This window comes from Mytilus edulis, chromosome 1 (genome assembly GCF_963676685.1).
Source record: "Mytilus edulis chromosome 1, xbMytEdul2.2, whole genome shotgun sequence".
Lineage (NCBI taxonomy): Eukaryota > Metazoa > Mollusca > Bivalvia > Mytilida > Mytilidae > Mytilus > Mytilus edulis.
In genome coordinates, this window is record NC_092344.1 from 51,830,726 (window position 1) to 52,061,553 (window position 230,828).

A 230,828-nucleotide genomic window follows, 5' to 3' on the forward strand; every position below is an offset into this window, starting at 1 on the left:
TTTTTTTTTTATTGAATTTTCTACTGTTATTGGGGACTTCGTCCCCATATAATGGCCATGCGGCATGCGGGGTAAACTACGGTGCACTGGTTGACCACGACTACTTATGTTCATCTGCCACATTATTCCCCAAATCAAGGAACAGTGATAATTATACTGTTGACTGGTTGTCACGGTTATTCATGGAGTCAATGGCGAATCCAGCATTTTTCATAAAAGGGGGGGGGGGGGGGCGCTGACCGGGTGCTCCAGTCATGCTTCAGGCTTCAGTGATTACCTATATAATCAACATTTTTTTCCCACGGACCGCCCCCTCTGGATCCTATGGTAGCCCACAGACTAATTCAAAACTTAACAAAAGTTTAGAACACAAACAAATATTCAAATAATTCACAATCTTCTAATTCTGTACTTCTTTGGCAAAATCTCAACAAATCTTTTCTATGATTATGTCACACCTTATACAGCATGTACAGTCCCAGGAGATGGAAACTGTTTTGTTTTCTCCCTCTTAGTTTATTCATAAAAGGAGACTTGAGTCTGAGTAGTACATTTAGAACTGACTACTGTATATATTGTATGCTCCCATATTGTCCAAAATTGGATTTTATTGGAAGATGGATTTATTTTAACCCATGAGAATGAGAACTTTGATAGGTATATACAGGGCATGTTACTTGGAAGTATGTGGGCTACATCCTTTAAAATTCAAGCTGCAACAGTGGCCTGCATATTTTATGCATCAGTTTAAACCGGATCAGAACATTTTCACTCTACCAAGTACTTTATCGCTATATCACTATCAGGTTCACATTTCAACCTATTTAGCAATACACACTTATGGTTATATAACCTCACAGTACCAAAATTATACTCAGTAACCAAATTGCACCTATTCAGCAAAAAAACCCTTCAAAAATTTTACTAAGTTTGCTTTCACCATGTGAAGTTATCTTATTATCATCTTTTTAAAATGAGTAAATTAAATTTGTTACCAGCATCCTTTTCTTAAAAAAAAAGTTTAAAGTATTAAATAATGTCAAATTGTTTGAAATATTTGAAGAAATAAAACAAAATTTATGTTTATATCCCAGTTTTAAGGATTTGAAAGTAACCATACATGTAATGATGATTGATGTATGGAATTTCGGTACTCACCTCATTACAGTATCATGGATTGTTTAGATGTAATTTCAAACCCATTTTTCAAGGACTCTACATGGATTCAAAATTAAAATGGTGTATCTATATTGTAAACAAGGATAGTCTACAAAATTAGCATAGAATAAACTTTTGTCTGGTACATAAAAAAAGTTGGTAAAAAACTGACAATTTAGGTGCAATTTGGGTATTCTCATGTTAGCAACTTCACAACAGAACTACAAATTTGTTTTCATGACCAAAACAAAAAAAAGTACAAATCTAAAGGCAATAAAATGCTTCGCCATGCACAGCCTGATACAACCTCAGATGTATGTTTAGCATATAAAATATATTTATGTCAGTTAGAATCAAACATGTTTTAATTTTGGATCCTTTAAACTTCAATAATGGACTAATTTAAAAACAGGTATCAGGTGAACCCACATATTTCTATTCAGCAGCAGTCTCTAACTACATATCTCCTTAATTTCATATGATAGTAAGTCCTAAAAAAATATTGAAAATGTGTACATTTAATTTTTTTTCTAGCTTCTCTCATGTGAAAGCAGTACCTTTTTGGTCACTATTTATGTGTTGCGTCTAAATAAGAATTGTAACACTTTATAGTGACTGAACAGGTTAAACAAATACTTCTCAAGAAACAGAAAAAGAAGAGAACTTAAAACAGCACCAGCCATGCCAGTATATGTATGAATAAAAACTCAGATCAGAATAGCATGGACAATATGTTAGTTCTAATGTACTTGTGAATATATTGTGAGGAAAGATATCAATAATTCTGCAGATAATGCAATTTTATCAAGTGTTTTGTACATTTTCTGTTAAAAATGTTCATAATCAGTGAAACTTTCAAACAGGCTAAACTAAATTTTTATTACTGAAAGTTTCAAACAATGACAAGTGTTTTATTTACCAAATAACTCATGTGTTTCTGTGAGAACAAACAATCATGTGTAATTTTTGGAATTGAAGGGAAATAAGATCCTTTTGCAGTGCACTTGAGCAGGTCAATTGTGAATATATACTTACTAAATATATTTTCTTCATCATGATACTCACATAGACATTATCAAGAAGTACATATCATTGGAAAAGTGCACAAATTACAGATAAAATATTAAATAAAAAATACCCTATTTTGAGTGCATCTCCTGCCAAATCACTATTTGTTGCATCTATATATAATACTAGACGAGTATAATCAATGTAAATAAGGTAATTTTTGGAAGAAAACCCCAAAATTTGGAAAAGAACCCTCCCCAATAATGTTGTACCAAAATCAATTCTAATCTTCCTTTTGTGTATTAAAGTTTCATAGAGATCCATTCACTTATACTCAAGTTATTGTCTAGAAACCAAATGTGTCTTCTTGAAAACAACTATGACACAAAAATATGACATGATTACTTTTGTATGCTTGTATTATAAAAAAAGACGATGTGGTATGTTTGCCAATGAGACAACTATCCACAAAAGACAAAAATGACACAAACATTAACAACTATAGGTAACCGTACGGCCTTCAACAATGAGCAAAGCCCAAACCACATTGTCAGCTATAAAAGGTCCCGATAAGACAATGTAAAACAATTCAAACAAGAAAACTAACGGCCTTATTTATGTAAAAAAATGAAAGAAAAACAAATATGTAACACATAAACAAACGACAACCACTGAATTACAGGCTCCTGACTTGGGACAGGCACATACAAAAATAATTGTATTTCCCATTTCCATTCTCAATTTTATTTTGCTGCCATTTAAAAACTTGAAAAGTAAGCTACATCCTGTACATGTAACAAAAAAAAATATATATGCAAAAAATAACATAAAACCGACTCTTAATCAGTACAAAAAATTGATGTAGAACTCACAAACTGACGATGATCAGAATTACAAATGTTTGTTTATTAGAGTCTGATTTTTTTTTACGAAAGCTCTTCAGCGCTATCAATTAAACTTATTTAGTCAAAATTTAACACTAGTTTAAAGGTATATCATAACAAATTGGCAAATACAGCCTTATTATCACCTTAAAAACTACTGTGTACGGAGTTACATGTGCGGTTTGGGAAGTTTTATGTTTTTAGATATATAAAAGTTCAATTTATTTTGCATTTCTGAAAGATAAAATCATTTTTGGTCAATATCAAATTATTTTTTTTTGTCGTATGCTTGAATAGATTTTTTATTCATCAATTTGGGAATCAGAAATTTTTTTTCCGGAAAAATACCATTACCCCTCATACCTTTTCAAGTTCAATGTTCGTTCCCTACACATTTTCCATCTGAACTTATAATTTTATTTTAGACATAAACAATATATTAATGTAGCCTAGGACATTCGTTCTGAACATGCATGAAATATTTGCCACTGGACGTTAAACAACCAACAACCTAATCTATATTTAGGACATTGTCTTAGTACAAAGCTGGCATTTAAGGTAGCGCCTTCCTCATATTATTATAGATATGAACGACCAACGGATTTAAACATGAGTAATACGACGAATGTGTATAGCAGAATAGACGTTTCCGGAGCACATTGGCTCACATGAGTTTTTTCCGGACTGTTTTCGTCTTTCCTTCTCTAACCTTTGGTTATGGCGTTGTCTCTTTTTTCACTGTGGCTTCTGATTTTTTATTGTAACTCACTTTGTTATCTTCTTCACTTTTTCGCTACAGTTCTGTCTTTGTCTACAGTTTTTTGTATAGTTCATATTCTATAATAGTAGTTTTATAGTTCATTTGCGCGACTACCTTCAAATTCTATGTTGATAAAGTAAACAAAAAATTCCAAATTCGATTATGCTGTTGTTTTTTTTTTGTTTTTTTTTTGCTACCAACCCATTTGGCATCTTTTCTTTTTCTACTGCAGTTTTCAAGTCTTTACTTGGTTTTTTTTGTCATTCATAGATTATTTTTAATAGTTTAATCTTTCTATGTATATAAGTAAAGGAGAGTCACGATTGATGATAGCGATGTAAGCTCGAGAACTAGGCTAAGTGTAAACAAACTAACAATATGACAGCAAATGTGAAATAATGTTACTTACTAGAATATACACAATTCTGTAAGATTAAGAGGTAAGCTTAACCTACAATATTTGTTTCATGAGGTCTTGAAACGAACTTAATCCACCAAATAAATATTTCTTCATTAAAATCCATAAAACATATGACTTTTTCAGGCTAAGCTTAAAAGTATATCAAATGTTTTGATTTAGTTTGCTATTCTGTTATCACGAAATTTCAATACTTCAAAAGATCAAAGGATCCGCTGACCAAACCTTGTCGAAAAGATTATCGATATTTGGAGATTAATGTTGCAATTTACACCAATATTTTCTCAGACACGATTTTCAGTGTTTTCCCAATCGTCTTGATAAATTGTGTATTCCCCGACACTGTTTAAAGAGACTTTATATGATAATAGTTATTTAAAATGTTAACACTTAACAGTGTTTGATCTATACTTAATTTTAAGACACGAACATAGCAAATTGTGTATATACAGTGAGTAAGCATACAATCAGCTTAAGTGTGAGCTATGAAGTTTTGTCCAACATCTTTTCTTTGGTTCAGCTATTTTAAAGAAAGAGAGAATTAGTGTTCTATAAGTTATAACTTTGAATTACCTATTGGTATAAAAAAAGAAAGATGAGTATGATTGCAAAAGAGAAAACTCTCCACAAGAAACCAAAATGACACAGAAATTAACAACTATAGGCCTTCAACAATGAGCAAAATATTGGTAGTCTAAAATATCCTGCATAGACTTAAATTGCATGCATGAAAGATTCCTACCAAAATTTAGTTGTAAAAATTGATTGGTTGAAAAGTAAATGCTAAACTGCGATAACAGATATCCGATATCAGGACTCTCATCACTTGTACTCACAGGTACATAATGCATGTACGGGGATGCGTACTATGCTTTATTTGGTTTTGCTTAGAACAATAATTTAAAAGATTACTACCCAGGGACATATATTATGCTTCTGAACTTATTTACACTGGAAGACGGGTAGGAATTCCGCGATGAATTTAATTATGTACTTTAAGAAATATGAGAATAGGTGAAGATGAGATTCATTTATTGTTAAACAGCTATTTCTCCTCTTAAATCAAAGTGTGAGTCCTCAAAGTATGAACATATTTACTAATTAGCATTTTTTTTTGTAAATCAAATGTCTGCTACGGTATAGCATACAAATTGTTGTTCTTTTTTTATTTTGTCTTACCCGTCTCGCTATATATTATCTTATGTTATGATTATTTGTTCCTTTGTGTCCAAGGTTAAGAAATTTTGAAAATCTGGACTCACACTATTATTTTTTTGTTAACATAAGTTAATAGTAGGCAATAAAATTGAGAATGGAAATGGGGGTCAAAGAGACAACAACCCGACCAAATAAAAAACAACAGCAGAGGGTCACCAACAGGTCTTCAATGTAGCGAGAAATTCCCGCACCCGGAGGCGTCCTTCAGCTGGCCCCTAAACAAATATATACTAGTCCAGTGATAATGAACGCCATACTAATTTCCAAATTGTACACAAGAAACTAAAATTAAAATAATACAAGACTAACAAAGGCCAGAGGCTCCTGACTTGGGACAGGCGCAAAAATGCGGCGGGGTTAAACATGTTTGTGAGATCTCAACCCTCCCCCTATACCTCTAACCAATGTAATAAAGTAAACGCATAACAATACGCACATTAAAATTCAGTTCAAGAGAAATCCGAGTCTGATGTCAGAAGATGTAACCAAAGAAAATAAACAAAATGACAATAATACATAAATAACAACAGACTACTAGCAGTTAACTGACATGCCAGCTCCAGACTTCATTTATGCTAGTTCTATATTGCGATTTTTTTCTGTGCTACATGATGCTTGTACTTGTTCTTGCCGTATATATTGCATGTCAGTTACTAAACAAAGCAAGTTGAAATCAAAGGGTCAATCAAAGACAAGCTAAAGAAATGCTTGCAGTGAGTTGGTGTCTGCCTCTATGAACAACCATGTAACAGACGGTTTTAACATTGTAGTGATCGTGTCTGTGCACAGCTTGGAACAATCTGTTGTCATATGAGTCCAAGATAGCACTGACCGTCGGGGGCCTACAATGTATCTGATATTATGCCGACTCCAGCAAGTTAAAAGTATATACTGACTATATATAATCTAATAACTGACCAAATAGGTTCTATAAAGGATGCAATTTACTAGAAATCGGCGTCAAGAGAGAGATAATCTCTGAGTTATACACAAGCGCTAATTCTTCTATTTTTCACCTATAGATGTTTTGTTCAGTAACGACTAACGAACAGTTTTGTATTTGAGAAAGAAAGAAGAATAATAATAAGGTCCCACACAACCCCTCCTATATCTGTTAGAAATAGGCATAGTTGAAGACTTTATTTAGTGATCTGAAAGCATGTTGTACAAAATATGAAGCATGAAGCGCTATTACCTTTTTTGTATCAAGTAGAACATTTTACTTTTTCTATTGTGTACTGGAAAGTATATAATTTGACTAAAATTCAAGTTAGCACGTTTATTTATGCTTGCAAAATTAGAATTAAAAGTAAAATAGTTTGAGGCATTACTCAATATGTCAACACTGGTTGATCCTTATGTTATGCTTTGATTTTAAGATCAAATTCTTATTGAATGAAGGCTACAACCTTAATCGATTTCTCAGAGGACTGTATAAAATTAAGTTAGGATATGATTTGCCGCAACGTTTTATTTGATTGCGTTGTTGATATAAAAAGAACATCAGCATACAAATCCAAGAAAGCAATGTAAAAAAAACTTGAATGTTATGCGTCTTAAAAAGTCGTGTTTACTCGTAAAAGTCTCTACTCGAGCGGAACGTCCCAACGACTGATTGATCATACTTCGAGTGGGGTCAGGTACGTTAAAGTTACCGTTAGTTAGTAAACATTAAAGTCAACATTACAACATGTGGTAAACCTTAAATGGTTTAAATGTAAATTATGGATTACAGAAAAACATAAACTATGGGATTTGAGACAGGAAAATTTGTACCAGGGGTTGAGAAGGATAAGAGGTGTTTGCTGTGCAACCTCGTGTTAGACAATCCTATTAAAACTCCGTGTGGACATTTGTTTTGTTCGGGTTGCATTTTACCCTGGGTTGTACAGCATAAAAACTGCCCTTTATGCTATCAGACTATTCAAACTTGTGAATTGGAAAATGAACTTTATTTGAGAGATTTCATTTTAAACTCAACTGTACGTTGTGAATTCAGGACTCAAGGATGTACTAAAATAGTTCGACTTCTGGATTCAGAATTACATGGTAAGCACTGCGAATTCAGACCTGTCAAATGTTCGAACTTGGGTTGTGATACTGTTCTTCGCAGCAGAGAACTTGAAACGCACAAATCTACTAAGTGTCCGTTTCGTGATGCTTTTATATGCTCTAAAGGTTGCGGGCTGCCCTTGCTCCAAGAGCTACAGGAGACCCATGACTGCGTAACAGCTCTGACATCACAGATTGCAATATACGAAAATCAGCTAAACAATATGGAAATAGGACTGAATAACATGACCATCCAGTTTAACAAAAAAGAAAACTGCTTTATAAACCAGATTGCAAGTTTACACGGAGAACTGAAATTACAGGCAATAAACTTTAGGAAGAAAATGATCCTGTGCCAGAGGATGTCAGCCGATAACAATTTCATGGTAGGTTTACTGGTGGGTTGCTGCTAGTTATGTCAAAATACTAAGAATTATTTTTTTCTAGGCATTCGGGAAAAAAAACATGCGTAAACCTATGCATGTGTTTACGGCAATTACTTTATTTGACACTTTGAGGAATTCCCAATGCTCTTCAACTTCGTGCTCTATTTGGCCTTTTTAACTATTTTGGATTTTAACGTCACTGATGGGTTTTTGTAGTTGAAACGCGAGTCTGGCGCAAATACAAAATGACAATCCTGGTATCTACGATGAGTTTAGTTGAAGCGTTGACATGTTGTCGTTCCATTTGTAGCTTCTCCTTTTTAATCTTAATTGCCCTTTTTTGTAGTGGTGGTGTTTGGGTAATTTGGTCTTTTACTAGAGTACCTCTATCTTGATACATACGGCAGGTGTCGCATATCACACACAATTATGTATAGGACTATAGACGGTTGATCCGTCTTGCCACGATAAAAAAAAAATCTGTGACCTACATATAGCTTTAGAAGAAAAAAAAGCAACAAACAAACGAACATGCCAATGCGTTAATTGTTCGTTTGATAAAAAGGCTATTGCATGGCTTACGTGGATGTAAATCGAAACTTGATTTGAATTTATATTCAATCATACAGCTGTGACTACGTCACCTCTGACATTTCTCTTTGAAGTATTTATGTAAAAATTAATTGATTCCAAAGGTCATAATACATATTCTAATTTAAAACAACTTATTCTTGTAACACATGTAGTAAAAAAAATACGTGCTACTACTTATACAATAGCGCGTTTTGTATTTGTTCGAGATATGAGGCCCTAATAGTGAAAACAAACAGACCCATTGGACGTCGTAATCCCAGACTATGGTTATAGGCAATTTGAATATTCAACCAACCTATCAAATTCTTCCTAACGTCTTCTTCAGTTTTCGCTGATGAAATTGTGCTGGACATAAGAATCATAATAAATATGTTTTTTTTGGTCCAAAATAAGTCTAAAATAAGAATCAAAAACGTCTTTGGGATTTAAAATTCATAAGAAACCTCTTTTTATATACCGCATAATTTACCCAAAGTTATGGTTCTTTCAAATAAACAAATTAAACATGTTGTGAAATTGCATTGGTGCGTTTGAAATTGTTTGCTAATTGTTCATCAGCAAATACTTCATGATTTATATTTCAAACAGTCATGAGTTGGTTTTCCCGATTGAATGTTTTTACATTACTATTATTTTGGGCCCCTTTATAGCTTGCTGTTCGGTGTGAGCCAAGGCTCAGTGTTGAAGGCCGTACCTTGACCTATAATGGTTTACTTTTATTACAATGTAACATGAAGTTCTAGTACATGTATATGGCATTCGGAAACATGTATGTAAAAACTTCATGATTTACATTAATAAAATGATTGAAAGAAATGAGCCAGCTTTATCTATGTCATGTGAAAGTTAAATGATATAGGCCTGTCCAGTCTCGGTGATTTGAAAATAATGCAAAATATGTATGTAACATATTTCTAAAACTATATAACAACACGCGATTACAGTGTTGTGGTTAGCTCTGTATCGATGACGGACAAAAGGTCTACTTTTCACAATGTAACTGAAATGTGGGTCTATTTTTTTCTTTAGCTTGTGAATCATATTGACAAAAGGATACATTTCAAACACTTAAACTTGGTTTTGACGTGTCTATTTCAACTAGATTTACCGTTAAATATTCGAAATGTACATTTTTTTTTAATTTGATAAATACTCAATCATTTTTAAATGCTAATAGACGATCTTATCAACCTTTGAAACAAAGATTCCCCGGGACTGCATGGCGCACCCATAGGAAGACTATTATTGTTTCAAAATACATTAAGAAGTAAAGTTAACCCAACAGCGTGCCAAAACTCATCAATTTGAAATTTACCCTGTGTGGGATGCAACGATCTACTCAATAGATTTTTTATCATTGGTATCTTTGTCATCTTGATTGTAACAAATCACGTAATCTATATTTTTACTACTTTGGGTTTGTATACAAAAGAGTTGCAACGCCGACCCTTCAGCGGTCTGACTGGCATGCTGCATGAAAAAAAGAGGAAAAAGCTCTTTGTCTAGCTGTCTTACACCATATTAACACACAAAGATGGATGGAATGCAACTTCTCCCCACTGGGAGATCTTATCGGTTATGTGTCCTTTGGTTTGTAGAGAAGAAAAAATATATATACATGTTCTTCAAATTATTTGATGACTTCGTGGCCAAGCCAGCTGTTACCTGAGATATGTAAAGCAGAGTGTTAATGAGTTTTTTGTTTCTTTGTTTCATTTTTTAAATTTCCCATGAAATATTCTGCAACTCCATTGTTTATCTTCTTATTCTATTGTTAGTTATCATTCATTTTTTTATGATTAGCTTATCATTGCGTTCATATGAAGTTGCGTACTATATCTTCAGTCGAATACAATCCAGAGGCGGATTTAGGGGGGGGCAGGGGTCTCGCCCCCCCTTTTTTGGAAAAAAATTGGTTGCTTATATAGGGAATCATTGAAGCGTGACTGGAGCGGGCCCCCTTTTAGGTCAGTCAGTGGGCCCCCACTTATGCAAATTTCTGGATCCGCCACTGCTGAATCTATAATAAATTGAATGTTCAGGATTAAACTGCTCCCTAATATAAAAAAACCAAGTGTGTTTACGGAGTATTTTTTCTGATGAAAAATATGTTCATGCTCCCACCTTTATGATCGGTCCCTGCAGTCAATCCCTATTAGATCATGCATAATTTGCGCATATATTTGCAACGCTCCTCCAAGAACTTTCAACCCAGGAGGTCTTAACATTTATTTACAAAAGACATCACAATTACTGTAAATGACCTTTTTATCAAAAGTGAATGTTTATTGGCCACGTTTTACGCTATTGAATGGCTTTAAATTTGAATATCTGACAAATATATTATGTTGGTATTGAGTTGTTATTTAGAGATGAATAAGTTTCAAAAGGAAACATTTTCTCGCTAATCACACATTAAAATAAACACTAAAACTAGTGAAAAGATTTTTTTGTGCCAATGTGATTCTAAATATATGCTATTTTTAGTGTTTGAAGTCCAGAAAATAAGATATAGAAATGTTTATGAAGCAGACTGGCATGGGACTTAACATTTGCATGTTATCGATGAATAGGTATAATCGTTTGGGTATACTTAAGAAATAATTGATGCAAGCTATACTTTATTGTAGTTTTGACATGGGTAGGCATTATATTCGTGATTATTTTTTAGGGCTAAAATAACACGAATATAATGCCTACCCATGTTAAAACTACAATACAGTAAAGCTTGCATCAATTACTTCGATTCTGATTAGAACAATTAAGGTAATTTCTATGTCCGATGTGTATAAGGGTAAATTTAAAGTGATTGTGTAGGCTCTTCCATGAATCTTCCTTTTTTGTTTGTAAAGAAACAAACAGCTGGCACTGTGATTTTTCAGAGGGATGAGTTTTTGAACAGCCAGCATGAACGGTTGTCATATCTAGGTCAAATATGTCAATTTCGGAACACATTACAGTCATAATAAATGAATTAGTAACAACATGTGCATTATTTAAGAGTTAGGAAGTGTTTTGAGTTAGTAAAATATATTAAATGCTTGCCAATTTTATAAAATTCATTATTCAACAGTAGTCAACACACGCATGTGCCAAAAAAAATTGGATTTAGAGCATGGGTTTATTCATAAAGCGAAAGAATAACGTCATATTAGAATTTACAATAAACGCAATAATCATGATTGTCCTACATGCAAAACCCTCGTCAGTTGGCATAATTGCATGATTGCTCACTGAACAAAGCGTATATACAAGGCCGAAGTTTAACAGTTACGAATTGTAGAAATAGACAACTTTTATCAATTAAAAGAAGATTTAAACAATTGTCTTGTAGCTTTGATTTTGCTAAAGGAAGAATCTCATGAGGGGGAGATTGGTGCCGTCAGATCACATAAATAATACAAAACCAAAAAAGCCACTAAATCTTTTAGACGGTGGTCTTTAAATACTCCTATTTTTTTATACCATTCTATACCTCCCGTGTATTTTATGTGCAGCTTTATATTGGTGGTCCCTGTTGGCCGATGCACGGTGCCTTTTGAAGGTACTTGTGTGATTTTGCACATGAAAAAGTGGGACTACTATATAATATAATAGTTTTGATATCAAATCAAGGGCGGCCGCTGAAACAATATTAATGTGACTATTTTTAGAAGTTTCAGTTAAACCAGCGTTTAACGTTTCAACTTATTTACACAGCATTTCAAGTTAGGCATTTTAGCATTCCTGATAAATGGTTAGATTTAGAAAAACTTAAGGTTTAGTTTTTCTTACATAATCAAGTTTTGTTTATTTTCTTAAGTTATCCATTTGTCATGGACATATTTTCAAACTAAAACTAGGGCTAATGTGTCAAATTCTATTTGCTTAAATTCGGGAAATAAAATATATTTAAACTAAATCAAACTAATGGAGCATGCCAACTGTACAGAAAAACCCCATATAGAACGAAGTACTTATGATATAGATCTGAGTGTCTTATTTCCGAAATTTCCCGAACGGGTGGCGAACGAAATATGATTTCAAGAAGGTGCCGAAAGTGTCTTTGGCTAAAGTGTCCGGTCGAGTGCACCTCGTGCAAAGCGAAGTCTCGTACGACGAAACGATACAGGGATGATACTGACACAGATAAACCATCCAGATCTTAAAAACATGATGCTTTCTATGTTCTGGATGAAAAGAATAGTTTGCCAATTTCACGACAAAATTTTGTAGCATCACTCATGAGTATAACAACAATAGTCTAAAAGTAAATTTATTCGCAAAACTCACTGAACTCCGAGGAAAAACGGAAAGGTGGTTTTCTCCGGGCACTTCGGCTTCCTCCATCAATCAAAACTGGCCGCCACGCAATAGTCTAAAATGCGATGCTTAAAAGTGGCTTCAAACCACCAAAAATCAAATCAAAATCAAATCAAAACGAAAAGTCCGTAATCAAAAACTGCTCAAACACATCAGAGACATACATATGTCTCTGAACACATCAAACGAATGAATAACAACTGTCAAAACCTGACGTGGTACAGGCATTTTAATTACAAAATGGTGGATTAAACCTGGTATTAAAGTACAGTAAAAGACCAACAACAGAGAAAACTACCAAAAACGAGGGGTGATCTCTGGTGCTCTGGAAGGGTAAGCAGATTCTGCTCCACCTGTAACACCTGTCCCATTGCTTATGTAAGTGCACACTCTGTTATAACATAACTCTGTTACTTATTCGGGGAACAGTTCCCCATTTGGTTGTAACCTGTTGTAAGTCCATATGGGTTAGTCATTAAGCTTGTATTCCAGGGATCTTTATTTAATGGCATTACTTTTTATTTTGTTTTATAGAATGACGAACAGCAGAGAATAAAGTTTCACTTAAAGAGAGATGATAACACACTTGGTGTCAATATAACTGGAGGATGTAAAGTTAGTATTTTACTTAGGTTCACACTTAGGAGAGATGATAACACACTAGCCTGACTAGGTGTCAATATTACTGAGTGATGCAAATAAGTATTTCTTTTTGGTTCACACATAAGGAGTGATAACACACTTGGTGTCAATATTACAAGAGGATGCAAAGTGTGTATTCCTCTTCAGTTCATACTTGCTATTCATGGTGGAGGCAATGTTATTGTGTTATTTTACATCTAAGCTTTTCTATGGCCTGCAAACGGTATAGCAGAGCCATATTAAGTTACAATGAAACATTTGATAGTCTTTTTTTTCTATTTAAAATTTTAAAAAGCATCACTGAAGAGACATGTATTGTCGAAATGCACATCTGGTGCAAAAAAATTGGTACCGTTAATTTTATTACTACCACTGGGTCGATGCCTCTGCTGGTGGACTATTAGTCCCCGAGGGTATCACCTGCCCAGTAGCCAGTACTTCGGTACTGGCATGAAAATACGGATTTTTTGTGTTATTAAAATTTGCTGTTACAAAATGATAAATTATTATAAATTAAGGAATGTATCTCCCTCATGCAAAGCTCTGATTCCTTTCACAGATTTGGTTATACTTTTTGGACCTTTTGGATTATAGCTCTTCATCTTTTATATAAGCTTTGGGTTTCAAATATTTTGGCAACGAGCATCACTGAAGAGACATGTATTGTCGAAATGCGCATCTGGTGCAAGAAAATTGGTACCGTTAATTTTATTACCTTCTTATCTTCTTTGTAAATCTCAGTATCTACTGTAATACTTTCTTATTTATATATTTAATATAAAAGAAAGAATCATATTCAATGTCAGAGTCAGAACAGTATGCATCATGTTGTATAAGTTGAAAAGAATGCTGCAAAAAAAGAGAAAGACTTAGCCCTCATGTGCTAAAAGCTTTGTGTAGCTTCACTTAATTCTCCCCATAGCTTGTTTCTTGCTTCATAAATAAACCCTTATTTCACAGGAAATGTGTCAAGATCTCTCAACAATATTGTAGAAGACATTTTGAAAATCCATGGTATGCATTCAAATTCATGTAATTCAATTAGAAAAGTTAAACGTCATTATAGTTTTTGCGTCTTCTGTTCAATTCTCTTGTGGCCCAATGGTTTCTTGACAATAGAAGTTTGTTTTATTGTCTGTCAAACTCAGTGCAAATGTTTCCAAGCTAGAAGCAATAATTCTTGTAATAAAATTTACATAAATTAGAGAAAAAAGAAATCTTCACTAGTTTCCAGTTTAAAAGTTCCAATAAAAGTTGAGAAGAGATGAAAAGAAAGATTCTTTTCTGCAGCCTCTTTTCGTCATGCACACCAATTTAGAAAAGAGGGAAATGTTGTCAAACAAAGGAACTGTTAAGAATAAAATCTTTTTAAGTTGATTTGTTTAATTACTGCTCTTACACAATGTCTCATTGTGAAAAGAAAATCAGGGAAAAAAATAAATAGATTGATTTAGCATGATTTAGCAATTATTTGAATGGAATTTACAAGTTTTTGCATTTTATGGAAGACAAAAGAATTCTTTATGAAAACATATACATTATACGTTTCTTTTTTATTGATAATTGTGTTAATGTCAAGATTTTACAAGGTATTTTTCAATCTTTTTTTTAATATATGATCTACAACAATTCAGTCTAACAAATATTACATTTATGTATGTTAAGTTGACAACATTTTAGTTGTAAGTACAAAAATAATCATCATTACTTTTATAAAAAACAAATACAATATATTATCCCTTTTTTAGTAAAAATATGTCAAAATCAAGTTATTCTCATTTGCTTAAGTTTGAAAATAACAAACATTTGTGATCTTAGTATTAATGGCCCCACAATGAAGATGTCGGTGCCATATAGTTTTACCCTTGTCTGTCATTCTGAAATTCCGTCATTCTGTAATTCCGTAATTCCGTCAATCCGTCATTCTGCAACAAACCATTATACCCATTTTTTTTCTAAAAGCCTTCAGATATTGGCGCGATTTTTGGTGTGTGAGTTAACCATGATGAGTTACAGATCAATTTTAAGTTTCTTTCCACTCCGCTAATTTTTGCTGAAATTATGGGCTTTGGACTTTGATAAATTGCTGAAAATCTCAGTTATACAGACTTTTTTTCTAAATGCTTTCAGATATTGTGATGATTTTTGGCATGTGAGTTAACCAAGATGAGTTACAGATCAAGTTTAAGTCTTGTTTTGGTCGACTAATTTTGAGGAAATTAAGGGCTATTGACTTGGATAAATTGTTGAAAATCACAGTTATACAGACTTTTTTTTGCAAATGTGCTGATTTTTGGTATCTGAGCTAACCATGATGAGTTACAGATCAAGTTTAAGCTTTGTTCCGCTCCGCTAATTTTTGCCAAAATTAAAAAGTTTACAACTTTGAAAATTGTTGAATATCACAGTTATATGGACATTTTTCTACACGTCTCCAGATTTTGAGCTGATTTTTGATATGTGAGACTTCCAACATGTTTAAGTCCACATGTGTTTTTGAAATTGCAGATTTTAAAACTTTTTGAGATGGGGCCATTCGTGTCACTTTGACACATCTAGTTTTTATTTAAATATAGTTGTCTTTCAAAAAAAATTAGTGGTCTAAATAGATACTACTGTAATCACTAGCTAGTCAACACTGAGGTTGTGAGTTTGAATTCCGTTCCTGCGGGTCCACTTGACTCCAATCTTAATTGACTAGGAATTGCCAGTTTTCCTATTGAAGGTCACTGGTTTTCTCAGGGCACACTGGTTTCCTCCACCAATATAAACTGGCCACCAAGAAAAAAACCCCAAAACCATGCTTAAAAGTGGCATTAAAACCCCATAAATCAAATAAAGGAAAAATTACAACAATAAAGTATGACAATATTAAATGAAATTCAAAATTGGGATTAGGAAACAAGTTAAGAGAAACTTATATAAATCTGTCTCCAAACATTTTGTTTTGGTTTAATATGCTAGAAATTTTGGTGGGGAATTATAAATAAAACATTTGTATGTCAGATGCAGCTGTATAGATTTTTATGTTAAGAATTCCTATTGAAGTGTCACAAACAAAGAACAGTAACAAAAGAAATTTGGTTAAATTAAAAAAACATTTGAGGCTTTCGGAATTACTATATCTGTAAAACTGCCTCTTTACCCATGAATATTATCACATCAGTTTAGACATGTTTTTCATCATTTTTGCATATCGCTACATCAATGCTAGAAATTAACAAGAATCAATTGTAGATTGGAATCTGCTTTTGTTAATTTCTGCAGATAGTTGAGAGGTTTTCTCTTCAAAAGGAAACCAGATTTGACCTTGATTAGCATGTTGTTAATTTCATTTCCATCTGGTGACAAATTTTGGTTGGACTGCATAATGTCTGCATTGACCAATTTCCAGAAATTTAATACATTTTGTATCCCTGTCAAAGATGTGGTCATCAAGTCCACTCAGTGGTCATCAGATGACATTTATTCAGAAGTGGTCAAGAATGGACAGAACAAATACTCATGGGACCATCTTTTGCAGTGGAACTCAATATTGGTGGCCTTTGTCTGACACTAATTGCCAGTTGATGAATTTGTAATTGCTGGGGACAGAAATTGAAATGTATTGCTGGTGAAATGGTATTGTTGTTTTCTTCTCTGTAATTGGCAGTGATTTATATTAATTTCTTCTTAGCATTTGATATGCAAAAAAAATGAAATAATCCACAACACTTGATATTATAATTTACAATGACTCCAATTTGAATGGATAGTTGCAAATATAATATATATATTGAACTTCTACCTTTGCATCTGAATGTGACAAAATTTGGATGGGTTTTTCATGCATATCACAAACATGGTGTAATGAAATGTAAGGAATAGTGTTAAAAGGACAGATTCATTACTTAAATAGCCAGTATTGAATACTATAACAAACACAATTGACTTCTGTTGTCTTGGTTTAACTTTCAGTTTTGTTTTCTTAAACATTGGGCACTGTTACATAAAAAGTAACTAGCTAATGATCCAAGTAAAATTTTTATTTGATATGTGCCCATAAACAAACTATAATGACCAAGTATAGTATCTTTTCTCTAGTTTTAACTAGGGGGGTTAATAGTTAGATTTTTAAAGATTTTTGCCTGAAAACACTGAGGCAGTTTGAAAAGATTTTGAAACTTTTTACCCAGGACGACTGTATGTTATGATAGATGCAAACATAAAAGAAAAGGAAAATTGAATACACATATATGACTTCATTATTTATACATGTTATAGCAGTTTTGCTGGTAAATACTGTCCTCAGGCAGTCTTGATAGAATACAATATCACCAAAACTTTTTGATTCTTAAACTGAAGTCGGTTGACGACTTATCTTTTAAAAACACAATTTTCTCTGAATAGATTTATAAGATTTTTTTCAAGGTCAAATGTCACTTTTCTTGTTATTTGTCCAGAACGGATAATGTGGTATATTTATGCATGCTTAAGAAGTAAGTTGTTAAGTTCAGCTAAGTAAATGACAAGGTACTTTGATCACAGAAGGAAAATAATTCTAACAAGCCCGTATTTAGAGAAGTCAATAAAGCTTTTAATGGTTCATCAAACCAGGGTGTTTATGGTTGGATAACAAAACACCTGCTTATTTAGAAGATAAACGGCTGATAACCTTTTGTACAGAACATTAGAACTATTATTTTAAGACTAAATTATTAGTTTAACCAAAAGGTAATTGAAAGAGACTGGGATATCAGATTTTCACCTGAAGTTACTGTAAAGAAAACCTAAGGAGATTAACTTCAGATAGGTAATGAATCGTAAAAAAAACAAGTTTTTATTATTTTATTTTAGATCCTGATGCAAGATAGCCTTGGCCTTTTTGATTAATTTTTCCTTTGAAGGGCAAGACTTTTAAGCTTTTACTGTATTTTATAGCAGTTTGGAAAATGAATATTTTTGTCTTGTTTTATCCAATTGTAGAGACTGTGTAAACTGATGTAAACTGTATATTTCTGCTATTGGCAATTTCCCATTTACTTTGGACCAAAAAGTTAGTCAAATTTGTTAAAATTTAGTTACTTAAAAGTTAGTTCTAATATTAAATAAGAAATACAACTGTATATGGTAATGGCATTGTATTCACCAGAAACTACTATGTAGACTTTTAATTGTAAACGTTCAGATAGAAAGAATTACAGAGACAACAACCCAGCAACTTTCTAAAACCTGAGAAGACATGTAGAGATCAACTTTCTGTCTAATCAGTAATGCAACCTAAATGTCGACCTCTAATAATAAAAAATAATCTAAATCCTAGACAGATTGTCATTCAATTTAACAGAGAAATTAAAGAACAAAGAACACTTAAAAATAAAAGGCAATCACCCTCAGGCAAAGTTGACCATAGATGGATTGGCTATTAATTTTTTGGTCCTTTTTCGTCATATAGCTCTTTAACTGTTTTGATTCTTATACATTCTTGGGGTTTAAATATTTGGCTTTGAGCTTCCTGATGAAGGTTAATCTAGAAAAGCACTTTGGTTGCATGAAACTTCTTTTTTTTTACAATTTTTGGAAATTGTTAAATATGAGGGATCCTCTAGATAAAGTGCTCTCAGAAAAATCTGCAACCATGTAAGTTTTACAGCAATAATCCTATGGTTGCATCTATGCCTTATATTGTTCACGATATTTTTAAATATTTGATAAGACACTTTGGATTGAACATTTAATTTTATAGCTTACAAGGAGTCTGCATGAAAACATATTAATTTATCTGGACAAAATATGTCTCCTATTTGGACAAAATCAGTCTTTTAGTTGACCAAGCTTTGCTTTTATTTTATTGCTGAGTGTTTTATGCAAAAAAAAAGCTATTTCATTTATGAATTTTTGTAATTTTGTTTTTGATTCTTTGATTAGCTTTAGTAACAATCAAGATGGATCAGACAACTTTCTGATAAAATTGTTATTATGTGATTGGTGTTAGGCTGTTAAAATATCAAAGTGGGAAAAATGGTTATTAAAAAATCATATTTAATGGTAATGTTTCAACTAAATGGAAAGCATATTGTTTTACTTGCTACTAGGAAAAAATCTAATATGGGTAAATGTGGCTCATCACTTTCATCAAGCAACAGATATTGCCAATAATGTTCTATAATTGATGAGGATGATTTGGTAGAGGATAAAAAAATGAATGTGAAAATTAGAAAACGGTAAGAGGAGTCTTCATAACAATGAGTCATGTGATTAAGATTTCATTTATTTTCCCGACAAATGGTTTCGTGTAAAAAAACGCAATACTGCACTTGCCAGTTTGATTAAGCTTGCGGTCACCTGATGCTCATTCAACAGAGCACTTTATTCATGATCGCTTATTTTTTCGGCTGTCATTGCTGTCACTGCTGTCACAGACAGGTTTTGATTGAGACATCTTCTTTTAAAGAACTATGGGAATTAACTTTTAATGATGACACATCATTCACAGAATTATAGCCAATGATGAAAGAAAGACAGAGGTCTCTTTAATAAGAAACCTGTAGAAAAAACATTTAGCTTTGAATTATGACATTATATATTTTTGGGTTTTGATTTGTTTTTTGTTTTTGTCAAAAACAGGGGTGATCTCAGGTGCACCCTAAGAATAAGAATATCCTGTTCCACATGTGACACCCGTTGAAAAGTTGATATAGCATGATTTAAATTGATATGAAATGTGTACAAATTATGTGCACTGAAGTTACAGAAAATAATGAATTGAACTTACTGAGATATATTATAACCTTGTATGTATATATTATGTATCTATTATATAGATTAGGCGGTTGGTTTTCCTGTTTGAATGGTCTTACACTAGTTATTTTTGGGGCACTTTATAGCTTACTGTTTGATTTGAGCCATTTACTGATCTATGTTGAAGACTGTACTTTGACCTAAAATGGTTTTTCTTTTACATATTTTGACTTGGATGGAGAGTTGTCTCATTGGCACTCTTACAACACCATCTTATATGAAGATAAAATTCAAATTATGTCACTATGTGACAAGGGAACTATGATATACATCTTTATTAAGGTTCAGCATGATTTAAGCTGTTGTAGTGGTATTATTTTCAGACCTGAAATTTCAGATCACAGTGTCAATGCCTCATAATTTACACTTTTCTGTCTTCTTGTGATTAAGTATGACTTCTTCTTCAAATTTCAATAAATGGTAACGAATGAATCAACAGTTTAAGAGTTGTTTCCTTAATGAATCACTTCCTAACTGTTGGAATTCAATTCCAGAGAATCCAGACAATCTGTTGCATCAATTATTTACACAATTTCCATCAAATTGATATTCGAATTAAATTTCATCTTAAATTAGACAAAATAATGGTCCTATTTATTACATGTGGAGATCTTAAACATGTTAAACATGCTGTATAGTTGAAAACTGTGTAAAATAAATGACTTGAAGCTGCAGGATTATTGGAATCAAGCTTCCTATTCCAGTACTTGTGCCAAGGGGGAAAGCTATATATTTCCCTTAATTGGAATTCTTGAAATAATAGTATTTTGCCCCTCAGTGGTCAGTGATTCATACCCAGATGAGTAATAGATTTGAATGAAACTTTCCTTTTTTATAATACAAAACTTTCATATTCTGTGCCTGATTGTTATATTTATTCAATGTGCATTTATTATATGTTTTTTTTTTCTCTGTCAAATCTTTGATAGTTGCAAGAATTGTCATAAAGATTACCTAACTTTTTCATTGGCTACATAAATATGTAACAAATATATAGAATTTTCATAAATTTTAAGCAACTTCATCAATCTAAATTTTTTGTACTTGATTTTTTAATGCTGATCTTTATTTGATTTAGCTTAATTGCTGATGTTTTTTTTACCATTACATGTAGTTATTTACTGTCAGTCTTTGTCTGAAGGATTTATTTTTACTTACTAAAAAAGTGTTCAGACTTAAAAACTTTTGAAATTTGTACTAATGATTGTGATAAAGCTAATGTGTCAAATCAGTTAAGTCTCTGAAATCTAGCTGCAACACTAGTAAATGCAACACTTTGCCAATTGAACTTTGCTGAAAAGGTAAATCAGTATATGAAGATGTGCATAAAGCTAGATAATTTTGGTCAGACATCTAAAAGGGGAGATAATGTTACACTTTGAAAAATTTGAGGTACAAGTTTCATATTGTGAGTTTGTTCACAGTACCTTTATTTCAATAACTTATAGTCTGTAATCTGGATTTTTATGTATTTTAATGACACAATAAGAATAAAGAGTTGTTTTGATAAAAAGATAAGGAAAGATAAGGATTTTTTATTTTAAATATTATGGTTAGAGTGCATAGTGGCAAAAATTACTGATTTCGGGCTAACATGAAAATTTTTCAAGGTTATTTTTTTAGAAAAATGTATATATTTGCTAACTTATAAAGATTATGGTAACATCAGGGAGATTCATTAAAGCTATGTATTGATTCTTCACGAGATGAAGAAAAAAGAAATGTAATATAAAAAGCTTTCTCCTGATTTATTAACAAAGTTTAGTTACTATTGTAATTTATTTTGATTGATATTAACCATGGTTGGTTAAAGTGGTAGAAAACCATGTAAAAAGATTTCTTAATCTTTTAGTAGAAGATACTTTAATTACTGTGATTAATGGCTGATGCATCTCGCCACTCTTTCCTTAATTGTGATGAGTTGTTGGGACTGTCCGCTGCCTAATAGAAGTGTCTTCTATAATTTTGTCAACTTCTATTGCCTTTGTGCCGTCTATGTAAACATTAAATCCTTGCAAGAATGCTTTTATGCAAACAATGCTTTAAAAAGCAGCTTCATAATTTATTTTGTGATTTCCTTTTTCCGTCCCACTTCTCCAGATAATAACTGGTAGGGGGTCAGCGTGTCTTTGATGTGTAAGGACAATCAAATTTCCCATCCCATGTAATTTCATCTAACAAATCATTATGACCAGCAATCACTCATTGACTCTTGTTATAATAAGACATGTCCCATCATCCTTTCATATCGTGTTGTCAATTTCATTTTCTTTCCCTCGTGTCTTGTGTGCTTATGTTACTGGCTAAACAAAGAAGACTGTTTAATTTATAGGACAGAGAAAAAAGATAAAATGCTAATCAAATAACTCTCTGATTGTAGAGAAATTCTTCAATGATGCTTGCTTTTAATTATGAATTTGAATATTTTACGATTTTTCTTAAACAGCCAGAAAAGAATAACAATGAAGAAAAAATAGTAACAGATTTGAACTGTGACTCAAATGGTATTATTGTATCAAGGGTAGTGTGTGGAAGCCCTGCAGCAAAAGTTGGAATGAGGGTGAAAGACCTGATAGTTTCGGTAAGTTTTTATCTAATTTTATGTTTCAAAAAATTATGATCGTTAAAGCTTTTCATTCAGATGTATAAATTTAGAGATTCTCCATAACAAAATAATAGACTTATGGTTGAAAGAATCCTCTGGATGTCATTAGCAATGATTGTAATATAATTTAAATTGTCCGACTTCTTTCATGGAAGACTTTTATTAGATTTAAATTACCATTGAAGGAAAAGGGAGTTTGACATATTCATCTGATATTAAAGCATAAAAAATGAAATACAATTGTATAGTTGATTTTAAAGATTTTCTGTATCTTTTTACTAACTATTTCCTTGAAGAAGATTGACAAGAGACAATTGTAGGTATATATTTGCTACACTGAAGTGCAAGTATTGACAATTTTTTGTGAAATGTTGTTAGATTGAAAGCATTATTCAAATTCATCATGGGGAAATTGTAACATTGAAATATTCAAACATAATGCATCTCAAAATCATTTTTAAATGTAAATTTGCGTAAAATATGTATGAATAATCAAGTTCAACATTTTCCTTTCAATGGATGCTAATGTTAATTCAAAATTTGTCTTGTTCAGAACTTTGTCTTTTTAGAACATGCTTGCATATATAAACATTATCGTTAAAAGAGCTTTTGAGGGTTTACAAGTAAAAGTTTATGTTGTTTTGAATTGAGTCTGCAGCACTCCTTCATTATAAGTATAAGGTAAACACTGCAAAATATACCATCATGGCACAAACCAGTTTTATAATAGTTGTAGTTGTATGTATTGAATTTATTTTCTGTTGTATATGTCATTAGATGAATCTTAATGAAACATGGATCCAATTCATCTGAAAATTGACATCACTCTTAGGTAACACAGCATAACTTTAGAATCTACTATGCCTTTTTATATCCCTCTCCCTGGTTTACAAGTGGAGGTCAAATGTACTTACCATGTGCATACATTGTAAGAGACTGTTACCAGGTATTTAAAAATTGGTTTCCTGTAAATTAGTTTCTTACCAAAAGACTTGTGTATTATTAAAGTTGCAAAGTATCAGTGACTATGTTGTCAATGAAATGGAAAACATCTGTTTGTCCCAGGAATACTAATAGAATGTTATTTTCTTCCTTTATTTTATTAACAAGAACATTGGAAGAATATAAGGAGAAAGAAAATAGAAGAAAATTATTCATAAGTATTATAGAGATTTGTCATGTAGTGTTTTTAAGACTCTGGTTTATCTTCCAGTGTGAGCTGAAGAAAGTTTCATCATAATTGATAAAATTATTACCATATTTATCCATTTAAGTGGAAGGAATATCACAAGATGACAGTAATTTGGAATATCAGCAGTGATGTTTAATTTCTAACAACATAGTACTTGAGTCCTACAGGGTCCAATTAACGTAATAATCATGTCTTTTATGAACAGTGAAAAAGACAACCAAATTACGTAATTTGGTCCTTAGTTAGCAATTTAGGGTTTCACAATTATCTGGTACCCATGTTACAATGTAAGATTTCATCAAATATTTTTTTCTTTTCTGTGGTATTAACACAATGCAATTTCGTAAATGACTCACTGTGAGAACAATCAAATTGTGTCTTAAATATGGTAATCATGTTAAAAAAAGCCTTTGATGTTATTAGAACAAGTTTAAAATCTGTTTGAAGTTTTAAGTTCTGTGTTAATTAATGAAATCCTGGCTCAATCTAGCATCACCCATGAGTCTTTGTTTGTGATGTGTTTTTCGGCACACTTAGAATATTCAATCCTGTTTAGCCCTTTTTAAATTTTGAATAGATATAATCATTTTGTTTTAGCTACCATGAAATAAAAATGTGTTTTATTACCAGATTTATCCCCATAAATTTATAATCAATTACCAGAGATTGTTGGATATTAAAATTTTCTTGATTCTAGTCAGCTGTAATGAGTCCCTTGATAATAAAAAAATGATTTAAAATCATGTAGCATGAATTGGATCTTTCTTTTGTTAGAAAAAAAATATTTCTGAAATGTTTGTTGGATTGCATATGATAGTTTGAGAATTAGAATTTTCTTAATAAGACGTCATTTGGAGAATGTCAACATTAGGTTTGTTTCCTTTTTCCCAAATATGTTATACTGATTTCTGGATTAACTTTTATTTACTGTATGTATATTTGCTTTCTTCTGTATACTGTATATTTCAGTTTTGTTTTTGGAAAAAAGGGTGGAAAGTTGACAAATCAGATATAAATGAAAAAAGTGAAGACGTCAGTGTAGTACAGGTATCATTACCTACCTGCAAGGGAATGGTAGATTTTAATTGTTTATTGAATAATATTTTGGCATTGATCATTTTAGAGAAAAGAATGAACTTGATAACTCGTGAAGGTCAAAGGATATCAATCCAAATCATGTCTTACCCCTAAAATTACGCTGATAAATATTTTGTTATAAAAATATAATTATTTTTGTTTTCATGTGCCAGTGGTGTCATTTGGTATTTAGAAGTGTCAAAAATTAATATTCTTTTCTTGTCATTTCACATGTTACATGTAAACAGACATAAGCATTACTATAATTGAACTGAAATTGACGTTAAATCAGTTATAGAGTCAGTTAGGTGGTCGGCGGTGCACTGAAAATGACGAGACGATTTTTAAATATGACAAGATAATAATAGTTTGATTGTTAGTCATGAAATCATAATTTATGCATTATAGATATGTCAACAGTAATTCAATACACAATGTTTACTATATACTTTGGATTGGTTTTCAATGAGATTTCCTTACGACAGTCTATGATACTTTTCTTTGCACTTAACCTTGATACCAGTAATTATGATAAGAACAAATCAGATGATGAGTGTGCAGGAATTAAAAACAGCTACTCAAGTCCCAAGAAAAAAAGACGAAAATATTGGTCAAAAGTAATGTCTTCAACAAATGCAAGTTTCTACGTACATTGTTACAAGCTTTAGATCATTTTGGGTGGAGATAATCAATTCAACATCCAGTTTGGCTTGTTTTTTTAAAGTTTTTATTAGGACTTCCACTGCTCAGATAAGATATTCAGTACATGAAAATCTTACAATTTGCATTGTAGTATGAGAGATGTCAAACAGATTTAGTAGTAGTCTGAACATGCTTCTTATGCTACAGGCATATAGTGGGCAACATTATTTTATCTTGAAGACCAATTATGATTGCTCTATCTAGATTTGTTTGGGATATCAAAGAGGGAAAGCAAAAAGGCTTCTAACTAAGATAGAATTACTCCCTTGCTAGCATCACAAATTGAATATACAAATTGTTCTTTTCATTAACAGCCGTATTTTTCCATTCTTACAATTACTGATTTCATATTGTAAAATATCTTAAGAGAGTAGTTTCAGTTAAGCCTTAAAAGTAAATGTAAACTTTAAATGTACTATTTAATATTTACTCATGGAAATTAAAAATTAATGTATATATAAAGAGGAAATTAAAATTGAAAATGATGAGAAGTGATTTAAATTAACTTATTGAAAAAGGTAGTGTTCATATTTGAGTTTTAACTATGAAATTAGCAATTGAATTTAAATTGACTTTTGATATAAACAAAATGATGTTGTTTGAAATAGTGAGCATTATGGTTTATTTGTGGAAATGAGCCATCAGTTTTCAACAAAAAAGTTAATAACTGTACAACCACATATTTAAATTCTATAAGAATTAAATAGTATGGGGTAGATGTTCAGGAGATATATACAAAGAAAATAATATACAAAACTGTTTATACTTTGGGTGGAGTAAATGATGACTTTGAAGAATTTATTTTGGCAAGGTACTGCCTTAAAAATATATTTTTAAATCTTAAAGCAAATTCATGTAAAACTTTTTGACTAAAATTTGCTATATTTTTACTTATTATAACCAAGACATTGCTTATGCAAATACTTCAAATTAATACCTTGTTTTTGTAACCCCTATATAGCTCATCTCAACCAAAGGGCCAAGTGAGCTATTCTCATCACTTGGTGTTCGTCCTCCGTCTTCATTGTCATCAACTTTTTATATTTTGAACTTCTTCTGGGCACTGAATGGAATGGGACCAAACATGGCACAAATGTTTCTTATGATCATGAGGTGCTGACCAATTGTTGTTACTTTGAAGCTGATCCATCATTCAAGACAGCTGCCAGTGGGGGACTTACGGGAAATACATAGAAATGTCTTCTTTTATAGAACCACTGAATGGAATGTAACCAAACATGGCATACATGTTCCTTACAAGGTGGGGATGAAGTGTTGCTACTTTGTTGCTGATTTACTGCTCAAGATGGCAACCAGGATTTTTTTTATTAAGTTACAGGGCCAAAATATCAAACCAAATTAAGGCTCAGTAATTATGTTTGTATCTGTTATGTTTTTAATCTATTTTTACATGAAATCATTATTTGGGTATATGTTATGAATTTAATCTATTTTTTCATAATTTCCAAAACCAAAGTAGAGTCAGGTGAGCAACACAGGCTCCTGAGAGCCTCTAGTTAACAGGTATTTTGGAAAAGTAAAAGTCTCTTTGATCTTTATTGGTACTAGTACATTTTCAACCTTTCCACAATAAGTATTTCTTAAGGTGGCAAAGGGTTATTTTCATGCAACATGTTTTGCCATATTTATTTCATGTGCAACTGTGAAAAAGTTTTGTTATTAACCATGTTTTGTGAAATGGGTGAAAAGATCAACGAGCAAGAAATTTTTAATTGTGCCTTCATCTTGAAATGGCAATTTTTTATTTGCTTTCTTCCGTGCAGATCCTCCCCTTTACGCCCCTCATTTCTATTTAGGTATTTCTCTTCTTCAAAGATTGAGACATTATTTTAATCAGTCTTTATTTCTATCAAATATCTGGCTGCAATATAGCCTTTTTGTGCTAATGCGGCATAAAGCAACCAACAATCAATCAATCAATCTATCAAATATCTCGTATTGAAACCATGCCTTGGTCATATCTTTTTATATGGCTAATCTGATATTTGGTATGAAAACAGTGTGTCACATACCATCATAAACTTCACTAGACCTTTGACCACAAGGTCATATTATCGTTCTTAATTTGGTACTGGTGGTAGCTTTTTTCATCTTTTGATATATTCGACAGCTATAGAATTTGATGGACTTAATAAGAACCTAATTTACAAAGGCAAGACTGGCAAACTAAATGAAAGGGTCCAAAACCACAATGTACAAATAAAGTACTGCATGTCAAGTAATAGTAATCCTATATAGAATGCATAATATGTGCAATTTAAGTTTCTGATCCTTGGATAAAAGGATAAGTTGAATGGATTATCAGTATTTTTTATAATCCTGTTAAAAACTTAAAAGTAGAAGGTAGTTTACTAGTAAATATGAATCATTAAACTATTCTTTTACAAATGGACTTAACCTGTAACTTCTGTATACTGAATAACCAATAGAATATAAAATTGTTTGAGATTCTGTACTCAAAAAATAAAAAATAGACAAATTTTGTGAAATGATAATTATTCAATTATACTGGTGAATATGTAATATCTTTGGGCAGAAATGATGATTGCCAAATTCTCTCAATAATAACACTTGATGATTGATTTTTTTCCAAATAAATAAACTTTTTAAAGTAGGGGGTAAGAAATTCCAATCAAAGTTTACCTCTGATCAAACAGTTTCATTCAATAAAGGTGCTATTTAAAATATTTACTTCCATTATTTTACAGTTAGTGGCCTTTAAATTGACATAGGTCAAAACTATGTAAGCAAAAAGCCAGCATAATTTACCAATAGGTGACAAAAGTTAAGTTGCAAATAATCACACAAGAAGATAAGAGGTCTTTGATCTTTGAGGACTGTTACATATCTCAAATCACACAGGATAACTAATGAATTTTATCTGAATTATAAATACAAGGAATTCAACTTGATAGCTTCTTGTGAGATTTTTTGTTCTTTAGACTTCTCAGGTGCAATGATAGGGTAGGCTATTATAGCTGACAGTTGTTGTGTAAACGATAGAGAGGCAACAACATATCAACACAAGTTCACCAAAATAGATAATCTAGAGTTCAACTTAAGGTCAAATGTCCATATCATAAGGTATTCCCAATTGAAATAACGAAAAGTAGTATTTATGTACAATATTATTAAATGGCCATAATATAGTTTTGACAGAATTTGTGCATTCAATTTTCCTGCTTATTTTCATTTTTGGCATTCATCACAGAGAGTCAGCGTTGTAAATCCATGTACCCCCATAAAAAAAGAAAAGAAAATGGTACATATGCCTTATATGCATGGCACCCAAAAAAATATTGCTGAATTATTTTAATTGCATTTTGACAGGAAAGATCATATTTCCTGAAATCAGCATCTATTTACTGTTCTGCTTTGGCCATCTTATTGAAATGGTCGTTAAAAATCCATTATTTAGTTTGTAATTGCTGATCCCAATTTAAGGATAGTGCACATGACCATTGGTCACTGCTCTGGACATTGTGAATCATCAATCAGGAACATAATTAGCACTAATGGTCAGCGATGATGGAATTAAAAGAGGACAAGTTTCTCATGTTTGAAGCAAAGGGTTAAAAATCCTGTCTGGTGAATGAAACTTTTATTTTAGTGTGCAACAAAATTGACAAATGAAAATATGCAAAAAAACATCAGATATTTCTATATTATCGTGAATGACAAATCAGTGCATGCATAAAAATAAATATATGGAATTGAAAAGAAAATTTTGCTTGGGAATCCTTTGAGAAGCCCCTGTCAGCTTAGCATATTAACAAGATATTGGTAACTGCATTTGGGTGTAATTTTCCAATATTGAAACAAATTGTGCCATTTAAAATGTGGCTTTGACAGAAAGATAATGATGAAGAAAGACAGGGCTTTGAAAATTGCCATTAACTTTTTATGGAAAAATGAGTTAACCCAGGGTGACTATAGACTTTGATCACATGCCATCAGCAGTAGGATAGAAAAAAAACTCTTGCTCCCCAAAAGCAATATTTGAACATGTCTGTAAGATGCTATTTTTAATAAAATTCTAGTTGCATAATTTGATTTACAACTTGTTAAGTCCAGTTTGCATCTGGTGATTTTGATTTGAAAAAATATGAGAGATATCAACATCTACTCAATCTTCTGAAACTGATAAGAGATAATTACATTTTCGGTCATTAATTACCAGAACTTTTTGACTGGCCAGGTGTTATAAGGAGCTTTGGTGTCATCCAGATATGTTTGCTTCATCAAAACATGCCTGGTTGCATGTCCTGTTATACAACAACTAAGATTAATTGTCCTACGATTACAATCTTTTTCCAATTCACACATTTTTTGGTGATCAAATATTGGAGGGTCCATTAATCTAACCTGTCAACACTTGATTATCTGTATTGGTCGTCCCATAGTATTGCTGCTTAGCAATGTTATCTAGTTTTAAAGTAGTCACTTAAAAAAGTTTTTTCAATGTTGTTGGACAAAAAAGTCCATTCCTATTTTTAAACATCCAATAGCAAACATTTCATGAATATTCATGGCAGTTATAAATTAACAAAGTTTCTATCAATAGGATCTTAAAATTGTATGAAAGGGTGATACATTATATTGTACCAGATACCAATTGCATGTTTGGTTTGTTAGGCACAGAAATACATGCTTTTCATCATATATCTTAAATGCCCATTTCACAATATAAAAAAGAAAATGTGGTATGATTGCCAATGAGACAACTGTCCACAAGAAACCAAAATGACACAGACATTAACAACTATAGGTCACCGTACGGTCTTCAACAATGAGCAAAGCCCTTACCGCATAGTCAGCTATAAAAGGCCCCGATAGGACAATGTAAAACAATTCAAACAAGAAAATTAACGGCCTTATTTATATAAAAGAATGAACGAAAAAACAAATATATCACACAAAAACAAACGACAACCACTGAATTACAGGCTCCTGACTTGGGACAGGCACATACATAAATAATGTGGCGGGGTTAAACATGTTAGCGGGATCCCAACTCTCCCCCTAACCTGGGACAGTGGTATAACAGTACAACATAAGAAATTGCTTAGTTCTTAGATGTTTATTGTCCTAAACATGTACGAAATATTTGCCACTGGATGTTAAGCAACCAACAATCAATCAACACTTGCCTCTTTTTTAAAATTTTTGTTACACCCTTTTTATTTACAGTATATATATATATACTGCATATCCAGACAGACACCACTTAACCTAATATATAACCTGATATTTAAAAAAAAAACTGTTATAAGTATTGAACTTGTTATTATTAGTGACATCTCTGAAGAAGTACCAAACATTGAAGGATATAGTTAAAATATCATTGCTGTTTTTTTTATGCTTCATTCTTTTACATTTAGTTTTGAAAGCTGGTAAGAGTGATAAACCATTTCAGATGGGGTCACATAAGTTCATAAACGATTGTACCTTAAGTTTAAAATGAGGTAAATGATACCTTAATCATTTTATTTTTAAAGCTACTGTTACGTTGAAAATTAGATAAAAAATTATTGTTGCCATTTGACTTATCTTGAACAGTTTCAGTATATTTGTTATTTGAAACCTTGGCACTTGTACAAGAATTTGATATCGAAACGTGAAAATCGAGCTGTTCTCTCATTGAAAAAAATGAACAAGCAACCGCCCAGTTGATACCCAGGTTTGGTCACAAACACCTTTAGGATAATATATAATCCTTCACACCTGTATTGGACACCTGATTAAAATATATTTTAGTGTATTTAACTTCTTGCTAAGCATGAGTCGTGCTATATGTTATCCTTTAAATGAGTTCATGGTGATACTTAACGTTTACTAGAGATTAAAAATTTAAAACACCCAACAGTGGACAACAAAATAGATGCCTTTTATGTCTGTTCTTTTGACAAATTTTAAATGCTGAAGAGAGAGAATCTAAAGTTATTGACTTTTTTTATCACATGCAGTTTAGGCATCAGAGTTGCTGATGTGGTAAAAGGGAGAAAACTCAATTGTTTTGTGATGATACAAGATCAGTCAAAAGGTGTAATTGGTACACCAGTTTCAAACATAAACTATAAAAGTCACTTTAGACTTATCTCAGTACATTTAAAATTCTATTATGATATAATTTATTAGTAAAATGTTTAGGAATAAATTAAGAGATCAAAGGATTAAATGAGGCTATATTTAGGTACTAACTGGTGATTGCTGATCCTTTTAGTGATTTCATTATCAATGATGCTTAACATCATAAACAAATCTTTGCTGCTCTTCTTGAAAAACAAAAAAAATAACTATCAAATATAATTTATTTACTTTAATGTCTTTTAAAAAAACCAATGACTTCTCATCTTTGAATATGATATAGTACAAAGATGTAAAAAAAAGTAATGAACAAAAAAGTGACTTTGCAATTTATTGTAAATTTGTGTTGTAATTTTGAAAGTTTACACACATCAAGTCCTTTGAGTTTTGAATTTAGTTATTGTTTCATTAACACAGTTATATTTCTTTCATCCTCATATAAGTCTGAGTTAATAGAGTACTCTTTTGGAAGTAACTTGCTTTATTTTTTTTTTAACTGAACAAGCTAAACTTTGAAGGTATATTTTGAGAGTTTCATATTACATTGTAATTTAGGCTAAATATTATCTTGAAAATTTGATTTGATCAAATTAAGTTTTTAAACTTGCAATTGTCTCAATTAGACAATGTCAGTAGAATGGAGACTGCTGTCTCATATGTCAGTGTTGGTTGCAGCATTATTATTTGTGAAGTTCGTGATTAGGTGACTTCATTTATGGTAAGACGATGATATTTATTGTATGCATTTGTATTACCATTGCAACATCTCATTTCCATGGAGATTGTTTGATGTATTTTATTGACTTTAAAACTTTTACATAGTTATCACTTATGGTTAGTCAATGATTTTGGTATCTCATTTGGAGATATTTAGTTTAATTAACCCTACACTCTCAGTTATGGTTTACTGACCTCAGAAGGATATTTTAGTACAAGACCTATTTAAGTCACATCTATAATTTTCATTTATTGCTTAATTTGGTTAATTTGTATTCAGAAAGCAATGTATTAATTTTCTGAATATATCGATATTTTTATCAGATGACAGCATAAAATTTCATTTATTTTCAGTTTTGTCTTAGCTGATAAACTTTAATTATCAAGTATGAATATTGATACTTTTATACATGAACCTATAGGGGTAGAAATAAGACTAAAATTTTGATTCAATCTTGTTTATGATTGAGTATGTTATAAACTAGTTTTGACATCAGACTCAGACTTCTCTTAAACTGAGTTTTACTGTGCGTATTGTTGTGTTTGGTTTTTCTACATTGGCTAGAGGTATAGGGGAGGCTTAAGATCTCAAAAAACATGTTCAACCCCGCAGCAATTTTGCACCTGTCCCAAGTCAGGAGCCTCTGGCCTTTGTTAGTCTTGTATGATTTTTAATTTTAGTTTTGATACCCTGTCAAAATTTTGACGGGACGTATTATGGTATACAAATGCGTGGTGTCTGTCCATCTGTCCGTCTGTCTGTCTGTCCGGCGTAAACATGTCGCAACGTAATTTGAGGATGACTCATCCAAATTTCATGAAACTTAATAATAATAGTTGTTTCTTTTGATGGTCAAATGATCTGTATACTTTTTGGTGAAAATAAGATTAAAACTTTTTGAGTTGCGGCACTTTGTAACTAAAACAGGTGGGTGTTTTTTTTTCACATGTCGCACCATATCTCAAAAACGATTCTTGATTATTGCTTAAAACTTTACACACTTTTTAGTTATATTAATCTTAATATCTGTATACTTTTTGGTGATGATTCAAAATTTCATTTTTGAGTAATTGAGTATTTTGTAAAAAAGGGGGAGGGTTATTTTACATGTCGCGCCTTATATCAAAAAAGAATTATAATTATTGCTTTAAACTTTACACACTTCTTTGTTATATAAATCTAAAGATCAGTATACTTTTGGTGATGATTCAAAATTTTATTATCGAGTTAATGAGTATTTTGTAAAAAAAAGGGAGTTTTTTTTTACATGTCCTGCTGTATCTCAAGAACAATATATGGTTATTACTTAAAACTTTCTCAGAAACTTTTTATGATTATTGCATAAAACTTCCACACAAGACGTCGGGCGTATCATGCGCTCATGGCGCAGCTGTTTATTGTGTATAATTCTGAGTTTAGTATGACGTCCATTATCACTGAACTAGTATACATATCTGTTTAGGGGCCAGCTGAAGGACGCCTGCGAGTGTGGGAGTGTCTCGCTGCATTGCAGACCTATTGGTGGCATTAGGCTGTTGTCTGCTCTATGGTTGGGTTTTTGTTTCTTTGACACATTCCCCATTTCTATTCTCAATTTTAATGATTCTTTTTTAACTTGATCATAACTTTGTATTTTTCAAGTTATTCCCCTTTGCATAGATGAAAATTCAGCATCAGTTGTATCAATATGCCATAAATTACATCTTCATGGGTAAATGCCAGAGTAGGTGGAATTTTAAATTGATTTTCAACAAGTTACTTCCCTACAGATTATTTACAGGTTTTGTTGGTGGTCTTTTTAATGTTTTTTCCAACTCAAATTTTTGAAGATCACCTGGGTATTAGTTTAAATGTTAATTTTGAAATATTTGTATCATGGAAAAGCAGAGCACAATGATAACAAAAGTTCAAATCGCTTTCTTATAGATACTCATTTGGGTGCAATATTTATAAATTACCTTTGGACTTTGAACATTTTGTGAAAATAACTTCTGGTTAAGAAGTGTAAAAGGTAATATAGTATGGTTATACAATTGAGCAAGACATTCATGATAGTTCTGATACTTTTAGTATTAAAGTCTAGTGACAGTGATATTTGAATACTATGAAAAATAGTTAATGTGTTTATATTTTATAATTCACCAAATGATTTGTTTTACATTTGTAACAATTTCCACTTGGAAGAATAGCTTTGGATTTGAGAAAGCTAACCTGCAATTTATGCAGCCATAAAAATTTGAAACAAAAATAATTTCAACAGTTTTCTGAAACATTTGTGTTTCTGAAAATTTCATTAGATTTTGACAAGAATGATTCTTAAATGATTTGAACATCTGGTGTCAAATATAACACAGACTGCCGAACATCAATTGACATTGGACCTTGCATTTGCAATTTACCAAATCTTCTCTCAGACTAAGAATAGACGTTAGGGGATCAAAACAGTCTTTTTATGTACAATTGTTTTAAGAAAAATGAGGCATATATTAAACTGATATAAAAGGTTAGCAGTAAACAGCTTGAAATTTGTGCATAAAATAATTGATTGCAAAAAGGAGAAATGGGAGATGTGTTTACCGTGAATTGTTTGAATAATATAATACTTCATGAACTTGCTGTACTTTAATATCATGGTCATAGGAGCTGGACAAAAGGGGTAGTTTTGGTAAAAAAGAACTTGAAAATTGAACACAAAAAAAAAAAAATGAAGAAGAATACTTATTCAGATTAACTTTTAGACTTAAAGACAATAAATGTTTTTTTGTTTCTTGTCACTTTTAAATGTCCATTCCACTTCCCCAATTTTTAAGTTTACTCATATACCACTTAAAAGAGATGTATAATATATTAAAAAAATAAATAGATTAAATCAAAATAAAAGTAAATCCAGGCAACTGTGTGGACATTTCACAAGCTACAGTTGATAATGACTAGGGCAAGATAAACAAGACATGTGGAGAGATATTCCTTTCCCCATGTCATAGTAGTTACTGAACATGATGGAGAGATATGAACCTGTTTATATAAATATCAATGATTCATTTCATGTACACTTGATATAGATAAATAAATTTTCAAAACTGTCAGTGGAATTTCTTTATACTCTTGCTGAGGATGTTGACCAGTCATGCATGAAAAAAGGTAGGTTATTGTTATCTTTCTCTTTTTATAGGAACAATTATCAGAAACAAACTAAGTTATTTATTTTATGCCAAAATACAACAAGAATCATGTAAACTGTTTGCAAGATATCACTCATATTTTTTATTTTATAAAACAAAAAACAAGAGCAGACTTCAGATATCTGTGATTTTAGGTGAAATTTTAATTTCTTTATCTTGTTATAAAGATAAGAATCCTAGCTTATATTGCAAGAGATCTATGAAATATTTCAGAAAAGTCAGTTTTGCTTCCAATTAGGAAAACATTTTCACGTAAAATAATGGTTCTGTATATTTTTTCTTGTTGATATTGAGGCATACTTTGGACTAAAGTACTTTTCTTAAAGAGTTACTTTGAACATTAAATTAGATCAATAAACTGGGTGTAACAATACTACATACCTGCCAACTTTTGAAAATGCCCATGGGGGTTTTGCGTGCAGGATGGCTGCCCTAGTCCTTAAAAACCTTCAAGGGTCCTGGAAATACATTTTAATGTTGTTTTTTTGGCCTCTTCATACTTTAATAAGCCTAAAGTCATTGTAAAATTTTTTTTTTTTAATATTGTGTACAAAATTGCTCTTTTTTTTTTAAATTTCAATTTGGGAAATCCCCCACAAATAGTGACAGTTGGCAGGTATACTAGAACTTGTGTTATATGTAACTTCTACATGCAAACTTGAAATGCATGTGTCATATATATTTTACATTCAAAGCAATGTATTATTTAGAACTTGTTTCTAATTTGGGATAGAGGAAGTCAAGGCTACCTATCACTTGTAACTCAATGGTAAAATTGTCAGAAGCTTTCATTTTTTAAACAAAGTAAATAATATGGAAAAGGAAATCTAGAAACAAAATGCTTGTTTGAAAATAGATGAAATATTTCGTAAGGTTATTGAGGACATTTATAGATATTCTATTACCTTTTAATCGAAAGTGATTGATTTAATTTGCCCTTAGAACATTATTTCTTTGTATTATTGCCAATATTCTGATGTCCAAGTTGATCTGTCAATATCCGAGACACACAAATCTCTTAATTTGCTTTTTTGACTTGACAGAAACAACTCAATTAGGAAGGAAAAATTACCGAAATAAAATAGATGCCAGTTTACTGAATTTAATGTAAGTTGAGGAAGATATATTCCTGATGTAATGTGTTTATTGTGGAATTGATGAAAAAGAACGGATTGGTAATTGCTGTTATTGCCTGCATACTTTCTTATATCTGTGAAGTCGAGCGATAGTTTTAGTTGCAACAAATTGTAAAAGATGTATCTTCATTTATTCTCTCCCATCAAACTATCATGAAGTTTTAATCACATCGGAAAACATATAAAAAGTCCTTTTAAAAGCCGATTGCTTCCATGCTGCTGCATCTATTTACGTACTTTGTGAAAAAATGGGAATGCAATCATCATTAAAATTGTCATTGTCATACATCAGTTCAGCCTGAGTATAGCTCTTCATTAGACACGAAGAAAAGATAACAGAGTTATATGATGCTACGATCTACCTCTGAGCAGACTTAAAATTTTTGTCCCTTTTAATCTGAATGTAATTACAGTATCAAATTGTTTCAGTTGTAGAAACATCACTTCCAATTTTATAGAAGAAAATTATATACTGCAAGACCACAATTATTATGAAATAGATCTGTTGGGTTATAGAAGTAAATGATTCATCTTTCAATATGTACTTGATTTTGTGTTTTGACAAATTTGCTTACAAGGTAAAGCATGTAGGAAATACGAAGTTTGTGGTTCACCTGTACCCACAAGATCCACAAACAAATAGTGTGACAAATAATAATGAATCCACAGAACCAAATCTTGTAGCAACTTTACATGTTTTAAAGGGGCATAAACAATCATTGTTTATGAAAGACCTTTGATTTTTTTTGCTTCAACTTACAACTTTTTTTACACTGAGTATTTGAGAGCTATACATTATATTGTATAAGCATCTGTCCATTGTTAAAAGACTTTATATTGACATCTAGATGTCTTCTGAATATTTTGTTGTTGCTGTTTCCTAGAGAGATATATCCATTAATTCTTTTTATTTTCCTATGAGATCAGATAGCTTAAATTCTATTTCAAATGGTGGGACCTGAGTTGATAGACAAAATCAGTACAATGGATAGTGTTTGCTCCTTCCAAGAACATAGTTTGTAATACATGTACCAAATAAAAGAGCTATGATAACATTAAAAGTCAAAAGTTCTTGTTAAAAGTTGATCAGTAATTCCCTCTGTACACTCTACATTTCTGTGAAGTAGGACCTTTTAATACTGATGTCAGGGACATGTCAGACAAGGTTTCCTATCTGATGACTGATAACATCAAAGACTTAGAAGTGATGATTTGTGATTGATTGATTCAGTAGACATGTGGCTGCTAATTCTCTTGACACTGTTTACAAAAAAACAAAATTTTTAAAGTAATATCCAACAGTATCTATCTTACTTTGTTAAATCACAGACTTGTTCCCAATTTGTTAATTTTAATAACTGATATGGATGTTGTCTGCATAGAAATTACATCAGAAGTTCTTTAGGGAAAGAGGTAGCTATTATCTTTTTTACAAGTTTTGTCTGTTGTCTACCAGTAAATGTTGAAAAGACTGCTGCTGCTTTCACTTTCTGGTCATTTATATCAATTTAGCCTGCAAGTCGGAATACACTCAAATTAGTTTCTTTATTAACGAAACAACTAAAAGTTCCAATAAATAAAATTGAGAAAAAGTGGGTGGGTTACAAAAGTAGGTCTCTAGGAGGGTAGGCTTTAGGTCATAAGTTGATACAATATTCTGGATTTTGGATTTCCTATCATAATTTACTTGATAAAGGCTTGCCATCGCTAACCATTGATAACCATGGCCAAACCATGGTTGGTTGTGCTTTACACTATGGTCAACCATGGTTTTCCACTTTTGTGACCATGGTTGACCATGGTCAAATCTCAAGTGGTTGACCTGTTTACAAGAAATCCATTGAACCTTGGGTTCCATGTGTCTTATAATGGTGATGTTGAAGTCATGCCTTTTGAAAATTTAACAGAAGCCAGTTGATCAGAGTTTTGTTTTCTATATTGTGTAGACTTGTTTGTCCTTTTATTTTTTTTAGCTCACCTGGCCTAAAAGGCCATGTGAGCTTTTCTCATCACTTGGCGTCCGTCGTCGTCGTCGTCGTCGTCGTCGTCTGTCGTCGTCTGTCGTCGTTAACAATTTTTCAAACATCTTCTCCTCTGAAACTACTGAATGGATTTGAATGAAACTTAACATGATTGTTCCTTAGTATATCCTGCACAAAATGTGCGCTTCGATTTTTGATCCGTCAAAAAACATGGCCGCCGTTACTTAAAATAGAACATAGGGGTCAAATGCAGTTTTTGGCTTATATCTCAAAAACGAAAGCATTTAGAGCAAATCTGACAAGGGGTAAACATGTTCATTAGGTCAAGATCTATCAGCCCTGAAATTTTCAGATGAATCAAACAAACCATTGTTGGGTTGCTGCCACTTAATTGGTAATTTTAAGGAAATTTTGCAGTTTTTGGTCATTATCTTGAATATTATTATAGATAAAGATAAACTGTAAACAGCAAAAAAGATCAGCAAAGTAAGATCTACAAATAAGTTAATATGACCAAAATTGTCAATTGACCCCTTAAGGGATTATTGTCCTTTAATGACAATTTTTCACAATTTGTTCATCATATTTGCTAACTTTAAAAAATCTTCTCCTCTGAAACTACTGAATGGATTTGGTTAAAACTTAGCATGATTGTTCCTTAGATTATCCTGCACAATGTGTGTGCTTTGATTTTTGATCCGTCAAAAAACATGGCCGCCGTTACTTAAAATAGAACATAGGGGTCAAATGCAGTTTTTGGCTTATATCTCAAAAACGAAAGCATTAAGAGCAAATCTGACATGGAGTAAAAATGTTCATTAGGTCAATATCTATCAACCCTGAAATTTTCAGATGAATCAAACATCCAATTGTTGGGTTGCTGCCACTTAATTGGTAATTTTTTAGGAAATTTTGCAGTTTTTGGTCATTATCTTGAATATTATTATAGATAAAGATAAACTGTAAACAGCAAAAATGATCAGCAAAGTAAGATCTACAAATAAGTCAATTTGACCAAAATTGTCAATTGACCTCTTTAGGAGTTATTGCCCTTTAAAGACTTTTTTCACAATTTGTTCATCATGTTGACTTACTTTAAAAAATCTTCTCTTTTGAAACTGCTGTATCAATTTCAGCCAAACTTAGGCTAAATGAGTTTCAGAGTTTCAGAGTATCTAGTATAAATTTTATATTTCATTTCCTTGTATGTCAAGAAACATAGCTCCTATGGCTAAAATAGAACATAGGAGAAATTTTTTTTTTTTGCTTTTGAAGAAAATAGGACGATTCAAAGAACATTTAAATAAATTGAAAAGCCAAAATAATCATTGATGAGAGATTAAACCAAAAAAATTCAGGTGAGCGATTCAGGCTCTTGAGAGCCTCTTGTTTTATTTTTATGTCCCCCACACTCTAGCTTAAAAGTTTTCTTCATCCAAACCTTAGATGGTAAGAACCAAAACTTGCAGACAGAGTTTGAAATTAGACAGTGGTCCACTTACTGTTCTTGAGTTATGCCACTTTATAACTTGGAAAATTGCATTTATTTGGTTTCTGCATTCTAACTTACCTTTTACTCATCCAAATATTTTGAAACTTATACACACTGCTATATACTACAACACACAGCAAGAGTTTGAATTGTTTTTGTAAGTCATCTACCATTTTACAGTTACTCCCCTTTCTGACTTGGAAAATTGCAAAGCCTGAGCATGGGCATTCCTATACTGACACATCCTTTTGCTTTATTTGACTTATAAGCTTGAATATCCCTTTTGTATCTTCCACCCCTCTTTTAAAAAAAACTTTCAAATATAAAAAAGAAAATGTGGTATGCTTGCCAATGAGACAACCGTCCACAAGAGACCAAAATGACACAGAGATTAACAACTATAGGTCACCGTATGGCCTTCAACAATGAGCAAAGCCCATACCGCATAGTCAGCTATAAAAGGCCCTGAAATGACAATGTAAAACAATTCAAACGAGAAAACTAACGGCCTTATTTATATAAAAAAAATGAACGAAAAACAAAAATGTAACACATAAACAAACGACAACCACTGAATTACAGGCTCCTGACTTGTGACAGGCACATACATACATAATGTGGCGGGGTTAAACATGTTATGTGGATCCAAACCCTTCCCCTAACCTGGCACAGTGGTATAACAGTACAACATAAGAACGAACTATAAAAATAAGTTGAAAGACTTAACTCATCAGAAGGACAAAATTACAAGTGGACGTGGACGGGTACTTGTATCAAAGCCAGTCAGACCCATGAAATGTCCTCTAGGTTGTATGGGTTTTGGTCATATTGTAATACAAGTAGTTAGTTGTGACTATGTCCAATGGTAAAGTGGTAATCAACATGTTTGCCAACTTTGAAGAAGAAAAAATCCAAACCCCTGGGAGCCTCTATGATAGTTAAAATGTGCATGCTTGGTATCTATTTTTTTTTAAATATCTCATTAATCTATGGTCTTATAGAAGACAATTACAAAATACTGTCTTATTTAATCTTCATCTGAAGGAAATTGATTTCTACAGGGAAATTAACATCTTGCGACAAGAAATGATAAGTATAGCTGTCTTATGTAGACTGTTGTTTTGTTTGATTACGAAAGATTGATCAAAAGTCACAAATCTTATATGTTATGTTCCACAGAGAGATGGATATTATTCAACTGGTGTCTGTTTCATTTGATAAAAGATGAAATAGATTTCATCACTTTCATATTTGAATATCTTTGAAGGAAACACATTGTATAACCCCTTTTTAGCTGAATTATTATTTTTTGATAACTTGGCAGAAGATAACCTGTTTAATCTGTCCTATGTCCTTATGTAAAACTTGAAATGAAAACCTACTACTCTGAAACTGTTCAGCTGATTGAGACCAAACTTGGCAGGAATGTCATTTTGCTATGTTTTGTTTTATTAGAGAATGTTGATTTTCTACTGACTTACTGGCCTTGCCAGAATGCAATGACTGTGAATTGAAAATGGATGTTAAACGGAAAACCGTGTTTACTATAATTGTTTTAACTGTTTATACATTGCAACTTGGATGGAGAGTTGTCTCATTGGCACTCATAAACACATCTTCTTATTTATTTAGACCTTAAAAATGGCACAGTTTTAAAAAAACTGAGTGTCGTATTACTTTTGTTTATTGTTTTGTCATAAACTAGACCATTGGTTCTCAGCTTCAATTGGTTTACATTTTTGGTTTACAGTTTTTCATTGAATGAGTTGCCTTTCTTAGCTGAAATTACAATGATTACAGTATGTTAAAGACGAAATGGGGTCTTGTAGTTGCTTAAATCCATGTCATTTGAACTTTTATATTTGCAATCATTATAAGTACTTCTTCTTTATTTAATATTGGTATGGATTTACTTAAAGCATTCAAAGGTTTCTATCTTTAAATTTTCAGTCTTTTTGATTTTCATATAACCTCCTAGTAAATATGCCTGTTGTCTTCAGACCAGACATTAATATTTGTCCTGTCCAAACATGTCTGTATAGTAAATTGAATAGGTCAGAACCATGATTTCATCATTCTGATTGAAAAACGCATTTGAAAAATTAATGTTTGAAATCTGGGATGTTTATTTTCTTGTACAATATTCTGTAGAAAAAGAGACAAGAGACAAGCTTTTGTTTGTAATAATCAGTAAGTTGAAGTATCATATATAATTTCTGTCATTTAATCTACGACTTATTAATTCCTTTTTTTCGTGATGATTGAAAAAAATAACTTAAGTATTTGCTTTTGAAAAAAAAACACTTTTCAATGATGGATTATCCGTCATTTTCCTACTGTCCCAACAATAAAAAAGGAATGATGCTAAATCTTGAAAGTATTGATTATTAGTAGAAATTCAAATTGGAACCTGATTGGATCATCTGCATGAGATTCTTATCTTTTGTATCATTTTATCCATCAATTAATCATATTGTCGTCAAGTTTCGAAAGTTGTCTAAATATTACAGAGTGGCTGAATAAAAAAATAATAAAGTATAATGTACACTTTCAATTCATATTTCTTAGTGATGGTGAATTGTTAATCTAACACAAGTACTTTGTTTGTTTTTTCAGGTGACTTCATTGTTTTACTAGTTAACTAACTGCAAACACGATTCTGATCTGACTAAAAATGAATAATTATAATAAAAGTGCATGACTAGAAAAATCGTGGGCATAGAATCAGGGGAAAAAAAATGTTTTTATCTTGAATATTGGGAATGCTTAATATGGTAATAATTATACTTATACTGTGACCCAAAAAGTGGGTCAGCTTAACAATACAGTCCATTCTGGATACATATGCCGGTGCAAACACATCATCTGCTGCAATCTGCGTCAACCTTGTTTTGACAAACAAACTTAACAAGCAAATAATCTTCCATTTGTCAAATAGAAATTTGATTGCCAAATTGAGACAATTATCCAACAGGGTCCAAATGAAGCAGATTTAAGCAATTATATGTCACCGTATGGCCTTCATCACTGAACTAATTCTATACTGCATAGTCAGCTATAAAAGTCCTGTGACATGACATGACAAAATATAAAACAATTTGTGACAAAACAATAAACTAAAAACAAATATAAAGGACAGCAACAAATGACAACTACTGAAATACAGGCTTTTGAATTGGGAAAAGCACATGTAGAATGTGGCGAAATTCAACATGTTTGTAAGCGCTCAACTCTTTTAAATAGCCTGGATGAATTTTCAGTTGATTATTTTTGTCACATTTAAATTGGAATAGTCTGTTGGATTGTATGAACTGCAAAAATCATACAAGGTCTCGTAATATTTTTTTTTAATAATTCAAATCAAATTTGAAAATATCCAGTATGTTGAGTTCTGTATAGTCAATAAACTTTCTTATTAATTGATTATATTGAGACTCATATTTAATATATAAATCACTCATTTAAGGTTTTTACCAGCAATAACTTGATGCCAGCAACATTTTGATTAGCAACAAGTGATTACTTCTCTAACATTACTACCTATATGTGCCTATTTGCTTGTTGGTTCAAGGAAAATTAGTTAATTAACCTAAGGTTTAATTTCTTAATCACTAATTTTGTCAGATTTTGATATCAGACCACACACTCTCTCTAGCTATTTAATCTAATCTGTTTAATTTATTGCCAAATGTCCAGAACAGTGACCATAGCAGAACTGTGATGGCAACATAATTGGTCAGTTTAGATAAAAGTTTGATGTAGATAGGATTAATGATTTTGAAGGGTAAGTTTTATAAATTGTACAAGAGGGCTTTGTGTTGCTCAGTCTTTGAGTTTTCTATGATGAGTTTTGTGTACTGGTGTTTGTCTCTTGGTCTTTTTCTTTTTTTTTGCCATAGCGTTGTCAGTTTATTTTTGACATGAATTTCCCTTTGGTATCTTTCGCCTCTCTTTAGTAAAATGTGATGTGGGGTATGTTTCACTTAAAAAATGCTATTTAGAGGTCAATATACAGTTTGCAACAAGTTTTTGTTAGTAATCCTCTATATTGTAATGCCACAAAGTGAGTTTGTTTAGATCGTATTGAGAAAAATGACAATTTCAATTTTCAGTAGGATTACCACATTATAAGGCATGTCTGGTGGAGCTTTTACTATTTGAGTCTATAGTTCTGGTGAAATTTCCTGGTATGTTTTAAATTAATAACTACCTGTTTAACCACTATTTGAAAATCCTTTAGCAGTCAATATAGAATCAAATTGAATGCAGCCGATATTATTTCAGAATGTTACTAGTCTGTGACTGAGAATTTCTTTTAATAATTATCGTCTATTTTATTCCAAAATAGATTTGTTGTTAAATGTGCTACTTTTTGATATATTTTCTTCTCTCTATTTCAGATATTTTTTCAATTGAACAATCTTTTTAAATATCTGTTTTATGGCATTTCCAGTTTAATGAACTTTAATGCTTATTACATTTAATTACAAAATTGAGAAATTTGTTCCTTGCAGTACAAAAATCATTAGTTTTCTGTTTGAAACGTGAGAAATAATTATACTTGTTGGAAAAGACATAAAGAAAAGATCATTTGACTTATGCTTCTTCACAACCAGAAGCCATAGCTCAGCAACAAGTGATTTACCATGGATTCCAGTTTCATGGTGCTTTCTGAAACCTTATAATCATACCAGCAGCTTTAACACATCCCTTGAGAAATACCTTATTAAAACGTAGTTGTCCAATGCTGGATCTTGTTGCGTTTTAATCCTCTAATTGCATTTTTCACGTCTAAATATCCTGTTTTGCTGATCTTACTTAATCTATGGTGTTGAAAAAAAAAATCAATATGCCTTATCGTAAAAATGTTCTTGTGGTAAGCTTCTTTAGGTTATGAATGGCTATATACTTTTGGTATAATTTTTTCAATGTGATTGTATTAGAAGGGAATGCTGTAATAAAAATATTCAGTTTTCTTTCTTAAACTTAATTCCAAAAGAAATTAATATCATTTGAAAATTTTGGCATGAATAACCGTATATTGAATACCGGTAGCTGTAAATCTGTAAGTAGCATAAAAACGATGAAAATACCAAAGATGGAATGATTAAGTTAGACTTTGTCAGTGAATGGACATCTGCAAAGGGAAGCGGTTTATTTAGGACTTTCAAGAATTTGTTTAAGCTCCATATATAAGTAATACACCGACTATCATAAGTTTTGTATGTTGAGTTGGGTTCATCTAGTTAATTTTCATCAGTGGAAGTGGTAGGAAAGACGTCGCTGATTTAAAAAAAATATTTTTTAGTATAGGTTGGTTACTTGTATAAGAATAGTACAACATTGTTGGCTGCTTTGTTGGTGGGCACAAATTCAGAAATATATGCAATAGTATGTGATTTTAAAGTCTCCGGGTGCTGGAATTTCTCGCTGCATTGAAGACCTGTTGGTGACCTTCTGCTGTTGTCTGTTCTATGGTCGGGTTGTTGTCTCTTTGACACATTCCCCATTTCCATTCTCAATTTTATCCTGGAAATCATTTTAGTAAAATTATGATATCCAACTATTTTGACACTTCTTCCAATTAATTCTAGAAGCTAGACAATTCATGTATATTCTTTTCAGGTTCCTTTTAAAACACTGTTTTTAGTGTTTTAATTTTTGATTCTGTTTATTTAAGGTAAATTGCTCTTCAAGCTGTCAAATTTGACCAATTTCAATTGTCTAAATAAAATTTCATTATTTAGATTCCATTTTAGTATTTATCTGTTGACTCATTTCAAGTCTGCCAATAACTGAATATCTAGCTGACATTTATTTATTTAACAAAATTGTCAAACAAGATCAAATTGGCAGAATGGAGAAATAAAACCTGAAATACCATACTTTTATTTTATTGTAGTTTTCCTAACTTGTGTTTCAGTTACATGCAAACAAAAAATAGGAAATGTAAGGGGTATAGAAATATGGTCTTTCCTTTGTCTTCCTTTAACCTGCAGTAAAACCATCGCCTTAGTCAGACAACGTCATTTAATGACTGCTTTGATGCATAATTAAGTTCTCAGCTGTTTTTGTGTAGAGTGAAAGCCACACACTGCATGTAAAGAACCCTTGCAACAATTCTTAAGGATTGAGTAGGTAACTAGGCCTTTGGAAGACTTAATTTCTGTTCCTTTTCAATATCCCCACATTTTCAAATGGCATTCCAAATTCCCATTTATAATCCTCATCAATCCCTATTACAGGACCTGCCCTATTGTATGGATAAGCTCATCAGGCTTGAAAACCCACTGACCTATAATAATTACTTGGTGTCTGCACCAATCCTCCTTTACCTTTTACAAAAATGTTCTCCGCTGAAACTACTGAGGTACTACTGGTAGTCAGAACCAAGCTTGTTTTTTTCTAAGAATGACAAATTTGTCCATCTTTTACCTTAAACAATAATAGATAACAAGTTTGAAAAGCAAAAATGATCAGAAACAAGATTTACTAATAGGTCAACATTGCAGAAATTGTAAGCTGACCCATAATAAGGATTATTGTCCTTACATGAAGATTTTAACCAGATTACTGAATTTTCAAAGGAAAATTGGTTTTTGATTTGCATGTACAGTGGGCAGGTATCTGGGGGGAAGGTTGTGTCTGTGCATTTACTCATGAACCTTTCAACCAAAGGTTCTCACTTTCACCTTTCAGGAGTTATGGTTCTTTAAAGATTGAAAAATGGTCTTTCCAGTCATGTCCATGCTTTAACTCGTGAACCGTTCATACCAAAGATATTCAAAATTTAATATGTTTTACTCAGGTGACAAAATAGAGGTCAAGTTCTATTTGGTTAATTGTCACTTTTACTGTTCAGGAGTTAGTCCTTGTGATATTGAAAAATGCCACTTGAGGTAACATTTGTTTAAATTCAGATCGTGGCAGAGTTGCACTTGACTCCAATCTTAAGTTGTCAGTTTACCTACCAAAGGTTGGTGGTTCTCTTCGTCTTCCTCCACCAATAAAAACTTACACCCTGAAATAGCATAAAAGTGCTGATAGAGGTGTTAAACACATATCAATCAATCATATAAAACTTTGTGCATCATAAATGCTGTTGAAAGTTCAATATCTAGATGTAAACTTAAAAGAAATGGCAAAAAAATATATAAGATGTTCTTGTCATTGTCAAATTTATCACAAAGTTTTATCCTACTCAGTAAAAAATGAATAAAAAATATTACCTGATATGACCAATAAAATTTTTCTCATCGAAACTGACAAAATATGGTGAAATTGATCTAGGTTTATAAGGATAGAGATTGCATGACGTGCACCTGTGAAAATTACCATATAGCATGCATATGTACCATTGGATGAACATTGTAGTCTCCAACTTTCAAACAACTGGAATAAAATATTTAATATGATTGAATGATGTAATGTCTTTTATTTTATGTTTTCTACCTGGGAGTGGATTACACTATCAACGTCTAGAACTTATTCACAAGTTCTTGTCATGCAAAGCAATCTGATAAATTAAAAGTGTGATCAATTAAAAATGTTGCGCGTGCAATGATACATAAAGCTGTGGTCCCACAGATCCAAGTTCTTGTACAATGTTATTAATCTCCTTGTCTATAGATACAGTGGTGAAAAAAAATCAATGTGGAAATTGGAAAATTTTATAGGAAAAAATACTTGCTGTGCGAATTTTAAGTCATAAGGTATCCCTATTGAGCTTACTGGAAATAGCAAATAAAAAATGTTAATTAACCGAGTTTGTTGTAATTATCAGATTAAAACTTTAATGTAGAATTTTCATTTAAATATGTTCAGTTGTCGTGTTCTTTGCATGTCAGATGAGAAATGAAAATGACACCGGCTTAAATCTTTTAAAAAATTAGAGGATTATTTTCACTCTGATGTTACATATATTTGTGAAATTAACAGGATATATAATTTCTATCTTCTGATGAATGACAAGAGCGTATATTTCATTCCAAAAGAAATCTATTGGTGGCAGATTGATTTCACTGATAGACTAGATTTGTCCTGTATTTGATTGATAATACTGGTGAATGAAGTTTAAGTCTTAAAAGGAAACAGTGATGTCTACAAAGGTAAGATCTTTACTCAAATATTTTTCCAATTAGTATTTTATCTTAAAAACTTATAAATTGAAAAAAACAGACAGTTTTTTAGAGACAGCTTAAATCAGTGTTCAGAGTTTGCTTGAAAAGCGTTTCAACTAAATTTTATTTAAAAATTAATTTAAGGACAGTCACATTTTCTCCACTTTTATTTATGCAGACAGTAAGCTACAAAGGCTCTGCATATGAAGAAAATGGTCTAAACACAGCAAAGTTCCACAGAATTAAAAAATATGTTATGACCAATTATGACCAAAAGCTATTTAAGTGAAATATGGCTTTTATTGAACACTTTAACTCATAGTTAAATATAATTTTTACTTTTTGAAAGAATTGTATATTAAAATTTGAGGATTTAGTAAGATTGAAAATACTGATGCAGATGTAAAGCAATTCTTTTCAATCTATTCTTAAAATGAAGGTTAATTTCATCACACTTTTTTGTTTAAACAGTTTACTCTGCTAATTAATTAACCTCTCGTTTCATACATGTATGTAAACAGATCTTGGAACAATTATTATCAATGTTATGTTTGCTAAGTAGACAGAGATGAAGCATTGTTCAATCAATAGGATTTTATTTGCTCAGATGTATAGGGAGAATTATTACCTGTTGGGTTCTGTCTGTTGGATAATAAATAATCTGCCATGATTGTTCTAGGCTGATAAAAAGCTGTGACCTGATGATCGGAAAAGATGACAGGAACTAAAGCAATTGTTCTAAAAGCAATGATTAGTAAAATCTATAAAATTACTTGTCTATTTATAAGTAAGTGTCTTTGTCATTGTTCCAATTCAAGAGGGGTTTTAAGGGGTGATGACCAGCCTGTAGCCAGGAATTTCCAAGGGGGGGTTCGTTGGACTCACAAACTCGACTTTAACAGTCACAATTCGAACAGAACATTGACTTTAACAGTGCTTATTTGTTTTCAAGGGAGGGGGGGGGGGTTTGTCTGAACCCCCCTGGGTACGGGTATGATGTTTTAGTCAATTTAACCATCTGTTGATCACTTGTGCTGTTGATAGTACTTGATAAAGTCATAGATGTAATAGTACATATCCATAAGCAGACTTAGATACAGATTTCAGTTTAGATTTGTTTCCCACGAAGTCTAGTAAGTAAGTAAGTAAGTAAGTAAGTAAGTAATTTTTATTGGTTTAAAATCCAAAATTACAGGATTGATACCAAGACAATACAAATTTGTTATACACAAAAATACAAACATATATATATCATAGCAATTTCATAAACATTATATGAGGAGGTGGTACCACAAAGTTATTTAGTGCTTAATAAAGCATTTCTAGAAATGTACATGTCGCTTATAAATTTAACAATAATTCTAATTATATCAGTCTCAACACACGTATATAAAAATTTAAATCTTGCTTCATTAGTCATATTTGAAAAAGAGGGAACTATTTCACTAATTTTGGAAAACAGTCTAGTGAAGCAATTTGAAAATTAAAAACACATATGCTATACTCTTAATAAAATCAAACTTATTTTTCTGTGATTTTTCAATTTTAAGGAATATATATGCAATATTTTACCCCTGTAATTAGGATTTCCAAATTTTTGGCATAAAAGTATTGATGCTTCCTCTTGAAATTTTCTCGTTGGAAGGACGTTTTGGATGAATCGCAGAAATAAAATATAATTTTAGAAACATCTCAATTGTTTATCAGCCAATCCAAAGTCTAAATTCTTATGGAATGTATAGTAATTGTACAATTTTAATCTACAGAATAAGATGTATGATCAGTAAATTTAGGATTGATCAAGTACTATCATTTTAATTTCTTTAATTGCTTGTTTTCACTATAACAAATAATGACAGATAATTGATTGAATTGATTCATATTGAATAGCTGTAAATATAATGTTTAATGGAATGTCCATGTCCTTATCTTTTGTTACAGACTACAAAAGCAGGTACTCTGCTAATCTACTTTTCTCTGCTTTGAAAATAATGTTAATGAAGAATGATAAGATTTCACATTTCCGTCAATTCTCAACAGGAACATTAAAATGTATGACAAGTTTCTATATTGCCATTTTTTGCATCAGAGATCAAACCAGCAAGACCATTTTGCATGTAATTGCAGCATTGACACGTGACAAACATGTCTCTGCACATGTCAGGCTATATTTTGTTTAACTACTTCCCTCTATGGAAATTGTTGTAACAATGATGCATCATGTGTCAGAGATCTCCTGATCACAAAGGTGCTTGTTGCAGTCACTGGATAGTATTATAATTTGGACCTGTTCTGCTCTGATGGATGAGTCCACAGAGAATTGAATATTGAATAAATTTTGTCACAATTTTATAAATATTTTTTTTCTTGATTGAATATTTATGAAGAATAGATTGAATTTACTGGTGCATGTATGAACAAGTACATTAGCAATGGAACTGTTGATGATAATGTGCAGGCGTGCTCAGGAAATGTAATGGATGGAAAATCGCTATAGTTTCCTGGAAAATGTGTGAATAGAGTAGGGGTTAAATAATAAGTAGGATTTAGGTTCAGGTATAAAAGATGAAGTACCAAACTTAAAGTCTTTGATTTGACCTTACCGAGAATGAAACAAATAGCTTCTGACTAGATTCCAACATTAGACCACTGAGGTGGTATCCCACAGGGTGGATCCAGCCATTTTTTAAAGGAGGGTCCCAATCTAGGATTAAAAGGGGGTGGTGGTTCTAACTATATGTCCCTATTAAAATGCAATGATCGTCCAACAAAAAAGGGGTGTCCAACCCCCAGAACCCACCCTCTGGATCTGCCACTGTTTCCAATTGTATAAGTTCAGTTGTAAAAAACAGAATTAATTTGAATCTATGTAATATTAATAAACTTGTGAAGTATGTGAAATAAAAAAATTGAAGTGGAGGGTCAAGGTATGTTGGTTAGTGTGCCTGCCAACCAACATGGTTGAAAAGAACATAGTCATAGAGCTAAAATGAGAGCTTTGTCTATTATCTTGAAAATTTCAAATAGTATAAATGTTGAGGGTCTGCCTACTGGCCAATTATATCAAAACTGTCATCTGACTTCTTATATGAGTTATTGCCCTCATTATTTTATTCTTGCCTTTTATCTTGAAAACAATAAAAGAAAGAGAGAAACTTAAAGAGACAAAAATAAGCAGCAAGACAAGACCTACTTATAAGTCACATGGTCAAAGTTGTCAGTCGACTCCTTGTTAGTGGTATTTCCTTTTAACGATGACTTTACCATTTTATTTAGATTTTTTCCAATATTTTGAAAATTATAATAGATAGACAGAAACTTTTAACAGCAGACATGATCCACATGAGAAGATGTACAAAAATGTCATCGCAGAGTTATTGCTCTTAATGATGATTTTTGCCACATTACTGAAAAGGCAGTAAGGGGAAATCCTTTTGGCTTAAAATTAAAAAAAAAATGGTAGTTATTATGTCAGATTTAAAGTATGAAAATTACATGTTAAAATGGGGATACAAATGTTTTCCAATTTAATGGATTATAGATGATTTTTGGCTCCAGTGTGTGAGACATAATTCTTACAAAGATTGCAGAAAATGATTAGAGAAACTAATTTAAAATTTAGATTTCTATATCAGTTATATTTTCTTTTGTATGCATTAGTGTCTTAATACCATTGTAGAATAATAGCTGATAAATAGCAATAGTCAGTAGTATATTACAGGTGTCAGAAATTCATCATTTCACAAGTTCAAAAACTCTTAAAGGTGTTACACTTTTCAATAGCTTAAAGTAAAATCAATATAGTTGATTACATCAAATCACATGCTAATGACTATTTTGCATTTAGGATGCTTTCATGTAGCATTTTCAATGATTTTCATGCTTATAGGCATTTTGATTCTTATTTCTCTGAGATCAAAGAGATTTTTAAATTATCGAATCATTAGGTTTATTTGAATAGTTGGGACCAAAATAAGAGACAAAAACAATTGTGTAATAGTACAACTATTATAGTTTTACATGTAATGGGATTGGTGAATGCAATTAGTCCTTAGGTTTTTGATTCATCTCTTTTTGTCTTTTTTTCCTAATGTGCTTACTCAAAAAATTCTTTGTAGCATTTGAATTTTCCCATTTTTATACGACCGCTTTGGTCGTCTATTGGAATGACGTTGGCGGCGTCGTCGTTGTCATCGTCCGAAGACATTTGGTTTTCGCACTATAACTTTAGTATAAGTGAATAGAAATCTATGAAATTTAAACACAAGGTTTATGACCATAAAAGGAAGGTTGGGATTGATTTTGGGAGTTTTGGTCCCAACAGTTTAGGAATTAGGGGCCAAAAAATGCCCTAATAAGCATTTTTCTTGGTTTTCGCACAATAACTTTAGTATAAGTAAACAGAAATCTATGAAATTTTAACATAAGGTTTATGACCATAAAAGGAAGGTTGGGATTGATTTTGGGAGTTTTGGTCCCAACAGTTTAGGAATTAGGGGCCAAAAAATGCCCTAATAAGCATTTTTCTTGGTTTTCGCACAATAACTTTAGTATAAGTAAACAGAAATCTATGAAATTTTAACATAAGGTTTATGACCATAAAAGGAAGGTTGGGATTGATTTTGGGAGTTTTGGTCCCAACAGTTTAGGAATTAGGGGCCAAAAAAAGGTCCCAAATAAGCATTTTTTTGGTTTTTGCATAATAACTTTAGTATAAGTAAATAGAAATCTATGAAATTTTAACACAAGGTTTATGACCACAAAAGGAAGGTTGAGATTGATTTTGGGAGTTTTGGTCACAACAGTTTAGGAATTAGGGGCCAAAAAAGGTCCCAAATAAGCATTTTTCTTGGTTTTTGCATAATAACTTTAGTATAAGTAAATAGAAATCTATGAAATTTTAACACAAGGTTTATGACCACAAAAGGAAGGTTGGGATTGATTTTGGGAGTTTTGGTCCCAACAGTTTAGGAATTAGGGACCAAAAGGGTTCAAAATTAATCTTTGTTTGATTTCATCAAAAAATGAATTATTAGGGTTCTTTGATATGCCAAATCTATACTTGTATTTAGATTCTTAATTTTTGGTCCTGTTTTTAAATTGGTCTACATTAAGGTCCAAAGGGTCCAAAATTAAACTTAGTTTGATTTTAACAGAAATTGAATTCTTGGGGTTCTTTGATATGCTGACTCTAAACATGTACTTAGATTTTTGATTATGGGCCCAGTTTTCAATATGGTCCAAATATGGGTCCAAAATAAAACTGTTTGATTTCAACAAAAATTGAATATATGGGGTTCTCCAATATGATGAATCAAACCATGTATTTAGATTTTTAATATTTGGGCCCGGTTATCAAATTGGTCCACATTGAGGTCTAACTTAGGGTCTAAAATTGAACATTATTTGATTTCATCAAAAAATTGAATTCTTGGGGTTCTATGATATGCTGAATCTAACCATGTATTTAGATTTTGGATATTGGACCATAATAGGTAAAGGTCCAATTTAAAATTTTTAATTTTTTTTAAGTTTAAGTTTTTTAAGTTTAAGTTCTTAGACCACATTTATTCTGTGTCAGAAACCTATGTTGTGTCAACTATTTAATCACAATCCAAATTCAGAGCTGTATCAAGCTTCAATGTTGTGTCCATACTTGCCCCAACTGTTCAGGATTCGACCTCTGCGGTCGTATAAAGCTACGCCCTGTGGAGCATCTGGTTGTATTATTCTTTGAAATATGATTCCTTATTTTGCTTTTTCTGGGTTTTTTTAGCCTTTATTTGAGGCGCAATTTTTTAATAAAAGTGTTTTATGCGTACTTTATTCGGCTTTTTTTTAAAAACTTTTTTGGATTGTAGCGTCACTGATGAGTCTTTTGTAGACGAAACGCGCCTCTGGCGTATATATAAAATTTAGTCCTGGTATCTATGATGAGTTTATTTAATGGTTATTTTAAAGATTACTTATGAGCATTAATGGCATTGTTTGGTGTTTTTCATATGTCTGCTTTATAGGTACTGAAAATCAGTTTAGATAAAAGCTTATTTGGTGCTTCACGATTTGGGTAAAGTTTGCTTAAATATCATTGTCCCTAGCTGGCATTCACTGTACAACTCAATGGGCAAGTTTTACAGTCAGTCATGTGTAAAACCTCATAAATTATGCATCACATACTTGTGTATTGTGTCAGACATGTGGTTTAAAAAATTTAAAATTGGCTGACTGAGCTTGAGCACCCACCACCCCATCCCCCATTTTGTGACAATTTTTAGTCTGTTTACTTCTTTCAAAAAAATAATTATATTTGTCATTGTGACTGATTGATTGATTGATGAATGTTGAACATGTCTTTAAGTGAAAATATTAAAAAAAAGTCGTGAGGTTTTCCTTTTAAATGTTCTATATGTTCAAAACACATTTTTTTTTAGAATAGAGTTGCAGATGTACATTTTTTAAAGATGATACTCATGAATTATATTCACAATAATGTCAGTGCCAGATGATTTATTAGTCTGCTAATTTGCAAATGTACTGTATTATACTGCCAACCTTTAAGTCAAACCTTTCACTTGCTCTAATAAACAGTCCCAAGATGATACGTCTGGTACATGTATTTTTTAGTTGGATCACTTCCATATCTTGTTCTAGTGCTTGCAGTCTGTCAGTTCTCCCTAAGGACCCTGTGTTTACACTTTTGTGTTTACTACAACTCTAGAATGTAGATACAAACCTCTGCAGCGTTTCTCTATTGTATTTTGTGTCCTTTTGTAGTCTGTAAACATGGTCTGTATTAGATCTGCTGCAGGTTTCTCTATAAACACTAACCACATACTTTTTCCCATTAGTGAACATTATACCTAGCAATAAATTTTAAACAGATTCAATTAAAACTATTTTTCTTTTCCTATGTGTATTGTATATTGTAATCTTACGTCTGTTTCACACTTACCAATCATGTTACAAATATATCGCATATTTTAAAAATCCTTTGCAGTAATTCACGTTATCTATAATCGTAGACTTGTTGGAATGTATGATCCTTGGATAGCCCTTTTAGTTAAAACATTGCTTCTAAAGGATTTTTCTACACCTAATAAAAAAACAAAATGCATTAACACAGATATATATGATAATATGTTTTGTTTGATTGTATATTTTGCCTATGTTGTATTAATCAGCCATGACAAAAAGGCCAACAGTATTATATTGGTTTTGACTATATGTGCTTATGAGTATTGGATTGTGTTATTAAACCATCATCAGTTGAAACAGTGATCAGAAAATGTAGATATATTATTGGTCTTTTGGGGAAATCTGGTGGAACTAAATACCATTGTCTATTAGAATTATCCATTACGTAAATGTGTATTTGCTATTTAGTAGCGTGATAGCCTGTTAAGTTTTGTCTCCTCAGATGAAAAGTCGGCATTTGATGGATTGTAAAATGGGCCTCGTTACAACAATTTTAGTAATCTATAAATGGTTTGTTGCAAATGGACATTTATTTATGGAAAATTTGCTTAGAAAATGATATTGAAATTCTCACATTAATCGGCTCAGCAAATTATCTGAAAACATAATTTATCTATAGCTGATAAAGTAACAACGTTTGGTAGTCACTTTCAGAATGATCAACAGCTTCATTCAGTATTAATCAGAAAGATTGGTATAAAACTTTATCTTATTCTCAAAAGTTATTCCAACACTTTTGTTATGATTTTGAAAATTTTAATCATTTATATAAACATTATAGGATCTAAGGATGGTACATGTCATTGCCCATCTGCATATGCTGTAGGTAATTGTTCCATATTATAATTGTTTTTCATTGGATATACACATCTACTTTTCATGGTTCAGCCTCTGCTGGAGAATAATGTAAGGTTTAAGATAAGTTTCCTTAAAAAGTCCATTTCAGTAACTCATCATTAGTATTTAAACAACATTATGGCTCATCAGTCTGTCATCAATTTCTATAAGTAAAATGCAAACAATATTTTTTCATCAGGGTTCTTGTAAACAATTCATACCTCCTAATATAAAACAAGAAGATGTCTTCACAGGAGACCAAATGACACAGAAATTAACAACTAAAGACACCCGTATGGCCTTCAACAATGAGCCGATACTGCATAGTCAGCTGTAAAAGGCCCTGAAATGACGAGAAAAACTAATGGGTTAACCCTACTTTGATCTTGCTTTCATTTCACACAGATTTAAAATATGTTATGGGGGCTTATAATTTATTTATTTAAGCTTAAAAAACACTTTTAATATTATAAATCTTGTTATCTCTTTTTGAGTCTGATTGGGAAAGGACAAGGTTCACTTATGGCACAAAATGGCCTAAAATATCAACTTAATCATAAAACACCAAAAAGGTCTCAATTTGGTTCTTAAATGGGTCTATTTCAAAATTCTTAATGCTAAATATATCAATTCTTTTCATAAGAGTACAAAATATTCTCCAAAATATGCCCATTTTAGACATTTTGTCAAAATACGATGATTTTGTGCATTTTTCAGACCTAAAAGCTTTAGAAACACATTGGCCGCCACCTACGATCCAAAATGTGTTGTATTCAAAAGGTTCCAAAAACATAAAAAAATCAGGGCCAATTTTAACCCTTCGTGAACCTTCTCCTTTGACTTAAATCTTGCACACCCTCAACAACTAAGTTACCATAACTCATGTTCTAGTTTAAAATTGCAAACGACTTGTTGGATTCAAAAGGGAACAGCATCTGAACTTTTATTCCTGTTTTTTTTACTTTTCTTTTTCTTGAAAAGAAGTACTATTGATCATTTAACTTAGATTTTACGATCAAGATTTATTATGCAATTTCTTAAGCCTGAGACAGTTAGATGAGATTTCTGTAAATTTGTCCACAAAACCTAATGCTTGTCAGGAATTGACCAAATTTACATTAAAAGTAATAGAAAAGTACAATTTACGCAGGTTAAGTAATTACTGATGATTTCTTACAAAGTCTAATATTGGCAAATTTTAGATTGGTTACAACCACAGGGACAACTTAAGAAGTTGACATTCGCCACGATTTATTGCATCTTGTTAAGTTTGGTTTGTGACAAGTAATTACGAGTCTAATACCATTTGCTACCTATTTGTGTAAATGTTGTTCTTCGTAATTGACTTGCGACATATTTAGATTGATTTAGTTTGCATGATTCATTAAATTCCAGCAATTTTCCCCATTTTCCCAATGATCTGTCCTCTGTCATGTGGAAAAAGCATTGGTGGTATTCAATTAATTTACTTTTTACTGTCACAAACAGGTTATTAGATAGCCCATTGATGTTTTGCAATTGCTAAGGATGGAATCAACAAGTTTAATGTGTATTTTGTTTATCAAATCTGTTGCATTCAAATGTCAGATGTAAGAGCGTTATATTTTTTTGGACCATAATATAATATTCTTTTTTGAGATTAATATTTTTTGAAACATGAAATTCTTAGTTGAGCTTTATTTTTTTGGACCATGATATTCTAATTTGAAATTTATAATTTTTGGAACCTGACATCTTTATTTTACAAAAGATCCCTTATAGCAGTCAGGTATTTGTATATGTGCTAATAGACGGAATACAAGGTTAAATCTACAAGAAATCATACAAACACTATTAGACTAATGGGAATTATAAATCCTCATTTGGAATCATAATTGATGACCTCTATCTAAACCCTTTATGAAAAATGACCACTTATGTTAATAAAAATCTCTAGTTGATATTAATATTCTTGTTTACTTATATAGGAGAGGGACAAAAGATACCAAAGGGACAGTCAAACTCATAAATCGAAAATAAACTGACAACGCCATGGCTAAAAATGAAAAAGACAAACAAACAATAGTACACATGACAAAACATAGAAAACTAAAGAATAAACAACACGAACCCCTATAATGTATAAGTTAGACTATATATTATTTTCTTGCATTATAAACTATGCTTGTAAATGCAAAATTAAATGTTGCTTGCTTCATTTATCTTTTTTCCTCAATTCAGCCCATCATTATGAATTATTGATTTCAAAATCGATAAGGCAGTTGAAATTCTGCTTTCAGGTAATCTGAAAGTCTTTTTTCTTCCTAACATGGTCTGATGCATCTAGTTATTTTGTTGCACAAGAACGTGTCAGCTTGTGTTTGATATTTGTTATGATGGTAGTAATCAGTGAATAATTTAGTAATTATATTAACTTTGTTTATGTTCAGGGAGTTGATCTTTTTGATGTAGTGGATAATATTTCAATGTTAAACGACCCATTCAATTTAAATACAACATAAAATATTGCCCAATTTCATGTTTTCCAATAGTTTTTCATATTCCTTTTCACAAAAAGACAAGGACACATGACTGTGCTGTGAAGTACTAGAACAATGTTTTTATTGGGTTCTGTACAGTTGTTTTGTTATAAATGTCAGTCATTCTTGGGATCAGAAATACTGATTCCTTATCCAATTGTACCAGAAGAATTAATTATTTAGTCTTTGCACCACTACTGACCAGTGATAAATATAATATTGGGTTCTTCCTACAAAATTGATTTGGTAATAGAATCCTGTGTTTTTCCAGAGACTGTTGCTGTCTGTGTGAAGGTGTAATGTTGACCAACAAAAAAGAAAGCTTACATATCAATTAGATACAGAAGAAAAGTCTTAAAATTCCAGGTTTATATTCAGTGTACCGAGGTAGTCATGACTATGTCCTTGCCCAGAATAGTTATTTGAAAAATTTTCCTCCAGTAATTCAACATCTCTTCATCAAACCATTTTGAACTTCCTAAAACATTCTTAGCGTTTTACATTCAACAAGATAAATATGAAAGTGAATTCGCTGGATGGAAAAGAAATATACAGACTATCTGTTGTCTATAATGATTTTAATGACAAAGTAACCAATACACTGGTAATTAACAAAATAATGAAAACTACATAAATATCCATTTTTATGTTTGGTTAATTTGACCACTGATGATTTTGTTGGAGAATTTACTCTATTTTCACAACATTTTCTCTTTGATGTGAGACATAAATGACAAAATTTATTTTACAGTTAGTTAATTACTTGATTACCCATTGATATTTATTGCAAAAATTACATTTTTTAAAGTTTTTTACTTCACAACTACTTGATCTTGATAGAGATGCTCTGTTTAAAAAACCTGTATCTGTTGAAGAGAATTGTGTTAGTGTTTGATCTATAATTCAAATATGCCTTAGATAATTAGTTTGCAATGCTACAAAAACTTGATTAAACTTTGCTTGGATGCAAAGATGGAAGTACATGGAGTACCTTACCCTATTCTGAATGGGGTTAGGAGGGGATCAGACTGATTATTCTCTGTTTATCTATTTCCTTGCTTGCTTCTGTCTTTCTGAAACACATTTCTGTCATTTTTTTTCAGCATCTACAAAAAAGTCTTCTTGATATATTGCATGAAGTATTTGCTAGTTATATATTATAATACACATTTTCACTTCTAACTATAATATATTTCCTTTTTTCCAAAGCCTAATGTTTCTTCAAAATGTGATCTCATTTTTTATTTGAGCAGTGCTCAATTTTAGAGTGCAGCTGAAGTGACTTAATCTAAACAGGTCTTGAAGGCATAAAACTTTGCTCAGTGCTTGGAGCACAAAAATCATGCTCGAAACATGAAATCCAGCAATTTGATTGGTTGATTTTCGAGTCTGGAGTACAAAAATCATGCTCGAAAGTTTTATGACCATGACACAGGCCAGAACTTACATCTTGTCTTGTCTAAAATGTAGATGTGTGAATTGACGATTTTTTTAATGTTGTTTTTATGGTTGACAAAATAAATAAGACAGCAATTTAAAACTGCCAAATTATGTTGCTCCTAAAGCAAATAACCTTGAAAGGAAATTGGGAAATTTACACTATGACCTGATTGTTCTGTGAGGTTGTTGTTTGGAAAACATACATCACTTTTTGCTATATGTAAGACTACTTATTAACTTGATTGAAATGCCAAAGATTACATTTTGTAAATATTTAATCCTGTCTATATACATTTCTGGTAAATTGAAGGAATTGATTTCTTGTTGCAAATGTCAAACAGTTTTATGAAGTCCTGGGTTGGTGAATAGCCTATGTCTTTTGACTTTGACAGATTCGTCAATTTTCAATTGATTGGGATGTTTTTAGCCTGATCTTCCTCTTTCATGCTTCATTTGGGTAAGATTTGATATCCTGGAGAAATCTTGTTGATGTCTTTCTATTGTAGGTTCTGATTGTCCACTTCAGACAAGGTGACTTGAAAAATGTATATATATACATTACATTTAGAATGGGTTTTTTTATTTTTATTATTCGACAAATTCACGAATTGAATCAATTAACTTTCCTAAAATTAGCAACAACAAAAAAAATCTTAATTCATTCTCTCTGACTTAAAATAGAAAAAAGTCCAAAAGTCATTATTTTGAGAAAAAATTGATTTAGATGTTTTAACTTGATCTTACTCTTTCATGCTTCACTTGAGGTTGCACATTTTGATATTGAAGATTTCCTGAAAGATTAAGTTAAGTCTCTGATATAGGAGAAAATGTAGATACACAGTTCAACAGGTTGTTAAAAGAACAACCAGATATCCCAATTAATACAGCTACCAACCTTTTCGCATAATCAGGGATGAGCATGAGAATTGACAAATTTTTTTTTGAGAATTAATTTTTTATGATACGTTGTAGGGGACATAGATCCTTGAATGATTGTCAGTCTTTCCATTTATCTCTATGTTGCATCCTGTTTTGTAAGGGCTCTCCCATGAACAATTATGACATGCATATCAAATGTTTATATTTCTGAACTTTACGATTCCAACATTCAAAGGTTTCTTATCAGAGGCAAGTTTGATAATTCTGTGCCGCTCGAAAGAAGTTATGCCCCATAGAAATTGGAAACAGCATGGCTGCTTTCTTCAAAGCCTATATTTCGTGTAAGGTTCAAAGTTTGAAAATTTATATCGAAGGTTTATATCAGCAAAGTTGGAACGTTTAAAAAATTAGAGCTGCTCAATTATTTTACATGAGTTATATCCCTTAGAACTGTTATTTCTATTTAAAACTATCAAGAGTATCTTTACTCACTTTATAACAAAGTGTATTCAAAATTCATATTAAATATAGTCTTACTTATTATGAATTATCATATGTTTTACCTGTGTTAACTGTAAAATGAAGGCAAGTAAATTTTATCAAAAGCTGCACACAAACTTTTACAAATTTTAATCCCCAAATGCATGCAAATGTAATGTGCCCTTATTTTTTTTTTTTTTAGGTTAAATGCCCTTAGGGGCAGATAAATTTGGTTTCATTTCAAACATATTGAAATGTTTTGAATGTTTTCTGATGATTAAAACATGAGTCAAGCTGGAAGAGTACATATGGTGCTCATAGCAACAGTCTTGCTGATCCTCTGCCTACAGGTTTTTAACCTTTTACTTATTCTATCAAATGATCACAGAAAATGATTGAAATGTCTGCACAAATTTGAAACTGTTTTTAATTGTGCATTTGAGAATTTCAGAAAAAACAAACTTGATTTACAACTGGACTTTCCACCCCCTACACACTTGACTATATATTCTTGCATTCAAATCAGATTTATTGCATGTCTAATATTTCAAATTGCAGTCTGGCAAATTTGTTTAATGCAAAATAAATTTGAGTGGTTCTTATTTATCTTACATTTAAAACATTCAAAATTGTTAAGCAAATGGAAATTTGAAGTCACACTTGTCCCATAGGACCTTAATGCCAGTACTTGGCAATGTATTGTGAATCCAATTTCGCTAATGTTTTATTTCATTATGAAAGTCATTTATCAAATACTCCAATAGCTTTCAATATACTCAGATAATATTTTTCAAACTGTAGAATAATAAAAGAAAGAGAAAGTAAATATTTATTAATTACAGGTTGATATAATGTTGATGTTAGTTTTGATGGAGAAAAATGTTGGTTGAAATATGTTTGTTCCTTACAAATATTTTTGCATATTGCATGTTCAGTTTAAGTAAGTGATTGAAGCTTTTTGTGCTAATGCAGCATAAAGCAATCACCTATCAATCAATACATTGGGGCTATTGAGGTACACAAGTTTCACAAGATTTGTGATTTACTTTTGGGATTACTAGTTAAAAAATTTATCTGAGTTTTTAAATGTCTGTTGTAGTTCCCTCAGAAATATAAAATCTTTTTTTAGAAATTTGAGAATCTAATTTATTTATTTGATACTATAGCATTAATTCAATAGGAATAATTCTTTACCTTGTAAAACATATATTTTTTTAAATTTTGAACATTAGATATGAAAGGCAAATGATTCTTGTTAATCTCCTGCTCAATCAGGTATCCTTTCATAAGTCAATTTTATTACAGATTACTCTTAAAAATATCTACATCAAAACAGACATCAAAGTCAGTTTTACATTTATCAGTGTGGAAATAAATTCATGTAATAAATCTTTTTTCAGGTAATTGAATTAAATGTCTGTGTTTATTAGGTACTGTAAGGCATCATTGTTTGGGAGAAGATTTAGGGATAAGAGGGAGGAGATAATCAAAGAAGTGCACATGTGATCCGGAACCACACAGGATGTTTGTTGATGACAAGGGTATCTAACTTCAAATACTGCAAATGAAATTATCTACCCTTGGTGTATTGTGATATCTTCAGAGCAAGCCTACCTGAAATGAAATATTGTACAAAATTGCCAATTAATTTTCCTCAGTCCAGTTTAAATTTTTAAATAAGCATAAAACTTGTCAGATTAGATTGAGCCCATTGCATATGTCACCTCTTACCTGTGCGAGGGCTTGGATATTCAAGGCCTCAGTCACAAGCCCTTTTTGTGTCTGATTGTTTGTTTACTTTTAAAAATTATTTGTTAATTATATTTTTAAAATTCAGGCATGATCCTGAAAACAAAAAATGGAATAAAACTCATAGAAAATAGTTTATTTTTCATGAGGACTTAATTAAACACCACAAAATTCCACGATGAAATATTGGGGATAAACTCAGGTTCCACTGTGAATGAAATCTGAAATTAAGCTAGAATTGGTTAAAAAATAATGATACAAGTTGAAGCTACATGTTAACTGCAAACACTTCCACATTATATCAAAGCATTAGAATGAACACCTAAGGTTTCCAATGTTGCAAGACAGCATAGAAATAGTTCAAATATTTGTTTATTTGATTATTAAAACTTCATCATAAAACAATGTTAAAGACCAAAAAAACTGTTCACTACACAGGGTTGGGGTTACCTGAAGCAAAGAGAGTTTATCAGGTATGTAGTGAAACAGTAACATTTGAGAATTACTTTGCCAAGATTTTCTCTCTGTATTTGAATGAATTCCAAAAAGAACAAAGAAAGTGATGTATGATACCACTCACAACAAAAAGATAAGAGATTTCGTAATTAATGATTGTCATTCAGATAAGGAATACCTATTGAATCGCCATTTATGATTTAAGTTCATTCATTGCAGATTTTTCAAATTTCCTGGTTTTGATTTAGCATCAGTTTTCCCACAAGCCCCCATGTCTATATTAACATTGACACAGTATTAACTTCAGCAGGGTTCAACTTGTAATCTGTGTGCAGTCGGTGCATAGGTTGTAATGTCAAGACAACTTCCAGGTGCAAATACTCAATGATAGAATGTCTTATGGGAGTTAAGTTCACCTCTTCGAACTACAGTAAGTGAATTTCTTTAAACTATGAGCTGATTAACATGGGTTCATTTCTATCATATTTTTTTTCTGTTGACAGTTCATTTTGTAGTGAAAATGATGTATCAAAATTTGTGTTTTGAAAGAAAAAAAATCAGTAATTGACAAATTTTGTTTTCATTCATTTCCATTAGCTTGTCTGCTCTACCATAATGAAGATGTAAATCACAGATTTTCTCTTAAATCACTAATTCTAAACAAAGGTATTATGTTTTTCACAAATTCTAAACAAAAGTATTATGTTTTTCTACTAATCTGGATGTTTGTTATAATCCGGTTGATGTTCAGGAATTTTTTTGGTGTTGACTGGGCAAAGGTGAAAAAGTCTATTTTATAATGAGTCACCCTAATCAAATAAGTAATTGATCTGTGAGCAGAATTGATTATTAAAAGATGATTAATGATAATTGAATTACCTTAGACTCCACTGGGTGAAAGATGAAAGGATCACCTGTATAAGGCTAGACTAATGTTTTTGTTTGGTCTTACAAAATCAGGTGGTTTATTTAAACATGGTCAAGTTGGATCATCTGTTTTGCTTGACCCTCCTGAGTGGACAAAATAATCTATATTAAGTATTCAAATAGCAAAAAAAAAACATGAATATCAAACAAATGTTAAAACAGTAGTTCATTCAAAAATATGTTTGTTATTGAACAGCCAATACCGGTTATCCAAAATCAGCGATTTTAAGCATAATAATATGGTCTGCCAAAATCTTTACTAGCTATTAGATGCATTGAGAAAAGCAGAGTGTTGGGGAGGAGAATTAAGGTTGTGTTCATAGTAGATTCTTTGCATCGTTTATTGCATTGTCAGTTTTTTTTCACATCTTTTTTTATTGACCATGGTGTTATTTGTTTTTTTCCTTGAACTTTGTTTTTCATTGCTCTCTTGGAACAAAGTTTTCTTCCTAGTTCTAAAATTTCATTTCAATTATTTATACTTACCAGTTAGAAACATACTTTTGGATTATCTTTCTTTATTATTAAGTTCATAACTCGCAAACACATAGATGATCTTGATTCAAACATTAACTAACCCAGATCATCCGTGTGGTTCATGCTTCAGTTCATCTTTCGGCATGTACAAAACACATTCAGTTCGCATTTGGTCGGTAAATGTTTTATTGCCGCATCAATTTTGTGATTTTTACATTGCAATGACCGACCATGAGGGAATTCCGATGTATTGTTGCCAGATTGATATCTTTTTACGTAACTTTAGTGTTGGACTGGTAACCAATCTATAAATAAGCAGACATCATCGAATGCAAAGTAACATTACTTATCGCTTGTTATAAATTCATATTTAATGAATACTTGTAAAAATATTTTCATATTCCACGTTCATATAGAGAAGGCTTTTAACCCCTTTACCCCTTTATTCCCATCTCGCCTGTTTTACTTTTTAATCGCCAGTTATTTATTACAGTTCTGTTATTTTTTTAAACTAATTATTTTATTACACTTCTGTTCATTTTTAGCTCACCTTGCCCAAAGAGCCAAGTAAGCTTTTCTCATCACTTGGCTTCCGTCGTCCGTCGACGTCGTCGTTAACTTTTTACATTTTGAACTTCTTCTAGAGAACCACTGAATGGAATGAAACCAAACATGGCATGAATGTTCCTTATGAGGGGCTGAACAAGTGTTGTTACTTTGTAGCCGATCTATCATCCAAGATGACCGTTAGAGGGGTACTTAGTTTAACATAGGACCCTATGGGAAATGCATACAAATGACTTCTTTTAGAGAACCACTGAATGGAATGAAACCAAACATAGCCTGAATGTTCCTTATAAGGTGCTGACCAAGTGTTATTACTTTGTAGCCGATCCATCATCCAAGATGGCCGCCAACGGGGGACTTAGTTTAACATACGACCCTATGGAAAATACATACAAATTTCTTCTTTTAGAGAACCACAGAATTGAATGAAACCAAACATGTTTGTTCCTTTCCTTTTGAGGTGCTGGCAAAGTGTTGTTACTTTGTAGCCATATTTTATCTTTTTTTATATAATTTCAAAAACCCAAGAAAAGTCAGGTGGAGCGATACAGGCTCTTGAGAGCCTCTAGTTAACACCTCCATCATTTTTAATACCTGTAATTTTTCATCACTTCCATTATCTTCCCCCTCCCCTCCACCTGTATTTCTACTCTTAAATAATCAATGAAGGATTTTTTTCTTTATAAAAACAACCTATAAAGTACAACTCTAAAATCTGTTTTTATTTTGATTGGCCTAATTCAGTTATGTAAAAGATCAAAGGGTTGGCAAATTACAATTAAAAACACAGGTAAGGTGTTTGTTTATTTTTACAAGAGATTTGTGTATTTTTGATTATAAATAATTATTAGATAAGTAAAAATGATTTACTATTTGTATTGGATAACATTAAAGGCAAGATGTCAAATATTTATTGGAGAAAAATTGACTACCCACCTCGCCAATGTCAGAATTGTAGACATCAGAAATATGTAAGTCTGAATTAAACAATTTGTCAAATTCATTATCAACATCTGTAAATAGTGTAAATTTGTTTTAATTAACTTTACATTAGTTGATGTAAAGACTTTTTAATTATTCTGACGCCTTGGAAGTAAGTAAATCGTGCAATCTTTGTACATTTATTGTTTATCTCATAATATCATACTGAGTAGTTGTGATAGACCTCTGTCAAAAAATATTTAATAACATGATAGATTTTTGTCTTAAAAAAATATTTAATTTCAGTTAATTTTCTTTCCATTTGTTTGTGAACTTCCTGATATCTCCTATATTTGACATTTAAGATTAAGACAGAAGGAGATACAAGACTTTATGGTTTTCCAGCTAGTTAAATATTTAGTTCTGAGGAAGTGTAAACTATAGGAAAGTTTTATGGTTTATTTATTTTGTCACAGCATGTAAAGTCAATTGAGCAGAAAATTATATTGCTGTTTTGACACATGTCACATGCTTAAATTTTAATTATTGATATTAAATGGCATGTTTGATGGGCAGTGTAAAACCAGTAGATCATGTCCAGCTGTTTAAACCATTACTGCCTGTGGCATGGTATTGCACAGGATTTGTTTGATTTCACTCCTGTCAGTCAAAGGTGAAATGTGACAAGCGGCCAAGGAGCTGCTTTACTATATTTTAATTGATTCAGATGATTGTGATTAAAAAGACTTCTGGTTTTAATACACAGAAAGTGATAGACTCTTGGTTGAAAAATGAAAAATATTGTACATACTTAATTTAGTGGCCGTGATGCCAAAAAATACCATACGGTTGTGTGTCCTAGCATAATAGTATTACAGCAAACAATTTAGTAAAATGTAAAACTAAAATCCTTTTATTGAACTTGCATCATATGTTTAAAAAAAAAAATGTTAGAATTTTATAAGCTGTTAGAAAAAAAAGTAAATTTTGAGTTTGTTTATTTTTAAGCATTTGAATTCATTTATTTATTGATTTAAAAAAAAATCAATGAAGATGCTTTATTTCCATAAAATGGGCTCACAAGGAGCATAATATAATATCATTGTAATATAATATTCTTTTACAAATATAATAAACAACACATAGTTACAAACACAAATAAGAAACAACAGTTTTCACATATTAGTATATATAAAACCTTTTTCTCGGGCACACCTCTGGAAAGTAACAAAAAAGAATACTATGAGTAGGCTAAATATATCTAGTTGAACTGCAATGTACTGACTATGCCTATAATCCTCTATTGGAAATAGAATTGAACTTATCTTATCTTATATGGAAACTTCTATTTCTTTCAATCGATGATTTCTTCAATGTACCAACAGACATTTGCATTGTTATGAACTAAACAGTAAAAAATATTTCAGTAGGTCTGTGTATTAAAGTTGACGTGACTTCACTAAATATTTCAGTAAGAAATCTACCAGAGTTTTATATTTAGTTAATTGGGTGTAAACATTTTATTGAGTGATAGTACATTCTAGTTAAATATTTTCTGAATGCACGAACATTTGACTGTAATTTTTTTAGTTTTATTGCCTTTTTTTGGTTTTAATTTTAGATTGTCTGTATTTTCAGTACTGTGATTATAACATGACTACCTCTTTAAATAATGTAGGTAAATCAGAGTTACTTCCCTTTAATCACACAAAAGGTTCATAGTTTCATTTAGTTGAAATTTCTTTAAGAAAAATTGAGAGAAAAGAACAATTAATTTGGTTTGTTAAAATCAATATTGTTTACTTGTTGCTATGTACTAAAATACTGATGCTGTTACAACTGAAGGTGAAAGTGATTTCTTCTGACCTAATGAGCTTTCCATCTTTTTCCGTATTTGTCACTAGAATGGATTATGACAGGTTGCTATAGAAACAGTTTTAATACCCTTTAGAGATGAAATAAGTAGGGATGAAAAACCATCAGGAAATCTCCAGTAATTTGCAGTTTATTATTGGAAGAAATAAGTCATGAAAAGTGAGAGATTTATGAGTAAGCTGATATTCGTCTTGTTGCATCAGGGAAAAATAGAAAATTGAGTCTACTCATAGAACATTATACCTTCAAATGTTGGCAGTTTCAGTAGTTGAATTTATTAATTTCATGTCTAATGTTTTGTTTTAATAAGACTTTTCAAATTTTTTACTATTTGTAATGAACAAAAGCCACAGGAGAGCAAGAAATTACTTAAATGCATGTTATAACATTGCATGAAATGCTATTGTTCTTTTTGGGATTTTCTTTAGTTTTTTTCGTAGTTATTTCTTAAAAAAAAGGGGATATAGGATATACAACCTTGAATCAAGAGGGTCTTAAAATGTACTTGACAATGCCTGAATCATTCTGTTAAATAAACAATATAAAAAGTGATGTATGCGGTAATGATTCCCAAATTGACAACTATCCATATACAACCAAAGGTCAAGTATATTAACAGATTCATGTTTGGCTCTCAACAATGAGTGAAACCCTTACATGATGATATCATATAGCAAGGAGTAAATGCCCTAACATAAAATGAAATGTATAAAGTATTTAAAGGCCCCAATATGAATAATAACATAAACAGTACAATTTTATTGCACCAGATTAGCATTTCAACAATTAATGTCTCTTTAATGTGAAACAAGTAAAAAGAAAAACAAAGACTTATTTTGCAAAAAAAATATATGGCAGAGAGAAGCTATTGGATAACAGACTTCTGACTAATGGCAACCACATAAAAAAGTATGGATGGGCAAAACATGCTCCCCAAATCTGTAAAAATTTGTTAAGAAGTCGCTAATAGTATTTGTATTGTAAAAAAGTAACTTAAGTATAAGTACTAAAGGACAAAGATGACGAAAGAGTACTCACACTTACTGTAAGCTAGCTTAAAGTCTAATTTCAATTAATGTAATAAATCAATTAAGTTTTCCCTGACTTTAACCAAGTGAATAAGGATTTTTTTTCTATTATCAATAATGACAATTGATAGCATCATCTCAGAAATACCTTCAAAAGAACACAATTTGATTATCATGGTTCTTCATTACACTAGAAATACTATAGTCACGTAGTGTATGATTGAATTGTTTTAATTGTCTGCAATATAATATTGTTATTATTTGCCATTGTATCAGGTTTTAGCCATACAATTTATTACTTCAAAATTTTCAGTTTGAAAACATACCCAATTCAAAATTTGAAATAAAACAAATATTGTAATACTAAAATGCACTCTCAAGTTAATATCTCTCCCAGGATAACCCACGAAAGCATGTCGCCTTATTTCCAATGGAAGGTACCTCCATTCCATAACCTTTATTTTGGAAACCAGTCAAGCCACAACAATAATTTTATATAATAAAGAGATCAATAAATGACATATAAAACTGTTTTGAATGGTCCTAAATTTGTTTTATATTATTTGAAAATATTTTTTTATGTTTTCAATGGGGGCAACAAGTTGCCTGTCTAGCCTCGAGTTATTCTGTCTATGGTATATAAACATTTAATTACTTCCTTCTCAATTTGTTCGTTTGTCTTTTGTTTTTAAGGAGTTGTCCATGTTTCATTCACTTTTATGAACCAGAGTACAAAGATAGAACCTGAGAAAAGCTCATTGCTAAAACATAATTTAAGGAATTTTATCTTTGAAAAATAAAATTTGAAACAGAAAAATAGCATTAAATCAGCTTAAAGCTGATCATTTTCCCCAATCTGAATAAAAATAAGATGATGTTGGATTAGAATCGTATGTTATAAATTGTGTAAGGTAAAAAGAAATGAAATGTACCTTTCCTTGTTAAATCGGACAAAGTATTTGAATTCCATGCAGATTTTCAAGGGATTATGAGATCAATTTTGATTATTCTATATCTTATTAGTGCAAAAGTCTTTTTAGCTGTTCACTTTGCCAGATTAGAAAGCTGGTTCAGAATTTTAATTTCTATAGCTTTATTTAGCCTGATAAGATTGATCGCCAATGAACTGCTATACTTTTTTTCAAATACTTGACATATTTCTGAAAACAATAGTCTGCTTTAATCATTATAGCACTAAAAATACTTTGAAAAGATATTTCTGTCACCTTTTCATGATAGTCATCAGGGATTGATAATTAAGACTTAATTATCAGCTGATTGTTTACAAAGATAATAAGGGGCCATATTATGTATTAGGTATAGATCACTGATCAAGTATATTTAGGAAGTATTGGCAATAGATTATCAATAAGTGATATTTACATTAAATCAACATGGGTGTACAGGTAAAACAAGGCAAGGGTCACCCTCCAGATATACAGACAGGGTGGTCAGCTAGTGTTTGTGATCAAGCAAAGTCTAACTTAGCTATTGTGATAAACTTGTTCCTAAAAGAGAAAATCATGTTTTAGCCCGCAGGAATGAAAATTGTCATAAACGGTGGAAAAATATTATTGTAATAGTTGTATATAATAATTGTTGTGGAGAAGATTTTTACCTGTGATAAAGTTGTGGTATAATACAGGAGTAATCGTTACATAAATTATTGCCATAGTGTGTGAAATACTACTGGTCGCTTTAATAAAATCTTACAGGTGAATGGTATGGACAAATCAACTCCCGATTTTAAATCTTTTTCATAGTTAAGTTAAACAGGCTCATAAAAGGAAATGCAGGACTTCAAATAATTTCATACTTATCTAAAGTAAGTAAACTTCAAGTGGATGATATTGAGCTACCAGGTTAATCAGTGAAATAGAGACCTTTGTGTTAGTTAGGGCTCAGGTCACCTGACCAAGAGAGAGAAAAAAAAGCTGATAGATCATTCTTAGTGGATTTTTATACAAAAAAGCATTTGGTTTACTTGACTTACTTGTAATATTGTAAGCAGTTTGATCTGTTCTTATATACTACAACACCTGGATTTGATTAAGAAGAGGGAGATAACACAGGTATTAATTGGATGGGCAGTTCATTGGACTGAGAGAGAGAATACACATAGAGAAAACCAGTGAAACCTTACTGATTTTTTACACATTTTATTTGCCAGATGGAAACTTGAGAAAGTGCTTTCTCTTTTTATAATGATCAGAAAGATATATATTTATATTTTACGCTAGCTGGAGTAATTCCTCAGGTGTTGGGAGAAGTGTGCAAATACCTGGTACGTCAATTACCAAAGTTTTCATACCATAGGATCGCGTGAAGAGTCAGAGACGGTATGCAACTATCACATCAAGGATGTGCAACATTGAATAGTTTTTAAGTTAGAAAACATCTGTTTAGTTTGGGGCTTGGAGATAAGAGAGATTGTAAGAGGAGGCTGGCATTATCCAAATTATAGAAACAGTAACTAACTGTAGCTTAGTCAGAGATCAGTAATGAGGAATTAAACTGCTTCACAAATTTGGGATATTTGTATTTCTATTAAGAATTTTGGATAAATATATTTTGGGAATTTTACTGGTTTGGATAGTTATCTACTGAAATGTACAGTAAAAGGTGAAATTCATTGAATCAGTGTATATTAATTTATAAAGGAATTATTTTGCAATTGATTAACGTTATGTAAAAATTGACATTCATGAGATTGAGAAAGAGTTGTTAATGTTTATGGGATTATGATACTCTTTTTGGAAGACGAAAATGACATCCAGATAGATATTTCTTTGACAGACAAGGATCTAGATATTGTTTTGGATTTATTTCCAGACAATGGACTTCATTATCTTAAAAGTAAGTCACTTTCTAAATATTTGACTTTAGCAAAAATGAAACATGATGTAGATATTTGACCTATATATGCATACTCTTCCACTAAAAGTAATTTAAATGTAATAAAATGATAATCTTTGAAGTGTATCACATACTTAAAATAATTTTAATGTTGTTTGAATACAAATTGCTGTCTTTGCTTCTACTATTGCTCTGTCACCCCTCCCCTCATCTCATCTTTCATTCTTACTTTGAACTCTCTTTTATCATTCCATCTTTCAAACCTTTGTCCTAAATGCTTTCTATTATCTTACCCCCTTGAATTTCCAACCCATATATACTGCTGTGTGTCCTCATGATACCCTAAATTTTGATTTGCTGTTGTTTTTTTTTAATTTTCAGATGAATGTCTTGCTACTGCAACTTCACATCTGTTAGTTGTCTTGCTTACTTTACTCGCTTATTTGTTTCAAGGTTCAGTACCACAACTTTTCTCTTTTTGCTTTCTGATTAAACTAGTACATATCTACTTTCTTATAGTTTACTTGTTTACTACTACAAATTTACTCCCTTATTGCTTTCTGTTTTACTCAGTGGCCAAGTGGTCTAAGTAATTCTTCTAAAATTAACTAGCCTGTCAACATTGCCGTTACGAGTTCAAACCTTGCTCATGGCAGGTAGGTTTGACTCCTAACTTGTTTGACTAGGATTGCCTCATGTTGGTTATGATTCTGTCTTGGTACTCCAGCTTCCCCCACCAAATAAGAACTGTTGTCTCAATATTACCAAGAGTGCTTAAAGTGGCATTAAACACTTGAATAATCCAAGGATAATAATAATACATGTCTACTCATCTATTACTTTCTAGTTTACTAATGCATCTTGTATAACTCTGCTTTAATAGTTCAATGTAACTGAGACCCTTATTTAATTTCCCATGTTTTCACCTTGAAATTACTTTCCCTTGCAGCTTTCTTCTCCTATCTCAATTTAAGCTAACTTTTTTTATTTCTATATCTCTTGGTCCACATTTAATGGTGTGTTTATTCATCTTTATCAGACTAAACACCAACAAAAGAAGGAAAAATTTGTAGATATTAAATAGCAGATAAAGATTGAAGGGAAAAAAAGAAGATTTTATGAAAAGTAAAATAGCTTAAAATAAGTTCATGGCAGTTTGAAAGACGAGTTGTTTTTAGTTTGAACTATTAGTCTGCTTGGTTGAACATCAGGACATAGATATACTTTTGTCATATGAATGAAATCGGGACGTCAAGGAGAAAATAAAAATGGGTTTGATTTTAGGATTATTACAACTTCAAAAGAAAATTTCTTTGATAACCTAGCTATTGGAGAATGATATCTTTATGTATGGAGACTATCTTTGAATATATAAACTGAACATAATAAACCGTGTATTGTTGTCTATGGGTCAGACTTGAGGTATAGTGCGGGACAACAAGTCTTATGTTTGATAATATCCATCATACATTTGAAGTTGGGGGTCAAAGAAATAAAAATTAAAAAAGAATTAGAGAAAAATATTTAATGATACTAATCATGTTAAGGGTGGGGGAGAAACACTCATAAAAATAGGTGAAGGTCATTTGGTTTTATTTTACCTCAGATATGTGAAGGTATTCAATTTTGTAATGCAGTTGAAGAAACGTCAAAATAAACAAACGACAGCACATATAGCTGCCTTCATCAGATGATACTTCTGACAATTTTTGCTTAACTTTTTTTTGCCCATGACTTCTTAATAGATCATGTAAGTTATATTATATACCAATTGCGGACATTGCTCAGTATACTTTTAAAAAGTTTCATACAGTCTTTACAGTACAATGTATGTACCTATATCTGGTCAAGATACTGTTTTATAGTTTAAAGACTTTTCATCGTCTTTGTAAATAAGTATAGAAATATACACATTGCACTGTCCATTTTTCCCTCTCAGCTGGCATGCTGACATAAACAATAACTTATTAATTATTTACTCATTAGTTATCAGACCTCTCTTTATGTTTACAAGTGGATGTTAGCTAATGAAGAGAGACAGAATAAGAATGAGGGTTATTGCTAATACAGGTGAAAGAAATTTTCCAACCAATGATCTTTTTATTGTTCATTATCAAATATAACCGTGGAATTTTTTTCCCAACCAGTAGAATTTTAAGTGTTGATTATCATACAAACTTAGAAAATACTTGGACTCTAGATTACCATGGCTGCAGTTTTGAAATGTGCCATACACTTGCTTTACCCCTCATTTGCTTCATAAGGAAATTGTCTGAATGAAAAATTAATTTTGAAAGCCCACTTAGGCCAATAAGAGTGACATTTGAACACAATAATCACTTGATTGCTTGTTTAGTTATTAAAAAGTCTACATAATTTTGTAATCATAGTTAAATTTGGTTGATTTTGAAATTGTTCAGTATTTCACATACAATATCATACATATATGCAGAAATGGCGGGGGTAACATCATGTTGGTACTTACTATATGAACAGGAACATTATGGTCTTTTTACGCTTTCAATGAATTATAATGTCAGAAATATATATTTTTTAAAGACTTTTCCCCTAATGTGGCCCCTGAGTTCTAAAGATATGTAGAAATGTTGCACAAAAGTTGTTGATTTTACTCAGGTATAAAGGTTTGATGTACAATGCAGCTGTTCTGTAGATACATATCTTTCTGTCTTCTCTTAAGTATAGATCTTCATTAATAAAGTCGGCTAGTTTTTAAAAATCTTCAAAATGTTGAACAGTTACAAGTTTAAAAAAGTGTGGATTTGATGTAGTTGATGTTGTCTAGTCAGTAACCTATCACCCAGAAAGGGAGATACATTGAAGGTTTAAAGATAACCTTCTAAGTTTAAAGAAATCATTATTTATATTAAGCATTATACACAATGAAACAGTAGTACAAGTCAGACAAATTTTATGAACATAATTTCATATCTATTTAAAATTATATATAACTGTCCAATATTGACCTCACTTTTGCAAAGATTGTTTTATATAGTCAACCTGTATTTTCAAAACATTCTAAGTTTTGTTAATGATATTTTAGATATGTTTTTGTCCTTTATTCTTATTTATATTGCTGAGTCTGAACCATATTCAAAGCTACACATATCATAAATGTTGAATAAAAAAATTAGTTGCAGATAAACTTATATGGTTGTGTATATACACCCCTTTTTTACTCAGGTTCACCAGTTCATCAGAAATCATGCTTTCTTAAAAACCTTTATAAAAACCCTGAGATACCCAAGTTTTTAAAGATCATAATGCTCTTTGTAAACAGTTTTGCAGTATTAACCTTTTTTTTCGTCTTAAAGTATTGCCACATTTTCGCTGAGCAGTGAAAATTTGAAGATGTCTGTTCCTCTTCTCATCAATTTCTCATTGAATGAATGTCTGTTTCATCCAAATCTTACACTACACACAGCCAGATGACTGAGATGGTTCTGCATGCAACCAATTAACTTGTATAAGTGGTATGTACTTGTGTGTGTTTCATAGACACAGAACGAAGGCAAACATTTGGGACTAATTGAGAATCTCTCCTCCTTTTATCAATTTACCAAATCAATGTCTGATTAAAAGAATATAAACTAAATCCTATGATTTCAATATTGTTTTGATGTGATGCTGATCTAATGTAATTAACGAGCAATTCTATTTCTATTTATATTACATAAGGCAAGGCCATCCTGCTGATAAGAAATTAATTTTATGTTTGAATATTTTTATTAATAATTATTTAATTATGAATTATTAGGGAAGGTGATATAAAGTAATTGAAAGCAATAACTTGGATTACATGAGGTAGTTTGTGGATGTTTTGTACCATTTGTACCAGTTTGTGGTTTCAAACTTTCCCTGGAATGATGGAAGATAGATAGGTGGAGAGGAAGTTAGGACATAGATCATTAAATCTGACATCAGATAATGTTTTCTGTTCTAAGTTGATGTATAATTAGAAAGGATATACTTTTAGGAATAAGTTTTGATCAGATGATGTTTTTTAACTGGATATATAAAAACTGAATATTGCATTCTATTTAAAAGTTTCGAATACATTTTAATTATTATTTAATTTCATATAACATGAAGGTAACATATGGTATATTAGCATTTATTCTTCTGAGCTACTTCAGTTTTTGGCTTATACTCATTGAAAAACATTTGATTTTGAAGGTTTAAAATAATTCATGGAGTTCCTCTTTTTTGGATTTACCTTGGAGTTCAGTAGTTATGTTCATACTGTCTTGCATGGCTTATTAAACTCTTTGAATGTCAACATTTGTTTATGGACAGTCCAGTAACAAAAACATTTTCAAATTCCTTAAAATGGATTACAGATAGCCAAAGATCAGCAAATATTTAAAAGATAATGTATTATGTTTTTTGGAAAATACCCAAGGCAGTGATGTTGTTTGGCATAGGGTTTGTGTAATGGTATGAAGCAGTATATTTATACAAGAAATAGTTAGCCAGGAAGGAAGTTAGGTTAATGGTTGTATAACACTAGAAAAACACAAAACTATCTGTTTGTCTGTTTTGTTGATTAAGTTTAGGAAACAATTGTTTTGATGTAATCTGCTCCAAAATGCACTTTTTTGCCAGACATAATTATATTCCTGAACTGTGACAAGAAAACGAATGTTCAAAAGTCATTATTAAAACATTTATCATAACCTCAATCTTCACAAACCAAATCCTATGTGCTACAAGACATTTGTCACAATCAGAGAGAGACAAGATAGGATTGCATGTAGGTAGTGTTTCAGTCATGATAGGCATATTGTATGAGAATACAGGACTGATAGATTCTATCATTAAAAGAGGAGACCTATTTAACCTTACAGCCTCCCTCCCCTTGATTTTTATATGGATTTTACAACAGAAGGACGTTTAAGGACTTACTAACTGTAGTACTGTAACAGCTTGCTAGTGGGATCAAGGATTTGAATAGTACTATACATATATATATATCCTTGCTGGGAGCATGGACATGAAATAATAATACTTTCATGATGGTAGGGAAACAATCAAAAAGTTTGATAAATTATCAATACATTTGTGTATCACACAACTGGTGGATTGTTGTATCTCTATACAATTGCTACGAGGCGGCTAGGGTGACCAATTCAGTTGTTTTCACTTTTTTGCCCAAAGATATTTGTTTTATTGTCTGTACTTATTGAACAATTAACATAGTTTCCATTAGTATATCCATTAGATAGGCTGTGGGAATTTACAAATTTATTTGTTATTCATATTTGGTTTTATTAATTAATGTACAAATAAGAACATATCCACACTCTTACTGTCTAAAGTTTAAAGGGTTTTAAAATCTGAATATTGGTCTGGAGTGTGGTCGCTAATTGAGACGACAAAAGAAAATGAGTCAAATTGGACATTCAAATAATATTTGGTTTCTTTTTTGTGGTATGTTTATTTATTTATTCAATTTATCCCAGATTAGAGGATCATAAATAGCCCCTGGTTGTTTGAGGATTTTCTTGGTTTAAGAATTTGTCAAATCATCACAGACTTAGTGTAATGAAGTGAAAAAACATTTGCCTGATCACCAGTACATTGATCTAATGATATAATTCATTGAAAATAATGTTTTTGTGGATTACTCTTTATGTATTGTTAATGGTTTTCTAGTTGATCAGAAATCACAAGTTTTGATTTGATGTATGACATATCTGACAGGTTTATTAAAATGTAATTACCTTTAAATTGTATTCCTGTATGTTATTTCTGTTGGGATCACCTCTATTATGTACATGTGAAAAATGTCCAAGTCCTGTTATAACAGAGGGGTTTAGAGGCTTAGGGCTGGCCACTTTTGCTTTAACAAGTTTCTCCTGACCAAAAAAGCAATTTTGGCATACTTTTTTGTCAAAGTCAACAAAAATGAAGTAGAAGTTAAAAAAAATTTTAACACAAGGATCTTTGAAAAAAAAATAATCTTAGAAATTTCACTCTTGCTTTATAGCTTCTATATTCTGCATCTTTGTTAAGCTCAAGACATAGATTTGATTAAGATTTTGCAGCTATGTATGTGTTTTTCTTTCTTCACTGGTAAATTGATTGAACTCATTTGGATTAGGGTGTTCTTTTTTACCAAGCATGTGCAAGTATCAGGTACAAGTAATGAATCTGGGAATTAAATTTTAATCCCTCAAATAAATCACAAGATAGCAGTTATATTGTACATTATGTCACGAATTGAAAAATTTTGTACATTGTTACCATATCAAATTATAGCAGGATTTTTTATGGTGAGGTTTACATAAGAAAGATTGAATAGTTGTGTCTGGTAAAGAGTGGTGCAAGAAAATTAATTGTTGCTTATTAAAAAACTCATTTGTTGACTGAATATTTAACATTGTTGGCTGGGAAAGATAAATTGTATACATGTTTGGTAATGGGAAAGTTTACATCTGTTTTATTTGATGCAGGTATTATATTCTTACATTTAGATCTAATTGGGTTTTCTTGTGCAAAGATTTCAAGAGATTTGCATGTGTTGACAACAATATTAGGACATATATGAATCTCTGCTGTTTTCTCTGATGTATATTCTGTGATTTTAGACTAGTATTTTTGGACTGAATGGCAACTCTACAAATTGGAAGCATATTTTCCAAACTTTATGCAAATGTTGCCACTTCATGGATTATAAACTCCAATTCTGTTCTCATGTAATGTTATGTCGTGAATTTTACTTCCAAATTAATCATTATGTAGCCCATTTAAATGTGTCGCTTTCTAAATAAAAGATTAAACACTTCTACTGGATGTTCACTTTACCAAGATACAACTTACATTTTATTCAATTTGTCCAGTTCATTCCACTACTTTCATAACACCTCAGATCAAACAAACCAAAGTATTCTCTGAAAGAAAAATCTTCTCAAGTGGCAAATTGTAAGCTTTGTAACAAAAGATCAAAGGAAAGAGTGTATAGTTGTATATATTTTCATTAGTGAATTATTAAGCGATTTAATGGAGCTCTTGAGCACACCTGTTTTATGCTTTACTTAAACAGTCAGGCTTTTCCATTCCAGGATGATTAGCCTCATATAAATATTTACATCGGCCTAATCCCTTCATCATTATTATTACAATGGACAGAGTAACTTTGTACTCAAATTAGGCAAAATTAAATTTAATTTCTCTTGTAGGTTTATTTAACCAGGATTTCTTTGAAGTTTGAAAATCTTTAGAAGTTGAAGACTTTTTAACAAGTTTTTTTTAGTTTGGTTTGTTAACCTTGAAATTATGTCAAGTTTGTTCAAAGTTTACCCCACCTGATTGCAGGGTCAAGCATTCAACACCCAATACCATGTACCACTAGCTCACCATGTTTGTTGGGTGGCACTATTTATACAAACATGCCTAATTTACCATAGCACAAGTATTACATGTGAAAGATGAATGAATTTTTGCAAAGTCAGCAGATTTAACAAACAAATTCATTTGGGTGGTAAAAAACATTTTCTTGAATGATTGTAATTTCATCATTAAATTTTTCCAGGTGAAATTTGGAATTTCTTTTTTTCATTTGTTTATAGATGGTTTATCAGACAGACGAGTTACCTATTAAAAGTTTAAATTTTCAGCTATCCAATTTTTTAGGAAAGAAGAAAAAAAAAATCAACCACAAAAGGTCCAATTAACTGAGTTTCCACCTTAGAGTTACATAATTACTCCCTGTAAGCAACATTAAAAAAAGTCTAGTCGAAAAAAGTTAAGTTTTTAGAAATATTATCATGTTCAAATAAAGTATTTGTAAGGATCACCATAAAAGTACTGTGATGTGGTGTCCATTTCAGTTTGGAGACAGGGGTACTTATTATTGTAAATATAAATTGTTTACATACATGTTATAAATGGGATATAAACTGCTAGCCATAACACCAACATTTATCTGGAGAAGATTAAATTGTTATCTATTCATAATAAATAGTATTTCAATTGGTCAAGATTTGTATCTCCCATCTCTTCTGGAATTTCTTCCCTGCTGATTTTGAACAGATTTTTATTAGAGGAAGATAGGAACAAAAACAAAAGTAGATTAGGTTTTGAAAAAATGAATGAAAAGACACTGGATTTTTTTAATGGCAGGATTGGTTAACCTTTAAGGCTGCTTCTGAATCTGCAAAACTCATAATATGTTTATTTAGTAATAAATCGTTGAACTCTCGACACTTGTATTAACCTATATTTCATATGATATTTTTCTGAATAATTTTTGTATGTCATATTTGTTACTGAAAGTTAAGCAGATATCAATAATATATTGGACATACATGCATATTGTTGAAGGTTGTACAGAGATCCATAGTTGTTTTCATTCTAGTTCTAAATGGTCTCTGGTGTATAGTTGTGTCTTTGGCAATCTCATCGCAGCTCCATACTTTTGTATACAGTGATTTTAAGCTTGCAATAAGTGTATGCCCATTGTTTAGGTCTGTTTGATGACATTGTTGGGATGCTGTCTGAATGATATTTTCTCATCACCAGTCTTTTCATCCATACCATTTTAATGGAAAATAAATCTTGAAACATCAGATTGTATCAGCTAAAGTAAATACAAACTATTTTAGAAATGACAATTTTTAATATACAACTAGTTTATCAAAACAGATGGCCTTAGCTATCTCAGACCATCAAATATTTGATTAATGGAAATTTGATGTAAAATGTATTTTACAAGTTATTATAACAAACAGAAAGATATTCTAAGAAAATAAAATGATGAGATTGTGATCCATACCATAATAATAAACTACTCATCTTTTGATAATATAACACCTGTAGAATAGGCATACATTTTACACTAAGATTTGGTGTAAACATGTAAAGACAGTTCTTTTGGGGCTGATATCAATAAGTTGAACATTCATAATCTGATAATTTCAGACACTTTACAGACATAACTGCGCATTTGAAAACATGTTTAAAGAATGGCAGGGAATGCTTTCAAGTTCATTTAAAAAGAAACCTGAGGAGTTCGTTTGTGTAGATTACATGTATTATATATTCAAGAATCCCCTATTTTGTACATTGGTTTTGAATTATATCTCAAGAAACAGGGCAGTAATGAGTTTGTAGATTCTGAAAACAGAAAATACCAATAATTTCATTGAAAACTTGTTAAAATTTTGTTACTTATATTTTTCTGGGTTCTTCAGTTCCTGTCACTTTTTACACTTACATGAAACTTTCAATATCACAGTTAAAAGTTTTGTAAAATGTTTACATATCCATACCCTTATATGCTTCATATTGAAGGAAATCAGAAATCAATTGAAATCTTGTTCCTGTCTTATATCTGTGGGGCAATAATATATGGAAGTGATTTTTGTTTGTTTGTACAGAATCTTCATAGGGTTTATACTATAAGTCCAAAACTTTCAATAGTTGGTATCATAATTCTGAATAAGGATAATCTTGTAGCTAAATTCTCATTTCCTGGATCCAACAATAATCACAAAGTTAAATTAATCTAAGCTGTGTTTAATCATAACTGTAAAGGGAGATAACTGTTGTTAATAAATATGATTTGTTTACAGAACACTTGAGATAATGATATTGGCACTTCAGTTGTCACCAGACATCACAGGGCAAGCTGTGGATTATGTAACTGACAGTATTTACACATTAGTGACACTTTCAATATCACACTTAGAAAGTACAGTTATATGTATATAATCTGGAAACTTATAATTGTTAACATCTGGAAACTAATGGTTTTAAAAAAGTTGGTACTTGTAGAATCGTTTTCAAGAGCAGAGTATACAAATTTCTAATATACTGAATTGATAATATCAGAGGAGAATTTTAGTACTTTTAGTGGTTTTTGTTGATGGATTTAAAAAAATAAACTATTAATAAATGACTAAAATAATAAAAAAGAAGTTTGTGGAACAATCAAATTATACCAAATAAAAAATATTGATTAACATAGAAATGAGTTACTGCTGAATCCTTCAAGACTATGCCAGAAATATAAATAATATATTAGAAGTTCAAGGTATCTTTGATTACACTCCTATGCTTAACATAGGAGAGAATTTTAGGTTTTGCTGGTATCTGCAATTCTTAACCATGTATTGATTGGTAAAGACAGGGATGTATTGCTCTTATAGTGTAAACATTTCTGTATACTGTCCAGTCCTTTTTAAAAGGAATTCATTATGTCATGATTGTTCAGTGGGGCTATAAAAAAAGAAAGTGTGTAATTTTTGTTTGTCTTTTCTAACTTTTGGTCTGGATCGTGTTGTCACTTGTGGAACAGAATCTGCACTCTGCTCACCCTTATGGAGCACCTTAGATCACATCAGCATTTGGTTGCGGTTCATGTTGTTCTATCTATATTTACTTAGTGGAGTATTGTAGATGGTTGTTTGTCATTTTGTCCTTTTTCATATTTTGCCATAACGTTTTCAGTTGAAATGAATGTCTTCAACTTATGAGTGTTAATACTTCTTTAGAGTATTTTCAACATCTCTTACACAGAAACATGTTTTTGTCAGGGAAGCTGGCTTTAGGGTAGGGATTGCAATAGTAACAATTGAAGCAAACAGTTGCCAAATTGACAAAGCTTTTGCAAAACTCAGGAAAGGATATGTGAAACGTTATTGTATCACTTCCATCTTACAAAGACTTCTAAGACTAATGTTTTCTAAATGAAATAAGATAAATTTCTGAATGTTTTTATTTCTATTTTGAAATATTTAAAGAAAAATTATCACTTCAGATGATATATAAATATATTCAGCTCGTGAATAGAAACTATTTATTGGTATTTAAACAGGAATAAGAGTGTTCTCTGTTAGGGTTGGGGGCATGAAATTGTTAAAGTTAAGCAGTACTCCAAATGGTCAATATTTGAAAGATACAAAGGTGTAATTGAAATGTGAGAGATTATTTTCGTGCTATATATTATTAAGGAGTGATAATTTAAGCGTAAGGTGCAGGTTGATATTCATATCTCTCCAAGAAGTTTAAAATTGAAAAGAATATGAAACGATGGGAGGTGACAACTTACTGTGGTTGTGAATAGGTCATATAAGTTATTACAAACTCTTAAAAATCATTTTTATGGTATAATGCACATATATTTGTTGATGACTGTGGGAAGATCTGGTATTTTAATTGATGAGAAAGGACAGCTTCAATATTATTTTGATTTGTGTTTCCTCCCCTGTTTGCAATTGTTTTTAACAGTATAAAGAAATATAGCATGCACAAACAACAAGTTATAACTTGTATTATATACATTTGTACTGTATATTTTCTAAAAACCTGTCAACGTTTTTCATTTATAGGAGACCTACATTTTTTAAGTGTATGTGCACATATCTGTGAGGTGATTTTTTGATCCGATTGTTTTCAGAAAAAATATATTTTTCATCAGGTAAGATAAAATTGTATTTTGTTTTTGTACATGTATTGATAACATGGCAAACTGGGGAAAAATGACCTAATAGTTGTACTGCAATCTTCATGACTTGCCAGCATTTTTTCATATGCAAGATTTTCTGTGAAAATGAGACGTAAGAATGTATGAAGTAAAAAGTTTGGGTTTTTGTTTAGGAAGAGTAAAAGACTTATTGGTCCTATTTATTGCAGTATTACCAACTGCTTGTTTTGTGCCATCAGATAACCACTACCATACATTTATATTGACACCAAAATACCTGTCTGTTATACCTCCTATTACAGGAACTTGTCTAGGCCATAATAGTTAACCAATATTGACTAATGGACTATTAATTGTGTAATAATAAATTACCAATATTTGATTCAGGGAAAGGCTTTTAGACAAGTTCTTATAAGATAAACATTTACATAAGATTGAAGAAGGTGGAATTATCAAGTACCACTCTGTCCAAGAGTCTTAAGAATTAGTTGCAATAAAGCAAAACACGTCAGAAAATCCTACACCTACAAATTTTTTAAACAGAATTAAAAATAACTTTTGATTTACTAGATAAGCCATGTTCACAGGTGTTATAAATTGTGCACGATGCACAGTCTAAAGCCATAAAAAATAAAACAGATGTTAAACTCACAAAAGAATGCACTGCAAAATTAAAATATTGGATATTAAATCTCACATCTGTGGAGACAGTCCAGAAAATTTATTGTCCATAATTTCTTAAAATACAACCAACATACAATTAAAATTTTACAAAAAAAAAAAGATCAGTATTTTTGTAGGGATACATTTGTATTAGGCTTTAAAAAAACAACCAAGAAAAACAATCAACCTGATCTTCTAAAATGTTGACTCCTCTTATGAGTTCTTTGATTTTTTTTTTTTTTTTGTGTGTCATTTCATCAATGGTTCAATTATTGGGCTTGATACAGTTCAAAACAGACAAACAATGGAAGAAGACCTGCATTTGATTTCAAAGTTGATCTATTGGCAGCCCAATTTCATCAAATATTGGAAGCCATTAAAATAAGCTTTAAGCAATAGAATGGAAATGGCACTAATATTTAATAATTTAACGGAAAGGTATGATCAAAATCTGTTTAAATCAGGAGTGAGATATTTTTTACCTGTTTAGAAGTTGATGACAATAATTCAAAACTTTCATTTACAGTAATAAATCAGATATAAATAGTTTTCTGTTTTGCTTTTTCCAATCATATTGTGTTGTAAAATGATGCCCTTTATGGGTTCTTGATTAGATTAATAAAATTCTAATCTAATAAAACCATGCCATGAATCAATTAAACAGTTGATACTTTTGATTTCAGAGGAAAGAAATTGTATTCCATTTAAGTTGTCAAAAATTATTTTTGCTCGAATTATTCCTTTTTGGATTTGCTTGGATTTCCGGGTTTTAGATTAATTAGCTGTGGTTAACTTGTGGTCACATTGTCGCCATCAAGTTGTCCAAAAGTGGAAAGTTTGATCATGTTTGTGGGAGTATAACTTGGAGATGGGGTAAAGATTAGGTGGATATTGGATCAGAGAGTGATGTAAATGTTTCTTTTTGATGTTATGTTTGATTTCATATTTTTACCTATCAAAGGGATATTTTCCATCTCCTGGTGACTACAATATTTTAATACTAAACTGCATTACATGACATTGCAAAAAGTAAAATGAGAAAGTGATATTTTATACACTTTTTTTTTTTAAATATATATAGACACATTAATGAAATGTACAAAAGTGTTTTTTTTTCTTTCAGAAAACATCGTCTTCAGTAATTTTAGATATATTGGAAGAAACTCAATAAGATAAATATTTATTATTGAAGTTTTTTTTATAATCATCCTATTAACTTAAATACCCTAAGATTTTCCTATCCACACTGATTCCTATCTATATACCAGCATTAACTAAAGTAGATTGTCTGTCATCCTCCCATGATTCATCAGATATCTGTATATGGGATTACTTATTGTACCATTATGGTATGGCAGCGCTATTAACAAACTCATCATAGATATCAGGCTTATAGTTTGTAAAAGTATATACAAATAGTATCCTTAATCAGTAAATGCACAGCAAAAAAGAAAAAAGCAAAGAAACAGTGCTTTTACTGCTGTTCTTCATCTTAAAGTCACAGTGAGGCATTCAATACATAAACAAAAACTCATATCTCATAGCTTGTGGAAAATCGTAATGCTTACATGTTTACCGGTAACAACATATGTATACACTGTAGGGTCTTAATAAACAGATTACATTCTTATACTGAACAGTGAGGAAGTGAGAGATGATTGCGTTTTGTTCATGATTTTATTAAATTGTTTGTTCATGTAATTTGTTGACTGCAACAGAATATGTTGAGATGAAATACAATTGTTAGTACCTGTTTATATAAACTACAATGTTTGTATAAGGTATAGAAATTACAATAACAGCTTAGGAAAATACTGTAATGATTTATTTATGTGATCAAATCCATATTAAAAGATTTCAAGTTGACCCAGGTACAAATTTTGTTTGAAGTTTTAAATCCTACAAATATTTAAAGTGAATAGGTGTGAAAACTTTCTTTGAGAATTATGTAACAGATTTATCTTCTCAAGGAGTAGTTTAAATTAATAAGTCTGGCAGAAAAAATAGGACATAGAGAATATTGAAGAACTTGATCATAATGAACTGTGACTAGCAAATGTTTTGTAGGGGAATTGTGCCAACAAGCACTCGGCTTTTCCAGGGATAGTTCAATAGTAAGCCCATCTATTTTTTTTGGATTTTATCTTATCAATACAGTATTATAATCTTTAGTTTAAGTTTTATTTTAATGCTTAGTTAATTTTTAATTTTTGAATAGTTTGATAATAAAACACAAATCCAAAATGTAAGAAAGCAATTATTTATACTGCATTTGATGCACATATTTATCAAAATGCCTCAGAGCTCAGAGTTTCATAACTTTGTTCTTAAAAACTAGTCAGCAAATATAGTTTTAACATATGACCTAAACTGACCAGTCATGATCATGTTCAAAAGTCAATAATATAACTCTTTGATTGTCATGAATGAATATTGATGAGGCTTTTTGTACCAAAAAATAATATATTTGTAGCAGTTCTTACTACTGAAGCATTACTTGGCAGCACTTATCAAATTTTCAACGCTCCTGGTAAAATTTTGGCACAAGAAATTGCATAGGGAAAAACTGCACCTTAGATTTTATCATGTTGTTTGATAAACAATTTTTATGTTTATTTTAAAAATTTTGTTCTGTAAGTCTATTTTGAAGATCAAATAAAAACAATGTTTTTTAATTTTGTGTTAAATCACATACATTTCTAGCTTTCATAGAAACTCATGGATATAAATTGTTTGTTCGATAAATGAATTTTGAAGTAAAGACAATTAAACATGTTTTCATTTTGCATGGATGTAAGCAGTTGCCATCAGTTGGCAGCATCTGTTTGGAAATCATGAGACCAAGGTTTGGGTTGGGCTTAGTTTTTAAAAGGGGAATCTAGTGTTCAAGTATGTACAAAAGTGCTTATGAAACTGCAAAGTTATTAACCATAATCACTTTGGTGAGGTCATAGATTTAATTGATCTGAAGACTAGGTTAAGGGTGAAGGTCACTGACAGCACAGACAGGAAATATAGTTCAAAGGGCATTTACAGTTTTCATTGGCTATTGATTTTTAATGGAATAATGAATGGTTTGCAAATACAGTTTGCAAAGCTTTTAAAGCGAACAGGCTGTAAAAAGCTCCAGATGACTTGTAGTAAGTACTAAGCTGACATGACTATGAAATATTACAGTGAATAGATTATCTTTTAGAGAAACTTGACCTGACCCTGTGCCCTCATTCTTCTTGAAATAAAGACACTTGATATTGCAGGTAGACCAAAAATAGTTCTAATCAGGAAAGGGTAAATTTTTGTTGGTAGACCATCATCATGATCACGATAGTTTAAATGACATGTAGAGAAATTAAAATTCTGTGAGATCTGGAAGTTAGATATGATTTAATGTAGGTTTCCTCAATAAATTCTCAGATATTGAATAGAGTAGGTGTTTGTTGCATGATTTTTCTAGTAGAAAAGGGAAATGGTGTCCAATAGAAAAGAAATTTATATCCTTCGTGCTGATTAAAAAAATTTGCCTTTGTTTAAATGTATTTTCCTGAAGGTAGATAGACGTTTCAGTTAATTGCTTTTGTTCAAATTATTTGAAGTTGGAAGTCTGGTGCATTGTATACAATTGTTCTTTAAAAGATTTATGGGAATATAATCCTTTTTGATTTTACTTAAGAATTTATGTTGAACACCATCGTTTCCTTCCCAACAAAATTTATATGCAAATCACTCACACTAGCATAGATTTACTAGAACTGTCTGTTTATTGACAAATTCAGCTGTCCATTTCAAGTTTATAAAGTATGTCCTCTAACTACCATAGTGAGAAAAAATACTATAGTTGTCTTAATTTTTTTGTGTTGCTTGATCACTGTCTCAAAAATGAATTTTCAATATCAGAGAATATAAGATCTAGGGCACTTACTACAATAGCCTCTTTATTGATCACTTATTAACTTAATGTAAAAATGCAAAGGACTTTCATAGCCTTCGATGACCCTTATCGACCAAATACAGAAGGAAAGTGACCCCAAGGTAGATATGGAGTAGGTAAAATATACAATCCAGGTATTATGTTATAAAAATTACCTGACAGAAATGCCATGTTGATGACTGGGGCAAATATTTAAGTGAATTTGAGGATTTAGTATTTAAAAGTAATTTTCTTGTCTAAAACGCTATAAATTGTGAAAACACCTGATGAAATTAAGTATGGATGGTCATGCAACTTTTCAGGGCTGAAAACTAGAAAGGATATCAAAGAATATATATGTCTCATGATAAAGGTACGCAAATTAAGTATTTGATTCTTTGTTCTATAAAAAGTAATGTCTCCACTTGAATTTTATTTAAAGCAAATTGGTGTATGATTTTTAAAGTCTGTCACAAATACAACATTTTTGACTTGGCAAATATAAAAAAGAAGATGTGGTATGATTGCCAATGAGACAACTATCCACAAAAGACCAAAATGACACAGACATTAACAACTATAGGTCACTGACGGCCTTCAATAATGAGCAGTCTTTCCAATAGAATGTCACATTTTTTTATCACGTAAGTAATTAAAAAATGTAGTTTCAAGAAAATTTCAAGGTTTAGTTGATTTTAATTTGAGAGTGTGAAATCTTGTAAGTAAGTAAAACCTCAGTCGCTGTTTGAACCAGAATCCACTGGAAAGCAACAATATAGTAATAATTCAGGACACAAAATCATTATACGCACATGACAAAACCAAAAGCAATGGAATGGTGCTCTTAGTTTTATTGCTGGACTTGGTTATACATGTATTATTAACTAGTAAGTCTAGACATTCTTCATTGATGTGGGCTGTATTAGTGACCACTTGTATTAGTGACCACTATATGTCTATTTTAGTTAACTTAAGTTGCTTTGTTGCTGTCAAATTGATGCTTACTACCATCAGAAAGGGTAATACCTTGTAATTATTGTTAATTTTTTTCTTCAACACAAAGTTCATGCTAACACTGTCTTTTTGAACAGCTGAGCACAATTGAAAGTAAAGCTTTTGATTGTGCTTATTTGACTTGAGCGTTGGGTAAAACCAGTCTTATGGTCTTGCTAGAAACTTTATAATAATCTTTCAGAGCTTATCTTCAATGTACAAATGAAGAATTATAACCAGCTGGGAAATTGAAGTTTGCAGGGCAAATAAGTTTAATATTTTGAAAACTTCTTAGTAAATTAACTGTCCTACTTCATAGTAAATTATGTGTTGTATTTTCAAATTGTTAACAATCTAAAATTGATTTATTGTAAAGTCTCCCAGAGTTTTGTTAAGAAGGCAGGACACTGTTAAAGCTTTTGTCGGGAGTATTTAATTAATACGGAAATTAATAACATACAATGAGGGAAAATCTAACAAATATTGATGTTTCGGACTTACAATGATCAATAATAGAGAGGATGACCGTGCCTCTATGCTCGTCCGTCAATGGAAATTGAATACTTTTGATATATCGTCAATACTAGTGGTATGGGTATATATCCCTGATCATATCCCCGATCGACACTGTAGCAGAGGATTTAGTCAAAAGATAATGACATTGTGTGATTGTAGCCAATAATGGGAGTGAATCGCTGTTTATCATGTAAAACAGGATTTTTAAGCTAGTTAAAGTCAGTTTGTAGCAGGTGGTCGAACAGACAGTTTTCTATTTTCTTCATTTAAAGGAAGTGCATTAAGAAACTTTTCTTTATGATTTGGTGGAATTAATTGGGTATAAAAGTATTAAAGGATGGATTTAAGAGGTACAGTGATATATTTCTTACGTTCATATATAAATACAAATAAAAATAATTTTCATTTTGATATTTTTTTAATTTCAAATGTTTGATAGACCGAGTTTCTTAAAATATTCAAGGTTTATTACCTTTTCTATTGATACTGTATGTATGTCAGCTATTAAAAAGTTATTAAGTCAGAATTGTTAATATAAAAGTAGAAAATTTTATTCTGCAATAATGGAAACAAAATTGAATTTGTAATATGCAATTAACTGCATACATAATCTGTTTTATATAAGTATGAGGTAAATTATGTTATAAATTCAAAAAGGTCAATAAAATTGAAATGAACGGAAGCGTAGAAAATAAAAGCATAAGACTTACAATACGACTGCTTACATTCACTGTATATATACAGCAGTTTAAAGGAATCAAATGTCAACTTCAATAAGTGCCTGATGAAAAAGTATTATATCAGGTTTAAATAACCATATTTTCAAACAGCGGCAGTAGGTAAAAGTTGTTAGTGGCTAAAATTTGTCTTCGGCAGACAAGATTTCTCCTAGTTATCAGAAAAAAATTATACTTTGTAATAATAATAATTGGAAAATATCACATTTTTTTGTATTCTACTGAGTCGTGCAAGTTGTAGTAGTATTTTTTTGGGCTTAAATGTTGTCATACCATTTAGACTTTTTATTTTTAGTACCATTATATGTTAAAGGGAGAAACAAATGTCTCTGAGAGATTATAACACAAAAGTACATTGGTTCTTATCTATTTTGATCTTTCTAAAAACAGATTTCCTATGGTAAAAAGTACAAAATTATTTTCTTATCCATTTCTTATAATTCGACTCCTACCTAGAATTTAACATCAATGGAAATATTGGAAAATTGATCAGGATTGACCTCCCAGTTCCACAAGGAAAGAAACTTATAAGGAGTGAAATGTAACGTCTGTAATCAACATCACGTTATTACCTAGCACATTTAGCTTTATGATCCAGAAAGCATCCATGGGATTATTAAGGTGTCATTAGATCCTAGCTCCTTGTAGAAAATGGTACCATAAACTGTCACAGATTCTAATGGAAGATCATGGAATGTAGGGATGAACGACTACACTGAATCTAAGAAGACAATTATGAAGTGATGCTAAGAAGATGATAACATTACGAGGGTTAAAAGAATCAATAACGCCTTATATTTGATTGTTACAGCTACCACAAAAAGCCGAGATTCTTGTTGAATACAGAAGCATGTGATCATTATGTTTTGGTTTTAATAGTTGTTGATTACATAGGGGAAAATTGTCGTCTTTGACAGTTTGACGTAAGGATTCCAAATGATTCAATGTTCTTAAGTGGCGGGTGAATAAGAAAGTAAATGATTCATTTGGCTAGTTGTATAAATTTGAATTTACATGACAAAACAGAAATATAAAAAATAAAAGATAATTCCAGTAATATTCAACACGTGGCACTGGTTTAATAAAGTAAAGGTACCATAAAGCTTTTTGATTCATGTCTTTATTTGTAATAATATCTTTCTACCCCCAAACCAAATATTTCTGATTTACAAATCTGTCATATTCAGGCTGGTTAGGATATTGGCATGATTCTGTAATTTATGATTTTTGGCTTTTATTCTCTTATAAATATAGGAGGAAGTATTATATTATCAATTCTTTTGACGGTAGCTCCATCTGTCGATAATAACAATTCCAAACCAGGACATAATCTTATAAGGCATTGCAGACATGCATTTAAATTTTTTAATCAGCTAAGCTTCTTCTTTGAGTCTACCATTTGATAAAAATTAGTTTTATTTTGGCATTTCCTGTTTATTGAATAATTTGTGTAATGTATGCATTGAATTAAAAATGTCTTAAAGATTTTGCCTTATACCACCTGGTTACTATAGGAACCAGAATCTCTGTGATCACAACCTTGCTGATTGTTTATACAGATATGTAAATATTATACAATTTAATGGCCTGCTTCATGCAGGAATTGAAAAGAACTATAAATTCCTGCTGTGAGAAGGAGCATCTTCAAAAAGATGTACTGCTCAAAGTATTATAATCTGATCTATTTCAAATTCCTTCATCACAAAGGATAAAACTTGACTGTCTGCAGCGAAAAAAATTGGATTAATGTGCTGAGATTTCGTTGGTAATTTCATCCTTCTAATAGTGCTTTTTGCAAAGTTATTCTTTATTTTGCTTTTATTTAATCCTGTATTTTGACTGATATTTATAAATATTAATAATAAAAGGAATCATGTATCTTCAGAATCATAGATTTAATGAAAAATTATTGAAAATATACAGGAACATGTTGTTAAAGCAACTAAATTGGCACCTATTGTAATATTGATAATGATTGATATAATAGGAAGGTTTTTGTTTGCTTTCACCATGTGATTGTCTCAATGTAGCAAGACTCAATTTTGGAAAAATGATCCACATGTATTCTTGACTCAGACATCAAATTGTAGCTCAGATCCTGTTCAATTTTATGATCTAACAAAAAGTATAAGCTTGCAATCTAAAGGGGAGATAGATTTAAGACAAATTTGACAATTCTTATTTAGGCTTTTTGGTTGTATCTGAGTCCTTGGTTATACAGTACTTCTTTGCTTTCCAAACTGTCAGGTCACAGTCTTAACTGTCGCACAGAGATTTGTGTGGAGGTAAACACAACACTGTCATAGAAAATTCAGTTCATTTTACATAGCAATTTTCTGCTAGGATACTAAATTATTCATATCTGACTTTCTGATTTTGCTCTTAATTTTTCTCACTTGCTTTTGTACAATAGCTAAGTATACTGGAGTCATAAAATTTTTAGAAGCAGTTATTTCCTATGGGATGATGCTGGGCTTTCTTCTGCAATATTAATTAAAAGTTCAATTAATATGAAAGTATTACTACCATACTATATGAATAATCTCTTTGGAATCATGATAATTCATTTTCTTTTGATTTTGTCAGTGTGTAAAATTCAAAAGAAAAATGAAATCAATACAAATTTAATGGGAACAAATCTGCAGGAGATCGAAGAATTTTAATCTGTTTTATAGGACCAGTCATTCATATAGTCTGATTGATATTCTGAGGACTTGTCCAAGTGCTGGTAGCACCTGCCTTTAGCTTCATAATAGAGCACTACGCTGTACTATTTGAGTTCCTTTGATGTCTTGATTATGGTTTATTTTTGCATTGTAGTTATGTAATAAAAATAAAAGCAGAGGATAATGAGATATAAACAAGAAAATTAATCATCATTTTCATATTTAATATTTATGTGAAATGTATTAAATGCAAAATTGAAACAGGACAGAGGCAAAAAATCCTATGTTGTCCTTACATCTGAAAAAGAGATGTTTACATGCTATGGATCAGTGTAAACATATAAAGACTGAAGTCAACATGCAGAATACAAGCCATGAGGACAATAAAAAACATGTCATTTTTTTTTAAACAGATGTCTCCTTATCTTAGTACATCATCATAGATGTGTAGCATATGTCCACTTAACAGAGAATAGTCTCTTGTGAATGTTTTGTCATAGATAATTTGTTCAGCACAGTTTATGGAACCAGATGTTTGGTAGAGAATAAGATAAAATAGGGGGGAAATCAATAAAAAATCGGAGTACTTTACTGATGAACTCTGGTACAGGTTTTTTACCAGAAAATGATGGACAATATCGAGTATTGATAATTTATAAAATTTGACAAGATTTTCTCACTTTTATTTAAAGCATGATTCACAATGATGTGTTCAAATGTCTAACGTGACATGGCATTAAAGAAGTAAAACAGTGCTAAGGGAAGATAATGCTTAAGTTTCTCAAGACTTGTAATGTCATATACTTATGAATCTTACATATTGGTATGACAACCAATTTATATGAACTATCTGTAACTCTTCAACAGGCAAGTTGCAGTTATTTAAATCATCAAATTTCATTTATATATTTTGGTTATTTAGTGATAAATGTACATCTTTTAATAAACAATTAAAGCAGATATCTCAAGAAAGGGGAAATAAATCTTGAATGTAGGAAATAATCTTGATAAAGTTATTCTGTATCACCTACCAACAGTTTCTGTATTCCGTTTTTTATGCAGAAAACAAAATGTTATGTCATTCATAGACATTATCAAGACAGTAAGAACATCAGATTGACATGTATAAAACTAGTTGCTTGTTGGTTTAACTTTTCCTATTGTCAAGAAAAATAATATAAAAAAAATTGCTATAAGTTGCATTAATCAAATCATGTATAGAGAGATGCAGTGAACTGTGATTGTGAAATATGGTTATATAAGCATCCTGCTAACAGAGGTCATTGATTTTTTGTTGAATGTCACAGAAATTTGCATAATTTTACATCAAGCTTTGTCAGTATGTTTAAAAAAGCTATCAGGTAATGGAGGCTGGTGTTGCATTGTTACATTGGTATGTTATGCGAACAAAAATGTCGAGGAAGAAAAGCTTAGGTATAAATGAGTTTTTTTAAGACTTTTAAAGACTTAACTCAAGATTTTTTGTAGCTTCAAAGAAATAATTAAAAGGCAGTTGTCATTGTTTTTTTCTCCATTAACCTATTTGACACTTGATAAAGGAGTAATTTGTTTCCAAAATATATATCTTTTGTTTTATTGTTTTTTTTAGGTCAATGGCCAAGATCTTTCACAGTCAAGTCACGACGAAGCAGTCGAAGCATTCAGAACAGCCAAAGAACCTATAGTTGTGGAGGTTTTACGAAGGGAAAATAAAAATAAAATGAAATCACGAACTCCTACTATGGTATCCATAGGAACACAAACAGAAGAAGAAATATATGGATTTATTCGACCTCCAACTCCTCCCATGTATGGAATAAATTCAAATTTGTAAGTTCATTTACATTAACATTATTTAAGACTAAAGCACAAGTTTTCTCATTGGGATTAGTTGGGTTGTGAGTCTGATTTAAGAAAGGCTTAACTTTGTTTGACTAAAATACTAGGAAAATATATTTATTCATGAGGTGTCAATTTTCATGGATTTTGTTGTTTGTTTAGACCACAGAATAAGCACAAAATTAGCTAGTTGTAGCCCATTGATGTAAACTGTGTAAATACAAGCTTCAAATTTAGACTTACTTAAGAAATCAGATATTTGTAATCCAGGAAAATGGGAACCCAATGAGAGGAAATACTTCATCAGTAGTTTCACTTGTAAAAGATAATTGCACATATAAAGAACAGATTTTTTTTTTTAACGCTTTGAAATTTTTTTACCAACAACAAGATTTATCATTCTCTGAAAATGTAGTACAAAATGTATATAGTGAAAACATTTTATTGCTTGGAATTTTTTGGCTATTGTTAGATGAAATGATCAGCAATTTGACTATTTTGGTGAGTAATTGAATATTAGTTGTTCATAATCATTTTCGGACAGAAAATTATAAAAATTCAAATATCTGTCATTCAAATTACTTTAAATTTATTTGGCTGACAGCTTAAACTATGTTAAATTTGATTTTACATATAAAAAGAACTGGAAAATTGATGTAAATTATTTACAAAACAAGTTTGACATTTTGAAGTGCATGTCATGTGGAGTCAAAGTGGTTAATTGGTAAGTGGCCAGTAAGTGAAGTATATTAGTCAGTGCCAGTCACTTAACATTCAAGACCATTGTTACTTCGATCTTTGACTGTCTCCTTCATTTAAGTTGTTCAATAGACATACCTTTTCTACCTTTTTTTTTACCGCTATAAGACATTGTTATGAATTTTAGTGATCCCATGAGGTGAAATGATTCAGGTTCCAGTCTAGTTCAAATCCTTATTGTCAGTTTCCTTGAGTCAATAACTTCTTCTTTTTATTATCAACCTCTTAGTTGTGGTTTTGTGTGATCAGTCATGCCTTGCTGTAGACTTATGATATACTAAAATGTACCTGAAAGGCAGCTGTTGGGTTTCAAAATTATATATATTAATAAATATATATCACATTAGATAATTCATATATCAAAAAACTGTTGACACATATATTTTTCATTTACTTTATTAATGTTGTGATATTTTATATAACATCTGCACATTTATTTTCGTGAGACTGTAGGCAGACATTTTTGTCAGTTGTCTTCTGCTTCAAGTTTTTGTCATTTTTCACTGATCTAGAACAAATATTTTCCACATGATGAATTGATGGTATATAATATAAATAATACTACAATTAATTATCAAATAAATAATAGATATAGAGGAAACACATAGTGCATCTGGTTCCAGAGCTTCAATTATAACATTTTAGATAGAGAAAGGTTCGTTAGGTTGGCTTGCATTATTGAACAATGTTTGTTTAGCACTGTGCAAATTTTCTTTGTTGTGTATTACTTGGTATAGATAGACAAAGGGAGAGGTTTGTGTGAACACCAAAAAGTTTAACTGGACAACATTTTTGCACAAGTACTATCTGGATCATTTGTTATTCATTGTTAGTCTGGCATTGAAGGTTGGGTGTAGTCTGTTGTACTGTCTTATATTTTGGTATTTTCAGTTATCTCTTATATGTATTGTGATGTTCATTTACGATGTCTAAGATATATGTTTGCCAGTTGTGTGCCAGTATGTGCATTTGTCTGTCATATAAAGTTTCTGTTTAAGTCAATTTTTGGTTACATCAATGTGAAACCAGAGGTGCAATCATCTTTTTAAGTCAATTTTTGGTTACATCAATGTAAAACCATGCAGAGGTGCAATCATCTATTTATGGTAATTTTGGTTACATCAATGTAAAACCATGCAGAGGTGCAATCATCTTTCTAAGGTAATTTTTGGTTACATCAATGTGAAACCAGAGGTGCAATCATCTTTTTAAGTCAATTTTTGGTAACATCAATGTGAAACTAGAGGTGCAATCATCTATTTATGGTAATTTTTGGTTACATCAATGTGAAACCAGAGGTGCAATCATCTATTTATGGTAATTTTTTGGTTACATCAATGTAAAACCATGCAGAGGTGCAATCATCTGTTTAAGGTAATTTTTGGTTACATCAATGCGAAACTAGAGGTGCAATTATATGTTAATGATAATTTTTGGTAACATCAATGTGAAACCAGAGGTGAAATTATCTATTTATGGTAATTTTTGGTTACATCAATGTAAAACCATGCAGAGGTGCAATCATCTGTTTAAGGTAATTTTTGGTTACATCAATGTGAAACCAGAGGTGCAATCATAATGTTTCTATCTCTGGTTGTATCTAATGAATCTAGATAACTCTTCTTGTTGCTGTTGCATATTTCTTTGTTTAATTTTAATAGTTTCGGAGAGTTTAAATTGATGTACTATGTTCAAAGTCATAGATGATTAAGGAAAGAAGAGTGCACAAGGTTTACCAAAGACCTAAAAATAAATGGTGAAGTGAATGACATAATCTTAGTATGAGTGCAGCTAGGCTACCAATGTTTCAGGCTGATGTCTTAGCAGTGTTTATATTTTGAATAGTACTGTAGACCTGATGGTTTCTTTCAAATGGTTTTCATTGTTCACTCTTCATACCAGCAGGTTCCCCCTCTTGTACCAAACAGATTGCTGCAGTTTTTTTCCCACTTGTCATATATTCTTTTAACTTTCCAAACTTTTGGCATAATGGGTGTTTGGTGTATGCTGTTATCAGTATATAAGCATTGTGCTACAAAAATATCAACTCTTAAAGTGTAGCAGGGCATTTGCTTCAAGTTTAACTGACATTGCACTTTCACACATTGTTTATAATTAGTTCTAGCATATACACAGACAGATTTAACCTAGCAAGGAAGTTATCCATCTTCTGCAAATGATACATATCAAAAGTTTAATGTATAATCAAGTTTGTGAACTATTAATATAGTTTGCTACCTTCCATTACATTTCTTATTTATCAGACAGCTGTAACATTTCTGTCAGACTTATTTTTGATCCATAAAGTCTAAAAATACCCATTGTTGAAGATGAAGGTCATGTTCTTCTAACTTTTTGACTGGAGTTTCTGTGTATATACCTACAACATAGGCAACAGATATAATATCTATATTTTTGAGATTTTTTTTTATGGTTAAACCATGATTTTCAATATGTTTAAATTTTTTCACGAATATTTCTGATATAGTTTTACTAAATGTCTGTCTATTTGTGGTTCCATCTGCAGCTCTCTTGTAGGTCACATGACCTCTTAGTTGTGCATGTTATCTTTTCTGCAAACTTTTTTCTTGTCTTAGCCTTTGGAAGTGCTTGAATCATATTTAATTACATTGTTAATGGTCAAGATGTTTAATTCTAAACATGGAGTGTTTGAAACTTTTAGGTGTCACAATATGACTCATAAGATTAAAGCATGTTAGGATTCAATGAGGGTCTCATGGGGGGGGGGGGGTTCTGATCCCGGATCCCGCTTACTGATTTGTCAGATTCCCGTATCCCGCTTACACTATGTACGTAAGCAATTCTCATTTTTTTGTCATTTCCCGGGTCCTGCAAGACCTCATTTCCTGTTTTCACGCCAAAATAATTTGACTTTCACGTGTCACGCTTACAAAAAATCGGCCATCCCACGTCACGCTTAGACCCCAATGAGACCCACTTCAATGTGTAAGTCTCATTTCATCAAACATGCCCAATGCTTGACAATTGGGAAAGCCTTTGTCCAATGTAACTTCATGATCACAAATGAAAGGTCAAGGTTACAAAATGACTTAGGAGTCAATTTTTATTCAGATTATTTTTTACAAAGGAAGGAATCATCTGCTTTGTGATGCTGTTCTTCTGACAGTTTAACTTTGTGTATAAAAATATATGATTAATATGTACCAATTTCCATATGCATGACACAATTGCATCTGGAATCGTTGTCATCAAGTTATATGCTCTGGAACAATATAAAAAATATGAAAACATAAACAGATCATAAAAAAATAGTTTTTTGTAGCATTGCATAACATTTTTATCAACCACAGAATGTTGGTACAACATTGATAGTAGCATTGTTCAACTTTTTATAAGAAATTTCTGACAGCAGGTTTATATGATAAGTATCAAACTTCATGTGGGGTTTAAACCACAAGGGGTATAAAGCACACCATACAAGGTTACTCAAATTATTTATCGTTAATTGATCTCTCGGATACAGATAATGACATTTAAAAATGGAACTTTGTCCACAGAAGAAAAATTCCCTTTCAAAGATTCTCTATAGCTTTTATGAAGGAAATGTTAATTGAACCAAAGGGCTCATTAATTAATTATGACAAGTCTCACAGAAAGAAGACAGTTCTATTATTTTAGGAGAAAAGTCAATAGTATTAAAACGCTATGTGACAGTCTTAGAATTATGACTAAGACTGTGGTGTCAGTTTCACAGGGATTATATTTGGTGTATCAACTTTCATTGATTCATTGAAGGCGCTAGAATGTGACATAGGCCTAATGTGAGAAGACGTATATCTTAACTTGTCAACCTTTCAATGTCCTTTGACAGTCTTCACTGAGTCAGTAGTAGTTTAAAGTTATTCACTTCTGTTCATTTCTTTTCTATGGAATTGATTAGATACATAACCACATTCTCTTCTTTGAACAGCAATATCACATCTCTCAGTGAAGCAGTTACTTCCTCATGTAAAGATTTTTGTATTAAAACTAATTACTAATGATTAATTGGGGTATTACTGCCGACAATTATTAATTTCCCCTTTATACCATCCTACACCCAAATCTGTCAAAATTCATTTGGAATGTATTAGAGAGGTATTAACTCCCCATAGAAATAAATTTCTACTATATTGTACATGTGAAGTTTGGAATTACTAGATAATTATTAACCCATCCCTCACAGTTTGAAGTTTGGCATCAAAAGATGTTGTAACTTATTGGTAAGTATCGTAACGTTGCCATAGTTACAGGAATTGTGAAAACATATGCTGCTACAATCACTGTTTTTCTTTCAAAAAGGTAGAAACTTGATTGTTCCAAAAGGGGATTAATGTTTAAGTTAACATTATTAGATACCATAAATCACCCCCTGACCTGCACTTGTGGTCAGGCCATGCTGCAAACAGACTACTGAGGAGATAGAAACACACAGACAAACAGAAAAGAACTACATATGTACAAGATAGACAAATTTTGTTCAAGCACTTAAATTATGTGGTGCAGATAAACTGGTATACCTTATGATGTTAAAAAAGAGCTAAAGATACCAAATGGAGTCCTTCAAATGTATGAGTTAAACGTCATGGCTAAAAAAAGACAAAGACAAACAACAGTACACAAAACACAGCATTAAAAACTAAAGACTGTGGAACACAAACCCAAACGAATACTGGGGGTGATCTCAGATGCTCAGAAAGATTGAATATAATAATAATTTTTTTTTTTAAATCTTTACTTTCCATGGGCAGATCCAGGGGGGCCCAGGCCCCCCTTTCGTGGGAAAAATTTGGTTGATTGTTGGGGAATCACTGATGCGTAACAGGAGCAGGCCCCCCTTACAAAAAGATCTGGATCCGCCACTGGTTTCATTTAACAGTGTCAGGCACATGATTTGAGAAACAGGGTCAGCATGTGTTTGCTTTTACCTAATGAAAGCACCATCACATGCTAAATATTTTCTCATTTCATCATATGCATTTATAACACCTATTCATAGTTCTACTCAGAATTGATGGAATCACTGATATGAACAAACACAGTATTATTTTAAGATACTGTTTACTTTGGTTAACAAATAAACATCTCCACATTGACCATGGGGTCATTCCTCCAAACTTCAATCATTCACATAATGGTTAGTTGTATAAGTGATTAACACATTAGTAATTCGTTTGGACTTGGAGGTCCAATCACTTTTATTATTTGTTATTTTTACATATATATTGCACTGTAATTTAAATTAAATCATATCGATTTAATGCATTTAAATTTGATTTCTGAGTTTATTGGTAAACAAAATTGTGGAATTCCAAAGATTTGGAAGCTTTATAACTTTAAAACCTTTGGGAATACATCTCTGAAATATGGCAGTGTTGACACTTGAAGGTCTGTTTTTCATGCTAGATATAAAACACATACATTGATTTTCATTGTCAAAAAGTTTGTTGAACATCATTCCGTTTTGTTTGGGAAAAAACACATAAGCTGCTGTTTGTTTGTCTTTTTCATTTTTAGCCATGGCGTTGTCAGTTTGTTTTAGATTTATGAGTTTGACTGTCCCTTTGATATCTTTCGTACCTCTTCCTCTATGAAGGATAGAAGGAAACCTAAATAAAAACTTACGTTTATTACATAGATAGCCATTGTTTGAATATAGATCAGGTAGAGTAGACAACAAAGGGAAGATGAAGATTTTTAGCAGACAGACTTCTGTATAGAAGTTTGCATAATTTGCTCAATTGTTTCAATCATTGATTGCTGTGCCATTTTTTTATTGTCGAGCCTGCAACTTTTGTTGCAGAAAGCTCGACATAGGGATAGTGATCCAACGGCTACGGCGGCTACGGTGGCAGCGTTAGCTAACTTCTTAAAAGGTTTATATTTTAGAAGGTGAAAGACCTGGATGCTTCATACTTTGTATATAGATGCCTCATGTTACGAAGTTTCCGTCAGTCACATGTCCAATGTCCTTGACCTCATTTTCATGGTTCAGTGACCACTTGAAAAAAAAGTTCAAGATTTTTGTAATGTTGAATTCTCTCTTATTACACGTAATAGGATACTATATTTGGTATGTGCGTACCTTGCAAGGTCCTCATGCCCGTCAGAGTGTTATGGATCAGTGAACAAGGATAAGTTTTGGTGGTCAAGTCCATATCTCAGATACTATAAGTAATAGGGCTAGTATATTTGGTGTATGGAAGGACTGGAAGGTGTACATGTCCAACTGGCAGATGTCATCTGACCTTGACATCACTTTCATGGTTCCGTGGTTATAGTTAAGTTTTTGTGTTTTGGTCTGTTTTTCTCATACTTTATGCAATAGGTCTACTATATTTGTTGTATGGAATGGTTGTAAGGTGTACATGTCTAGCGGGCAGATGTCATCTGACCTTGACCTCATTTTCATGGTTCAGTGGTTAAAGTTAAGTTTTTAAGTTTTGGTCTTTTTATCTAATATGATATGCCAAAGGTCAACTATATTTGGTGTATGGAAATATATTATGATCTATATATCAGTCCCGCAGGTTTTATTTGACATGACATCAATTGCACGGTTCATTGCACAGTGTTAAGTTTTTGTGTTTTGGTCTATTTTTCTTAAACTATAAGTAATAGGTCAACTATATTTGTTGTATGGAAGCTTTGTTAGCTGTACATGTCTGCCTGGCATGGTTCATCTGACCTTGACCTCATTTTCATGGTTCATTGGTCTTTGTTTAGCTATCTTGGTTAATGTTAAGTTTATGTGACAGTTGTAATCAAGCTTTATACTTAGGACTATCAACATAATATTAATGATTAGTAAAGAAGGCGAGACATTTCAGTGTGTGCACTCTTGTATGTCAAATTCATGGTCACCGATTTGACTCAAATTCTCATATTTGATTTATAACAATGTAAAACATTTATCCAAATTATCAAAAGTAAAAAATAAACAGTTTACAGAGCATAGGGTAGATAATATATAGGTTCGTTTCGTGTGTATTTTAGTCCAGACGCCATCTAATTAACTATTGATTTGACCTCAGATGACCATATAAGCGATGTAAACATAAGTAAAGATATAAATAGATTAAACCAACACGTGCAATTGGATTTTTATAGGTCTGTGTGATTTTATTTTATAGATTAAAAATAGATGTTTCTCATTGCTTTTAACGGTATAAGAATGATTTTATGTGCATCGAATTAGTAATCAAATGATTTGCCGTAGTTTTACTTTCATTGTTGACATTCATTTTCTTTGAATAACCAGTACACATACAATGCATGCGTTGTCAATCTCTAGCTAGGGGTTAAATTAAAGTTCACATATATATATGAATATTAAAGAGGTTGACTCGTTCACTTGCAAGTGAATAACTAATTATCAATGTTTCTTAGCGTAATTTGACAAAATTGAACCTTTTTGGCTGCAAAAAACGAATTGTTATTTCACTTGTTCACTTTCATTATTGATTAAACAAACAAAAATCAAACTTTAGATTTTTTATATATCTCGTAGCTATAGTGCCCCTTTAATATATACATACAATTTCATCCAATTATAAAAAAAAGTTGATGTAGGTAACAGCTATTAAAAAATGCAGAGGTAAACCTACTAGAATATTGATGTGCCATGTAGAAAACATAAATGGGAGGAAAAAGTTTGATTTGGAAAAAAAGAGATGTTTAGACATAATATGTATAATTTTGCATTGCAGTTTTCTTAAAAGATTGTTACAAAGCTCTATTTAATATACATATATAAGGTGTGCACAGAAGTGTTTTCCATCAGTTTTCAATGTATAACATTTGTGTGCCGGATAACAAAAATTGTTTTTCTCATGATCTTTTTGTGTTTACTGTAATGTCTTTACACTTAACTGTCTGCTTATGTACTATGGGGAACCCCTTTCAGCACTGTTTGGACCGCTGAGAGTCCTGTCAGTGACAAGTTAAGTTTAAGCATTTCTGAGAAACCTGTGAATATAATAATAACATATCACAGTTACATTCCATCTGTATGAGTATCTTCTCAGGTCTGCAAGCTTTAGAACACAGTATACATTTTATCTTACTTTTTTTTTTATTAACAGTTATAAATATGAGTAACTTTCACAATATAAAGAATAGTGAGAGGGATTATTAAGTATTAAGAATGACTTTAAATTATTGAATAGATAAGAAGGAAAATGACTTTCAATTATTGAATGAATAAGAAGAAAAATATAACTAGTTCATTGAGACGGGCAATTGCTTTTTTTTCTCCAAGATAATTGAATAAGTTGCACAGTTCATTAAGTTACAGGTCAAAGACTAATTGTAAGGAACCATAACTTACATTATTGATGTAATGCTAACACAAGAGTTATGGAAATACTCCTAACTTGCATCTTTATAGCTTTGAATATTAAAAAAATATATTACCCAATTTATATAACTTTTATGTAATTTTTGTGTCAGTCTAATTATCCTCCATGACTATCTCTGTGTTTATTTCCTTATAATTTAATCTTAATAACTGAGAATTCAAAATTATTTGTTTTATTGTTGCATACATGTGATGGGATTAATATTGCATTTACTTTAGTACTTTCAATTAAATTTTTGGTAACATTAATTACATGTATGTGTACTAAAATTACAATAATAAATCTTTTATTTTTTTGTCGTCTTACAACAATTGCAATATGAATAATAAATGCACAGTATAAAGACAATGTCTCTTTTTGTGTTGTTGGTTTGCTGTCTCACTGATGTATATAGACATGTCTCATTTATTCAAAGATTTATTCTTATTTTATTTTAATGTCCAATGCCACATATTTGATGTTAAATTTTTGAGTTTTTTAAAAGATTTATGTGCTGACCAAATATAGCCTTTTTTTGCTAATGCAGTGTAAAGCAATCACAGATTAATCAATCAATCAAGATGTAGCTTAATGTTGCATGTTTCCTTATTGCTGTGAAATTTAGGGGTTAAAGAAGAACTATGAAAATTATAACAAATGTTTATTTAAAGTATGTAACACAGTATTTGATAATACTTACTTAGAATATTCAGATTAAATTAAAAAGAAACTATTTCTTTAATCATGTTAATTGCTTTGTAGAAAATGTATACAGGTATATCAAATAAGAAATGTTGAAAAGGAACTTATTTGGTAACAATGTTTCACTTTTAAATATTGACAAGGCCCACCACTGAGCTAATTTATATAGTCCTACTCAGATATGTTACAAGTAAATCTTACTTTCTGTACCTATCAAGCCATAGGGCTTCAATGAGTTCGACCCAACTGTGTCAACTGACCTTATCAAGTTATGATTAGTTTGTGTAGATTTTTGTGTCTATTGGCTGTTTTATAAAGTTGGTTCAAAGTGATTTTTTTGTTGCCTTAGCATCATCAGTAGCATTTATTAAAGGAATTTTAATTTTCTTCAATTGTATAGAATTTCATCAAAATTAGGTTTAAGTAAAGAAAGAAGCATCTTATTTTAAGTTTATCTATTTTTTCCTTTAGTTTTTCTGTGGTACTAAAATTAAGCTAAGAAAAACACTGAATGTACTTTAAGTAACCACTTAAATAAATAAATTTCTTTTTTATGATGCACTGCAAACTAGTAAACAAATAGAAATTAGGGTAAAAATAGAACTTAATTAGTTACACAATAGATTATTTTTGATGTTGTGCACTATTTCGGCACTTGTTTTGCATTAGTTGCAATGTTAGTGGTAAGATTATATAGTGTGAAAGCACTATGAGAGATTCTGAGAAAATCCAGATACTATACAAATTTGCCTGGAATGTTACAGTAGATACTTGAAAGACTTAAATTCTAAAAAAAAAAAAACAGGCATTTGTTTAGTACAGTTTCTGATATTCTAATTACCAATTTGATCAACATGCATTGGTTTTATCAAGAACCTGTAAAAAATAAATGGCTTTTGAAACCATATTTCAGGAAGCAACAAATTTGGTGATTCTTAATAATAATATTTTCTAGGCCTTGTGAGTGATTTGTAACTATACAAATCCGTTGTCTTCATTTACATATGAATAAAACCAAGGATTTGTAACTATACAAATCCTTGATAAAAAAAATAAAAAAAAAATCTGTTGTATAATGATGTGCAAGGTATATCATTTATATATTTGTGTGTGTAATTCCAAAGAAAAACAAGTACAAATTGCCATCTCAATATTCAACATTTGTTAGAGTTTTGTGCTTTATTAGAAATAAATATTTATTTTGTCTGTCTTGCAGATTATGTCAACCAGCTTCACGTAGACCTGTTGCATTTTCTCCTAGTGCTGAAATGGGATTAACCGACATTGAAATGGCACATGGATTGGAATACGATGATGCTTATTTTGAAGAACGACCATATGAAATTGAATATGAGGTATATTTAATTAAAACTGATTTAGATTCCATGGAAAGTTATTCAAATCACAGAAGTAATTGAATTCATTCAACATATTTAGCTCTTACAACTCAAAAGTTATAACAATACATTGATATTTTATAGTGTGTCTTTCTATGTTGTGATGTTACACTATTGGTTCAGATATTAGGGTGAAGGTTTGGTACCATTAAAACGTTTAAACTCACTTTTTTGTGCCCTTCATAGCTTGCTGTTCGGTGTGAGCCAAAGCTCTGTGTTGAAGACTGTACCTTGACCTATAATGGTTTACTTTTATAAATTGTGACTTGGATGGAGAGTTGTCTCATTGGCACGCATACCTCATCTTCTTATATCTGTGTTTGCTTAAATTCCAACAGATCTCATTTTAGGAAATTTTTCTCCAAAATTACAACAATTTATTTTTAACCTAACATGTTCTGTTTGGAAAGTAAAGTATTCAACAAATGCACAGTGATATAAGAAAAAATTATCAAGAATAAAAATTATCAAGTCCTAATAAAATAAAACCCTTTGGGTTATTGCAAACTTTTTTTCAAATAGAATTACTCATATACTTTGTCAATTGAAATAATTCTCGTAGTTGTATGCTTTAACAATGATCAAATATTGAGGAAAATATGTTAAAAAAAACTTTATAATTTGCAAATTACTGAACAGAAATCCCCAAAGCACAGGCGATCAATTAATTTGCATCACATATTTAAAATTTTATCTTTTTCACCATTAACAAACAGATGCTGTTTAAGTTGAAACCACTTTGGGACATTAGCACAGAAAATATGTAATTTGATACCAACAGATTTCGTTTGAAAATTGATACCATGAATAAATTTCATATAAAGTTAGATGTTAGACATTAATAAATTACAATATTATTTTTAGTTGGGTGATTGTTTTCAAATCATAATGTGTGATGAGAATAAATAGGTATATTACTTATAAAATGTAATAAGCAAGGTGAAATTATAAACTGGTTCTAAATATTTTATAACTTGTGAAAAATATGAAAGTTTATCTTTTATTGTGATAGTGTAATAAACTTATACTAGTGGAAATAACTTGCAAAAATAATAAACTTTGTCAAGTATTTGGCATTAAGGATTGAATTTTAGTGACAATATTTGCTCTGTCATCCACAGCCAACCATCCAGGATCTTGTCCATTATTGAAGACCATATGTTTCATGAAAGATTAAAAAGGAATAAGTTCAGGGGGAAATGGGGATTGGACAGAAGCTGATTTAGGTTCTAGGTCTTAATCGAAATCAAAGATGGCTGTCATAGCCATAGTTGAAAAAAAAAAAGTTGAAGATTTTTTTTCCCATCTCTTTGAAAAATCCTGTAAACATTGGTTTTCTAAAAATATATTACATTGAATCAATTAATATATGAATTTTTAAATATGATCCAAAATTTGGGTTGGAAATGTCAAATTACTGCTAAACATTATAAAACAGAGATGAGCTTGCTGAAAACATAGTGTTGACACTTTGCTTTGATAGCCATTCATATTTTTAGTGCAGGAAATTTTGTCTGTAGGCATTCATTAGGACATTATCTGCCAGCTGGGCAATTATAGTCTCCTTGGAGCATGTTGTTTAAATTTTATTTTAATTAATAATCTCAAAATAGTTCATTAACTCTACCTTTTACTCATTCTTTCCTTGGCAAGACAGATTCAACATCTTGATAACAAACCATATGGACCAGAGAGGGGCTTCATTTATCAAAATTAAATAGTCAGATTGATAGGAAAATGTAAAAATTATCATACAAAAATGTATTTATCATTGCTTCTTTTAAGTAGGATGCATTTGTTTTTCTTGGAAGTGTTGTGATATTTTTCCCTCACAAATTGTATCTCTTTTATGAGTGTATTATATGTTCCAAAAAATATTATGTGACAGCATACTTGCATTTGATAAGGTGTACATACTTGCCAAATGTTAAGCTCTTCTGACCAGTTACTTTTTGAATTAAGTTGGTTTGGGTCTTCAAAAAAAGCTTGAAGATCCACTTTCTGCTAAGAAAGACATTTTTTGTCTTCTATAATTCACGGGAGCATTTAAAAAATATTTGCTATGATTTAGAAAGACATAATATTTGAATGCCTTTTTTGATGATTGTTTTTTTTTTCTGTCTTACTTATGCCTGCATTGACAGTTCTATGCTTTCAAATTGAGTTGGTCAGCTTGCTTTGACATCCTTATTATTGTTATTATTGCAAAGGTCCAATTAACACGACAATCATGTAATGATGCAGCAGTAATCTCTTAATAAACCTCTTACTCTCTTTTTATTTTTTTTATTTTTTTAAATAAAAAGATCAAGAGTGTATTGCTTTAACAGAGATATTGATGAATGAAAATTTATTCTTGGACAAGAAATGATGCAATTCTGATGTTTCCAAAAATATCCAACAGTAGTCACTTAGATAATAAATGACTTCATATTTTGGTCTACCGCATGTCAATGCCTGTGGTCGGTGATGGTCATATAGCATGAAATGACCATTTGGATATAATTAATATTTCAGACATAATAGAAACAAAATCCCTAGCTTACTTCAGAATGGGAAAAAGATTGACTTCATTACAACAATGGGAGTTCAGAAGAGAAATTAATTCTCTTTTATGTGTGAAAATTCTGGAAATAAGATTCATTAATGGTGAGAGAAAAAAAGAGTTGTACAGTTCAAGGTTCATATTTATAGTATTTTTCATACGAAGTGGAAAATGTTCTGTTCAGAAAAGTTGGTATTGAAGGCTTCAATTTAATCCTAAAAGAAAATATTGGGCAAATGAAAAATTGCTGAAATAAAATTAATTTCAATGGAAAATCAACAAAATGCTGTATTTTCTGTTTGATCTGGCTAGATGTATTCCTGTTGATTGAATTTGGCAGACGTCATAATTAAAAAGAATGGTGTAATTAATTTTAATTATGTAATGTGACAAAGTCTGATATCAATTTCTTCCAATATGAAATTAACATTAGTATTGACCATTTGGTACGGAGTTCCTGTTCACTTTTGAGTAGATAATTATTACATCACAGGGTTATCTACAAAATCTATGATCAATTCAGATTGTTTTATGGTTAGATCATGTTTTAGTGACAAATAATTTGATTTTTAGATGGCAAACAAAATGAGAATAGGCAATAATATATGTTTTGTAAGAACAATACATATCAATTACATGAAAGTTATACTGAATAATTCCTATTTTTTTCTATTCAATCAAGTCAGCAAAATTTATATCATCGGTGGTTTATTTATTTAACTTTCTTGGAATCAAAGCTATCAGATTTCAGTAAACGAAATCAGCCATGCTGCAGAAGTGTATTTTTTGTATTCCTTTCTCTTGTGATGATTAAGTTTTCAAACATTTACTGAGATTGATGGGAAACTTTTGATCTTCCAGACCAATTTTTCAATGAAAAGTATTGCAGACTTTATTAGTAACATTGATTTTGAATTACTTTTATGATATTGACTTCAGTTATCATGCGAAGACCATACTTCTTTTAAACTGTTGAATAATGTTACAATTTTAGCATAAAAAGTTGCATTTATTGAAGGTTTTGAAATGGAAAGGTATTTTTACAGCTTATTACTGTATTGAATCGCTTAAGAAGAAGAAACACCACTATCAGAGGGTGACCTTATCAGACAGTTTTTTAGTTACATTGTCCTCTGCTTGAGACATGGGAGATCTTGTACAATATTTCATTTGTAGATAAGAGTTTGGAGGATCATGTCAAATGCATGATTTAAAAGCATTTGGGTGCTACCATTTTGGGTATAATGTGCACTTGTTCTAGTGGTGAAGTACATTTTGTTTTTGTCATCATGAAAAAACCCACCTGATATGTTTTAGAGAATCTTCTGATGCAACTTCAGTATCATAATACCTGTAATGTTAATGGTTGTCTGGGTTTAAGTATGGCCACATTTGATACAAGTTTTTGCATTATGAAATGGATATCAAAAACTGTATATGTTTTTTTAGCCTTTACACTGCAAACTTCGTGGTCAGTTATTGCCAGTGTTAATGATTTTTGCAGAAGTTGGTAAACTTTATGGTCAATTTGTTTATAATCAGTAATTTTTCATTCCTTTGTACCCTCTCACTAACTATCTATAGTGGATGTTCTCTTATCACCTTATGCCAAGTTGATGTATTTTACATGGAAGATTTACTCATCAAATCACAAAAATTCACAGAAACTTGTGATTAATTTGAAACAGCCAGCATTCAATAATTGATGTGATTATTTTGACCCAAAAAGATACTGATTGTTGGCAATTGAGTACTTTTCAAACCTAGGGGATACATGGTTCTATTTCAGCTTTTTGCTTTTTATGCCCATTGTGCTTTTCTCCCAACATAAAAGTATAAGATCTACAGTTAAATTGTGGAAATATTTCTAAAAAAGTTGGGAGACAATTTATTGGAACCCAAAATCACTGACTTTGTTCATTACAGACTTTTAGACTGGCCATAAGTATATCAGTATAACATTTAATCATGTGTAAGATATATAAAAGGATTCTAAAATTCTTGCACCTGTAATTTTATTTCAAACATTCATAGACAAAATGCTTTTCTGTATATATACTATTAACATAAAAGTATATTGTGCATTGCATGTCAAATTTAACAGGAATTATGCAATCACTTTCTTATAAATATTTTACAATTTTATGCCTGAATTAATTTGGTTTTTATTTTCTTTTCTACATGTATAGATAAATATCTCATATCTTTTTTGTCCTGCACTTGTCTATTATAAATGACTGAAAGGTTTAAGATGCAATGAACAAGATGACACTAGATCTTTTTACCAGTAAAACAAATTGAATTCATGCTACAATTTTACAAAATGGATTAACTTCATTTGATTTTTGTTTGTGATAGTAAGGTTTTGTGTTGTAGAATTAATTTGGGAAAAAAGCTATGGATTTTATCTGCACTGTCTCAAGTAGTGTGATGAATATACACGTACATGCATACATACACACACGTACATGCATACATACACATCATTTGGTCTCTGGTGGATAATTGTCTTATTGGTTATATTTGTATTGTAAAACGATTGTTTACAGAAACTGTGAAATGCAACCCAGAAATGAATTAATTTCAAATATGAATAGCATATTTTCATTTATTTAGAAGAAAATATAAATTGTTTATTTAAATTATTCTTAAATGAAAACTGATTGTAAAGAATCCCCATCTCCACAGCAGGAAAGATTCAGGAACATAATAAAGTTTAGATATCTGTATAGATAATATATGATTTATAATGATGTAACTGCTGAGGACTCAGACATTGTACCTATGTAGTATTCCTTTGATGTTTGCCATTGAAAACAGTACACAATATAAATAGTCTTTTTATGTTGGTCTTTAATGACCTGAATAGCAGTACATCATAGTGGGGCTTGTATGAAACTATTATCCAGTTAAACTAGAACTTCAAAAACTTTAAAAGTTCAATTTTTATTGACAGTTATCATAAATGAAGATGTAAAACCCTGGTAATGAGTTTGATACTGATTATAATTTCTATTTACTCCACATAAACTGAGGATTTACGTTCTCAAATTGCTCAGTGCTTAATGGTAAGAGTATATGCCATAAGAACATTAAAAAAAGAATTTCAGTTTAATGTTTTCGTGAAATCTCAATTTAAGATACATTTTCACTAAGGAGACAAAGAATCTGTTCAATTGAGTTTCTTGCAACTAAGAATAGCCGTTGTCCATTTGATTGTTAACATCTACAATAAAATGATTGAATGAAAATAATCCCTTCTGATTGATATTTTATTTTCATTTAAGAGCATAAAAGCAATCTCCTGAACTCTTTTGAAGATTTTTTTTTTCTGTTTTGAGTTCACCTGACTCAGCGGATGGGGCCTTTCTGAACTTGCATCACCAAAGGCCAAAGCAGGTCTAGAAACAGCTAGTCTGTCTGTCCACCCCCTTGTCTGTCTGTCTATCTGTTGGTCTATCCAAATTTCCTTAGGTAGAAGATCTCTGGCACAATGGCTACCTCCACCAATAAAAACAAACACCCACCATAACCATTATAGTGCTGAAAGTGGCATAAAAACACAAAAAACCAGTTTAGAGCCCATAAATACCTTTTGGTTAAGCTTTAAAGGGATGTAAAATTATTTCTAGAGCTTTCTCTAGAAAAGTCATAACAAGAAAATTTGTCAAAGCTTAGTGTGTGTAAAAATTGCAAAGATCTTGAATACTCTTCCTTATAATACATGTATAATGTATGGACTCAGTGTATGGACAAATTAATACAAGTCTGTTGAGTGATAGTTATTATGCACTATGCACTGACTGTACTGTATGAAATACATTGATCACTCTTATACAAAGATTTTATAGAAGATTATAAATTTTCAAGGTTTCTTTAATATGTTTGGTTTTATCTAGATTTAAACAAACAGTGGCTGTTAAATTGAAAAACAGCTATTTCAAATTGATGAAAGAAATATATTCCTATAACCTACCAGAAGATTAACTGTAGGAGAAATTGAGTGCATATCTTTTTCCTCCTTTTGTATGGTAAATTAAATAGTTTAAGAAAGAGATTTTATAGACATCATATATAATTATTTGTTTGGTAAATAATGTTGTTGATTAAAAGTTTGTTATAGTGCAGCAGGTGGGAGAAATTTCCAAAGCAAAAGTTTACATGGCAAAATTAGTTATAAGGAGGGGGTATCATAAAATTATTAATTCTTATCAAGTGCTGATGACATAATCAGGAAAGGTGATGATTAAATAACTGTAACAATTTAAAGAAAGAATAAGCTTAATAATTTCATTGCAATATTTGCTCTCGTATAATTTCTCATACATTTATTAAAGGGAGATCATCAAGAATGGGTTTTGTGATTTTTGGCTAATCGTAAGTTGCTCTGATAGGCAAACATTAAGATTTTGTATTAGTAAAAACATTAAGACCTATGGGTACAGACTTTCATGTACTGATGTTGTTTCATGGATGAATACCCCATATATTTCTTTTCTCTGGCATCTAATTTTTCAAAAGTTCAGAAATTAAAATAAATTATCTTATTTGATTAAAGCTCCAATTTCTTACTGCTCTTTTTTTTTTATGAAGACAATTCATTGGTCAAAAGAACTTGATTTGAACTTTCTTTCCACTGATCTTTATTCCTTTTGTGTTATAAGAGAATTTAATAAGATAAATTATCAGTCTAATTTATAACATATCCTCTTACTTGTGTTGCTTCAATTATAATTGTTCATTTAAACAGTTAATATAAAAAGTGAAATCAATATCATCACACACATCTACCTCAATAAAGCAAATAAGACAGGTGTTAATTTCAAACTTAGTAAACAAAGAAATTGACAATTGTGCAATTGAAATTGACAACATTTGTTTGAAGACTGTCTACATTCATGGCAAAATGTGAGATAGTTAACAAACATGAAGAGATTTATTGAGTAGGAAAACAAAAGAAAAAATATTAGCTCCTAATTTACTGTACTCAAACAGTTGTGACTACTACAAGTTTGTTTGATTGTTTTTAAGGTAAATGATGGCACAAGCCTTTCTTGAAAATCCATATTTTATGTTTTATGAAAATTTACCAATCACGCTTTCTATGACTGAAGCCACTGCCGGATTTGACCATTTTTATTTTGATTAAGAAACTTTTGCTATGTTTTAAATTTTTTTGGACAAAGGGAAGAATTGATATATTTCATTAATAATAAAGAACATGCAATTTTTATAGCATGTAGTTAAATGCAGCATTCCCTGATTGTTCATTAACGCACCCAATAATTTCAGAAGCCAGGTTATTCTTTTCTTACCCATTTTCTATTTATAGATTATTAAAAATTATTTGAATAACCATCCAAAGAAAGCAATGGTAAAACATGATATTTGATGGGTGAATAACCAATTGTTTTATGTTTTCAGGAAGTTGTTCTTCATCGGTCATCAAACAGTGAGAAACTGGGACTGACACTATGTTATGGTTCTTTAGAAGATGAAGTTACAGATATATTTATAAGTGAGGTAAATATACTTATGAAAGAGATCTTCACGTGTCAATGTTATTGACATAGAGATATATCCAACACAAGTATTGGTTTATATTTGCTTTTATTTGAATAATGTTCATTCAAAGGTAACTGACATATGAAATATGATGATAGGGGTTTGGAAAATTATCTAAGTTAAGGACCATCTTAACATGTTATCCTATGGCCCATGTCATTGGTCAAGTGTTTCAATCTATTGGGAAGAAAAACAGATGTTGGGTCAAGTGGATTTTATAGAAATCCAATTGAGAGATTAATTGAACAGTCTGGTGGCGGAAGTTATGATTAGACTGGTTGGGACCTTACTGATGTCATACAGGATCAATCTCCTGTCAACCAGTCACTTCCATTGTTTTATTGTTTTACAATAGCTTATCAATACTGAATACTAATTCAGGCTACTGCAATCTATGACTGGGAAAGGACCTGGTGGATGGTTGTGAAAAGTTGGTATATTCTCTCGAAGGTCACATAATTAAAAAAAATATATATACATGTATTATTGTTTCTTGATTTTGTGTTAAACAGGAATAGGGTGTATTACTGCACTCACGACTCCTTATCCAGTAGCAATATTAATCATACAATTCCACAAGGTACATATATATTTTTGTTCAGATATCAAAATTCTTTTGAGTCAACTCAGAAATGTCTTTGTTTTACAAATTTTATAAACAGTTCTTACAAAAATTTCTGATTTCTTATTTAATTTCAATGAGCAGCATTTACAGTCTAAGTTTTCTTTTTAATTCTGTCCTGCTGCCTTTTTACTTAGGAACTCCCTGGACTTGTCTTCAAGATGCCAACATTTTTAATGGTTTAGTACTTTTCAGATAATGAATGTCCTAGTTATCATCAAAGGGATAAAGTTATTTTAAAAAATGTGGTTTATGAAAAAAGTGTACATTTTAAATATTTCTTGGCCAAGATGCCTGTGATAGAACCATTTCCACTGTGGGGGTTAAATGTATTTGTTAAGATCACATTGGTTTTATCACAGATAAAGAGGTTTTTAGTTTCCTCATCTCTCTGTTTAATTTCTTATTTTGACATTAAAAAAAATAATAAATACTTCAAAATTTCATAGAACCACATTATAAAGTTGAGAATGTGTAAGTCAGTTTTATAAAATTGATTATTCAGAAAAAAATAATCAAGAAATTTAGTCCTTAAAGAAAATGACTTGTTATGTTTATCTTTGATTTTACTGTCCTTATTCACTGACGAACCACATACACATAATTTTAAGATGTTATGTTCTTAAAGGCAAAACATGTACAAATGTATAGTCGAGGGAAATTTGTAACATTCCCTCTTTAGAGCAAGAACATTATTGAAGGATGATAGATCGATTTTAAATTTTTTTCATTTTCTTGCTTATTTAAAGAAGAAAAAAATACATAAAAATAAGTGAATTTGGACATTAACTTCCTCTACATAGATTATCATTAAGTCTGCAACTGTCATCTGTTTATCATTTGTCATGTCTCTTACTGGAAACATATGTCTAAAAGTCCTGCTAAGCATGTCTGAAACAAATTAAAACATCATTGAAATCCATAGGTATGACTTTATAATCAGAGCTGCCACAAGTCGATCAGACATGTCAAAATAATGTCAAATGGTCCTGACAGAAAATATTTCTGACAAATACAGTGGCATTTGAGCCACTATAAGTGTTGTCAGCACTTAGATTCCTACTTTAACTCTCTTTAACTAGTCACTTTAAGTAGGAGGATCTTAAATGGACACCGCTGACATGTGATGTATAAATCATCTGGATCATAAATTACACAGGCCATAGACCACACAAAGGGACAGCAGCTTGGTCATTTAATTAAATCATGTTTTACTGAAAGATATATCCAACACATAATTTGATAGATTTGCAAGTTATTTAGACTTCATGTAAATGATATCAACAAGTCAAGAAATGTTCATATACAAGTATTTCTGTTCAAAATTACAGCATACAAAAATAAAGCTGGAAATTTGGTCAAAACATTTAAAATTAATATTGTTTATCATATCCTTTTACAGGCTACCATACTGGCTGAAACATTTGAGTCTGCGTTTCTGATCATATTAAAAACTAAAAGCATACATATCATGCACTGCTGATTTTTGTCTGCTGTTCTGATTGCCATTGCAAGTGCAATACAATAGATTTGGCAATCGTGTACAGCAGATCTTGATTGGATCTGCAGTACCGATCGCTGGTTTTAGGGTGTGTTAATGGTGTCAGGAATCTACCTTCCTTCCTCTCTTATTAGTATGCAAATTAATTTGATAATATCTGTGAATGTAATACAAGCAATAAAAAGCAGTCATCAATAAATTTATGCAATAAACAGAAACAAATTGAATTAGATAACTCAATCATACATGCAAAGTCAACCCTTCCAAATTTGATAAAAAAAAATGATATTTATGTAAAGATATCAATATGCCTAACAAATTGCATTTTAAACTTTTAGAGACTTATAAATTCCTAATGTCTTTTAAAAAAAAAATTAAAAAAAATTCCTCTTCCTTAGCCAATTATCAACTGTGCGATTTGTCTCTATACTAAGGTATATACCTCATATCTACATGTACATACCAATGAAACATAATAATCAGTATACTTGAGTGATTTTTAAAAATTGCACACCTTTAGTAATGCAATGTTAAAAATATAGCTTTACATAAATTACATAAAAAGATATAAGGAAATATTAGAAATCCATATCTTTACTCTGCAAGAAATTTCTGTTGATTTATATGTGATAAACACAAATATGTCCATTTAAGAGTCAACACACATAAAACAGATATGAAAAGTACATAAAGAATTGCTCATCCATATAATTTTGTTTCTCATACAATTGTTCATGGCCAGAAGATGGATAAATATATATACTACTGCTGGATTGATTGAAAGATTTATGATACCTCCATGCATATTGGAGAAAAAGTAAGACATTCATGACTTTGGAAAACATCAAACACCACATATAAGTGAAGCCAAAATGATTAAACATCTTTACTGTGGTAGAATGCCATTATTCATATAATGATTAGAGGAAACAGTATTTTGAACATATTTTCATCTGACTGCCTATGATATTTATCCCCTCCATATTAAGTAATTGAGTATTCCATGAATTAGAGACTTGTTGTCCCTGAATCTGTTAATCACATATTGTCATCCAAATCTCAATCCATTACATCACTCAAACTTTGATGTAAACATTGATTTTTGCCTACAATTACATGCTGATTAACCAATTATCAAGATACTCTCAAGCCCTGTTGACCCCTGGGAATGTTAAAGATAGTAAGTTCCTGAATCACAGAAGCGTTCCCCGGAGATCTTTGGGTATTCCTAATTGTGTATTTCTGTTATCTGTTAATTGTTTGATATTAGGTCAATTATTATAATCTGTCTCCAATTTCTATGTTTGTCAATATTTTGAAAATTAAGATAATTGAAGAATTGCACATCAAAGAAGGAGTAAGTGTAATGGAGATTTATTACATACATTGATTTGTTTAGAAGTGATTACAATTGTTTAAGGTTTCATAACCAGATGGCTACTGATAAGTCTCTAAGCTAGGAATATCCTAACCTGAATGATTGAATATCCTCAATGATGGAACATAATCTTAGTGATGGAATAATCCTTTTTAAAAAATAGATAGAATATCTTATAAAATGGATGAATTATGTTTTTATATTTTGTCATTTGGATCCTGTTTTCAGCCTGAATCTTCCATAAAATCACCAAAGTATGCAAAATCTGAAGTTATTTATGTTTCTTATTTCTTTTATTGAAAAGACTGTTTTGCAATCAAAAAGTTAAAACTCTTAAAAAAATGATGGTGTTCATTGACCTCTTCTTGCTCTGGAGGCCACTGTCCATCTCATGATGGAATTAATTGACATACAAAACTTTCCTGATAAGTTATCTTTTAACATGAGAAAAGTATTTCAAGAAAATGTTAATGAACAGAGAACAAGAAGATTTAAAGGTGATTGACATCATCAGATCATGAAATCATGAATTGTTTTTATGATGTAGTGTTTTCTCTTCTCCTTTCTTATCTTATGATCTTCCAAAAATTTATATTGGATGTTATATTCAAAATTAGTTGGACATACATATCCTCAGTTGAATTATCAGGAATATTTCTTCTCCACCCTTTTGTCTGAGTTCAAGTATTGAAGCATTTGTCCATGGTCCTCATATTTTGGGTTTGAGTGTTCATGATGAAGGTAAATGTAGAAAAACACTTTGGGCAAACCAACCTTATGAAATGTTTGTTAGATTTTAAATTTTAACAGTTGTTAGAATTACAAATAGGGGAGGGGGTAAGGTAATAACAGTAAGGCCATAAGACACTGCTAGTCAAAATAACATTCGCGATATTCATATTTTATTTGTTAAATAAAAATATTAGTGTACTGTAAAGCAAAATGTTTAACTGCATTGAAGGGTTTCTCAGATTAAAAAACAGGGAAAATTTTGAATTGCAAATAAGGTACAGGCGTCGTTCATAGACATCCTTAGAAAATAATTCTAATTTCTTTGAAACTTACATATATGACCAATACAATGGATCAAATTCCAACACAGAATATTTTTCTTGCATGAATAAGTGCCAAAAACAATTCCACATAAAAAAGGGACAAACAAGTTAAAACACGCTACATAGGAAAAAAATGAAGGAGCAACTTGAACACAGCAAATAACCTTGGGTTGCTGTCTTGTTGACATTTATCCCATATATCTTCATATATAATGTTGATTTTGACTGATATTCCCATGGTAGAGAGAGAAAAATGAAATCTGATTATTTTTTTATCATGCACTCTGTCAGTCTTATTTTAAATGAATGCAGAAATAATTTGTAGAAATTTATCAAACAGGTGGATCCTGTCGCATTTAAATGAATGAAATTACATTATAAATCTAGATCATAACTTAAAAAAATCTGTTAAACCACCCAAAACACTGATAAATTGAGCAAAAAATTACTTATATTAACAGCTGAAATTGAAATATTTGAAACCTAGATCATTCTCAGACATTGTAATGATCCTGATTGACCTTCTGCTGTAAATTCACATTTAACTTCCATTTTTCAATGGACCTGTCATGGCTTGCTTCCATTTCCTCTTCATTTTTTTTAATTTAAAGATCATTTTTCAACTTTTTTCAAGCAACCCTAAAGCTACACCCTGACCTTATCTTTTCCATGGGGCCTCTGATAATATTCATTATCAGGTCATTATAGAAATGTGTTTTGTAATATCTCGACTCAGATAAAATTGGAACTCAGCATGATTGATAAGTTATTTATTTACTTGTAAGCAGTAGTTAATTATCTCTTAATCAGATAATGACATGTACCTTTCACACTGTGAAACAGATAAGGTCATTATGCTAATGTTTTATCCTCACTCTGGTCATCTCTCATGCTGACCACTTTCAAAGGATGTTATCAGCTGACCTTATAAACAGCTGTTGACCATTGATATTTTTACCATCAGTAAACTAGCCACTGGTCAGTTGTAAACTGAGAGTGGAAGTGTGTATTCTATTAAGGAATGTATCTCTACTATATAGATGTAAGTTTCATTTTCATTTATTTTTATGTGCATTTGCAGTCCCAATTTAACTGCACAGATGCACATTTCAACAATGTCTCTTCATTGATGCTCAAGGTCAAATTAATTGAAAATCCAACAGTTATTCAAGATGTGAAGAGGTGATAAAACTAAAAAGGACAAGAAATCTCAAAACCTTAAAAGTCTATTTGACTTTAAAACTGATATCCTATGTAAAATGGTACTATGAGTCCTGGAATCATGCTGTTACTGTGATTAACATGCTGAGTATTATTTATTGTAATGACAAATATATAGCTTTATTATCATTCTCATCTGTCATATAATAGCTATACTTTTACATGTTATTAATGATACAAATCCTCTTCATGGTGCACTCCAACACTTCACCATCTGCAATTTTTTAAACTCCTTCCATTTGGCATGATTGATATCATATTTGTACTTTTTTAGATAGCAGATTCTTTTTGGAAAATAAATAATCACAAAAAAAAAAGACAAAAGTAATTGTTATCCTACCTTCATTACTCTAATGTTGTTTATGTTAGAACTGAATCATGCAAGAGGTAGGATTGAAGAGAACAATATTGAAGTCTAAAGAATAAATTAAGAAAGAGAAGGGTAGAATATCCAAACTCAAGCCTTTGAATAATAGACCCTTGAATACTTTCACTGATTCAATCCTGTTTTTTTTTTTTTAATTTTTATACCTCATCAGAAGAAATTAAAGATATCATGGAAACTGTTATCTAAATCAACCACTCTAAGGACTACATTTCTCAATTACTCGAATTTCCCTCGACAAATCCATAAGAAAGGTTTTATGCAGTGTTGGACATAATTGGAAATAAGCTACAAAGATGTTAATTGTAAGATAAACAAAGTGATTAAGGGAAAAGATGAAAAATGTAAGATAAACAAAGTGATGTTTGCTTGGTCTAAGGTAGCCCTCTCAACATCAAAGAAAAGAAAAAAAGGAAAGGAAAGGATATCTTTTATTTGATTATCTTTAAGACAAAAGCCATTTTAATCCACTTGATAAAAAATATTCATTGAAGATGAACTCTGCCAGTAACTGATAAACATCTCTACAGCATTATTAACCTCACGATTATTAAGTTTTAAAAGTAAAATAAAAGATACATTGTTGATTATCTCCCATTGTCTGTTGAACAATTGCTTGGTCTTAAGACATTTTCTACGCTTGTTAGGTTGCAAGAGCGCAATTATTTATAATGTGTTTTCCATAAGGTACCAGTGTTGTTCCATATTTTTATTTCTTGAAGAGTATACACAAACTTGAAAAAAAAATAGATAGCAGTTTTTCATCCTTGTATAACAGACAAAATAAATCTATTCAAAGGAATCAATAGCAGATATTTGACAGTCTGTTGAATATATTGATAACTTTTCTCTACTGCTTTACACATTGTTTAGACTATGAGTGAGTTACTTGTCTTTTGTTGAAGACTGTATATTAACCTCTATATGTCATTTAGTTTTTAATGTGGTTGGGATGCTTATCATTGACATTTATACAATATATCTTTTTATTCTTATTTATCTCTTTCTATTTACAGGTTGAGTCATGTAGTGTAGCTGCTCAAGATGGTAGAATTCGAGAAGGGGATCAAATTCTTCAGGTATAGATGAAATCACTTTAAAATTCCTTTATGTTCTTTTTGATATATATTTCTTTATAGGGATAAATATTTTAAGTCATACCTGCTGTTTTACCTCATAACCTAGGAAAAACTATGTTATCTCGTGTCATCCCTCATGTGCATCATTTATCCTGGAACTCTTGGTAGACCTGTCAGTAGAAACTAACAAACTTCTTCTACAGGAAATATAACTATCCACCTCCTTTCTTGTCTAATTTTTGTTTCATTTGTCACCAAAATAAGAAATAGTGAACTTAACTTCTGTTGTCAATAACAGTTGTGTTACCCGTATCATTAAAGTATACCAATATCAGTTTACACAGCACAGTGTCTTAGAACAGGAACACTAAATGCATTACAGGTTTGTTGACGGTATGATTTTTATTTTCATTTTGAAATCCTTGAAAAGTTTTTCTTTAGCAGTTGAATTATAAGATGTAAGATGTCTTTGCCAGATTCAGTATGTGAAATGTTGCAATTTTTTAGCCTTGAAGTTGCTCAATGACAATGTTCAGATGATTGCTGAAATTTGCCAATATTTTTTGTTTGCTTTTTGAGATGAAGAACAGCAATAAACAGAACTGTTCCTTTGTATATGTACATAGGGAATTTTTTTTATCGTAAAACAAATTCGTCATACCTCTTCTTCTCCGTTTTAGTAACAGTGGATTTCATTTTTTACTTATAATTATTCAATGTTTTTAACAAAATTTGTGTCTTGATTGAATTTAATGTCAAAGTTAACACTGTTAGAGATAAAAGCATTAAGATGCGTAATGACATGTAATGACATGATTTACACTGCATCCTATCAATAAAAGGTATGGATTGAAAGCTTTAGTGAATAACTGCAATTGTGTTAGTTCCTGATAATTGTTATACAAGTGCTGCTATTATCAATTAAATCGTCTGGTGTCTAGAAACCTGTTTGACGATCAGTTCTGGATTAATATTTAAAGTCCATTTATTACTTGTTATTATTTCTAAAACAATGCACTTCCTGATAGGAACGAAATCTGGTTATTACCATATTGACATATTAATGTTCTCAACATGTATTTATGCAAAAATAATGAAATCTGCTTGAAATTGGAGTAACTTGAAAAGAGAAGAGACATTAACAGAATATGTTGGTAAATGTTCGCCTATCTTGATGAACTTCCTGTACATTGATGTTCGCTACTCCAACCAGTTTAACAAGTTCAATTACATAATCACATCAATGGACTCATTTCTAAATTCAATTTACCATCGATTCTTCAAATTTTTCTACAGTCTTGAAAACAGTCGTTATAGGTTTTCCGTTTACTTCTAAAGATTTCATTTTTTTTTAAAGAGAATTATTTTTCTCAGCATATTATTTCATGACTATAACATGCTATTTAATAATCTGTTGATGTTTAATTTTAGCACTTATGCCTTTAATTGCAGATAAATGGCATTGATGTACACAGTCGGGACCAAGCTATTAAATTATTTTCTGAGAGAACATCAGACATCACACTATTGTTAGCCAGGCCTGCAGTGCAGGTAAATGTCTTGATACTAAATATTTATGCATACAAGAACTTATCAGTCATTTTCAAAGAATAGAACAGTTTTAACTTACAAGGTTTACTAGACTAGCTCTTTCCCTGCTTATACTCAGGTACCAGTATGACTTTGTTACATACACATCAACAATAGATTTGTACATGTTTATCTCTCTTGCAAATACCCAAGAAAGTTCAGAACAAGAAACTCTCTTTTTCTTTAAACCAAAAATATAAGTAGAAGTATACAGAAATGACTTGAATCATAATGATGATAATGGAAAGAGACCAAACCAAATAGAGAATCAATTTTCAAAATTGTAATAAAACAACCACTGAAAACCATAGCTCTGTGTTGTTACCTTCATGATGCTTCTGAGGCTTGCATACATAATCTAAAATGAAAAATGATACGTTTGCTGCATTTAAAGTTACTTTTGGATTCACTGTTCTGTACAATTTTACTTCAAAAACAATTCATATTTTCACTTAATTCATCATAAAAGAATTTTTGAGGTGCTTATATAAAGATAACACTATATCAATGTACCATTTTCCACAGGATGAGTTCTAGATTTTAAGCCAAAACAAAGGCATGTCAATCAAAAGATAATCAGGATTCCCAAATTAATGGCTGTAATTATCACAAAAGTAGGGAATCAAAGCTGTATCTAATTGTTTACATTTCTCTACCAGTACCTAGTTAATTACTATTGTTTACTAACTGACTTACTGGACAGATCAACGTTATCAGGTTTCACATTGTTTTTGTTGTCTGACAAGTTTTAGTTTCTGTTCAGTTAAAATGATGAATTGTTTATTTTGATCACAAAGATGAAAACACTTCACAAAAGATGAAAGGAGAAAACCTCCTAGTCTAGTCATTCAAGATGAGAAGAGAGTAAAGCACTGATAGATGTTACAGAGGAAAACTTAGTCCACAGCCAAAATGTTTAGTTAAGACCTCATACCTCTCATGAAATCTAAACTTCTGATAGTTCTTCACGACTAACTTTTTGGCTTACAGGCCAGCAAATAACTTTTTGTAATTTCTTTTTATCTACAAAGCTTGTAATTCCTATGAAAACTTCTTACTGGCCTTTTTTCATTTTTAGTGATTGATTGTTGTTTGCTCAATGTCCATCGGATACAAATATTCAGGACTATATTTTTACTGATGAGACTTTATTTACGATAATAGATGCCACAATCCAGACCATTTTTGGTTTTCAAGTAAACATCATTTCATGTGTTTGAATAATGATGAAGGTTTATCCAGAAAAATGCATTTATTACTCTAAAATGTTATTTTCTTCCATAAGTCTGAGTGCCCTGTTTTGAGTGTGTTGTCATGACAAGATCTTAGAATCAGAATTGTTCTGGAATTTGAAAAAAAATATATGCTTTTTTTATCAGGATGTTAAAAATTGGTTTTGATGACTTAATCACAAACATCAAACAACTTTGAGAAAAGTCTGACCTAAGTTATTATGTAAAGAGCACAAAGGGTAGGTTATCATCCATGTTGATAGAGTAATCAATGGGGATGATGTTTGAAATTCAGACCACCATGAAAAGGTCAGCTTACTTCAAAGAGAAAGTAATAGCCAATTAAACAACTGATAGAGAACTTTTGAAAAGTCTGAAGAGTGACAAGACATATGAGTTTTAGGACTATATTTTTTTTACTTAGCAACATGGAAAAAATATTGTGCTTAATTTATTTGCTCCTTCACTGATTACAATGTTTAGATTTTATCTCTGCTTCAACTAAATTTAAAAATTAACAATCATGAAAAATTAAAAAAAAATAAGTACTGTTGTCTTTTTGGTAATTTTCAATTATTTTGAATTAAAAATTCTAGATACTCAGAAAACTTGTCCAAGAGACATAATACGATCTATTTTGCTGTTGATATTAATTTGACTTCTCCTTCCAAACAAAAAAAAAAAAAGAATTCTAAAACAAACTTATCAAACCATTCTTTACTATAGCAAAGATTATCAAGACGTTACCACATGGATATAAGTTCTTTGAGGAAATGATACCAGCACATTTATTTTTTTAACAATAATGGTTCATGATTGGCACTTCCACAGCATTTCAAATAATATTTCACATAATTGGTATCATCAATCATGGCAAGAACATTTTTTTAAAGAAAAATATAACCCCAAAAAATCAATAAAAAATGGTTTATAATTTAATAATTGGCAAACTGCTTCCAAATTTTCAGATATATAATTTATGATCCCCATTTGGAAATTATTGTTAGGAGGGACCCAACCCAGGTCATCATGTGTGGCTGTCATTTTTAATTCAGTTGCCTCACTATTTGCTTGGTCAAACAGTTTTTACAGTTAGAATTATGAATTATGTTGTTTTTTTTCACCAGAAAAGCAGCATAAATGAGAAAAGTAACTTCTAGTTTTCTAGGTGACAAAATAATGTGTTTTGTTTGGGTCGATTATCTTCCTATCCACTGTTACCTTGAGAGAAAGTATATTAGAAATAGGCTCAAATGTGTCTGCCTGAACATAAAGCAGGGCGATTATAAATTTCTTGGATTGATGCATCAATAAGCTGGAAGACCTACTGAGATGAATTTCAAGAATGTGACAGTCTTGTCTATTGCATTATAGATCTTGATTAAGATTATGTAGTGTATTTTATAAGATCATTTAACTTGTTAAACATCAGAAAGATTTGAAAAATATATTTTTTACAAAAAAAAAAAAAAAATCCTTACAACTACCACCATGTCAAGTAATTCAGTATAAATATTTTGAAAAGGAGGCTATTATAAAGATTCATCTTTCATGAAACAAGAATTTATTATACTAGCTAATCTAATAGTCCTTTGTTCCTATAGTTTTATAGTTAGTTTATGCAACAACGATGCATTATTCTAAGTGCATGCAGAATCTGCAGAAATCAGATCATATCCTCATAAAATTCCATAACATTGGCAGCCACTATTGTTATGATGTCTGCAACATGCAGGGGAAAAGAAGAAAACAATAGTATTATAGAACACAAAAACATGTGTTGTGCGCAGAAAAATTATATCATACATTTTTTTTAAAGATTACAATTTGTTTTACCGATTTTATTCCCATGTTTCTCCTTTACCAGCGAACATTGATTTAATTCAAGGGGAAGCAACTCTGTATTCTGACTACTTTAATTAATGAAAGAATTTTCGGATGATGGTTGATGTTAGAAATGAAAGGTAACAGACAGATACCTGTTTTGTTTGCCCTCTGAATAAACTTTTCTTGTATTTCTTATCATACTGATCAATTCTAAAAACATTACTAGAATGAGCACTGGTACATGTTCTTAACCAAATTTACGATAAAGATGTCTGCTTTTAGATAAGTTGGTGCATCTTTATATCATGAAATATGTTAAAGAATCATTTCTTCTTTGAAGTTGTTTGAAGGCATTTTTAATTAAAGGTAAAAGAATTATTTGACATGCTGAGATGATAGAAATTCAGCTAATAGCCAGACATGTCTAGTTGCAAAATCAGTAACAGCTATCATTGCAGGGTTCTCATTAAGATTTTTTTTTGACAACCATGGACTTACCGTTTTCAAGGACTGTCTAAAAAGCACTCTATAAAAATAAAAGCAATGCTTTAATTCTGTACTGAAAAAACAAAATGGAGAAAAAAAAATCAGCTTTAGGTTTTGAATTTTTTTATGAGATGGTGATGTATAAAAAGATACACTTTTGATGATAATGATGAGTCTAGTGAAAACCCTGTCCTGTTTTGGTATCTATAGGAGCATCAGCATAAAAAATACAGTGATTCATATTTGATAAATTTTTTTCTACTCTCAGATGGACGATGGCTTCATAGAAGACCAGAATGTTTTAGAACAGTTGCGAATGGATTTTCTAGAAAAGCATCACCATGACAATATGCAAATCATGGCCTCAATGTTGGCCAGGGTATGTTTTTTGTTGTGTTTTTACTGTACTGTTGTAATTTTTTGTGTTTTAAACCCAATATATCAAACAAATGGAGATATAGTATACTTTTCTTTATTTTAAATAAATTTCATTTTATACTGAGGTTGAAGGTTTCAGTTGCAGATCAAGAAATTTTCTGTGGGGGCCCACTGATCGCCTAAGAGAGGGCCTGCTCCAGTCATGCTTCAGTGACTCCCTATATAATCAACCAAATTTTTCCCACAAAAAAGGGGGGGGGGGGCTCCATCAATCATGCTCTACAAGCTCTACAAGGAATTTTGAGTGAAAAAAATACAAGTCTTGATCCCATCGGCAATTCAGTGTTGATAAGAGTTTTTGTCAGTGGACTCAAGGTTTCCAACCTGGAATATAAAACTCTTTTAATATACAAAATGTGGTAGCTGTGTTGTAAGAAATTTAAAGTCTGGAAATAGTCAAATAACCAGGTGTGATGTAAAATTCTACTTGACGTTCAACTTGCATTTTTATTGAGTGAAGTGTATTTTCTAAAACTTCATGATAATTCTGAAGTAAAAAGTTATTTTGTGAAATTTTGTTTACCAAGATAGCCCCTTTTCTTTGATCTTTTATCCATCTTACTACACACATGTGAAAACCCAATAAAACTACTGATTCTTTATCAGAAAATGTCATTCCACTAGAAAGCTTGATTGAAGTGATTATTTAAATATAGTTTATTAGAGTTATTTTAAATTGTTTGTTTGTACAAAAGAACCATTTATTGCTCAAAAGTGCAGTTTATGTGTTAAAATAAAAGGTGTAGCTTTGCTTTTTTAGACTTTGACAATACCCTCTTTCATAGTTATTTGAAAATTCATTGGAAATATAATGTTCTGTTCATATTTTTTCTACTTTTTTCCAAAAAGAACTAGGTCAAAAGATCCATTAAATTTTAGTATTAGTAAAAAAAAGTAGTATTGAATTGTTATAAAGCAAGATATTTTTTTTAATTTAAACAAGCACTGTATTTATTTATAAAATTATCCTCAAGACATTCTAAACAAAAAAAGTCTAATCAAAATGAACTATAGGTTGACCAAGACTCCTGGCTACGGATACACCTGGTTAGTGAAAGATACATTTATTGTTGTGTTATCAGGTATCATTTTCTTCTGAATAATCAGTACACTAGCTCAGAGATCTTGAAAAAAATAATCATTAGATTTAAAACATAGAAATAACTGGTTTACAGTTTATTTTTCTGTGAAAAGTCACCCAGTGAGTTCAGTAATTTATTTATATAGGAATAAAAATGTATTTTAGAATTTAAAACTACTCAGTTGCAGGTTATGAAAACAAAGAAAAGACTATTATATCAGCTGATATTTTAGTGGATACGATTATATTTACATTTATCATATATCAGTTATTTGCTTAATTTGATGTTAATAAATGAAGATTGTGAAAAAAATGAAAATGAAAGTGAAAAGGAACTGTGTTGAACATCTTGTACACTAATTGGATTGCCATAAACACAACCTATAACCTATTATATGTGGTAATAATATAATGTAGGTGGTCTTCATTTTAATAGCTATTTAATTTTTTGTTCCTAATATTCTTTGATAAAAGAAAACTTTTTCCATACCCTCCCTTCAAATTCTCAAATGGGCACTTAAACATAAAAAACAAGCAATAAATTAATCGAAGAATTAGACAACTATTGTTTGGGCAAATCCCAAGGTAGATATTAAAGTGAAAGGAGAACATATTGCCAAATGTTAGGCTTTTTTTCTCTCTTTTTTGTTAAAATCAATAAAATAGTTGTAACAGCCTTTCACATCTAAGTATGGAAAAAACGATTCTACAAAAACCACCAGTTATCTCTTTTTATAGAATTATGACCTGGCTGCTGTTAATAAGCACCGAACTGACAAAGACTACCACCATCATTACAGCAATCTTTTGCGTTTGGCCTTTGATACAATGCATTTTATAGTTGTGTTTGATGTTTATTGATTTAGATCTGATTGTAAATTCATACAAACAGATTTTTTTCATCTTGCAGGCATTTGAAAAAAGTTAATTAATAAGGTTAACCTTGCATGTTTCAAACACCTCCCAGTCAAGACCTTTACATTTGAAAATTACAAAGTATATTGTCACCTTTGGAGTCCTGGAGGCGAATCGTTGATGGAAAATGATTAAGTCCTTTTAGAAAATGATCATTTGATTGTCGACTGGCCTTTGATACAGAATGATGTGATTGTTGGGTTATTAAATAGGATTTAAATCTTTTAATCCCAGGATTTGATTTCTTGGCATAGATGAGAGGAAATGCTATTTTATTCAAGCTTTTCAAAATATCTAATTACACAGGTAATTGCATGACTTTGATTACCTTTTGCTCTCTGATAACTTCAAAGACAAATAGATTTTTCATATGATTTTATCTGTGATATTTCAATATTTATACATGTATATATATTTTGTAAACTAATATGTATCCTTATATTCATGTGGAATGAATCAAACAGACTTATTTACATCAAATTTGTTTAGTAAAGCATGTATTTAGAATATATTGGAAACTGGTGGGATAATTTTCCCAACTTTATTTTTTACATAAAGGTACATACTGCAAAGATTTTAAACAGTACTTTCTATGCAAGATGTATTTTGAATTAAGATTAAAATAATTTACACTAAAATTATGCATACAAATTGTAATTCAGTAGGTTCAATGTAAAACCACATCTGAAGCATCCTATGGATTTTGATCTTAGATTTGCACCATATTATTTAAACACCCACTTTTAATAAAGTGTCAGTGAAGGTTATTTAGTACATGTACCTTCTACCATATTTTTTTTTTAGAATAGCAGAAGCACTGAAATAGAAAAGCAATGATATGTAATGTAATGAAAATAGTGTAACTCAATATTTTGGCGATAGATATTTGTATGGGAGATCTATATTTTTTTATTTGTATATTCCAGGGACATTTACTTGATGAAGAAGGTGGAACGACAGACACAGCCACAACAGAAAATTCCCTTCATAAGCATGAAAAAGACAGTGGTGTTGGACGAACTGATGAAAGTACCAAAAATGATGAAAGCTCGGAATTGGTAATACATTTTTGAAATTTTATATTAAATTACAGAAAATTGGACAATGTGAAAGTATTGTGCATGTGATTCTCACATAAAAAAAGGAATAACCCACAGCAGCATTTATACGAAGAAATAAAATGTTGATAATTTCATGTGACTTTCATTAGTGATGTTTTTATTGTTAAAATTAAAGCGTGTATTTTTGTATAACCAAACACTTTTGTAGTACAACATATAAACAGTGAAAAATAAGGATAATACCTTCATTGTCTTTTGACATATTAAAATATTCCCATGTCAGAGTTGGAAGTTTTTGACGCCATCAAAATTATTGTAGTGATTATTAATCATAAACTCAAAACCAATAGAAAAAGAAGGGTACAAACATCTGTGGTCAATATTGGACTCAAAAATTATCTCGAGATAACCAAAACATTTGTAAACTAGAAAATAAACAAAAACCTTAAGTGTCTAATAATAATAGCAGTGGATAGTGAAAAAAAACTCTGATCAATAAGACTGAGCACATAGTTGTTAGATCAGAAAAAAACAGAATTCAAATTTAGGAAAGTCATGTATAAAAAATAAAATCTATGGAAACTTTTTTCATGACAATATCAAATTAAAGATATATTTCTATTATATAAAAAAATGATAATATAAAGAAAAACTGTAACATTTTACTTTCAAACTTGAATATCTATTGACAAGGTATATAAATGATCAGGATACTATTCAAATCATCAAAAAAATAGAGAGATTTCTTCTACAAGAACAAAAGACATTATGGTTATGGTTAGGATTTTTAATGTAAAATGTGTTTTTAATCTTCATGACAAAAACATTTGTAACAATTACAAAAAATAAATAGCTGGGGACTACTTTGTTGTGGTGTGTGTAGCTTAATTATAAGATGTTGACAGGATCATTTATTTTACATCACCCAGTAATGTCATAGTTACACTTTCCCCATTGTTATTAGGAGGACCTTAGTTTCAGGCCATCTGTTAGTGTTAGAGAAGTGGCACGATTATGGATAATTATGTAAATCTATATGCTTACAAGGCAAAATATGAATGAATGCATAAGCAGACCAAAGTAATTAATATTAATTTCTTTTGGATAATTATTTTGTTTTAACACTGTGTAACTGAAAACTTTTGCACTTCGGCCTGGTAAAATAAATTCTGCTGATGAGTTTTGGTTTTGTAAAAATAGAAAAAGTGCCCTATAGTAATTGCCAAATGGAATTTTAATTCTCGTCAATCAGCGTAATTGTTTTATAAGTACTCAGTGTCTGTGAAAGAGGTGCAGAATGGTTTTTAATTGATAACCTGTGCAGCTAGGATGCTTGATTAGTGTCTTTTTGACAAATAATAGCCTTTAACTAAACAAACATTTTCATTAAACCGACTCCTAGTGGAAAATCATTGTAATGAACTGTAAAACCAATATTATGTTTTAGTGCAAAAACCATCCAAGACGACTCCAGACAGCATCCATCACTTAGCGGTTATAATGGATCATTGACAAATATAAAGGGTTAAATAAATAGGAGAACCTTTGTAATTTGGAAAAAATGCATCTTTTTGTTAGAGAAAAAGTAATTGGGCATTATATCACATCACATCACCCAACACATTCGAATTATTACAAAAACAGTATCAGTTTCCAACAGGATTAATAGAAACTCTTTTATCAAAGGAGGCAGGAAAGGTCTAACATTTCACTGAATTCATTTTTCATTTCTAGACAGTTGAAAAGGGCTTAGGTGGAAATTGATAAATAGTTATCACTTTTTCTGATCTTGGTTTGATTTTTTTCTCTGTATGGCTGTCAGTTTCTTCAATCATAGGAATGCAAAACATGTCCCACATCAAAGGTATTGTTTGATATTTTATAAGTATTAAATGGACACCTTTCATGACAAAAATAATTGTAATACAGGCTGAGATTGTAGTTTTGCTTTGATTTTATTTTTCCAATTATGGTTCTGTAATTACGACCAATACAATTATTACAAAGGTATAGCTGATAACTTTCAGTGTAGAATTTAGAATTTATGTTTCAGTCAACAAAAATGGTATTAATCTGACACTAAACTATACTTGTGATAATATCATCTGGGATCTTTTGACATCTTAGGTTAACTGGGAGACATTTGTGATATATTAGTATTGCATAAGAGGATTTCCACCTTGAAACAACGGGCTGCCGAAACAACCAACATGATCTGTTTCCATTGAAAGTCTAATGATTTTGTTGAAATTTCAGTCAGTTAATTATAACCTATATCCTAAATTATGTTACGATTATACCAGAGTAAATCAGTCATATTTTGCAGTTTAAATTTAGTATATTATGCTTTTGATAATGCTAATGTATTCCTATCAGTAACAAGAATAACGTTTATCTATAGTTTACAAAGGGCATTCTCTCTGGATAAGTACACCCCCCCCCCCCAAAAAAAAAACCCCAATGAGTCTAGAACTTCAAAAGTTCAATGACTTTTTTCATAAAGTATGTTTCTTGATTAAAAAAAAAGTATATAGCTTGTTTATTTAAGCCATTAATCATTTTGAGCTCAAATATGATAGTTTCTGTAAAATTATTGATATCAAGATTAAAAAATCATTCTTCATTGACAAATTTAATAAGATATCGTTATAACAGTTTATGAATGGTATATTTAATTTCATTAGAAATTTGAATCTGGGTAGGGCATAGATATAGAATATCCAAAGAGAATGTGAAACTCTAATCTGATGTTCATTCATCAAAATAAACAAAACATCTTCTTGTGCAAAGTTTAACCCATTGAATTGGTGAAAACATACCCAGGTATTAAAAAGTGAAATGAGTATGACCACTGTTATTACATTTAGAGTTAAGTTACTAAGAAGTATAGTCTGTAAAACTTGAATCTTTTTTAGGTTGTTTTATTGTTGGCTAATCACTATCTTTATGGTCTTCGGGTATAAACAATAAGCAATAAATGAATATGTTTTAATAAATATATGAAGATAAAGATTCTGTATCTCAAATGATTAAATGAATAAGACTCCCACAGCAATTGAAATGTTAAGAAAAGGGCAAACAATATTATCAATATGTATTTATATACATGGGATATTTGTTAACTAGAAAGGCTAGGGTAGAAATACACAGAAGAACTAGATAATTGGTCTATCATTAGGCAGTCAACAGCAATATCTGGTATCCGTTGCAATTAATATGTAATTTCTGTACATATTTGTATTTATATAAATTTTTCAAATTAGTATTATTATATATTATTCAGGATGCCTTTGACACAGAATGTACCAATTCACCAGCTGCAACCTCAAAGTTTCGTCAAGGCAGAGGAGAATATCATCGCAGTGATGAAAGTTTCTTGTCACATGACATAACAGATCAAGAGATTAATGTAAATGACATTTCTAAAGATGAATGTGATAAATTTCGGGAGGTACTTGTTCAAAGATGTGATAGTAAAAGTGCCAATAATTCTCCTAAAAAGGGTTCATCTCGTAAGAACTCTGTGAGCAGTCTTGAACGAGAAATTGAGTATGTAAATCGTGAAATGGAAAACATTCAGATTGAATGTCAAGATATGTATGACAATCATATAGGAGAGGATTCAAATATAAATCATATATATGAAACATTACCTTCTAGAAGTCCACGGGTTGTCCCACGTATGGGAACACGACTTGAATATGTCAAAAATGTGCAATTAAACAATTCTGGTGATTCTTGGAATCAAAGTCCTGTTAAAAAACAACAAAAGGCTTTCTCGGAAGCTTCGACAACAAGTGCTTATAATACTGGAGAAAGTTGTCGCAGCACACCTCTGACTTTAGAACTGAATCAAGTTTCAGACGACAGTGAGAAGGGATTTAAAAACTCTATGCTATGTTTAGCTTCTACAACTACTACAACACCTATAGCCTCCACTAGTGACACAGAGAAACAAACACAAACTCCATGTCAGACCAAAGAATGTTCTAGTGAAGAATTAAATGCTTTATCAGCCAAAAATAATAATGAAAATAAAAACTTGTCAAAGGATCAAAAACCAATGGGTGAATCTCTTCAGGATCTGTATATGTCATATGCAGATGTTATGTATACAAATGAAGCCAACTTACAGCATACTATTGCAATTCAACAAAAGCTCTTTCAACAACAAATGGAGACGAAGTGTCGGAGAAAGAATTCATCTCGTCCATCTTCTCACAGTAGTGTGGTATCACTACAGCAAAATAAGAATGAAAATGTTCAACTTAAAACAGATAATCTCCAACAACAAAGTCCTAACTGCACACCTCCTGATAGTAGTGGACAAATGGAATGGGTTGTGAAAAGACGTCCTGATGGTTCTCGCTATATTACTAGAAGACCTGTCAGAAATAAAATGTTGAAAGAAAGAGCTAAAAAGATATCTGAAGAGCGTTGTGGAATGACAACAGATGATGACGCAATGAGTGAAATGAAACATGGACGATATTGGTCGAAAGAAGACAGAAAACGTCATTTTGAAAAAGCAAAGGATCATAAAAAGAAAAGAGAACTGATGATGAAAGCCAAAATGGAGACTTTAAAAGAACATGATGAAAAGAAGGAAGTTAACATTTTGGAACTAAGTCATAGAAAAATGATGAAGAATAAAGGTAGAAAAGTATTTGACGATTTTATGACAATTCAAGAAATGCTTGCACATGGAAGTCGGCATACTGAGGGAAAAACCTACAATCCTTTGTTGTCGGTGACAACTGTCTAATTATAGAACAGTGATGTTGAAAACTTTTCTGTATGAATTGGTGTTGTGATTTTGCATCAAGTAATGCTGCCTGTTCAGAAACAAAAACTATCATAAAAGTTATGGTATTACTTTTTCGCATCAAATTGACAAAATGTATGAATATTACATTGTAATACTTCTTTGAGTGTTCAGTCATAATGTGCTCCTTAGATTTTGGAGGGTAAAGTTGGGGGAAGATATTTATATAATTGGTCTTCTAGATGTTTAGTGTAATTATACTAGCCATCTTGTTAGACAGAAGTCCATATTTTGCATTTAATTGTAAAATCAGTGCTAATCCATTGTGATATTGAATGCCTTATTTTTTATTGTGTATTTTATCAAATAACGAGTTTGTTTTGTAAATTTTGAAATTGTAATATACCAGTGAGGACAGATGTAAATGAAAATGTTTTTTGTGGAACTGAGAAAATATGATGTCCTTACTGTTCACATGTTTTACATATTGTGGGAAATAGTATTAAATTATTAAATTAATTTCCTATATTTAATCATGTTAATGATTAAAACTCTGATGGTCATTATGATTTGACTTATTGCATGACACTATAAGTTTATTCTAGTCATTCAAACAGTAATAGATGAATTATTTGCATTGTGCATTTTCCTTTCAACTTTCATCACATGTCATGGTGCTGCAGTATAATGGTCACATGACTTATAAAGGGATAATTTTTTTTATTTCATACTAAAAAATAAGTGTCTGTAATTTTGGTTGTAAAGTCAATATATCTTTTGTAATACATTTAATGATAACACATGTACCAGTAAACACATCTAAGTTTCACGGGCAGTATTTGTCTTACGTTGTAATCTTGAAGTCCATTTTTGTAACAGTCTTTTTTTGGCAAAGGTTATGTCCCTTTGAACTTTATCATATCATATCACTTGGTACCAAACAAAATTGTGAAGTAATTTGACGGTTATCTGATACCCCATTTGTTCAAGACGTTTAGCTGTACAATGTTCTGCACTTCTGATTTGGTGTCTTTTACCATTAATTATGTCCCTTGACCCAAACTCTTTCGTTTATGACCAGTTTGGGGGAAATAATAATATATCGTAAATGTCTTTCATGAATTATGTCCTCTCAACTCTTAATGATAGTGAACATAAACATGTTCAATATTTCTAGGGAAATGTGAGGGTGAATTTGGCTACAAAATCCAAAATTGTGCTTTAAATAATTTGACAAATGCCAATATGTATACTGATGTAAAAAATTAATTATTTATAGAAAGTTTGCAATATTGTGGCCTTGTACAGTGCAGTGACCATTATTTATATATATATATGTTTGAGTGTAAAGAAGAGGTTATTTTAAGAGTCCGCTTGCAACACTTTTTGTGTGATTATGAGAGGTATCACATGGAAAGATAATATTGTACAATTCAATTCTTATTTTTGTACAAATCTAGGGTTGATTACCTACTAATACAACCTTGAAACATAGAAACAAGATGGATCAGAAGTTTTAAGTAATAGCATATAATTATATCATATTTTTTACTTAAATTGGTCTGAAGATGTCATCACTTTGACGTCCATCACATAATCTTAGAAATTTTCACATTTTATTGAAACCACTAAGCTTGGATTTCCTCATAAACATGGACAATGGGAGATAACTCTATAATTTTCTGATGAACATTTAAATTATTTTTATTTGAACAAACAACCTTTAATTATCCTGTTTGCATACTTAAGAGCTAATTATTAAAAAATTCACTCAAATTATTCGTAAAAAAATATATTTCATTTATCCTTTTGAATATTACAGCTGTAACAAAGTGAAGTTTAGAATTTTCATGAATGTTGTTTTAATGAAGCATATCATGAGAAACACTTGTTGAAATCCAGAAATTGATTTTTTCCCCTAATAAATCAAGGTTTATTTGAGATCCTTCAATTTGTGACAGTTTTATTAAGATATAAACACTATTATATGGTTGTGTCCCTTTACAAACTAAAAGAACAAATTATCACAAATGGTAGCATCTGTTGTCTGTTCTAAATTTCAACTTGTGATGCCAATGTTAAAATGTTGTACTGTGTGAAGACAATTTTATATTGAATATTAGTAAAATGTATTGCTGATTGCAAAATGTATAATTAAAAAATTGTACCATACTTCACAACTCATTAACTATTTTAAAAGACATGTTGTTCAAATTTTTCACTTTAGCACAAATGTTAAAATTTTGAAAAGAAAGGTTGTATTAGAGAGGTTGGTAGCATTTCATTGTATAAAATATGTCAGCTAAAATTGTTGCATTGGCACCCTAAAAAGTGATATTGAATAAATAATTTATACTGGTTTTAGTTCTCATTCTTATAAGTCCATTAAACATGATATCAAATATGTTATTTCTCTGAGCAAATTGAAACAGGTATTGTCAAGAACATTGGGCAGAAATAATTCAATACTAACCCTATACTGGTGTAATGTTACACATGCAGTGAAATTGTGGTAGAGATAATGAAAAACCACTAATGAAGAGGTTAACCCCATTTTATGTCAAGGTTACAAGGGGTCGTAAATAAAGAGAGCGACATTGCTCACAAAAACTTGTGTATGCAGTTAACAAACAAGAGTTCACATGCTGAAATGTCACGTCTTCTTTACAAACCATTGATATTATGTTGATAGTCTTAGATAGAAAGCTTTACTACAACTTTTACATAAACTTAACATGATCCAAGAAAATGAGGTCAAGGTCATATAAATCAAACGATAAACACATTTTCTTGACAATACACAAAATACAATGTATGACCTTTTCCCTATAGTTTCTAAGTAATAGACTTGATAAAGAAAAAACTAAAAATTTACCAATGAATCATGAAAATGAGGTGAAGGTCAGATGAACCATGCCAGGCAGACATGTACAGATAACATACCTTCCATACAACAAATATAGTTGACCTATTGCTTATGGTTTAAGAAAAACAGACCTAAACACATAAACTTCAAACTGAGCAATTACCTTGAAATAAGGTCAAGGTCAAATGAAACCTGCTTGACTGACAAGTACATCATAAAATATGTCTATACACCAAATATAATTAACCTATTGCACATAGAATAAGGAAAAAAAGACAAACTCCAAAACTTGATTTAGTTGTGATTTAGTAATTGTTGATTTAACTACTTCAACAGACTATATGGGTCTGTGGGGATGCGAGATGGACCAATTCATGACTGCATTTCTTCTCAATTTATATAAAACTAGAAAATATGGTATGATGTGCCAATGAGACATATCTCCAACAGACACTAATTGACATAGAAGCAAAACACATATTGTATATTAGGCTATTTAAGGCCTGAAACCACAAATGTAAAACAATTCAAATGAGAGAACAAACAACTTGATTTATAAACTAAACATTAAAAAAAACAAATCTTAAATGCAGCAAAAAGATCAACAAACGCAACCACTGAATTACAGGCTTCTAACTTGGGGCAGATGCATACAAAATGAAGCAGAGTTGAACATAAAATTGAGAAAGGAAATGGGGAATGAGTCAAAGCGACAACAGCCAAAGGCCACCAATGAGTCTTCAATGTAGCGAGAAACTCCCGCACCCAGAGGCGTCCTTCAGCTGGCCCCTTAAAAATATGTTTACTAGTTCAGTGATAATGAACGTCATACTAAACTCCGAATTATACACAAGAAACTAAAATTATGCATGTGTGCCAACCCTCCCTAATATGGAGCATTGGTGTAACAGCACAATATAAGAAAAAAATAATGAATATATGAAAAAGAAGATGTGGTGTGATTGCTTATGAGATAACTCTCCACAAAAGACCAAATGACACAGAAATTAACAACTATGGGTCACTGTACAGCCTTCAACAATGAGCATAGCCCATACCACATAGTCAGCAGTGAAAGGCCCTGAAATGACAATGTTTTAAAAAGCCAATAACAACTAATCAAAAGATTATGTATCTAATACTAAAACATTAATCCATACACATCCAAATTTCAATGGATTTAATGCATATAAAGAATTCATACACAGTTAAATCAACTGACTCTTATATCGGGGCAAAACAATTATTTCAACCTCATTACTAATTTTAGCTTACATCTACAGGTTACAAGAGCCCAATTATTTGTTTACATTTTACCAGCAAGTTTTTACCCCAAGATTGTACTCAGAATAGAATCCTATACAACTCCTGATTGGATGATACAAGATTGAAATTACATATAATCGAAAGCTTATCCTATTAGGTTTAAACAAGAATGTGTCCCCAGTACACAGATCCGCACTATTATTTTCTATGTTCAGTGGACTGTGAAAAGGGTATAATCTCTATTTTGGCATTAAAATTAGAAAGATCATATCATAGGGAACATGTTTACTAAGTTTCAAGTTGATTGGACTTCAACTTCTTCAAAAACTACCTCAACCAAAAACTTTAACCTGAAGAGGGACAGACGGACGACTGAACGGACGCACAGACCATAAAACATAAAGCCCATAAAAGGGGCTTTAAAAATGCAGAAAATCATATTCACATTTTACAATTTATAGAAAATATCTTCCATTTCTGTGGGAGCCATTAAAAATATACCTTTTTCGTTTAGTGAAAAAAAATAGACGATCTTTTTCAACTGCATGTGTAATGCAACACTGGCATTTCTAGTAACAGGAACTGCTACCTGTTTTTCCCTAGTTTGTGTAGTCTTTGAGGAATAAATACGGAGCACCAGTGGTACCCTATGGTAAATGCATTACAAACAATTGTGCACTGTAACCTATATCAACTGGTATTTGGTGTATAGTTGCCTCATTGTCAATTATATCACAACTCCTTATCTTAGCTCACCTGACAAAGAAAGCAAGACACAGGATGGAAATAGTTGGTCATGCAGCTATCTAAAAATAATTTTTACCCATTTTTGTGGTTTATCTTTTTAATCTTAACTAAAGTATATAAAGCATATCCATCTTTTTTTTTTAAATTTAAAGTTTGACTTGGAGACCATCAGTATTTTGTTCTTACATTTTAATACTCCTGTGAACATGAGCAGCCAATATCACTTTTTAAAAAGTCCTTACTCTGATCAGTCTAGAGACTTTTAGGTCAGTATGCTTCCACCAGATAACCATTTAAATGCTGGCACAAGAACCTATACATAAACAACGCAATGAATTTGATACTGATATGTTTATTTCTTACTGAAAGGATTAACATATATCACAAGAAATATTGCAAGTTACAACTCACTATTGAGAGTTCTAGGATTTTTAATAAAGGACTATGCTGATTGCTGAGTGCAAATAGATATGATCACAGCAAGCCAACATGGGTCCTAGTATATGAAAAAGGAGAATGCAACCATTTGACACATTATATTGTTGTTTGGTGGTTGAAACCCATTCCATTCCAAAACATTTGTTGGTCCCTTTGGACTTTTCATTGCTGTTTAAGTGAAATCAAGCATAAAAAAATCTAAGGTTAAGATATTTAAATAATTTGTTTTATTACAGAAACAAAAAAAACAATAAAAATTGTGTAAAATCCTTTAATTCCAAGCCAGACAATTATAGTAGGGGGTACCAAATGAAAACTAACAATCATCTACACCTTCAATAATGTCAAAATTGTTTCTTTTGAATATAACATTATCTCAGTGCCTAAGTCTAAAGTGTAAAAAGTAGGTTATACTTGCTTACTTTTGTTCATTTCTCATTCATGCACATGCACAAAATGCACAAAATACAATATCATTGATGTACATGTATAACCAAAACTTGCTCAGAACTTAATCCAAATTGCAAAATCTCTCACAAATTTTACAAGACGTTTAACATTACGTACATCAAAAATTGTAGTAAAGAGTACTTTTGATACATAATAGATTTATGAAAAAATCACCTAATTGTTGCTGAACATCATTGCAATTGTATAATAAATTCTTAAAATATGCTTAATAAATTCTCAAAATATGCCTGTAATGCTATTTTAAATTTTGTAAAATTGTAATAAGGTTCAACAATTGGAAATCCCAAAGTATAAGTGAGCAAATAACGCTTCACAACATGAAAACTTTAAAACAAGGAACATTTCTTTACCTACATCTTTAGATCAACTGAAATGTAATGTTACCGGAACGGATTTCCGATTTGTTTCCTTTATTAGTATTTTTGTGGTGTCAGACACATTTCCTGTCAAATTTGTTCTGCTTTCAACACTTATATTTGCTGGTTATAAGCGCCATAGAGTAAGTTCTTTACATTTATTTATCTTAAAACTATTGTTAGATAAAGTTTACATAAGTATTTTTACTGATTATAATGTATACGCTTTGAATTATTTCACACACAAATCACGTTGTTCAAATCACTGTATGAAAAGTGCGAATCGTCAAATGAGTTGATCACATGGGTCATGTCAGATTTTTTAATTTCACTGTATGGAACGTGTGAATCGTAATAAAGTTTTATTTTTTATTTTTCAAGATTTTACTAGTATAAAGTCGGCGTTATTCATCCAATATTTTTATGTTTGATATTGATTGCTTGTTATAAATGACTTATGGTTGATACATGTATGTTTGCTTGTCATTTACATTGTGATATTTTCTTTTTTGTAGTCTTTTACCCTCAGTAGAAGGAGGAATAAACATATCCAAATTTATAGTGTTCTTTGATTTTGGGTCATGTAACATCACATGAAATGTATCAATATCATAGTAATATCCTGGCAGTACAAAAACAAAAAGACTACTGGACTAAGCAAGAATATGGCAGTAATGATTCTTCCCCTCGTGATTGGTTGTGGGGGGGGACAAAGAAATTCCTAATGCTTCATTTCCAGTTGACAAAGATACACAAATTTCTAAGGTGATTCTAGGTATCAAATGATATTACTTTAAACAATTTTTGTGATAATTTTTATGTTATTTTGGGATTTACAGTACGCTGACAAGAATTTATTTTTGAAATGTACATATGGTGAATCGATTTGTATTAAACTAAATAAGAATGTATGGAAGAATTATTAAACTTACACAAAAATAAGCATAATAATGTCAAGTTACATTTTTAAACAAGAAGAGAAATTACAAAAACAGTGAGAAAAAATTCATACTGATCTAAAGTACTTATAATACATGTATTACAATCTTGATCTTTATAGAACATGCACTCATTATATGAGCTGCATCAGATAGAAATCGACTGTATGCAAATGATTATCAATATATCAATTAATCTTCTGCGTTGAAAAAAATCCTTATGCAATATCTGCAAAAGTTTTTAAATTGATATAAGAATCCTATAAAATAGACCAATAATCATCTATGATTTCATATTTGAATGTTCCAAAATCTATCAATTATGATACATGTACATGTAAAGGTGCACTTGCAAAAGGTGGATTCCTATCCAATGGATCTCATATATTAATCTTGTTCTTTAAAGTACACATACTTATAATATAACATTAACAATCTTGATTTTTATAGTACTTATAATATAACAACTATTGCATATGGCGACAGTAAAATTATTGCTGAAATATATAAAGCTTCTATTGCTACAACTAATATCTGATTATTAACAAGAATGGCTTTTCCATAAGGATGTACCAGTATCATTTAAACAACAACCATTTTGGTCATATAGCTCCCCAAGTATTTCAAACAAAATGTACTTTTGGAGGAGAAAGGAATGTTGACATGGAAATTATCTAAAATTGTACGGTTATTACAACAAAAATTTAATCACATTTTTAAAAAGAGTTCTTTGGAGTTTAAATATTTTGAAGCTACAAGAAAAATCACAATTGGCCAGATTTATGTTTGATTATATGTGTCTGCTCATTAAAACAATATTATAATAATGCCATGTTTACACAATCATTTCATTCGAATTGAATTCGCTAATCGCGTTCACACACTCTTCTTTTTTAATTCAAATTGATTCAAATTGAATTCGCTAATCGCGTTCACACTCTCTTCTTTTTTAATTCAAATTGATTAAAATTACCTAAATCTTATTATCCAATTCGCATTAAAATGCGTTTTTGTTAATACGAATAAAAAGTTAATGTTGTTCAGACAGTAAAGCGAATTTGACGCACATTGCAATTTGAATTAGAATTTACATTTCGATTGCGATTTAAACTGATTCAAATAAGTAAATGAGAATCGAATTCGAATTATGTGTGAATGCAGCATTAGTTTATGTAAGACAAACAAGTTATTTATTGAAGAATATTGCATATTTTCCATTTAACATTTTCATAAAAATATTTTCAGTTATTTCAATTTATTGTGCAATAAATAATTTGGCACTATTTTCTTGACACTATTGTAATATTCACTGACACTAAAACAGAACAAAATTTCCTTTACAGAACTGCATGATAAAATCCCTATAAGGGAATTACATTTACTGATGTAAAACGTGTGAAGTCTGACCATCTATTTGAAAACTTTGAAAACAATACACATTTAAATTACACAACCATTTAAATATACAACCAAAAAGTTAAAATTAATGACACAAAACGAGACAACATGATGTCTAACGAGACAAAATACATAAATATCACATGACTGCCTAATAAAGCACTTGTAAAAATTACCAATGGAATGATCAATTATATTATTAAATATTATAATATATTATTTATAAACATATATTGCGTAAATAAAGCACACCATTAAATAATATTAACCCTATAAAACTAAATATGTTCAAGATACATAATTCGGTTATCTCAATATAACATATATCATCAGTTCAGAAAGAGATAAAAAAAAGTTAGATGTTTGAAGTTTTCCTCTTGAATTTCCAGTCCAGAAAAAAAAAACACAAAAATTGTTCCCAGACCAACAATGAAATGCAGTACAAAACAATAATTTTGAGAATCTAAAAATATAATATGCCGTCAAGTAGGTTTATAATAATATGTGTCTTCTTTCAGTTTTAAACTACAATAATACATGTCAATATGTCAGGATCTATGATCTTTTATATTCTTTGGTACATGTATTAAATTAAAATGAATTAAACATATAAAACATTAGGAATGCATTATTAATTGAGGATCATTTTCTTTAATCAATGAACAAGGAATGAAAATTGTTGTAAATGTAGTTTTATATAAAAAAAATTTTTAGCAAAAATTACATCACTGTACTTAAATATACATTTTCAAAAGATAAGCTTAGTCTACTCCATGTTAAAAACAGACCCTATTGCATTCATAAAAATGTCTGGAATGCCACATATACCTATATTTTGTCTCTAGCAATAGCATAACGTCACAATGCATAATAATAAGCACACAACCAGAAATTCCCATAATTTACATACTGTGGACTTATTAATATTCCAGGGATAACAATTTTAATGTGCATAGGATTGTATGCAGACTGAAGTAAAACCACCAAATGAAAATTTTCACGAAAATTGGTACCCACGAAAAATAAATGAATCCACAGTTATCTTATATAATCACAAATATTACTATATGATAAGAAGCTTAAGCTTCTACATTAAATTAAAAATGACACAAATTTCAGTATAAGTTCATAATAATTTAAAATATAAATGAATAAATATATAAAAAACTGTTAAAGGAAAATGGAATGTACATATTCATTTTTCATAAATAATAGAGATAAAAATAACATATCATATTCTTAAAATAGCTCATCGTAGATCTTAATATATTTTTAATTGATTATAAGATCAAAATCATAAATATTTGATTGAACAATTTTATTCAGGTGTTTCCATGATTTCAGAGGGTAACTGCATAATCTATAATGTTAAATCACCTTTAGGGTGAAAAGAGTTAACATATACATTTTTGTAAATAATTAATTATTAACAGTATAATGTACAGAATGTTTAAACAGCGATAAATCTTTCAATCTACAAGGAAATTTATGCAGGGTTCAATTTTATACCTTTTAGCTGCCGAGAACAAGCAAAAATAAAACAAGTGCAGAAAAAAAATGATACATAGTATGTTGTATCTTATAATAACTGGGGAAATTTTTGACATTTTTCTTTGGCAGTGCAAAGGAAAGGTGAATAATAAAAAACTGGTTAATGACAACAGGGAAAGCAAAATGGCATATTAAAATTTTTGTCAAGTTTTGGCTTGGGAAATAGCTAAATAGGTAAATAAAAATACACTTATCATCCAATAAGACTGGCAGCATTGTTTGAATATATTCATTGACTTACTTATTTACATTTAAATTTACTTATAAATGCATCATTAATAGCTTAAAAATATGGATTAATTATGTAAACGCAAGATCATTATTTTAATTTGCAATATCTATAAATGGCAGTAAAGCAGGATTTATTGTATGTGGAGTATGATATCATAATTCAATGTTTAGGATGCTTTCCATCTTCTGAATGTAGCTACTCCATCTTTCTTCCAATCTTCCGATGATATAAATATTTGTTCACTAATAGCAAGGTTTGATAACAATGTTCCTGCACCAATAAAAGCACTGTAATATCTTTGAGGTGATGCATGTACCTGAAATTAGACAAAAAAATACTGGAATTATACAAACATGGAAAGAAGATCATGTGAATTCATGTTTTCTCTTTTACAAAATCACAGGTTTTTGATTGGAAAAGTCATTTGGTTTTTTTTAATGTGGCACATGGTTAATTCCAAGCATTAGCCATCATTTGACATGCTTTATAGAAAAAAAGTATCTTCTCTATAATCTGTAAACCAAACTGAGTTAGACTTAATTACAATTATCAAGAATATGTGTCAATAGTCCTTCCCTTACACTCATTTCCAGAATCCAGAATCAAAAATTTTATTCTTAGAATAAAATTTGAAGTTGTTTATCTCCCTTTTTTCCAAAGATCTACTTGATTTGTGGCAATTAAGCTCAATGAAGAATCAAGGATTAGCCCTTTTTAAATCCCTGTTGATTCAAAGATAATACTTGGTTTATATAAATACATGTTTAAAAATTGTTCATGGTATTTTGTCTTCATAAAATTATAAATCGAAATTGAAAATAAAGCTGGAAATGTTTGTAAATAAAAGTAACACATTACATTTCATTTAACTTCTCATCATTGCTCTGCAGCAAACAAGTATTTATACTACTATTAAACTACCCATGAAAGTAAAATATTTGTCTATGAATGTAACTTTAAACTATGAAGTAGGCAAGTTCAAGGATTGGGGAGTCGGGGAGGACATGGCACACTAACATGTTAACTTAATCATGCCTCCTTCTTTTTGTATGAGCCTGTCCCAAATGAGGAGTCTGTACTTAAGGGGTTGTAGTTTGTTGCTGTATTACATTTTTGTTTTTAATTCATTAATTTGTACATAAATAAGGCTATTAGTTTTCTTGATTGAATTGTTTTACATTTGTAATTTTGAGGCCTTATATAGCTGACTATGCAGGCTTTGGTCATTGTTGATAACATATAGTTGTTAATTTATGTGTCAATTAGTCCCTTATGAAGCATTCATAACACATTTTTATATCTGGAATGAAGTTTCTTAAAGTCCTATGGTATTCACACTATTCCATTTTCAGTGAAATATGGTTCAATCTCTAATTTAGTGTAAAACTTTCAATGAACTGTGCATTGATGTGATAAATACTAAAATAAAAATTACAAAAACCTTAATATGGTTAACTATATGAAAATAATTGCCAAAATAATCAAAGGACTGATGTAACGACCAGAGAACATTATGTCCCCTTCTATCCAAGGTAAGGTGGCCCATATCAAAATAATAACTTTACCTCAACTAAAACTGATGGCGGAGCTAATTTCTTTAACTCTGCTTGTAATCTCTCAGAAAATCCTGGTAACATGGTGACACCTCCACTTAAATATATGGCCCTATATCAATAAAAACATAAATTATTATAAAAATAAGCAGTTCCTGTATGATGAATTTTCAACCAACATCTTTCATGGGTCATATCTTTTTCAAAGAACTTGGGGTTTGAAATAAAAATACTATATTTTATCCTAATATATATTTCTAATTCAACTTGACAAATTTATCATTGCCATGTAGAGATGCAATAACGACTTACTATGGTTTTCAAACTCACTCAAAATCTTGTACTCAAAATTTCTAAATTGAATGTCCATCCAACAACTCAGTTAGTGGTTAAAGAGAATTGCTATTAACAACAAAAACATGACTTCAGTTTTCCCTTGTGAATGGTCATTTTAGAAAAAGCAATCTTTCCAAAATTTCAATCAAGTTTCTTAAAAATCCATGATGGTTTAAGAAATAATTCATGGGGGTTGAATATATCGTGATTTTACCACGGGTTTGCCCTTTATGACAAATATTTTACCCTGAGCGACAGCGAGGGGTAAAATATCGGTATAAAGGGACAACCCGTGGTAAAATCACAATTTATTCAAGCCCCCATGAATTATTTCGATTCTAATAGGACAAATAAGGTAATTCTTTTGGATCGAAGCGCTCTAGGTGGAGGCAAATATTTGCCGTTCCCATAAATAAATGCACTATTAAATTGGCGTAAAAGAATGGAGCAAACTGAATTAGTGAAATGCTTAAACTATTTACAATAACGTATTTAGATAGTTTTGGATAACAATAATAATTTACTTTTATGTCTTATATGTATAAATGAATAGGACTACTAACACATTTAGAATCATTTGTTTACATTTCTTGTTGATATGATTTTTTTATAAGCGTGTACGGTATTTTCCTATAAAATGCTTATATTTTGACGTCATCGTTCTATGACGTCCAAAAGCTTATACAAAAAAACCTAAGATGTGGGAGTATGATCGGAACAGCCCACGTAATATATTCATATTTTACCACAGGTGTGTACTCAAAGCGTTTGAAGGACATCATGTTAGAATTACAAATATACTATGTCAAACAAATTTGATCACAAACTGTCTGTAAATGTTAACCATCTCATTTTAAACCCATCCCCCCATGACACTACAAAGTTGAAGCAGTATTTCATATGACCATTCATCATACATAACTGCATTAATTTGTACAACATCAGATGTGTTTACCTACAGGACTTTATAGTTTGACAGAAGTATGTTGAAAATGGACAAGCATATACAGAGACCTACCTATACATATGTTTTTTGTTGTCCATAGGACAGGATTGAATGGATTGATAGATTAGTTTATGTACACAAGGATAATCATGTACAGAGAGCTACACACAGATTATCATGTACAAAGACCTACCTATACATTTGTTTTCTGTTGTCCATTGGATAGGATTGAATGGCTTGACAGACCTACCTATACATATGTTTTCTGTTGTCTATAGGACAGGATTGAATGGCTTGATAGATCAGTTTATGTACACAAGGATAATCATGTACAGAGACCTACCTATACATATGTTTTCTGTTGTCCATTGGACAGGATTGAATGGCTTGATAGATCAGTTTATGTACACACAGATTATCATGTACAGAGACCTACCTATACATTTGTTTTCTGTTGTCCATTGGATAGGATTGAATGGTTGACAGACCTACCTATACATATGTTTTCTGTTGTCCATTGGACAGGATTGAATGGATTGATAGATCAGTTTATGTACACAAGGATAATCATGTACAGAGACCTACCTATACATATGTTTTCTGTTGTCTATATGACAGGATTGAATGGCTTGATAGATCAGTTTATGTACACAAGGATAATCATGTACAGAGACCTACCTATACATATGTTTTCTGTTGTCCATTGGACAGGATTGAATGGCTTGACAGACCTACCTATACAAATGTTTTCTGTTGTCCAAAGGACAGGATTGAATGGCTTGATAGATCAGTTTATGTACACAAGGATAATCATGTATAGAGACCTACCTATACATATGTTTTCTGTTGTCTATAGGACAGGATTCAATGGCTTGATAGATCAGTTTATGTACACAAGGATAATCATGTACAGAGACCTACCTATACATATGTTTTCTGTTGTCTATAGGACAGGATTGAATGGCTTGATAGATCAGTTTATGTACACAAGGATAATCATGTACAGAGACCTACCTATACATATGTTTTCTGTTGTCCAAAGGACAGGATTGAATGGCTTGATAGATCAGTTTATGTACACATGGATAATCAGGTACAGAGACCTACCTATTCATATGTTTTCTGTTGTCTATAGGACAGGATTGAATGGCTTGATAGATCAGTTTATGTACACAAGGATAATCATGTACAGAGACCTACCTATACATATGTTTTCTGTTGTCCAAAGGACAGGATTGAATGGCTTGATAGATCAGTTTATGTACACATGGATAATCAGGTACAGAGACCTACCTATACATATGTTTTCTGTTGTCTATAGGACAGGATTGAATGGCTTGATAGATCAGTTTATGTACACAAGGATAATCATGTACAGAGACCTACCTATACATATGTTTTCTGTTGTCCATAGGACAGGATTGAATGGCTTGATAGATCAGTTTATGTACACAAGGATAATTATGTACAGAGACCTACCTATACATATGTTTTCTGTTGTCTATAGGACAGGATTGAATGGCTTGATAGATCAGTTTATGTACACATGGATAATCAGGTACAGAGACCTACCTACGGTATACATATGTTTTCTGTTGTCCATAGGACAGGATTGAATGGCTTGACAGACCTACCTATACATATGTTTTCTGTTGTCCATTGGACAGGATTGAATGGCTTGATAGATCAGTTTATTTACACAAGGATAATCATGTACAGAGACCTACCTATACATATGTTTTCTGTTGTCTATAGGACAGGATTGAATGGCTTGATAGATCAGTTTATGTACACATAAATAATCAGGTACAGAAACCTACCTATACATATGTTTTCTGTTGTCCATAGGACAGGATTGAATGGCTTGATAGATCAGTTTATGTACACATGGATAATTATGTACAGAGACCTACCTATACATATGTTTTCTGTTGTCCATTGGACAGGATTGAATGGCTTGATAGATCAGTTTATGTACACAAGGATAATCATGTACAGAGACCTACCTATACATATGTTTTCTGTTGTCCATAGGATAGGATTGAATGGCTTGATAGATCAGTTTATGTACACATGGATAATCAGGTACAGAGACCTACCTATACATATGTTTTCTGTTGTCTATAGGACAGGATTGAATGGCTTGACAGACCTACCTATACATATGTTTTCTGTTGTCTATAGGACAGGATTGAATGGCTTGACAGACCTACCTATACATATGTTTTCTGTTGTCCATTGGACAGGATTGAATGGCTTGATAGATCAGTTTATGTACACAAGGATACATGTAATCATGTACAGAGACCTACCTATACATATGTTTTCTGTTGTCTATAGGACAGGATTGAATGGCTTGATAGATCAGTTTATGTACACTTCGATAATCATGTACAGATACCTACCTATACATATGTTTTCTGTTGTCCATAGGACAGGATTGAATGGCTTGATAGATCAGTTTATGTACACATGGATAATCATGTACAGAGACCTACCTATACACATGTTTTCTGTTGTCCATAGGACAGGATTGAATGGCTTGATAGATCAGTTTATGTACACATGGATAATCATGTACAGAGACCTACCTATACATATGTTTTCTGTTGTCCATTTGGACAGGATTGAATGGCTTGATAGATCAGTTTATGTACACATGGATAATCATGTACAGAGACCTACCTATACATATGTTTTCTGTTGTCCATTGGACAGGATTGAATGGCTTGATAAATCAGTTTATGTACACACGGATAATCATGTACAGAGACCTACCTATACATATGTTTTCTGTTGTCCATTGGACAGGATTGAATGGCTTGATAAATCAGTTTATGTACACACGGATAATCATGTACAGAGACCTACCTATACATATGTTTTCTGTTGTCCATAGGACAGTATTGAACGGCTTGATAGATCAGTTTATGTACACACGGATAATCAGGTACAGAGACCTACCTATACATATGTTTTCTGTTGTCCATTGGACAGGATTGAATGGCTTGATAAATCAGTTTATGTACACACGGATAATCATGTACAGAGACCTACCTATACATATGTTTTCTGTTGTCCATTGGACAGGATTGAATGGCTTGATAAATCAGTTTATGTACACATGGATAATCCATCCCCCACAGATCTGTATTGAAGAAACCTTCAGCACTTTTAAAACAACTAATATCATGTGTAACACTCCTAAAATGAAAGAAAAATGTATTATTTACTGTCTATAAACATACTAAAAGCAAAATAATCATTTTAAGTTTGGCAGGATGATACAGGTGCAGTGAAAAATAACAAGACAAGTCTTGTTGTGGGAATGTATTGGCACCCTGCATCATCCACTCTGTGTTATTGATAGCTATAGCTCTGCTTTGCGTCTATCTGCTGAGTTGAGGCCTATTCAACTGATTCAACTGAGATTTTATAGTTTGTTCATTTGTAGCACTATTACACCACTCTTCCAGGTTAGGATGTGGTTGGTGTCTTAAAACTAGTTTAACCTTGCTGGACTCCTGTTATAGTTAAAGCAGCATCATTTTTATTGGTACTAAATATAACTTACATATGTGCATCTTCAGGCAGATCAAAATTATTGAGGTATACTGTTGACTTATAACTATCTGAATCTTTGTCACATTTGCTCTTCATGTCCTTGTAATTTTCACAAGCATAACAAGATTGTTCCATTACATATCTGACTAGTAATTTATCAACAGGTGTAACAAAATTGTACTTATGTTCCACTAAAGAAGAGTTTAAGGAATCGGCTATTTTTTGTCCACCATATGATTGACGAGACACTCCTCCTTCAATTAGCACACCTGTAAAAGTCAAAACAACTGACATATGTGAAGAACATATTATAGATAAACACAATTAGAAACAAGAATATGGGTGTCAATTTGATACTGTGAAACACATACAGGATTGAAAAAATGTTAAAAAAAAAAAAAGTCACAGAAAGCAGCTGATAATAGGACATTATACATATACTCTTTCTTAATTCCTATTCATAGATTTCAGGATAACAGTTATTGTGAATGAAGCATAAAAAACTGCTTATAAACAACTTATGGTACGGTTCATACACTTTTAAATAATGTGTTTTGTGCATTTTGATGCATATACTGATTTTGTCTCATAAATGGATACCCCTTATCCTTTCTTTTCTATTAAAATAAATGATTGGAAATCATAAACTTTCATATACAGGTATACATCTCAATACACTGATTATTACTGATATCACAGACAATTTATTGGATGAAGAGCTACAAACCATCAAATATTGGCAGTATTTCCATCCTTTCTCCAATATCTACAATGATTCCTGATGTGGCATTATACGAGTACAAGGCCAGTAAGGACTGCATTACCATACAGACACCTTTAACATTGAATCTGTCTGTCAGAATCTTCATTAAACTACTCATAGCTGCATCACCAAGCTTGTATGGAGTACTTAACATTATCTGTAACAGAATAAAACTAATAATACTTATGATCATCTAACAATATAAAATAAAAAACACAAAAAAGTCAATAATTTCAATATAGAAAGTAAAAAAAAATGTTATAATTTTCCATAGAAGTAAAACGATCAGGTTGGCATGTTTTGGTTGGTTTCAGAAGTTAAAAGGATTTACAATTTCAGTAAGGAATAGATTTTTTAGCCCTTTCCATAAAACTGGAGATTTATTAGCACAAGCAATTTCGTTGCCGGAATTAATTTGACATGTGATGGGAAAAAATTGTCTCAGAACTTCAAACAATAATTACCGCTACTTGGGATAAATTTTGATGAAAATATTTTGAGGTGAGGTTTTGAACCATACTTGGAATGAGTTGTGATGTGGTAAGAGTAATATACAAAGGAAGCAATCTTAAAATAGTTTAGCCCTGTGAAGGACTTTTTTTTTATGACTGAATGTGTACAACTCAATGACTGCAAAGGGGCCATTTACTTCTGACTGTTCCCTTTTCAGGTTATAAACTTACGTTCAATGTTTCTTTTTGTTACAGAGATAGGACAGAATAGCTTTATGATATGATACATGACAAATTTCACTTACTGACCTGTTGATTCATCAATTTTGGAGTTAAAATTTTCCTAGTTGTGTCTGTGAGACTTCTTTCATAGGGATTAATATTTGGGGTTTCCAGTTTGAGTTTGTAATGTTGGTTATAATCTTATTAGTCTTAATGGGTTCAATTTTGTCAATAGTATATATCCATAAAATAAAGCAAATAAAATACCCCAAGAAAATTCATGTTTTTACAGTATGCAGGCTGATGTTATACTTGTATTTTCTATATTATATTTATGTATACCTTGTAATTGGTCAACAGATACCTCATACAAGTAGTAATAATGCAAACATATTTTAAGCTTATCAATGTGAAAATATACCCTTTACTTGTATCCTTAGGCAATAATACATTTCAATATTTCTAACTGGTATATCTTCCATCATTTGGATCATATATATTAGACATACATTATAATAAAGATGTTGTGCCTCAAATGCAATTTTAAGATCGCTTACTTTTTTGACTTGGTATACATACCCAATATTTAGCTGAATCAGCTTTCAGGCCTTTGAATATATAATCAAATACAGCTGACATCATTTCCATATCAATTGCAAACTAACAGAAAATAAACAAAAATTTATTACAATGTAAACAAAACATTTTTAAACATTAAAAATACTCATTCAAACACACAAAATGTTCTCAATCAAATTTTTTTTTTATCATTTTACACAATTTTCACTTATTTTATTCCCAAACTGTTACAACATAAATTTTGCAACAAGGAATTTGATTTATATTTAGCACATCATTGTGAAGTATTTCAATAAAAATAAAACCTGTATTTCTCTCTGAGTTGTTACTGCAACAAGATTATAAGTGTTTCTCTCTAAATATTGCAGTTCATTCCAAATTCTGACCCAATTGTAATTTATATTTATAAAATCAAACTGTTCAACTGGTCAGATAAAACTACAGTCAAGCCAATAAAGTGCAAAGTGGTAAAATAAAGCATAATTACAATCTTTTAGGATTGGAATTCCTCATTAAAGATAATAAGTCTGCTTTATTCTATCATTACAGCAGTTATATGTCTATGACCAGTTGAACAGTATGATTTGATGAATCGATTGCAATTTGGTCAGAATATTAAATAAAATACAATAGGTGAAGAGCAAAACTTACAATCAAGTTACAGTAGAATTCACATATATAAGTTTAATAAAAAGGTGAATTTTGAATCCATGTAAAAATGATCATGTCATCTATTCTTAATCATGAAATCTATGAATTAACAAGATGCTACAATTTCTTTTGGATCATACTGCTAACATCACAATATTCAAAGCTATGATTTACAATTTACTGATACAGTGTGCAGTGTACATAAAGGTTGGATAGATTGGTTGTAGTTTGGCAGGTATATTTCAACTATATTCAGGATGAGAACATGATAATCTGATATGAACCCTATGTTCCAATAGACATTTGAGGCCAGATTGTAATTGTGTTAGGTTACAGAATAACAGTCTACAGATAGACAGTGGAACCAAATCAAAGTATCTTGACTCCAAAATTAAAGATTTAGTCATCAAACATATATTGGAATGGGAATAATTTATAAATTCATTACTTTTTACTGCACATTTTATTTTTAATCGAGTTGATTGTTTTAACAGACACAATCATTACCGTCCTTATTTTATTTGAGGACCATAATGAATCAATTCAGCTCCTGCTGAGGATCGAGTGAGAGAGACAAATTAGGATTTAGTAAATGTACAAAAGAAGAGAATGATAGGCAAATATATGAAATCATAATATAGAGATAAAAACATAAAAGTATCAAGATGCAATATTAAAACTGTTGACAGAATGAAATAAATCATACAAGATTGTCAAATAAGGTTAATGAATACCAGGACAGTACACAGTTTATTAAACAGAGCAGAGCAAGACACGAAATGAAATCATTAAATTCTTCAATTTCATGAAAAAAAGGGTTAAAAATAAAACATAACTTATCAGGTTAATTCAAGTATTCTCAGGCAACTATGAGAAACTATAGAGGCTGTCATGAGCCACTATTTATCAGTTGGTGTTATTCTCAGACAACTATGAGAAACTATAGAGGCTGTCATGAGCCACTATTTATCAGTTGGTGTTATTCTCAGACAACCATGAGAAACTATAGAGGCTGTCATGAGCCACTATTTATCAGTTGGTGTTATTCTCAGGCAACTATGAGAAACTATAGAGGCTGTCATGAGCCACTATTTATCAGTTGGTGTTATTCTCAGACAACTATGAGAAACTATAGAGGCTGTCATGAGCCACTATTTATCAGTTGGTGTTATTCTCAGGCAACTATGAGAAACTATAGAGGCTGTCATGAGCCACTATTTATCAGTTGGTGTTATTCTCAGACAACTATGAGAAACTATAGAGGCTGTCATGAGCCACTATTTATCAGTTGGTGTTATTCTCAGGCAACTATGAGAAACTATAGAGGCTGTCATGAGCCACTATTTATCAGTTGGTGTTATTCTCAGACAACTATGAGAAACTATAGAGGCTGTCATGAGCCACTATTTATCAGTTGGTGTTATTCTCAGGCAACTATGAGAAACTATAGAGGCTGTCATGAGCCACTATTTATCAGTTGGTGTTATTCTCAGGCAACTATGAGAAACTATAGAGGCTGTCATGAGCCACTATTTATCAGTTGGTGTTATTCTCAGACAACTATGAGAAACTATAGAGGCTGTCATGAGCCACTATTTATCAGTTGGTGTTATTCTCAGACAACTATGAGAAACTATAGAGGCTGTCATGAGCCACTATTTATCAGTTGGTGTTATTCTCAGACAACTATGAGAAACTATAGAGGCTGTCATGAGCCACTATTTATCAGTTGGTGTTAAGTTTGATGTATTACTTGATAAAGTTATATGAGATGTAGATATAGCTGTTAGCTGTAATGAATCAAAAATTAAAATATGAAGATGAGGTATGATTTCCATTGACAAACAACTATGAATAATCTTTTTTTACAATGAAAAATAACTATTGGAGTTTAGAATATTTCTTTTCATATCCTGTACACTCAGTTAAATGGCAGACTATGTGGACTGTTTGATTTATATACACATGAATAGGGTATAGAAATATTAATAATAATATTCAGCATAACCATTATCAAAAAAATATGTTCACATAGATTTTCTAATTTGTCTACAGAAGGTTGTCAGTCACCAATAGACTACAGAATTTCCTATTTCACAATAAAAGCTCAGTACACACAAAGGTATCTTGCCTGATTATTGGTTGTATTTGAATAATAAGTCACCCAAGACTGGTGATGCCACTTTATTTCAGTAATATGTCAATGGACTGTGGAGCCACCCACATATGACTTGGGACATTAATGGTTGAAGAACAGTTCTATAGGGTTATTGCATGAACATATATTTTATATTGCACGAGCTTGCGAGTGCAATATATGTTGTACGAGGGACAATATTCCCCAATATTCATCCAATAACCCTTTTATTGTATAGCAATATAATATTTGAAAGTAAAAATTGGTTTAAACTAAGATTTTGCAGTTGATGAATTTTGAAGATTTATTGCACTAGTGCTATATTGTATTTTATTGCACGCTAACTTTTGTTTACTTTCTGTGGGAAATATTACATTGCTATGCAATAATTTTTTATTTTTTTTTGTGTTTTAAAACATGTTATGGTCTTGTTGAGTTCACCTTATATATCAACCCCAGTTTTTGGTGGGGTTCGTGTTGTTTAGTCTTTAGATTTCTATGTTGTGTCTTTTGTATTATAATTTGTTTGTTTTATTTTTATTTTTTAGCATTGACGTTGTCAGTTTATTTTTGATTTATGGGTTTGAATGTCCCTCTGGTATCTGTCGTGGCTAAGGTAGGTTATTGCAACTATTCACTTACATGCCGCCAGAAAAATAACACCTATATCTTGCAGCAGTCAAGGCAAGATGAAATACAAATAGCTGATGGAAAAAATAGCTCTTTGGAAATAGATCTGTGCTTAGGAAAGGAGGTATTTATCAAGATGCATGATTGTAAAGACCTTCACCACATTTTAGCATCATTAAAAGCAATAGAACTTACTGGTCTAAAATGATCCTAAAATAAAACAGCTCAACAGTAAGTTCATACTCAAAACATATTAATATTTAGCATGCTTCACTTAAATGTATCAATTAAGATTTATTCAAAATATACTTTAAAATTTAGACACAATTCAATGTTGGAAACCTAAGTTATGTTTCTTTCTTTCTAAGAACAAAACACCTAATTAGATGTTGGTGTCTATAATCTGGTTTTTTTTTTTAATTTAATGCACCAGACTTAGGGAAATAAAGAGCTTGTAACCTTGGCAGCTGCAGAAAACCATAATTATTTTACCCATTAATGTTTATTCTGTTGTTTATTCCACATACAATTGAGTTTAAAATATGAAATGTCTATGATACAGAATTTTTCTTCAATGTAGGTCACTAACATATATGTAAAGTTATTTTAGTTTTGTACAAACATATTTGAATTTTAGTATACCTTATCCACTTTATTGCTAGGTTCCACCAACTTTATGAGAGTAGAATTTTTCCTAATTTCTGGTTTGTAGGCATCAATACCAATAACAAGTTCTTGTGTTGTCTTATGTTTAGCAACAACACTTGGGAAAAACATCTGTGGCAAGCAAGCTGCAATTAAATAAATGTACATTTGTATTATTTAAATAGATTTTTTTTTATTTAGTCTAACCCTACCCAATTCCTTATAAAGCAGTCTAAAGCCATAATCTGTAATCAAGTTGAGATCATTGGTTGTTGGCAGCCATTATTGTTATCATTTATTGTTGTATAATAAAGCAGATTTCCTATTTTTCTCTTTTCAATAGTTGTTCATTTGTCATCACAGGCCTCTAATAGCTTACTATACAGATAGGCTCAATGTTGAAGGCTGAATGGTGACCTGTATTTGCATATTGCATAAGGTGGATGCAGAGAAGGGAGTCCACTCAATTCATATAGATTGCATATTTTCTTCAATTGTGACCATAAATGAGTGACCTGTTTTTTCATAATTTTTGTGGGTGTAGTTATGATTTAAATAAATGCTGCTCACTGCCATCTTTTATATGAGAGACTTACGCTGAGCACCCATCACACCAGCACGTATCCCTCCACTTCCTATGTCTATAATCATCACTTTCTAAAAAATAGAATTTCAACAATTCATTCCTGTGTACTTCTAATGGTAAATTAACATATTTTTAATGAACTAATATCTGTCCAAAGCATCTCACGTAAAGTCATAATGGGTTTTCACAACACTAATTGTTTTTATACATTACCATGTTAAACTTAACATAGACCATGTGTTATTCCAATTCTAATAGGAAAATTCAGAACTTTTGCACTTAAAAGTGAACCTATAAGACAATTTTCAAAGGCAGCCATTTTGATTGGTGAAGCAATTACAAATCTAGAAAACAAACAATCCTGGTAAACTTATCGATCCTTTAAATAAACTTATTTTAAAAGGTTACCAATTCAACACTATGATAAGATCATTGATAATTGTTTTTATTGGTATAAATATTGATTTTGTTATCAGTAAATGAAAAGCAAACTAAATATTACTAGTAAGTTTTATACATATACACATCCATGTATCTACAATCTGTTGATACCTGATCTTGGCATTGCACAAGGTCATGTTTTTTTCTCTGACTGTTTATGAAGTCTTTACACTAAATCCATTGGATGTTGGATGTGTACAAATTGATAATTTAGTCTTAGATGCATGATTTTTATATTGGTTGTTAGTGGCTTTTAACTATTTGTTAGGGGCTTTGAACTAGTTGTCAGTTAACTGTGACTACTCTCAGATCTGTACCTAGTGTCATTTTTTTGTTTGGATGTACAAGTACCTGGCCACGTTCAATTGTATTTTTGTCCATCTGATGAGTTAAGCCTTTTTCAACTGATTTTTTTAGTTCGTTCTTATGTTGTACTGTTAGTTTAAACATATTTTATTGTTCAAAACAAATGGATTAGACACAAGTTTTTCAACTTAGTCCCGTCTTCTCCATAATATACATGAATATACATTATATTTATATAGCACATTACATAAATTTGTATTTTTCTAATAAGCATGAAGGCATGAAAAATAATTAAATAAATCACAACTATTGTTATTATAATATTTATACACAAAAAATAATAATAGAAACGGCTCAATGGATATCAAACGTTCTTATTTTGAATAATCAAACACACCCAAACGATCGGTCTAAAGGGAAAACACCAACTGTTACTAGTGTTTATCAATGACTTTCTATAATATTTACCTGTATAAGTTGTACTGTTATACAACTGTCCCAGGTTAGGGGAGGGTTGGGATCCCGATCCCAATTCTGTATGTATGTATGTATGTGCCTGTCCCAAGTTAGGAGCCTGTATGTATGGGCTTTGCTTATTGTTGAAGGCCGTACGGTGACCTATAGTTGTTAATTTGTGTCATTTTGGTCTCGAGTGGAGAGTTTTCTCATTGGCAATCCAACCACATCTTCTTTTTATATTTCATAATTTAAAAGCATACAAGTACATTCAAGCTGACTTCATAATGATTTAGTTTGATTTTTAGCAAGTAACACCAACAGAAATATTTATTTTGATCTCCGACTTTCAACTGACATTGCAATTCAAATTGTGCACTCATGTTATTTATTATTAAAACATGGCTTTGTTTACAAGGAGAGAGAAAAGGGTCATATATACAAATTTAAGTGTTTTCTTCAAAAGAAGGTAAACTTTAGGAGACTATCATTTTGAATTAGGAAAAAAGTTTCGTGCTGAATTCAAAATCCTAAAAACAAATGATTTATCAGGAGTTACTTCACCTTTTCTGGATGGGGTGGAGAAGACATAACTGGTCTGACATAAGTAACATTATTAACAGTCTGAGATTCTAGTGCTAACTTCCACTGTCCGTATTCTTTCTCTGTAGGACATCGTACCATCAGGAAACGCCCTCTCTACAAAAAATGTTTATACAAATTATTTTTTTAGAAATAAAGATTTTATGATTAAATTATTATCGTTAGCTTTTAAAAATTCTTGAATATTCTTCTGTGGCTCCTGTTCCATTAATATCTTACGGTATCTAAATAAATTCCAGGCAAATTCTTATTGGAAACAGAACACTTCTTTTAATGAAACTTTTCCAGGATTGCATTTATATACATCCAACTCGGTCAAATATATGCTCTCTCAGTATTGTATTTATTACTTTCCCATAATTCTATACTCCAGTCAACTATTTGAAAGGAGATGATTAATGTCCAACCGCAACTAGTATATGCATCGTAGGACAAGAAATCTAGTTGGATATGAATACTTACCATTTTGTTCAAGACAGACAAACAGAAACAGACTCTTAACTTGTTAGTACACAAGTCTACAGGTAGGTTTAAACCTACTGCATTTGTTTGCACCTGTCCTAGGTCAGGAATCTGATTTTCAGTAGTTGTTGTTTGTTAATGTGGTTCATAAGTGTTTCTCGTTTCTCATTTTTCATATAGATTAGACCGTTTGATTTCCCTTTTGAATGGTTCTGCAATAGACATCTTTGGAGGGCATTTATAGCTTGTTGTTCCGTGTGACACAAGGGTCTGTGTTGAAGATCATATTTTACCCTATAATGGTTTACTTTTACAAATTGTGACTTGGATGGAGAGTTGTCTAATTGGCACTACTCACACCACATCTTATATCTACATGATATCTGACACTGACATATTACTCTGACTATGACCCCACCCTTCTTTGCTATTACATCTCAATGCTATGTGCTTAGGAGAAATATGAATTTCAAGTCTTTGGTTTAACTAGGCTAGTGTAGCGATTTAAGTTCATTCTAACAATATCTTTTAACTTACAGTGATGGTTTTCAAAATCAACATTACTTTTTTACCCAAATAAAAATAACTTACCCCATCATCTACACCTAAAACTCTGTTTCCAAGATCATCTATCTTCCCTCCCATCAACTGTACACTATCACTAGGTTTGTCTCTATTGCTGGTCTAAAACAGATTAGAATGAAAAATAGTAAAAAATAAAGTAATGAAAACATGCATATTCAAAGCAACAAATATATCCAAAACCTTAATGATAACACCCTTTCATTCTTTTCCTGACAACAAATAACTGAATCTAATTATGTCTAGAACAAAACACACTTCAATTTAAATCTGAAAAAGTACATCTTTTATAGGTTGTTATTAATATTAACTACTGAAAAACAAACATGATTTCTTGGAGTAACAAGTCCCTACCAAAAACTGGCTTGAATTTAAAAATTTGTATCTTAGAAAAATAAAACTTTGTTGTCGGTTTACTGTTAAGATTCTAATTCTTATCATTTTTCATTTTTATTAATTTCATAATCAGCAAAACCTTACTGACAGTTGTTGAACATGTTATTCGGATTTTTTTTTAATTAAAACAATTAACAATTCACCACATGAGAACTACAGAGGAAACAAATGACTAAAAAAACAAAAAACATGAGTATAAAACACATTACTACAAAATGAAATAAAATGTACAGTATAATAAAAACAGGAACAACTAAATAAATGAAAACACAGCCAATGGCCATAACAAAATTTACCAGGAAGGGAACTATTTAGAGAAAAAATATACTCCTGTACTATCAATCTCAACAAAAAATCCTTCAACCTTAAACTTTTTAATATTTGTAACTTTTGTGAGAATGGCCTAAAATATAAAGATAAGTCAATCATATGTTTACATGGTCAAATTATAAGCTATTAAGAACCACAGTTTAATATTTTCTTTGCATATCAATAAAGCAATACATGTAAACATAATTACAAACAAAGCAAATTCCAGTTGAAAATCTGTGGTACTCCTAACACAAAGTACATAATAACTGTGAGTTCTTTTGAAAACATTACTACTCTACTTATTAACAATATATTTTAATAAACATGATAAAAGGCTGAAATGACAAAGCAATAAAGTAAAAACTATCCTCTAGGGAGCGGAGGGTGGGAATAAATAATTTCCCAGAAAATTAGAATGTCTGCTCCAAGCAAGCGTTGCTTTCAAAATAATTATGTGCTTGTGCCTAAAACAAAAGCCCTGTTAATTAAGCGCTGATTGGTTAATTCAAATGCAGTGTTAATTTTGATTGGTTAATTAGGATAATCTCGAAAAGCAATTAGTAAACGAGATTTCACATGCAGCAGCAACTGGGAAACCCCCAAGCTGATTGGACCAAATAGCAGACAGGGATTCCCAATTAAAATTATATGTACCTGCATTGCACAAAAACGTATTGTGTATTAATAATCTATTTATACAAAATAGTTCCATTAATCCACATTACTAGTCCCCCCCAATCCTCCCTATATATTGCTCCTTAATCTATTTAGGGACTATGTTGTGAATACTAAGATACTTTCCCTTTTGGGGCCCGAACCAAACGCTGAAAAGATACAGTGCAAATGAAGCATCTGTTTTACACTAATCACAGATCAGTAAGGGGCCCAAGATATGTTAACCGGTTCTTAGTTAGAAGTATAAACTGAACAAACACAGGTTTGGGACAAAGAACCACAGTTTAATATTTTCTTTGCATATCAATAAAGCAATACATGTAAACATAATTACAAACAAAGCAAATTCCAGTTGAAAATCTGTGGTACTCCAAAGTAAAACCCCAAACCAATCCAAGTTCTAGCATTTCATTTGCGGTGGCTGTGTTTAGCTTCATCACTTCGGCCCATGCCATTACTTTATCGGACTGGTGAATGGTTCCCGTCCTAAATGTAATATCTTCGTCATCAGACATGATGGAAAGATAGTTTATTGAAAAACAACAGTTTATAGCAATTATAAATCGTGCCGTTAAATTTTCTTGGAATACGAAATAATCCTGTTACGCCGGGTCGTCAGAAGCACAAAACTCGTAGCTTTGGAATAAACCAGCCATCTCACGCTGCTGCAGATGAGATTCCACAATGAAACTTAAACAGACAAAGCCAATTCTGCTTCCTGATTGTATTTAATTTTGTCCATGTCGTAACATCAATTTTGACATTAAAAACTAATTCGGAATGTTATTAATGCAAAATCACTTCGTTCACATATATTATATGGTTAATTTCCACATTGAAAACTTAAAATCCGTTCATGATTTTTATAAATAAATAATTTCCCAGGAAATAAGAATGTCTGCTCCAAGCAAGCGTTGCTTTCAGAATAATTATGTGCTTGTGCCTAAAACAAAAGCCCTGTTAATTAAGCGCTGATTGGTTAATTCAAATGCAGTGTTAATTTTGGTTGGTTAATTAGGATAATCTCGAAAAGCAATTAGTAAACGAGATTTCACATGCAGCAGCAACTGGGAAACCCCCAAGCTGATTGGACCAAATAGCAGACAGGGATTCCCAATTAAAATTATATGTACCAGCATTGCACAAAAACGTATTGTGTATTAATAATCTATTTATACAAAATAGTTCCATTATATACATTTGTATTGGAAAAACAGTCACTTCTGAAAACATAAATTTTAAAACCAGTTTTATAAGTTATTTTGGAAGTTGATTGAAATTAGAATTATCCCCCTTTGACAATTGCATAAAAAAATTTGATCTTGTATTTTACAATTAAATAGGTTGTCTAAAATGAAATTTCATTTATAAAAGAAAATAACTCTTTTCTAAAAGTAAATTCTAGCATATGCAGTTTTTCTTGAGGTTTCAGTGATCTACTTAACTGTCCATTTTGCTGGTAAAAATGTACATGGAATTATGAGATATTTGTACCTTAAATGAACATTGGCTAATAAACTTTTTAATTCCTTTTGCTGATTTAGTTTTAATAAGTGTCAAAGTACTTTTCTACACCATGCAGTAGAAACAAGCAAGATTACAACATAACATTGATACAACATAAAATAGCCTTATCCATATAAAACATCTACTTTGGTGGGGGAAGTTATCATATCAAAGGAAATGTCTGCCCTTTAAAAGTAGGTGCATAAATACTTATACAGTTGACAACCAAATATCACTGATCTATCATAAGTTTTTAAGAAAAATCTAACCACATCAAAGATCAACAATTTCAAGAGATTTTTCAAATCTTTTTTGTGTTTTGTAGAAAATTATTTGCTGTTTATCGGGGGACTTCATTAATTTATAGTCAGTTTTTAGAGTAAGTGTCTAAATAAAATTATGCTGATATGCATTTCTGGTGCTGTGTGCCATAAGGAAAAATTTGCATTTTAATTTCATATATCTGTCATTTAAAGATCTTTTGGTGTCCTCATAATCAAACATTTGTGCTTCTGACGGACTCATGCTGTCGTCTCATGCTGTGTATTTTTTGCAATTCAAAGGGTTAACCATATTGTGCAAAATGAGAATAGAATGAATATTTGACAGCAATGATCAACATAAATTTTCAGTTCATTATAATACTGTCAACATAACATTGGTATTTTAATGCAATAAAACTATACAGAATGCATAAATGATCATGTACTGGGTATAAATTACAATGTGTCCTCTCTAAACCAACCCCTGCATCAACCAGAAACCTGTCTAAACTGAACTTTTGTATTGAAATATATAGTGGTATAGTGAATTTTATCTAGTGATTTAATCAACCTGTGTAATCCCTAAACCAAATGTTCAGCCCTTAAATAGTTCAGTAAAGACAAATTTCACTTTAAAATAAGTGTATAAAGTTTTTTACAGGTTCAAATATAAACAAACTATAGTAACAAACAAAGGTACAAAAGTGAAATAATTTTCATCCAAGCAATAATACCTGATCCTCTAAAATGCCCTGAGAATAAATAATCAAATATATCTTTTAAAAGAATCCAAATTCAGCAACTAAAAACATATACAGTTGACTCTCATTGTCTCAGACACAGTTCACTCAATATTCTGCTTTCTGATAAATAACTTTTGCAAGCAAAATTAAAAATTATAATCAGATTATAATAAAAATCAAGTTAATTGTCATTATCATTGTGTTATGAGATGTGTAAAATGATTGGGTCAGTATAAAGCATGAAGCGTTCAAACAAACCCAATACATTGTATCCTGAATTCCAAAGCTAGACTTAATAATTATTAGCAACACATAGACTCTGTAGAGACTCAGTAGTGTATGCAGCTTGTAACTATAAATAACCTCATAATAATGCAGCCATCCATCTTTAGCTCTGAAAAATCTTCTTTTCCATGTTTTTAAAAGTGTGGCTTTTTTCTTGTTCATTGGCAACTTTTCCATCAAGCCTTCCATATTGACAAACTGGTGTGATATGTCTTCTGTAGTCTATAATGTTATAATACAAATACATTTATCTATTGCTACTGATTTGACATTTGTTCATAGCAGAGATAATAGACACAAAATATATTACAGGTCCTCAGCTTTTTTCAGTTTTTTTTTATTGTTAATTTAATAGTTACTGAAGTATATAAAGTTCTTAGATTTTCTTTTTTACCACTGGTTTGTAAATAGCAGATCAATGTTATATGACATGTCAGACAGTCACACAAATTTTTGTCTAACAATAATCCATATACAAATTTGACGACCTGCCATGAATAATTATAGAGAAACAGGCCCAATCCTGCAGGGGGTCTCATCCTATATAAAGGAACAGAGTTGCAATGTCCCTGTGTTGCACACATTTTGTATGTCCAATGTACATGACCATTAACGAAAAAAAACCACTTTTTTTGTTCCTTAAAACCTTATAGAGAAATGAAGGCTCTAGAGCAAATGCAATTCGATTTCCATTATTTTTAATATAGAGAGGCATAACTCGTTGAAAATAATTGATTGGCACTGACTTTCAAACTCATCAAAGATTTTGCTAATATCAACCTATGATTTCAGTTTCATAAAATTCTAGCATGAATTTTATACATGAGAGTGTTAACAATGCAATTTTTAATATATATAATGTTTCCAAGGGACATAAGTCTTGTAAAAATAATTCATCTTCACAGATTTTTCAAATTCTCATATAAACCTATGAAATAAATCAATAAAAATCTGGCAAGAATTGTTCAAATGAGAGCACTAACAAGACCAGATAGACACCAAATATTTCTATGTCTCCCATAACATGTTGCATGGGGGACAAGTCAGGTAGGCACAAAATTCTGGTGTAGGTTATTTTTTTTGGCCTTTGAAATATATCAATGGGGCATAATTGCACAGAGGTAATATTCTTATGGGTAAAATTCAATATTTCAATGGGTCAAAAATGTTCATCTTTTGTTAAAATAGTCTGTAAAAACTGTGCTCATATTATTTTTTATTTAATTATATGAGGGGTCTCTGTGGCTGAGTGGTCTACGAAGTTACTACTGTAATCACTAGCCAGTCAACACTGAGGTTATGAGTTTGAACACCGCTAGTGCGGGTGCACTCGACTCCAATCAAATTGACTAGGATTGTCAGTTTTCCTATCAAAGGTCTATGGTTTTCTCTGGGCACTCCAACTTCCTCTAAAAACTGGCCGCCACGAAATAGCTTAAATGTAATGCTTAAAAGTGGCGTTAAACACCAAAAATCAAATTTAAATATATGTATAATCCCATATGGTTAACGCATCAATAAGATGACGTGTCCTGGAAATATGAAAGAATGGTTTGTGATTTTCCTATGTAATACGTGGACAGATAGGGATTTTCCCATGAATTAATATATGAATGGAGGGTGTTCTTTTACCCATGCCAAAAGTATGTACTCAAATTTGTATGTTGAGACCCCTCACCAATGCCCAATCCCAAAACGTTGTCCTGGCATTAAATGTTTTATGCAGAACAAATATAGCCAAAAAAAGTCAATTTGACATTCATTATAATAAACAGTAAAATGACTGTCTTAGCTGCTTCAAATGCCAACAGTAGGAAATCTGAGCAAGAATCTACTAACAGTCAAAGAAGTATAAATACATTTGAAGTTATACACCAATGTCAAACAATAAAGTTAATGTAGTATATGTATGATATTTAACGCCTACTATTATATTACAACAAGTTTACAAGCTAGTAACTTGATACTTTTCACATTAACGTCTATATCATAGGCCTCCTTTGTGGTATATCAATGATATGTTAACACTAAATTCTAATTTGTTTATACATGTACTGGTATAACACAAGAGTGCACACGCTGAAATGTCTCGCCTTCTTTACTAATCATTGATATTATGTTGATAGACCTAAATATAAAGCTTTATTACAACTGTCACATAAACTCAACATTAACCAAGAAAACAAAACATTGATCAATGAACCATGAAAATGAGGTCAAGGTCAGATGAACCATGCCAGGCAGACATGTACAGCTAACAATTCTTCAATACAACAAATATAGTTGACTTATTGCTTAAAAATTAAGAAAAACAGACCAAAACACAAACACTTAACACTTAGCAATGGACCGTGAAAATGAGGTCAAGGTCAAATAAAACCTGCGTAACAGAAATATAGATCATAAAATATTTCCATACACCAAATATAGTTGACCTAATGCATAAAGTATTTGAAAAATAGACCAAAACTCAAAAACTTAACTTTGACCACTGAACCATGAAAATGAGGTCAAGGTCAGATGACACCTGTCAGTTAGACATGTACACCTTACAATCATTCCATACACCAAATATGGAAGACCTATTGCATAAAGTATAAGAAAAACAGACCAAAACACAAAAACTTAACTATAACCACTGAACCATGAAAATGAGGTCAAGGTCAAATGACACCTGCCAGTTGGACATGTACACCTTACAGTCTTTCCATACACCGAATATACTAGCCCTATTGCTTATAGTATCTGAGATATGGACTTGACCACCAAAACTTAACCTTGTTCACTGATCCATGAAATGAGGTCGAAGTCAAGTGAAAACTGTCTGACAGGCATGAGGACCTTGCAAGGTACGCACATACCAAATATAGTTATCCAATTACTTATAATAAGAGAGAAATTAACATTACAAAAAATCTGAACTTTTTTTTCAAGTAGTCACTGAACCATGAAAATGAGGTCAAGGACATTGGACATGTAACTGACGGAAAGTTCGTAACATGAGGCATCTATATACAAAGTATGAAGCATACAGGTCTTCTAACTTCTAAAATATAAAGCTTTTAAGAAGTCAGCTAACGCCGCCGCCGTAGCCGCTGTAGCAGTCGCCGCCACCGGATCACTATCCCTATATGAAACATCTTCATATCACCATGACCTAATTTAAGCCTTGGCCTTATTTTTAGAGTGTCATTTATGTGTAAGAAGTAGCTTTTTAACATGGTTCTTTTTAGATATCTACTTTTATTTATTTGGGGAGGGGGACTTCCTGCAAACTTTTTATATGAATTGGGCACTCTCCCTACACTATAGGTAACAAGTCAGCAGATATTATGCAAACTGTAGGCTCTATGGTGCATAGAAGATCATTTTGTATCATGCAATCAATTAATTTTGAAATATGGTTGGTGTTCCTATCTTGACAAATGTCCATATTTGGACAAGTGTTTATGCATATCTTATTAAGATGCCTAAAACAAATTGAAAAGTTTAGTTTCAACCTTCAAAATCTACTTACATCTTTCTCTAGTTTCACTGTGTACAATACATTCAGAAGCTTTGTCTGTAAAATAAACCAAAACATAATAACCTTGTGTCTTTTGATTGTTGCTTATAGACATCCGTTTTATACTTTTATTTTATTAACAGCTCTATAAAAGACTGAGGCGAAAGCCTATTCCTAATACACAGGATAAATAATCACATGTTCTACAGTACATCAATATAAATGGTAGCTGAATATATTTTTTTTTCTGTACATATTTTGTACAAAGTACTAATAAATTTTTGTAACCTACATAAAAAAAAAAAGATAAGTAAATAAAAGTTTTAAATGTATGTGCCTCTTCGGAAAAAATAATTCATCATTTCTAAGATAGCTGTAAGCCCAGTATAAATAACAAACAAAAACATTTTCCCCCTAATTCTGGAAGTCATGCAAACTTGTGATGTCATGTTATCAAGCTGATTGCATCCTTTGGGATTTAAGTTTAAAAAAATTGTTTTCAATATTCAAAAGTATACTTGATTCAATACAAAATGTACAATAGTACTGAAGATATAAATGATGATATTTCTCCCTTAACACAACAATCATTGCAAGGTAGTATTAAGAGTTTTAATCTTAACGTATAAGCTGTGTCCAATAGAAATTGACAAGTGTGTGTAAACATATACATGTATAAGACTTTGTATGATTTTGAAACATTCAAATATGAAATAAAAGATGAATTTTGGTCTGTTTAGTAAGATTCTTATACCAACTAACTTAAAACAGTTACATGCTCTCTGTAGAGCAGTGGCGGATCCAGGGGGGGGGGGGGGGGGGGGGGGGGGGGGGGGTTCCGGGGGTGCGCACCCCCCCCCCCTTTATTTTTGCCGATCAATGCATTTGTATCGGGACATATGTTTTGCACCCCCCCCCTGTACCCCCCCTTTGCCCTGGGTTAGCACCCCCCCTTTCGAAAATTCCTGCATCCGCCCCTGTAGAGATTTTTTTAAACCCAGATTAGGTTGACACATTTATTGATATTCATTTGCATAAGGTTGAATTTCTCTCCAATGCAGCTTATATATCACATATTTTCCTTACAGGATCCCAGTTGATAAGGTTAATTCTGTGTGGAGCAATCTCATCATCATCTAAAGGTACACCATATGCTTCTTCTGGACTAAGATCACGGTCATCTATAACATCTGTAACAAGGAAAAACAAATTGGTACCATTAATTGCTTCCTAAATTGCATTAATATAATATAAGACTGTTTTACTTATGAACAGATCCAGTTGCTCCTAAAAGGACCACTAACTGTAAAATTCGTGTTCACAGATTTTACTCAAATTCACATATTTGATTTATGACTGAGTAAAATATCTATCCAAATTATAAAAAGTCTAAAATAAACAATTTCCAGGGCATGAACTTTTTATAATATATAGCTTCGTTTTTGTATGTATTTTAGTCTATACGCCATCTAATTAACTATTGAGTTGACCTCAGAAGACCTCAGATGGTCATATCAGCAAAATGACCATAAATATAGATATAAATAGATAGCAACTTGATGCAATTGGGATTTTTCTAGGTCTGATTAATTTCATATTTTAGATTAAAAATATAAGTTAATCATCATTTTTACCTGTATAAGAATGATTTTTTGTGGATTGAATCAGTCAATCAAATGATTATAACCTTTGTTTGTCTTTCAATGCTGACTATCTTTTTCCTTTAAATCTCTTAACAGGCACAATTCATGCATTATCCTTCTCTAGCTAAAGGATTAAATTGAAGTTCACATGAATACTGATTCAATGAGGTCGAATTATTTACTTGCAAATGAATAATTCATCATCAATGTTTCTTAGCTTATTTTGACAAAACTACACCATACTGGCTGAAAAAAGTGAACTTTTATTTCTCTCTCTTTCATTAATGATTGAGCCAAGAAAAATCATATTTGTATTAGATTTTTAATATATGTTGTAGCTATAGAGCCCCATTAAGGTGATCAATTAAAGTTAGAAATTGATAAAATGTTTGGAAAACTTAAGCAACGATTGATCCAGTAGTGTACTAGCTGTAAGAAAGGTATTTCTGAAGAATTTGATGGATATCACCATATGATGATGACTTTAGTGATATCAGGAGCTCCAAATTGAATTGTTTCTAAGTCTGACACTTCTTCTGAAGTGGCTGTGTGGGATGCACTAATGGTTGTTATTTAACAACAGACCTAACATGAATTACATAATGCTTACAACTTGTCATTTCAACAAAGCTTGTCATTTCATAAATAACGATTAAATAATGTAGGCATTAGACCTTGAACAAGTCAACCAGACCGTAAAGAAATTGCACACAGCTACATTACAAATATAGCTGAATCATATTAAAAGTTCCTGACTAGCATAACTAACAAAGCTTATTAAATCAATATAGAAAGTATCTGAGAGGGGAAACTACTATTCAATGTATTTAGATTGGTATGGTGTTTATTTTCTATATGTTGTATAAATCATGAGGTCAAACAAGACAATGTAGACTATCCCATAAAAATAGTGACTAAAATTAGTATTGCATACGCTTTTTTATACAAAATGAAATGATATGGGCCATTTTAACATCCTGATATTAGTCAACAGTGGCAGATCAAAGAGAAAAAGGGGGAGGGGTTCCCAGGGTTAAAACCCCCTTTTTTGACAATCAATGCATTTGAATGGGGACATATATTTGGAACCCAACAATGATTACAGACATGGACAACGACGGATGACAACAACAAAGAATGCAAATGATAAATTTTCAAGCAGCAAACCTGCACAAAATAAATAAGACAGTGAGGTAAATGTGCATATTTTTCTACAAAAAAACCTGTCCCATTCATTAGATTGATATCACACCTGACCAGTTTCGGGATTTTGAATTTTAAACTTTATTCAAAATTTAAATAATAAGCTTCCAAATATTAAAAATCAGTGGCCTCAAAAATCTTTTTTTATAATCCCATGTGGGTGTATTTTAATATTTGTGTAGGGTGTCAGGTAACAAAGCCCAATGACATCAAAGAGATTATTAGGACAGTCAACTGTACTAAATAAATATATTCATAGATAAAAGCGATATAACAGAATTTTTAAATATTATTACATTCCTGTACCCACTCTACTTGTCATCTTAAATCTAGACTTATTTGACAATTACATGTAAAAACACTTCATGGCTTAATGCTTTAATACATCATTTTATTTTTTATATGTGTCATTATCAAGGGTCGTATGAATTTAAATAATAAATTTTAAAATAAAACAAAAACAAAAACACTGAAATGAACAACTTACGTTGAATTAAAATCAGTTCTGTTTAGACACTCTATTCTAAGAAATTTCAAAAGAATTAATTAATTTTCAGACTTCCCTACTTGCATAATTGACAATCATCATTATTCATGTTAGTCTTTTAATTTGAATTTTAGTCAATTCAGTAACTAAATAGTGAACTTTCCTTTTCTGAAGATTGATTGATTGATGTTTAACGCCACTTTCAGCGCGATTGTGCTAATTCATGGCAGTCAGTTTTTATTGGTAGAGGAAGCTGCAGTGACTGGAGAAAACTTCAACCTCTGGTAGGAAAACCTATTTCCATGGATCAATATGTTAATTTTTTGTGGATTCTAATTTGCATGGATTGATGAAAAGCTGATTTTTGTGGATATTTGATTGCATGGTTGTCCAAAATTCTGCACTCAAACTGAAAAACTTTTTTTTTTTTAAGAAAAAAAGTTTTCAAGAACAAAACTAGAGGCTCTAAAGAGCCTGTGTCGCTCACCTTGGTCTATGTGAATATTAAAGGAAGCAAATGGATTCATGACAAAATTGTGTTTTGGTGATGGTGAACTGTTTGTACATCTTACTTTACTGAACATTCTTGCTGCTTAAAATTATCTCTATCTATAATGAACATGGCCCATTAGTTTCAGTGGAAAATGTTAGTAAAAATTTACAAATTTTATGAAAATTGTTAAAAATTGACTATAAAGAACAATAACTCCTAAGGGGGCCAATTGACCATTTCGGTCATGTTGACTTATTTGTAAATCTTACTTTGCTGAACATTATTGTTGTTTACAGTTTATCTCTATCAATAATAATATTCAAGATAATGACCAAAAACAGCAAAATTTCCTTAAAACTAACAATTCAGGGTCAGCAACCCAACAACAGGTTGTCCGATTCATCTAAACATTTCAGAGCAGATAAATGTTGACCTGATAAACAATTTTACCCCATGTCAGATTTGCTCTAAATGCTTTGGGTTTTGAGTTATAAGCCAAAAACTGCATTTTACCCCATGTTCTATTTTTAGCCATGGCGGCCATTTTGTTTTGATGGCTGGGTCACCGGACACATTTTTCAAACTACTAACCCAAAAGATGATTGTGGCCAAGTTTGGATTAATTTGGCCCAGAAGTTTCAGATGAGAAGATTTTTGTAAAATATTACTAAGATTTACGAAAAATGGTTAAAAATTGACTATAAAGGGCAATAACTCCTAAACGGGTCAACTGACCATTTCAGTCATGGTGACATATTTGTAAATCTTACTTTGCTGAACATTATTGCTGTTTACTGTTTATCTCTATCTATAATAATATTAAAGATAATAACCAAAAACAACAAAATTTCCTTAAAATTACTAATTCAGGGGCAGCAACCCAACAACGGGTTATCCGATTCATCTGAAAATTTCAGGGCAGATAGATCTTCACCTGTTTAACAATTCTATCCCTGTCAGATTTGCTCTAAATGCTTTGGTTTTTGAGTTATAAGCCAAAAACTGCATTTTACCCCTATGTTCTATTTTTAGCCATGGCAGCCATCTTGGATGGTTGGCCGGGTCACCAGACACATTTTTTTAACTAGATACTCCAATGATGATTGTGGCCAAGTTTGGTTTAATTTGGCCCAGTAGTTTCAGAGGAGAAGATTTTTGTAAAAGTTAACGACGACGACGGACGACGACGACGGACGACGGACGACGGACGACGGACGACGGAGGCCAAGTGATGAGAAAAGCTCACTTGGCCTTTTAGGCCAGGTGAGCTAATAAAAAAAAAAAACATGATTTAAAAAAAAAATTGTTTAAATTTGTGTATAAAGGTGTTTTAAAAAGTAGAGGTTTTTTTCTCACATTTTTGTTATGGTTGATATTTTAATGACTTATACAGAACCTTCCTTATAAAAAAAGACGGGATGAAATGGATATAAACCATTAAGATGGCATCCCAACAAAATAAATAAAATCCCAAAGGACACCTAGGGGTCATCATACTGCACTGGACTGTGAAGGTTTGATCTATTGTGTAATTGATTTTTGCATCATATCACTGGTCTAGATAGGTGCATGCACATGTGAAACAGGGTTTAGTATTAATTCTAAGCTTCCTTTAAGTTACTGTGATCTTTATTTGATACAGCATAATCTTGTTTGTTATTGTTTAGCTTGTTTTGCTGATATTCATATTTTATATTTATCTTTTAGACTGTTACTTAAAAGCAAACAGCTTTATTTTCGATTTTTTGTACTATTTTTTTTTTTTGTATGTTCTTTATAGAACCTTTGTTTAACCCATCCACACGTTTGTATTCTTGTCCCATGTCTGGACATACATATTACTTGATTTATTCCACTTGACAGGTTAGTTTTCTCCATTCGCTCATTATAGACATTATAGACATGTGTTTTGGGATAAACTCATCAATGTAGTGTCCAGTGATGGTTATTGATCGGGTTTAAAGATGTGTAAACAGTCAGACACTATATGTGTATTTGCAAAAAAATTAACATGACACAGCTGTGAATTTTCTTGTAAAGCAGAGTTTAAAACACGTAAAAATTGTCACATTCTGAATTTGTGGACACTGATGGGCGATTAGAAATCAATAATAATTATAACGGCAATCATCCTGATGACACACATCTTCAAATGGACTGTCCTTATGCAAATTGAAATGATTCTGCCTGATCAGTTGAAAACACGTTGGTAATATATGTTCTTTTTTTTGTTATTTGGAGAATTGGTGTTGATGTCATCTCTTTGATAATTTCTGTTTTATATCTTTTCAAACTATATAAGACTCAGTACTATTTGGATCTTGATTCTTGACATATTATATAAACTTTTGATGAAGACTGTATGTTGAAGTTGTGTCAGGTTGCTGTCTCATTACAGTCTTACCAAAACTTTTTCTTTTAATATGCTTTTGATTTTTAAAATTTCTTCTATGCCAGAAGGTCAATTGAAAGTTCTGGATAGCAAAGCTCAAATAACAAAAATAAGTCTTTCTAGTACAACATGCCTTGCTAACACTATCATATATCCGTTTTAAGTGAACCGCAAAATCTGGGTCAAAACCAAATTTTGCATATATTTTATAAGTTCACATCATAATGAGCATGTGTTCAAAAACAGAATTCTGAATATATCTTAAAAAGTTCTAATATTTGTTACTGCAGTTGAAATTGGGTTTTGAAGTAGCTTTCAGTAACTGTTGATACTTTGTTTCCAACTGTTATTTTTTGGGGGTCATTATATTAAGTGAGATGAATCACTTTGTCAACTGATTTTTTTTCTAATGTTACACTGATTTCCCAGGTTAGAGGAAGAACTCCAAAGCATGTTAAACCAAGCCTTATTCTTTATGTGTTTGAACTGTTTCACATTTGTCATTTAGGGACCTTTTATAGTTGACCTCGCTGTCAGAATGGGTTTTGTCATTGTTGAAGGTCATACTGTGACTTATTAAAAGATGTTAATTACTATGTCAGGAGCATTTAACCCAGTGGTTTTCTTTGGTTGTGGCTGTCATATTTGTTTTGCTTTTATTGCTTTCAGCATAAATCATGTGGTTTGTTTTCTCTTTATAATTGATTCACATTTTTTATGCTCAGTCCCTATGTAGCTTACTATACAGATAAGGTTTTGCTCATTGTTGAAGGATATGTGATGAATTGTAGTTGTAACTATCCCAGCCCTTTGGTCTCTGGTGGATTGTAATGTTTCATTAGTAGTCATACCACATCCTTATTTTTGTTCTGATGAATTGCATTACAATGTTCCCTCCTAGCAGGACCATTTAATGAGTTTACACTTAATAGGGACAATCATTTTATCATCAGTGTGGTCTAGTGAATTTTAATTCAAATTTTGAAAGAGAAGTTATTATTCTCAATTCTTATACATAATCAGATTGAATTATTTATATCTATGATGCAGATATTTTCTCAAGATATACAAGTTTTAAAACCCTGAAGAATAATTTTTTGTCTCCTGTACACTAATATTTTTAAGCAATAATCTTATTCCTAGGGTCAAACCTTCTGCAAAAACTATTCAACCTAAACAAATCTCCCATTTTAACCTGTTAATTTTGACTATATACCAAATATCTTACCACTTGATTCAGAAATGACAACGAAAATACTGGAAAATTCATACATGTATTTTGAAAAGTTCAACAAAAATCCCTCAGATGGAACAAATTGTAACTTCTAATGATGTGATTATATACCAAATATATCATTAAAAGATAGAAGTATTACATAACAGTACAGAAAGCTTGTTAGACAAGCAAATGGATGAATGGAAGGACTGAGGGACAAACAGATTAAAAGCCAGACAGAAAGCCATTGTGAGTCACTAAAGACCCACCTTTGGCTTCTGTACAATACTATATATATTATATTTATAATTTTAGGTTTTTGAAGCATGATTTTTGAAGAAGGGACAGGGTTGGGGTAGAAAAGGGGCATAAAAACATACATGAAATCTATCGGTGAAGGTGGTACAGTTGCCTATTAATTCTTATATCCACTTCGTTTGAATTTTGGTGGATAGCTGCCTCAGTAGCAATCATATCACATCTCCTTATCTTTATTTTGGCATTGATTCAACTGAACAATAATATTAAATATCCTTAATGTCAAAACTTTGTTTTGGATCATTGAAAACTTGGAAAAGTAATACATATTTCCCTCTTTCTTTGCAGGTGAGATTAAGAAGCATAACAACAAATTTAACATTTATGCAATCATATAGCAAAATTGCAAACAAGCAAAGATATACATAGTAAATTAAAGCAATAGCTTGACAAAAATGTGACAAAAACTGCTTTCAGTGATCAAACAGCATTTTATACATGCAATTACACAGCTTTAATTGATGCTGCCTTTTAAAAAATAGCCCTTCAAATACTTTAAAAGCAATCACACACAATTAACTCTAAAATTTTCAGTTGGCCAATTGCACACTTTGAATGATATTTTAAACTGAAAATTTCACAGTACATGTAAACATAACATTCTAAAGACACTACATGCAGAAAGCAATTGTTCTGTATTATTTATTCATAATTCCCACATTTGCATCTTCAATATAAAAAAATAGTGCTGTTTATTATTTTTTTTGCTTTATATCCTCCTTTTCCCTATTATTTTGTAACCACCAAATTTTTACTAAGCTATATAAAAATTTAACTCAACAACTCCTAGATATCAGTATATTTTGGGAAAAAAATAATCTCAAATACACTTTTATAGCCATATATGATGTAATTTTTGTTATTTCTTATCACTTTTTCCCATTAACTTTATCCTTTATCTATTCAAATGCACTTAATATGAAAAATATAGTGATATCTTGTACATTGAATGATTCCCCAAAAAATATAATATAATATTTAAACACAAAATAGTCAAACATGATAACACACACCTATCTTTTTACTTTAATACATTTTGATGATCAATAAATACACTATCTATGAAAAAGACCTCATTCATGAAAAATTTGAATTTCAACAGCCTTTGCTCAACATTCTTTGCATAAAAATAAGTAGATGTAGTATGATAGCCACTGAAAACACTATCAAGTGATGGGGTATAAGCAGGTCAGTTTAAGTGACTGTTTTGAATTTGTTTAAAGATATGAGCATTGCAGTTCTTTTAACTAAAGTTATTCTAGAATTCTTTTTTTTTATTTATAGTATTTATGTTATTCTTGTGTATGCATGTAAATCCAACCCATTTCCCTTCTTTTCCAATAGAGAATTAGAACAAGAAGAGTTTACATATACCATGTGATTGCATTAAAAACTCTTCAATTAACAATGGGATAACAATAATATAAATGAAACCTATATATATGGTGGTGTTTAACGACCTTGACTGGCTATACAGCCCTCGCACGGTCGGTAAAAAAAAATGAAACCTCATCAAATTTAACTTCTTTTATTCAGGGTTCCTTTAGATCCCAATGAAAAAAAAATACTAATCTGGTTTTCAAAGGTATATATAATAAGTTTTATCCAGAAAAAAAAAATTGCTCCTTGGTTACAAAATGTCAACTGTTGATTCCATGATAAGTTATATATTCAACGTAAAACAAATGTTTGGATTGAGAACTATAATGAGGAAACACATTTTTTCTAGATGTTATTTTCAATTATATGGAAATTTTTAGCTTTATCCTACAGGGTGTAAAATAGAACAGCTAAAGACAGCCATTTCATCTTCACTTCAAAATTTTAAATTTCTATATTTGTCCCATTGTTTTTTCATTCAATCGAAACCAAAGAAGAGCTTCCACAGGTCATTACAGCCAAATTTGGTAACATTTACAAGAACAAACGAATGACAAAAGATGACAGCAATATGATCCATTGAGATTGGTAAGCTACAAATAATAAAAAGAGTTTAAGGAATTTTATTTTTACCCATTGTTAGGATAGGCACTTCTTTAGGTCTTTTCCATTCTCTTTTGAATCTTCAATGTTTTTTTGTTTGTTTTTGATTTCCAAATATATTGGCCTAGAACATCAATGAGAAATGTTTCTCTCTTCAAAGTACACAAAAAATTATCACAATAATAATTTCATTTTTGTTTAATAACCATTAGTGAACCAACCACTTAAAAATTGCCTTAAATCTCAAAGAAGTGTGGGATATAAATATACAATACAGTTTCCTAATTTGCAAAACCTACAGATTGTAACTAAGCAAAATTATATTAAAGGCAAGAATGTTCTGAACATAAGCAAAACGCATGCTATTCAAAGTCATAGGCACAACAATTAATTTGGCAAGAAAAAGTTCCATATATGTTTTGCTGCAGTATGATTAAAGTTCCATGTAAAGCACAGCAAAAGAATTATTTTTTCTTTTTACCTCCAAAAGGTGAAAATTTCTTCTTCCTTGGAGGAGTTTTAGACCTAAGTGGTATCTTGTTAAGGTCAGGAGGTTTTTGTGTTTTCAATGAGTTTTCAGTATCTGATAGTTTTTTGTCTATATTATCTGGTTCTCCCATATTCCCACAAACCTCTTTTGCAAAATTTAAATGATCGAACATGGTAGGTTTTTTAGGAGATTTCGGAGATTTCGGCGATTGTTTTTTGCTAAAACTAGCTTTTCTAATTGGAATGTCATTAATTTTACTTTCAGTTTCCTTTCCAGTTTCTTCCTTTCCAGGTTCAGTTTCAGTTTTTTTCTTATATGTCTCATTCACTAAAGTTTCAATCTCATTGTTTTCCTTTCCATTAATGATAGTTTCAGTAATATCAGATGCACCTGCTAATTCACTTTGTTTTTTGATAGGTGATAAACTTTTTGAACTAGACTGAAAATCTCCTTTGGATGAATCAATATTTAAACTCATACTTCGTTTGACCATAAACTTTTTTGTCGAATTTTCAGGTTTCTGGTTATGTTCACTATTGTTTTTCCCTATTTTGTCCTTTCTGATAAAAGGATTATCTTTTAAATGAGGTAATTTGTACTCCCCGTCCTCTCCATTTGTTGAATCTTTTCCTTCTTCGTCAACTTTAGAAACTCCTTGTTTCGTTTTTACATGTTTAGGACTCTGTTGACATAGCCTTGGTTCAGACTTTGGCATCACTTTGCCATTTATTTTACTTTTATCCAAACTGACCATTTTTGCCTTGGTTTTTATTTCAGCAGTATGGTTATTAGGACTCACCTTGCTAGGAGTACTTTTGAAATTGTCATTTTTAGCTACAATAATGGACTTTTCTGAAGGCGGCGATTTTTTGGGCGATGATAATCGATTTAACTTTTGCATTCCATTACTTCCATTTCCTTCAGGGTTATCATTTACTGTATTGTCTGAAGAACATGAATTGTCCTTGTTTGTTTTTCCATAGAGTAAATCATTGACTTCTAGTTTTTTAGGTTTCTGTATTTTCTTTGAACTGGTTGTTTCTTTCATAATCATTTTGGAATGATCTTTCCCATCTACTGAACTTGTTTTGCTCATTTCTGAATATTTATCTCCATCAATTGCGCTTGTCGTGCACATTTTTGAATGACCATTTCCAACTATTGAAGTTGTTTTAATTATTTTTGTATGATCTTTTTCATCTATTGATCTTGTATTTGCATTTGATGATGGTGTTAAAGAAGATTGTAAAGGTTTTTGAGAAATCTGTTCGTATCTGGTAAAGTATGTTTGTTTTAAAACATCAATTAATACTCCTTGACAAGATTGACAAAGTTTTTCTCTGAGAGCATTAACAAGAGTATCTGTAAAACCACTATCAGAAGCTTTAAGGTCAAGTGGAACACTTTCTAATAATTTTGGATCATCTTCAAAACTTCTTACATTATTTTCACAAAATATCTCAGACTTGAAAAGTTCAGTTTTTTCTTCTAGGTTATCAGTTTTTTCAATGGTTTTTGGGTCATAAAGTTGCTTTTCTTCATTCGTTTCAAATGCTATGTCTTTCGACTGAGTTTTCATATCATATTGATTAGGAATATCAACACTAAAATTTGGCATGTCCTTTGATAAATTTTCTCTTTCATCCATTGATTCTAAATTTGTTCTTTCATTAATTGATTCTAGATTTTCTCTTGTGTTAATTATTTCATCATATTGACCAAATTGATTGGTATCCACAAACTTCTTGTTGGCCACTTTTTCTCCTTGTTGTGGAAACTTTTCACTAGGATACAAATTGTTTTCTATCCACTGATTCACATTCTCCACCTTTTGTTTATCAACTGGAGGAGCTTTCTTCCTCTTCATTCTAACTTTAGAGGCTGCACAAACATAAACAAATTGTTCTTTTCTTTCAGTTTCATTTTGGATTTCATTTTCATTCCAAGACTGCCCAAATAGTTCTGTTGGTAAAGCTTCATAGAATTCTTCATATTCTGAGCCTCCACTAATTGTATTATCTGAAGCAGTTTCATAATTGTCTGTACTCATACCACTTAATTCATCAGATGTTTTCCTTTGTTTAGAACCAGTTTCTGTTGTTATGTCCTCATTTTCAAAAGAAGCATAGTTGTCTTCATGTACAACATTCAGATTTGAGAGTGGGTCAGAAATTATTTCCCAATCTTCAGCTACTGGAGTTTTCTCCCCTGAGCTTTGAGATTTATTATCATCAGTTATTACACTGCTGACTGAAGATGTTTCGCTTTTGTGATCAAACGGGTGAAAAATGGTGTCAAATAAATTTTTCAATTTTGATCGACTTTTGGGACTTTCATCAACTGAGTCTGATTTTTCAATATTATCACTTTGTATTTTTCCTTCTTTCTTTTTGTCTTTATTGCCACCATCTTTAACACTGGCCTTTGTAAGTTTTTCACTTGACTTGCTCAAATTTGTTTTGTTTTCTTTGCTATTGCTTGTGACTTGTTTTTTGTCTTTATTGTCAGTTTTTTCTTTGCTTTTAATTTCAACTTTTCCTTGATTTGTCTTTAAATCCTTTTTATTCTTTTTTAATAGTTCACTTGGATGTGAAACAATAAGTTTTGAAGAATCTGAATTATTTCCCTTTTTCCCTTTCTTCTTATTTTTCTTCTTCTTTGAAGGGGTTAATGGAGTGTTATTTGTCATAGATTTATTATCTGTTTCATCAGATGACATTTTCTCTGTATCTTTACAGATGTTGTCTTCAATCGTCTCTTCATCTCCTTTTAGGTTTTCATTTGGCGACTTGCTATTAAGATCTGCATCAGTATGGTTTTCCTGTTCTCCAGATAAAACCACATTTTCATTTTTAATCGTTTCATCCATAACACTGTTATTAGTGTGTTCCTTTTCTAGATTATTGCCACACACCAAGACTTGACCAATTTCCACCTGACATGAACTACTAAATGTCACCTCTTCCTCTACATTATTAGAATTGTCTACTTCACTTTGAACATTTGGTAAATCTCCATCAATAATGGTGTCTGGAGTTAATGTTTCATTTGAATATTGTATGTCATTCTCATCAGTTGTAAGGAATTCTGATGAAATTTCACCCATAATTTTTGATATTTCAAATGACACTCCACTGTCGTCCGATTCCTTCATGATGTCTTTTGTGTATTGAGTGTCTGTGTTCAAATATTCACTATTACTTTTCACATTATCTAAGTCAACCGATCTGCTTCTAGTATATTGATATGTAGTATCACCTAAAGAGGAGTGATTACCACTGCTTGAATAATTCCTAGATCGACTTTGAATGCCTTCAATTTTACTTTCATTTTCTTCTTGTGTTCTGCTGTATTTGGAGAGAACGGATTGTCTTTTAGGCTGTTGTCTTTCTTCTGCATTGACAGAGGAATAACTGCTTCCTGAGACATAAACTTTTTTTCCATCTGAATTTCTGCTTAGCAAGGTAGCTCGCCTACCCTCATAGCCACTTTCTCCAGCATCTGATCGAGAACGAGAAATACTTGACCTTGAACCTATTAAAGTATCTCTAGCTCTTCTTCGTGGAGCAGTTGGATTACTATTGCTAAACATTGTAGTTTCAGTCTTTTTCCCAAACAAATCATTTATTCTGCTTAATGCATCTTGTGATATTCCAGTAGGTCCTAATGATGCTTTTCTTACATTTGGATTTTCACTATCATATTTGTTATATTGGGGTACAGATTGTTCTTTTCTCGAGTACGGTAGTGTTCTATAGCGAGAATGATAACTTTCATCAGAATTCCCATAGGTTCTTGATAAGATTTTGTCCATAGCCTGAATTCTATCATAACTTGAACTTCTTTCAGGTTCAGATGTATGTCTCACATCATTATCATAATTAAGAAAATCATCTGAATTTGAAAATTGAGGAAAGTCTGATGATATGTCAGTTTGATAATTGAATGAATTTTCACTTTCATTGTTTTGTACAGTATCCATTTCAAAATACCCAACATTGCTAGCATCTAATAAATCATCCTCTTCTTCTTTTTGCATAGAGTAAGATGAATGTGTATGATCAATACTGTTAGTGTCACATTCATGTTCAAAATTATGTAATGATTCAGTATTTTCAGACTGGTTATTTGTTGAAAAACTGCCACTTATTTTTGCACTAACATGAGTATCTGTTAGCATATTCAGCCTATCAGTGTCAGTTGTTATGTGATTTGGGGAAATTTCTTCATCAATAGTAATTCCTGGAGGGGTTTCCAACTTTCTTTCACTATGATCATGATAACTATAATTCTCTACAGAAGACATAATTTCTGACGATGATACAGATGATTCTATATTACTTGATTCAGACAGATTCATTTTACTTTCAACATCTTCGGAGTAACCCACTTCATTACTTTCCAGTGTTTTTGATACTATATCATTTATTTCATCAGTATTGAAATGTTTAATCTCGCCATTTTCCTTTAGTTTAATTTCATGTTCAGTACCTATATCTACATTACTCTGTTCAGATTCACATGCATTATGTTTAACAAAAGGAGCTTCACTGGGGCGATCATCCTCAACAAACTTTTCCAGTGAATTGTGATGAACAATTTCTTCCAAATGATTACGTTGGTCAGGCAATACCACATCTTTATCTATACCTCGTGAAGACTTAATTTCAATTCCTTTAGACCCTAATCTTGATCGGTTACTTGATCGATTAATTCCACTTCTTGGAATTGTGTTGCTCTTATACTCTGACGAGGGTGTTGTATCGAACAAACTGTCCAATCTCTTCATACTTTCACTGACCATGTTTTGAACCCTTTGATGACTTGTTGTATTTGATACAGGAGTAGGTTTTCTTACAGAGAAATTTTCACCGTGACGTTCCGATCGTTGAATTAATAATTTTGATGAATCTATATTGCCAGATTTTCTAGTACTAGTATACATTGGTAAACTTCTATGTAAAACCGGTTCATCTTTTTCTTGGACATTTGCCAAGCTTTGGATACCTAATAAAGAGCGTTTAAAATTCTCAATGTCATCCTCGTCTTCTGAAACTGATGTATTTGCTGCTGATTCTGAGAAATGTGTATTAAAATCAGTGTTATTACCATAACCCTCTGTTGCATTGTTAAATGAAGCAGACTGAGGTGATAGGATTTCAGTCTCACTCTGAGATCTTAACAATGGAGATGTAAGAGTTTCATCTGTGTTTGTTAATGATGATGACCTTTCTCTTCCACCATAATCCTCTAATTGTTGAGATGAAACGGTTTTAATTGATGAAGAACTTAAGTCCAAATTCTTAGGTCTTGCGCCTCCATAACGACTGGATAAACTTCCTTGCGACGTACTCAATGAGTTAGATCCTCTACTTTCTGCTAATGTTCGTCTTCCTTGAAAAGACTTTCGCCTTTCTTCATGATTATCAATGAGTTTATTACGTATTCCTATAGAGCCACTAATTTGTTGTCTACGACTTAATCTAGTCCCTGCATCAGTAGGTTCATTACTTATTAAACCTGAAGCTAACTGTCTCTCTTTTCTCATTTGTTCTAACTCCTGAAGCCTCTGAAGTCTAGTTGCAGTTTCTGAGGAAGGAGGAGGCCACATATGAGTAGCAATTGAAGAATATGTACTTGCCATTGTAGTTATTTCCTATCTAAAAGTGTTTGAGTTCACAATCTTTAATCTTGTCAATGAACACCAAAATTATTCCCACATTTCACTTTAAATACCTGTACTTTACACAAGCACATGCTGTAGACGGTTTCAACTTAAATAAATAAATGTCGGTAGTCATTTACCTTGAAAAATTCTCCACAGATGAATGATTAGCCATTCACTTTTAACATCGAGTAATTTCCATATCATCACAGACAAACTAAATATGGTTCTATAGAAAATATCTCATCCATTGCGATATAATATTGACTTTTATGAATGTATTATCTTTTGCACACTGATGCATATTTTGATTAAAACACCGCATGTATAATAAATGTCTTCAGTTTATAATCAATACTGTTCCTTATAAAATGTACTACACAGGTATTTTCAATCTCAATATTACGAATAATTTTACCGAGCTGTCAGTAGTATAACCTTTTACCTTATGACAATCCTATAAATTGTTTACTGACACAATAAAATATAGGTTTCAAAAACATGATCACTACCTAAGTGCTTACATAATGTCCAAAGATTTTAAACCTTCAACCAAGCGTTTCACCTTTAAGGCATTTAAGCTTATTCATGAGTAAAATTTTACTACTTAATGAATTTAAAAAAAAACAGTACATGATATTCGAAAAGAAAGGCTTCACAATCCAGCGCACAATTATTGATAAAATGTATCATACAAGGTGTTGCTAGTAGCAGCATTTCATTAACTATTTTTAATCAATTTTTATATCAAAATCTTCCATGGCAATGCATTTTATAAAATCTATCTTTTTCCAATAATGTTTTATCCTTGTTTTGTATATAATTATTCTTTTGAATTGCAATGTGTTTCCAACTTTATTGTTACCACATCAGCAGAATTTCACATCTGAAATCTCACATGAGTCTATCCCTTGTCTATCATTATAAAAGAGGCAAAAGATCCCAAAGGAATAAAACTCTTAAGTGGAAAACGACTTTTGCAAAAAACAAAAAGAGGCCCACAATATACAAAACCCAACATAGAAAAGACTGAGCAAAACAACCTGGGTTAATCCTGCTACACATGTGGCACCCTTTTGTATTTCTCATTTGCGTACAACCCAATGATATGTCTAAGTTACATGTTGTAGGTCACATTCTATGATAGAGGAAGGCAGTGTTGAAAATGACAATAAGAATATATCTGTCGTCATCTGTGAAAGAGATATTCATAACGATCAACCAACTGTGATGCTGTCTAGAAAATTTCCAAAGGGATGATTTAAACTTCACCACTTGGAACTCCCTGGCTTAAAAGCATCCGTAAAGCAGCAACCCTCTATCAAGGAAATCAAGATAGGAAATGTCATCACTTGAATAGTGTATCAATTTGGAGATATATATTCCATATACAGGCGATCCTGGAATGTTGCTACATAGAAATGGAATGTCGATCAATAAATTTCTGCAGCAGTCCCTAAAGTGTTGTTGTTATAAGACTCTCTACATTTTATGTTTTTTATCATAACGACCCTGCATACCCTCGGGTATCCACTTTATGGACTCTACCGTACTACAGACTCACCAGGTGTTGGTTCACTTTCGTTTGTAATAGAAATGGAAAGTTCACAATTGGGCTGCTTAAAACATGTCATTTGCCATAAAATTGTTCTCAACCCAGAATGCAATCATATTTTCAGCTGACAATGATAATAGATCAGTAGATTGAATGCACCTTGTCATTATTGCAAATGGCTGCTATCTGAAAGCCTACCCTACTGTACCCCAAAGATAGAGCAACATGATAAACATGTCAATAGTATTATTCATTTTTCATATCAATGATTACTTTAGTTGAAAGTTTAATAGTTTCACATTGCATTGCAATTTTTGTGAATTTCAGATATTTTGGTGGGTGGGATAAGATCTTTGAATAATCACCTTTCAGCCTCATCCCCTATGGATTTTATTAACTCTCTATGGATCCCTAGGGGGTCAGTAGCAAACCATTAGACTTATAATCATTCCAAGTTCCAGACATATTCATGATATTAAGTAATCAAGTGCAACTACTTCACAATCGGATCATAAAACATATATATTTTTGCTTTTCTTTTTGAATGCACCTTCTAAGAGAGATATGGGGAAGGTTCTGTATTAAAAAAAAAACAGTTTAATCCAGCCATATGTCCAAGAGCCTGTCTCAAATCTGGTACCTACTGTGGCTGTCTTTGTATATATCCTCATGTTTCTGTACTTTGAATTACTAGAATTGGTGTTTTTTTCATGTCAGATCCTTAGTAGTCCATGCTGAGTTTTTTCAAAAAATGTGTTGAGACTTAGATTGACTTATGGCTTGACATGAGATTTGATGCAGACCATAATAAGCCTATAACTAAACACCATACTTTGACAGGTTTTGTTTTTAATTCAATTCTTCCTTGAAAATTAAGCCAAATTAAGTCCTTGAATTCAAACAAATACTTTCAAAGAGTTTCCCCCCCCCCTTTTTTTTTCAAAGAGAATAGATAGCTGACTACAATTATTTAAATTCAAAATATTCTATAATCACACATACATTACTGTCTGACCCAATCTAGCCTTTAGCATTTGCATGTATCATACATATGTTTATATATGTAGCATTTAATGTGTAAAATAATTATTATTTTACACTTGATGTATTACATGTGACAAACAAGTTTGGTTTTTATCTAACATAGTATATATGTGTAGGAAGTAAGGGATAGGTATAAAAGAACTGACTTAGTTTAAAACCGAATTTTTATTTATTATGCATTTAAATTTTTAAACTCTTCAAATAACTTTAATATCTTGGCATTTTTTATCTCCCACGTATTGTAATTTTGAGGTAAAAATGAATCCATGAGCTTAATCCCATGATTGATAACCAATTGATAGAAGCTCATATTCAGACATGGTTACTTACATTCCCACAATAAGTTTTGCCCAATCAAAAAACAAAAATGAAAAGAAAGGCTTTTCATCATTACTGTTAAATAATATGAAACAGCTATTATCAACAAGATCTATAGACAATGTGCCTAATTCATTGTATTCAACTTAGAAGGTAGAATTCATGTTCATCATTTCAAATTAGTACATTGTATTGGTGTTTACTGAAAGGGGGTTACGTTTGATGTACAAATTTTATATATCAAACTTAACAGTTCATTGGTTTTCAAAACAAAATGTCCAAATATTCGTTTGTTTTTCGGCATAAATGTCAATTGGCCCTTTAGTCATAGTTCTACATGTAGTATTCAAAACAAGTTGAATTTCATGGATCTATTATTTTCTTTGATAGTTTACTCTATAGGTATTTTGTCCATGATCAAATAATAAACCTATTAAGTTTTTATTTCTGTTTGAACAGAATTATACAAAACATTTATTGACTTTTTAATGAGGGTTTAACCTTACAAGATAATATGATATTCTTACAAGGCATTTAATAGTGCAGGTTTGATAGTTGACTCTAAACTATAATTGGTTTTAAATTTAACTATACAGTGACAACTAACTTATAAAGACTACTTTTGTGCATTGGTTTCTCAATTGCCAAATAAAATATAAACACTACCGTAACAGGTATTATGATTCTATTTTTGACTGACCTTCATCCCAGTATCCTACCCAAGAATCATCATCATAAGATGAACTGCACTGACTTGCCATTGTTAGATATCTATATCACTGAATAATGTCATTCAAAAATTAAATGACTATTTAGTAATGAGAAAAAGTACTTAGGTATAACTTCAATCCCTAATGTAAAATAAAAACAATGCTTTAGATCTTGACCTAAACTTTTGATCTTGTTTAAAAGTTAATATTTTCATATATTTCTGTAGGCCAATTTCACCTGATATAACATATATGTATTTCTGATTATGATACACCTGAAAGAACATCACAGGTATATGCAAGACTATATAAAACTTTTAATAATAATTCAATAAAAAAAAAGTTAACTTATATCTTGATAAACAAAAATATTAACTAAAAATTTAAATAGAAAACTGATTTTCGCATTCTTTTGATTTAAATATTGGCAAATATTTTATGCTTGTTCAGAGCGTGAATGCACTGACAAAAAATAAAATAGGATCGACTAGGTCTGTGATAAAGGCAAGTCAAGCACATATTTCCTTTAAAAAATCTTTGAACAAAACATGTTTGACCCTCATGTATTTCTTTCCATAGCTTAGAAACTAATGACATCTTAGAAACTCTAAAATAGATAGTAAGATTCAGTTAACAATGGAAACTAGGTCCAGGCTATGTGTCACCTGTCAGATTGGCAATCAATGCATTTGAATGGGGACATATAGTTGGAACCCTCCCCCCCTTTTCCCCCCATTTCAAAATGGCTGAATCCGCCCCTTTAAATCCAATCCTTTTCTGTCTCATTGTCAATCATACCACGAATAAAAAAAGTTTACATGTGGTTTAAACCTGTTTTTCGTCATATGCAGTCAAAATAGGCCTTGCGTGGGTTTAGTGCACATTAACTAGATATTCAAAACATTGTTATTTATATGAATATTTATAGAAGAAACATCTGTTGAATAATGTAATGTTTAAGTTAAGCTTGTTAAATGTACAACTTGTGAACAGTTAAACTGTATATTTTCAAAAAGCTTGTATGTTCTGTCAAACTTTTGTACATCAAAAACCTTAAAAACATTGGCTGTTTTTGTCTTTTGTGGTTAAAATCTACTTCCTTATATGGATTTCAACCTTGAGATAAGTGGGTAAACATCTTCTTGTTGAGTTTTCTTTGTACATGTACATTTAAATTACTTATATATAAATATAAGAAGATGTGGTATGAGTGCCAATGAGACAACTCTCTATCCAAGTCTCAATATGTAAAAGTAAACCATTAAAGGGTCAAAGTACGATAATCAATATGAAGCAGTGGCTCACACCGAACAGCAAGCTATAAAGGGCCCCAAAAATGAGTGTAAAACCATTAAAATGGGAAAACCAATGGTCTAATCTATATAAAAACAAGAAACACTTATAAACCTGTTTTAATAGGTACCAACCTACACCCTTAGTTGAAACAATAGTGTAACATCACAATCTATTTAAATTGCGTGAACAATTCTCATGTACCAGTAATTAAAGCTAATGTACAGATGTTTACAGTACCTGATGTTTGGTATGAAAGCGGCATGGACAATGAGAGGAACGGTTTATAATCTCCATGGAAATGAGATTTGCTAGTACATGTATTTATACATCTGTATACCAAATGCAATTGTCTTAATATTAGTAGTTCCTCTTCATATGACCTTAGTTTAGAAGAACCTGATTTATCAATTAGTTTTTATTAGCTTTAAACAAACTTTCTGAGTTTCAGCAACTGTTAAGTACTGTGCTTTTATCTTTAAATAACACCACCTTCTTTTAATGGTTCTATGTCAGGAGCCTATAATTGATTAGTTGTTGTTGGTGTGTTTTTTCATTGATTCCTGTTCATTTTGTTGGGTTTTTTTTATTGTTGACTATACCAAGGAGGTATAACCTCCTTGACTATACCATATGTGCTCATCTACTGCACAATTTTAAAGGCCATACAGTGACCTTTAACTGTTTGAATCAAGGTCATAAGGACTGGTGAATAGTTGTTTCATTGTCAATCATTTCACATCTCCTTATTTTATATTTATCACAAAGTTTTAGAATCGTTGATGCCACTGAACTAACATGCACAAATTTTGCTTCCCTGATTTCAACACATGCCACAAAGATATTGAAATAATCATGAAACTGACCATAAGAACATGAGACATGTATGTCATAGTAACCAGCACCGCTTACAAAACATAAACCATGTCACTAACTTAGATGTATACAGCTTTTAGCATGTGAGGAAAATCTATGCCTATAAAAAAGAAGATGTGGTACCATTGCCAATGAGACAACTCTCCACAAGAGACCAAAATGACACAGAAATTAACAACTATAGGTCACCATACCGCCTTCAACAATGAGCAAAGCCCATACCACATAGTCAGCTATAAAAGGCCCCTAAATGACAATGTAAAACAATTCAAAGTTTGGTTTCCTTCTTTCTCAGTTGTGTTCATGAAAATTTGAACATAGGATGGATGCAAAGTGATGGCAAATTAGCATTAGCTAGGTTAGCTTATCGATTATGTAAATACCCACATGAAATAAGCAAGCCACAGAAAATAAGACAAACTTGTGCTAGGAGTCATTTCAAACTTGCAGTGAGGTTTAATTTTTTTTGCTCCGTGTTGAAGGCCTCACTGTGACTTTGATTTTTGTGTGTTTTTGCTCTGCAATTTACTGATTTTATATCATGGATGGATACCCTATATCCTTTGTTTTACTATACTATTAACCATGAAGTATTCAAGTAATGACCAACACATTTCCTTCTTCAAAGAACTTCTAAAATGACAACTTATATAAAGTTTGGTGATATATCAAGGACTATGAAAGGATAAGACCTTACTCTATCTGCACTTTCTGTAATACTTATTACAAGATTAAACACTTAAGTAGGATTGCTGATTGGACAAGAAATAAATTAATATTTGAAATATAAGATCAAAATCAAATTAATAATTTTATTACAAGTAGCAGAGTATAACTTTAAGGCTTAGTATGGCTTTTGTTGTGTACACAAATATTGTTTTTAAAATAAATTTACATGAAATATAAGTCACCTAATGTTTAGTACTTGATAACAACAAGAATGGCTTACTAAATAAGTATCTAGCTAATAACTAGCAGTAACTTTTTTTACTATCAATACATACAACAATTACAATTTTGTCCATCATTAATGGAAAATATGTTATTTAGAAATGTTTTGACCTTAGTAACATCAGAAAAAAATTGACACAACTTAGACCTAAAGTGATTGTTTAGCAAATGTCATAAAATTATGGTCAGCATTATTGATGTTTTAGAAGTTTTAGTAGTTATATGGAATATGTGTGGCATTAGCATGTCTGATTAAAACATCAAGTGTCTAACATTTCAGCAGAATATGTCAACAATATGGCATTATGTATGGATCTCAAATGTGAATTGACTTTGAAAAATTCAAGTTATTTTGCCTTTCACTAAAAAAGGCATTTATAATGCAGAGTAAGAAATCTACCCTTTAAACAGGTGTCCAATAAATGAATGCTTCCTACCAATACTTGCTTTAACCAATACATGCTATGATGGGGTAAGTTAGTAAGTTAACCCAACGGATGCTTTGAAGATACAAAAAAAAGGAAATTTTGGATAAATTCATTGAGCAACCAAAAGTCATCTAGAGCTATTAACCATTATTAAACTGTTTTTATTATGATCAAGCATGTAAATTTAATGTCCACACAATTTAAAATTATTAAGACAATTACATGTAGTTACAAAAACTTGAGAATTTAGAAATAAATAAAAAAATAAATGAGACATTTAACAATTGTCAACTGACAACACATTAAAAACATAACATTTAGTTTTTACATTAAACATGGATGTTGCTTAGCTGATGAACATTCCTTGGCAAAACAACATTTTCTGGGCATTGTATATTAGTTTTTTTATCAAAACAACATGAAATGAGCTTGAACTTTTGACCAGCGACATTAAAAATGATTTATAATCCCACATTTGGGAACCATTGTATCATGTTTGGTTAGGATCTGATGCATGTTGTACCCCTAAAATGTGCCCACTTCTTTTCAATGACCTTTATAAAACCCAGGGTTGAACCCGGTTCTCATATGGTCACATCTACATGCTTACAAGTCTGTTTTTTTAAACAATAAAAATCAACTTGTCACCTTAGCTTTTGACCTAAAAAATAGGAAATATACTCCCCATGGCCATTTTTAAGCACTTAAAAATCAACAACCAAACAATACAAACAACCCAAAAAGACCGTCTTGAGATCAACATAAGGTCTTCAAATATAAACAATACAACATGTCAAGCTCATAATTGCGCTAAATTTGAAATTATCAAAAAAAAGAATATCAAAGATCAGCCACCAACACTGCGGAAAAGTCTTTAAAAAAATATGACAAAATTCAATTAACCAATGACTACCATTGATGTATGTATTAGTGGAGGGGTTTTAACTGGTAATTTAGATCTCAACCCTTCTTTTAAAATAAAAATAGCAACAAATTTTAGAATGTAGTTTTTCAGTTGGTATAAAAAACAGTAGTAGTATTTAATATAAATGAGTATGACATAAAAAGTTGCTTTCAATTCATGTATATATATGTGAACATCACATAGTAAAAAAAAAGAATTATTTAAAAAATTATAAAAAAATATTAATTTGTTGAGAAAAATGCAGCTAAATATAACTTTCTTTATGTTATGCAGAATGAAAAGCCACAAGCAACTTATGTGTTATTATATATGAACACTAATGATATCAAGTAAATGTTTTTGAAAATATCCAAAAACTACAGTCTCATGCTAAAGTTGCTTCGGATTTGTCTTTAGAATTATCAGTTTCATGAGAAGCACCATCAGGTTTTCCTCTTTCAGTTTTTGTAGATTTTCCATATATCTTTTCACGAATTAAAGCACAGCGTTCTTTCAGAGTATATTTTTTATCAAAACAATTTGCCAAAAAATGATCATGATTAATTTCATCCAACAAATTATTTGACAGATTAATTGGCTGGTGATGATAGGAAGGCACCAAGTCAAAAGAAGCACTACGATTTCTATTCTCTAGACGATCCATAACACTCAGATAGGTACTCAGTCTTAAACTAGCAGGAGCAACCCAGTGAGTTCGACCTTCAGGGTCAATTACAGGGGTCCCTTGAGGAGATCCCTCCCTATACACTGGAGTTTCATCTGTTTCCTCATTTACTACAGAGTGTTGAACATTACTCTGTTGAAGTGGTGAATGTTCTGTGTCTGTTGACATTGATAGAATACCAGAATGAGACAGACGACCTCCATCCAGAGGAAATAATCTTGATTCACTGTATGATGGACGTAAAGTTGATCTGCTGTGAGAAGTAACAGATGGACGATCAAAGGAGGTAGACCGAAGAAGTTCCCTTCTTCTACTTGCAACATCTTCTGTGCTTGAGGTGATTAAACGTGAAGGAAGAAAACTAGTTTCTAAATGTTCATGAATAGGATATTGTGCAATGTTTTCACTGCTTCCTCTATTAACTATCAAAGAAGATGGAAAGTCTATTCTAGAAGGGAGGGTCCCTGTGTCCTCTGCATCTACTAATGTAGGAGCAGAATCCCTCCTTTTCACTGCTTCACGATTTTGAACACGAATTCTATCTAATTCATCCAATCGGCTAAATCTCTCCTTATCTGGTCTGCTAAATGCCTTGTCCAATGAATCAATGTCAACAACAGCCATTGGTTTTGATCTTTCTTTTGGAACATCATGAACATTAGTAGATGAAAAAAGAGCAGGTACCGTGTCTATTGTTCTACGACGTAATCTGTCTACTGAACTTTGTTGGAGTCTACTTCGTCTTCTTGCCGTAGGAGGTGATTCTGCTTCAGCAGCTTTTCCTGGAGAATTAGTACGGGGTATCAGATTTTCAGAATTTCTACGACTTAATCTTGATGCTCGGATTTGCTCTGGAATAGACTGTGGTTTAGCATTACGAGAGTTTCGACCAATAGACTGATTTCGAAAAAATCTTTCTCTCACTGACAGATGTGATAACTCATCTTCTTGTGGTGATTTTTTTCTCTCCTCTCTTTGTCGTTGGAGCTCTTCTAATTTTGCCATTTGAGAATGGACATCATCTTTAATAGAAGAAAACTTTTCCTCTATTTTTGCAGAAACTTCTAAGGTTTGTTTCATTGCAAGTGTACCTAAACGAAATGAAGACCCTTCTGCTTCATTAACTTTCTCTCCCTCGGCACAAATTGATTGTTTAGAAGTGTCAATAGGACCTTTTTCCACATTCTCCCTAGTAACCTTTGTGCCTGATGCTGCTGCAGACTCAGATTCTGCAGAAATTGTTGAGCTTAAGGCTATTTCAGAATCAGATGTCATAGGCTTGGTAGGGCTTTTAACTGTTTTAGTTTCACAAGTCATGTATGATAAATTTGAACTGGATACTGGTGTTGTACAGGTACTAACTAACTCTTCTGCAATTGAAGATATATTTTCAGATTTATTTGCAGGACTTATATCTCTTGTAATACTAGCAGATCTTTCTGTACACACGTTTTCACCTGGTTTACATGTTTGTGACTTTCTCTCAGAGTCCTCACGACTTAACGAAGAATAACCTTTTTCCAAACCATCTGGCAAGACTGACAAATCCATACCAGATTTCTTAGAAAGCACAATGTCATCTTTCTTTTCATCTGTATTTTCAGAAATTGTATGAGAAATAACTTTTGAAGCTACTGGCGATTCAGTTTCTGACATCTTTGATCCTAAAACATGCTCACTTGATGTAGTTTTGACTGTCGGTAATGAATCAAGTTTCATTTTTCTAACAACGGAAATTTTTGTTTTCTCTGCACTTGTTGGTGACAATGGGCCACTAACATAGGATGTAGATAATGTTCTGACAGGCTCAACAAAAACTTTTGTATTTTTAGCACCATCAGACTGTTCATGAATACTATCTATTTGTGTTGGACTATCAATTACTTTAACACTTTCAGAATGAGCTGACTGATATTCTGAAGGTGCAACTTTTTCTGCACTGAACTCTTTCTTATTCCTTTCAATATTATCAATTATATTTCCAGAATTTTCAGTTTTCGGGACATTATCCAGGTTGCTGTATGTGACTGTCTGGAAAGAAGACTTCAAACCACTTTCAAATTTTGGCATTGGTACGGGTTCACTATTGCGCTGTTCCAACATACGTGCCTGCTTTTCAAGTCTTTTTTGCTCCAGTTCTCGGAGTCTCTGAATGCGTGTCTGTGTACTTTCTGACATGCTTGGCCAAGCTTTATCTACACGGGAATAAGCACTTGCAGAATAACTCATTGTTCAACAGTGCAAGGTCGTCACAACTAAGTTTATTTCACTTTTATCATGTAAAATCTATGTTTTCAGACAATGTTTATAATTCTTGTAACTTACGCTTGCACATGGAATTTTAGTAATATCCTTTGTTACCGAGAATCCCTACATACAAAACACTTGTAATATCTGTTTACAAAACTACGTACATGTATTTGTAGATTATTATCCCATAATAAACCAAATCAATACTTTCTTTTCACATCCGTTGGTTGATCCAAATCCAGCTGCTACTAATAATGAATACTATGCAATACAGTCAGCAGGCAATTCAAATTTCATATTTAGTCCTTATAATATTTCTTGTCCAATCAATGATTTTTTAAAGGTAGGATACAAAATCTTTTAAGCATAGCTAAAACATCTCTCATCAATACACACCCCTTTGTGTGTAGATTAAACTTTGTATTAAAAATGGCCAGCCACATTTTCGTATTTATAAAGTTACTTAGAGCGTAATCAATGACCCTCAAATACAGCCATACAGATTTTACCTGAGGATTTAAATATCCTATATATGTATTTGTATGTTAGGCCAAGTCATTATTTTCCTTGTTTTTGTCTAGGTTGAGAAGTGAAAGTAGACACATCAATAATTCATATGTCATTCGGTATTTACAAAGGGTTTTCATTCTGTAACAAGAAATGTGTGGTTTTTTTTAATTTGAGATGTAAGTTTAAGTATATAACCTCGAGCTCTATGCAACACTTGTATAGATTAAATCAAATTCAGTTGATCATGATCATATGAAATTCATTTTACAGGGCAATTGTATTCACTACAGTAGCATCTTATCCATAAAAAAATATAAAATTATTAGTACATTCCTGTAGAGAAAAAGTGATTTTTGTTTTGACTCTTCATGCTATTTTTTTCATAAAAGAAATGATAAACATATGTATCTCCAACAAACAGAAATGTCACATGTTTCAAGATAGTCAGTAAGATAAATTTTATACACGGTGTGCAAATAATATACGATATATATTTTGGTCAGTAAATTCTATATTGGAATTTTCTGACCCCATATGTATACAGCAATAGTTCCCTAGGACACTATGTAACTAATAATATGCATAAGATATATTTACTAAGGAATATTTAGCAAATTTTACAATTAAAATTATCAACATTTGTAAATAAATGAACTGTTCAGTCACTTGCTAAAGATTTTCATTTTCAATATTTCAATTGTTGGATCATTATTCCATAATTATAACTTACAGTTAACTAATAAAGAAACAATATACATAATATTTGAAAATTTCTTAAATATTCTGCAAATATTAAAATTAAAAATCTAAAAATTATAAAAGTGATTAATAAATGAGTACTGAACAAGATACATCTCTTGTGTATATGATCAAGCTAGTACCAAACATCAGGTGACAAAAAATTAGAAATAAGATTAACAAATGAGGACCATCCTTTTGTTCATGTACATACCCACACATTTAAATGTTTTCAAATTATCTGTTTTCCCCCAATAATTTACTTTCAGTGTCCTAATCATTCTTGAGTGATTTAACAATATGTAATAATTACACATGTATAAAATTTGAACAAAAAATTTTAATTAAGTAGGAGTCCAGTTCAAAAGGTTCAAAGATTTAAATGACCATTAAATTACTTCAACTGATAATTTAAAGTAAAATTGATATTGAACTTTCCATTCAGGAAAATAATTATGTTATTACAACTCTATGAGCAATGTATGATAATTACTTAGTTAAATACTTTTTTTAGACTTTAAAATTATATACTGCTATATTTAGATATGAATTATCCCAATATAGGGAGATGTAAGGGAATGCTCCAATGAGAAAGCAACCCAGTGACAAGAATAATCATTTTCAAAGTTTCAAAGATATTTAAAGCCTCTGAATGGCAACAAACAGTCTTTAAATATAGACAGGACTGGTCCCTTGGCAATGTCAAGCTTTAAATTCAAATGTGTCATCACTATACAAGCTGGTAATAAATAAAACAGAAACAGAACATGCTTGGAGTACTTTACCTGTTTATAAAAATTCATTATGTCCCCTACCCTTATTAGTTGCTGTACTTCTTTGAAGTTTTAAGACAGCAACCTCATAAATAGTACATGAAGATATGACCAAAACAAAATTAACAGAATTCAAATGTGGAAAGACAAAAGAAATATTCTATTATTTCTCCAAACTACAAATAAGATATATCTTGGTTGTCTAGCACCATGAGAATTAGGAACTTCACATTAGTTGTCACAAATTCACAATTTCATTAGGAAATCACATTTCCACAATAAATCTTAATATATGTTTAAACACATACACAACTTATTTATAATATTAGAGTTAACTTGTAATTACAAGCAAAAGAAAGTACTATGAGCCATTAAAAGTACAAACACATGGATGAATGCTCAGACAAACGGATGAACAGATGGACAGAGGGATGGACTTCAGTATTTCCATATTCCCCCATTCTTTCTCAAGGAAGGAGACAAGCAAATCAAAAGAACTGCAGTACAGTGGCCAATCTAGAAAAAGAAGCTGAAATGACTCATGAGTCTGGGAAAATAGTGTTCTCGTCACTAACAAATCAAATTATATTTGAAATCAATAATAATCAAATTATTTCATTGTATATATTTACCTTTCTTGATGCTACTTTTTATAATATCAGGTACTTGGGTGTTTCCGTCTTGTTCATTAACAACTGTTTTCCCTTCTTCCTCAGGTTGAGGCTTTCTTTTAAAGTTTTGGATTTGCTGAAGTAGATTTTGTCTTTCCCCAGTAGAAACTGCTTTAGCTTCAATTGCTGTAGTAGGATGAAACTGTATAGAACTCTTCACAGTTGGTTTGTTTTGTGTTTCCTTCACTTGTTTTACTTCCCCAATTTTTGCTGTATTTTGTGTTTCCTTCCCTTGTTTAATTTCCAACGTTTTTGTTGTATTTTGTGTTACCTTCCCCTGTTTTACTTCAATATTTTTTGTTGTATTTTGTGTTTCCTTCACTTGTTTTACTTCCACATTTTTTGTTGTATTTTGTGTTTCCTTTGACTGCTTTACTTCCACCTTTTTTGTTGTATTATTGTGTTTTAGGTTTTGTATTTCATTCACCTGTTTTACTGCTTCAGTTTTTGTTGTATTATTCTGATTTTGTTTCAAAGTTTCTTTTTGCAATGATTCAACTGAAGTGGCTACTTTTTTGTCAAATGCTAACATGACGTCTGCTTTTTGTTGTTGCTTAGATGAGACTTTGACATCTGGGATTTTTCTTGTTTCTGATTCAGCACTTTTATTTGAAAGATTTGGAACAGGAGATTTAGAAGATCCTCTTAAATCAAGATCTACAGAATGTCTAAAATTATTCTCTTGTTCTTCATTATCAACTAAACTTCTATTAGTCTTCCTCAATATAACATTGAAATTTGGGGCTGGTTTATTTGTTGAATCAAAATCACTCTTTTCCTTTTCATTTCTAGGAGATGAAATGTTATGAAGAAACTCATTTGACTTGCTTTTCTGCATATTAAATGTTGCTGTACTTTTCACAGATGGTTGCTTCTTGTCCATTAAATTTTGTTCCCCTTTCTGACCATTAGCATGAACAGTTCCATTTTGAAATACTTGTATTGGTTTCTTTTCTGAAGTGTTATTTGGAATTCCATTGAACTTTTTTACTTCTAATTTTGAAGCATTAACATCAGTTAAAGTTTTCAGAAACACTGGCTTATTTGTAGTAGTTTTCAAGTTAGGTGTAGACCTAGTGATTTCCATTTCTTTACTGGGAATTCTTGCAGACATATTTCTTTGAACTGGTTTGTTGACTGGTATTTTTTCTGGTTTACTTGTTTCCTTTAGGGAATTTCTCCTGTATACATTTGGAAATTTAGTTGAAGTGCTTTGGTTTCCTTGCTAGAAATAAAAAAAATAAAAAATGGTAAACTAAAAAAATAAAAGATATTCAATCAGCTGTTTAACAAGCGTGTGATGTCATTAAATACTTCACAATACAATATGAAGGGTTTTTTTATGAAATATTGCAAATAAAGGGCTAATGCAAGTCACACTCATTAGACTGCACCCCCCCCCCCCCCTTTTCCCCCTTTGATGTCATTGCCCAAGACTAAACAAAGAGTTAACTTATGCCCTTGAATCTGGTCACTTCAATCTTAATTGTACTTATACCTAAATTATATGGGTACATTGAATTTGTGCCAATTTTAAAACAATGCAATATTTCTTTTGTGCCTCAAGTTTATTTTTCAGGCAAGCAAATGAGTAAAACTTAATTTGCAACATTTTTTTTCCAGGTTACATAAGACATTTTAATTTATATAGCCACAATGATGAAGACTCCATTGTAATATTTTCCAACATCAAACCACAATGTCTACCATTTCGAAAATAGTCAATGCTAAACAAATTTAAGGGTTCCTTATTCTGAGCCTCTTGCTTAAATATGGATTACTTAAATATCGACACAGTCAACAAAAATCCTTTCAACATTACTGTAACAAGATGCTTTATACATTGTATTATTTCATTACTACTCTGCATTTAATGATGAAAAAAAACAAACACTACCAAATATTAAAGAAACTGACCTTTATCTGATTTTTATGCTCAGACTGAGCTCATGGAGTTCAAATAAAAAGTAACAAGATTCAGTTTTCTGGTTTAATATACACATTCAGTTATGGTCTGAATTTAAGACAAAAGTATACATTAATTTGAAGTGGTCAAATCATCTCTAATCCTTGTTAGAAGTTATATATCTTTCACAAATAAGCTATTGACTTTCAATTGTGTTAGTTCCTTCAAAGTTTAAATTTTTATAGATAACTCAGTCATAAAATTTCATTTTGTCTTAGGAATATGTTGATATAAACCTTCAACAAATATCAATATAATATATTGTGTAACCATTTGGAAGGTGGAAAAAGCATTCATAAGTATGCAGTAACAACAGATACCTCCTTAGAAGCCAACTTTTTAATACCTAATTGCAGCAAGTAAAAAATGGAAGAATCAAAATGTTAAAAGTCCATATAACACTTGTAAAGCATGGCATGACTACATATCAGCATGTTTAATAGTCTGATCCTGCTTTTAGTAACTGAAAGCATTCTTTGTATTGGCAATGTTTACTGGCCTATCTTAAACTTAAAACTTAAACTCATACCACCTATTTGTTGTGCATCAAGTCACATTTCTTATATAAAAGACCCTGGGTTAACCAAAATTCAAAACAGATAAAAAAAAAAACTTAGCTTAGTCAACAAACAAAATAGGAAAACATGTGTAACACAATAAACAATTATAAAGTTTGGGATAGGTAACTGCTCCTTAGAAGGAGGGTGATGGTTTAACAAGAGAATACATCAAAATACTTACAATATTTTCTTTCTATGTGCACTGAGTTCACAATATTGTTATAGGTAAAAGTGAACCTTTGTATTCAGATATTTATTATTTATCATATTACCATACAATTGACAAGTTATCTAAATTAACCTTAGATAATACATTTCATTATCACATATATCAATTTATTTTGGGTTAAATCGTGAGGTTCATGCAGTATTGTTTATAATCTTAGGAATTTTAGATGGATGATAGTTCGGATTTTTAAAGTTGCAAGTTTCAAGAAAATATTGCTCTTGAATATGCCTTCTTTTTTTGTTACCAGGATTCTTCGAAGCATTTGAAGATCTGTGTTTCAAAACTACATATGTTTATTGTATATTATGTAAAAGTGCAATTCCTTATTAAACAGTCTCCTGATGTTTACCTCAAAATCACTATACTATGTATAAACATAAACAATTGAACAATTTCTATGTCATTATACCATAAACATAACACATTTAAATTTAGAATGTAGGGTAATTTCATGGGAATAGAGTTAAAAATACCAAAATGAGTTTACATATTGTTCTGAATCAGAAATTAATTTCGTTTAAAAGTTGAGTTATAATACAAATCTTTATGTTTACTCTACAGATAAAATTAATGACAGTTGGTAAATTTATAACTTTACATAAAGTGAATGTTTGAAGAGTTATGACATAGATATCATACTTTAAGGCCATCCTTAAACATTATGTAACAATTACTGAACAATGTAAATAACCTGAAGTATTTACATAATATAAGATAGACATCTTTCTCAATCAATATGCTGTGGGGTAGTTATGATGGTTCTGTAACAACCATTTGATACAATTTAAATTATTTGTATTTAAAGTAAATAATTTACAGGGACACCAATTTTAACAGTTTCACTTATGTGTTTATTTACTTCATGAAAAAAGGCCTAATTCAAACTTTTCAAATAATCAAAAACCAACTTTCTACCAGGAATGGTATATTATAGTTTGTAAATTAAACAGAGCCAATCATTTTTTAAAACCCTAAAAGACCTAGGTCTTGGATTTTGAGCTGGTAACTTTAATAGCCCATCAGATTTTTTTCTGAAAAAATATATTTTAATTATTTTTACTATATGAGTCATGAACTTGATATTGAAAGACTAGTTTATTGCTATTTAAAATTCTTTAAAACATACATTATCAAAATTAGCTTCCTTCCAATATCCAGATGGGACAATTTCTTATTAATTAATGAATTTGAATATACTTTTACTTTTTCCGTATCTGAGCTCTATATATTATTTTGAAGCAATGAATTTTTCTTGTTTTACTGAAGTCACAAGGACATTTAATGTATTTGTTTAAATCAAGTTCAGGTACTTTATGGTCATTTAACTATAGTAACAGTCAATGGCCTTAGCATAAAACAAATATATTTGTATTACAACTAAAAATCTGTCATAAATACTGTTTAAAGAATAAATCAATGTGTAAAATGAAATAAAAAGATTGTCAGAGATTGTGTCATATATATTAATTGTGAATAGGATATTTGTTACCAAAAATAAATGAATATATGTCTCTACCAAATTATTTTCTAAAAAGAATATGAATAATATGAAAAATGAGAAAATAGTATTCCAAAATTCCCTATGCACATATCTTATCTGCCCAAGGGCAATAACTCCAATTATTTTTTGGTTCTTTACACTTTTTCATAGATACATATCATTCATGAAAATGTAATCACATGCAATGCGATTCTCCATATAATTTTTATATCTAAGGAACATTACTCCTATAAAAATAGTTGATTGGTGCTGACTATCATACTGGTTAAAGACCTTGTTGATATAAATTTCATATAATTCTACTTTTTCATAGATACATATCATTCATGAAAATGTAATCACATGCAATGCGATTCTCCATATAATTTTTATATCTAAGGAACATTACTCCTATAAAAATAGTTGATTGGTGCTGACTATCATACTGGTTAAAGACCTTGTTGATATAAATTTCATATAATTCTAACAAGAATTGTATGTGTGAGAGCGCTTGCAAACCTGAAAATGGACAGACACAAATACAAATAAACAAAAAGATACCCAGTAACTTTATGTCCCCATCACTGGTTCCCTAGGAAGAACAACAAGCTTAAAGATCTATGTTATTTTACAATCAACTAGGTTATTGTTTTATTTTTTACATACAAGTGTTAATTATTGTAAAAATTAGTGAAATTACTACACAATTAGGGCTACAAGTTAATTGAGGTTAAGAAATTTATATACATGAAACAGTTACCTAACTTGTTAAAACCTAATAATACACATAAATTTAAACTCTGAAATATCATATTCATAAGCATAATAATAACTTATTGAAATAACAAATGAACAGCTTATTTTTATACTTTGCCTAAAAGTAGTTTGTATCTTTTTTATCAAGACTAGAACACACCCTTGATATCGCGGGTCCATGACTGAATTAACGTATATAACTATGCGTAAGCCTTATTTTAGTATTGGTATTGTCATCTGATAAAGTCATGTCGATTATAAGATGCACAGTTTTCTCTGCTTTCAAAATCTTTCTGTTTGAACCCGTCAACCTGGAACTTATCAATTATTGGTAATATTAATTATTTGGAAAACAAAAGGGCCTGGAATGGAGCATTTTTTAATCAACAGCATTGTCCTATAATAGTTATAAATAAAGTTTAATTCTTTGATTCGCTGTTTTATGTAATGCCAGCTAACAAATTGAAAACTGTACCTATACGCCTTATTTTAAGTCCAGATTTAGTATTCGTATTGTCATCTTAGAAAGTCATACTGATTAAAATACTACAAAAGGGAACAATGTGACAATGATTGAATTTAGTAGTGTCAACTCTGTGATTATGACCCGTGTATATAGCAAAATCCTAAATACGCTGTTTGGTGTTGCGCCTGTCAGATGTGGAACGTAAAGATAAGGTAATAGGTAACAGGTGAATATATACTATTGGTATCGGTATCAGATTCGACCCGGAACTTGTTTATTATTGGCAATATTAATTATGTGGAAAACAAAAGGGTCTGGAGTGGTGTAATTTTTAATCAACACCATTGACCTATATATGCTATATATAAAGTTGAATCCTTTAATTGGCTTTTTTTCCCGATGACGGCTGACAAATTGGACCCTGTTATTTTAGTATTATAGATATAAAACCAAATGTCACTGACCTTGTGCATACTTTCCTTATTTTGTAAGGATAATTTAGGGAAAAGAAAGAAAACTGCACCCAAAATGTGAAAAACATTTTAATAGGTTATTGTAGCTTTTTTTTTTTCTTCAGAAAGTGCAAGTATTATAAACTAGAGGCTCTAAAGAGCCTGTGTCACTCACCTTGGTCTATGTGAATATTAAATAAAGGAAGCACATGGATTCATGACAAAATTGTGTTTTGGTGATGGTGATGTGTTTGTACATCTTACTTTACTAAACAGTCTTGCTGCTTACAATTATCTATATCTATAATGAACTTGGTCCAGTAGTTTCAGTGGAAAATGTTAATAAAAATTTACAAATTTTATGAAAATTGTTAAAAATTGACTATAAAGGACAATAACTCCTTAGGGGGTCAATTGACGATTTCGGTCATGTTGACTTATTTGTAAATCTTACTTTACTGAACATTATTGCTGTTGATGGCCAGGTCACCGGACACATTTTTAAAACTAGATACCCCAAAGATGATTGTGGCCAAGTTTGGATTAATTTGGCCCAGTAGTTTCAGAGGAGAAGATTTTTGTAAATGATAACCAAGATTTACGAATTACGAAAAATGGTTAAAAATTGACAATAAAGGGCAATAACTCCTAAAAGGGTCAACTGACCATTTCGGTCACATTGACTTATTTGTAAATCTTACTTTGCTGAACATTATTGCTGTTTACAGTTTATCTCTATCTATAATAATATTCAAGATAATAACCAAAAACAGCAAAATTTCCTTAAAATTACCAATTCAGGGGCAGCAACCCAACAACGGGTTTTCCGATTCATCTAAAAATTTCAGGGCAGATAGATGTTGACCTGATAAACAATTTTACCCCATGTCAGATTTGCTCTAAATGCTTTGGTTTTTGAGTTATAAGCCAAAAACTGCATTTTACCCCTATGTTCTATTTTTAGCCATGGCAGCCATCTTGGTTGGTTGGCTGGGTCACTGGACACATTTTTTTTAACTAGATACCCCAATGATGATTGTGGCCAAGTTTGGTTTAATTTGGCCCAGTAGTTTCAGAGGAGAAGATTTTTGTAAAAGTTAACAACGACGACGGTTGACGGACGCAAAGTGATAGGAAAAGCTCACTTGGACCTTCGAGGCCAGGTGAGCTAAAAAAAATAGGACTCAACCAATATTGTTTCCTTTCAAAAACAGAGCAAAACTGATAAAATAACAGTTGAAAAAGTTAATGGATTTCCTTGTCAAATAAATTCTTAAATTGATATTTTTAAAATAATATTTCAATCAAATACAATAATTGGTATCAGTAAAAAAGCTAAAAAAAAATATATTTTTTGTTGATTTTGTTGAATTTTCTATTCAAAGAAATAGTGGTGGTCATGTTCGATGGAGGATTTTTCTAGATTTTGTTTTTCTCTTCGTAATTTACAGACAATTCAATTTCCAATAGCAATAGTTAACTTGTTTACCAAAAGTATTACTGATAGGTAAATAAACAGAGAACAATTGGTGAAATAAGCTCTTAGGTCCAGATGACACAGAAGTACTTGAAATATGACATATTAATCAAAAACCATTTCACCGTACCCTCAATCTGATATAATAAACCCAACCCCTTGTATCTTTGTTCTGGCTGTAAAAAGGAAATTATCCAGCATGCTCCCTCCATCTAAGAATAATACTTACAAATGCTAAGAAAATTCTTTGAGGCTTCAGAAATCAAAATAACTTGTGAAACAAAAAACTTCAAAATGTGTTAGTAACAATTTTTTTCATTGTTTAACAAGATTTTGATTATTTGATTCAAATCTACTGTTCAAGATTTTAAAAAGGGGGAGGGAGAGTTGAGATTTCTAATTTAACCCTTTCACATTTTTATGTGTTGTTCCAAAGTAAGGAACCTTGTCAGTTATTGTTTTATGACATATGTTAATGTTTTCCACAATTTGAAATTTTGTGTGTTGATGGCAAATATTTTTGGAATAGCTAATCAAAGATGATGATGGAAGCTTTAAATAACCTTGACTTGCTAAACAGCCCTATCTGACAAGGTTGGTAATGAAAAAAGTCAAATGTAGAAATATATTCAATGAGTGACCGACCTCCACATTAATTCATGAATGCGCATAGCAATATGTAGCTGTTCAATTAGATTCAAAGAAAACAGTACAAAGGGTCTGACATTCTATTATCTGCAGCAAAAAAAAATATTATGGAAATTATTGCCAATCACTGAATCAGACAACTATTCATTATTGAATAAAGTGACAATTCGTCCAAGTACACCTCCAACTGATTTAGTTTAAAAAAACAGTCTGAAAAAAATATTACCTTATAAAATGCATAATTTTAAAGTATTGACAAGAAGTAATTCTTTCATGCTCTTGTAATATTAATTTGAACTAATGGGCTATTTTGTACACAAAGGAGGTTCTTTGAAGTGCTAAAATAACTGTTACTTGGGAGAAGAATGTTTTACTAGTCTCTGAAGGATGGTACTTAATAATCTTCTACTACTGTGGTCTTTACCTCTGAGGTCAAAATAGCTGTCATATCATACTTTCTCCTATCTATTGGTTTTTGCATTTTTGCATTGCTGCTTGATTTATGAACAATTTTTTTCTCAACATTTTGAATAGTTTGATAATTTACCTGCTGAAAGCACTTCATACTACGATCCATTAAAGCTGTAAGACGGGCCTGAGATTCTGTCATTTCTTTGGAGATCTGTTTATACTGTTGAGATTTCTTATTGAGAGATGATAACTCTGCACTCAAAGAGTTAAAATTTTCTTGCTCTTTGGACATTTCTTTTTGGAGTGTAGAGATGGTATCAAGGAGATCCTGCAAATTAGAGTTTAATAGTTTTTGTTTACCATTGAATGAAGAAGATTTAATTTTGGTATATCATACTTAATACAATGTAGGTATAAGTCCTCAACCAATATTCTTATGAAATATTTTAAAGTTAATTCAGATTGACAATCTCACTTACTTATTATGTAATAATGTGTCTGTGGTATGCATGACATTTTAAATAAAGAATTGTTTCTACTTTATAAACAATGATATAATTTTTTTGATTTTTCCATTTATACCATTGATAAAACTCTAAATAATAGATCTTTTTCAATATTGTTGTCCTTCCTCTCAAAGTCATTGTGATATCTTCAACATTGAGCCAAAGCCCACATCTGACTGTATGTTAAAACCAATCACTTAGCATCAGTTGGTGTGCTATTCTTGCTAGATTTAAAAGGAACATCAGTCCATTGAAGTACAGATATGTGGCTACAATTAAAAATAAATGGAGAGTGTGTCCCAATGGACACAGATGATTGGGACACAGATGATGCCCCTGCTTGCATACTTGCAAACATTATTAAGGGACATAACTCTAGAATGATAAAAGTGACGCTAACCAGATTTGTACTTGATCTAAGTTTTGTAATAATAAGTATTGTGTACAGGTTTCATAATGTTTGGTTTGGGCAAAATTAAGTTAGAGAAAAAAACTAAACTTTTTGTATTTTCCCAATTTATTAAGGGGCATAACTCCAGAATGGTTAACGTGACCCCACCAAAATTCAAACATGATCTGTGTTTTGTGGTAATAAGCATTGTGTATAAGTTTCTTAACATTTGGTTGAGTCAAACTTGAGTTAGAGAACAGAAACTAAAAAATTTGCAATTTTTCCATTTATAACTCTAGAACAGTTAAATAAACTCATCATAGATACCAGGACTAAATTTTGTATATACGCCAGACGCGCGTTTCGTCTACAAAAGACTCATCAGTGACGCTCGGATCCAAAAAAGTTAAAAAGGCTAAATAAAGTACGAAGTTGAAGAGCATTGAGGATCAAAATCCCTAAAAGTTTTGCCAAATACAGCTATTAAGGTAATCTATGCCTGAGGTAGAAAAGCCTTAGTATTTCAAAAATTCAAAATTTTGTAAACAGTAAATTTAAAAAAATAACTGTATCAAAGTGATGCCACCAAAATTCAAACTTGATCTGTGTTTTGTGGTAATAAGCATTGTGTATAAGTTTCATAACATTTGGTTGACATTGGAAACCAATTTTGGGACATACAGACAGGCAAGGGTAAAACTAAATGCCCCCCCCCCCCCCCTCCCCTATGGCCAGGGCATAAAAACTGTATTAGGAAAAATTACAAAATAATATGTAATAATTTTGAAAAAAATCTCACTTGACAATTCAAAGAAAAAAAACACATTTTTAAACATGCAAAACAGTTTCAATAGACAGACAGACAGAGATTTTGTACAGAAATTTCATTTGTTTCAGAATTTCAAAGTTAAAGAAGAACATTATTTTTGTTTGCATTGAATGTACATATACATGTATCATGTATATTGTTAACAGTTGTAGACTGTTATCTACCTGTATTTCAGTCATGGAGAGGTATTCTTCTCACAACACTGAACTGATACCACAAAGGCATTACTGGGGTTGAAGTCATAAAACTTTGCTCAGTGCTTGGAGCACAAAAATCATGCTCGAAACACCAAATCCTGTATTTTGATTGGTTGATTCTCGAGTCTGAGTACAAAAATCTTGCTCGAAAGTTTTATGACCGTAAGGCCTGGTAGTTTTGTTGGCCTACTCATCAATGTAATACCCAATTATGACATTTGTTTTGGTACAGATATGCAAGGATTAAACTTCAAAATGGTGGATAAACATCCATAAACTCAAATAAACCTGTAGTTTTTGGAAAATGACATTGTGTAAAAATTTAAAAGGTCTTGGGCAAGTATAACTTAAATCCCTTTGGAATTAAAGGTGTTTGGAACATACAAACAGAAGCATAGACCACCAATACAGTATATGAATATTTCCTTTTCAGCCAGTCGAGAAACAAAACAATTTCAAATTATATTTCACAAACTTTTAAACTCATTTCTTTGATCTGTGTGTCAAACTCTGAATGACTTAAGGCCAGCAACTCTGCCAAACCACACTTTTGTTGTCCAGAATTCATCTGAAAAATATACATAGCACAACTATCATATTTGACTTTAACATTTTTAAAGTAGATGTTCATCATTGCAGCTTGTTTCCCTTTATAACTGGCTACTATATTCTTTGGACCAATGGTTTTACAATTGTCGAAAAAGAATGAAATTTGTCTTGTAGTCTCTTGATATAAACAATTACGAATCAAGTAATATACATATCTTCTCATCTGGTGATCATCATGAACCATTCACTATAATTTTGGTCCAAAAGATATATACATGTACTTGCATAGGAAAAAAACATTGCATAATTGGTATTTCTATTGAATTTCATTTAATAATAATACTTAAAAGTAAGGTTGTTAAAATGACAATGTAAAAAAATAACTGAAAAATGAAACTGAACATTGATTTGGAAGACATATAAGCTAAGTTTTATATTTTCTTTTATTTATATGCGTTATGGAAGAGGGGACTCAAACATTTTGTAATAAGACTAAGTAATTACTGTTGGCCTTTACTATTTTTATTTTTATTTTAACTTTAAACTGAATTATGAAGTTGTAATTCAGATTGAATTAGAGAATAAGATAAAAACAAGCAAAAGCTTAAATGAACAATATGTATATATTTCATTGGGTTTTTATTTTCCATGAACTTTTTTACTATAAAGTTAATAATCCTGCTTTTGGAAAAAAAATGCTATTTTGTTGAATTAAAGCAAACCAATGTATGCAATTGTATATACTTAATATTGATGTGACATCAGCTTATTAAATAAACTCATAGATCAAGATTGAGTCTGTGCCCTGTGGTATAAGTGGCAAACATCTAAGGTCATTGTGCAGTGAATCAGGATCTATGACTACAATGTATATAGTGTAATTGGAATGCATCAATGAGATACTGAATAAGAATTAGTCACTCTCAAATTTGCATATCAGTTCATGAATACATAGATACAAATTTACTTACAGTTACTTTTCTTATGTTACTCTAAGCATAAGCTTCCATTAATGCAAGGGTTGGTATCATACATTTGTATCTGTAAAATAAACTTCAGTTGAATATAATCAAAATAATTACTTCAGATTACTTTTAAATACATGTATACGTGTACAAATGTAGCATACCCATGCAAACTTCCTTTTTGTAATTTATTGTTACTCAAGTTCTTATTCTAATAATGCACCCTTTAACTGACAAGTTATGAGGACCAACATCTCTGATATGAAAATTTTGTTCACTTGATTCACATGTTATCATTATTTTTTTTAATCTGCAAGCATTGCGATAGAAAAGAGAAATTAAAATAACTTTCTTGCAAATACAATTTATTTTCTTATTCCTCCAAAATAAAGGATTAGTACATGTGATTTGGTCTGCAGTGATAACTTTTTTCTGGATTTGTTTACGGACATAAATGACAAGTTTTAAATATTGTGCAACTACCCTCCTTTAAGGATACATGTATTTTGTGAATCTGATCCTTTTAAATTCCAATAGATATAGGAAGATGTGGTGTGAGTGCCAATGAGACAACTCTCCATCCAAATAACAATTTAAAAAAAGTAAACCATTATAGGTCAATGTACGGCTTTCAACACCGAACAACAAGCTACAAAGGGCCCCAAAATTACTAGTGTAAAACCATTCAATATCCATTTCAAAAAGCCTTTTACATGAATTTCAAGTTTGCTCCTTAAACAATTTTTTTACACATTCCATATCAGTACTTTAGAAAATTACATTTTTGGGGAAATTTCAGTGCTTATTGAAAAATGACAAAAACAACTTTAAGGTAGGCTATTTTTAAGCTTATAATATCAGGTAGGTAGGGAAATAGGAAACACACCCAGGCGCGTAGCTCCCTATACGCCAACACGCAGTTGCGTGCACATCAATTCGGCATGCAAAACAAAATTGCAAAATAAAAATTTATAAATTAAAACTTTTTGGATACAGTTTTATTGCAGATGACAAAAACGGACTTGAATCTATTACAAGATTATAATTTGTTATACTCTTGTAGTTTCGGAGCACATTTTACAGAGTACGGTTAATCTGTTTGGAATGCGATGTACCAATCGGCCATTAGATTTATCAGAACCCTTCGATATCGTTATATATATAAATATGTCGATGCGATGTGACTACCAAAGCCAATCACCCTGCAAACACGCAAAAACAGTCTTGGAAAGTCTCATTATATTTTGCGTCCATAGACCACATGATAATTTCCGAGTAATATCTTAAAGTTTAATTAATATTCTTTAATATTGTTAAAAGTAGTATAAAAACATAAAAACGTAGCATAACACCATAAAAAGTCTTCTTCTCGGGATACATCAGTTTGTTTAGGGGATATAATGTTTTTCTTGTATTTCTCGTGAAATCGTGGTAACGGAAAATGGTTTGTTTTTCGGGTTTTGGCTATAGGACGGTCAATTGAGAAGCTGCATGCACATAGGTACATGATAATTTAAGGAACTGGAGTCGCGTCTGATATCAGTCAGAAAAATCACTGCTTTGCGCATATCTGCTTCCTCGTGTTGTAGGAAATACAACAAACGAACAAATCGCAGCATTGTTTGAGACATTCGAAACTGACTTGTAATGTAATTTTGACAAATTCAATCGGGAGGTCGCTCGATGGCTAACTCGCTGGATTACATCTCGCGGGTGCTACCGCAGAGAGATCGTTCAATGTACTACGTCTGTTGAAAACATTTGTACGATTAACAACGAACAACGACGGTTTAGCATCTCTAGCACTGCTGCATATTCATTGGGATTCTTGTGCCCGAAGGGCAGATTTTTGACAATTTTTAGTAAATTCCATAACACAAAAATGTGTTGTTTATGTATTCAATTAACCATGCTTTATTCTATTTAGAAGTTCTATTCAGAAGACTTTTGAATACTTTTGCATTCATGAATTATGTATAAGTCCTATGTACATGTAGCTTCTCAATTAACCGTCCTATGACCAAAACCCGAAAAACAAACCATTTTCTGCATAAAAGGGTCCCAAAATTTTTCGCCTCGCTTCGCTCGGCAGTATATGCTTGCACATTGTTTCATTCTAGCTACGCCCCTGACACCTATTATTTTATTTGGCCTACTCAATCTTAATTGCTGTATTTCAGCTTAATTAAAGTACCCATATTATACTACTTTAGACTAAAATTAGTTTGTTTATAGTATCAAATACATGAAGGCTAGTAGTTTTTCAATTTTATGTTCAAACCATAAGCTAGCTATTGAACAAGGTAGACATGAAAACCAACCAAGGGAAAATAGGTTGTGTAAAATTTGTAATACAAATGAAATAGAAGATGAATTCCATTTTGTACTAGTTTGTCCAATTTTGGCTGATATAAGGAGAAATTTTTTACCATTATGGTGTCAAAGTAATTGTAACAGAGACACTTTAACTAGTCTTTTTAGAACAGAAAATTTAATTACTTTGAAAAATCTGGCTGTATTTTTGAAAAAAGCTAAATGCTGTAGAGAAGAAGTCTTGTCACTATGACTTGATCAAATGAATATACTTAATAAATAAATAAATAAATTTATTACAAATACAAGTTTATAAAACTTTTTGAAAATTAATAGATATATATATATATATATGTTGGTAATATGTGTGTGTTGTATTGTTTAATATATGTTATTATTGAACTGTAGTTGATATTAAAATGTGAATTTATAAATGTACCGTGGGCTGGAGGCCTGTTTTTGTACAATAAACTTGATTTGATTTGCTAGTAGTTTTTAAGATAAGAAGGTAGAGGGTTCGCGGGTCTAAATCATTTATATAGGATTTCTCTATATTTTTCTATAAATGAACTTTATCTTATAGTTAATAGAAAAATAAAATAAAAAAGTGGGGTCAACGTTCATTTGCGCTCACAATCTGCCTTCGAAAGAAGCATACATTTTTGTAAAGGTGTTTTTTTTCTGTTGAAGTAATACGAGAAATAAAGGTAATATCGAAATAAAAAAAAGAAATTAATTACAGAAATCGCTAAAATTTTACAATAATTTAGTTTAAGTACAGCTTATATGGAAATTATATTAAAAAAGATAGGTCACCTATGAGTTGAAAAAGATATTTCAATTTTAGAGCCAAAAAATGGCATTTTTCCACCAAAGGGAGATAATTTGGAACTTTTTCAATGATGTTTACATTTTGAAAGTCATCTGGGGCCAACACGAATTGATTGTTTTGAATGATTTTTGTACCATATGATAAAGTAACAACTACAAAGGAAATAAATAAAATTTGTAATGAAAAACAAATGTTTGATTTTCTGAAATTTTTATACCCTCGAGCCTCCTTAAGACCCTATGTCGCTCAACTTGGAGCATATGTGCATATCAAACAAAAGACACAAATGGATTCATGACAAAATTGTGTTTTGGTGACGGTGATGTGTTTGTAGAGCTTACTTTACTGAACATTCTTGCTACTTACAATTTTCTCTATCTATAATAAACTTTGCCCTTTAGTTACAGAGGAAAATATTTTGTAAAAATTTACAAAAATAAACCAAATAAATGGAAATTGTTAAAAATTGACTATAGAGGGCAATAACCCCTTAAGTGGTCATCTGACCATTTTGTTCATGTTGACTTATTTGTAAATCTTACTTTGTTAAACATTATTGCTGTTTACAGTTTATCCCTATCTATAATAGTATTCAAGATAATAACCAAAAAGTGAGCTAAAAATTAAAACAACACATTATAAATTCTATGCTCCTAATTATCTGGATTTAGGTTTGAACCTTCATCATAAACGTATAAACGTATAAACACTAAAATTAATATGCTTTAAAGCTTTTTATGAACAGTCTGAGTCATTTTGAGCAAAGGTAAGAAGCTAAAAACACTAAAGTAAACATACGCCTATTTAAAGTATTAGAAGTGTTGGTCGCACATTTTTTCTTAAATTTATCAGATTAGGACAAATTCCATCATCGGTCAGCAGTATTATATACTTGGTGTGTAGAAGCTAAGAGAACATGACCACTGGAAGTATGTTGCACTTTAAAATTCTTTGAATGAATGGGACAACTTGTTTTACTTACACCTGTTCCAGGTAGAGGAATCATGAAAGTCAACATGCCTCTTTGCTTCAATCTCAGTAAATATTTCAGTAGCAGATATCTTAATATTGTCTTCTAAATATATAAGTCAATGCAAATTACCTTAATATTGTTTGACCAAATATTTTGGTTCTACACGAGTTGTCCCGCCGTGATACAGGTAAAACGGGGTTCACTAATTAGCGACAAGAAGCGTCAAGAAGCGACAAGAAGCAACAAATAGATTATACATGCTATTTAAGATCCAGCATGATCTTATAGATATAGACCGTCACCAATATTTGACCCCGAATGATAACCGGACCAGAGGTAAAAACCGCTTCTTCCAAGAAAGAACAAGTACAGACACCTACGGCCAATCTTTCTTCCCGAGGACAATCAGGGACTGGAACAACCTACCAACATCAGTTACAGCGACCAACACCGTTGAGGGATTCAGAGCACAGGGACTCGGTTAGCAGATTAAAATTGTGCTCATCAATGTTTTTTATATTTTTTTTTAGTATATCCTGTCTATTTGTATTACTTTATTAACATTTTTTGACGATGCCATCGATATTTCTTTGTTTTCTAGCAATGTTTGTATTAAAGAGCATAAAAATGAAAATAAAAACAAAGATTTTTCACCTTTCCTTTGAAGGAGTTATTGAAACAAAAACATGAAATATTATTTCCTTTCTAACTGTATAATTAATTTTTCCTGATAGGACCAACGTTAGCTGTGGCTTCACCCCAAGGTAATACACAATGTAGAACATCAAATGAGATTAACGAGGCGCGTGTCTCTTGCCGTTTAATTGCTACAATAACATCCAATTAACACCTTCAACTTTGTACACGCGTCAGACTATACAATTACACGCGCTAGAATATACAATCATTGTAAACAGTGAACACCTGTTGAATTAATATTGTCATTAATTTCCTTTAATCTTCAATCAATATGCATAAACATGATAAATATCGTTAAATGAGGCAATACACTAAATAAAATTATGAAAAATATTCACATTTTAATTATGTTTTCGTCTTGTTTGATTTCAGTTCTTTGTATTTCACAATTTGTGTCTGCATTTTCAAGACAATGATGCACAAATAAATCATTTTGCAAGCTTAATATTACAGGGGCGTAGCTACCCGGAGGCACGACAGCACGTGCATCCACGTCGTTTTCAAAAAAAAAGCAGAAGAGAGAGAGATGACTGAGTTGGTCAATCGGAATCGGAGACTGTTGGTGTCTTTTCCGTCTATCCCGGATATTAGTTTGACAACCTAGTTACAAGTGTTGATGAAGCTGTTCATTCAGAAAAAGGTCGTAGCTCCGAAGTTGCGTGCACATTGATTCGGCATGCAAAACAAGAAATGACAAAATAAAAATTTATAAATTGAATGTTAAGGCAGCAACCATTTGATTTTCTGGGGGGGGCTATGGTTTTTTTTGGAAAAAAAAGTTTGTTTCCAGTTTTTGGAGAAAAAAATAATTTGTTTTTGATTCTGAGAAAAAAAAAATTGTTTGTTTCACCCTCAGCTGCCACTATATGTAACGCTAAAATTGAAAGAAAAAAATTGTTTTCGACTTGTCGCGAAAAAAATAGATTGTTTTTCGCCACAGGCGAAAAAAAAAGTTTGCACAGAAAAAAAAACCATAGCCCCCCCCAGAAAATCAAATGGTTGCTGCCTAAAGGAAACACCTATGTTGTCACTTTTTTTTAATTGATGAAATATCATTAAATAACGACATTTGGTTTCAAAATATTATTTTTTTGGAGATTATGACAAAATCGGAAGGTTACTTGTATCTTTTACAAGATTTTTACTTTTGAATTTGTAATACTCAGTCTAAGCAGAGACATATACTAATTGTATTATATGTCTCTGGTCTAAGATATGTAGTTTTGGAGCACATTTTACAGTGTACAGTTCATCAGTTTGGAATGAGATGTACCAATCGGCATTAGAATTATCAGATCCCTTCGATATCGTTGAAAATATAACCGGAAGAAAAGTGATTTCAGGAACTTTTACTATAATTTGCAAAGTGCTTTTTTAGGAACTCTCGTTTGAATTGAATATGTATATGAACTCTCGTTTTGAATAGTTATATGAACTCTCGTTTCGAATAGTTATATGAACTCTCGTTTTAAATTGATTATTTCTCGTTTTAGTTTTAAGTTGAATATTTCTTGTTTTAAATGTTTCTTTATTCTTAAATATAATGTTTCTTTATTTCATATACCCAAAGAGATTAATTATAGATTTACTATTTTACAACTTAATCCGATGGCTAGTGCGAAACTTACACTCAACTTCAAAAGAAGCAATTATCGTTATTTTGCTAAGTTGAGCCGGAGGACAATAATCCTATTATTATTACATAACATTGGACAATTATATTTACAAAATGTATATTTTATGAGAACCTTTTATAATGTTTTAATACCCTTATCTTTGACTTAATTTATGTTTTGTAAACTGTTGCTGGGACAGTCTTCCCCTAGCTTTCGAACTGTACACTTGTGTTAATAAATTTGTATATATTTTTATACGGTCTTGCGTTTAAAGCAGCCATAGTGTCGATTATAGACCTACAGACTTTAATGTAACCCGTGCCGAAGTTCACGGACTTATGCCGGAATTTCACGGGGTTATAAAAATATGCCGAGGCGATGTGGTTGACAGACTACCGGAGCCAATCACCCTGTAACCACGCCAAAACAGTATTGGAAAGTCTCATTATTTTTTGCGTTCATAGACCATATGATAAGGCAACTGAAGAGTGGAGTCGCGCCAAGTTATCAGAAAATCGCTTCTTTGTGCTGTATCTGCTTCATCGCGTTGTAGGAAATATCACAAACGAACAAATCTCAATATTGTCAGAAACATACGAAACTGACGAATTCAATTGGGAGATCGTTCGATGCCGAACACGTACGCTGGTTTATAACATCTCGCGAGTGCTACCATGCCATGATGGCCCTGAGATCTATCAGTCACGGTACTACGCATGTAATTGAAAACAAATGTACGATCAACAATGAACAACGAAAGTTACATAGCATTACTGCATATTCATGGAATTCAGTGTGAATGTTGACAAAGTAATAAAGAAGCTTGTTTCTGCCCAGACCCGAAGATCAGATTTTGGACAATTTTGAGTAAATTCTGTATCACAAATATGTGTTGTTTATGTATTACTATATTCAGAAGATTTATTAATAGCTTCACATTCATAATTTTTTATCTACACATAGCTCCTCTTTTAACCGTCCTATGACCGAAAACTGAAAAAAAATTCTGCATAATAGGGTCCCAATTTTTTTTCTCACAGTTTGTGTAACTGGTACTTTAAAATTATAAACGCTATATTGAAATGGAAACTGTCGAAAAGCAGGGCCGTAACTACATTGTGGCAAATGAGGCAAATGCCTCATGTTGAAAACTTCAAAAAAAAAAATGAAACAAAAAAATTGTCTTCATATCAAATTGTGTTCACGGAAAGTGTCTTGCAAAAAAGAAAGTTCTCTTCACTCTCTGCTGTCGTCCCTGCATGTTTTTCGTGATCCATATTTCTATTTTACTTTTAGTTTTGTTTTCAGAGTTGATGGTCTATTGTTTGTTATTATGTGTCCCGGGTTTGTCTTTTGTTCATTTATTGTCCTACTTTGTGACGATAGTCTGAGGGTTAATTTCCATTTGTAAACGTGTGGTTTTGCAATGTTGCATGTTAACCGATGTCCAGACATTGTGCGACAAAAATATTTTAAGAATATACGATGCTACTGGACACAGAAAAAACTGGTCGTTTCTGCATGGGGCATTGAACTTGATATCAAAGAATACAAAACTGACTCTTTTTGTAGATAAAACTAAACAGCTGACATGGATTAAATTAAAGTAAGACGACCAATTCATCGGTATCAAATCATCTATAAAAAAAAACATCACTGTATAGCTATATGACCTTTTACATTGAAGGATTAAACTTGCATTAAGTCTTGTTAACAGAAAATAAAGGAATATGGAGAAAACGTACACGGGAACTAATCTCACACAAAGTCAATGCATAGAAAAAATACAAATGACCAATGTTCAAAGTTTTTATTCCTGTTCTTCATCTTGGTAGTAGACGGAGGGTCTTCAACAATAAAAGAATCATTAATACCGTAAAACAAGGTCAAGATGGTTCTTAGTGTCGACTTAGGCAGTACTAGTACTTAAAGTATATTACTGCACTGTCACTATGTTTAAATCTAGTCATTATAAAATCACCAAAGTCTAAGCACAATACAAAACAAGAACAGACAGACAGACCCGGTTTTTATTTCATGAGACTTACGATTTTTGCTTTATCCTACACATCGGTCTGTTAATGATGTTGTCTCCGTAAAACCTAAAAGTCCCAAATTACAATGAATCTACGTTTTTGCTTTGAGACCAGCATATTGTCGGAGAAAAATGGCTAAAATATTAATTGCGTTTCAATGTTAGAAAGAGTCTGGGAAACGCTCAGAATGCATGATTTTGCGTTATTTTTCTCAAAGCTTCTGGGGGTCCTAAGCGGTCCCCAGAACCCCCCCCCCCCCCTCCCCAGACCCCTCGCCGAAAAAAATTCGCCTCGCTACGCTCAGCATATATATTTTGCCTCACTATTAACAGAGGCTAGTTACGGCCCTGAAAAGTGATAGAATATTTCTCTTCGTGAACATTTAGTGACTTTTTTACCTGTTTTGGGGGGTTGTCTCTTATGTCAATATACATGGTAAACAGATTTTCACGTTTTCAATGATATTTGGATTTTTGATATTTTCAAATTTTGTTCGCATCGCTCCGCTCGGCGGTAGTAGCTAACACATCGTTTCGTTCTAAAACACAAGGAAAAGTAATCTCATAATACAACAGCCTTTTCAGGGTAAACGTAATGCTAGCTGTTATACATAATAAATGATAAATACCATGTAAATAAATGTTTCAATTTTTTTTCATCAATATTTACCTTTCTTGTCGCTAGAATTGTTTTCTTTTGCATATTCTTTTAATATTTATTTGGAAAAAGTAATTTTAATTAAAAAAATATGTTTTCTTGTCGCTTCTTGTCGCTAAAATAATTCTTCTTGTCGCGTCTTGACGCTTTTTGTCGCTTAAATTCTTCTTGTCGCTAATTAGTGAGACCTAGGTAAAAGGGAAATCCTAAAATTGAAATTAGGGGGTTTAATTATTTCCTTACGCCTACCATGGCAGTAATATAGTTTAAGCAACACGTTTCCTAGGTTTAAATTTTTATTCAAAATGCATTCAGTGCAATTTTAAAGCAAATTTATTGTAATATTGAATTATCGGAAATGAACTTACCTATCACCCCCAAAGAATGAAATAAGTTGCGCCATAACGTCATTTCCGTGCCGCCATTTGTTGACCTCCAGTTTGAGAATGGAAAACAAAGAGGATATTTTAGACGCTTTGAACGGTAATATATCACAAATTAATGACTAAAGATAAGCAATGACAAGTGTAGTATTGAACTACACGATAGTACTCTGTTTTGAATTTGATTCCTTAAAAAAAGACGTGAATTTAATAGTACTTTATTTTTTCTTTCAGAATTTGAGAAGAAACCATGCACAGAAATCCCTCCATTGTTAGACCAGTATCTGCATCAAGTTGCAAAAACAGGAAAAACTTTGTATGTTTTATTATAAGATTGACCTAGGTTATATGTCGTACTGTAGTCAATATATGCATACTTCATTTGACAATTGAAGCCCCCCACCCCATGGCAAATTATCTCAAGATTAAATAAAGTTATCAAATCATTTAATTGACATAATGTCAATTAAATGATTTGATACCTTACCTTGGCTTTAAAATTAGTTTTTAGAAAACCTGAGTTTTGGTTTGAATAACTGACCAAATCATAGGCTAAAGGAGAACAAATAACTATGGCGTAGGAAGGTGTCAATGAAAAAGTAAAATATTAATGCCTCTCAAGACGCTTTCGAGACGTTTGACCACAAACCAATCCAGCTAAACACCACTTGGGCATTGATCATTTCAGTTCGTTAAGAAGTCTCAGACCCGGTTGTGATGTCACTGCAGATCTGAGAAGTGTTTATAGTCATCATTTTGTAACATAACTTCATCTTTATAAAAAATCTAAATTTGATGTCATATCCTTGCTCTACATGTATTTATTGATAGGGACAGAAATAATGAATTGTATACATGTACATGTAGCAACAAACTTTCATCTTCTCACCGTTTGACTCGCCATAGCCAAACAAGATGAGGCCGTGGACTCACCATCAAAATTCCTTTAATAGTGAGAACCCTGATTAACCCTTTCACCGATAGCTGCCCAGACTGAAGCTACTCTGAGACGATGGCTTCCCTGGCTACTATTACTTAACCCTTTCCTCCATAGTGACACCTTTTGACGCCACCCCCTTTACTCCATAATGACGCCTGTGTAGTACCTCTGTTGAAACGCTTTGACTACAAAGTGTCTGCAGTTGACTTAATAAAATTTGTATCCAATATGAAAAGGAATAACATAGGAATATCTGACTTAAATTTATTTGAAGAAATATTTGTTTTTCGCAATGCATTAATACTTTAAAGTATATGTTCAGCATTTTATTAAAAAAATCCTATGCGAATCAAGTATGCAAAAAAAAAATTTCAATGGAGGAAAGAGTTAAGTTGGAGATCTTCATATTAAATGTCAATAAAAACTTGTTTGTAGTTATTTGTGTATTTATTTTTTTCACTAACACTATGTTCACAGTTTTGTTCATGTTTTGATAATTTTTCTTCATAAAATATTCAAATTTTCAAATTTTCGGCATTATCTAGGTGAAATTATCAAAATTCTGCTCTTTGACCCCAAGTTGTAATTTTTTAACCCAAAACGGCAAAATTTTGAAAAATTTTACTAGGCTGTACAAATTCCTCACACTGAACGATGTCCATTCCAAGTGTTTCGTACATAAAACAACATTTTATGTCCAAAAAGTATACTAGTTTGGCTTCAATTCTTCCATATTCTTTCAAAAAAAATGTTCCCTCATTTCAAATTCTCGTAAATTCAGTAAATTTCCTCTGATTTTGACACAGTTTTCAACATGTAGAAGCGCCATGTTTACACTTTCATCCGGATATTTATCAAAGAAAGATAACTCATGTTAGCACTGTTTTGAGCGGGAAATATAAAAGAGGTATTCCGATTCCCGGTAAAACGGGACTCATCGTCAGCTGTCTGAAGCGTGAATCCCGGTAAACCGGTACTCATCGGCGAAAGGGTTAGGATACAAATATATTATTTTTTTTGTTTTAACAGAAACAACTCAAATTTAAACTAAGTTTTCTAGTGCCCATATATCCGCGATCGGAACCTGCACTATGTAACATACAGACAAGACTGAAATCATAAAGATGCTTGATCATTTTATTGACAACACAGTTTGGTACTTTTAATTTTAAACTGTGGAAGATTAATAACTTCCATTGTCCTCAGTTTGAATGCACATATAGTTGAAGATTTTTGGAGGTCTATTTTTATATGCAAGAAATTGAAAAAAGTCACATGTACATGTATAATTTTATAATACTTATTTTTTCAGATTTCCATGGCATCAGCTGAAAAAGTTATTTGTGGCAAAAGTTGATCTAGTCATGACACAGTTCAAGGAGACCAGTCCAACAGACTTATTGCAGACAACACCAAATATTGAGCCAGTAAAATATGACGAAATGAGAAGGAGAATCCTGTCCTTAATGGATGAATTTCAAGGGTAAAAAAATCCTAACCTACGATTTTGTCTCATACAAAATTTCTCAGAGATGATTAAACATGAAAATGTCATAAGTTGATTACATGAAACTGAGGTTTGGCTTTATAAGGAATAAATTTGAAGCCATTGTCCTTTGTGTCAAAGGGGAGGTAATCTCCCTTACTTATATATTGAAATATGTGGTAATAATCTCTTTATGATAAAATTGAGGTTTTGCAGAATTTGACATGGTAGTAAGTCAGGACGTTTTGTATTTTAGTCATTTTCATGACTTTACACTTACATGTACAGCTACAACTGAAATATAAGTGAACCACTGACTTCAAAATGAGTCAATTGTTATCTCTTGGTTTCGAAAAAGAAATCAAATGCCTGAAGTGGATGATAATCAATCTGCAGAACACACCCTTTTATAGCTAGAATAGTTCAACATTTTATTAAATATAATGACCCTTTAGAAAAAACCTGAATCAATTGTAATAATTGCCATTTTAACAGAACATCTAAAGGTTCAAATCCTAGAAAAGGTCTATTGTGAGAATACGATACAATGTACCAATATATAAGTAGAGACCAGGGAACTTAATTGGGGATATGTAATTTTGATTTAAGTTATATTATTCTTATTTTTACATTTAGGGCACCATTTACTGTTCAAAGGCTTTGTGAATTAATCAATGAACCAAAAAGGCATTATAAAAGATGTGACAAATTTTTGAGAGGCATTGAAAAGGTAAGACATTTAAGCTCACCTGGTTCTAAGCATTTGTTAGTTACCAGTATATCATCTCCATTTGTCCACATCCATTATACCAAACTTGTTTTCAAAACAAACTTTTCAATTATAATAGTAGTACAGATGAGTTTTTGTGTAAAAAAGTATTAAAATAATTTTCAATTTATTCTTTCAGTCCTGTATGTTCGGATGCAAGTACATTTATAAATGCAAAGATTTCAATATATTTACTTTATCAAATTATTTGACATGTTAGATTTAGAGGACACATCCCCAACCCATGGTTAAATATAAACAAATCTATAGCTGATAAGTATAATTTTGATTCGAATAGGACAAATATAGTAATTTTGCCAACCATGAAAACCCTATAAACACAATACTGTCCTGACTATAATAACAAATAAAATAAAATCACTTTTTTTCACCTTAAAATATTCTTTTTATCTTATTTTAATATTATATTCTGAGGGGAACAGAAGCCTGAAAATAAACATTAGAGATAACAGTATTGTATTTGAAGCTTGGCCTACGTAAAACTCAGTTTTCAATGTGGCAATTTATGTTTACCTGGGCCGAGGCTGGTGGTACACATGATAGACAGATTAGCCAATTTTCTGTATCAATGCATTTGGGCTAAAAGTAGATATTCGGTGATTACACTAGTTGACCATATATATGGGTTATCATATTAGAATTGTTTATTTGTGATCTGATATGTCACTACAAACACACATAAAACCAACTGAAATATGCTTAGCATGCAATTTGTAAAATATAAGTGAAGTTGTAAGCAAATTCTACCTCTGGTTTTTGTGTTACAATAATAGGATTTGCAGTTTAAATTCTTTGACATCTTGAAAATAATTAAATGCACTGTTTTCTTTCAGAATGTGTCAGTGGTGACTACAATAGATCCATTTGGCAGGTAAGTTATATAGTACTTAAATCACTGGAGCATAAATCATAACACTTGATGCAAACCATCACCATGACGAAAGCTATTAGTTCATAGACCAAGTTACACTTTAGACTTATGTTAGTTCTCTTAACAATCACCATGATCACAGAAGCAATCAAACAAATTAAGTATAAATGAACGGTTACTTGTCATATATTAACTTTTATTGTGACTTTGGTGATGGTCAGCCAACCAATAAAGCTTGCAGATGGAATCTAATTTACTTAAGATCCTGTTGAAAAAAATTGGTCAAAAAGAGAAGTAAAAAACTAAGAACCAGTGTAATACCAAAAAAAGTCACTTATATGCCAGACTTTTATAAATAAATTAGCACAACCAGAAAAGAAAAAAAAATATGAATAATATGAGGCAACTACTTTTGAGTATATGAAATACAAGCTTGGCAAGTTAAGTATTGGCAAAACTAAATCTTGTTATTTAAGACTGTGTCTGGCAAACTGGAAAGGAGTAGGTCTGGTAAGGGCCGATTTTGGCCTCAAATTTCAAGTTCATCTGACGAATGATTGTAGACCCTTTTTAAACACTTAAGTGTCTATTTCAGTTGATTCAATAAGTTTATGTAAAAGATTTTAACTAATTTACTCATTAAAAACGCTCTGATTCTAGCTTAAATATGAAAAATATATCAAATATGCCCAAAAATGTCACTTTTCTGTTGGTTTTTGTCAAAAATGAAAGTGGCCGCATCCGCGTCATCCACAACCTTTATATATGTTATGTATTATCATAAAATACAACTTACATTTCAATATTAATAATGAACACGAATGCGGCCACTTTCAATTAAGATGGAAACCGTCTAAAATTTAACTAAAATGCTAAAATTGTGAAGATTTCAGTAATTTAGCATGACTTAATGATGCTGGCGCCCGATATATGTGCATTATATTGTCAAAAACAGCCCATATTTATGTAGCAGAAGCATTTTACTTTCCAATGAATAACTAAAAGTTTACATCTTAACAATTTTGTAAAACTGCTATATTTTGGGGCCAAAAAGGGGGCTTACTGAACCTACTCCTTTATTTTGTATGTTAAAGCAGTGTAATTTCAGCATATAAGAGAATTTAGAATCAAATTTTCTGATTGCATATGTCATTTGTATGTATGAAATTTCATATTTTACTATACATATTAAATAAGAGAAGAGTACATTGTAGCTTTATGGATGCAAATAAGATATGAATTTTTTTTTTTCATCTAGGAAAATTGTTTCCGAGTCTCAGGTAATGGTGAATGGATTAGATTCCAATGGCATAAATGAAGCCTTTCCAAAACCTAGTCCATTTTCATCATTTCCAACTCCAACACAGTCAGCTTGGCCATCTTTTGTTGATAAATTATTTGGCTCAAATCAGCCTAAACAAACGCAATCTAATATTGACAAAGAGGAAGTGACATCAGAAGGTAATGGAGAAGATGAACATTTAACAGAACAGATCCTGCCGGAATCAAGCAATGCATATGAAACAGAGACTGTAGGGACTGAACCCAGAGATGAGGATACAAATAATGAAGATGTATTCACTAAGTCAACAAATAGTCCAGACCACAAAGAAAGTTCAGATTCATCGCCATCATTGTCAGAAAGTGCTAATTTGGAAGGTATATATTAATCCAAATTTGTTTTTAATAATCAGTCACAGATGAAAAGAATTGTTGAAGTGGATGTGATTTTGATATTCATCTAAAAGAGTATTAGAACAAGAATAAGAATATGTATTATTCTTGATTTTGATGGACAGCATGACATATACACATAAAACAATACATCATGATTTGTAACAGAAAAACATTTTTTTTATACATTGAATTGAAACATTAAAAAATTCAGACAGATGTTATTAACTCCATTGTATATAAATCAGTAAATCACATACATTTAATTCCAGGCATTACCAGAACCATAAAATCATTACAATTATCAGTGCTTTTACATATATATTAATACAGTTCATCTAAATAAGATGTGGTATGATTGTCATTGAGACAACTATCCACTAAAGTGTAAATGAAGTATATCCATTTATCTTTTAGATGATATATAAATTTTACTTAAATATTTGTGGGATTCTTTCATAAACATGTCATGATTACAAAAATTAGCATCAAAGTGAAATTGAACATTTATCACACAGCACATAAATTTTAGTGTTTATGTAAAGCTAGTATGTTTGCTTGCTTTAATAATTGGTTTCACAATGTGTATGTTCTGTCCCTATTTTTGAATGGTTCTTTGCTGAACTATCATGACTATTGACTTCCAAAAGGAAGTTAGTACCTTAGCTAATAATGATTTCATGGTTCAGCTGGCAAGCAAGCTGACCAAAGATATAACATTTTCCTACACACTCAACTTTATGTGCTGCCACTGACAGTTATCTACCCTGAAATTATCAACTTACTTAAATAAGGACATTCCTCATTTCATGCAGAAAAAAATTCAGGTGCAAAACACAGTCTCAGGCTAGCCACTTGTTGAGTAATTTCATACCTTAAAATGTATTTACTTTCCACAAATACTATTGCAATTATATACTATTTGACAAGATTGTCACTTTATAAGTTTAATAATTTCAGAAAAATCTGCAGTGATTGATGAAGTCCCTGAAGTCGACCAAGAAGAAGGAAAAACAGAGCAAAAAGATGATGAACAACTGGATTCATCAGATCAAGCTGAAGAAACAGAAAAAATAGCAGATACCTGTGACAATGCAGAAAAGACAGAAACTACACAATGTGATGACGATAGTGACAGTGTTAAATCTCAAAAAGTATTAGACATATGTGAAAAAGCACAAAATATTTTGGACAGTGTTAACAAAGCCTGTTCTGAGGCAGAAAAAACTGTCACAATAGCCCAGCAAGTTTGTGAGTCTGACCAAAAAGAACAATCATCTGACAGTGATACAGAAAATCCTGAACCTCCAATTTCAGATAATTCTGAAAAAAAATCAAATGAAAAAGATGGAGAACAAAAACAATTGACATTAGATCCTCCTTCAGAATCCAAAGACAGCAATAGTGCAGTGACAGTGGAACAACCTAAGTCAGATCTACCAATTGTAGATCAAAAGTCACAATTGGAAATATCAGATAAGCAGCAACTACAATCGTGTAATGAAAGTGGAGATTCAGTAAGTGATTCTAAAAAAGCAAGATTACAGTTATCAGAGGCTTGTGAATCAATGGATGTGGATTCTAATGAATCTGTTTTAGATAATTCAAACAACACTGCAACGTCTAACTTGCCATTGAAAGAAGCTACAAATGATGAAGAAAGAGCAGGACTTGAAACTGAAGCTCAAATAAATAAAACAGAAGATATACCAATGGAACAAGATTAGACATACTTTTAACTTGACTAAGTTTTCTCAGGACAGTGATGGTTGTTTATTTATATATTTATGTGTACTATCTATGATGAATTTAAATGTTTTTATGTATGTACATATATCTATACAAATAAAGAGTATTTAGTATTTTTCTTATTTAAAAAATTAATTACACTGTACTTTTCAGAAGCAAAAATATTTGAAAATTGAGGCTTTCTTGTTGCTATAATTATTAGTCCACTTACGACCAAGTCAAAATTAAAATTACAAAAATACTAAACCTTTAGGAAAATTCATAACAGAAAGTCCCTAATCAAATGATAAAACACATCAAACGAAGGGACAACAACTGGACTTCAGCCAATTAAGGTTTGCACTCTGTCCATCTGTCAGTCCTTCAATCAGTTTTCCATACTTTTTCTCTCCATCTTGAAGAGTTTGATATTTGGTGCATTGTTTTATCATGACAGTTACGTATATACAGATCTAGATCAATTTCAAATTTTGTCCAAGTCTGATGATTTTGTGCAGAGTTTTAATTATGGCCCTCTATAACTTGGACTTATTAGGTCAGATGATTTGGTGCAGAGTTATGGTCCTTGGACTTAAAAAATTCATTTAAATAATCTGTGTTCAGAATTTGTTTGTCCATCAGTTTGCCCCAACCAAATGTTATGAAACTTCTACACAATGCTTATTACTTAAAAACACAGATCAAGTTTGAATTTGGGTAGCGTCACTTTAACCATTCTAGAGTTATGTCAAACTTTTACAAATGGAAAAATAGTTTATTTTTTTCCCCATTCTCTAACTTTAGTTTTCCTCAACCAAATGTTATAAAATTTATATGACAATGCTTATTACTACAAAACACAGACCAAGTTTGAATTTGGGAAGTGTCTCTTTTACCTTTCTAGAGTTTTGCCCTTTATCAAAGGGAAAATTGCTGAATGTTTTTCATTTCCATTCTCTTACTTTAGTTTACCTCAACTAAATGTTATGAAACTTATATACAATGCTTATTACCACAAAACACAGATGTTAATTGAATTTAAGGGGTGACAATTCTACAGTTCTAGAGTTATGCCCTTTACAAATGGAAAAATTGACGAATATTTTGTTTTCATAAAAAAATAAGATGCGGTATGATTGCCAATGCGACAACTCTCCACAAGAGACCAAAATGACACAGAAATTAACAACTATAGGTCACTGTACAGCCTTCAACAATGAGCAAAGCCCATACCGCATAGTCAGCTTTAAGATATTTTGTTTTTGTTCTCTAACTTTAGTTTGCCTCAAATAAATGTTATGAAACTTAGATGCAATGCTTATTACTACAAAACATAGATCAAGTTTGAGTTTGGTGGCCTGCTTTAATGTTCTAGAGTTATCCCCTTTTACAAATGGAAAAATTGCTTTTTCTCTAACTTTACCTCAAGCAAATTTTATGAAACTGATACACAATGCTTATTACCACAAGATATGGATTAAGTTCAAATTTGGGTAGTGTCTCTTAATAATCTTATATGCAGAGGGGGCATCATCTGTGTCCCATGGACACATTCTCCATTTATTTTTCATGCTGAAGGTTAATGGTTCTCTCTCACTCCTGCTTGGTCCATGTAACACTTATCAATTCAAAGTTTTAAAATGTTTTCAAATTTTAGATTTTTGGAATTTTGATCAAAGTTTTTTAAAAAATATCAAAATTCCAAATTGTGTAAAAGTTTTGAAATTTTGAAATTTTAACCAAATAATTAAAATATTGAAATTCTAAATATTGTTTTTAAATTTGATAGTTTAGAAATTTGATCAAACTTTAAAAATACTAAACCTTACGTGCAATTTTGATTATTTCACTTTTTGAAAGTTTGTTTTTTTAATTTTTGATTAAGATATCAAAAAAAGAAAAGAGGGGTACCTGTAAACACAGCTCTGATTATAATCATTCTTAGTTGGGAATAAATAGCAATATATAAAATATTTATTAATTACAAAATAGATAATTAAAAGAAGAAGTTGATTTTTTGTTAAACATATCAGATGGGATATTAACAGTATCCTGATATTATAAAGTCGTGCATCTATTAAGAAAAATATTTAAACCTATTTAAAATAGTACCAAATAAGTTGAATTAAATCTCTAATATAAGGATAGCATTTGAGATAAATAATTCAGAGCTATTTTGGTGTTCTTAGTGCCCAACGTTTAGCAGTTACAGTAAAAACTTACCAACTCGCAGAGGCCAAATAATGTTTTTCGCCTTTTGTTACGCTCCTGATGAAGGTAGATCCAGAAAAAGTGCTTCAGTCGCATGCAACTTTTTTTTCTTTTTTATTGATTGCATGACGATAAAATATTGCCTTTTATGATTGATTTCAGTTCCAAGTAATTATACGGAATGATTACTTAATTTATGATGTCGCAATGAACGTTGTGCTATGTGTGCAGCTGGCTCCTAGAAAAAAAAGTGTACTGGTTCAGTAAATGGTTCAGTGATAATAGATGTCATACAAAACGCCGAAATATAACAATGAACTAAAACTAAAATCATACAAGACTAAAAATACCAGAGGCTCCTGAATTGAAATGTGACGGGGTTAAACATATTTCATTAGATCACAACCCTCCCCCTATACCTCTAGCCAATGTAGAATAAATAAACACACAGCAATACGCACAGTAAAAAATAAACACACTTTAAAAGAAATCCAAGTCCTATGTTAAAATAGGAAACAAAAGAAACTAATCAAAAAGACAATGATAATGAATTAACAAAGGACTACTATATATAAAAAGCTAGCAGTTACTGACATATGCCAGCTCCGGATCTCAATTAAACTAATTGAAAGATTATGTCTTCATCATATGAATAACAAGCACAATCCCTCCCTGTTGTATGTATTGCTAATTTGTTCCTGAACATTCATGAAATATTTGCCACTGACAACCAAAAATCGATAATTTAAAATAGGTTGTTTACATACAAGTTACAAAGACTTAGGATTCAACTCCCTCGGGCAAAGTAGCCCGTACAGCTGAATTTTGATATGTTTAACCTCAATTTGGCCAAACGCCTCTTCAATTGTTTTGGTTCTTATATTTACTTGACTTTCAAATATTCAGTTTTCAGCGTTTTGAATGTGAATGCTTTACTTAAAATGCAGCGGTTTACATTGTACTGGTTTTTCGAGAGCAACATTGCATGTTGTATGGCAAAAAAATCGAAAAATCCATATGGAAAAATCCACCTTGCAGCTTAAAGC

General features: G+C 31.3%; 5 protein-coding genes and 1 long non-coding RNA gene across 16 annotated transcripts; 3 read left to right on the plus strand and 3 right to left on the minus strand.

Moving 5' to 3' along the window:
- The first annotated feature begins 6,877 nt into the window (after nucleotides 1-6,877).
- Nucleotides 6,878-137,593, plus strand: LOC139484754 (E3 ubiquitin-protein ligase PDZRN3-like). 8 transcript variants are annotated; one of them, XM_071268678.1, is made up of 11 exons: nucleotides 6,878-7,884; nucleotides 13,315-13,395; nucleotides 22,649-22,783; nucleotides 95,040-95,260; nucleotides 106,307-106,445; nucleotides 114,457-114,555; nucleotides 121,776-121,838; nucleotides 123,291-123,389; nucleotides 127,242-127,352; nucleotides 130,334-130,465; nucleotides 133,752-137,593. In XM_071268678.1, the coding sequence occupies exons 1-11, from the start codon at nucleotides 7,195-7,197 to the stop codon at nucleotides 135,231-135,233; spliced, it is 3,252 nt and encodes a 1,083-aa protein (XP_071124779.1). In that variant the 5' UTR covers nucleotides 6,878-7,194; the 3' UTR covers nucleotides 135,234-137,593. The 8 variants fall into 8 exon arrangements, with proteins under 8 accessions (XP_071124779.1, XP_071124787.1, XP_071124803.1 ...); XM_071268702.1 differs by lacking the exon at nucleotides 6,878-7,884 and adding an exon at nucleotides 12,547-12,727; XM_071268709.1 differs by lacking the exon at nucleotides 6,878-7,884 and adding an exon at nucleotides 12,578-12,705.
- Nucleotides 137,594-140,448: 2,855 nt separating this feature from the next.
- On the minus strand, nucleotides 140,449-185,558 carry LOC139513737 (uncharacterized). Of its 4 annotated transcripts, XM_071302501.1 has the most exons (17): nucleotides 179,312-185,558; nucleotides 170,182-170,285; nucleotides 169,108-169,152; nucleotides 165,669-165,812; nucleotides 165,297-165,314; nucleotides 161,420-161,512; nucleotides 160,328-160,462; nucleotides 158,571-158,631; nucleotides 157,972-158,120; nucleotides 157,525-157,539; nucleotides 153,912-153,992; nucleotides 152,623-152,815; nucleotides 151,906-152,164; nucleotides 151,389-151,535; nucleotides 147,062-147,161; nucleotides 141,971-145,812; nucleotides 140,449-141,388 (listed from the first exon to the last, which is right to left on the minus strand). In XM_071302501.1, exons 1-16 carry the CDS (start codon nucleotides 184,962-184,964, stop codon nucleotides 145,663-145,665), a joined length of 7,347 nt encoding a protein of 2,448 aa, XP_071158602.1. In that variant the 5' UTR covers nucleotides 184,965-185,558; the 3' UTR covers nucleotides 140,449-141,388; nucleotides 141,971-145,662. The 4 variants fall into 4 exon arrangements, with proteins under 4 accessions (XP_071158602.1, XP_071158620.1, XP_071158612.1 ...); XM_071302519.1 differs by lacking the exon at nucleotides 165,297-165,314; XM_071302511.1 differs by lacking the exon at nucleotides 157,525-157,539.
- Nucleotides 141,399-141,936, plus strand: LOC139513755 (uncharacterized). Its single transcript, XR_011662508.1, has 2 exons — nucleotides 141,399-141,520; nucleotides 141,893-141,936. It is a non-coding gene; the product is annotated as an uncharacterized lncRNA (long non-coding RNA).
- A 7,891-nt stretch (nucleotides 185,559-193,449) lies between the features above and the next one.
- Nucleotides 193,450-195,978, minus strand: LOC139521701 (uncharacterized). Its single transcript, XM_071315281.1, has one exon. The coding sequence runs from the start codon at nucleotides 195,976-195,978 to the stop codon at nucleotides 193,450-193,452; it is 2,529 nt and encodes an 842-aa protein (XP_071171382.1).
- A 1,898-nt stretch (nucleotides 195,979-197,876) lies between these two features.
- LOC139521767 (ribonuclease 3-like) lies at nucleotides 197,877-209,852 on the minus strand. Its single transcript, XM_071315409.1, has 4 exons — nucleotides 209,535-209,852; nucleotides 207,273-207,464; nucleotides 198,653-199,916; nucleotides 197,877-197,986 (listed from the first exon to the last, which is right to left on the minus strand). The coding sequence occupies exons 1-4, from the start codon at nucleotides 209,850-209,852 to the stop codon at nucleotides 197,877-197,879; spliced, it is 1,884 nt and encodes a 627-aa protein (XP_071171510.1).
- A 10,176-nt stretch (nucleotides 209,853-220,028) lies between these two features.
- Nucleotides 220,029-227,707, plus strand: LOC139484784 (serine/threonine-protein phosphatase 4 regulatory subunit 2-A-like). Its single transcript, XM_071268752.1, has 7 exons — nucleotides 220,029-220,182; nucleotides 220,317-220,398; nucleotides 222,335-222,505; nucleotides 223,145-223,238; nucleotides 224,132-224,169; nucleotides 225,428-225,828; nucleotides 226,804-227,707. Exons 1-7 carry the CDS (start codon nucleotides 220,146-220,148, stop codon nucleotides 227,568-227,570), a joined length of 1,590 nt encoding a protein of 529 aa, XP_071124853.1. The 5' UTR covers nucleotides 220,029-220,145; the 3' UTR covers nucleotides 227,571-227,707.
- The last annotated feature ends 3,121 nt before the right edge of the window (nucleotides 227,708-230,828 follow it).

What these genes read in the sequence shown, in the direction of transcription:
- LOC139484754 (XM_071268678.1), top strand. Translation starts at nt 7,195, where the DNA reads ATGGGATTTGAGACAGGAAAATTTGTACCAGGGGTTGAGAAGGATAAG. An exon ending in CAGATATATTTATAAGTGAG is followed by an intron (nt 114,556 to 121,775) that starts GTAAATATACTT and finishes TTCTATTTACAG; the next exon opens with GTTGAGTCATGTAGTGTAGC. An exon ending in TAGCCAGGCCTGCAGTGCAG is followed by an intron (nt 123,390 to 127,241) that starts GTAAATGTCTTG and finishes TTCTACTCTCAG; the next exon opens with ATGGACGATGGCTTCATAGA.
- LOC139513737 (XM_071302501.1), bottom strand. Translation starts at nt 184,964, where the DNA reads ATGGCAAGTACATATTCTTCAATTGCTACTCATATGTGGCCTCCTCCT. An exon ending in TTTTAGGTGTAGATGATGGG is followed by an intron (nt 160,463 to 161,419) that starts GTAAGTTATTTT and finishes CATTTTTTGTAG; the next exon opens with AGAGGGCGTTTCCTGATGGT. An exon ending in CTCCACCCCATCCAGAAAAG is followed by an intron (nt 158,632 to 160,327) that starts GTGAAGTAACTC and finishes TCTATTTTTTAG; the next exon opens with AAAGTGATGATTATAGACAT.
- LOC139521701 (XM_071315281.1), bottom strand. Translation starts at nt 195,978, where the DNA reads ATGAGTTATTCTGCAAGTGCTTATTCCCGTGTAGATAAAGCTTGGCCA.
- LOC139521767 (XM_071315409.1), bottom strand. Translation starts at nt 209,852, where the DNA reads ATGGTTCATGATGATCACCAGATGAGAAGATATGTATATTACTTGATT. An exon ending in TCAAAGAAATGAGTTTAAAA is followed by an intron (nt 207,465 to 209,534) that starts GTTTGTGAAATA and finishes TCTAATTTGCAG; the next exon opens with GATCTCCTTGATACCATCTC. An exon ending in AAAAAGTAGCATCAAGAAAG is followed by an intron (nt 197,987 to 198,652) that starts GTAAATATATAC and finishes ATTTATTACCAG; the next exon opens with CTTGTATAGTGATGACACAT.
- LOC139484784 (XM_071268752.1), top strand. Translation starts at nt 220,146, where the DNA reads ATGGAAAACAAAGAGGATATTTTAGACGCTTTGAACG. An exon ending in GCAAAAACAGGAAAAACTTT is followed by an intron (nt 220,399 to 222,334) that starts GTATGTTTTATT and finishes TTATTTTTTCAG; the next exon opens with ATTTCCATGGCATCAGCTGA. An exon ending in TTTTGAGAGGCATTGAAAAG is followed by an intron (nt 223,239 to 224,131) that starts GTAAGACATTTA and finishes GTTTTCTTTCAG; the next exon opens with AATGTGTCAGTGGTGACTAC.